At 43.1% G+C, this 288,358-nt stretch overlaps 2 protein-coding genes and 1 long non-coding RNA gene across 3 annotated transcripts; 2 read left to right on the plus strand and 1 right to left on the minus strand.

Moving 5' to 3' along the window:
• Nucleotides 1–56,825: 56,825 nt before the first annotated feature.
• On the plus strand, nt 56,826–113,349 carry adgrl4 (adhesion G protein-coupled receptor L4). Its single transcript, XM_084307989.1, has 16 exons — nt 56,826–56,952; nt 57,341–57,490; nt 61,816–61,965; nt 66,210–66,359; nt 66,755–66,825; nt 70,139–70,321; nt 97,364–97,547; nt 97,765–97,881; nt 98,688–98,887; nt 100,927–101,106; nt 101,820–102,023; nt 102,478–102,698; nt 109,607–109,673; nt 109,823–109,914; nt 110,420–110,588; nt 112,235–113,349. The coding sequence occupies exons 1-16, from the start codon at nt 56,907–56,909 to the stop codon at nt 112,295–112,297; spliced, it is 2,247 nt and encodes a 748-aa protein (XP_084164115.1). The 5' UTR covers nt 56,826–56,906; the 3' UTR covers nt 112,298–113,349.
• A 2,275-nt stretch (nt 113,350–115,624) lies between these two features.
• Nucleotides 115,625–194,222, plus strand: vtg3 (vitellogenin 3, phosvitinless; the record flags this gene model as incomplete). The annotated part of the gene is made up of 27 exons (XM_084308470.1): nt 115,625–115,664; nt 116,017–116,037; nt 116,141–116,292; nt 118,290–118,541; nt 118,815–118,973; nt 119,709–119,857; nt 120,548–120,698; nt 120,816–120,973; nt 122,810–122,975; nt 123,636–123,761; nt 124,079–124,297; nt 125,112–125,329; nt 126,172–126,269; nt 126,357–126,481; nt 126,588–126,689; nt 126,789–126,908; nt 127,709–127,898; nt 127,995–128,082; nt 128,253–128,438; nt 129,146–129,239; nt 129,907–130,075; nt 130,223–130,332; nt 137,043–137,249; nt 138,133–138,278; nt 138,673–138,814; nt 174,808–175,106; nt 194,108–194,222. 27 exons carry the CDS (start codon nt 115,625–115,627, stop codon nt 194,220–194,222), a joined length of 4,002 nt encoding a protein of 1,333 aa, XP_084164596.1.
• A 61,359-nt stretch (nt 194,223–255,581) lies between these two features.
• On the minus strand, nt 255,582–263,652 carry LOC311223198. Its single transcript, XR_014619406.1, has 7 exons — nt 263,547–263,652; nt 262,633–262,662; nt 262,407–262,461; nt 262,074–262,158; nt 261,562–261,635; nt 260,658–260,783; nt 255,582–256,202 (listed from the first exon to the last, which is right to left on the minus strand). It is a non-coding gene; the product is annotated as an uncharacterized lncRNA (long non-coding RNA).
• Between the last annotated feature and the right edge of the window lie 24,706 nt (nt 263,653–288,358).

Raw genomic sequence — 288,358 nt, forward strand, 5'->3', positions numbered from 1 at the left:
CCTTTCACTACCACACTACAGACGGTGTTAACACAGACGGGTAACCCTTTCACTGCCATGCGACAAAGGGTTAACCCTATCACTGCCACACGGCAGAAGGTTAACCCTTTCACTACCACACTACAGACGCTTAACCGTCTGTTGTGTGTGGTAGTGAAAGGGTTAACCTGCTGTTGTGTGGCGGTGAAAGGGTTAATTATATTGCGCTAGGCCTGTAAAATTTATATAAATTTTTCAGCCCTATTCTGGCCTACATCATATCCAACAATACAAATATTTGAATAGGGGCCCCGGAGTCTAAATCTAATCAAATGGGGGCCCAAAGCCTAATTTGTATCAAGCGAACCAGAGCAGACTCATTCCTTAGTATCGGTGAGGGAGTTCTGTGTTTTATTCTAGGATCAAGGTGTAGGTCACGAGTGGTACAACTGCAATGGTGTGTCTCCTCTTCTCCTGTCACCATGACGACGGCCCCGCATAGATGATGCTGTGCCATAGCGTTGTAACTTTCAGGGTTAATTCACAGCTCCCATCTCCAACAATAGACTCATTCAGAAATGGAGTGCGGGAAAAAAACATTACAAACTGGATTATGAGCAATCACTATAGCCTTATGTGACCTAAAGCTTACTGTATATTGTGCCATTCAGTGTATGACGTGATTAGCAATCAGCGGCCCATTGTATCACAGACGGTACAACTCAAATCGGACTCAAGTGTCTACACACTCACTAACCTATCTTGAGGCACTGCAAGAAAAATATATCCATATGGATTCAAACGTGATTAATTTCTGTCACAGCTAAGGCTGCTATGGCAGATTAAGCATGATTATGAGTGGGCTCATTTATTTTCAACATGTCATTATCTTTCACTAGTTGACTGAGCAAGTGGCAAGAGCATGCTCATGACTATGGATGTGAGTTGTTTGTTTGATCATCAGAGTTTTTTTTTAAAAGCATGTTTTTTTTCTTTTAACTGAAAGTAGTAGGACACCAGCGTTATATATTGTATAATTTTACATGAAGTATTGTATACTAAATCGAGTCCAAGTATGTTGCCCAGCAACACAGGGGTTCTCATAGGATTTCAAGGCCTCTGGATGTGACCCTGGGCCTCAACTCAACACACCTCACTGCCTCCATCCTAATGGAGTAGACCTGCTCTCTCTGAACCGGTCAGGATTGGAGGTCCTCAGGAAGAGTGAGATGTTGATACGACTGAAGTATCAGAGTGGAGAACATCCGCAGCTCCTTCTCCCACCCATTCCAAATGCTGAATCGAGAACCTCATCCTTCACTCTGTCATCTTTCTCTCCCATTACAGAAGCCGAGACCCTGACACTGGTAACGTCGAACCGTCCGACTACATGCCAGCTGGACCAGCTACCCTCCCCACTCCTCCAGACCATAACACCAGACATCCTCCCATTCCTAACTGCAACCATCAACTCCTCACTCAACTCGGGGGTGGTCCCCACCTCCCTAAAACAAGCCAGAGTCACGCCACTCATTAAAAAAAAACCATGAACCCCACCGTCATAGGCAACTACCGTCCTGTCTCTCTTCTCTCCTTCCTTTCTAAAACACTTGAACGTGCTATATCCAACCAACTTACTGCTTATCTCTTACAGAATGACCACCTAGACCCTAATCAGTCTGGCTTCCGGACTGGCCACTCCACAGAAACGGCCCTCATTGCGGTCACAGAGGCACTTCACTTAGCAAAAGCGAAAGGCCTCTCCTCTGTCCTGATTCTCCTAGATCTATCTGCAGCCTTCGACACAGTCAACCATCAGATCCTCCTTGCGGCCCTCGCAGGAATGGGAGTGGCTGGCTCTGCGCTGACATGGCTGACATCATACCTCAATGACCGCTCCTACCAAGTGTCATGGAGAGGGACCCTGTCGGCCACCCGCCCCCTGCGGACGGGCGTCCCCCAGGGCTCGGTTCTAGGACCCCTTCTCTTCTCCCTCTACACTAAATCACTGGGTAACATTATCACGTCTCATGGCTTCTCCTATCATTGTTATGCCGACGATACTCAACTCTTCCTCTCCTTCCCTCCCTCAGATATCCACGTCTCTGAGCGGATCTCGGCCTGTCTGTCCGACATCTCCGCCTGGATGACGACCAACCACCTCAAACTGAACCTAAGCAAAACAGAATTGCTGCACCTGCCGGGCAAATCCTCCCCCCTGACCGACCTTTCCATCACAGTCGAGAATGCAGCTGTGACCGCGTCCCTACCGCCAAGAACCTTGGTGTTGTCTCTATGACCAGTTGAACTTCTCTGCTCACATCGCAGCAACAACCAGAACCTGCAGATTCCTCCTGAGCAACGTTAGAAGGATCCGCCCCTTCCTGACAAAAGAAGCCACCCAACTCCTCGTCCAATCAACAGTCATCTCCCGCCTCGACTACTGCAACGCACTGCTCGCTGGCCTCCAGGCCACTGCCACTAAGCCTCAACTCATTCAGAACGCAGCAGCCCGCCTGATCTCAAATTTACCGAAGTCGGCCCATGTCACCCCACTTCTTAGGGACCTGTACTGGCTCCCCATTGCTGCACGAATCCGCTTCAAGGCCCTCGACCTAGCATACCGTGCAGCAAAGGGAACCGCTCCCGCCTACCTCCGGTCAATCGTCTCTAACTACACACCCTCAAGACCCCTACGCTCTGCATCTTCTGGCTGCCTCAGACCCACTCCTATCCAAGCTCTGGGAGGGTCATCAAAGAGAAGTCGCCTATTCTCAGTCCTTGCCCCACAAGTGGAATGCACTACCCACAGCCGAAACACCTCCAATCTTTCGCTGTCGACTAAAGACGCACTTCTTCAACCATTATCTGAATAAAAAAATTATAAAAAAAAGATATCTAACCCTAAATAACCTTACTGTCATGCACTTGTCCTAATAAACTAACCTACACTGTAGCACTCAACATTTTGATGAACATTGTTACTCAGCTGATAGAGTTGTGCCCTTCCTGATGACTTGTCGTACAGAACTTGTAAGTCGCTTTGGATAAAAGTGTCAGCTAAATGACTAAATGTAAAATGTAAATGTAAATGTAAGTACACTGAGCCAAAAGCGTATACAACATTTGATGAGTAGCTACCTGCATTTGGAGATTCCTATTCACTGCAATGTAAATCCTGAAAAAGTTGGATCGGGAGTTTCTCGTCCACGTCAGACTCAGAGTGTGCGCGCATCACATGAAGTAGGCAAACGTAATCCTGGTCAGAACAACGGGACAGACATGTGTGTCTGTGTTAGCCATGCTAGCAATCTAAACCAGGGGTCTCAAACTCTATTTACCTGGGGGCCGCTGGATGTAGAGTCTGGGTGAGGCTGGGCTGCATCAAATATTCCACAAAAAAAGGGGTTCAAGTATTCCAAAAAAAAGTACAACTGATCCAATCTTCTCAATCTTCAGCAATAACATTTCAGAACATGAACAGTTCTTCAGAACATGAACGGTTCTTCAGAACACAGTGGTGTCAGTGGACTCATCCACAGCTATGGAAATGCACTGTGCATTTTTTCTTATTATATCACAAAGCTGTTTAATCAAATCACCAGCCAGTATTTCAGTTATTCTGGTTGCTGTGCTATCTGAGGGGGATTTGCTTTTGTTTGCCTTCAAACATGGTCTCCATCACTTTAGTCATACATTATTTTATTATGTATGCATCAGAGAATGGCTTCTTGTGTTTAGCCAAAACCCATGCCACTGAGTGAGGACTTGGTTGCTTTTTCTCGTTGTGACATAGATTTAACAATAATTCTGCTTGCAACTTGATATGATGATTTCATTCCATTTATTTTTGTGGTTGCATCAAAATAACTGTGTTTTGTTTCGTAGTGGCATTTCAAATTGCCACTCACAAGAGCTACTGTTTCTTGGTATATTAGTGTTATAACTCTATTGGTTTGGTGTTGGGAGGAGGAACGCATATTTTTCAGTCCATTCACCTTTGAATTGCAGCGATTTTCACTGTCAACTTTTCTTTTACTGGCCATCTTTGAACATGCCATATTTTTCTACTAGCTGCCTGCTGGCGAAACTAGGCTACTAGCTACATTAATCTCAGATATAAAACTGGGAACGAGGTTACTAGCTACAGTACCTGCAGATTAGACTACCTGTAGATGCGCTGTCAACTTGCTCTGACTGGGACCCGTTGAAAGAGACGACACGCATTCCGTGAAGACCCGCCCTACTCTGCCTCTGATTCGCAGACTGTGGGTGGGGGGAAGAAACGCTAACCTCATTCCCAGTTTTATCTCCTCCGTGAGATAAAGACTGGTAAAGCACTACGATCGAAAGTGTGATTTTCCAATGTATGTATTTCCCCTGGAAGCTGCCTCCGAACGGACCAAACTTTTCCCGAATCCTGTCGGCAAACAAGCTAGAATGTCCCGGTCATGTAGTAAATTCTTCAGGCAAAGCCTTGCAGTGGCTTAAACGAGGAAATATTGTGTACTTCACACGTTTCTATAATTGTTTTGTCGAAACCGGAAAGCCTGTAGCCGGTACTTCCTGTACTTCCGTTTTCACACTTTAGAAAGCATAGCTTTACCAGCCTAAAGAAACGCTGACGGGACGCTGAATGTGATTGGACCAGAGCAGAGTACTCGAGTACACAGACACAGACAGTGGAGCAGCCGGACATGCAGAGCATTGCTTGCAGAGGAGATAGCGGAGAATTTTGAGGATGCATTTTCCTTCCACTTTACTTGGTATCACTCCGGAATCACGTTTCAACCAAGTCACTAACGTAACGTTGCTGTCATGAGCCTGCGCTATGGCCTACAAGTGATCAAATAAATAAAACGTCCAACTCGCGCAACGACGTGGCAAAAAGTTGCGTGCGGGCCGCACTAACACTGAACTTTGATGTCAAGTAGGGGGCCGCAAAATATCATCCAGCGGGCCACAATTGGGCCGCAGGCTGCGAGTTTGAGACCCCTGATCTAAACAATCAAATCAATCTATGCCAAAGCTAGCTATGTAAAAGGTGAAAGACATGGTTCTCCATAGAGTTCCATTATACTTTTAGTCAGAGGAGTGCCATGGTTTCTCCATAGAGCTCCATTTATACTTTCAGTCAGAAAGAGCCCCATAAATGTTTAGCGCAGCAGCTCGCTCAGGTTGGGGGCAGCTCAGTCACGTGATTCAGCAGGTATTGCTGATTGGCTCCAACGCGGTATGTTTATAAACAAGAAACCCGTCTATCGTTCTCAAGATATTGTGTTGTCATCATAACAAAAGAAGAAGAAAAAAACATCTATGGCGAAAATGAATGCTGTTTCCATTTACCAGTAACGGCCCTTTACAGAGAGGATCCAGTGAAAGGGAACGTGACAGTATATAGAACATGTTTTGTTAACAAGCCTATTTTTACGAGCCACATTACTAACACTAGTGAAGGAGTAGATGTTGCACTGTTACGTTATGCTACGAGAATGCATTGACGCTGTCACGCTGGTGACATTGGGGAACATGTGCTGGAATGTTAAGCTAGTTTTGGCTAAAGATTTTTCCTTCTTTTTTTATTTCCACGTTGAAATTCAAAGTCACCTGCCTTATCAAAGAGAGAAAACAATATTAGAAGACATCAACCAGACCAGAGTAAAGAGCCTGTTTGAGCCACAGGCAAAGCCAGGGGCTATCTTTTAATAACACATTAATTTGCCCTCAAGCTACGGGAGACAAATGGAGCCGGACCTCTTTATTTTGGCAGAAAAATTGGTTTGTTTTCATTATTTTGAAAACGACTCCCAAACTTTAAAACTATATTTGACTAAAGTTATCCCTCCACAAAGCCTTAGGCTATGCTGTTTCATCTATAGAGTACATCATTTCATTGATCTGAATTGACACACAACACAAGGAGTCAGTCCCAGGGGTGTAAAGTACTTGAGTAATTGTACTTTGTTACAATACTTAAGTACTGTTTGTGGGGATTTGTACTTTACTCAAGTATTATTAGGTTTGTATACTTTACTTTACTATTACTCAATTACATTTCAGAGAAAAATTACTTTTTACTCCTTACATTTAAAGTGACCCAGACCTACAAAGTACAAAGTACAAATCTTGCAGGTCGAACCATTTTAATTACTATATTTGTTTCTCTGGCCGAACTCACGTTAATGTCCTAAGCCCGGAGCCCTATTTTCTGAAAATCCACCTAAAATACATACCTAAGTAAATGGAATATTGCTCCACTTCTACAAGGTCCATTTGCATGTTCTTGGTATCTAGGGACATCTATGGACCTCAGTGAATGTATTCCCTGTGTCAGAAATATTGTGTCTATTACTAGGCTTGCTTAAATTGTGATGAAACAAAGGAGAATATGAATTATGATCTTTGACAGTGAATAACACCATGCTAAAAATGACCAGACATGAAAAACTGCGACTGAGCTCATTCAGTACCTTCTTGAGATCATGTGTACAAAAGATCAAAGGAAATTAATAAAGGGAAGATGATTAAACAGAAGGTTGTGTAGATACAGTACTGAATTCTCCCATCCGGACCAATGCAATTTGAAATATTATTATAGAATATAGAATAGCAGGCTTATAAATTACCTTATCCTAGCCAATTCGCACATTTATGGATTGTGCCAAATCTTATCTTTCAAATGCCTGAGTTCAATTTGGATTTAGTATCACCAGGCGTGCATAAGAACAGATAATAATCTACTGTATGTACAGTCGTTTTCTTATTCCTGCCAGAGTGCCGCCATTTTGAAATTGATTTCAAATCTGATTGTTGCTAAATGCTCAAAATAGGGGAGACAAACTAACTGCGCTCCAATATGCCAATAACGTTCAGTTTTGTGGTATATTATCCCAAGTTATAAGAGATATTAAAAAAATTCATACAGAAGTAATTAGCTTGAAGTCCCATAGAGGCCTTTGGTAAGTGTCATTTTGAAAAATTCCAACCCTCAATGAAAGCTCTGGATGTCCTCTTCAAAAAGGCCCTAAAATGACTACAATTACCGATGGTGAATTTTTCTAAATGGCCGACTTTCGTGATCAAAACAACACAAAAACTAAAACTAAAATCTATCTAATAACACTTTAACCTATTGGTAAACTAACGTATTGATGATAATATACATTATAACTGCTGTTGTGACATAGTTATGATGTTTATACTTGAATACGTTTGACAGAGCAGAGCTTGATTTATGACGTCCCCCGGACCGCACGGGCGGAAGAGGTTCCTGCGGCCACACTTTACTTAAAAACAGCCAATCAAATCCCCATCAATGGAAAATGAACCCGCCCATACCCATGCTAATTGGTCCTTGTGCAAGACTAGAAAGCATGAAGGGATCTTTGATTAAACACCTGCTATCAGAAGAATAGACAGTCAGAAAAAACCTTTTTACTTTTACTTTTTAGTACTTAAGTACATTTAAAAGTAGAAACCTCTTGACTTTTACTCAAGTGTGTTTTTAGCCAGATACTCTGACTTTTACTTGAGTACGATTTTGAGACGGTATACCCATACTTTCACTTAAGTATAATGTCTGGGTACTTTTTACACCCCTGCATGACACACAACACAAGGAGTCAGTCCTCACATGACTAGTAAACTAACTTGATCGTTAATCTAGCTGTATCTTTACAGTTATGAAAACATTAAATAATATGTATAGGCTATAGGCCGTCGTTTTGCATTAATAGCCTATATTCTCAAATGGCATTTAATGGCTATCCGCTGTGGGCTATCTCCTCGCTGACGGACCAGTATACCTTATATCATATCCAGGGCCGTAGCCAGGGTTTAGAAATTAGGGGGGTCCATTTTATTTTATTTTGGCCCAGACCGGCCCACTATAATCGGTCGGACACCACCCAGCCAGGGTTTAGAAATTAGGGAGGTCCATTTCTGGCTTGACTAGACATTAAGGAGAGAGAGAGATGATTACAATGAACTGGTACATTCAGGTCCAGAATTGTTGGAATTCCCTGACAACGATGTGCAAAAAGCTGTACAATTTAAACCATACCATACTGGTAATGAGCAAATAGTTGTTTATTCAATTAATGCATGGAGCTGTTCCATTTTATACTAACTTCATTCATCCATTCATTCAATCATTTGGTACTAACTACTCAGTTCATACAGATTTCAAGTATCCAAATATCAATGATGAATATTGCATAAGGTTTACACAGTTAATAGATCACCTGTTTGTTTTATATTCATGCTCAGAGGAGTAATAGTTAGATCTTTGTATGTGTGGTTTCAATGGTGTGCTTGTTTGTTACAGCCGGCCACTAGGGGGCAGCGTCTCATTAGTAGTGGTGATCAGCTTAGATGTGACGGTCACTCTGGGCTTATTTTAGCCAACGCAATTCTGACCAAATAACGTTATCATTCATATTATTATCGACATCACCATGGCAGAGATGGCACATACAAACTACCTCAGGTTCTTCCTCCAGCTCACCGTCCCTCCTCGGCCCTTCTGCCTGGCTGGCTACCTGAGGCTGTGTTGAACTTGTTGCTGCACGCACCTGCACTAGTATTATTGTGGATGACGACGTTGAAGCAGCAAACATGTCTGTGATTTTATTATATTTTTCAGCATCCACTAGTTTTCTGATTTTTTCCGCCGGCAATTTCTCTGCACCCCCTTCTGTTTCTCAATTTTTTCCTGTTCCGCATCTGTTCTTCTCACACGAGAACACGAGAAACAGGTGAGAGAGGGGGGGGGCTTATTAAGAGATGTGATTGGGCCGCAGCACGCATAATGGGCCGCTGTTCCCAGCCTAGTGGGGGAGGGGCTTAGTAAGAGATGTGATTATTGGGCCGGCCGAGTGTCAGTCAGTACCAAATGGGCCGGTCGTTGACCAAACGGCCCCTGTTCTGCCTCTCAACGGCCCACGCGCAAATAGTTACCGAGGTCCGGACCTCGGTGACCTCATAGCTGGCTACGGCCATGATCATATCATATTCCTATATGTCTCCCAGGAATCGTGGGGCTCTGGGGAATAAAGGTTGGGAAGACCCTGCTATTATAGCCTATCCTTTATAATGTTATAGGCTATTTCATTTACAGTTTACTCTATCAGCCAACCCATCATGTAATATGTTCTTTGTTAGAACTCAACTCGTTATTATTTTGCGCATAGATTGCAGAAATACGGGAACATTTAGATTTATATTTAAAAGGCTTTGACATTGTCAGACGAAATAAGTGGAATTTCTAAGTTATGTAAGCAGAATACAAGTCATATCACCCACACGATATATGCTACCTGTATCCAGAGCATGTATGCTTTTCATTCATTTAAGACACATTTATTGCAAGGGTTTTGTAATACACATAAACTCAACAAATAACCTCTGTTCTCGTTGCAATGCGTTTTTAATTCTTTCTCATAGGAAGGGGGAAGAACACTATATTGTGCATGTTCATATGACTTGTATTCTGCGTACACCTTCGAAATTCCACTTATTTCGTTTAACAATGGCAAAGCCTTTTAAATATACTGTAATCAAAACGTTCCTGTATTTCTGCAATCTATGCGCAAAATAATAACGAGTTGAGTTAAGCGGAGCGCAATCAGTACACCCCGTATATTCCGATAGCGCTATATATAAACCATGCTGCGTTCATTCAGAAGGAAAGACCTATTATTCCAAATGCTATTTATAGGGTCTTGACCATAATTACACTACTGTTGCTATTTTACAATTAACTATAATGAATTACGGGGGTCATACAGAACACATCAGTCAAACTAATGAACGAAAGCTTATTTCTGCATGAAACTGATGAAAGCATAATGCCGTCCGTCAGAGCTGAGCGTAGATATATACGCACAAAGTCAAGCACACGTTCAAATTGATAAGTCACACACTTTGCTTAGAAATGATCGTACGCACGGGTTACGCACATAATCTGTGCGTACGCAACGTTGATGAATGAGGGCCCTGGATCCTATGTTGTTGTGTAATGAACCTGGTGAACTTCTTTTTTAACGGATGGTACCGTGTGGCGCAGTCATGATGGACTTCAGATGTTGTGAGGTGACTGTGGCGAGTAGCGCTGGGTTAAACTCACTCTCACCCTTAAAAGACACATAGACACGTTACAAAGCAGTGAGTTCACTTCTTGGTATAGTGGTCTGTGCTGTCGCCCACGGTGTGGAAGACCGGGGTTCTTCTAAACTCCCTCGGGGCATCGAAGTTTAAGGTGACGATATGACTACCGTTACATATATAATATAAAAGGTAAAATGTAGATCACGCTGTCTTTCTCTTAGAGTTAAGGTTGAGCCAGTCTCCTTGAACCTATAGTTGATGTACCACTGCAGTTAGAACTGATAGCGTTTAATTACAGTGGTTTACACACATAATCTCACGCACATCCCAAAATTATTGACAGTAAATTAGTTTAAATCTGGCCACCAGTGAATCATTGGGTTGTGTAAATGACAGCTCAATGAAATTATAAGGTAGCAGTCGCTATAAGTCCCTAATAATCTTTGTGAACTTTTTTTTAGGGACTTCAAGATTTCACAATACCTTCCAAACATGTACCTAAATACTAGTCTTATACCTATACTAATGCATTTAGGTCCTTGCATTATTCTACAGTTGAAATAATCTGTTATCATGACATTACTAGAGGTCACAGAGAAGGACATAAACTCTGGGTTTATGGACATACGTAGCAGGTGAGGTAATCGGAGGAAGAGCCCACTAGACCTCTGTTATCTGGAGTGAATTAAAATAGAAGATTATATTTCCAATGGTACTATAATACCGGCATATTAGAGGTTTATAAAGGTCCCGGAATCACATTAAAGGACAGTTTATGGGGATTTTGGGCTTTGCCCAGCTTGGGCATGCCTAATGAATTCCTACCTCAATAACAACACCCCTGATCCAGTCATTATCAAACATCTTATGTACCCGCCTTTCATTAATTCCACAGTTTTCATCTAAACATGAATTATGAAAGCGTCAACTTTCATAGGCTCCTTTCCATGTATTACTATGCAAATGGTCAGTTAACAATGCTGGTCGTTTCTGATGAGTCTTTGTTGAGCAAATGTGAATTATTGACAAGTGTTTCCCAATGACTTGATTTGTACCAAATCAGGGCAAATAGAGCGGAATGGGATCATAAAATATTCACAAAAATATTGGCCTCCAGCCAGGAAATTAATTCCAATGTCCCTTTTTACATGAACACGGGTGTCCTCGTTCTGACAAGGTCACTTGACCGTGAACACTAAGATAATAATTAGAGCCCTAGAAAGCATTATTTTATTATCTCAGACATACTTGTAAACACAACAGCAATCCATGCTGTGCTGCTATTATACTACTGTTCATCTAGTAAACACTGTATATATAGTAACACACGACACAGTGCCAAGTGACATGTGCCTTTCAGCCCTGAGTGGCAGCAGCATGATAATATCACCAGTGTATAGTTTTCAAACTGACTGTGAACGTAATGGCAGTGGAATGTGCTGCAGTCATGAAATATGACAATCCTTTATAAACTGCAACTAGATAATATTTTAGTAGTAGTGATCAACTAGGACCCCCCACACACACACACACACTCCACACACTCCACACACACACACACACACACACTCCCTCTCTATCACATAGTGAATAATTCATATTTTCGAATATCATTTTAAGATTACATTTCACGTTCACATTTAGTCATTTAGCTGACATTTTTATCCAAAGTGACTTACAAGTTCTGTACAACAAGTCAGCAGGAAGGGTACAACTCTGGCAGCGAAGGGTAAAGTAACATTGTTAGTCAAACAGTGTCGAACTTGAGTGCATAGTAGTATCTAGACATAATATGTATATAATAATATTATTAGCATAGTAGGTAGTAGTATAGGCAAGGTAGATCCCTTAGTAGCAAAATAGTAATAGGTTAGTGTTTTTTTCTTCTTTTTTTTTTTCTTCTTCTTCATTTAAGATATTGATTGAAGTGTGTTTTTAGCCAACAGCGGAAAATCGGTCGGGTTGTCCTGACTGTGGTGGGAAGTTCGGTCCACCATTGTGGAGCGAGGAGTGAGAATAGGCGGCTTCTCTTTGATGACCCCCCAGGAGCTCGGATAGGAGTGGGTCTGAGGCGGCCAGAAGATGTAGAGCAGAGGGGTCCTGAGGGTTTGTAGTTAGAGACCATTGATTATTCATCTAGATTCGATTATTAATCTCTACATGTTGAGGTTCAGGATGAAGCATAGAGAAATATTTGAATGTATGGATGTATTTCCAGTTCTGAACAGAACAGGATTCAACATGATGAAAACAAATCACATCACAGTCTTTGCTGCATGATGACTTAGTGCCATCTACTGTTAATTAAAATGTATATTGCTTGGGGCTATTATGCATCCAGACAACAATTTAGAACAGCAACCTACGGTTTCAAGGGTAAAATACCCTATAAAATAAGATATTCCTTTATTGATTCCCTTGGGGAAATTCACAAATTGATTTTCTGACTAACTCCATACAGTGGTTCTTGCAGATGCTATTTGTAAAATTAGCAGCATTACAGTTTAAAATATAGTTATCCCCTCAGTGCAACAAACTTTGGATTACACTGAATATTATGTTAGTAGTACAAACAGAGATGGAGAACACAGCCTGTGTTTGTGTCATAACTTTAACTGCAGTTTCATTTTAGATGCATTGCATGTATCAAAATATGAGCTAGGAGTTAACCCCTGTGTAATCTTCACATGATCCCCTCCCCATGAACTGCCCTCACCATCACCCCCTATTATAAACGCTCTTCATTTAAGTTGAAACCCATAATCTATTGTGCATGAAGAAATTATCATCAAGAACTACAAGAATAACCGATTTCCTACTTCACAGTCGAGAGAGACTGAAATTATTCAGTGTACACAACAAAATGTCACAGCAAAACACACTTGCTTCCTTGCTGTAATATGTTAATTATTATTATCATTATTAATACTAATATTAGTATTATTATTGTGTTGGCAAAAGGTAGGCTACTGCATACCTATAAAAACATATTGCATTATTTTAAGAAATTGCCACATGACAACCATGAAGATCAGCAGCACTATCTTGTCCATGCTCTTCCAGTCCTCTCCATGCTAAAATCCTCCTTATTGGTCCATCTCCAGGGTGATTTTTGGGAGCTGGTGTGATGAGAAGTTGCAAGGTTGAGGCGATGTCCTGGATTATCTTGTCATTCTTGGACAGAAATGTCTCTTCAGGGATGTCTTTCAGCATGTGTTCATTAACCTCCTCTTCAGATATTATTATCTCCACCCTTTCCATGTCATTGTTGTCTTGTTCCTCTTGAACCGGTCAAGGACCTCTTGGACAGTGAACCGTGGCTTCAGCACACAGAGAAATGTGCTACTGGAACGTGGAGCATTAGAATCCCATCCCTGGCACCATTTATTGCGAGAAAACAAAATGTTCTCGCTAGAAATGCTTTATTTTGTCCGGAATGGTATGTGTTTCTCGCAGGAAAATGTTGTTTTAATACAGTCAGGGGTGAATTAGCCTATAACTGATTTAAAACAGTTAATTCAGTTGATATATATATATATATAATTATAAATATTATTATTATTATTATTATTATTATTATTATTATTATTATTATTATTATTATTATTATTATTATTATTATTATTATTATTATTATTATTATTATTATTATTATTATTATTATTATTATTATTATTATTATTATTATTATTATTATTATTATTATTATTATTATTATTATTATTATTATTATTATTATTATTATTATTATTATTATATATTTATTGTAATGTAAATTAGGAGAACTAATCAGTAGAACTGATTTCATGTGATTGATACAAACACCACCAAGAAATAGGAATGGAGACATATTTTCATTCTTTAACCTCTTAAGCCCTAGCCATATTTTCAGAAGATTTGCCTAAAAATACATACCTAAGTAAATGGAAGATTGCTCCACTTCTACAAGGTCCATTTGCATGTTCTTGGTATCTAGGGACATATATGGATCTCAGGGAATGTTCTCTCTGTTACTAGGCTTGAGTAAATTGTAATGAACCAAAGGAGAATATCAATTTTCTTTTATTTTCTTTTATTTTCTTTTTTCCTCTTTGACGGTGAATAACACCATGCTCAAATTGACCAGGCATGAGGAATTGCCACTGAGATCATGTGTCCAAAAAATCTAAGCAAATTTATAAAGGGCAGATGATTTACAGGAGGTTTTGTAGATACAGTACTGAATTCTGCCATCCGGACACATGCCATTTGAAATATGATTATAGAATATAGAATATCAGGCCTATAAAATACCTTATTCTGGCCAAGTCACACATCTATGGATCGGGCCCAATCTCCCCTTTCCAATGGCAGAGTTCCGTGAGATATGATCATGAAAACAACGAGAGGAAAAAAAGCTTCACGCTAGAAGTCAGATGATTAACAGGGGCTGGTGTGAGCTGTGAAGTGTAGTAGAAAGCCAATCGAAAGCCCTGGGTCTCTTCTATCAAAAGACTACACTCAAGTTAGGTTGTGCCAAGTCCTCGCATCAATATGCACCTTTTTCCGACTCGATGCGCTGAGATTTATATAAACTCATATTTCACTAATAACACTAAAATCGTTGGTAAACAAATGTAGTGCTGAAAACATACACTTTGACTGCTGTTTTGACAGGGTTAGGGTCTTTACTCTTGGCTACATTTGAAAAAGAAACGCAACATTAATTAATACGTTCGGATTTATGGCGTGATATCAATCTCGGCCTTAAGAGGTTAAATGCTGCTGTGCAGAGCCAGTGGAAGACACGGTACTGTACTGTGCAAGTGATTCTAAGTGCCAACCATGTGCCAAACACACGCGACACACTGTACAGCCATACAGTACTGTACGATCTGCATGGGATTCCTCCCTCGGCAGTCCAACATGGCACCTCCCTCGATGAGTGTGTTGCTGCCAGTGACACGTTAGATTGTGGGAGTTAGGTGTTCATTAGCATATCAGTGACACAGATTAACATATATTATAGCTGAATTAACCGTACAACTTGGAGAGGCATCTGAAAACCGCTGCAGAGTCGTTTTGAGGAAGAGAGCTGGCCAGTATTGCATAGTAATTCAAATATCAAGCCCATAGGCTCAGCTTATGATATTGGTGCATATAGTTTATTCACTGAATTTCATATTCAGCATCTTGTGCATTTGTGTCGTGTCTTCTTGTTAGTGACACATTGACCTAGGGCTGTCCCCAATACCTTTTTTTTCTTAACTTTTTTTTGGTTGCTGGTCTGCTGTTATGTACTTTCTTCAAGCTTTCTGTTATTGTTAATTAATGATGTCTTTATCACATGATATTAGGCTATTCGTTATTGCCTTATTATATTATGCTATTGAGGGACAGGCAAAATCGGACTTCATAGGTTTTTCCTCTTCTTTGACATTTAATTGGCTACACAATTAAATAAGATAAGATAAGATATATAAAATAAAACCTATGTGTTTCTTGACAGCAGTCCCCTGCTGTAGCTAATCAAAGTGAAATCAGTTGCTCATGAAAGGGAAAAAAAGATATAAGGCCCTTGTCGGTGTAGATCTATACATGAAATCTTAAATAATTAACGGAATTACTTCCATTGCCTTAGGATGAATGCACTCTGAAAGGGTTGAAGAGGCAGGGATGCAACGCAATCTACAGTTCCCAGCCGCGTATATAACAGTTTGCATTTCAAGAGGACTGGGATCACACTTGACTCTATGATGATGAAGCCCATTACAGATAACAGAAAGGGAGTCATAACTATGCTGTAGTCTCATTCCTCACTCAAGACAATTATGTCGATATTGTGGAAGGGGAAGGATTTAAAACGGAACACTGCGAGATATCACCTGTGTGAAGACAGCAAGGACACAGGACAGAACATGTCGCCTCATCAAGAAGCACAACGTTTCATGGGTCAAAAGTTCTACCCTTGTTTCAGAAAAACTGATGGAATGTTGATTCACAATGATTCTGAATAATGTTGGGTTATTATTTCAATAAGCACATTGTTATTTCCTGGGCTAATTGTTATTTTTGGAGGGGTAAAGAAAATAACTTGAATACTGATTTTGGCATCAATTACCATGGCAACGATAACATCAGCCCTACATTGACCTCAGCTATAATTCTATAGCAACATATGCAGCTAGATTTTGTTAGGATACTTTCAACTTTTTAAGACAAATTACAAGCATATGCTTCAAAACAAAGGAATACATATTATTTGATATCTTTACATTACATGTAAACAGAAAACGCAGACTATACATAGTCAGAGGATTCAGACAGTGGTTCCCAATATGGTGTGCCGTGATGTTCTACATAATACATTGACAACACAACGTTTACAAAACAAGTTTAGAACCTGATGAAACATGGTTATCACTCATATAAGATACCATATAAGATTGAATGTGCAATACTCGCTAGTGAATGGGGATTTATGTTGCAAGGATGGTTTCTCAACTTTATTCAAGACAATAGTGTTTCCCGCTCAAGTCTCATTTGTTCCCACCAAAGACAACTAAATTAGTTCCCCCCCCCCCCTAATAAATGAGGACTATGATTAGCTCTGGGATCCGTTCAGCTCTTTCTCTCCACAGCATCAGCTGTTAATTTTTCTTCAGCAAAAGCCCAAGATGAACTAGCAGAATTACAGTACAGCACAGCGCTCACAAGTCTCACATTGCTAGACCTACAGTATCTCCACACTGCTTTTTAACAATGTACCACAGTTTATTTGATCAGGGACAGTGCATATCAATCAACAGTTATACATTTATAAATTAATAAATAAAAAAAAATAAAAAATTTAAATATGCCAACATTAGCCGGGATAGCTTTTGTCTTCTGGAGACGAAGAAAATTACGAGGTATGTAATACATGAAGCAGTCAAATGCCAGTTAAAAGGCAGGTGTGTGTGTCTGTGTGTGTGTGTGTGTGTGTGTGTGTGTGTGTGTGTGTGTGTGTGTGTGTGTGTGTGTGTGTGTGTGTGTGTGTGTGTGTGTGTGTGTGTGTGTGTGTGTGTGTGTGTGTGTGTGTGTGTGTGTGTGTGTGTGTGTGTGTGTGTGTGTGTGTGTGTGTGTGTGTGTGTGTGTGTGTGTGTGTGTGTGTGTGTGTGTGTGTGTGTGTGTGTGTGTGTGTGTGTGTGTGTGTGTGTGTGTGTGTGTGTGTGTGTGTGTGTGTGTGTGTGTGCGTGCGTGCGTGCGTGCGTGCGTGCGTGCGTGCGTGCGTGCGTGCGTGCGTGCGTGCGTGCGTGCGTGCGTGCGTGCGTGCGTGCGTGCGTCAAGTCAAGTCAAGAGTTTTAATTGTCACGGCATACAGGTATACAATGAAATGCGGCTGGTCTTGCCCGCGACGATGTGCAATACAGTGGTACAACATATAATAGAATCCAATAAAAATACAGTGGTACAACATATAATAGAATCCAATAAAAACAACAGTGCAATAAACAGGTAACATGGTGTGACATCTCGGTATCTGTACATAGTATTTACAGAGCATATAGGACATGCTAGGTAGCTTTAGTAGTGCAATACACTGTTCCTGTTGTTATACTAATTTAAAGTGGCCTTTCCTCTTGGCCATAAGTGTGCGTGTGTGCGGCATGAGTGTTAAAGTGGCTGCTAGTGTGTGAGCGTGCGTGCGTGCGTGTGTGTGCGCATGTGTGTTTGTGTAAGAGTTCTTAAAAGTAGTGAGGGCTATCAATTTGTCCTTTTTCAAAGTCGTTTGCATCTCGTTTCAACTGCTGGGAGCAAATTGGAAGGAGGGTTGACCAAAGGAAGTGTTAACACAGGGAACATCTAGAGAGGTGGCGAGTGGCTCTGGTTTTATAGGGAGTAGATGAGAATTGAAAGTGAAAGTGTATCAAATAAGGAGGGGTCAGACCAAGGAGGGTTTTGTAAATGAGTGTAAGCCAATTAATTTCTAATAGAGAGTGTAATGATGGCCAATTTACAGTTGTACAGTGTATACTGTAAGTCAGTGTTGAAAAGGGGGCATTTGTAACAAACGTAATTGTTAAGTGATATAAAACATTAAGGCGATCAAGGACACAGACCTTTTTCCAAACCACAAAACTTTTGTTTTAGATGTAAATGGTGCATTAATATAGCGCTTTTATCCAAACCACTTTACAATTTGTTCCTCACATTTTACCCATTCACTCAAAACAAGTCCAAAACGAGGAAGAAGGCAGCCTGTATACTATTGAAGCTGTCTTGAAGGGAATGTAGAACAGCACCAGGAGAAGGTTCAAGACGTCCATACCGGAAGCCAGCTTGCATACTGGATATAATACTGTGAGAGTCAAGATAAGAATGTAAGTTGCCTGTTTAGGAGTTTTTCCAAAATTCGGGTTATACAGGGCAAGATAGAATTGGTCTATAACAATTCGGATCAGTCCAATCACCCCCTTTAAACAAAGGTAAAATAATAGCAGCTTATCAAAAGCAAGCGATTTCAGCAGTTTGAATGGAGAGATTAAATAGATAAGAAATTGGGGCTGCAATTATGGGAGCAGCAGCCTTGTAGTAACGTTCAAGGTCATCAGACCAAGGTGGTACTTTTGGATCCATCTTAAGTAGCTCATCCAGCACCTCATCCTCACTGATGCAGGAAAACTGAAAGAATACCCATGGGACGTGGTACTGTGTAAAGACAGACTAACACACATAAGATCTGCCCAGAGCCTAGAGGTTTTTAAATCATTGCTCAAAACACACCTCTTCTCCCTGGCCTTTGACCAGAGCTAGCCTATAGCATTTTCATATGACGTCCGCTGCCACTCTGGACTTTTTACCCAATTTTCCTGTCTCTTTTTTATATTGCACTTTGACCTTGCTTTCTTATATGTACTGTACTATACCTTTTTTTCTGTAATCTTCGTGTATTTTATTGCATTGTATGTGTTTTTATCATGTGAAGCACTTTGGTTTGGCTGCTAGTCATTTGTAAATGTGCAAATAAAACTGACTTGACTTGACTTGACTAACAGAGAAGAGGTGGTAATGTGTAAAGAACAGAGAAGAGGTGGTACTGTGTAAAGACACACTAACAGAGAAGAGGTGGTACTGTGTAAAGACACACTAACAGAGAAGAGGTGGTACTGTGTAAAGACACACTAACAGAGAAGAGGTGGTACTGTGTAAAGACACACTAACAGAGAAGAGGTGGTACTGTGTAAAGACACACTAACAGAGAAGAGGTGGTACTGTGTAAAGACACACTAACAGATAAGAAGTGGTACTGTGTAAAGACAGACTAACAGAGAAGAGGTGGTACCTTATTTGACCGTATCTGAAACAAGTCTACCATCAGAGTTAAGGGACATAGGAAACTGGGAGACTGGGTTTCTATCCTCCATAACTCTGATTATTTTCCAGAACCTATTTGGATCTGAGATACTATGAGAGAACTGATTTTCTTTTAAATAATCCGTTTTGAGTTTTCGAAGGGTCTGGGTGCATTTATTACGAAGTTGTCTGAATGTCAGCAGTCTGCAGGAGGTTGGGAGAGTCGAGCGTTTTACACCGGGAGGTGTTTTTGCAATAAAGAAGCTCAAGCAGATCGTAGTAAATCTTGTTGACCTTCTGTGCTTATTGATAATGGTACTAAAAAGTCATCATAATATTTCATGCTGACTTCTTGGACTGTCGCTGAAGGAATTTTACTCAGTGCACCTATCACTGACCAGGACCATGCGCCCATGCAGCAAGGATTGCTCATACACACCTCCAAGCAATCATAATTATAATTATAATTTCTTGGATTTATATAGCGCCTTTCATGAGACCCAAGGCGCTTAACAGTGGAGGGGGCAAACTAAGGGGAAGGAAATCAGAGGAACAATTAAGTAAAAAGAAAAGAGGGAAATCAGGCAGTCAATACATTTGGTGAAGACGTGAGATTTTAGTTGAGATTTGAATGAGTCCAGGGATGGATGGAGTTCCAGAGGGTGGGTGCGGCAACAGAGAAGGCTCTGGGACATGTTGGTGGTGGGGATGGAGAGGAGACCGGAGTCAGAGGACCGTAGCCTCCGGGGTGGGATGGAGGAGGTCAGCTAGGTACCGGGGGGCAAGGGAGTGAAGGGATTTGTAGGTAATAAGGAGGATCTTCAAATTGATGTGGGAAGCCAGTGGAGGTGGATGAGGGTGGGGGGTGATGTTGTGCAGGGCTTGGTGCGGGTGAGAACCCTAGCAGCTTAATTCAGGACATACTGCAGCCTGTTCAGGTTATTGCTGGGTAGCCCTGCAAGAACTGAGTTTGAGTAGTCCAGACGGGAGGTGATGATCCAAAGCAACTTACAAGTTCTGTACAACAAGTCAGTAGGAAGGGTACAACTCTTTTAGCTGAGTAACAATGTTCATCAAAGAATGGTGAAACTTGGGTGCTGCAGTGTTGAGTGCATAGAAGTAAAAATACATATACTGTAGTATAGTAGGAAGAGTGCATGATAGTATACAGTAAGACAGTAAGAAGGTTAGTATTATTTCAGATATTGATTGAAGACGTGTGTTTTTAGTCGAGGGCAAAAGATTATTCGGGTTTCAGCTGTCCTAACTGTTTTGGGAAGTTCGTTCCACCATTGTGGAGCAAGGACCGAGAATAGGTGGCTTCTCTTTGATGACCCTCCCGGAGCTCGGATAGGAGTGGGTCTTGAGGGTGTCTATTGACAATCCACAATCCGATCCTGTTTTTTGTTTGTTTTAGTTTTTGCAAATTGACTTAGGTTTAGGTTTACTTTATTTGGTCAAGGGGGACAGCGTACATTAATTAATAAACATTTTAAAAACGTAAATGCACCCAATTTTAGCCAAAAGGCTAATTTCCATTGGTAGTCCCCCTGCCAGAAGGTACAAGCTAAAATCCTATGTAAAAAAGGCTTAGCAATACAAACAGAATATAAGCCAGATAAATAACATTCGAATAAAAACACAAACAAAAGCACATAAGATAGGGATACAGGGCACAATACAGTCATGGACACAAGGACAGAGCACATCATGACAGATTAGATGGCCCAGGCATAGACAAACACACAATATCCACACACACTGCACAGACTTATATTATATATATATATATATTCATATTTGTATCTTGTCTTTTTATATAGTTTCTCTCAACTCTCTTTTCATGTAAATTATCATTTAGTCCGAGAAAGGCGCTTCTCTCTTTAAATGGAATCTATTATTATCATTATTAACACTGAACCAATAGAATAGACACTGAACCAATTAACACATCAACCAAGTTGAAATATCATCCTACTGCCTGAAATACAACCCCCCCACTCTCAGAATATGGGAGCAAATCCAATAGGGAAATAGACAGAGTAGAGTCTAGAGTCTAAGGGGGAGGATTAAACACATCAAAAGTCACTGATTTACATCATCAGCATCCTGGTCATGGCTGCTTTTGTGGCTTCGTTATCTCCACAGAACACACAGCAGGGGGTCCTATCTAACCACAACCAGAAATTCTGCCTAAGGCGCAGGTAGGACATTTAAGGGGTCTAGGGAGATGAACACCGAGAAGATAAAGCCTGTCCGTCCAACACTCTTCACTGCCTCCCGACCGCCGAGCATATCATTACAGCGGGTTGAGTCGAGGTCCATATCGCTGGTCTGAGCGTCTGTTCCACTCAGTTTAGGTTAATACGACTGCTCTCCTTCTAAAATGCTATTTAAAGGAACCGAGCGCTCCTAAAGAGGCAATGTAATGAAAGTGCCATTCGCACGGCTGGAATGCCAGGCGCAGAAGCCGCTGGCATGTTGTTGAAAAGGGCCGTTTTAAAAAAGGGGGCGAGTCGCGCCGCTTGACGGACAGCTTCTTCTTCTCTCTGTCATGCGGTGCCGTGACGAGGAAAGGGAGCTGACTACTTGAATTACATGGTTGTTGAGGCCCACCGGTCTGGCTTTGGGGACCAAACTGACACCGCCGCCACAAAACATGACCCGTTACTTACCAAGCTGTTTGGCACTTACAGGCATGAATATAATCCTAAGTATATTCCTGGTTACTCTTACACAGGTCCAATAGCTGTATACTGTATACCCACTCTAGGGAATTGGGAAATCTATCAAACCTTTTATTTTGTACAGTCGAGAAGACTGTAACACATTGCCATTGTAGGTGTGATTCAGGAAACTAGCTAATTGATTCAGCAAACTAGCTTATTAAAATATGAAGTTACCTGAAGATCTTGTTACTCAAAGCAGTTCATTGAGTCATATCCCTGTTAAACTATTACTCACAGATTCAATACATAACATTCAAAATGTTATTCAAGGCAAACGTTATTATGCTTTAAAATATCTTTATCAGTGAATACAGTACAATAATACTAGAGGAATGTACATGTTAAAGGCCCAATCCTCAATCACAATATAAAAAAGGGTAGATTTACCACTGGGACAACATAATGGAATTTAATAATAATGCAGGACTTAACTCAGAAGTATAGAATTTGAGGATGTTTTAGATTAGATTAAAATTGATTGTCATTATACAGCACAAGTACAGTACCACAAAAAGAGATTTGGCATCCAACCAGGGTGCAAATGTAACCAACCAGTGTATTATCGAGTATAAATAAAGATTGAATGAAAATTAAATATATATTACCATCATTTGGAAAAACTGGAGAGACGGCGAGCCTTGCGTTGTGCACATGATGCCATCTGGGTCACCATCTTGGTTCTAATTGATTGAGCTCTTGTTTCAAGGACTGACAGTTAAAGCTGAAATCTTACTGCATGCAAATTATTTGTGAAATGTCTGTAGACATTGGAGGAAAAACATACTTTTATTTTGATTGATTTATTAACGATATTCCAATAAGTATTTAGCATTTTAGTCAAACATTTCCAGAACATAATGTAAATTATGCCACCTAATCTAAAGATTTTGGATTCAGGCTTTAAGCTACCGTACTTGGAACCACTGACTATATGCTTTCAAATGTTGTATTGTACAACATAATCTGTTATTATTCATGTAGCTTAATATTATTATTATTCTTTGTGACTGAGAACCGAAAAAATAGTTTTGCTGGGTTTTTTCCTGTTTCTTTTTCATTGTAAATCGTGGAAAAGCCTGAGACAATTATTTTAGTTGAAACTGAGCTCTTAAAAACTCAACTGAAGTTGTGTGTTGTGCTTTCTTAATCTACTCAATGTTTTCTACCCTGAAAACGAGGGTACTGAAGCGTATTGCTGCCACACCAGGAACATTATCAGTATCACGTTCACGTTATAACGTGAAACGTGTTATGTTAAAACGTGACACATTTTGTTAAAACAATAAGTTATCACGTTAAAACATAAAACGTTTCACATTATAAGGTGATAAATAGTATATTGTTATAACAAGAAAAGTTTCTTGTTATAATGTGATACGTTTGTATGTCGTAATAACGTGAAAATATATTGTTATAACGTGAAAAACATCTTGTTATAACAATAAACTTTTCACGTTATAACGTGATACTCATCTTTTTGTCTGTTTCTGGTGTGGCAGCAATATACTTCCGTATGATGGTAACTGTCGTTGTTTGAATATTGGATGTCTCCTATATGTTATTGATGGTTTAGACTTTAGAAGATAATACTGTGGGCGGCTGAGTGGCACAGTGGGCAAGGCGCTCGCCACTAACGCAGGAGATGCTGGGTTCGAGCCCAGCTCTCGGCGTTGCTACCAGTTTGGCTGGTCGTTCATACTAACACAATTGGCAGTGTTAGGGGTGGGAAAGCTGGTGGGTGGGGATTGGACGTTGTGGACGGCAACTCCTACAGGTCGGTTTGTGCGCCTGTACAGTAGAATCAGGAAGCATCGGGGGGAGCGTGAGCCTCCCATGCGTTACTCCTCGCCACTGAGAGATCACGCTGTGCAGGTGAAAAGATGCGACAGCTGCCTCCTCGTGTACCGGAGGGGACACGTGATGCAAGGCTTGGTCCTGCAGCCGACCAGTGGGAGGCGTCTAGCAACGTTCGAGACAGGGGAGGGGAGAATTGAAGGGAGAATTGGAGAGACGAAATTGGGATGAGAGAAAAATAGAAAAAATAAGGAGAAAAAGTGGATACAAAAATAAAGAAGATAATACTGTGGTATTATTGATACATGCTTTGTAGGGTTTGACCCTCAGGACTTTTCACCCAGGTTAACATTGCCAGGCCATGCCCTGACTGGCACCCCAGCAAGGACAAGTAAGTGAAACCACTAGAAAACATATAGGGCTTCCAGATCATGGGGAGAAATGGGAGAAGGCATGAAAAAAAAGAAATAATGACTTTGATCAAAGTTTGATGTTGTTCTGGCAGACGCAAGATAACTGTAGCAGCGTTGTTGTATAGTTGTGACTTCTGACGCATCCAGAACAGGGTCACAGAGGATTATCTCGTCCAAAATTCTAAACATTCACTTTAAACACTTTTTAAACATGACACCATATGTTATATATTTATTCTTACACATTTGCACTACCTCTTCCAGCTCATTTCTGCATAAACATTATAGCATTTTGTACATTTTAGTTTTGTATATTGTATAATTTGTATAGTGTTTGGTCTTTACTCTTACTTTTTTACTGAATGAAACACAATCTCAGGAGGCTCATACATAACCAAGTATTTCACTATAATGTACATGTACCTTATATGTGACAAATAAAACAAAACTTGAACTTGAAATAAAGTCCACCTTGTGACAATAGACAGACTATGAATGACGCAGTCTCAGCAATCAATATGACAGTAGCGCGTTGGCAAAGGAGGGTGGAAACTGTCAAAGCAAGCGTTGCCTCATTGAAAATCTGCAATGGAAAACAGATAATAGAAAATAGAACATACAAAAACGATAAAAATCCCTTGCCCTCCCCCTCCTTTTCATCCGGCTCTTTCCACACAGCCGCCACAGGCTGTAATTAAGTGTTCATGTGGACATATTTTGACAAGCTCAAGCGTTTTCAGGTTCATTCAAACCTTTGGGACAAGCATCGAAATGCTCACACTCTAGTGATACAAGTCTGACACTACTATTTTACTAAAACAATATGTTACAAAAACAATAGCTTTTCTCATACGTTGCTATTCCTTGGTGTCGGTGCTGTGCATCGCTTCAAAAAACCTCCGCGTTTCATTTCCATTCCTCTGTGTTGGCGCTGTGCATCTCTTCAAAGACATCTGTGTTCTGCTTCCCTAGCATCGTGTGCACATCGTATCCAATGAGAGTTTCAGATCAGGGAATACATCAAGATTCAACAGTGGGAGTGTTTCAGTGTTAAATATGACATGTTGGTGTGTTTCTGAGGCCTGTCACCATGCACACCTCGACGGATACTTACTCGAGCTGCTATACAGCCCAACGAAACGCCACAACTCTCAACAGTGGTTCAAAGTCGATGCTCTGTTTAGTCTCGTACGATGCCGAAACGATAACGATTAGTCTTGTACGATGATGAAAACAGGGGCCCGGTTCGAAAAAAATAAAAATAAAAACTCAAGTTATACTTTTAATGTGTCTCGGCAGATCTTATGATGTGTTATTGTGTGCGATATGCCTTTTGGTATAACCCTGACATGAACACAAACGAACAAAAGAAATATGTGCTTGGAATCTCTGGTGTTTTTGAGTTTGTCTACATCCTTAGGGGAGGTATTTATACATCAGACAATGGAGGAGGAAGAAGAAGAAGGCCTGACAGCTCTATGGAGGAATGGGGAATGTCAAATATCTGATTGTGGTATCCTCCGCCAGCTTTCCTGGTTGTATCGAGCCTCCATGGTTTTGGCCAGGGAATAGTAAGACCTCGGGAGAGGTTTCGATACAGACATTCTGTTGATGTTCCGTTGCTTTTTCAAGACAGTCCGTTTGACACTTTGACACCACTTCTATTAGCCACGTCTATCTCCACCAGCGGCCCATCAGTCAAAGCGGGGGGTTGATATTGTAAAGTGAGGTCAGGAGGTCTAATAACGCTTGATTAATCATGTGTGAAGGTCTCACGATTAATTGTCTAAGAACGGACCTTGTCTTGAGGATTGACGGGCAATTATCAGAGAATGCCTACGTGTTTTCACTGCCCAATATTAATGATTTCTGTACAAGTAGTCTCTATAATTAGAACTAGGGTTAAAACGTGGATGTATAGGTTAAGGTATGGGGAAGCTAACATACTGTATGCAATGAAGAGAAGTATAAAAGTCAAAGACGGAAAAACACAAGACACACAAGTTTCATGCAGCATTTATATGATATTGAAGCAGGAAACTACCTCCGGTCAATGGTCTCTAACTACAAACCCTCAAGACTCCTACGCTCGACATCCTCTGGCCGCCTCAGACCCACTCCTATCTGAGCTCCGGGGGGGGGCATCAAAGAGAAACGGACTATTCTCTGCCCTCGCTCCACAAACGATTTTCCGCCGTTGACTAAAAACACACTTCTTCAACCAATATCTGAAATGAAAAAATATATATAAAATCACTAACCTTACTATCATGCACTTTGCCACTAAATAATCTTCCTTGCCTATATACCTACTATGCTAATCATGTCTTTACTACTATGCACTCAAGACTGTAGCACCCAAGTTCAACACTGTTTGACGAACAATGTTACTTAGCTGTCAGAGTTGCACCCTTCCTGCTGACTTGTTGTACAGAGCTTTGGATAAAAGTGTCAGCTAAATGACTAAATGTAAACTGTATACCTAACAGATATCATTCTTGTTCAGTGAGATAAAAAAAATTGCCAATTGTGTTTTTACTGCTGTGGCAGGAGAGGTTGCAGTACGAGTGTAAACGTTTACTTCTGCCATCCTCTGCCTCTAGGAGTTGAGACTGTCACAGTTTTAAAAATGTGTGTACCCCCAGTGTAAGAGAACTCCATCTGCCCATTTGTAGCAATAGTTTGGCAGAGTTATCTTGTGACTTCCCGACAAGTTCAAGTGTTGCAAATTGTGTCCTATCACTGAATTTGGCAAATAACGTGAGACAGATGAGTGATTAAGGTGCAGCCAGGCAGGCTCATCATGTCTCTTCCCATACACACGGACCACAGTATGGCTTTTACAAAGTAAACACGCCAGTATCACCTCGCTGTGGGAACACTCCACCTAAAAGTCAAGCTGATTTATTATGACCATAATCTCATACATATCCTAAAACTATAAACTGTCTTGTGTAAATTAATTTGGTTTGAGAGTTATTGAGTTAAAGATTGCAATGGCATTATGATGTCACATATTCCTGGCTGGATGTATTAAAAATACAGTGAAATTATGAAACTATTTAACCTATGGTGTTAAATAAACTCGAAATTTAATTGTACAAGAGGAAGTTTATCGTTTTGGGAAATGTACAAGATTATGAGCATCATAAATCGGCTTTTGTGTGTTCCTTTAAGCTGCTTGATTAATTAGTGTATATGCCAAAGAGCCACCATGGCTTCCTTTCTATATTGAGATATCAAATATGACTTCAATTCTTCTGATTTCCTTGTCATCATCCTGCATTTAAGTCATGATCTCCTCACCTGCTAGTGTATATTATGCTTCAGAATATTTCAGTCTGGATAGAATCACAACGATCTTGAGTTTTCCCCCTTCAACAAACTGTGGTAAGACCTTGTAGTCTCTGAAAGCCACCGTGGGGGATGGGGGGGGGGGGGGGGGGGTTGCCCGTGATCTTGCGTATTGACCCGAGTTGCATGCAAAGGCAGCGCCATTCTCAGGCAGGCATTCAACAAAGAGGCACGCCGTGGCATTGAAATGACAGCCCCTGCCCTTGCATTGTTGGATGTGTCTCAACATGGCAAAGCTGCATCTCTCCGGCTCCTAGAGGTCACGGAGGATGGATGCTGCACCACTAATCTCCCTATACTCTCACTCTTCTGAGATATGGGAGGGAATTGACGCAAACTGTGGGCTTTAGATAATTTGGCCATCCACCAGTGACCTCGCATGTGGACAGGCTGTGGACAGGCGGTGCTCCGTCAACCGAATCCTTCTTACCGCCCGGTGACTTCAAGACAACCACCACCATACAAGGATAAAACGCAAGTGGAGAACACAGACTCTATATTAATCTGATAGTGTCTGTTTTATTGTTTGGGGAGTAATGGTACGCCCCGGAGAAGGGATGATTGATTGGAGTGCTTGAGAGACTTTCATATTGTCCAATCAGTCCATTTAGACAGATTGTCGGATGTTTCTCCAGAGGACATGACCTCACAAATCCAGCGGACCAGAAGTGTTTCTCCATGGGTCTAAAAAGACAATAAGTACAAGTACATACGACATATACATCTCAAGAACTAATTTCTTCAGATTTGAGGGATATGTATAATTATATCCATAAAAACAGACTGATCTAAGAGGAATTGGAAAACCATAAAAGCCTATACATTATCCATCAACATATAACTATTCCCTAAATGCATCGATTTTAGGTGTATTATCACTGAGTACAGTTCAAATTGAGCCCTCAAATGCCTGCCTGCCCAGTTGTTAAATAGTGCCTCGGCTGACTGTATCTTCCTCTGCGTCCCATGTGGGAATATTATCAGGGAGGTTTGTGGTTTCATTGATTCCAAGTCTGCTATCATCCTCCATCTGATGTAGTGGGGCAGAGGGAGGATCAGGGGAGTGTCTCCAGGCACTCGGCCAGCTCCGTTTGACAGCAGGACAAGTTGGAGATAACGTCGGCACAAACTGTCCACACTAAAGGTAACAGGGTATTCCCACATACGTATATAAACAACAGGCCTCCGAGTCATTGCCACTAGATCCGTATTGTTATTGAGATGGGACGACCTTGATGCAAGTGAAATCGTATAGCTAAGAACACCCAAACTCATGACAGCTCAAATTGAACAGGATTATTTGTTAATTATTATTTGGTTAATTTTGACATTTTACATTTTGATTAATTTGCAATGTTTCTTCTTAATAAGTTCCTTAATTCAATATTTATAGTACAAAATATTTCAACTAATATGTAAACATATATACAGAGATATAATGACACATTACTCATAAATAAATACTCATATTGTAACCTGTGTGTTTTTTTAATGTATTCTCAGAATTCTATCTTAGAACTGCTACTCTATAGATTTCAATGGCCAGTAGCCCCTCCATGTTATTCTAAAAAGAGGTTTGAAGGAAACCAAAGCTCTGCCACATTTGTTTTAAGAAAGACCTGACTGATGACGACTGCTTCACCAGCCAGTTTCTCAGCCTAGCTGTAACAGTGTATAAACATTTCACTCAACTTAATGTTTTTTTTTTTTTTAATCCTTTGTCTCTCGTGATCATTCATCATATGTGTATTTATATTTTAGGGCCAGATTTAATTCAGAAAATATGCTACAAAAGGGTTTGGCATCTTGACACGTTTATGATTCAAGAATGTTTATATATGGGCACGTCACGCAACAAGACGTGCACCGTGAAAATAAATGATGTTGAATTAATCAGTTCTGCTTTTAATGGGTTATGTATTTATGGAACTGTGAGGGGAGTGAGCATGCTGTGTGTTGAATCGTGGCAGACCTCCATCCACACAAGCCTCGGGGAACAACCTCTGAGATGATCTCCTCACTATATAGTTCAGTTCTGTGCTGCTTACTGTGTCACAATACTAAATTACAGAACCAGAATTTGATAATACAACATTTCATAACCAGAATTGCCAAACCCTTTTTTTATGATGAATCAGCCATAGTAACTTAATTTTCATTAAATTAAAGTATTACAGTTTTCTGCAGAGCTGACCACATTCATTTATAATAAAACACAAGATACTTATATTATATTAATTTATTATAAATTAATTTGGTCAGCTTTGCAGAAATCCTTAATACTTTGCATGGATGGATGAGTTACTATATAATAAGTATATAATATTATAAAGAATTTATAAAAAGTAAGACACATTTTAAATCATAATTTATGATGTATTATATTTTATAATGAATTATTTGTATGATTAGTCAGCTATAATTTTCAGCCAAGCAAAAGTGTTCTGCAGAGCTGACCATACTGTATGTACTACTGTATTATTTCATGGGAGGAAGTTTCATTTCCTGATGTAGGTCTATCGTATTATATGTAAATGTCCTCCTCAACGGAGATACTTTTTCTTTTTTTAAGAAACAAATATTCCTGTCGATTTTAAGGCCCTATCCTTGGATATCAAATGAAAAGTTTGTGTTTGCAGTGAATCATTTATTATATAATGAAAATTCTAATGGAAATGTATTTAATTTATCACCTAAAGCATATTTTACATACTGTATGTAAAACACATACACAGTATATACATACACACACACATACAAACACCAGTATATATATACTGTATAATATATAAAATACTAATTTTCTATATTTATTTTTTACTCATTTTGCTATTTTATGTTGTTAATGAATAAGATCATACAAACAAACAGAAAGGTGCAACAAAAGACCAATAACAGCTCCTAACTAGGCCCTCATACACACATGCTACTGTATAAACGAATCATTAGCAGGGGTCAAAGGTATCTCTGACATGCGAACATGTAAAACGAAAATTAAACAATAATAACAATTATAATAATATTAAATAAAATAGAGATTACAGTTCACATGTGAAACCATTGTCAACATATTCATCTTAATAAAATTATATATATATGTATATATATATATTTTTTTTTTTCTTATTCTGTAATGAAATCACTACCACCTTACAGAAACATCAAATGTGTCATTCAGGAGGAGCTGTGGTAAAAGGATAATTTCCGGTAAACGTTTTTAGCTGGATCAGTTTCATCATATTACTTTCCTACAGGAACAGTACATTCAGTTCTCCCTACCTAGCAAATACCAAGTTTCACACTTCCGTAGCTCATTTGTTTCAATACGCCTGTCACCCAGGTTCCATCAGCAAATGTTAGAATTGAAACGAACCAACAAAAAAACATTAAAACTTTCAAAAACACACAAGATAATGAATGAATAAAAGGCAAGCTTTTCGCCTCGGAACATTCCACTTCTAGGCTAATAGCAGCAATGGATACAGTCCTGATCAGAAGCTGTCTCTCTCCCACAAACGCACACCTACAGCCGGGGAAAGAGCACGTCTGATGACCACAATACTGACAAAATGCATCCCCGCTCACTTTAACCCACTGAACTGCCTGGAGGACTTCCTATCACTACCGATGCTCATCACCGCCAAAGGAACCTCAGTCGCTCACAACTTAAGTCAGCCGGCTACAGCCACGATGATGATATCGTCCGTCAACATAAACAATCAATCGTGTGTCTGCTGCAATAACGTCGGGGGGAAGCGCCCTCCAATTTATCTTTATTAAATCGATACGGGTTTGATAGCCTTACCTGCAGTTGAGTGCTTTGGCCCATGTGTTGGAGCTCTAAGTGTCTAGTGCTTTGGGACAGAGGGAGGTCTCTGGTTGGGTTGTTGTTTGTCGGGGACGGGGTAGTTTGCTGTGTGGCTTGCAAGCGACACTCCTGAGGGCCCGCTGTGAATAGAGGTCAGGATAATAGACACACTCACACAACAAAGACTGATAATCCTGTCTCGCCCTGCCGCTCCCGTGTTGCAATCAGACATTTTAAGGGCAGTTAAGTTGCAGCGAGGGGCAGCTGAATGAACTGCGGTTAGGAAATACTCCCAAGCTCCCATTATGGACAGTAACCGGTGTCAATTCACAGCAATTAGACCACTCAAATGTGTCGGAGGATGGGCCTCAAATTAATAAATAAATAACGTCGACCACAAGTGCTTGCTGATAGAGCCTTTTGAGTCATTTGAGTCTCCCTGCGGTCTATTTGAGTGCAGAACACTTAGCCCACACAAAAAAGTGTCTCAAAGTACCCCCCGTCCTACCACCCTTTATCCTAAATGACCTTTGAGCTAAATTCTTGTTCTCAGTTGGCAAGTAGCTACAATCTTTTTCATTTTAGCACAGATGAATCTCCCTCATGTCAAACCACCAAGATGCTGTTACACCTGAGAGATGACGTCAGGCCATTGCGTTCTAGCTCAGTAAATCCATAAGGCAGGAGGAATAAAGTCACTGGTGCTGATATTATTGCCGCTAACCCAACCCAGAGCCTTAGCAGAGCTTAAAACTCAATACATAAAGGTCACATTATATACAGCACGACACCTTGACACAGACAGAGACTTCATTAGTGGTTTGATATGTATCTCACAAATTTATATTGCAGGTGTCCAAATATACAAGGTCTTTGCCTTAGGCCTCAGTGTAATGAAGAGCAAAGATTAGCCTCAGGCTCACATGGCTGGTATCTGCTACAGTAGGCAAAATGTATTTTGAGAGATCATGTCCAGGGTCAAGGTATACCTCAAGGTTTGACCAGCGTATTTGGTTCACTACTCAATACTCAAAACTCAAAGGCTAGTTGTTTTGATGTTTCCTGTTAACTGCATGTGGTTACCAGCAAACATTTTAAGTTCCGTGGGCATGAGTTGGAACACTTGGCTGTAGAGATGGCTTAGACCCTTAATTAATATGTAGCCTACAGTATGTGTTGGAAATGTACAAAAACATGTATTTGGAGAAACTACTCAATCATTTAAGGTGTTCCCTTTTGAAAAGTACACATGGCTATCCATTTGCTCAGGGCCTTGTGCGGTATGTATTTCTTTCTCACGGAGAAGAATAACAAAAAGGGATCCAAGCCTCTGAATGTGACTGGGAGTGCCTCAATCAAGGGGAAATCATTATTTCAGAATAAAAGGATAGCTCTTCTGTGCGTTGACTTAGCCTTTCAGCGGTGCATATAGATAATATGCCAACTGCCTTTGATCTGTTCCAGGTGATAACTTCACAAGCATGCAGACGTTGTCCCAGCGTACGGGGTTAGCATACTGGGGTAGGTTCTGTCCGGTCCAAACATGTGTCGACAACTATCAAGAGATTATACGCAATGCGGAGAAAGAGTTGTTTCTGGAGCAGCCGGGTGAGTTTGCAGAACCAATAGGACAGGTGTTGCCATGCTATTGGAAGCAAAACAGTATGTCCACTGAGTCATATGCCAATGGGAATTGTGGTGGTGATTCTGAATGGAACAGGATATGTGAAAGATATTTTCTAATTACAGAGCACAGACTTAGATTACCGGGCATGTTCAGTTCTTAATATTACTATTTTCACATTCCATACAAACAATCGCAACCACTCTGTGGATAATGTGTATATTCTTTGTACAATTCTGCCATTCTTTTCTCATGTACAAAATGACTTCCTTGACACAAATGGGCTGGAAGGCAACCGCAGTGGAGCGAGGTCTTAATCCTCGGCGAGTAATCCTGATGTTATTAGATCTGAATGAAATGTGAGAGACGTGTCCATTTCCTCTCAACGGGAGAGAAATCATATTAATGACAGCTGTCCGCCGAGTCCTGAGCGATCGGCGAGAGCCGACCACTCTAGGTTGTGTGTGTTTTCCCTGAAGAAAATGACACAGAAGCCCGTAAAAGCCCTCTCTTGTGTTGCAGCCGGGGCGGATTGGGTGACAGGAGCCGAGAGACCGGCGAGAACCTGAAACAGCTAAAAGACCAGAGAGAACTGAATACACAAAGCACTCCACTGAGAGGTCAAAGCTTACACAGGTCTCCTTTTCAGGCAGAGAAAGACAAATACGAGCCTGTGAGACTCTCAACACGACCGGCTCAGATCCACGGCCGGATGAATCGGAGGGGTCGCCGTATAATGACGGGCGATATTAAAAACTGCTATAACTGCTCTCATCTCTTTTTCCATTCTAGGTTGAAGCTGTGAGAAATATGACTAATCAATGGCTCAACACTGGGCCGAGCGGATTCATTTAAAACTCGAATTCATATCCACCCCTGTGACGTGACGAAAGGACAGCGTGCCGTACGGAGCAATACCCTGGTATGTACTTTGTTCACCTTTTTTAATTAGGTAATACAAATGTTTCATTGTGCCTGACTGAGAAAGAAAAAGGAATCTATGCCACGGAATGTCTATAGCAGCTGTTATTAGGCTTTTCCTGCTGAAATGTCTAAAAGCACAATTACATATTTAGTTCATTCCATCGCAGCGAATGAGGCTGAAAACAGGCCGGGGTGAGCCCAGGGAACTTATTAGCAGAGAGTCCCCTGGTGACGGTTCGACTGGCAGGGAATAAGGAGGAGCTTCTTCTGCACAGCTCCCTCTAACGCCACGAGCATCCTCTGCTGGTAAAGAGACACTTCAAACGGCCTGCACCCTAATGAAACCTAGCAGTGGGGCTCGCTGCTAATTAATACACAACCTGCATGAATAACGCATATGCATGCTCAGCGTTCAACCTTGCAATGAAATGCTAGCTTACATTCCCGGAGATGAGAGTACGACAACCAGAGAGCGAGCTCGCTCGTTGGATATCCTTTTTCTATAGGACCGAAGACTACACTACCCCTGAGATTACGGGGTCGAACACTCGTGAGATCACTGGATATCGATTGAGTCGGTACTCTATGCAGATTCAATCGCACAAGACATCTGTGTGTGTGTGTATTGTTTGTGGGGGTTGTCTTTTTCAAAAAGATAGGCTCTGTGTTTGCGGAGACATGGGAAATAAAGACAGGCATTATGTATGAGCCTTTCATTGTGGATGTGCTAATAGAGTAAATAAAGTAGCCGGTGGGACCTGATCAACATATGGGGCAACAGTACGGCAATAATGTGATGCAATGAGAGGCATGTTGCCTGGGGTTCTGAGAGGAGCATGCTCCTGCAGGAATGCTGCGCTCAGAATCACCATCACAATCAGAAAGGTCTCTATTGCCAAGTAAGCTTGCCCATGCAAGGAATGTGTTACAATTAAAGTAGAATGACATCAAATGGAATATATGTACTAAATTAGAATACAAATACAATAGGCCTACAATAGAATTTGGACAAGGGTTGTATAATTGTGCAGGATGTAGTAGAGTATATACTGTACACTAAATTAGAATAGAAATACAGTGGAATAGAATATGTAACAGGGCTGTGCAATTGTGCTGTATTGTGTACACATATGAATCATGTTCCGATGCTCACAGTTTTGAGTATCTGTGCAAATATATACTCCAGGAAGTGTGTGTTAATGTAACACATTGTGACGCTTCTAAATGGTGAATGGCTGCATTTATATACCACTTTTATCCAAAGCGCTTTACAATTTATTCCTCACATTTTACCCATTCACTCACACATTCACACACCGATGGCAGAGGCAACCATGCAAGGATCGGGAGCACTTAGGGGTTAAGTGTCTTGCTCAAGGACCCTTCGACACGCTGGCCGGGAGGAGCGGGAATCAAACCGGGAACCTCCGGATAATCAGGCGACTGCTCTACCTACCGAGCCACTGTCATGTCGAGTTGTGTCCATGAGGAGAGGAGATGAGAGACTGTGGGGGTCCTGAGCCTTGTTGATGAGACCCACTGCAGAGGGGTAGAAGCTGTTCTTGTTGATGAGACCCACTGCAAAGGGGTAGAAGCTAGGGCTGCACGATTAATAGTTTTTTAATCGAAATCACGATTTGGAATGATGCAATTATCAAATCACAAAGAAAAAATATATATCGTAATCGCACTGGATGTCAAAATTCAAGTAAAGCAGGTGTGTGCAATTCTTTTATCTGTCAAGTCATTCATTTGCAAACCTTCTATTCCCAAAATAGTGCCTGATAATAGGGGTGCGTCTGATAATAGAGGTGTGTCTAATAATAGGGGTATGTCTGAAAAGGGGGGTATGTCTGATAATAGGGGTGTGTCTGATAATAGAGTTGTGTCAAATAATAGGGGTATGTCTGAAAAGGGGGGTATGTCTGATAATAGGGGTGTGTCTAAAAATAGAGGTGTGTCTAATAATAGGGGTATGTCTGAAAAGGGGGGTATGTCTGATAATATAGGTATGTCTGATAATATAGGTATGTCTGATAAGGGGAGTATGTCTGATAAGGGGGGTATGTCTGATAAGGGGGGTATGTCTGATAATAGAGGTACGTCTGATAATAGAGGTATGTCTGATAAGGTGTGTGTGTCTGATAAGTGGGGCTTATAGCTATAAAGTGGTAACCTCTGCGAATCAAGTGTAGTGGTGGTTTGTTTGTTTGTTCCAGTGTTTCTTAGGTATTTTTTGAATGACAATACCAATAATTACTGGGGAGAAGAAATCACACAACCTCTTAACAGGCGGGATGTGGGCCCTCTTGGGGACGATTTGCCCACTGGCACTTTGGATATATATATCGAATTAAAGCCCCATTTGTTGCCTGTCGATAGCCCTTTCAGGTGACAAAATCTGTTCAGCGGTTCTCGAGTTACATGCCAATATGTAAGGCTTGCGCGAAGTACACGGTATTGCGCAAATACCACTCTGACTCTTGGGGCTCTAGTTCTGTCAATCATTTGGCGTTCTCGAAAATTAGGGTTGTAGCCAATGAGTGTGGCTTTCCAATGATTCCCCACCAGGGGATGTACGAATCAGGGATCTAGGTGAAAAGTTACAAGCGAAAACAGGAAGAGAAATACCGCAGAATGAATTGAAGTCTATGAGGAAATAGAAAAGGAACGCTACATAGTTTACCAAAGTCGCTCCTAATCACTCATTTCTGAATGGATTTATGAGATTTGGACATGTACTACACAAGACTCCAGGCTATGGACCCATTTCTGGGGTAATACTACTTCTGGACTACTAACTACTACAGAAAAGCGTGAGTAACAAGTTTTTCTACAACTCAAGTTCAGACCTATGTTACTCTATTTTATTAGCGCTAAAAGTGAATCTTCTTTATTGTATCAGAAACTTCAGAATGTCATCTTTCAAAAGAGATCAGGCTCATGCATGTGCTATAAGTATAAAGTATAGTGTTTTGGTTTGCAAAAAAAGTATGCAGTCCTCAAAAACGAAAACTAAAATGGCCAATTTTGGGGGCGCCTGTTAAGAGGCTAATTAGCAGGTTATAATTATGCCAAAATAGCCAGAACTAGGGGTGAACAATGCATTTTCTTTTACAGAAATCACAATTATGGCCTAGTGCAATATCCAAATCGTTGCAAGCACAATTATCCCGTCCTAAATGTACAAACAATGGGCATTCATACACTGTAGCCTGAAAGCAAGAGTTATATAAATGTCCTCTCACACAGCCCCCGGACCATGGACTGTATTATACTGTGCTGTACTGTGTATAATTCCCCAGGTCCAATCACATACAAACTGAGCCATAAAATAGACCCCCCCCCCCCCCCCTGCTCCCTACTTCCCCAAAACACACCGACCACCGAAACCACCACCATGTGGGTGTTGTAATAACTCATTGTCCACAGCGACGGGGTAGTAGAGGTAATCTTTGGATCCACCCAGTGAGGAAATCTAGATATTTGTGAGAGTAGTGAAAGGGATTAGATAGGGTTGGGAGGCTCCTGAGGGCCACAGCATGTGTCACGCTGAGAGCGCACACAACACACAGCACCAGGGGCTCCGCGGACGTCCGTTAGGGACAGAGAGGATTTCATATGACCCAAACAAAGCCTTCAGCGTGAGTTCCACATGGGGGGGGGGGGGGGTGTACAGTCTCTCTCTCACTCTTTCTCTCTCTCTCTTCCTCTACCCGATTTAACGCTCTGGGTGAAGATCGGCATTTGCCGTTTAGTCATCGACATCGACACAGAGCGCTGTGAGAGCGGATGTACCGTAGACCGTAAGTTGCTTTCCCATAAGAAGGTACGACGTCATTCCGAATCGACAGACTAAATTAAAACACAAGTTCTACAACATAAGAAAAAAAATGTATGCGCTTCGTGTACCGAATCAATAGAATTGGTACTGGGGTATGATTGAAAAAACCTTGTCTACCTGGTTATCTAAAAGGCAGCGCTGCTCTCCTTTACTCAAACTTATTAGCCCATACAAGTGATGCACGATGCTCACAGTATACCTATTAACCCCCGCAGAGATCCTCTACACCGTCACCGTCTCCAGTTGATTCCTAATGAGAAATAAATTGAGTTCCTCGCCAACACTTTCATAACATTTGCCAGGGAGAACAAATCGGGCCCTTTATGAGAGAAGACATGTTGTTGTTAATGATTTTATAAGCTGGGAGCCCACCTGACATCCTGTTTTCTATTACTGCTCTTTATTCAATTTGTGGCGTGCTCTGCAGGTGACCTAACCTATAAAAGGGCACTGTAAATGGAATTATCAGAGCCTCCTTGAGATTTTATAAATTCAGAATTGGCCTCGCAGGGGGGGATCTTGTACAGGAAACTAATGGTTTCACCTTTAGCTGTGCATAAATCAATTGCGCCAAAGGTCAAAACACATCACACACGCTACAACACATCAATGCTGTTTTCTTAACAGCATATCATGTAGGAGTAGCCATATTGTGTGAACGGCATGTTGGCTACATGAGGTCATTGTTTGAGCTGCTTCCAAATGTGTGTGTGTGTGTGTGTGTGTGTGTGTGTGTGTGTGTGTGTGTGTGTGTGTGTGTGTGTGTGTGTGTGTGTGTGTGTGTGTGTGTGTGTGTGTGTGTGTGTGTGTGTGTGTGTGTGTGTGTGTGTGTGTGTGTGTGTGTGTGTGTGTGTGTGTGTGTGTGTGTGTGTGTGTGTGTGTGTGTGTGTGTGTGTGTGTGTGTGTGTGTGTGTGTGTGTGTGTGTGTGTGTGTGTGTGTGTGCGTGTGTGCGTGTGTGCGTGTGTGCGTGTGTGCGTGCGTGCGTGCGTGCGTGCGAGAGATCATTTTAAGAATGCACACCACAAAAGCAAGACATAGGACATAGAGGACATGTCCTGATTTGGGGGTCAAAAGGGGTTTGCCAGGCTATTTTAGGTTTACAGGTAGAATCTGTAATACCGTCAAACAGCGACCTCTAGGAAGAAGAACCCTGCTTGGTTATTCACATACAATTTCAATCTACAATAAGAAAATCTAAATAATCATGTAAAATTAAATGGCATGATTTCAATACTGATTTTATTTAGAGATGCCAAATATATTGCATATATCATTGCATTTCATCAATCCATTCATTGAACGTTCCGTGGAACTCGTGGTGATCGACATTTTGACATTTGTAGTCTAGTACTAAAATAGCAGTTTTGTGAAAGCAAGACCTCTCGGTAAGATTGGAGCTCGTGGCACTATCTGTCTCCTCTGCCACTCAGTTCCACTGGGTGACCTAACAAGAGGTTGCTGGCAAAGTAAGTTAAAAAGAAAAAAAGAAAAAGCGTCCAATCAGTAACACTTGTTGCACCTGAGAACATGGAAATGTAAGAGTGCTGTGTTGTAGAAAATGGAGACACATTGTCATGTAAAGACCCGCGGAATATGGATAAGATCAGTCAGCTGTGTTCAATCTCAGTCAGGACAAATGCTTTTTACCAGGCAGCCACGCGTGAAGGAAATTCATTTGTAAATTGCACACAGGTCTTTGAAGGAATGGCTCCTGTTTCAGATTCATGGCCAGATATGTGCGGAGTTGTCACAGAACAATGTCTATTTTCTACACACACAATTGTACTATGAATTTGTCTCAGACCAAAGCATTCTTACAGTTATTGTAATGCATGCAAAACTCTAGCCAATCGCTTTTCTTCCCTGTTGCACTTGTTTTTCCATTGTATGCATTTGAAAGTGATACGAGTCGATGTTTTTCAAGAGTGTTTATTTAAAGTTGTACGATACATCTGTTCATGTAATAACTTCCTGATAAGTTAAATAACTTCAAAATATGTAAATAAACAATTAACGCAATTGTGATTTGCAGCTCATAATGTATAACATTTTCCTGATAACACAATTAATTTCCCCAGTGATGTAATGAAAGTTATACCTACTATAATAGCCATTTTGCTGATAATGTAATGATTTTATAACAAATAATTATATTATTATTTTTTGGCAGGAAGGTGGAAATGTTAAATAATAATAAAGTAATTACGCCAGTCAGAATTTGAACAGAACTGGCATTCATTCACAGATTATTTTATATGATGTATCATGGCATGAATTAAATGAGCATCCAATGAAGAAGTTAATTAAAATGTCTCATGTTGTCATATAGGAGTGCTTTAATCTTCTACATATTTACATTTAGTCATTTAGCTGACGCTTTTGTCCAAAGCGACTTACAAGTTCTGTACGACAAGTCATCAATATTGAAGAAGTAGGCCTACCTTAATTTACTCACACTGTAATCTGATCAACCAATTGACCTATCTCAAACTCCACGCCAACATTTTGGGAAATTAGCATACCGTCTTCTCCAGAGAGAGACAAGAAGATGGATACCAGTTTCCTCTCTGTGCGTTCAGTAGAAATCTATCTGGCTGCATGTTAGCCTATAGCTTAGCACAATGAATGGAAGCGGACAGTGCCGGTTAGCCTTCGGGAGAGGTGTTATTTGGACAATGCCTAGGCTAACCGGCACTGCCCACTTCAATGCATTGTGCTAAGCCAAAATGTTGGCGTGTTCCTTTAAGAACGCAATGTTTCAAAGTTATAGTGTAACTGAGTGCAATGGAGGGAATGGTGATTTTCCGATTTTCAGTTGAACAATAAGCTTCTGTTGTTGTTTTCGCTTGTTGGCTGCCTCCAGAGGGATCCTCCACAACAGCTGCTTCCCATTATCTCTCTGGCTATTTGCACAGATTATAGCTCATATCCAGAAGTCATAGAACTCCATTGTTTTTTGTCAATAAATTATATGTTTTATCACTGCAATGAAAGTGAGCATGGTAGTTTGTGAAGTAGTTCCAGTTCAGGCAAACATGAGGTGTTCACTGTCACTTCAGACTTGTGAACACTAGGCCTAGTGGCATTTGGGGGCCGATAAGCTATTTATGATAGCACTTTATGATAGGCACTGCCTAATAATGCACTTTAAAACGAAAAAATATAGCACTTTGGGATAAGCCTATAGCTTGCACCTTAGCATTTGCACTTTAGGATATGCCCCACCTAGATAGCACTCTAGTCGCATTTTAGGATAAGTATACTCCTGTCATTTCTACTTCTGTTTTGTGTTTTAACCTTGTAATTGTACCGGATGCATTCCTGGTTTTTATGTATTGTTCTGGTTACATGGTTTTATCTATTTGTGGTTCTATGTATCGTATTTTTGATTGTATGTACTGTATGCACTTTTGGTCTTATGTGGTTTTATGTGGGGACTACCAGTGAAAATTTGTCTCGGCTAATTCGGGTGTATTTACATCAATGTTTTATTGCAAAATGAATGTTCATTTATATACATTGTCCCTTACAAATAAATTCAAATTCAATTCAAATAAATTCAAATTCCAACAGTAATTCAGAGAAAATCTATTATGCTCTCAAAGCAGTGATGAATTATGCTGACCAAAACTAAAAGTACAATGACTATGACTACCTATGACTTCTGGATATGAGATCCTCTGGTGTTGGCTGGACACACCATACTTGTAAGTAGAATAAGGGCCCTTTCTCACTCACCATTCGGGGTCGAATCAGCGCCGGGTCGCACCAGAAAAGGGTGTGTCCGTCTGAGTGAGAACGCTCCCCCCTGTCCCCGGGGGCGCTGAACCTGGGCCGCTGAAATAGGTGGTTCCGGGTGCGCGCCAGTGGGAGCGGGGGCGTGGTGTACAAGCTTGTACCAAAACACGGGAGGCTTCTGTATCAACTTGCTGACACACACAGCGTCGTTACTGTAATGATTCATGCTTGCTTGAATAAAGATAAAAACACACAGATAAAAACACACAGCAACAACTGGACAATACCCACAAAAACGATATTTATGGACAATTTGCGAGTTTAGACCTCAACCAAAACAAGCATGTGGAGCCTCACAGCTCAGTGGATGAAAACATGAAGCCACGTTACAAAGCACAACACTTCCCTGGCTCGCATTAGGCCTGACAATGTTGTTTGCCATTGCTATGTCTATACATTGGTTTCTTGTTCGAATGCATTTATTTCTATTAGACCAGTGGTGCCCAACCAGTTGGCCGTGGTCGACCAGTAGATCAATGACATTCAATATAATTGATGCGACACCAGTTCCATTCGTGAGAAAAGGGGGTGGGTTATATTGACAAGGCTTCAAATATAACTTCATATTTATTGGTTATTTGTTTATTTTATATCAGCATCCAGTCTCCACCACCGTGTGTTAAACTCTTCCTTCCTTTGTTGACGTTCGAGCGTGACATCAGCTCTTACAGCAAGCTTACACGCTCAAAACGCAAAACGCAAACCGTAAACAGAACCTGGAGCGAACCAAGACTGAAGTGTGTACACAAACTAGATGGGGGGAGAGAGGGGGGGGGGGGTTTGCACCAAAGACAGAACGAGACGGAACGGAGCTGATTCGACCCCGATGGTGAGTGAGAAAGCACCCTAAATGCATTGTTGGTTTTGGTCTTTTTGTAGGCTATGTTGACAACAAGAAAGAAATTACATTACACCGTATCCTTTAATGTGAATAGGTGATGGATTGCAATTACAATGGGAGCTTTTCAGTGAACCTATACCATTTGTGAAAACCTTCCTATTCCTAATAAGTTCATTGTTATTATGTAGCTTAAGTTTATTTATTGGGAAGTTAGTACACTGTAACATACAGTAACCATAGAGGCCTAACCATTGCAACACATAAACGTATAGTGAAACTGAAAAGAGAAAAGGGTTAGCAAGCATTCAGAACCAGTAGAACATGTCTCTGAAGTGTGTGTTGTCATTGATGCATGTCTGTCTAACATGAACTCTTATGTCTAGACTCCTACTGTATGTCTAACAGGAACTCTTATGTCTAGACTCCTATGTCTAACATGAACTATTATGTCTAGACTCCTATGTCTAACAGGAACTCTTATGTCTAGACGCCTATGTCTAACAGGAACTCTTATGTCTAGACTCCTATGTCTAACATGAACTCTTATGTCTAGACTCCTATGTCTAACATGAACTCTTATGTCTAGACTCCTATGTCTAACATGAACTCTTATGTCTAGACTCCTATGTCTAACATGAACTCTTATGTCTAGACTCCTATGTCTAACAGGAACTCTTATGTCTAGACTCTTATGTCTAACATGAACCCTTATGTCTAGACTCCTATGTATAACATGAACTATTATGTCTAGACTCATATGTCTAACATGAACTCTTATGTCTAGACTCCTATGTCTAACATGAACTCTTATGTCTAGACTCCTATGTCTAACATGAACTCTTATGTCTAGACTCCTATGTCTAACATGAACTCTTATGTATAGACTCCTATGTCTAACATGAACTCTTATGTCTAGACTCCTATGTCTAACATGAACTCTTATGTCAAGTTCAGCTCCAACTCCATAGTGAAGTTTGCGGACGACACAGTGGTGGTGGGACAATGACGAGAAGGCCTACCGGGAGGAGGTTGAGGTACTGGAACGCTGGTGCCAGGACAACAGCCTGCTCCTGAACATTGGTAAAACCAAGGAGCTGATCGTGGATTTTAGGAGGAGACAGCAGGAGACACACACACCACTGAGGATAAACGGGGCTACCGTGGACAGGGTGAGCAGCTTCAAGTACCTGGGGGTCCACATCTCAGAGGACCTGACATGGACAACACACATAGACTCAGTCGTAAAAAAGGCAAAGCAGCGCCTCTACCACCTGAGACAGTTAAGGAAGTTCAGAGTATCTGGGAAGATACTCCAGTCCTTCTACTCCGGAGCTGTAGAGAGCATCTTGACTGGAAACATCACTGCCTGGTATGGCAACAGCACGGCACAGGACAAGAAGGCCCTACAGAGAGTGGTGCGCTCAGCCGAGCGTACTACGGGTATTGCACTACCAACCCTGCAGGTCCTATACAACAAGAGGTACAAATCCAGAGCCTGCAGGATAATGAAAGACCCTCACCACCCCAACAACAGCCTGTTCATGCTGCTGCGGTCAGGCAAATGCCTGTGAGCACCAGTAACGAGGACAGAGAGACTTAGGCTCAGCTTCTTCCCCCAGGCCATCAGAGCCTTGAACACTGAACTCTCCACGCACAAGCACACATGAGCACACACACAACACACACACTGTACACGCTCACACACTAGCAGCCACTTTAACATGAGCACACACACACTCATGCTGCACACGCTCACACTATGGACACTTTACAGAAGGAAAGGTTACTTTAAGAATAGTATAGCTTGAGATTGTAGAATATAGCATTGTATAGCAGTGTACATAAAGACCCAATGCCTCATCCGTAGCTAACAGTGTACTGCACTGCCACAGGACCTAGCATGTCCTACCATGCTCTGTAAATAGCTCATGTACAGATACCGATATGCCTACTTTGTTTACTTGGTTATTGCACTATGTCGCTCTATTGGTTGGACTCTTATTATTATTACTTGTATTATGCACATCGTTGCGGGCGAGACCCCCCGCATTTCACTGTATACCTGTATGCCGTGACAAATAAAACTCTTGTAGCTTGTATCTTGTATGTCTAGACTCATATGTCTAACATGAACTCTTATGTCTAGACTCCTATGTCTAACATGAATTCTTATGTCTAGCTAGAACATACTGTAGCTTGGTCAAAGTACTGTAATATTCCACCCTGGAAGATCATGGTCCCTGTTTTTGTACTGTATGATTTTAACATAAGCAAGCTTTTGAATATTACATTGGAGCTTTTGCCATGTGAACAAATTTAAACTTGAAAAGGTGCTTGTAAATCAGTAGGTTTTGGACAGAGCATAAAGATGTTGTTGCAGATATTAAATATTGTGTGGAAGAAAGATGAGGAAAATGTTAAAATTGTAAAACTTTATTCAGAATCATTATATTATCATTTCTTTTTTATTTCTACCATGACACTCCATCGATATGGCCCTTTTTTATTATTCACAACACTGTATGCAATCATGTACAATAATATATTCCCTGCCCTCTTCTTAGTCACTGTCTAAATATAACCACAGGGTGGTAATGCGTCGAAAAGGCAGAAGACAAAATGCACACAGATCGCAGTTAAATTAAAGCAAATGTTCTCAGTATGTTTTACTTCCTCTCGTTTCACTCTCGCACATATTTCTAAGTAAGTTCCAATAACATTATGAGACGTGTCGTGCGTTTTGCTCGACTTCTGTCGAGAGATTCTGGGCGAGATTTAACGGTAAGGATTCATCCAAATGTCCAAAGAGTTTTGAGTGGAAAAGCCTCCACTCTCAGTCTCACACAAGAGCTGCACAGAGAGTGTTGGAAAGTGTGTTTGTCTTTCAGGCCGGTTTGGAAAATGCAGCAGACTGTTCCCCTCCCATTGTCTGGCTCTGAAAGGAAGTCGGTCTGAGCCATTTTAATAGGTCATGAGGCAACAGCTTTGAGCCAACCACCCCACCCCCACCACCACCACCACTGCATTACTGAACTTGGACAATATATCTGTGTAAATGGACTGCATTTATATAGCGCTTTACAATTTGTTCCTCACATTCACCCATTCACTCTAGGGATGACCTTGACTAGTCGAATAGTCGATTAATCGATCGAAAGTAGCCGTAGTCGACTGCCAATCTCTCAGTCAAAATAAATTATAAGTAAAATCAGACATTAAGCACCAAATGGAATGATCCAAAAAAATAAATACGACTATCGGCAAATTTTGGCCAACCAAAGTCGACTATACAAATCCTTAGTCGGGGACAGGCCTAATTCACTCGCACAGCAACCATGCAAGGTGCCAACCTGCTCATTGGGAGCAATTAGGGGTTAAGTGTCTTGCTAAAGGACACTTCGACACACTGCCAGGGAGGAGCGGGAATCGAACCGGGCACCATCCGATTACCAGACGACCGCTCTACCTCCTAAGTCACTGTCGCTCCCCTGTGGGGGGTGGTGAGAAAAGACTTATAGCCAACAGGAAATACATTTAATCTGTCCTGCTGGCGTTTGCAAAACAGCCTGTTGTATTTCATGCAACTCATGCATCACCCACGTCATGGCGGTTGAGTCATTTCTTGGAGTCATGTTCCGGTCATCTATGAAAAAGATCTTCTAAATCCCCCGGTCTTTACCAGCACCTTCAAAAGCATGCTGCTGTTCAAAGTGCAGTGTGTTCTTGGTGCATTGGTGCATTTTTTATATAGCGCTTTTATCCAAAGCGCTTTACAATTTGTTCCTCACATATTTTACCCATTCACTCACACATTCACACACCGACCGTGGAGGCAACCATGCACGGTGCCAACTTGCTCATCGGGAGCAGTTAGAGGTCAAGGACACTTTGACACGCTGCCCGGGAGGAGTAGGAATCAAATCGTGAACCTCTGGATTACCAGACGAGCCACTCTTCTACAGCCTTCGTATGTAGCCCCTTTTCAAAGAGTTAAAAGAAAAAGAATCCACCCTGAATAAAAATGCACCCATGTATTCCCTATGACGTAGACATAGGATCAATCAATGTTTAATTCATTATGTACAGTATGGTGACATACTGTACATAATGTACATACAATACTGTGCCTTAAATATGTGTAGATGTTTGGTGACTGAGTAGAAGGGTCACATTTATGGTAAAGTTATTCATTTGTATTATTTATTTTAATTTAATTGTAATTTTCTTTCCTCGTGTAATGCTGTCGACAACAATATAGGCTCATTTCCCCTTGGGGATAATAAAGTTCTTATCTTATCTTTGTATTTAATTTAATTTAATTTAATTTCAATGAAAGGCAACTTCTTCAAAATCTTCACACCACATTGTATTAATGTTATACTGCACTGATACGGTTTACCTGCCGTGTATAGGTGCCTTTCATTTCATTTCAAAACTTTATTTAAACTCGAAAGGCAATTGAGGTTTCCCTCATTTACAGTCAGGTTGAGTGTACATACAGGAATAAGCCAAAAAAATGCACACAGCATATAAAATCATAACAATAAGACAACAAGATGAGGCAAAAAGCAAGCATAACAAATCAATTAAAACATGTTGGAGATCAAGGTTTTAAATTCTGCAACAGAGGGGAAAATCTCAAGCTTTAAGGTCTGCCTAATGCAATATCCAAATGGTATAGGCTGCAATATTTAATAAAGTCCATTCTAAATTAAGATGTGTGGTGCTGCAGAGATGCCACAGCCTACAAATCATACAGATGCAAGAAAACATCTTTGTTTTACAGAAATCCAGAAAAATCATATACAAATATATTTTCATTATGCAAAAAATACCATTCCCTCCAATATCGTGAATCATATCACAATAGTTTCAAGTTCAAGTTTCTTTATTAGTTGTCATACAGAAGTACAGAATACTTTTATACAAAATGCTTCTTTCTGTTACGCTCCGGAGACTGTGCTAGACAAAAATAGATAAGTATAAAATAAAATAAGTATAGCAAGTAAAAAATAGAAGTCACGTACGTAGACACAAGTGTTCAGTATGTACATATGTACAATGTTCAATGCAGAGTAGAAGTAACTGAGTTACCATACAATATACTATACAATATACTAATATACAATATACTATATAGTGCAAAGCAGAAATGGGATGAGGTACAATTTAGGTACAATTTACAGTAAGGTGTAATGAGGTATGGGTTGTAGTGCAATTTCTTTACCAATAAATATAAAGTGTGTTTAGGTGTTCTAAAGTGTGTAAAGTGGGTGCTGCAGTGAGTTGTTTGTTTAAAGTGAGTGTGTGCGTGTGGATGTGTGTGCTGTGAGTGCATTTGATGGTTGTTACATAGTGTTATTGTTCGTTGAGCATCCTGATGGCCTGGGGATAGAAGCTTCTTCTGAGTCTTTCTGTGCTTGCCATGAGACTCCGGTATCGCTTGCCTGACCGCAGCAGTTCAAAGAGGCAGTTGTTTGGGTGGCTGGAGTCTTTGATAATTCTCTTAGCCTTACCCATGCACCGCTTGTTGTAAATGTTCTGGAGAGTGGGAAGCCCCCCTCCAATTGTGCGTTCGGCTGAACGGGCCACTCTCTGTAATCTGCTACGGTCTTGTGCGGTGCTATTCCCAAACCAGGAGGTGATATTGCCAGTCAGGATGCTCTCTATTGTGCATGAGTAGAAGTTCTTAAGGATCTTCTGACTGACTTGGAACTTCCTTAGGCGCCTGAGGAAGTAGAGGCGTTGCCGTGCCTTCTTCACAACACTGTCAATGTGTGTGGTCCATGTCAAGTCCTCGGATATGTGGACTCCGAGGTACTTGAAACTGTTCACTCTCTCAACCGGTGCCCCATCGATGCTGAGGGGGCTGTAGTCCCTGACCCCTGACCTCCTGAAGTCCACAATCATCTCTTTTGTTTTGCTGATGTTCAGGGAGAGGCAGTTCTCCTGACACCACTGCGACAGATTCTCTACCTCTTCCAGGTAGGCCCTCTCGTCGTTGGCAGAGATCAGGCCCACCACTACTGTGTCATCCGCAAATTTGATGATTGTGTTGTTGTTCCGCTGTGCCACACAGTCATGTGTGTACAGGGAGTAGAGGAGGGGACTCAGAACACAGCCCTGGGGGGCCCCTATGTTGAGCGTGATGGATGAGGAGGTGCAGTTGCCTGCTCTTACCACCTGGGGTCTACCCGTCAGGAAGTCCAAGACCCACTGGCAGAGGTCATAGTTCAAGCCCAGGTCCCTGAGCTTGGCTATGAGTTTGGAGGGGACTATGGTATTGAATGCTGAGCTGTAGTCGATGAACAGCATTCTCACATAGTTCCCCTGCCACTTGTCCAGGTGTGATGCTGCTGTGTGCAGCACATGGGCTATGGCGTCCTCCGTGGACCTGTTGGGGCGATATGCAAATTGCAGGGGGTCCAGGTTGATGGGGAGGGAGGAACAGATGTAGCCCTTCACTAGCTTCTCAAAGCACTTCATGGCTATGGAGGTGAGAGCTACAGGGCGGTAGTCGTTGAGGCAAGCAGGCATAGATTTTTTGGGTACAGGGATAATGGTGGACTTCTTCAGACAGGTGGGGATGACAGCCTGTTCTAAGGACAGGTTAAATATGTCAGTGAATACCGGGGCCAGTTGGTCGGCACAGACTTTTAGGACGCGGCCGGGGATGCCGTCCGGTCCTGCTGTCTTCCTGATATTCACTTTCTTAAAGGTCCTCCTCACCTCATGTTCTGTTATCCTGAACACTGAATCTCCATCAGCAGCGCCCCTCCCCCCCCCCCCCCCTCCATTGCAGTGGTTTGTAGGCTGGTGTTGTTATTCACAGCCTCAAACCTCGCATAGAAGGTATTGAGATGATTTGCTAAGGAGATGTCACTGTTCAGTTTGAGGGGGGTGCCTTTGTAATCTGTCATCGTTCTGAGGCCCTGCCACATACCTCTAGAGTCAGCCTGTTCAAACTGAAGTTCAACTTTATCCCTGTAACGCCGTTTTGCCTCTATTACTGCTCTATTACTGTATATGATATCTTTCCACATCATTCAGCCATAATTCCATTTCATCATCCCCACAGACATCTTCATTGGTAAACAACAGGTGAATGTGATCAAATGACAGTAGTAGAAAAGACTCACGCACATCCCAAGTGTAGTCACGGGTGCTAGACTCGAAATAGATCTGTAATGTTTGTGGAAAAAAAGTCTGCACACCGTCTATAGTGTTCCCAAGTTTTAATGTACTTGAACACAACGTTTCGGCCTGTTGCCTTTTGGACACTTGAAAAAGGCCACAGGCCGAAACGTTGTGTTCAAGTACATTAAAACTTGGGAACACTATAGACGGTGTGCAGACTTTTTTTCCACAAACATGTGATCAAATGACAACCATAGCCAAGGAGCTTCGTTATGGCATTGCTCCATTTCGGGAGCGAGAAATGTACGAGACGTCACGAGAGGACTACGAATAGAGACCAGAGAACCAAGGCCTCAAGGCTGAGATGTGTGAACACGGTCTTCATTCCATCCAGCCAGCAACAGGAACCTTGTTGACTCCACCAGTATCTGCTCGTTCCACGTAATTGTACGTGGTTTAGTCTACAGGGTCCTCATTTCAGATGATCGAAGTTCTCTTGGTAACTTGCGAGGCATTACATGGTCAGGCTCTGCTCTATATGTCTGAGCTGCAGTGCCCTGCGAGGTCTCTTTGATGAGTCATGGATTGGTCCTTTGAAGAACACTGTGTTGATACAGGCCCACGGTTCGTCTGCGGGGCAGTGAGCAGGGAGATTATTCCTCCATTAGATAGAGCCACTAGTGTTTTGCAGCCAGACAACTGCATGAGAGTCAGCAGAGATGCAGAACCTTACCTTACATTACCATGGCCCCTAGTCATAGGAACCCTATCAAGCCATAGCCTTTACATATAAGTCATAGGAACTCTTATTGCCATGGCCCTTAGTCATAGGAACCCTATCACTACCACAGCCTATTATAACCAAAGTCCTTAAATATAAGTAACTGTCACCATACTTGACCACAGTCATAGATTAGGAACCCTATCACAATCACATGTACTGTAAGTCATACAGTAGGTCTGTCCTGCATGTCGTCCCCAAGAGGCCAGCATATGTCTTTAGAAATTCATTCATTCATTCAATCTTTATTTCAATTTGAAAATAGAATTTCCAATGACGTTGAGTATTACATACATAATAAATACAAGAAATATACAAGAAATTAGTCTGTACAATCAATTAAAACAACTGCAGATTATGGTGGAATGGTTGGTGACCAAAGGATACCAAAGTATTGAGTTTTTTTTGTATGATGTTTCATGTGTCAGGAGCACAGAAGATAAAAGCAGATTCCCAAGTTCAGTACAAACTCTAGATGATTTGGGCAATCTCCAATTATACCCTTTTATCCAATTATAAAAATTTATATTTGCTTCCACTACTGCACCTTAAGCTTGAGTCCCAAATCTCGTTGTATGCAAATATGATGACAATGAAGTACAATCTAATCGAATCGAATTATGGCGTTATATAGAGACAGATGCCAATGCAGCTCTCGCCTCTCTGCTAGGGAGGACCATCCAACCCTATTATACAGGACATAATGGTGAGTACCATAACTATCAACGGTGATACATCTAATGGCTGAATGATATACGGGGTCTAAGAGTGGAAGCTGCCACATGTCTATAAATTACATTTTAGTAATCCAACACAGACAGGAAAGCTGCTTCAATGACTCAGTTTATTGGCATGAACGCCCACATGATATTTAAATGTACGTCTTTCATAAAGTCAAATACCAAGGTATTAATATTCCGAGACTCTTTCAATATCAGACCCACTCACAGTAGACATTTAGCAATTAGTCATTGTGAACAACATCTTTGGCTTTCGAAAACAACATAAATGTTTGTCTTACTGGCATTAAGCACCAGTTTGAGACTAATGAGCACAACATTAAAGGAGTTGCAGATTCTCAGAATCTGCGATACAATAGTGTCATCTACATAAAGATGAACTTGACAACCACTCAGAGATGAGACACTATTATTGATATAGATGGTAAATAAGACAGGGTCCAAGATTGACCACAGCGGGACACCCGTAGTCTCTCAGATAAGTAGCTTTTGAACCAACTGCTGTGTTGAATGCCTTCGACAGATTAAACAGGGCAGCACAGTGTTTTCTTCAAGGGTGGATACTGTGTAATTTATAACTAAAGTAGTAGCTGAAATCGTGCTATGCTTTTCTCTAAATAAATGGTGTGGGCTTAACAGAATATGTTGAGATAAATGCTTTAAGTTGGTTATTTACTCCAGGATAACTTGATCGATAGTTATTTAGGTCACTTCTACTGTATCTCCTCCTTTATGCTAGGGGGTTACATGGGCCGCTTCCCAGGCATTGATTAGGGACTATACCTGTTAACAAAGAGAGATTCAATATTATGTGTTATTTGTTCTGAAATTAAAGGTGCAGCTAGTCTGATGAAGACAGGATCCAGATGAAATGGCCATTTTGCAAGATGGGTAACACAAGGGAGTATCAAGTCAAGTAATCATCAATGGACCTGATTCTCGAAGGGACGAGAAAGTTACCAACAAACTTTTTTGGCATTCTCGAACGGCTTCTTTTCGTAAATTTGTTCGTAGCTACGAACAGGATTTACCAACTCGAAAAGGCAGCCATAACTTGGATAGACTGGTGTGCGCCCTTGTTTTTAATTTGGGAGAAATCGTTGAGGATTGTGTTCGATTCTACAGACATCCTCGGAATTAAATAATTATAATGATGATAAATACGACTATATCTGGATGTATTGGTGGGCACCCGTGTTTTTAACGGCAAATGCTTGGGGATTGTGTTCACTTCGACTCTACAGACATCCTTGAAATTAAATAATTATAATGATAATAAATACGACAATATTTAGTAGTGTCAATACTGAACGACTGCAATTTATTTGACTTTATACGTATAGGCCTAGCACATGCATGAGTCTGGTTTCTTTTGAAAGGTAACATTCTGAAGTTTCTTACACAATAAAGAAAAATCACTATGAATAATTAAATAGACATTAATGTAACAGAGGTTTGAACACACTGAAGTAAAGGTTTTGTGTACTCACATTTCTGTTTAGTGGTTGCCAGATGCCTGTTTTTAAGTTCCAGCTGAGAGGTAAGAGCTGGAAAACATAACGATTCCATAGCCTGAAGTCTTATGTAGTACAGGTCCAAAGTTGATAAAAATCCCATGGAAAATGTGTGTATCACAAAGGTTTTTGTAATGTGTGTACCGGTAAAAATTCAGCGTGATTATCCAAAATGGCCGTCCACTTCCATTAATTTTGCTTCTCGAGTGAAAACAAAGGACTTCTTCGTCTTCTTAGGACACCTTCCCCCACTCTGAGAGCCCGTCTGGGATCCATTTCGGAGCAGATGCTCCTTGGCTACAACGGTGGTCAATAATTTTCGCTTTCAGCGGTGACTGGTCAGTTCAGGACCGTTTACAACCGGACGTGGTTACTCATCGGGACGACTTGTCAAATGACGCTCGCCGGATATTTCGTAGAGACCCGAAAGACGCAATAGGTTGAGTGTGGTGATGATCGAAAGGCGGAAAATTCAACTTTCAAACAATGTTTTGTTTGATTGGCGAAAAATGCAGCCCAGAGCCGGCAGACGAGAGCAAAGTGCCGCGACGTGCGCGCGTCCCACGGCTCATTGGACGTTAAGAAATTAATAAGCTATAGATTTATATGGAATTTGTTATTCTATTTGTTAGTCTATTCCACTATATCCGCACGATTGGTTTTAGTTCTTATTTATTTTGTCATCATTTGCAGTGTGTGTAATGCTCACGATGCATCATTGAGTCATGACTATAAATGTAAAACTTAATTGTTAATGATACAAATATTGTCATATTTATTATTATTATAATTATTTAATTCTGAGGATGTCTGTAGAAGCGATGTGAACGCAATCACCAACTATTTATCCTAAATTAAACCTTTTAACAGTTGTATCTGTGCATTGTATGTTACTATTGCACTTTACTGTTACATTTGCACTCTGGTTGGATGCCATTTTTGTTGTATTGTACTTACATTTGAACCTAATGTAATCAAATTTAGATCAGTCGCAAATTGCTTTTGCGCTACCTGTTGAATATTTCCCCCATAAGGGTCAACACGAACCAGATACAATGGATAGCCTCTCCTTATAAGGAGCTGGCGGGGCGTTTCTGTATGCAAATGAAGGTGTACGAGAATGCGCTTCCAGTTTAATAAGAATGAGTGATGTTCTTCATTCATGGGAACCCAGCTGCGATGATTTTGGCCATTTACAAAGACTGTTTCACGCGTTCAGGAATCCGGAGGAGGATAAAAAGTAGATAGATATTTACAAAGATGCTTCCGAACATGTTTGAGAATGAGGTCCAATGTTTTCAACCTGCTTACATACCATCCTGAATTCTAAGTAATTTTCCAAAAAATATATTGTGCATTTCCAAAGTCAATATATGAACATATCTACAGTTTAGACGTGGAGTCGTCCCTGTTCACCAACATGGATCGAACTGACTCTCAAGATCACAGGAATAACGAGTGACGTGAACTCTGTGTTTAGGGTGGATTTGTTTTCAGAGCTATACGGCAGAGCAACAGTACAGGAGAGCAACAGTACAGCAGAGCAACAGTACAGCAGAGCTACAGTACAGGAGAGCAACAGTACAGCAGAGCTACAGTACAGCAGAGCTACAGTACAGCAGAGCTACAGTACAGCTTACAAGCACCGCCATCCGTTCTTTAGTATAATGATGTCGCTGCATCCTCCACTCCTGTGCCAGCTGGGTGTGCCGAACCTGATGACTCGTGCATGCTTTGTCTGTTTTAACCCTGTGCACTGAAATATTTAAGAGGTTCAAGTTCATGAGACGATCGCTGCCATCTGCAAACCAGCGGCATCCATGCCTCCCATCACGGCAGAGAATAAAGAAGAGCAGCATCTGAAGGAATGAAGTGTGAGAGGTGTGAGAAACAACCAGATATACTGTTGGGGTCTCCATGTCTCCCATGGATGGATCACAAACATCCCGTGGGTTTTGCAGACACATACAGTACATGTATAAAAAGGATCTGCCACTGTACGCAGAGATGGGACATTTAAATAAGAGGCGGAACGTTTACACAAGATTGCTGTCCTGGCAGTCCTCACATAGGTGTTTTATTTTCCTTTTATAAAAAAAAATCAGAATGTCGTTATTTGACTAGGAAGCTGCTGCAAGAGAGCTTTAAGGATTTGTCAGTAAATGAGAGATTTCCTGAATAAAATAAATAAATAAAGCTGAGAGGGAAGAGAGTGCATGCAATCAGTCCCTGGTTTTGTTCCCTACATACAACACATCCTCCTTCCTCGCCATCACAGCAAAGGCTCTGCCTCAGATGTGTTTTTCAACCCAACACACTTTCCCAGGACACTAACGCGGGGCAATTTGAATGCGCGTTATTCAATGCAGCTGCTTTCCTCAGCAATAAATCTGAAACGCCTTGCCCGAGCGATTCAGACCGCCTCCGCGGATTGCGATACAGTCGACAAAGAGCTCCCCTCTTTCTTTTACAAGTGAAGCTATTCTCCAGCGAGTGTGTGTTTGTGTGCGTCTCCTCGGGGAGAAGGACACCGTGAATAGAACCTCTGTCACACCTGAGTCCCCCACCCTCGTATGTTGGGCCTGTTGTCAACGTGCTTGAATTCACCTGTTTCATAACTGCCACCGCCGGTTCCTATTCAGTCTTCAATGTCTTTGTAAAAGCCTACAATTCTGGCTGTGAATATTCACAGAATGCGTGTCACAAAAGGCTACTGGTAAATTTTTCTGGTCACATTTTGTTTCTACTTCTTTTTTGTCCTTTGTGAGTCAATGGTTGGTTCACCATGAGAATGCTGCCACTCTGACCAAGGCCCACCCAGGTCCATTCCCACATTGAGAACAGGGTGAATTGGGATTATGACCAGAGTGTCAAATTATCAAAAATAAATTCACCCACTTTGTTGTTTTTACTGGTTTATCATCAAAGACACACTCGTTATAGAAACAGGAAACAAAAGGAGACTTATCTTTGTATCGCTGTTTTATACACCACGACTGTTAGTCCAACCATGTTGATAGAAATACACTCATTTTAGGGCAGCGCGCTGGCATAGAAATGTGAACAATGGCAAATATATATATAAAACAATATTTCAACAGCTTTGTAAGTGGTGCACGGGCTATTCAATACAGGAGTGTAATAGAGTAGTTATTGATGCTTGTAATGTGTAGAATATAGAGTGAAATACTAGACAAAAATACTTTTAGAATCAAGTGCTGTAATAATTCATTTAATTTCTTGCTACATGTGGTAGAAAGCCTGAGCTCAAATACATTACGATTGCATTTTTGCCTCATGCAGTATTGAACAAGCGCTGAATCACATGTGTGAAGGACAGAACTGATGAGAAGAAGGCAGTATAGGCTCCTGCGTCCTTGAAACAGTTTCTCCCAGGGCTAAAACTCTGTGATACATTGATTATGAGTACATTTAAATGTACTGACAGTATAATGAGGTATCAGTCAGAGTGGCGCGTGCCGTGCGCTTCAACTTTTTGTTCCGCTACTCGGTAGTTCATAACGGTCTCCCTGGTTGCAACTTTATAAAAACGATGACAGGAGAGGTAATATAGTGAGCCTACATCTATCAAATGCAACAGTATATTAAAAAGTTACAACTTTATAATTAAAACCGATCAAAATCCTCCGGAAGGACTATAATGCCCTCAAATTCCAGTTTCATAGTGTTGAAAAGATTGCCCAGAAGGATTATAAATACTGAGGCCTCATATCGAGGCAGCATTTCAAAGACACACAGCAGTGGAATGCGCACGCATTTGTGTACAGTCCTAGCGGAAGGGAGGGGATCGTCCTTCACTGAAGTCAGTCGGTGTTGTTTTGGCCCGTGTTTACATAGACTACTGTACGAGTTCAGCTGAGAACAATGGCACTGGGGCAAGCAAAATGGCTGCCATAATCTCAATGTCAACAACACTGCATAAAGAGTTCACAAACACAAACAAAGATGCCAAAATCTACATTTTATATTTCTGTGTAATAGATACAGTTAAGAGACACTAACTGTGCCGGGGTGCTGCTCTGCGTTTTGTGATGTGACGGTGTTTGTGAAAGCTGATTAAAGAGCAGAGCAGGAAGGGCCAGGTTTAGGGAAACAGGAAGCCCCGACGCGAGGAAACGGCCCACGTCACACCAGCCGTCCCCACACAGCCTCGGCTAAAAGTAGACACGACCCTGCGCAAGTATGGAGTCTTTGCTCAAGTCTCCAATGAAACTTGTACTTATAACAGGTAAGTGCAGCCTCTCATATACTATATATACAGGCATGGCAGGGTACTCGAATTGAGACGGTCACACTTGTATGTACTTTGAGGTTTACCATGTATTGTATGCAGATAGAATGCTCAGAATACAGTAGAGCTGAATCTTTCCCCTGAAAATAGCTTGGGGGTAACAACGTTGACAGTTTTGACTGTCGAAGGTATGCAGCTGTGTTTGGGTACATGACCTCCATTTAAAATGAAATGTGCTGAAATCTGACTTGTTCTATTATAGGTTGCTTATTTGTTCTCATCTATACTTTCCCTGTGAATAGGTGACCTGGTATTCCGTTCTTCCTTTCCCGCTTTGTGTTTGTCAGAACTAATAATGTATTCAGTAACAACTCTTTCCCCCCAGCATGGCTCTCCAGCCTGCTGGACCCATGCAGGTTCTCTGACATTTGTGATTCCTGCCATCACCTTGCAACGTGTAAAGCCCTGAACGGATCCAACGATGCCTGTTTCTGTAACCATGGATATACTGGGGACGGAACCACTTTTTGCAATGGTGAATATAGAGGTTCTTACAATTTGAGTGCACTCAAAACAGGAGCTTATGGCTTGATTGTTTTATTTTCATAATCTACTCGTGTTTTGTACAGTATATAAAACTATTTGTCTTCAAACATAACGAGAACCTGCAAGGTCCAGATGAATGGAGTAAAAAAAAATATATATATATATTTCCTATATAAACCTTCAACAAATTGTTTCGTTTTTTATTGTTTTTGACAAATTGTCTACAGCAGACAAAGGCCACCACACCAGTAGTTTATAACCAATTGGACTAATTTGACAATAAGAACTATAATATATATTACTATATTAAAATAACATATGTTTTCAAGTCACTCATCCATGTTCGTGGAGATAACTAGGTACTCAAATTAAATAACTTCATAGTAAAAAATATCAGTTAAATCAGTTATTCACTGATATCAATCAGTATGCACCATTTCTCTCAAAGTGTTATTGAATTTCAAAATGTCAACTACAGTACTATTTATTTTACGTAGCCTACATTGCCTCAGAGGCAGCAAAGCCAACTGATAACTGTTCATTAACTATGACACAGAGATTTGGATTAAACAACTATAGCCTCAGCTCATAGCGATAATTTAGATGAATAATAACTAATAAACTAATAAAGATTAGAGATCCCTTGTATCATTAGTGTGTCATTTGTGTATTTGCTGGCACACGTGGTACATTTTTCTCCATTTGAAACCCTTCCAGTTTCATGTTTTCCAGATCATTATCTTATTTGTCCATACTCACACACGGCACTAAAGAAGGGCTTCCTGGAATAGCACCTTTGTGCACCATATCCTTTAGAGACGTGTTATGTTTTTACAAGACTAGTTTTGGTAGCAAATCATTCATCATTATCGAGTTTGTAATGTATTTGGAATTTTATCTGTATTAGGAAAACTCGTTGGTTCAACAACTCCAATGTGCTAATCATAAAGAAAGCATTGTGATGTGAGAAAAATGTACTTTATCAGCACTGTGCAGCGGTGTTACAGAACACATTTAATGGCCATATAATGGGGTTTACATATTTCGAGGGCCAAATGTAAATTAAACTGTGAGTAATATAAACTCAATGAATTCCAAAGAAAACTGGCACAATTAAGACGAGATTAATGACTCTTCCTTGTGGGAATGAGTCGACAATAATGGAGTTCATTGGATGTGTGAAGATATAAAATTAAGTAATCCTACTTCGCATTTAATGATTCCACCTTTGCTTATTTCATGCCACGTTACCGCGTTTGCACTTAATCGAGGATTAAGAGTCTCGCTTAAAAAAAAAGTTACTAATATCGAGTAGCATTACGTTTTCCCCAATCTCACAGTCCAGGGAATGTACCGTATACAAAGCAGAGGCTGATTAAAGACAGAACATAATCAAAGGAGAACATTCTCTCTTGTTTTTAATGTCCTGTTTCTTTTTTTGACCGCTGAGCTACAAAACGTCTATTATGAAGAAGGGGAAGAATGGAAAAAAGAAAAGAAAAAGAAGACATTTCATTATGAAATTCCTGGCACTGTGTTTTCTGTAACAATGACAGTTCAAGGGTCTGGAATGTTATGGTCCCGTTTCCCCTTTGAATAGTGTCACCTCCTCCCATTTCTGGAAGCCGGAGGATATCCCTTGGCGGGCGTGTTGCGCGGGGAGTTAGAGCGCTGGGTTCATTATATCTTCCAGACAGATGGAACACTGGAAACTCTGACCAGGTCACTTCCGCCATATTGGAAATCTAAGGGAAATCAGGACTGTTTGATAGCGGGGATGGACCCGTGACTCTTGTGAGCTTACAGACCACTCAGACCACGGCAGAAGAAGAGCCCACTGATCTGAAATTGAACGTTTAAGTCTAATACATTTTTATTTTAGCCCGGGCAGGGCGATGGATTCTATTAAAGTATTGTATTTGTAGAAAGGTTGCTTTATTACAGCGTAAAATGAGCTCACAGCCAGCTCTGTGTACATACCGTCAGTCTAGAGACATATAAACTACTGCACATGCTCCGGCTTCCTGCTATACAGGACTACTCCGATGCGAAAAAGGGCGGGCGTCAGACAACGCCAGTCAAAGTTGCCACGACTACCAACTACACACAGGGAGAGGAGGGGCTGTTGAAAAGATTTGTTGAATTTTTCATCATGGTGGAATTTCCCCTAATAGACATATTTACTTTTAGCAATAACAATTACAAGAATTACAAATGTAAAATGATAATAATAATAATAATAATAATAATAATAATAATAATAATAATAATAATAATAATAATAATAATAATAATAATAATAATAATAATAATAATAATAATAATAATAAAAAATAATAATAATAATAATAATAATAATAATAATAATAATAATAATAATAATAATAATAATAATAATAATAATAATAATAATAATAATAATAATAATAATAATAATAATAATAATAATAATAATAATAATAATAATAATAATAATAATAATAATAATAATAATAATAATAATAATAATAATAATAATAATAATAATAATAATAATAATAATAATAATAATAATAATAATAATAATAATAATAATAATAATAATAATAATAATAATAATAATAATAATAATAATAATAATAATAATAATAATAATAATAATAATAATAATAATAATAATAATAATAATAATAATAATAATAATAATAATAATAATAATAATAATAATAATAATAATAATAATAATAATAATACTACTACTACTACTAATAATAATAATAATAATAATAATAATAATAATAATAATAATAATAATAATAATAATAATAATAATAATAATAATAATAATAATAATAATAATAATAATAATAATAATAATAATAATAATAATAATAATAATAATAATAATAATAATAATAATAATAATAATAATAATAATAATAATAATAATAATAATAATAATAATAATAATAATAATAATAATAATAATAATAATAATAATAATAATAATAATAATAATAATAATAATAATAATAATAATAATAATAATAATAATAATAATAATAATAATAATAATAATAATAATAATAATAATAATAATAATAATAATAATAATAATAATAATAATAATAATAATAATAATAATAATAATAATAATAATAATAATAATAATAATAATAATAATAATAATAATAATAATAATAATAATGAAATCAAAACACATAGCAAGTTACTGGAGGCTACCATAGTCAAACCCAAGACATCAACAAAGACGGGTTCTCATCAGGTCAAAGCTGAGAGTACGAGCGAAGCAAGTCGAGTGTTGTTTGAGACCATGGATCTATTCAAAATGATTCTCATACTGATATATTCAGCAGAGTATTTCTGCAGAATATATCACACCATGCAGACAGAACAATGGAGAGGTCGCCTTTTGACTTTTTATATCCAGAATAATATTATTCTCAGCCATTCGTCTCAGCCATCATTCATCTCAGGCGACACAAACATTATTGAAGATAGCAAGCCCAGGACACATCCAAGACCACATCTAAAACAAAAACAACACTTTCAGAAGAGGGGTCCCTAGTCTGGACCCCTGACCCGTATGGCCATAGACACTTTTCAAAATAGAAGTGAAGGCATTTCTTTTTTACCCAGTAGCACAAGTGGGACGAAATCAATTCTCTTTTAATTCAATCAATTCAAAATGTCAACAAAAGTTGCCATTTACTCGTTGATGATAGAACATGCATTATCATTTAGACCTATGTAGAGGTATTTACCATGAGTAAGGATGTACTCAGTCAGATGTAGAACACAGGTTTATTTAGCTCAAACAGAGTATCAAGTACAAATAGGTCGAGAGTTATTGCTGGATGACTCCAGGTGTGATAAGGCCTAGTATCCCTCCAAAGAGCTCCAGAATCCAGTAAAACCTATAGGTCTTTATAGTAGAGAGAATGGAATTGTGGGTAGATCGGGCTAGGTATTGGCTTGGAGGGGGGAGAGGTGAGTTCGAAGGGGGAAGGGGGGGTGGTTGTATCAGGTGAGAGACAAAAGGTGGATAAATGGGGGAGGGTAGACAGATTGGAGAGGTGTGGGGGGAATAATAATAATGGGAGGGGGGATGGGATCATTATTCCACACCTACCTGTCAATATGTTGGACAGTAGAACCTTTTCTCACCAAAGGTTTCTCAACATTTGAAATTTCAAAGAAAACCAGATTCACTGGACTGAGAGTGAAGTGATCCCCAACCCTGACCGGCACAGCCGTCCTACGAGAATATCTCTGACCCTGTTTAGTCGTCTCTCTCTCCTCTTCTCCTTCCAGACGACAACGAGTGCCAGAACGTGACAGATATCTGTGGTGATAAAGGGAACTGTACGAACACAGAGGGCAGCTACTACTGTACCTGTGTTCAGGGATACAGGTCATCTGGACCCGACCGCTTCCAGCCCAACGACGGCAACTACTGCACCGGTAACGTTCCTTATGTTACTACACAGAATACATTATTGATTTAATTTCAAATCTTTATTTATACAGGTAGAAATCTCATTGAGACACAGTCTCATTTACAAGAGTGACCTGATCCACCAAACAAATACATAAAACAAGTTCCAGACAAATAAGTAACTCAACTAAAAATCTAAGAGAAACAGATCAATTAAATGTTATCGTATATATAAATACATTAAATAAATTAGGAACAAGAACAGGCCCCCATGGATGCCCTCTCAATATTGCATATAAGAAGTTTAAAATCCCCAATGGAAATTAGGTTCAGGAGCCTCAGTTCCTTTTGCAATAAGTTCCACGTAGATGGGGCAGAATAGGAAAAGGCTGTTTTTCAGAGTTCTGTGCGGGCAAATGGTACAGAGAGAGTTAAAAGATCCTGTGACCGCAGGCCAAAATCTTCACACCACATTGTATTTATGTTATACTGCACTGCTATGGTTTACCTGCTGCCATGTATACAGTAAGTGCCTTTTATGCATTCTATGTATCATATTTAATTTCAAACCTTTACTTAAACTCGAAAGGCAACTGAGGTTTCCCTCATTTACAGTCACGCCGAGTGTACATACAGAAATAAGCAAAAAATTATAAAAAGCATATAAAATCACACAGCATATAAATCATAACAATAAGACAACAAGGCGTGACAAAAGTAAGGATAACAAATCAATTAAAACACGAACAACTTGACTGACACAGGTTGGATATCAAGGTTTTAAACTCTGCAACAGAGCGGAGAATCTCAAGCGTTAAGGACTGTTGGAGTTCATTCCATGAGCTAGAGGGGCATCATGGCAAAATGTAGATTTACCCTGTTCAGAGCAAACTCAGGGATTTTCAGTCACAGATCTGAGTAAATTCAGAATGGCTTGGTTCAGTGGGGGAGGTTCCTGTCTCAGCTGAACTGCAGAAACGGGTCTGAGTAGATATTTCACATCTAGTCAGTGTTGGTACAACCCCACATTGCTAGAAAACAATGCAAACCACTGGAAAAGGCCATTTTTACAATAGGGGACCTTTTAAGGACAGCAGTCACTAGAACAGGTTCCATAGGTTCCAAAATTCAATTTCAATAATGATGTAGTATAAGGAGGTATACCAATATACAGATAGAAGACATTACTTGCTTCTGTATTGTACTGTCTTTTAATTATCTAAACTTGTTGTGCGATACCTTTTCTTTTTATATTACACTGTTTGCACTGTCACTGTGTCTCATACAAATATATTTATTTGGTATACAGTATACAGGGTGCTGTCTCATCATATCTTTCCTTGTTTATTTAGTTCAGTTTATTTATCTTGTTTTTACCTTTATTTAGAAAATGTTTGTATTGCTGCTGGTCTCTGAGATACCAAACATAATCTTGTTTGTCTGCCTGTGTGTGTGTGTGTGTGTGTGTGTGTGTGTGTGTGTGTGTGTGTGTGTGTGTGTGTGTGTGTGTGTGTGTGTGTGTGTGTGTGTGTGTGTGTGTGTGTGTGTGTGTGTGTTGTGTGTGCGTGTGCGCGTGTGCGTGTGTGTGTGTGTGTAATAAGTGTGCTTGTGTGGTGTGTAAGTCACTTAAGGCGCTTTTGTGTGTTTGCTCATGTGATCATTTATTTTAGATAATTGAAATGTGTTACCATGGAGATGATCATTTAGTATTTCTCCACAGAAGCATTATCAAAATAAATTTGAACACAAGAGAAACACAGAAGTCTACATCAGGTGTTGACTATACAAGTGGGGATGTAAGAGTATTGTGGGTGAGTGTTGTTTACAGATGTTCACAGACTCTAATACTGACAGTACAATAAACAAGGCGTGCTTGGTGTGTGATTAGACACAGAGTAAACTGATCACATTACATCTGTGGCCCAGCTATGTGTCAGGATGTTGTTTATTTGTTTGTTTGTAGATAAGAATGACTAAAGGAATGTGGTTTCTATGGTATATCTTTGGAGTAAACTGGATCCTTGTGAGTTGTAAGTTAACGCTAGCGTTTCAATGTTGTTGTTTACAGTGGCAGGGCGAGTATTTCCGGGGGATTACATTTGGTTCACAGTGCCTCACAAATGGTGTTGCTGGACCCTGAGGGCCAGCCTACAATAGCAATGTCCATAACTGACAGACTGACTCCCCGTTGTTGAAGACGCATGCATGAGTGGTGTGGCTTAACTAGGCATAGACTTCATACTCTCAACAAGTGAAATGAATGATGACTTATTTAAATATTTATTTTTTGTCTTGGTTCAGTGATTTAGTTCTTGAAAACAACCATATCATCATGAAATAAATCCAACTTCTTGAATCGTATCTGCATGAGATTGAACTATCTTGAAATAGTCATGATGAATATAAATAAGATAAGACATCCCTTGCTAAGATTGTATTTTTTTTTTGCATTGTAATACTTTGCATTCATGGTCAGATCTCCATCTCCATCCATCTCCATGTTTATACTGTACATTTTCATATTGTATGAAGTTGAGTATGAGTCTTAAAGGTGCTATAGATAACATTCAGCAATTAGATGTCGCACTAGAGCACCAGCATGTGGCATTTATCCAATCAGGTGCATTACATGTAAACAACAACATCCATTTTGTACCTGCTAAATTCTATGATAAATTCATGAATCAATCATCTGTTGTGGGGGGGAGCAATACTTGTATTCTGCACCTTTCTAAAAGCTCTGTGGATGTATTATTAAAATTATTACTCTACATAAATATTTTATCAATAGCTTGAGCAAGGCACTGAACCCCAAAACTGCACTGTGGGTGACTCTGTCTGCGCTCTGACCTCTCTGATGAAATGCAAATGTGTGGGGGACTGTGTGTATGTGTAACTAGGAGGGATATGAGGACTGTGTGTATGTGTAACTAGGAGGGATATGAGGACTGTGTGTATGTGTAGCTAGGCGGGATATGATAACTGTGTGTATGTGTAGCTAGGCGGGATATGAGGACTGTGTGTTTGTGTAACTAGGAGGGGTATGAGGACTGTGTGTACGTGTAGCTAGGAGGGATATGAGGTATGTGTGTATGTGTAACTAGGAGGGATATGAGGTCTGTGTGTGTAACTAGGAGGGGTATGAGGACTGTGTGTACGTGTAGCCAGGAGGGATATGAGGTATGTGTGTATGTGTAGCTATGGGATATGAGGTCTGTGTGTGTAACTAGGAGGGGTATGAGGACTGTGTGTATGTGTAACTAGGAGGGGTATGAGGACTGTGTGTATGTGTAACTAGGAGTGATATGAGGACTGTGTGTACGTGTAGCTAGGAGGGATATGAGGTATGTGTGTATGTGTAGCTAGGAGGGATACAAGGTATGTGTGTATGTGTAACTAGGAGTGATATGAGGACTGTGTGTATGTAACTAGGAGGGATATGAGGTCTGTGTGTAACTAGGAGGGATATTATGTCGGTGTGCATGTGTAACTAGGAGGAATATGAGGACTGTATGTATAGCTACTGTAGGAGAGATATGAGGTCTGTGTGTATGTGTAACTAGGAGTGATATGAGGACTGTCTGTGTGTATGTGTAACTAGGAGGGATATGATAACTGTCTGTATGTGTAGCAGCTAGGAGGGATATGAGGACTGTGTGTATGTGTAACTAGGAGTGATATGAGGACTGTGTGTATGTGTAGCAGCTAGGAGGGATATGAGGACTGTGTGTACGTGTAACTAGGAGAGATATGAGGACTGTGTGTACGTGTAACTAGGAGGGATATGAGGACTGTGTGTACGTGTAGCTAGGAGGGATATGATGACTGTTGTGTATGTGTAACTTGGAGGGATATGCAGAAAGACACATTTAAATTGCCTTGTGTACATTGACAATAACGTAATCTTCGTCTTCTTAAAATAAAACTTGCCATGGGACAGAGATAATTTAATTAGTGTCAATTGCAATTGTATTTAGTTTGTTACAGTATACTGAAACCAGCGGAGTAATTATTCAACATAATGTTTTTAGAAACGCTGTGAAACAAGTTGAACTGATCTCACCCCATTCATTGGCAGATTGGTTTCACTTGCTTCAAGAAAAATAAATGTGTTAAGCCTCAAACCAGGATTAAATGACTTGTTTAAAATGGAGATCTCTTTTCCACACCACATGATGTTGTTTCAAGCAAGCTGAAATGTAGATTTTCTCTCCCTCAAAGGAATGTGTTCATAGAAACCGTAACAAAGTGACCAATTTGCATCTGACAGATATTGACGAATGCCAGACTGGACAGATCTGCGGACCGCTCTCACACTGCCTTAATACAAATGGATCCTTCTACTGCACCTGTCAACGGGATTACATCCCAACGTCAGGCCCCAGGAGCTTTCATCCAGAGAGCGGCATCAAATGCAAAGGTATGTATATGGAAACAAGCCCCCCCCCCCCCCCCCGCGCACACACACACACACACACACACACACACACACACACACACACAGGCCTACACAAGCACATAGCATACACACACTCTCTCTCTCCCTGTGGGATGCATTGCACACACACTGGATGTCAGCCAGCCGACTAATATCTTCGAGGAAGCTCTGATGCAATGCATCAGGTAAACGATGCAATTCGTAATGTTCTGATGTTTCCAGCAACTGTGGTGACAAAGAGCATGATATATAGCCTTAGTATCGTCACTGGAATTCTGCCATAACAGAACAGTAACAGTCGTTTTTTGTTGTAGAAATGTTATTTAAAAAGCACCATAATTTCTTTTCTTTTACTAATTGATTTGGTTATTTTTCAGAACACCCCGAGAAAAATTGCCACAACAGCATTGGGTGCATCACGCAGACCATCAACAAAACACTGGCATATGTAAGTACCTCTCCACTGCTCTGCTTCAAGGCCTCAAACCAGGGAGGGCAGGGGGAAAAGGTAGGGTAACACTGCCCTCTACTGGTAAAAGTTAAGATAAATATTACAGGAGACTTTGCTCCTGCTAGTGATGTGCCTTGGACAAAGTGTTGACCATTAAGCATTCTGGAGGATCAATATTAATACTTTTAAGAGGTTTGCGCACCTTCCTTCTCAATTCTCTGAGTGAGAAGTCATAGGCCAAAACTAAAATGTATATCTATACCCGAGCACACTGGTATTTATGTTAGTTCACCGGTTTTATGTGTAAAGAAGATATTATGACTGTGAAGTATCAACAATGCAAGAGTGCTCGGTAGCCCCTTTCGGGACTGTAAATCACGCCAACATCGTTGGACGAGCTAAACGCTCTCCGTCAATATTAAGTCTGTTTTGCGCTGTTCGGAAACAAAACGCTCCTCCTCCAAGAGGTGGACGCAGGCAAATACTGCGGCATGGTCATGCTGGACCTACAAAAGGCCTTTGACACGGTCAATCACTCCATTCTGATTGACAAGCTAAAAGCAATTGGTTTTGATAGTCTATCAGTGAGCTGGATGCAATCCTACCTTGAGGGGAGGGAACAGATGGTGGAGGTAAACGGTAGCCTATCCCCCCCCCCCTCACAGTGAGCTGTGGTGTTCCACAAGGAAGCATACTAGGACCGCTTCTGTTCCTAATTTATGCAAATGACATGTCGTCAGCTTGTGACTGCAACTTGTTCCTGTTTGCGGACGACTCAGCCCTGCTGGTCTCTGACAAGAACAAGTTACAGGTTGAAAAAACCCTCAGCTCGGAACTAGGCAGAATCTGCATATGGCTCGCTGATAACAAACTATCATTACACATGGGCAAAACAGAGTCCATTCTCTTCGGTTCAAATAACAAACTCAGCAAGACCGACGGCTTCTCAGTTACAGTGGGTGACAATATTGTCACAAGGAAAAATGAAATTACCTACCTGGGTTCCATCCTAGAGGCTAATCTCTCCTGTGACAAAATGGCATCCAATGTAATAAAAAAAGTCAACCAACGAACTCGATTCTTGTACCGGATCTCCTCTCTGGTAAACAATAATACCCTGAAGACTCTGGCAGGAGCACTCATTCAGGGGTACTATGACTATGCTTGCACCTCATGGTACCAAAGCACCTCAAAGGCGCTAAAAACAAAATTACAAACATCTCAAAACAAACTGGTCAGACTACTGCTTGACCTTACTCCTAGAACCCACCTCACCCCTGCCCACTTTGACAACCTAGGATGGCTTAGAGTAGACGACAGAGTACAGCAACTTGCAATGGGCCTGGTCTACAAGATACACTACACGACCAAGGTACCCATGTACATGTCAAAATACTTCCCAAAGGTCAGTGAATACCACGATCACAACACCAGAGGGAGCTCCACAAATCATGTTAAACCCAGATTCGGCTCAAATAAGGGACTAAACACGTACGTTTCGCAATTATGCCACATCAATGTGGAACGCCCTACCCAAAGCTGTAAAGGAATGTGGATCACTACCCACTTTCAAAACCTCTCTCAAGGGACACCTACGGGAGACTGCAATTCAACACTGGCCCCTGTAAATATCCTAACCCAACCCCCTCCAATGTACAGTCATTTAACTAGTATGGTTTTGTCAATAGTCCAATGTACAATTTTGTTTGTTTGTACAGTGTCTCCCCCCCCCCCCTCAATGTACAGTTTTGCTTGTTTATACAGTGTGCCCCCCCCCCCCCCCCCCCCCCCAACCACCTCCAATGTAGATTACCCAGTATGGTTGTCAATATCCCAGTGTACCCAACCCCACCCACACAACCTCCTCCAATGTACAGTTTCTACGTCAAATGTATATACTCCCTTTTCCTGACTCCTTCTGTATCACAAACAGTACTGTATTTGCAAATCTGGTATGTCATAAATGTATAGATGTAGCAGTACTGACTATCTGTATGTCATGTATGTCATATATGTCCTGATGAATTGAAAATGGGGGACCCTGATGTAAACAAGACGAAAGTCTTTCTCTGGTCTGCATCCCCTTAACAATTGTGTGTATTGAGCTGTACTGTATTGTACCCATTCTGCAATCTGTTAATAAAGTTTTCAATCAATCAATCAATCTCCCTCGTGCAACTGTGAGTACATTTGAAATATCTGTGCGATACTTGTACGATGAGTGTTTTGAATGAATGAATTAAATGAATGAATGAATTAATGGAAACTTTATTTAACAAATAGCAGAATGGGTACAATAGTACCTAGTACCTACGGCTCAAAAGACCAGAGAAAGACGTTTGTCTTGTTTACATCAGGGTCCCCCATTTTCATAATAGTGACATTTATGACATACACAACATGACATCATGACATTTAGGACATATAGGGACATACATGACATACAGGTATATATAGTACTGTTACATTTGTGACATATACGATATGCAAATATACAGTAGGCTACTGTTACCCAGAGATCCTAACAGAAAATATATACATATGATGGGGAGGAGACTGTACATTAGGAGGGGGTGGGTGGGTGGGAGAAAATATATACATACGGTGGGGAGGAGACTGCCTATTGGGGGTTGGGGACATTTACGGTGGCCAGTTTCGAATTGCAGCCTCCCGTAGGTGCTCTTTAAGAGCGGTTTTGAATGTGGGTAGGGATTCAAAAATTTTTACGGCTGTGGGTAGTGCATTCCACATTGTTGTGGCATAATTGCGAAACGTGTTTAGTCCCTTGTTTGTGCCGAATCTGGGTTGCACATGATTTGTGGAGCTCCCTCTGGTGTTGTGGGCATGGTATTCACTGACCTTTGGGAAGTATTTCGACATGTACATGGGTACCTGAGTGTAGTGTATCTTGTAATGTAGACCAGGCCCATTGCAAATCTTTTTGTTGCCGAACAGTGCGACATACTTAATTGTAGGATTTTTACATCATCGTAGAAGGGACTGTATATTCACGGAGAGCGCTTAGCTCGTCCAACGATGTTGGCGTGATTTACAGTCCCGAAAGGGGCTAGAGTGCTCGGTGGCTCTTTCATTATTGATGCCACACGACGGTCTGATGTCGAGGTCCACGCCTACTTTAATTAGTAATGCCTCAGACATGCCGACGTACCCCCTTCTTTGATAAACTGAACTTTGATACATTAAACTGAGCCTGTAATCCGGATCCCGCTCCTCCTTTAGGCCGGCCTCTGTCGGAGCAGAGAAATGTGACCTCATTAAAATGAAAGTTGGCTTTGTTTTATTTTGAAAGATGAGCAACCTCACTGAACCCCAGAGCTTGCTGGGGGAGATCGCCCGGCGGACGTTGGGGGACCTGACCTCGGTGGACGTGATCTCGTACGTGGAGGCGCTGTCTCGGTCCGCGTCCATGTTGAGCCTCGGGGGGGATAAGGGCTACGCCGCTGAGCCGTCCGTCATCAACTCAACTCTGATGGTAAATCTTTGTTTACTGTGTCCCCCTCGTGGTAGAAATGGTGCAATTTGTTTTCCTCACATTCACCCATTCACTCACTCACTCACTCACATCAACCATTCAAGGTGCCGACCTGCTCGCCGGGAGCAGTTAGGGGTTAAGTGTCTCGCTTGAGGACACATCGACACGCTGGTCCGGGAGGAGCGGGAATCGATCGAACCGGGAACCTTCTGAATACCAAACGATGGCTCTACCTCCTGAGCCACTGTTGTCCCTCATCACAGACACATTCCACAGACACAGTCACAGAAACCCCTTCTCCAAATCCAGCCCTTTTCACATATCAAACACATTTCACGTCGATTTAGGGCTTGTGAACCCCCCCCCCCCCCATCCTACCCAATCCCCCACCCCCCCACCCCCACCCCACCCACCCAACCACCTCCAATGTACAGCCCCCCACCCACCCAACCCCACCCCACCTACCCAACCTCCCCCAATGTACAGTTTTTACGTCAAATGTATATACTCTCTTTTCTGGACTATTTTTGTATCGCAAACAGTACTGTATTTGCAAATCTGGTATGTCATAAATGTATAGATGTAGCAGTACTGTCTATCTGTATGTCATATATGTCATATATGTACTGATGAATTGAAAATGGGGGACCCTGATGTAAACAAGACGAAAGTCTTTCTCTGGTCTGCATCCCCTTAAGAATTGTGTGTATTGAGCTGTACTGTATTGTGCCCATTCTGCAATCTGTTAATAAAGGTTTCAATCAATCAATCAATCAATCAATCAATCAATCAATCAATCAATCAATCAATCAATCAATCAATCAATCAATCAATCAATTCAATCAATCAATCAATCAAAACTTAAAAAGCTCTCTCTCTCTCTCTCTCTCTCTCTCTCTCTCTCTCTCTCTCTTGCTCTCATTTGCAACTTGTATTGCAGTGTTGAGCCCTCACCCCTCAGTATCGGAATTATGGTCAAAAGCACAACAGAAGTGGAGACGACAGAGCACATAATGAGTTGCTTAAAGCGATCAGTAACTATAGGCTGAGCAACAGAGAAGCTGGAACCCCAACAGATGCACGTACAGGGTTTGCCGCCCAAAAACACAGAACCTGAGTGAGTCCTATCGCATAGCTTACAGTTGGGAAAAGATAGTTGAATTCACCCAGTATTTGCAGACACATGGGCATGAAAAATGGTTTCTTCACTGTTTATTCACTGTGTCCATTGAAATGACGATGAACGCAGCCATAAATGTATGGTTTCCTTACGCAAAAAGACAGTCAGTTTACTTTTCTGATAACTACATCACTGCATAATTAAAAAAATAACCATAACTTTTGGTTATTTGTGATACTCATTCAAAGTTATTACTGCATTTTCTTTCATAAGGCTCATACATATAGCTCATTAAAGGAATCTGAATCTGAATCAAACTATCCGGATGTCCAGATTTAGTACAGTTATAAGCTGTGTGGCAGGCTGTGATGTACAGGCATAGAGAGTGTGAGAAGGACCTCTGAATTTAGTGTTTACCATAGATGTACTCATTGAGCTTGGAAAAAATGCATAAAAAAACAAATGATCAACTAACAACAAGCCTTGCTTAACCAACCAATTAATTGACTAATTGACTAAGAGGGGGCAGCCGTAATTTGATTATTATGAACTGATTTAGCTCAAAATGTATGTAGCCCTCCCACCAAATGGTACATTTACATAATTTGCTGGCAGGGATCTAGATACTCTTTTCAGCTAGTGGCTCTGATGATGACTGTCAATCCCTAAATTCAACAGAAAGGTATGCAGTGACATTATAAATGCACAGACCCAATGCTCTCACTTTGACAGCATCAGTGTAGCATCAGTGTAGCATCAGTGTAGCATCAGTGTAAGAGGCAGCATCAGTGTAGCATCAGTGTAGCATCAGTGTAGGAGGCAGCATCAGTGTAGCATCAGTGTAGCATCAGTGTAGGAGGCAGCATCAGTGCAGCATCAGTGTAAGAGGCAGCATCAGTGTAAGAGGCAGCATCAGTGCAGCATCAGTGTAAGAGGCAGCATCAGTGTAAGAGGCAGCATCAGTGTAGCATCAGTGTAGGAGGCAGCATCAGTGTAAGAGGCAGCATCAGTGTAAGAGGCAGCATCAGTGTAAGAGGCAGCATCAGTGTAAGAGGCAGCATCAGTGTAGGAGGCAGCATCAGTGTAAGAGGCAGCATCAGTGTAAGAGGCAGCATCAGTGTAGGAGGCAGCATCAGTGTAAGAGGCAGCATCAGTGTAGGAGGCAGCATCAGTGTAGGAGGCAGCATCAGTGTAAGAGGCAGCATCAGTGTAGGAGGCAGCATCAGTGTAGCATCAGTGTAGGAGGCAGCATCAGTGTAGGAGGCAGCATCAGTGCAGCATCAGTGCAGCATCAGTGTAGGAGGCAGCATCAGTGCAGCATCAGTGCAGCATCAGTGTAGGAGGCAGCATCAGTGCAGCATCAGTGCAGCATCAGTGTAGGAGGCAGCATCAGTGCAGCATCAGTGTAGGAGGCAGCATCAGTGTAATAGGCAGCATCAGTGTAGGAGGCAGCATCAGTGTAGCATCAGTGTAGGAGGCAGCATCAGTGTAAGAGGCAGCATCAGTGTAAGAGGCAGCATCAGTGCAGCATCAGTGTAGGAGGCAGCATCAGTGTAGCATCAGTGTAGGAGGCAGCATCAGTGTAGGAGGCAGCATCAGTGCAGCATCAGTGTAGGAGGCAGCATCAGTGTAAGAGGCAGCATCAGTGTAAGAGGCAGCATCAGTGTAAAAGGCAGCATCAGTGTAGCATCAGTGTAGGAGGCAGCATCAGTGTAAGAGGCAGCATCAGTGTAGGAGGCAGCATCAGTGTAGCATCAGTGTAGGAGGCAGCATCAGTGTAGCATCAGTGTAGGAGGCAGCATCAGTGTAGCATCAGTGTAGGAGGCAGCATCAGTGTAGCATCAGTGTAGGAGGCAGCATCAGTGTAGCATCAGTGTAGGAGGCAGCATCAGTGTAGGAGGCAGCATCAGTGTAGCATCAGTGTAGGAGGCAGCATCAGTGCAGCATCAGTGTAAGAGGCAGCATCAGTGTAAGAGGCAGCATCAGTGTAGGAGGCAGCATCAGTGTAAGAGGCAGCATCAGTGTAAGAGGCAGCATCAGTGTAGCATCAGTGTAGGAGGCAGCATCAGTGTAAGAGGCAGCATCAGTGCAGCATCAGTGTAGGAGGCAGCATCAGTGTAAGAGGCAGCGTCAGTGTAGCATCAGTGTAGCATCAGTGTAAGAGGCAGCATCAGTGTAGCATCAGTGTAGGAGGCAGCTTCAGTGTAGCATCAGTGTAGGAGGCAGCATCAGTGTAGCATCAGTGTAGGAGGCAGCATCAGTGTAGGAGGCAGCATCAGTGTAAGAGGCAGCATCAGTGTAAGAGGCAGCATCAGTGCAGCATCAGTGTAGGAGGCAGCATCAGTGTAAGAGGCAGCATCAGTGTAGGAGGCAGCATCAGTGTAAGAGGCAGCATCAGTGTAAGAGGCAGCATCAGTGTAAGAGGCAGCATCAGTGTAGGAGGCAGCATCAGTGTAGGAGGCAGCATCAGTGTAGCATCAGTGTAGGAGGCAGCATCAGTGTAGCATCAGTGCAGACACACTGGCACTGCACGGCCCCTTTAATGTCACTTGCATAAGAAAGGAAAAACTCATTACAGAAAAATTTTAAACTCAAGGAAAATAACCCAGGGGTGTTGTTTTGTGCACTGTTTGTTGAAATGAATCCACATAGAAAAATGTCCACTCACACATACAGAGAGAAGCAAACCACAGTCACACACATAGAGAGACGTCCAGGCCTCATGCTGTCCTCCTCCTACTGTCCTCCTGTTGTCCTCCTACTGTCCTCCTGTTGTCCTCCTACTGTCCTCCTGTTGTCCTCCTACTGTCCTCCTGTTGTCCTCCTACTGTCCTCCTGTTGTCCTCCTGTTGTCCTCCTGTTGTCCTCCTGTTGTCCTCCTGTTGTCCTCCTGCTGTCCTCCTGTTGTCCTCCTGTCCTCCTCCTACTGTCCTCATGTTGTCCTCCTCATGTTGTCGTCCTGTTGTCCTCATGTTGTCCTCCTGTTGTCCTCATGTTGTCCTCCTGTTGTCCTCCTGTTGTCCTCCTGTTGTCCTCCTGCTGTTGTCATCATGTTGTCCTCCTGTTGTCCTCCTACTGTCCTCATGTTGTCCTCCTCCTATCCTCCTGTCCTCCTCCTGTTGTCCTCCTGTTGTCCTCCTGCTGTCCTCCTGTTGTCCTCATGTTGTCCTCCTACTGTCCTCCTGTTGTCCTCCTGTTGTCCTCCTGTTGTCCTCCTGCTGTCCTCCTGTTGTCCTCCTGTTGTCATCATGTTGTCCTCATGTTGTCCTCCTGTTGTCCTCCTGTTGTCCTCATGTTGTCCTCATGTTGTCCTCATGTTGTCCTCCTCATGTTGTCCTCATGTTGTCCTCCTGTTGTCCTCCTGTTGTCCTCCTACTGTGCTGTCATCCTGTTGTCCTCCTGTTGTCAGCCTACTGTCCTCATGTTGTCCTACTGTTGTCCTCATGTTGTCCTCCTCCTGTTGTCCTCACGTTGTCCTCATGTTGTCCTCCTGTTGTCCTCCTCCTGTTGTCATCCTGTTGTCCTCCTCATGTTGTCCTCATGTTGTCCTCCTGCTGTCCTCATGTTGTCCTCCTCATGTTGTCCTCATGTTGTCCTCCTGTTGTCCTCATGTTGTCCTCATGTTGTCCTCCTGTTGTCCTCCTCCTGTTGTCCTCATGTCCTCCTCATGTTGTCCTCATGTCCTCATGTTGTCCTCATGTTGTCCTCATGTTGTCCTCATGTCCTCCTCATGTTGTCCTCATGTCCTCATGTTGTCCTCATGTTGTCCTCATGTCCTCATGTTGTCCTCCTCCTGTTGTCCTCATGGTGTCCTCCTGTTGTCCTCATGTTGTCATCCTGTTGTCCTCCTCCTGTTGTCCTCCTGTTGTCTTCCTGTTGTCCTACTGTTGTCCCCCTGTCCTCATGTTGTCCTCATGTCCTCATGTTGTCCTCCTGTTGTCCTCCTCCTGTTGTCCTCATGTTGTCCTCATGTTGTCCTCATGTTGTCCTCCTGTTGTCCTCATGTTGTCCTCCTCCTGTTGTCCGCATGTTGTCCTCCTCCTGTTGTCCTCATGTTGTCCTCATGTTGTCCTCCTGTTGTCCTCATGTTGTCCTACTGTTGTCATCATGTTGTCCTCATCCTGTTGTCCTCCTGTTGTCCTCATGTTGTCCTCATGTTGTCCTCCTGTCGTCCTCCTCCTGTTGTCCTCCTGTTGTCCTCCTCCTGTTGTCCTCCTGTTGTCCTCCTCCTGTTGTCCTCATGTTGTCCTCCTGTTGTCATCATGTTGTCCTCCTCATGTTGTCCTCCTGTTGTCCTCCTCCTGTTGTCCTCATGTCATCATGGTGTCCTCCTCCTGTTGTCCTCATGTTGTCCTCATGTCCTCCTGTTGTCCTCCTCATGTTGTCCTCATGTTGTCATCCTGTTGTCCTCCTCCTGTTGTCCTCCTGTTGTCTTCCTGTTGTCCTCATGTTGTCCTCATGTCCTCATGTTGTCCTCATGTTGTCCTCATGTCCTCATGTTGTCCTCCTCCTGTTGTCCTCATGGTGTCCTCCTGTTGTCCTCATGTTGTCATCCTGTTGTCCTCCTCCTGTTGTCCTCCTGTTGTCTTCCTGTTGTCCTACTGTTGTCCCCCTGTCCTCATGTTGTCCTCATGTCCTCATGTTGTCCTCCTGTTGTCCTCCTCCTGTTGTCCTCATGTTGTCCTCATGTTGTCCTCATGTTGTCCTCCTGTTGTCCTCATGTTGTCCTCCTCCTGTTGTCCGCATGTTGTCCTCCTCCTGTTGTCCTCATGTTGTCCTCATGTTGTCCTCCTGTTGTCCTCATGTTGTCCTACTGTTGTCATCATGTTGTCCTCATCCTGTTGTCCTCCTGTTGTCCTCATGTTGTCCTCATGTTGTCCTCCTGTCGTCCTCCTCCTGTTGTCCTCCTGTTGTCCTCCTCCTGTTGTCCTCCTGTTGTCCTCCTCCTGTTGTCCTCATGTTGTCCTCCTCCTGTTGTCCGCATGTTGCCCTCCTCCTGTTGTCCTCATGTTGTCCTCATGTTGTCCTCCTGTTGTCCTCATGTTGTCCTACTGTTGTCATCATGTTGTCCTCATCCTGTTGTCCTCCTGTTGTCCTCATGTTGTCCTCATGTTGTCCTCCTGTCGTCCTCCTCCTGTTGTCCTCCTGTTGTCCTCCTCCTGTTGTCCTCCTGTTGTCCTCCTCCTGTTGTCCTCATGTTGTCCTCCTGTTGTCATCATGTTGTCCTCCTCATGTTGTCCTCCTGTTGTCCTCCTCCTGTTGTCCTCATGTCATCATGGTGTCCTCCTCCTGTTGTCCTCATGTTGTCCTCATGTCCTCCTGTTGTCCTCCTCATGTTGTCCTCATGTTGTCATCCTGTTGTCCTCCTCCTGTTGTCCTCCTGTTGTCTTCCTGTTGTCCTCATGTTGTCCTCCTGTCCTCATGTTGTCCTCATGTCCTCATGGTGTCCTCCTGTTGTCCTCCTGTTGTCCTCCTGTTGTCCTCATGTTGTCCTCCTCCTGTTGTCCTCCTGTCATCATGTTGTCCTCCTGTTGTCCTCATGTCCTCCTGTTGTCCTCCTCCTGTTGTCCTCATGTTGTCATCCTGTTGTCCTCATGTCCTCCTGTTGTCCTCCTGTTGTCCTCATGTTGTCCTCATGTCCTCCTGTTGTCCTCCTCATGTTGTCCTCATGTTGTCATCCTGTTGTCCTCCTCCTGTTGTCCTCCTGTTGTCTTCCTGTTGTCCTCATGTTGTCCTCCTGTCCTCCTGTTGTCCTCATGGTGTCCTCCTGTTGTCCTCCTGTTGTCCTCCTGTTGTCCTCATGTTGTCCTCCTCCTGTTGTCCTCCTGTCATCATGTTGTCCTCCTGTTGTCCTCATGTCCTCCTGTTGTCCTCCTCCTGTTGTCCTCATGTTGTCCTCCTGTTGTCCTCATGTCCTCCTGTTGTCCTCCTCCTGTTGTCCTCATGTTGTCCTACTGTTGTCCTCCGGTTGTCCTCCTCATGTTGTCCTCCTCCTGTTGTCCTCCTCCTGTTGTCCTCATCCTGTTGTCCCCCTGTTGTCCTCATGTTGTCCTCCTCTTGTTGTCCTCATGTTGTCCTCCTCCTGTTGTCCTCCTCATGTTGTCCTCCTCCTGTTGTCCTCCTCCTGTTGTCCTCCTCCTGTTGTCATCCTCCTGTTGTCCTCATGTTGTCCTCCTGTTGTCCTCATGTCCTCATGTTGTCCTCCTCATGTTGTCCTCATGTTGTCCTCATGTTGTCCTCATGTTGTCCTCATGTCCTCCTGTTGTCCTCCTCCTGTTGTCCTCCTCATGTTGTCCTCCTCCTGTTGTCCTCCTCCTGTGGTCCTCCTCCTGTTGTCCCCCTGTTGTCCTCATGTTGTCCTTCTCCTGTTGTCCTCTTGTTGTCCTCATGTTGTCCTCCTCCTGTTGTCCTCCTCTTGTTGTCCTCATGTTGTCCTCCTCCTGTTGTCCTCCTCCTGTTGTCCTCCTCTTGTTGTCCTCCTCCTGTTGTCCTCCTCATGTTGTCCTCCTACTGTCCTCCTCTTGTTGTCCTCATGTTGTCATCCTGTTGTCCTCCTCCTGTTGTCCTCCTCATGTTGTCCTCCTCCTGTTGTCCTCATCCTGTTGTCCTCCTCCTGTTGTCCCCCTGTTGTCCTCATGTTGTTGTCCTCATGTTGTCCTCATGTTGTCCTCCTCTTGTTGTCCTCATGTTGTCCTCCTCCTGTTGTCCTCATCCTGTTGTCCTCCTCTTGTTGTCCTCCTACTGTCCTCCTCTTGTTGTCCTCATGTTGTCCTCCTCCTGTTGTCCTCCTCCTGTTGTCCTCCTGTTGTTCTCATGTTGTCCTCATGTTGTCCTCATGTCCTCATGTTGTCCTCATGGTGTCCTCCTGTCCTCATGTTGTCCTCCTGTTGTCCTCCTCATGTTGTCCTCCTGTTGTCCTCCTGTTGTCCTCATGTCCTCATGTTGTCGTCCTCCTGTTGTCCTCCTCCTGTTGTCCTCCTGTTGTCCTCCTCTTGTCCTCCTCTTGTTGTCCTCCTACTGTCCTCCTCTTGTCGTCCTCCTGTTGTCGTCCTCCTGTTGTCCTCCTGTTGTCCTCCTCTTGTCCTCCTCTTGTTGTCCTCCTACTGTCCTCCTCTTGTTGTCCTCCTCTTGTCCTCCTCCTGTTGTCCTCCTCCTGTTGTCCTCCTCATGTTGTCCTCCTGTTGTTCTCATGTTGTCCTCCTGTTGTCCTCATGTCCTCATGTTGTCCTCCTCATGTTGTCCTCATGTTGTCCTCATGTCCTCATGTTGTCCTCCTGTTGTCCTCATGTCCTCATGTTGTCCTCCTCATGTTGTCCTCATGTTGTCCTCATGTCCTCATGTTGTCCTCATGTTGTCCTCATGTCCTCCTGTTGTCCTCCTCCTGTTGTCCTCCTCATGTTGTCCTCCTCCTGTTGTCCTCCTCATGTTGTCCTCATGTTGTCCTCCTGTTGTCCTCCTGTTGTCCTCCTCTTGTTGTCCTCATGTTGTCCTCCTCCTGTTGTCCTCCTCTTGTTGTCCTCATGTTATCCTCCTCCTGTTGTCCTCCTCCTGTTGTCCTCCTCTTGTTGTACTCATGTTGTCCTCCTCCTGTTGTCCTCCTCCTGTTGTCCTCCTCTTGTTGTCCTCATGTTGTCCTCCTCCTGTTGTCCTCCTCCTGTTGTCCTCCTCTTGTTGTCCTCATGTTGTCATCCTGTTGTCCTCCTCCTGTTGTCCTCATGTTGTCCTACTGTTGTCCTCCGGTTGTCCTCCTCCTGTTGTCCTCCTCATGTTGTCCTCCTCCTGTTGTCCTCCTGTTGTCCTCATGTTGTCCTCCTCTTGTTGTCCTCATGTTGTCCTCCTCCTGTTGTCCTCCTCTTGTTGTCCTCATGTTGTCCTCCTCCTGTTGTCCTCCTGTTGTTCTCATGTTGTCCTCATGTTGTCCTCATGTCCTCATGTTGTCCTCATGGTGTCCTCCTCATGTTGTCATCCTGTTGTCCTCCTCCTGTTGTCCTCATGTTGTCCTACTGTTGTCCTCCGGTTGTCCTCCTCCTGTTGTCCTCCTCATGTTGTCCTCCTCCTGTTGTCCTCCTCCTGTTGTCCTCCTCCTGTTGTCCCCCTGTTGTCCTCATGTTGTTGTCCTCATGTTGTCCTCCTGTTGTCCTCCTCTTGTTGTCCTCATGTTGTCCTCCTCCTGTTGTCCTCCTATTGTTGTCCTCATGTTGTCCTCCTCCTGTTGTCCTCCTCCTGTTGTCCCCCTGTTGTCCTCATGTTGTTGTCCTCATGTTGTCCTCCTGTTGTCCTCCTCTTGTTGTCCTCATGTTGTCCTCCTCCTGTTGTCCTCATATTGTTGTCCTCATGTTGTCCTCCTCCTGTTGTCCTCCTCTTGTTGTCCTCCTCTTGTTGTCCTCCTACTGTCCTCCTCTTGTTGTCCTCATGTTGTCCTCCTCCTGTTGTCCTCATGTTGTCCTCATGTCCTCATGTTGTCCTCATGGTGTCCTCCTGTCCTCATGTTGTCGTCCTCATGTTGTCCTCCTGTTGTCCTCCTCTTGTCCTCCTCTTGTTGTCCTCCTACTGTCCTCATCTTGTTGTCCTCCTCTTGTCCTCCTCCTGTTGTCCTCCTTCTGTTGTCCTCCTCCTGTTGTCCTCCTGTTGTTCTCATGTTGTCCTCCTGTTGTCCTCATGTCCTCATGTTGTCCTCATGTTGTCCTCATGTTGTCCTCATGTTGTCCTCATGTCCTCCTGTTGTCCTCCTCCTGTTGTCCTCCTCCTGTTGTCCTCCTCTTGTTGTCCTCATGTTGTCCTCCTCCGGTTGTCCTCCTCTTGTTGTCCTCATGTTGTCCTCCTCCTGTTGTCCTCCTCTTGTTGTCCTCATGTTGTCCTCCTCCTGTTGTCCTCCTCCTGTTGTCCTCCTCTTGTTGTCCTCATGTTGTCATCCTGTTGTCCTCCTCCTGTTGTCCTCATGTCGTCCTACTGTTGTCCTCCGGTTGTCCTCCTGTTGTCCTCCTCTTGTTGTCCTCATGTTGTCCTCCTCCTGTTGTCCTCCTCCTGTTGTCCTCCTCTTGTTGTCCTCATGTTGTCATCCTGTTGTCCTCCTCCTGTTGTCCTCCTCATGTTGTCCTCCTCCTGTTGTCCTCCTGTTGTCCTCCTGTTGTCCTCCTCTTGTTGTCCTCATGTTGTCCTCCTCCTGTTGTCCTCCTCTTGTTGTCCTCATGTTGTCCTCCTCCTGTTGTCCTCCTCCTGTTGTCCTCCTCTTGTTGTCCTCCTACTGTCCTCCTCTTGTTGTCCTCATGTTGTCCTCCTCCTGTTGTCCTCCTCCTGTTGTCCTCCTCCTGTTGTCCTCCTCCTGTTGTCCTCCTGTTGTTCTCATGTTGTCCTCCTGTTGTCCTCATGTCCTCATGTTGTCCTCCTCATGTTGTCCTCATGTTGTCCTCATGTTGTCCTCATGGTGTCCTCCTGTCCTCATGTTGTCCTCCTGTTGTCCTCGTCCTGTTGTCCTCCTGTTGTCCTCCTGTCCTCATGTTGTCGTCCTCCTGTTGTCGTCCTCCTGTTGTCCTCCTGTTGTCCTCATGTTGTCCTCCCGTTGTCCTCCTGTCCTCATGTTGTCGTCCTCCTGTTGTCCTCCTCCTGTTGTCCTCCTGTTGTCCTCATGTTGTCCTCCCGTTGTCCTCCTCCTGTTGTCCTCCTGTTGTCCTCATGTTGTCCTCATGTTGTCCTCCTCCTGTTGTCCACCTGTTGTCCTCCTGTTGTCCTCCTCCTGTTGTCCTCCTGTTGTCCTCCTGTCCTCATGTTGTCGTCCTTCTGTTGTCCTCCTGTTGTCCTCATATTGTCCTCCTGTTGTCCTCCTGTTGTCCTCATGTTGTCCTCCTGTTGTCCTCCTGTTGTCCTCCTGTTGTCCTCCTGTTGTCCTCATGTTGTCCTACTGTTGTCCTCATGTTGTCCTCCTGTTGTCCTCCTGTTGTCCTCCTGTCCTCCTCATGTTGTCCTCATGTTGTCCTCATGTTGTCCTCATCCTGATGTCCTCCTGTTGTCCTCCTACTGTTGTCCTCCTGTTGTCCTCATGTTGTCCTCATCCTGTCCTCCTCATGTTGTCCTCCTCCTGTTGTCCTCCTGTTGTCATCATGTTGTCCTCCTGTTGTCCTCCTGTTGTCCTCCTGTCCTCCTCATGTTGTCCTCATGTTGTCCTCATGTTGTCCTCCTCATGTTGTCCTCCTGTTGTCCTCCTACTGTTGTCCTCATGTTGTCCTCATGTTGTCCTCATCCTGTCCTCCTCATGTTGTCCTCCTCCTGTTGTCCTCCTGTTGTCCTCCTGTTGTCATCATGTTGTCCTCCTGTTGTCCTCCTCCTGTTGTCCTCCTGTTGTCCTCCTGTTGTCCTCCTCTTGTTGTCCTCCTCATGTCGTCCTCATGTTGTCCTCATGTTGTCCTCCTCATGTTGTCCTCATGTTGTCCTCATGTTGTCCTCATGGTGTCCTGTCCTCCTGTTGTCCTCCTGTTGTCCTCCTGTCCTCATGTTGTCTTTCTCCTGTTGTCCTCCTGTTGTCCTCCTGTTGTCCTCCTCTTGTTGTCCTCATGTTGTCCTCCTCCTGTTGTCCTCCTCTTGTTGTCCTCATGTTGTCCTCCTCCTGTTGTCCTCCTCCTGTTGTCCTCCTCTTGTTGTCCTCCTCCTGTTGTCCTCCTCATGTTGTCCTCCTACTGTCCTCCTCTTGTTGTCCTCATGTTGTCATCCTGTTGTCCTCCTCCTGTTGTCCTCCTCCTGTTGTCCTCCTCATGTTGTCCTCCTACTGTTGTCCTCCAGTTGTCCTCCTCCTGTTGTCCTCCTCATGTTGTCCTCCTCCTGTTGTCCTCCTCCTGTTGTCCCCCTGTTGTCCTCATGTTGTTGTCCTCATGTTGTCCTCATGTTGTCCTCCTCTTGTTGTCCTCATGTTGTCCTCCTCCTGTTGTCCTCCTATTGTTGTCCTCATGTTGTCCTCCTCCTGTTGTCCTCCTCCTGTTGTCCTCCTCTTGTTGTCCTCCTCTTGTTGTCCTCCTACTGTCCTCCTCTTGTTGTCCTCATGTTGTCCTCCTCCTGTTGTCCTCCTCCTGTTGTCCTCCTGTTGTTCTCATGTTGTCCTCATGTTGTCCTCATGTCCTCATGTTGTCCTCATGGTGTCCTCCTGTCCTCATGTTGTCCTCCTGTTGTCCTCCTCATGTTGTCCTCCTGTTGTCCTCCTGTTGTCCTCATGTCCTCATGTTGTCATCCTCCTGTTGTCCTCCTCTTGTTGTCCTCCTACTGTCCTCCTATTGTCGTCCTCCTGTTGTCCTCCTCCTGTTGTCCTCCTGTTGTCCTCCTCTTGTCCTCCTCTTGTTGTCCTCCTACTGTCCTCCTCTTGTTGTCCTCCTCTTGTCCTCCTCCTGTTGTCCTCCTCCTGTTGTCCTCCTCATGTTGTCCTCCTGTTGTTCTCATGTTGTCCTCCTGTTGTCCTCATGTCCTCATGTTGTCCTCCTCATGTTGTCCTCATGTTGTCCTCATGTCCTCATGTTGTCCTCCTGTTGTCCTCATGTCCTCATGTTGTCCTCCTCATGTTGTCCTCATGTTGTCCTCATGTTGTCCTCATGTTGTCCTCATGTCCTCCTGTTGTCCTCCTCCTGTTGTCCTCCTCATGTTGTCCTCCTCCTGTTGTCCTCCTCCTGTTGTCCCCCTGTTGTCCTCATGTTGTCCTCCTGTTGTCCTCCTGTTGTCCTCTTGTTGTCCTCATGTTGTCCTCCTCCTGTTGTCCTCCTCTTGTTGTCCTCATGTTGTCCTCCTCCTGTTGTCCTCCTCCTGTTGTCCTCCTCTTGTTGTCCTCATGTTGTCCTCCTCCTGTTGTCCTCCTCCTGTTGTCCTCCTCTTGTTGTCCTCATGTTGTCATCCTGTTGTCCTCCTCCTGTTGTCCTCATGTTGTCCTACTGTTGTCCTCCGGTTGTCCTCCTCCTGTTGTCCTCCTCATGTTGTCCTCCTCCTGTTGTCCTCCTCCTGTTGTCCTCATGTTGTCCTTCTCCTGTTGTCCTCCTGTTGTCCTCCTGTTGTCCTCCTCTTGTTGTCCTCATGTTGTCCTCCTCCTGTTGTCCTCCTCTTGTTGTCCTCATGTTGTCCTCCTCCTGTTGTCCTCCTGTTGTTCTCATGTTGTCCTCATGTTGTCCTCCTGTTGTCCTCCTCATGTTGTCATCCTGTTGTCCTCCTCCTGTTGTCCTCATGTTGTCCTACTGTTGTCCTCCGGTTGTCCTCCTCCTGTTGTCCTCCTCATGTTGTCCTCCTCCTGTTGTCCTCCTCCTGTTGTCCTCCTCCTGTTGTCCCCCTGTTGTCCTCATGTTGTTGTCCTCATGTTGTCCTCCTGTTGTCCTCCTCTTGTTGTCCTCATGTTGTCCTCCTCCTGTTGTCCTCCTATTGTTGTCCTCATGTTGTCCTCCTCCTGTTGTCCTCCTCTTGTTGTCCTCCTCTTGTTGTCCTCCTACTGTCCTCCTCTTGTTGTCCTCATGTTGTCCTCCTCCTGTTGTCCTCCTGTTGTTCTCATGTTGTCCTCATGTTGTCCTCCTGTTGTCCTCCAGTTGTCCTCCTCATGTTGTCCTCCTGTTGTCCTCATGTCCTCATGTTGTCGTCCTCCTGTTGTCCTCCTCCTGTTGTCCTCCTGTTGTCCTCCTCTTGTTGTCCTCCTACTGTCCTCCTCTTGTTGTCCTCCTCTTGTCCTCCTCCTGTTGTCCTCCTCCTGTTGTCCTCCTCCTGTTGTCCTCCTGTTGTTCTCATGTTGTCCTCCTGTTGTCCTCATGTCCTCATGTTGTCCTCCTCATGTTGTCCTCATGTTGTCCTCATGTCCTCATGTTGTCCTCATGTTGTCCTCATGTCCTCCTGTTGTCCTCCTCCTGTTGTCCTCCTCATGTTGTCCCCCTGTTGTCCTCATGTTGTCCTCCTGTTGTCCTCCTGTTGTCCTCCTCTTGTTGTCCTCATGTTGTCCTCCTCCTGTTGTCCTCCTCTTGTTGTCCTCATGTTGTCCTCCTCCTGTTGTCCTCCTCTTGTTGTCCTCATGTTGTCCTCCTCCTGTTGTCCTCCTCCTGTTGTCCTCCTCTTGTTGTCCTCATGTTGTCATCCTGTTGTCCTCCTCCTGTTGTCCTCATGTTGTCCTACTGTTGTCCTCCGGTTGTCCTCCTCCTGTTGTCCTCCTCATGTTGTCCTCCTCCTGTTGTCCTCCTCCTGTTGTCATCATGTTGTCCTTCTCCTGTTGTCCTCCTGTTGTCCTCCTGTTGTCCTCCTCTTGTTGTTCTCATGTTGTCCTCCTCCTGTTGTCCTCCTCTTGTTGTCCTCATGTTGTCCTCCTCCTGTTGTCCTCCTCTTGTTGTCCTCCTACTGTCCTCCTATTGTTGTCCTCATGTTGTCCTCCTCCTGTTGTCCTCCTCCTGTTGTCCTCCTCCTGTTGTCCTCCTCCTGTTGTCCTCCTGTTGTTCTCATGTTGTCCTCCTGTTGTCCTCATGTCCTCATGTTGTCCTCCTCATGTTGTCCTCATGTTGTCCTCATGTCCTCATGTTGTCCTCATGGTGTCCTCCTGTCCTCCTGTTGTCCTCCTCATGTTGTCATCCTGTTGTCCTCCTCCTGTTGTCCTCATGTCCTCATGTTGTCGTCCTCCTGTTGTCCTCCTGTTGTCCTCCTGTTGTCCTCCTGTCCTCATGTTGTCGTCCTCCTGTTGTCCTCCTCCTGTTGTCCTCCTGTTGTCCTCATGTTGTCCTCCTGTTGTCCTCCTCCTGTTGTCCTCCTGTTGTCCTCATGTTGTCCTCCTGTTGTCCTCCTCCTGTTGTCCTCCTGTTGTCCTCATGTTGTCCTCCTCCTGTTGTCCTCCTGTTGTCCTCCTGTTGTCCTCATGTTGTCCTCCTGTTGTCCTCCTGTTGTCCTCATGTTGTCCTACTGTTGTCCTCCTGTTGTCCTCCTGTCCTCATGTCCTCCTCCTGTTGTCCTCCTGTTGTCCTCCTGTTGTCCTCCTGTTGTCCTCATGTTGTCCTCATGTTGTCCTCCTGTTGTCCTCCTGTTGTCCTCATGTTGTCCTCATGTTGTCCTCCTGTTGTCCTCCTCATGTTGTCCTCCTGTTGTCCTCCTCCTGTTGTCCTCCTCTTGTTGTCCTCCTACTGTCCTCCTCTTGTTGTCCTCATGTTGTCCTCCTCCTGTTGTCCTCCTCCTGTTGTCCTCCTCCTGTTGTCCTCCTGTTGTTCTCATGTTGTCCTCCTGTTGTCCTCATGTCCTCATGTTGTCCTCCTCATGTTGTCCTCATGTTGTCCTCATGTTGTCCTCATGGTGTCCTCCTGTCCTCATGTTGTCCTCCTGTTGTCCTCATCCTGTTGTCCTCCTGTTGTCCTCCTGTCCTCATGTTGTCATCCTCCTGTTGTCGTCCTCCTGTTGTCCTCATGTTGTCCTCATGTTGTCCTCCCGTTGTCCTCCTGTCCTCATGTTGTCGTCCTCCTGTTGTCCTCCTCCTGTTGTCCTCCTGTTGTCCTCATGTTGTCCTCCCGTTGTCCTCCTCCTGTTGTCCTCCTGTTGTCCTCATGTTGTCCTCATGCTGTCCTCCTCCTGTTGTCCTCCTGTTGTCCTCCTGTTGTCCTCCTCCTGTTGTCCTCCTGTTGTCCTCCTGTCCTCATGTTGTCGTCCTTCTGTTGTCCTCCTGTTGTCCTCATGTTGTCCTCCTGTTGTCCTCCTGTTGTCCTCATGTTGTCCTCCTGTTGTCCTCCTGTTGTCCTCCTGTTGTCCTCCTGTTGTCCTCATGTTGTCCTACTGTTGTCCTCATGTTGTCCTCCTGTTGTCCTCCTGTTGTCCTCCTGTCCTCCTCATGTTGTCCTCATGTTGTCCTCATGTTGTCCTCCTCATGTTGTCCTCCTGTTGTCCTCCTACTGTTGTCCTCCTGTTGTCCTCATGTTGTCCTCATCCTGTCCTCCTCATGTTGTCCTCCTCCTGTTGTCCTCCTGTTGTCATCATGTTGTCCTCCTGTTGTCCTCCTCCTGTTGTCCTCCTGTTGTCCTCCTGTTGTCCTCCTCTTGTTGTCCTCCTCATGTCGTCCTCATGTTGTCCTCATGTTGTCCTCCTCATGTTGTCCTCATGTTGTCCTCATGTTGTCCTCATGGTGTCCTGTCCTCCTGTTGTCCTCCTGTTGTCCTCCTGTCCTCATGTTGTCCTTCTCCTGTTGTCCTCCTGTTGTCCTCCTGTTGTCCTCCTCTTGTTGTCCTCATGTTGTCCTCCTCCTGTTGTCCTCCTCTTGTTGTCCTCATGTTGTCCTCCTCCTGTTGTCCTCCTCCTGTTGTCCTCCTCTTGTTGTCCTCATCCTGTTGTCCTCCTCATGTTGTCCTCCTACTGTCCTCCTCTTGTTGTCCTCATGTTGTCATCCTGTTGTCCTCCTCCTGTTGTCCTCCTCCTGTTGTCCTCCTCATGTTGTCCTCCTACTGTTGTCCTCCGGTTGTCCTCCTATTGTCCTCCTCATGTTGTCCTCCTCCTGTTGTCCTCCTCCTGTTGTCCCCCTGTTGTCCTCATGTTGTTGTCCTCATGTTGTCCTCCTCTTGTTGTCCTCATGTTGTCCTCCTCCTGTTGTCCTCCTATTGTTGTCCTCATGTTGTCCTCCTCCTGTTGTCCTCCTCCTGTTGTCCTCCTCTTGTTGTCCTCCTCTTGTTGTCCTCCTACTGTCCTCCTCTTGTTGTCCTCATGTTGTCCTCCTCCTGTTGTCCTCCTCCTGTTGTCCTCCTGTTGTTCTCATGTTGTCCTCATGTTGTCCTCATGTCCTCATGTTGTCCTCATGGTGTCCTCCTGTCCTCATGTTGTCCTCCTGTTGTCCTCCTCATGTTGTCCTCCTGTTGTCCTCCTGTTGTCCTCATGTCCTCATGTTGTCATCCTCCTGTTGTCCTCCTCTTGTTGTCCTCCTACTGTCCTCCTCTTGTCGTCCTCCTGTTGTCCTCCTCCTGTTGTCCTCCTGTTGTCCTCCTCTTGTTGTCCTCCTACTGTCCTCCTCTTGTTGTCCTCATCTTGTCCTCCTCCTGTTGTCCTCCTCCTGTTGTCCTCCTCATGTTGTCCTCCTGTTGTTCTCATGTTGTCCTCCTGTTGTCCTCATGTCCTCATGTTGTCCTCCTCATGTTGTCCTCATGTTGTCCTCATGTCCTCATGGTGTCCTTCTGTTGTCCTCATGTCCTCATGTTGTCCTCCTCATGTTGTCCTCATGTTGTCCTCATGTCCTCATGTTGTCCTCATGTTGTCCTCATGTCCTCCTGTTGTCCTCCTCCTGTTGTCCTCCTCATGTTGTCCTCCTCCTGTTGTCCTCCTCCTGTTGTCCCCCTGTTGTCCTCATGTTGTCCTCCTGTTGTCCTCCTGTTGTCCTCTTGTTGTCCTCATGTTGTCCTCCTCCTGTTGTCCTCCTCTTGTTGTCCTCATGTTGTCCTCCTCCTGTTGTCCTCCTCCTATTGTCCTCCTCTTGTTGTCCTCATGTTGTCCTCCTCCTGTTGTCCTCCTCCTGTTGTCCTCCTCTTGTTGTCCTCATGTTGTCATCCTGTTGTCCTCCTCCTGTTGTCCTCATGTTGTCCTACTGTTGTCCTCCGGTTGTCCTCCTCCTGTTGTCCTCCTCATGTTGTCCTCCTCCTGTTGTCCTCCTCCTGTTGTCCTCATGTTGTCCTTCTCCTGTTGTCCTCCTGTTGTCCTCCTGTTGTCCTCCTCTTGTTGTCCTCATGTTGTCCTCCTCCTGTTGTCCTCCTCTTGTTGTCCTCATGTTGTCCTCCTCCTGTTGTCCTCCTGTTGTTCTCATGTTGTCCTCATGTTGTCCTCCTGTTGTCCTCCTCATGTTGTCATCCTGTTGTCCTCCTCCTGTTGTCCTCATGTTGTCCTACTGTTGTCCTCCGGTTGTCCTCCTCCTGTTGTCCTCCTCATGTTGTCCTCCTCCTGTTGTCCTCCTCCTGTTGTCCTCCTCCTGTTGTCCCCCTGTTGTCCTCATGTTGTTGTCCTCATGTTGTCCTCCTGTTGTCCTCCTCTTGTTGTCCTCATGTTGTCCTCCTCATGTTGTCCTCCTATTGTTGTCCTCATGTTGTCCTCCTCCTGTTGTCCTCCTCCTGTTGTCCTCCTCTTGTTGTCCTCCTCTTGTTGTCCTCCTACTGTCCTCCTCTTGTTGTCCTCATGTTGTCCTCCTCCTGTTGTCCTCCTGTTGTTCTCATGTTGTCCTCATGTTGTCCTCCTGTCCTCATGTTGTCCTCCTGTTGTCCTCCTCATGTTGTCCTCCTGTTGTCCTCATGTCCTCATGTTGTCGTCCTCCTGTTGTCCTCCTCCTGTTGTCCTCCTGTTGTCCTCCTCTTGTTGTCCTCCTACTGTCCTCCTCTTGTTGTCCTCCTCTTGTCCTCCTCCTGTTGTCCTCCTCCTGTTGTCCTCCTCCTGTTGTCCTCATGTTGTTCTCATGTTGTCCTCCTGTTGTCCTCATGTCCTCATGTTGTCCTCCTCATGTTGTCCTCATGTTGTCCTCATGTCCTCATGTTGTCCTCATGTTGTCCTCATGTCCTCCTGTTGTCCTCCTCCTGTTGTCCTCCTCATGTTGTCCTCCTCCTGTTGTCCTCCTCCTGTTGTCCCCCTGTTGTCCTCATGTTGTCCTCCTGTTGTCCTCCTCTTGTTGTCCTCATGATGTCCTCCTCCTGTTGTCCTCCTCTTGTTGTCCTCATGTTGTCCTCCTCCTGTTGTCCTCCTCTTGTTGTCCTCATGTTGTCCTCCTCCTGTTGTCCTCCTCCTGTTGTCCTCCTCTTGTTGTCCTCATGTTGTCATCCTGTTGTCCTCCTCCTGTTGTCCTCATGTTGTCCTACTGTTGTCCTCCGGTTGTCCTCCTCCTGTTGTCCTCCTCATGTTGTCCTCCTCCTGTTGTCCTCCTCCTGTTGTCATCATGTTGTCCTTCTCCTGTTGTCCTCCTGTTGTCCTCCTGTTGTCCTCCTCTTGTTGTTCTCATGTTGTCCTCCTCCTGTTGTCCTCCTCTTGTTGTCCTCATGTTGTCCTCCTCCTGTTGTCCTCCTCTTGTTGTCCTCCTACTGTCCTCCTATTGTTGTCCTCATGTTGTCCTCCTCCTGTTGTCCTCCTCCTGTTGTCCTCCTCCTGTTGTCCTCCTCCTGTTGTCCTCCTGTTGTTCTCATGTTGTCCTCCTGTTGTCCTCATGTCCTCATGTTGTCCTCCTCATGTTGTCCTCATGTTGTCCTCATGTCCTCATGTTGTCCTCATGGTGTCCTCCTGTCCTCCTGTTGTCCTCCTCATGTTGTCATCCTGTTGTCCTCCTCCTGTTGTCCTCATGTCCTCATGTTGTCGTCCTCCTGTTGTCCTCCTGTTGTCCTCCTGTTGTCCTCCTGTCCTCATGTTGTCGTCCTCCTGTTGTCCTCCTCCTGTTGTCCTCCTGTTGTCCTCATGTTGTCCTCCTGTTGTCCTCCTCCTGTTGTCCTCCTGTTGTCCTCATGTTGTCCTCCTGTTGTCCTCCTCCTGTTGTCCTCCTGTTGTCCTCATGTTGTCCTCCTCCTGTTGTCCTCCTGTTGTCCTCCTGTTGTCCTCATGTTGTCCTCCTGTTGTCCTCCTGTTGTCCTCATGTTGTCCTACTGTTGTCCTCCTGTTGTCCTCCTGTCCTCATGTCCTCCTCCTGTTGTCCTCCTGTTGTCCTCCTGTTGTCCTCCTGTTGTCCTCATGTTGTCCTCATGTTGTCCTCCTGTTGTCCTCCTGTTGTCCTCATGTTGTCCTCATGTTGTCCTCCTGTTGTCCTCCTCATGTTGTCCTCCTGTTGTCCTCCTCCTGTTGTCCTCCTCTTGTTGTCCTCCTACTGTCCTCCTCTTGTTGTCCTCATGTTGTCCTCCTCCTGTTGTCCTCCTCCTGTTGTCCTCCTCCTGTTGTCCTCCTGTTGTTCTCATGTTGTCCTCCTGTTGTCCTCATGTCCTCATGTTGTCCTCCTCATGTTGTCCTCATGTTGTCCTCATGTTGTCCTCATGGTGTCCTCCTGTCCTCATGTTGTCCTCCTGTTGTCCTCATCCTGTTGTCCTCCTGTTGTCCTCCTGTCCTCATGTTGTCATCCTCCTGTTGTCGTCCTCCTGTTGTCCTCATGTTGTCCTCATGTTGTCCTCCCGTTGTCCTCCTGTCCTCATGTTGTCGTCCTCCTGTTGTCCTCCTCCTGTTGTCCTCCTGTTGTCCTCATGTTGTCCTCCCGTTGTCCTCCTCCTGTTGTCCTCCTGTTGTCCTCATGTTGTCCTCATGCTGTCCTCCTCCTGTTGTCCTCCTGTTGTCCTCCTGTTGTCCTCCTCCTGTTGTCCTCCTGTTGTCCTCCTGTCCTCATGTTGTCGTCCTTCTGTTGTCCTCCTGTTGTCCTCATGTTGTCCTCCTGTTGTCCTCCTGTTGTCCTCATGTTGTCCTCCTGTTGTCCTCCTGTTGTCCTCCTGTTGTCCTCCTGTTGTCCTCATGTTGTCCTACTGTTGTCCTCATGTTGTCCTCCTGTTGTCCTCCTGTTGTCCTCCTGTCCTCCTCATGTTGTCCTCATGTTGTCCTCATGTTGTCCTCCTCATGTTGTCCTCCTGTTGTCCTCCTACTGTTGTCCTCCTGTTGTCCTCATGTTGTCCTCATCCTGTCCTCCTCATGTTGTCCTCCTCCTGTTGTCCTCCTGTTGTCATCATGTTGTCCTCCTGTTGTCCTCCTCCTGTTGTCCTCCTGTTGTCCTCCTGTTGTCCTCCTCTTGTTGTCCTCCTCATGTCGTCCTCATGTTGTCCTCATGTTGTCCTCCTCATGTTGTCCTCATGTTGTCCTCATGTTGTCCTCATGGTGTCCTGTCCTCCTGTTGTCCTCCTGTTGTCCTCCTGTCCTCATGTTGTCCTTCTCCTGTTGTCCTCCTGTTGTCCTCCTGTTGTCCTCCTCTTGTTGTCCTCATGTTGTCCTCCTCCTGTTGTCCTCCTCTTGTTGTCCTCATGTTGTCCTCCTCCTGTTGTCCTCCTCCTGTTGTCCTCCTCTTGTTGTCCTCATCCTGTTGTCCTCCTCATGTTGTCCTCCTACTGTCCTCCTCTTGTTGTCCTCATGTTGTCATCCTGTTGTCCTCCTCCTGTTGTCCTCCTCCTGTTGTCCTCCTCATGTTGTCCTCCTACTGTTGTCCTCCGGTTGTCCTCCTATTGTCCTCCTCATGTTGTCCTCCTCCTGTTGTCCTCCTCCTGTTGTCCCCCTGTTGTCCTCATGTTGTTGTCCTCATGTTGTCCTCCTCTTGTTGTCCTCATGTTGTCCTCCTCCTGTTGTCCTCCTATTGTTGTCCTCATGTTGTCCTCCTCCTGTTGTCCTCCTCCTGTTGTCCTCCTCTTGTTGTCCTCCTCTTGTTGTCCTCCTACTGTCCTCCTCTTGTTGTCCTCATGTTGTCCTCCTCCTGTTGTCCTCCTCCTGTTGTCCTCCTGTTGTTCTCATGTTGTCCTCATGTTGTCCTCATGTCCTCATGTTGTCCTCATGGTGTCCTCCTGTCCTCATGTTGTCCTCCTGTTGTCCTCCTCATGTTGTCCTCCTGTTGTCCTCCTGTTGTCCTCATGTCCTCATGTTGTCATCCTCCTGTTGTCCTCCTCTTGTTGTCCTCCTACTGTCCTCCTCTTGTCGTCCTCCTGTTGTCCTCCTCCTGTTGTCCTCCTGTTGTCCTCCTCTTGTTGTCCTCCTACTGTCCTCCTCTTGTTGTCCTCATCTTGTCCTCCTCCTGTTGTCCTCCTCCTGTTGTCCTCCTCATGTTGTCCTCCTGTTGTTCTCATGTTGTCCTCCTGTTGTCCTCATGTCCTCATGTTGTCCTCCTCATGTTGTCCTCATGTTGTCCTCATGTCCTCATGGTGTCCTTCTGTTGTCCTCATGTCCTCATGTTGTCCTCCTCATGTTGTCCTCATGTTGTCCTCATGTCCTCATGTTGTCCTCATGTTGTCCTCATGTCCTCCTGTTGTCCTCCTCCTGTTGTCCTCCTCATGTTGTCCTCCTCCTGTTGTCCTCCTCCTGTTGTCCCCCTGTTGTCCTCATGTTGTCCTCCTGTTGTCCTCCTGTTGTCCTCTTGTTGTCCTCATGTTGTCCTCCTCCTGTTGTCCTCCTCTTGTTGTCCTCATGTTGTCCTCCTCCTGTTGTCCTCCTCCTATTGTCCTCCTCTTGTTGTCCTCATGTTGTCCTCCTCCTGTTGTCCTCCTCCTGTTGTCCTCCTCTTGTTGTCCTCATGTTGTCATCCTGTTGTCCTCCTCCTGTTGTCCTCATGTTGTCCTACTGTTGTCCTCCGGTTGTCCTCCTCCTGTTGTCCTCCTCATGTTGTCCTCCTCCTGTTGTCCTCCTCCTGTTGTCCTCATGTTGTCCTTCTCCTGTTGTCCTCCTGTTGTCCTCCTGTTGTCCTCCTCTTGTTGTCCTCATGTTGTCCTCCTCCTGTTGTCCTCCTCTTGTTGTCCTCATGTTGTCCTCCTCCTGTTGTCCTCCTGTTGTTCTCATGTTGTCCTCATGTTGTCCTCCTGTTGTCCTCCTCATGTTGTCATCCTGTTGTCCTCCTCCTGTTGTCCTCATGTTGTCCTACTGTTGTCCTCCGGTTGTCCTCCTCCTGTTGTCCTCCTCATGTTGTCCTCCTCCTGTTGTCCTCCTCCTGTTGTCCTCCTCCTGTTGTCCCCCTGTTGTCCTCATGTTGTTGTCCTCATGTTGTCCTCCTGTTGTCCTCCTCTTGTTGTCCTCATGTTGTCCTCCTCATGTTGTCCTCCTATTGTTGTCCTCATGTTGTCCTCCTCCTGTTGTCCTCCTCCTGTTGTCCTCCTCTTGTTGTCCTCCTCTTGTTGTCCTCCTACTGTCCTCCTCTTGTTGTCCTCATGTTGTCCTCCTCCTGTTGTCCTCCTGTTGTTCTCATGTTGTCCTCATGTTGTCCTCCTGTCCTCATGTTGTCCTCCTGTTGTCCTCCTCATGTTGTCCTCCTGTTGTCCTCATGTCCTCATGTTGTCGTCCTCCTGTTGTCCTCCTCCTGTTGTCCTCCTGTTGTCCTCCTCTTGTTGTCCTCCTACTGTCCTCCTCTTGTTGTCCTCCTCTTGTCCTCCTCCTGTTGTCCTCCTCCTGTTGTCCTCCTCCTGTTGTCCTCATGTTGTTCTCATGTTGTCCTCCTGTTGTCCTCATGTCCTCATGTTGTCCTCCTCATGTTGTCCTCATGTTGTCCTCATGTCCTCATGTTGTCCTCATGTTGTCCTCATGTCCTCCTGTTGTCCTCCTCCTGTTGTCCTCCTCATGTTGTCCTCCTCCTGTTGTCCTCCTCCTGTTGTCCCCCTGTTGTCCTCATGTTGTCCTCCTGTTGTCCTCCTCTTGTTGTCCTCATGATGTCCTCCTCCTGTTGTCCTCCTCTTGTTGTCCTCATGTTGTCCTCCTCCTGTTGTCCTCCTCTTGTTGTCCTCATGTTGTCCTCCTCCTGTTGTCCTCCTCCTGTTGTCCTCCTCTTGTTGTCCTCATGTTGTCATCCTGTTGTCCTCCTCCTGTTGTCCTCATGTTGTCCTACTGTTGTCCTCCGGTTGTCCTCCTCCTGTTGTCCTCCTCATGTTGTCCTCCTCCTGTTGTCCTCCTCCTGTTGTCATCATGTTGTCCTTCTCCTGTTGTCCTCCTGTTGTCCTCCTGTTGTCCTCCTCTTGTTGTTCTCATGTTGTCCTCCTCCTGTTGTCCTCCTCTTGTTGTCCTCATGTTGTCCTCCTCCTGTTGTCCTCCTCTTGTTGTCCTCCTACTGTCCTCCTATTGTTGTCCTCATGTTGTCCTCCTCCTGTTGTCCTCCTCCTGTTGTCCTCCTCCTGTTGTCCTCCTCCTGTTGTCCTCCTGTTGTTCTCATGTTGTCCTCCTGTTGTCCTCATGTCCTCATGTTGTCCTCCTCATGTTGTCCTCATGTTGTCCTCATGTCCTCATGTTGTCCTCATGGTGTCCTCCTGTCCTCCTGTTGTCCTCCTCATGTTGTCATCCTGTTGTCCTCCTCCTGTTGTCCTCCTGTTGTCCTCCTGTCCTCATGTTGTCGTCCTCCTGTTGTCCTCCTGTTGTCCTCCTGTTGTCCTCCTGTTGTCCTCCTGTCCTCATGTTGTCGTCCTCCTGTTGTCCTCCTCCTGTTGTCCTCCTGTTGTCCTCATGTTGTCCTCCTGTTGTCCTCCTCCTGTTGTCCTCCTGTTGTCCTCATGTTGTCCTCCTGTTGTCCTCCTCCTGTTGTCCTCCTGTTGTCCTCATGTTGTCCTCCTCGTGTTGTCCTCCTCCTGTTGTCCTCCTGTTGTCCTCCTGTTGTCCTCATGTTGTCCTCCTGTTGTCCTCCTGTTGTCCTCATGTTGTCCTACTGTTGTCCTCCTGTTGTCCTCCTGTCCTCCTGTTGTCCTCATGTTGTCCTCCTCCTGTTGTCCTCCTGTTGTCCTCCTGTTGTCCTCCTGTTGTCCTCATGTTGTCCTCATGTTGTCCTCCTGTTGTCCTCCTGTTGTCCTCATGTTGTCCTCCTGTTGTCCTCCTGTTGTCCTCCTGTCCTCATGTTGTCCTCATGTTGTCCTCCTGTTGTCCTCCTCATGTTGTCCTCCTGTTGTCCTCCTACTGTTGTCCTCCTGTTGTCCTCCTGTTGTCCTCATGTTGTCCTCATCCTGTCCTCCTCATGTTGTCCTCCTCCTGTTGTCCTCCTGTTGTCATCATGTTGTCCTCCTGTTGTCCTCCTCCTGTTGTCCTCATGTTGTCCTTCTGTTGTCCTCCTCATGTCGTCCTCATGTTGTCCTCCTGTTGTCCTCCTCCTGTTGTCCTCCTGTTGTCCTCCTGTTGTCCTCATGTTGTCCTCTTCCTGTTGTCCTCCTGTTGTCCTCCTGTTGTCCTCCTGTTGTCCTCATGCTGTCCTCATGTTGTCCTCATGTTGTCCTCCTGTTGTCATCATGGTGTCCTTCTGTTGTCCTCCTGTTGTCCTCCTCCTGTTGTCCTCATGTTGTCCTCCTCATGTTGTCCTCCTCCTGTTGTCCTCATGTTGTCCTCATGTTGTCCCTCCTGTTGTCCTCCTCCTGTTGTCCTCCTCCTGTTGTCCTCCTGTTGTCCTCCTCCTGTTGTCCTCCTCCTGTTGTCCTCCTGTTGTCCTCCTCCTGTTGTCCCTCCTGTTGTCCTCCTGTTGTCCTCCTGTTGTCCTCCTGTTGTCGTCCTGTTGTCCTCCTGTTGTCCTCATGTTGTCCTCCTGTTGTCCTCATGTTGTCCTCCTGTTGTCCTCCTGTTGTCCTCCTGTCCTCCTCCTGTTGTCCTCATGTTGTCCTCCTCCTGTCCTCCTCCTGTTGTCCTCATGTTGTCCTCATGTTGTCCTCCTGTTGTCCTCCTGTTGTCCTGTTGTCCTCCTGTTGTCCTCCTGTTGTCCTCCTCCTGTTGTCCTCCTCCTGTTGTCCTCCTGTTGTCCTCCTCCTGTTGTCCTCCTCCTGTTGTCCTCCTGTTGTCCTCCTCCTGTTGTCCTGTTGTCCTCCTGTTGTCCCTGTTGTCCTCCTCCTACTGTCCTCCTGTTGTCCTCCTCCTGTTGTCCTCCTCCTGTTGTCCTCCTGTTGTCCTCCTCCTGTTGTCCTGTTGTCCTCCTGTTGTCCTCCTGTTGTCCTCCTCCTACTGTCCTCCTGTTGTCCTCCTCATGTTGTCCTCCTCCTGTTGTCCTCCTGTTGTCCTCCTCCTGTTGTCCTCATGTTGTCCCCCTGTTGTCCTCATGTTGTCCTCATGTTGTCCTCCTGTTGTCCTCCTCATGTTGTCCTCCTCCTCTTGTCCTCCTCCTGTTGTCCTCCTGTTGTCCTCCTCTTGTCCTCCTCCTGTTGTCCTCCCTCAGTTCTCCTGTTGTCCTCCTCATGTTGTCCTCCTATTGTCCTCCTCCTGTTGTCCTCCTGTTGTCCTCCTCTTGTCCTCCTCCTGTTGTCCTCCCTCAGTTCTCCTGTTGTCCTCCCTCTGTTCTCCTGTTGTCCTCCCTCTGTCCTCCTGTTGTCCTCCTTGTGTGCAGGCTCTCTCTTGAACACCTAGTTATCATGGGGGATCTCTGTCCACTATCACAAAAGTCCCACAATGCAGGTGTGCAAAAACCTGGTGGATACTCGAGTTTGATTTTAACACAAATATTTAGATTTACATCTGGTTTTAAGCATGTTACAACTGTCCCATGGCACTGTTACAAATAACAAATGCACTCCTTGTCTTTACAAAGCGTTACAGTAAATATAAACTATGTACTTATACTGTAGGTTTTTAAGCTATGATTTGTTGGTAGACGGGCATAAGAACCACATGTGGAAAAACCAGATGTGTACCATAAAGAGCTTTTGTGTAGTTACGCAAAAAGCTAAATGTGCTACAACCGTCCCCAGTCTCCCCTAAAGTGAGGTTTTACAGAAGCAGAAAAGAACAGAAGATTCTTTTCTTTTTTCCCCCTGCTGCTTCAAAATTCTAAATCCTCTACCTTATCAGAGAGATTAATCGATATTAGAATATCCTGTTCAAGGTAGTTTAATAACCCATTCGTTTTCCCATGCCGAGAGAACCACCTTCCCATTTCCTTGGGCCGAAATATGATGACACACGTGAGAGGTCCGGTTGTAGGCTGTCGGATTCACTACAAGTTCCAACATATCACTCTCCCTGAGCTTTCTCAGTTTCTATCACTTGACCCGGTTGACTACACTACACATTACCAACGATACAAACTGCTGCTAGCTTTGCATGTTAGAGACACATGACTAGAGAATCCATCTCGTCAGGCTTCAAGTTTGAGAAACTACTGGCAGCCACGGCCGTGATTTAGATCCAAGCCAAACAGTCTGAAAGAAGGAAGACATCCCAGATGGTTCTGTCAGGTTAGGAAAATACTGGATTCTCTGAACAGCATTAACGTTTAACCCCAAAACAAGACGTTTTCCTGAAGGGTTATGCTACTCCATGTACAAATGTGACGTTCTATAATAATAAAGGCTCTGTTCTCTCCACTCTAAAGGAAAGTGTATCTTCTCTTCAAACAGAAACTGGTGAAAGCTGTCAACAACTTGGTGGAGAAGGATGAGCTGGTAGCCTGGAGCAGAATGAAGGAGGAGCAGAGAGACTACACCATCACCAAACTACTCCACACAGTCGAAGAGAGCTCCCTGGCTCTGGCCAGCAACTACAAAACTACAACCAGTCTGGAGGTCAAAGAGAGCGAGATGGGTGAGTGGTGTCCTCGTCACACAAAATAGTTTTTATAGACACTCAGATTTCTATTGAACGGTCCTTTCAGAGCAGTCTCTCTGATTATTGCAGATAACTACAGTTTGGAATAACTGGGACTTTTCTTGTTGTTGTTGTTGTTGTTGTTGTTGTTGTTGTTGTTGTTGTTGTTGTTGTTGTTGTTGTAAACCTACCATCTCTTTTCTCCCGTCCACAGAATTGAAGCTCTTCAACTTTGATGTTGATCAGGTAAAGAAGCCCCAGCTGAGCGTCTCCATTGGAGGAGATCATATCAGTCTCACGCCCAAATTGAGACCGGAGGACCGAAGGAACGGTGAGAGGGTTTTGAACTTTATAGTTGTCCCATGTCCGGGAATGAAAAGATTATAATAAAAAACTGGAAAATGGCTCATGGTGAGCATCAGGATTTCAACAAAGATGCCCAAGTGCCAATGGGTTGGGAAACATTTAATAACAATAATTTGATAAATAAATAAAAGTTAAAAAAGAAAGTATAGAAAGCTATACGTCTATATAGGTATTTAGACATTGAATCCTTTTTTTGTTGTATGATGTATATGAAAAAACAGCGATACCTTGTCTTATAGGGACTGCTACCTTGTTCATTGAGCTATAATTAACACAACACAGGGATTCAATGTCCCCGACATCACTGGTGGCCGTATTCAAACTAATTTACTTTCAATAACTTTCAAACAAAATTAATGCATGCAAAGACTAGAGTTTTTGAATGTGAGATTATGGGCAAAATGAATCTGCATTGATTTTTGGTGAAGTGCCTCTTCGACAACATTTGTATTTAATCAACATGCCTTGATCTGTATTTAATCTACAACATCAACATGCCTTGATCTTACAGTATAGAAGTATAATGGTCCTTTTCTAACTCAGGAACATCAGACACACACAGACACACAGAGGGCTGAAACAGTAATACTTTCAAAGGAACACAGCTTCTGCATCCTTTACCTTTGCAAAATGTTGAGAGATACTGTACAGTAACCGGATTTCCGGTCTCACATGACATTGAACCTCAGTTACTGTAAGTTACCACAGTGATTTGACTAAAAACAGTCTGATGACCTTTTCCTGTCTCTCTCCTGGCCTGCTGCCCACCAGGAAGCGTGTCGGTGGTGTTTGTCCGCTACGACAGCATCGGTGACATCTTGAAGCCCAGCGTCGACCCCGGGATCACCGGCTACTCTCGCTACGCGGAAACAGGGGAAATCACCATCAACTCACAAGTCATTGCGGCGGCCATCAAACCCGCTGACGTTTACCAGCTGGACCACATCACCTTCACCCTCAGACACAACGAGGTAGAAGGATTATTAAGACCACACTGACTGTTTGTTTCATCCCTAATTCTACTGTACCTTAGTACTGTACAGTCCATACACTTTTCTGTTCATTTCTCTGCTACTTGAGATGCATTTAAGTTGTAATGTACACTACAGTGAAATGCTTGGTTCTGTATGAGCCCCCTATGAACACATTTAAAAAATAATAAAGACCAAACACTATTGTAACCCAGTTACTTTTTTTCTACTCTGCATTGTATATTGTATATATGTATATTGAACACTTTTGTTTACACTTGTTTACGTACTTGACTTTCTATTTTATACTTATCTATTTTTATCTAGCAGGAGCAGAACAGAAAAAAGCATTTCATATAAAAGTATTCTGTATTTTTGTATGACAACTAATAAATAAACTTGAACTTGAACTTGAACTATACAAAATATACAAAACTAAAATGTACAAAATGCAAAAAACGAAATGCAAAATGCAAAAATTAGGTAGAAGAGGTAGTGCAAATCTTTTTAGGAATAAATAGATAACATATGGTGTAATGTTTAGAAAAAGAAAGAAAAAAGTGTTTAAAGTGAATGATAAAGGTGAATGTTTATAGCTTACTGTATAGGCTCTGAATGTTGTGTGATGCATAATTCAAAGACGCATTAACTTCTGCTGTACGTATACAATACTATCCCATTCTCACCCGTATTCTGCTGACACACATCCTTGTCAATTTGACAGTGCAGTCCATAATCACACTCTTCCTTCAAGTAAAGTTCCAGCATTAACTCATCGAGTCACAGAGTTCCCGGACAAGCCAAGGTCGAGTCACAGCACATACTGGGAACAGCTTGTGTTAGAAATTGACGGCAGTGAACTTTTATTTCACTCAAATTGTTTACAAAGGTGACACAGCTGAGATCCCAGGACGTGTTCCCTGCCTTAACTTCTCACTGACTTATCACTTTAACCTTGGTGGAATCACAGAGTAAAACATTCCCTTAGGAAGGGCCTCTGTGTAATGGCAAATAACAGCACAGTGTGGTAAAAGAAAGGATTTTATTATTATTATTATTATTATTATTATTATTATTATTATTATTATTATTATTATTATTATTATTATTATTATTATTATTATTATTATTATTATTATTATTATTATTATTATAGTATGGTAAAGGAAAGGATTTTCTTGATGATATTGATAGTATTATTTTTATTATTATAGTATGGTAAAGAAAAGGATTTTCTTGAAGATATTATTATTATTATTATTATTATTATTATTATTATTATTATTATTATTATTAATAATATTATTATTATTATTATTATTATTATTATTATTATTATTATTATTATTATTATTATTATTATTATTATTATTATTATTATTATTATTATTATTATTAATATTGTTATTATAGTATGGTAAATAAAATGAGTTTCTTGAAGATATTATTATTATTATTATTATTATTATTATTATTATTATTATTATTATTATTATTATTATTATTATTATTATTATTATTATTATTATTATTATTATTATTGTTATTATAGTATGGTAAAGGAAAGGATTTTCTTGAAGATATTATTATTAATATTGTTATTATAGTATGGTAAAGAAAAGGATTATTTTGTAATAATATTATCAACAGTAAACTATAATAGACCTACGTATATTTACATTGTAATCCTTGGCATTTATGTTTTTTTTTGCAAATGCAGCTCAAAGCCAATGTGAGAATAAAAAAAGGGGGAAAAAATTATAAGAAAAGCAATGCAATATACAGCGATGATGCAATCATGAGCAATTTGTACCGAGAATCATTAGTGTCTAAAGAGATTCAGCAAAAGCTTTTAAATTTAAATTCCGACCCGCCGAATTACACTTTCGGCCGGGCTATTATTAATTTCCACCGTCGTTAGGATGAAAGCTGCATTGGTTCATATGAACATATAGACATCTTTGCTGTAATGGCTGTAATTCAAACACCAGCCCCGCTCTAAACTACGTCATTCTCTTTCTTTGCCCCCCAACGAATAGCCCATAGACACGAAAGCTGACGTGACAGAGTGTGCTTTCTGGGAGTACGACGCGGACACCCTGCAGGGCCGCTGGGCGCTGCGCGGCTGTGAGCGGGTCCTCTCCAACAGCACCAGCACCACGTGCTCCTGTAACCACCTGACGCACTTCACCATCCTCATGTCCTCAGGACGCGCCAGCGTGAGTGGACGTACCACAGGAGATGTTGTTGTACAATAGCAGACAGTTTTGACACAATAACAACAATAAATGAGGACAATTGTAGATTTCTTGATGATCCATTTATCAACTTTCTGAGATGCGTGGGCGACAGTGCCTCAGGAGGTAGAGCGGTCGTCCGTGAATCAGAAGGTTTGATTCCCACTCCTCCCGGGGGCAGGGTGTCGAAGTGTCCTTGAGCAAGACATTTAACCCCTAATTGCCGAAAAATTGTAAAGGGCTTTGGATAAAGTTCAAGTTCAAGTTCTTTAATAGTTGTCATACAGAAGTACAGAATACTTTCATACAAAATGCTTCTTACTGTTACGCTCCAGAGACTGTGCTAGACAAGATAGTATCAAATAACATAATAACATAATATAGCATGAATTTAGAAGAAGAAAATGAGGTCACAGTGTTCGGTATAGACATATGTACCGAACTATATATATAAATGCAGTCCATTTACTGTACCATTCGGTGTGTATTTACACAGGTTTGAGAAGAGTGTTACGTGGAAAACAGTACACACGTAAACCTTTACAGCATCAAAAGTCATAATAATATTTCATCAAAAGTCATAATAATATTTCATCAAAAGTCATTTTTGATGGCGATGATGCCCATTTTTTCCCACTTGGATCCACTTGGCTTGTTCCTTGAAAGACCAGCATGCTTCCTGTTTGTCTCATCAGCTGGTGGCCCACTCCAACGTCCTGACCAGGATCACCCAGCTGGGCATGATCATCTCCATTATCTGCCTGTCCATGTGCATCTTCACCTTCTGGTTCTTCAGCGAGATCCAGAGCACCAGGACCACCATCCACAAGAACCTGTGCTGCAGTCTGTTCATGGCCGAGTTCATCTTCCTGGTGGGGATCAATATGAACACCCATAAAGTAAGTGCCCACGCTGCCCACAGCCGCACTTCAGGCTCCAAGCTCCCTGGAGCATTGCAAATCACACACAATCTGTGTGTGTGTGTGTGTGTGTGTGTGTGTGTGTGTGTGTGTGTGTGTGTGTGTGTGTGTGTGTGTGTGTGTGTGTGTGTGTGTGTGTGTGTGTGTGTGTGTGTGTGTGTGTGTGTGTGTGTGTGTGTGTGTGTGTGGGGGTGTGTTGGTATGTTTTCATGTGTACATGCGTTATGCAGCCAGCTAATAACCCTGTCTTGCAATATTTCATAGGTGGTCTGATTGTCTGCTGGTAGGATAAAAACACTCTCTCACTCTCACTCTCACTCTCACTCTCTCTCTCTCTCTCTCTCTCTCTCTCTCTCTCTCTCTCTCTCTCTCTCTCTCTCTCTCTCTCTCTCTCTCTCTCTCTCTCTCTCTCTCTCTGTCTCTCTCTCCTCAGCTCTTCTGCTCCATCATTGCTGGGCTGCTCCATTACTTCTTCCTGGCAGCCTTTGCCTGGATGTGCATCGAGGGGATCCACCTGTACCTGATAGTAGTGGGCGTCATCTACAACAAGGGCTTCCTGCACCGTAACTTCTATATCTTCGGCTACGGCAGCCCAGCGGTGGTGGTGGCCATCTCAGCTACACTGGGCTCCAAGTATTACGGCACCAATAAAGTGTAAGTACCAATAGAGTGTAAGTACTAATAGAGTGTCAATCAATCACATTTATTTATATAGCACATTTAGACATGACACTTGTCAACCAAAGTGCTTCACAGTAAGTCGCATAGCTAGAAAGTGAAACAAAGAAGTGCTAAAGTATAGAATAAACTGAAAATATAAACAACCAACGGATAGACAAGGAAACAAAACAACAGGTCAACAAGCAAGAGTCAGAGTGAGTCAGGGAAGTGTAAGTACTAATAGAGTGTAGGTACCAATACATAGAGTGTACTAAATACCAATAGTGTAAGACATGAGATGAGATAAGATCAAGACAAGACAAGACAAGACAAGACACGGCACGACAAGACACAATACATCGAGATAAGACGAGATACGATGAGATAAGATAAAATAAGAATTATTTTGTATCAATCAATGAGTTTGACATTTGACTGTCTATTTGTCTATGATGGTACATGTTAAAGTATGTCAATATGTTGCATACATGCTGTTACAAAGGGTCAGATTAAACCGAATATATATATTTATTGCCTGAGATCCCATGGATAATATTTGTATATCGTTTGATATCCCCTGTATATTCCTTGTACAATATGCACGGAATATCCCTTTAGTCTAGCAGGACAGACCATAATATTCATTCCTCTATTGGAAGCGATCCCATGGCGCCAGGTACCGAGTAAAGCCTTGCCCCCTCGAGCTGACTTGAAAGGTACCGACGAGATATGTCTGAACATGCCCGCCTTTCGCCCACGGCTACGAGACCAAGAGGCGACAGAAATGAGATAGGCACTATTTGTCCACCGTGGATATAAATATGGCGCAAGAATACAGAACCCCCCTTGCAGTTCCTCTTCAGTTCGCCTTCAGTTCAGTCTGGTTCAGTTACCAAGTAAAGCCTTACCCACTACGCTACGTGTGGTAAGTGGGCCCGCATTGCCCCAAGATAGAGCCTCGTGTTATCCTAAATACGTCTGTTTGTCGTATCGTTCTCTATTCATTAGTAAACCTTCATTACGAGTCAAAGACCACGTGAAGTGGGTAATTGTGTGTCTATAATAGAGCACTTATTGCCGCGGGCTAATAGTACAGTAACGTCAAGTTTAGCCGTGCACTACCGCACCGGAGAGGATATCTACACCGGAGCAGCAGCACCACGGAGGACTTACACCCCACCGGCAGTGCCACTCTCCGGGCAAGGATTATTCTTCTTCATTGCTTTGACCAAGCTGCTGGAACAGAGAACCGCCTACCCCACTGCTACTGTGGGATTTACACCTGCCCGTGAGACCATCACTCAAGCCTGTCTCTGTCGTAACAGAGGCTCGACGGCTCTCACCTACACGGCGCGCATCCTGGGACCAGGTTGCCTATCCCCACTGCTCCAGGGGTGATATTGCCCCCGTGAACCATTGACTTGCATAGAGCTTTGGCCCCCTCTGCTGGCTTACAACCGGTAGTACACCCTTTCCCAGAGCACCATAGAGATCATCCTTAATATTTACTATTGATTACCTATGCACATTCTATTTGCCTTATAAGCGCATCTAAAGTGACAAAGTAATGTAATCTAATATTCCCCTTTGTGTAATAAATATTGTAAACGAGTATTTTGAGTGGAAAACCTGTTATTGTGCGAGTGTCGTCATCTAGAATACCTTTGTACGGTGTTGGCCAGCAATGTACAAGTCGGTAGTGATTCAATGATATCAGTACTTGATTAATACAGTCAGGGAATTGTACCCCTCAGTTACAATTGGTCCTTCGATAGCCGAGATAATAATTAGCGTAATATTAATATAATATTAATATGGAATTGGCCGATGACGAACACTCCACAAACGGTTCTCCTAAGCTAGATCGCCCGCAGCGCAGACGACAGCCACCTCCCTACCTAGAGGCATACTCTGTCAGTCCAATACCTAGCTTTAAAGGGAAGTTAAACGCGGAAAAAGTAGAAAGTAAAATTATGTCTGACCTTAACAACCAGGCTACCCCGCCAACAGAGGCCCTAGTGGGTTCTAAAGTAACTGACCAAGCTCACGGTGGGGACCAGGAGGGAACTGACACGACTTTACCCCCAGACAATACCGAAGAAATAGCCCCCGATCACCCCCGGGAGGAAGACAACCCTAGAGAGACGCGCACCCAGGAGACGGATCTCCTCGGTACGCAACCGGAGAATGGATCTCCAACAAGTACTGCCGGGAGCCGATCGCCCCGAACGGCGTCTTCCCCCAGCGAGGCGGACAAGATGCTGGCGCAAGCACTCATCGCCACCCTGGCAGCCTCCACCGAACGCGATCGACTTCAAGCGCAACAGACGTGCGAGCGCGAACATTATGCAGGCGAGCGAGAGCGCTTCCAGGCGCAACAAAGGAGCGAGGACGACCGAATAAGACTGGAGACCAGACGCCTCCAGACAGAAGAGAACATCGAGAGAAGCCGCGCCGACGCCGCCCATGCCAGCGCCAATGCCCAGCGCGACGTCGAGAGAAGCCGCGCCGACGCCGCAAATGCACAGCTCCACGCCGCCCATGTCAGCGCCAATGCCCAGCGCGACGTCGCCAACGCACAGCGCGACGCTGCCCAGGCCAGTGCCAACGCGCAGCGCGACATCGCCAATGCCCAGCGCGAAGCAGCGCGCGACGCAGCCCATGCCCGGCGCGAGGAAGAGCGCGACCGGCTGCAGGCGGAGCTGATGGACAAACTGGTTGCCATGGCGACACCCCCTCACTCCGCACGGAGCTCTCAGAGGTCGTCCAGACATGGGTCTAGGACACATTCCCCTACCCGACGAAGCGACCCGGGACCCCGCCTACAGGAGGATCCTGTCCACGTCTCCGAACCCCCTCCCCAGCCGGTCCATACGAGACCCAGCAACCGGGTAACGGAACCGGACCACGCCGAGAGACTGAACAGACGACTCCAGGTCCTAGCAGAGGGAGATGAGGAGGAAGAGGAGTGTCAAGCCGACCAGCAGCAACGTGCTCTGGCCCAGGAGGCCCAGTACAGCCCCGACCCGCAGCGACGTACTCAGGACCAGGAGGTCCAGTACAGCCCAGAAGTCAGCCCCGAGGCCCTGCGCTACAAACCCCCGACTCAACTCACGGGTGAGTTTGACGCACCGCCAGCCCCGAGGAACAGCACCTGGGTACCCGACCTTCGGTACCCACCAAGTACCAGCCCAAGACGACACGCCAGAGGAGACTCGCCTAGGAGGCCTCTCCCCCAACGCTCGCCGATGTATCAGTCACCCACGGCGTCATACATCGCCACGCCGTCAATCCCAGACTTCGTCTATGAGAATCGAGCACAGTACACGGAGCTCCGGATGTGCCCAGAGACAATGATGGTGGATGTCGCTGATGAACGCCACAAGTATGCAATATTACTGAAGCACCTGAAAGTACCGCGAGCGCACAATATAGCGCTGGCCTACGCCTCCTCTTCGACACCATACACAGCGGCCCTTGCAGCGCTGGACCAGAGATATGGACGTATATGGGATTACGTGATAGAAGAGATAAGGCATATTGACCGCCTACCCCCAGCCACAGACAATCGAGCACTGGACGACCTGTCCATCAGAGTGCAGTCCCTGGTAGGGATGCTGGGAGCGCAGAGGGAAAAGGGTAGGCATGAACTATACGCCAACTCAAATGTAGAGAGGATCTTGGAGAAGCTACCGCCCGCCCGACAGGAGCGCTTTAGGCGGCAGAGAGACCACCGAGACCCTAATGGCCCCGAACCGAACCTCCTCGATCTAGCCGACTTCCTGGCGAGAGAAGTCAGCAGCTTACGGCTAGATACATTCGGACGGAGCACCCCTGGCTCCAGAGAAGGAACCAGGAGAATAAATGATGGAAGAAGATCGGTGACTGTTATGCACCAAGCAGAAGCAGTACCGCAGCACTCCAACCACAACACCCCCTCGACGAAAGAGGACCAGTGGAAGATTGAGTGCCAGTACTGTGAGGGAGAACATCGGCTCCATCAGTGCGAGGAATTCAAGAAGCTGACCACGGAGGATGTGAGCCAGTGGGTCAAGGACCACCGCCGCTGCTTCCGCTGCGCGCGCAGCCACCTAGCAGCTGAGTGCCACCTGAAGAAAAAGTGCAGCAGGTGCGGTGGCACCCACCTGGAGGTCCTGCACGACATCAACAAGCGTCACCCAGGACAACAGAGTGGGCCCGTCGCGGTCATGTACCACGCCGAGGCGGTGGCACCAGCACCGAAGAGCCCCCAGACCGCTCCCTACTGTACCTACTGCGACGGCGGACACTGGCTGGCACAGTGCGCCGAATATAAGACACTGAACCCCGTCCAAGTGAACCAGTGGCGCCAGGCGGCCCAGGCGGGCGCCGTTTACCGCGCAGCACGGTGCGTAGCCCACCAGAAGGTCCAAGACAACCAACTAGCAGGAGTGCTCCACATTGACCAGCACAGCGGGACCCCCCGTGTGCTCCTCAAAGTGGTCAGAGTGCTCCTGAGCCACGGGGACAAAGTCATGGACACTTACGCCGTCCTTGATGACGGGTCAGAGAAGACCCTTCTGCTCGCGTCCGCTGCGGCCCAGCTGGGACTGCGGGGGAGCGAGAACCAAATGACGATTCGGACAATAAGGAGAGATTTAAAGACGATAAAGGGCGAGAATGTCTCCTTCACTATCGCAGCAAGCGGGCAGCCAGAGCGACGGTACAAGATCACAAATGCTTTCACCAGCCAAGAAATAGGACTATCACAGTACACCTACCCCATCCCACAGCTGATGGATAAGTGTGCGCACCTGCGTCAACTACCTATCCCGCTCATAGACGGCGCGACCCCGACCCTGTTGATAGGCTCCGACCATGCAGACCTCATCGTCCCGATAGACCGGGTCCATACCGGAACCCGAGGCTGTCCTGCAGCAGTCGAGACCCGCCTAGGGTGGACCCTCCAAGGCCCCCTCGCTAAATCTCTCAGCCGAACAGCAGCCACTAGCTGCCTACACACAGAAGAAGACACCGGCCTCTCCCCCATACAGCAGAGGCTATTGACATTAAGCGAGAGGCCCGTGAGAGAACCGTGGGTACCAGAGGGAGTTCGGAACTCCACCCCCCTCAGCTGCGCTCCAGGCGTAGCTGACCTCGAACCCAGCACCCCAAGCGACTCCTTGACGGGGCGGCCGGGACCGGCCCCTCCTCACACGGGGTACAGAGCGAACAAGAGAAACAGACGGAGGAGGAGAAAGCACAGCCAAGCCAAGATCAAAGCAGTCTCAGGCCCGCTTCCTCCTAAGCCCCCCTTCATCCCGTCCAGTCGTCATGACCATAGACCAGTCACTACCCCGAGCTGCGTGGCCGGCCGGCTGCGTAAGCAAAGTGACCACTGGTGCCGACGGAAAGGTCAGAGTGGCAGAAGCGCTCGGCCAAGGGCGGATCTACAACCGACCCGTGGCGAGGCTGATAGAGTCGCCAAGGCTCCCCGACTTGCCTAATGACGACCATGACCCCCTGACTCTGTGAACTGCCCGACCCCTCACAGACATTGAGTAGTGGACAGTGCGGTTAATCTGCCCCTGCTTAGCTAATTAGGTGGGACTAATTAGGGGGCGGCTGTTACAAAGGGTCAGATTAAACCGAATATATATATTTATTGCCTGAGATCCCATGGATAATATTTGTATATCGTTTGATATCCCCTGTATATTCCTTGTACAATATGCACGGAATATCCCTTTAGTCTAGCAGGACAGACCATAATATTCATTCCTCTATTGGAAGCGATCCCATGGCGCCAGGTACCGAGTAAAGCCTTGCCCCCTCGAGCTGACTTGAAAGGTACCGATGAGATATGTCTGAACATGCCCGCCTTTCGCCCACGGCTACGAGACCAAGAGGCGACAGAAATGAGATAGGCACTATTTGTCCACCGTGGATATAAATATGGCGCAAGAATACAGAACCCCCCTTGCAGTTCCTCTTCAGTTCGCCTTCAGTTCAGTCTGGTTCAGTTACCAAGTAAAGCCTTACCCACTACGCTACGTGTGGTAAGTGGGCCCGCATTGCCCCAAGATAGAGCCTTGTGTTATCCTAAATACGTCTGTTTGTCGTATCGTTCTCTATTCATTAGTAAACCTTCATTACGAGTCAAAGACCACGTGAAGTGGGTAATTGTGTGTCTATAATAGAGCACTTATTGCCGCGGGCTAATAGTACAGTAACGTCAAGTTCAGCCGTGCACTACCGCACCGGAGAGGATATCTACACCGGAGCAGCAGCACCACGGAGGACTTACACCCCACCGGCAGTGCCACTCTCCGGGCAAGGATTATTCTTCTTCATTGCTTTGACCAAGCTGCTGGAACAGAGAACCGCCTACCCCACTGCTACTGTGGGATTTACACCTGCCCGTGAGACCATCACTCAAGCCTGTCTCTGTCGTAACAGAGGCTCGACGGCTCTCACCTACACGGCGCGCATCCTGGGACCAGGTTGCCTATCCCCACTGCTCCAGGGGTGATATTGCCCCCGTGAACCATTGACTTGCATAGAGCTTTGGCCCCCTCTGCTGGCTTACAACCGGTAGTACACCCTTTCCCAGAGCACCATAGAGATCATCCTTAATATTTACTATTGATTACCTATGCACATTCTATTTGCCTTATAAGCGCATCTAAAGTGACAAAGTAATGTAATCTAATATTCCCCTTTGTGTAATAAATATTGTAAACGAGTATTTTGAGTGGAAAACCTGTTATTGTGCGAGTGTCGTCATCTAGAATACCTTTGTACGGTGTTGGCCAGCAATGTACAAGTCGGTAGTGATTCAATGATATCAGTACTTGATTAATACAGTCAGGGAATTGTACCCCTCAGTTACACATGCTGTAAAATAACCCTTTGTGTTATAGGTGTTGGCTGAGCACAGAAAACAACTTCATTTGGAGTTTCATTGGGCCTGCGTGTTTGATTATTCTGGTAAGATCAGAGCCCCCCCATACACACACACACACACACACACACACACACACACACACACACACACACACACACACACCCTGATTAGAAATGGTTTGCTTCAAATTATTAATTGTATCTTTGTTGTGTTTTGGTCTCTCATCACTCAGGTTAATCTCCTGGCATTCATAGTGATCATCTACAAAGTGTACCGACATACTGCTGTGAAGAAGCCTGAAATCAGCCACTACCAAAACATTAGGTATGATTCTTTGAACCTTTTGTGTCTGGTCGGATATCTCCCAGGAGATTGTCTAGGCCAGGGTTTTGTGGTGTCTTTAGTTGCATGCGTGCTATATCAAATTAGTAAAAGTAGTCCATTGTTGATTTAAAACAGACTTTATTTTCTTTTTTTATATCCACCTACAGTGAAGTGTTTCCTCTAAAAACCGTTTACCATCATGTTTAGTGTTGATTCCACATCCATCCCTGTTTTGGCCCTAGTCTTTGTTTTAACGCCGGTCGTAGTATTATAATTTAATTACGGTTAAAGCACCACTACTTCTAAGCACTTCTGGGCACTATGCCTGTCTCTGCCTCCCAGGGAAATTAAGCTTAATTACAATGCGTTGTTAACTTCCCATTCTGCCGGTGGTAATCTCATGCCGCGATGGCCCACCACTTCTAAAGGGGATGTAGAGGAGCGCGCCGGTATTCTGTACTGAGGTGAGTTTGCATAATGACCCAGAGTAAATGTTGGCCACCAGGTCCTGCGCCCGCGGCGCCCTGGCCCTCCTGTTCGTGTTGGGGGCCACCTGGACGTTTGGAGTCCTGCACATCCTCAACGAGACCACCCTGACCGCCTATCTCTTCACCATCACCAACGCCTTCCAAGGAATGTTCATCTTCATCTTCCTCTGCGTCCTGTCCAGAAAGGTCGGAGTTCTACTCTTTCTATTTGTGCTTCGTGATTTCTTCCTGGTTCGCACCCTACCCTGGTTTAATTTCTGTCTTATTGTCTTTTTATTGCCAAAGTGTTAATCGACGTGCGCCCAGGCCTTCTATCCCAGAATGGTGGTTTGGTTAAAGTAATAACCACAGCACCGCTTCTGTGTCAACAGAGAAGAGGAAATGGGGAAGAGTAGACTAATTTAACCCTTCAGGCGCAGAACCACATGAGTCTGTTTTAATGTTTTCAGATTAACAATGTTTACAAATTCAATCATCTAAAGATCGTTCGCTCCTTACGTTTATCGTTCTCAACTTATTTCCTATATCGTTCAGACACACACACACACACACACACACGCACACACACACACACACACACACACACACACACACACACACACACACGCTTAAAGGGGAACTTTACTCTCAGCCTTGTACCTTAAAAGTGGAGCAGCATGATGAGTTTGGAGGGTCGGGGGTTGTTTGCTATTATGAAACACACACACACACACACACACACACACACACACACACACACACACACACACACACACACACACACACACACACACACACACACACACACACACACACACACACACACACACAGGGATAGTTGTGATCTTTGGACCCCTAAAGCCTTATTTCCTACTTAACAATGATGTTGTGAGTCCTTTCTCACCACCATCCATGCTGTTCCTCATTACTAGCTCCGGATAGTTAGCCACAAACCAATGCAAAGTCAATGGCGTCAAGCGACAATGGCGACATTTCAGTTACCAATTCAGTCAGTCTATACAGACAGAGTTTGACCCCTCTGACTTTGCATTAGTCTGTGGCAAAAAAGCTGGAGCTAGTATGAGGAACAGCATGGAAGTAGGAGTCTGCTGGGGTTCCAAATTTAATTTAATAGACAGTAGAGGTTTGAGACCTTGGGTGATGTATCACATTAACACTCATAATGATTGTTATGATTGATGATTGAATGACTTTTACACCTGAAAATACATGTACTGTCCAAAGGATTTCTAAATGGATGTATATTGTTGAGAAAAGACGGGATCCCAGGCACTCAAAAATATACACGGAAGGAAGAATTAATTTCTTAAAAAGCCTTTAATTGTGCCACGGCTACATAGTTAAAAAGCCAACATGTTTCGACCAAGCTGGTCTTCATAGGGGCATTCGTCAAAGCCCATGACGAACACCAGCTTGATCAAAACATGTTGGCTTTTTAACTATGTAGCCGTGGCACTTAAAGGCTTTTTAAGAAATACATTTTTCTTTCCTTATATATTTTTGAGTGCCTGGGATCCCATCTTTTCTCAGTCTTCTTCTCCCAAAGACCTAAGAGCACCTACGTTTCTTTGCACTTCATTCACCGTAGAGCGTTGGCCTAGTTGAATTCCATTGTCGTCATTGCAGAGCATCACACAGCAACAGTTTATTCTGAGTCCTCCTCTGAGTGGTCACTTGCACACAGAAATAGTCTTAAAAGCATGTTGTTTTCCACCTGATCCGACGGGGTGGCTTTCCACTTCACCATTTGAAACGGACTACTGAATATGTAAATCTAATAATAAATAATAATGTATTTGTCCACCTGGTTTTCTTCTCTCATGTTTTTTCAGATTCAAGAGGAGTATTACCGGCTCTTCAAGAATGTACCGTGCTGTTTCGAATGCCTGAGATGAACTAAAGCGACAGGGAGGCTAAACACTTTCGACTGTACATAGAATCTACAGCTCTGCAATAACCCGTGCCTCGTGCTACGTGGCAGACATCACACACGCAGTCCAAAATAATAATAAAGTACGGCTTTCTAATGAACACTTTACCTAGCGTTAGTAAGGTTTATATGTGGTATTTCTTTTCTATGCATCCACGTTATCATACCTTTTTCAGTTTATAATGATTCTTCAGCACAGCAGACATATACAAATGTTGCCTCCTCTGCTTTGTAATTCAGGAATGTTGTTGTTCTAAAAACAGGTTTTTGGCAGAGTAACAGGATAGTTTGACATTAAGTGGTATGAAATTCATGCTAGTAGTATAGTTGATACAATGTCATTAGCTTACTCATCGAGTCCCGTGGTCAGAGTTCTGACCAGGTTCCAAGCAAACAGGGAAGCTTCAGACAGACAGCAAGCAAAGTAATCCAAGTTCAAGTTCAAGTTTCTTTATTGGTTGTCATACAAAAATACAGAATACTTTTATATGAAATGCTTTTTTCCGTTCTGCTCCTGAGTGTGCTAGATAAAAAATGTAAATAGATAAGTATAAAATAGAGAGTCAAGTATGTAAACAAGTGTAAACAAAAGTGTTCATATATATATACAATATACAATACAGAGTTGTTTTGTTTTAATCCACATCATAACCTGCAGGCAAAAGTTTTAACTATGTAGGCCTACAACAAAAAACGTAGATCCGGGTCAGAACTCAGACCAAAGGACTCGGGGAGTAAGCTAATGGTATTGCATCAGCTATATTAGCTGTATTTCATACCACTTAATGTCTGAAAATCGAAACCATCCCTTTAACACCAGGCACTAAATGTTTTGTATATGTTCTTTGGTAAATTCAGTTCATCTGCAATTCTATATTTGCATTATTTGCATTTCAAACCTCTTGTGTGGGCTGTTTTCTTGCAACTTGTTTGATCTTTTTTATTTTTTTTCTCTTACTGTGTGTGGAGCTGATTTGTAAATTATTTAAATAAATGTTTAATAAAATATTACTGCTTCTTCTGAGTTGAGTGTAAAACAAAAAAAACAATTGCATCTACAGTATATATCTAATATGGCATTCTCTCACATTCCCTTCCCGAAGAATGTTATTACAATTCCAGTGTGTATGAAACAGTGGCACAGGCCACTTCCACACAGCTCATGGACTCAGTGAGGTTGGAAGTTGAAGTCACTTCAGTACAGATCTACAGATGAAAAGTCAACATACCTTTATTTGATCGAACTCCCCATAAACCTATCATCCTCTAGATTCCTTGCTCGCTCCACTTAACCTTTGGAGACCTATTTCAGAACACGCTGCATCTCCATCTATCCGACTCAGGAATGCGACATTCTGTCTGAACGCACACACTTATAGCGTCTTGCTAGGTTCAACCTTGTGGACAACCCATAGCCGGCAGATTGTGGGGAAAAGGAGAATCCATAATGCCGCAAAGTCTGTGTGAAAAGGGCTACTGACAGATGACAGCTAATCCAGTGGTGGAGTGGTTAGGGGAGTGGTTATGGGGTGGACATAACTACTGTTCACACCTAGTACCTGACTGCCAAGGTGTTGAAAATGCTAATCTTTATTGGTCTTTTCTCTGCTTGGGGACTTGATGTTTAATAACTAGATTCAAATAAGCATATCTTCAAATATATTTTCATTTGAAAGCTTACATTCTGTACTTTCATAATTAGTAAAAATCTGAAAAATTAGAGAGGGAGAGACATGAGGCACAAACTGTATATTATATATTATAGTAGGGCACAAAAATGAACCAACTGGAGAGAAATATGTGAGGAACGGGGCCCTCTCCTGGTTGATGCTGGGACTAAAGACGAGGGAAGCAGGGAGCTAAGTAAAAGAGGGTTTGAAATGAAAGATGAATGCAGCCCAGGAGGCCGGGCCTGTTAGTGTAATCACACAAGGGACCGACGCCTTCAGCACAATCAGTGAGAGCCCTGCAAGACGGCAGTAAGAATAGCCACTCAAAATGTGTCTGATTGCTGCTTCATGTCATCACCCTCCAGACCCCAGGATTCAAAATGTCTGCCTGCCTCTGTGACCCTCTGGGACTGCATGGTGGGCTCAGGGGGCTGAGGCGGGGGAGCGGGGCGTGACGAGTGATTCGCCAGCCTGGAGGAGAGCCTGGTCCTCGTGATGCTTCCAGGGGAGACTGGCATAGTTTTATACAGTAAACCTGCAAGTGTGATGCTTCCTCCTCCTGACTCCTCCTCACTTACATTTTGGAACCTTCACCACTGAGTATATTCCACTGAGTTCCATTGTGTTTATTAAAGAGCTGTGGAAAGTTTGTTTACTCCATTTCTTTCTTTTTTACTAAAATAAAAAAAACTCACTTAAAGAGCATCAATTTCAAGGATCTATGACGCCCCCCTCATGTCTTTCAACGACAGTGGTTCTATCAAGGCTAAAAAACAAATTGGGAACAGGAGCCGGGGGTGGAGTCTAATAATGAGGTGGTGGGACGAGGCCATAGAGAGAGAGAGAGAGTGTGTGTGTGTGTACACATACTTATATATATATATACATGCATTGTATTCTCATAAGCATTATTGTACAGAACCATTTTTGGAATAAAAATATTTAAAAAATTACAATTACAATTTAGTCCAAAGTGACTTACAGATTGTGAACAACATGTCACCAGGAGGTACTGTGCATCTCTGACAGCTAAGGATCAATGGAATTGATTGTCAAATAGTGTCGAACTTGAGTGTTGCACAGTACTATAGACATTATTAGCATGCTAGGTACAGTAGTAGTATAAGAATAGTAGCATAGTATTATGGTACATAATAATACAAAGACAGTAAGTAAGAGTTAAGTATGATTTTATTCCTGAAAATAAATCATAAATTTGCTTAAAACATTAAACCGGTAGCATATACAATAGCCTATTGATGCATAATCCCTACTCTATAATAATTGCACTTCTGATAACTTGAGAAATAAACCTGATTAAATTGGATTCAACCCTGTGTGGACATGTGGTTTATGTAGCTTATATGTGGCCTTTTTTTTACCAAAGGGTTTCATCATCTATTTGTTTAGTGACGTGTCCCCAGGTCACGGTGACACTGTCCCTGGTCAGCGTGGTCTTCACAGCGGTCTTCCTACATACCTTTGTCCCTAAAACGCTCAGTGTGTATTTACTTTATTGCCTAATATTCCCACAAGGGCCCGTGTTTGTCTCCCCGTTCCAATCGCAGCGCGGTGTATAAAAAGGACGACTCTGTGACGCAGTCCCACTCCTGGATGTCATCATGCGGGGCCTCCTGCTCTGTTGCCTTGTCGCCTTGGCCAGTAAGTCTCCCCTTGTCTCTCTTCTCTGTTACGGTTAAACATTGTAACTTCAATTTGTTTTGTTTTGTTTTGAGATGACGTGATATTTGATGAAAGGTTTTAATAAGAGGTCCATGAAACCCTTCAAAACTCATTATGTAAGCTACTTTAAGCTGCATGTAATTGCCTGAAACCAATCCTTTTGACATGAATATGCATTAAGACCTTTTGACAATGTGACAAAGTGACTTTTTTAGAAAAACAAGGTTTCTAACTGAAAGAACACTTTTATTTACACATTTTAACAATATATTCATCTTATAATAGTTTTAAAATGGTGTGATTTTGATTTGACTCTATTCTCTTATTTCAGCATGCGAAAGCACCAGTTATGGTGAGTACCTTTTTAGTTTTTGTGGTTGAACGGAAATGATCAAATGCTATTTGTATTAAGACGCGTGTCAAAAATTAAATGTCATCTCGGTAATGTGTCCCAGAGCCAGGCCTGAACCCCAGGAAAACCTACGAGTACAAATATGAAGGAGAGGTGCATGTCGGACGTGACAAGCCGATCCTGGCAGGGTCTGGAGTGAGGATGACATGCAGGGCTAAGATCACCGGTGTGTCCGCGGAGACCTTCCTCCTCCAAGTAAGAGACGCATCAGGACAACCTGCTAGAACCACACAGTACCTGCTAGAACCACACAGTACCTGCTAGAACCACACAGTACCTGCTAGAACCATACAGTACCTGCTAGAACCATACAGTACCTTTGACACACATCAAGATAACCTGCTAGAACCATACAGTACCTGCTAGAACCATACAGTACCTGCTAGAACCATACAGTACCTGCTAGAACCATACAGTACCTTTGACATGCATCAAGACAACCTGCTAGAACCATACAGTACCTGCTAGAACCAGACAGTACCTTTGACACGCATCAAGACAACCTGCTAGAACCATGCAGTACCTTTGACACGCATCAAGACAACCTGCTAGAACCATTCAGTACCTTTGACACGCATCAAGACAACCTGCTAGAACCATACAGTACCTTTGACACGCATCAGGACAACCTGCTAGAACCATACAGTACCTTTGACACGCATCAGGACAACCTGCTAGAACCATACAGTACCTTTGACACGCATCAAGACAACCTGCTAGAACCATACAGTACCTTTGACACGCATCAGGACAACCTGCTAGAACCATACAGTACCTGTGACACGCATCAGGACAACCTGCTAGAACCAGACAGTACCTGTGACACGCATCAAGACAACCTGCTAGAACCAGACAGTACCTGCTAGAACAGTACCTTTGAAAGTAACACGGTTGCAGTTGCAGTTTCCTCTTCATCACAATGGGGATCATGTTCATGTTTAATAACATTGATCTCTCCACACACAAGCACACATGAACACACACACACACACACACACACACACACACACACACACACACACACACACACACACACACACACACACACACACACACACACACACACACACCACACATCCTCACTTACACTCTCTCACACACCCCACACTCAAATACACTACAAAAAGGTCACTTTAAAAACAGATCTGTATATTTGTATATTATTGTATATATTACTCATTGCCTTTATTCTTAAGCTTAGCATTGTATTTTATTCTGATTACTTTTTTATCATGTCTACTCTATTTTATTATCTATTATATTTTATTATTCTATTTTATTTTTTGTATGTATGTGAAAAATAAAACTCTTGAATCTTGAATCTTGAATAAAGTCATTCATCTAAACAAAGAATAGTTCAATGTAGGTTATGGGATCTTAATCATTTGTAATGTATGACCCAAACTGAATATATTTGTCTCACCCTGGGACCCAGTCACATTAACCCCTCTATCCATAAAATCCCTCTATATACCTACATATAACCCATAGCTCTGTATGATAGCATGTACTGTACAATAATGATGTATATACTACATATATATATATATTCTCAACGCATATATATCTATCCACACCTCTCTGTACTTACCTGCACATAGTCCTTTACTATATCTATATCTGTACATATCCTACTCTTACTAGTTACTATACCATACTGTCTTTATACCTGTATTACTGTACATATTAATAATATTACAACTCTGTACATACATCTGATTAGCACTACACTCTAATTCTAAATACTAATTTGTATATGTTGTACCCAGTTTAATCACCTGTACATTGTATATTACTATTTCACATCACTGCTACATTTGCACTCTGGTTGGATGTCAAACTTATTTTTTCGTTGTACTGTACTTGTGCTGTATAATGACAAGTATTCTTATCTAATCTAATCTAATCTAATGTTTATGTTAAATGTAAGTCCTTTTCACAGATATATCTAAAGAATATATTCTTCAATAGGTTAACATGCAGGTTATGGGATCTTAATAATTTCTAATTCATGACCCAAACTGAATATATTGGTCTCACCCTGGGACCCAGTCACATTAAAACATCCTGGTACTCTTATCATAATGGGGAACCCTCCGGAGACCCCGTTTTTGGGTCCCGACCCATAGTTTGAAGAAACCCCGATATAGATAATAATGCAAGCATGTAAATTTTGCTCCCTCGGTTCAAAGGTTTCAGACCTGACTTTTGAGGAGTTTAACGGTTTCCCCGGAAAGGCTGCCTTCAAGGCCTCCCCGAAGCTCACCCAGCGCATGGCCGCCCAGCTGGTCAAGCCCTTCATGTTCGAGTACGCCAGGGGCCACGTGGGCAACATCCACGCCCCCGCGGAGGTCTCTGACACCATCGTCAACATCGTGAGAGGCATCCTCGGGTTCCTCCAAGTCACCGTCAAGACCACTCAGAGAGTGTACAGCCTGGAGGAGGTATGTGTAGCGAAGTCACAGCTGACCATTATGCACGCCGTTTTAGTTTGTTGATTTATATACTGTATGATTACTATAGCTGAAATAATTACAGTGACTGACTGGAAAGGATCTTGAGCAAGACACTTAACCCCTAATTACCCCCGATGAGCAGGTTGGCACCTTGCATGGTCGCCTCTGCCGTGAATGTGAGTTTTGAAGAACAAAATTGTAAAGCGCTTTGGATAAAAGTGCTATATATAATGCACCATTTACCATTTACTTCCTCTGCAGGCCGGCATCCATGGGCTGTGCCAGAGTAGCTATGCCATAGAGGTGACAGAGACGAAGGACATGGCCGTCACCCAAGTGGTCGACGTGGACAACTGCAGGAAGAAGGCGGAACTCTTCAAGGGAATGGCTCTTGCTGTCGCCGACAATCTATCCAAAGAGGTCGGTTTGTTCGCCTTTTGGTTAGATCCGATTCAGTCACATGGAATGGAGCTAGCGAACTGAAGTTAACCCTCTTCTCATCATACCTCTGTTGTTGTTGTTGTTGTTGTTGTTGTTGTTGTTGTTGTTGTTGTTGTTGTTGTTGTTGTTGTTGTTGTTGTTGTTGTTGTTGTTGTTGTTGTTCTTCTTCTTCTTCTTCTTCTTCTTCTTCTTCTTCAGTTTCATTTACTTATTTCAAACCAATGCAACCAATACAAGACAACCACAAACCAGTACAATAACCACCATAAAACATAGAAAAAAGACAACAGTAACAACAGACACCACTTAATGGTTTGAAAAGGGGGATGGAAGAAGCTAAGTATGTGAATTTCCATTCCCCACACCAGTGGCCATCAATTGCTATACATACAACATGTAACATTGCTCTGTTTCCCACATTCCCCCGACATCTACAGTAAACAAGACATACATGAGTCTGACTAGTTAATACATATTCTATATAACATTAACCTTTCAATATTCCTTTATTTAACTTTCTTTTAAACTGGTTTATATTTGACTCAGTTTAACCTCCTCGTCCAATCCATTCCATAATCTCACTCCACAAACAGATATGCACATAGATTCTAGAGTGGTTCTTGCACCCGGTAGCTGAAGTTTCTGTTTCCCTCTAAGATTATAATTCCTTGTTGTTGTTCTTCTTCTTCTTTGTCTGTCTGTCTTTAAATCCAGAGAGGTGAATCTACCGCTTCAGCCGTGAGATACGTCTTCACGGTCAAACCGACCGCCGATGGAGGAGTGATCACTAAGGCCCACGCCCTCGAGAGTCAACATTTCACTCCGTTCAACGTGAAGGGTGGTACTTCCAGAATACAAGCCATGTAAGGAAACGTAATCTCTGCTCATTCCATCCGGTCATCTCAATCGTTTTAATGCACCCGTGCACGATATTAATAATGGTTTTAAAAGATTGTTTGGATGAAGCACGGGCCATTGCTCAATACTGTACTCCTAAAGTAAAGATGGTGACTGTTTACCCTTTCACTACCACACTACAGAAGGTTAACCCTTTCACTGCCACACTATAGAAGGTTAACCCGTTCACTGCCACACTACAGATGGTCAACCCTGTCACTGCCCCACTACATATGGTTAACCCTTTCACTACCACACTACAGATGGTTAACCCTTTCACTACCACACTACAGACCGTCTCTAGTGTGGTAGTGAAAGGTAAACATTCTGTAGTGTGGTAGTGAAAGGGTTAACATTATGTAGTGTGGTAGTGAAAGGTAGCATGCTGTAGTGTGGTAGTGAAAGGGTTAACATTCTGTAGTGTGGTAGTGAAAAGTTAACATTCTGTAGTGTGGTAGTGAAAGGGTTAACCTTATGTAGGTAGTGAAAGGGTTAACCGTCTGTAGTGTGGTAGTAAAAGGGTTAATGGGCATAACTAATATTGGAGTAGGAGCCTATAGGGTCAGATTTACTTTCATGCGGGCAATCATTGTGTATAAGTAGGTGTCACATTTCTACAACGATGGACAAAAGCAACTTGTTGTTCTGGCCCGTAGGAAGGAGATGGTCCTGCTCAGTGTGACCGACACAGTTGGAAAGCCCACCGTGGGCCCGGTGGTGAACAGGGGAAGCCTGGTTTACAAGTTCCCCGACGAGCTCACCACCATCCCCATCATAATGCAAAACCTGGACGACCCCGCGACCAAGGTAACAATCCAAAAACACGTGCCCTGGGAACTTGACCTTCCTTCAAGCTGAGACGTATTTCTACAGTAGTGGTGACAAAAAGAAGACGTTACCGTGTCGTGTCATTCCTCCCCGCAGGTTGTTGAGTTGATCAAGCGTTTGGCTGCAGATAATATGTACCAGGTCGACAGCGCAACCAGTGGAGACATCATTAAGGTGTATCAACTCCTCCGGCTGATCCCCTTTGAAGGCCTGGAGGACATGTGGAAGCAGCTGGCAGGCCACGCTGAACACAGGTGTGTATTCACTTCTCATATGGTGACAAGGGAGGGGGCGGTGCGGATGCTAATTTGTTGTTTATTTTGTATCATCCCTCATACAAATTAAGAATGTATCACTTGCTACAAAAGATTACTACTCTCTTCTGTAATTAACAAATGAATCATGGACACCGTAGTAGCCTACCCCTGATGAAAAAGCCAGAAAAGCACTATTGATATGCAATCTTAATTAGAAACCAGAATGTGATTTCCAGAACTATTACACACTAGGGAATGCTTTGGTTTAATCACTGACCTGACGTCTAGCGTATAGGAGCGAGCAAAATAACTTAAACCGTCACCTCAGTGTCACTACGCCTGCCTTGTGCTGATAATGGGTCATTCTGCTGTGCTAATTGGCTAAGCTTATCTTCCAATTGAGTTCAGGGAGGAAATTTGTCTGGCACATTAGTATTGATGAATGAGTCATTATCACATAAAGCATGGTGGTGGCTAAGGGCTGCTTTGCTTGCTACTGATGGTGGACACTGAGTCAAGCTATTGATCCGACCTTGTGTTTTTCTTCACCAGAAGAAACACTGATGTATTGGTTCTAAATAAATAAATACAATAAATAAACTGTATTTGTATAGCATCTTTTATTAAGAAGATTACAGAGAGGCGGTCAGGTGGCGTAGCGGAGATTGCGTTCGTCACCAACCCCCGAGACGCTGGATTCGCCCGTTCGAATCCAGCTCACAGCTCCGGGGTTGTCACCAGCTTGGCTGGCCGTTCACACTAATACAATTGGCAGTATTAGAGGGTGGGAGAAGCTGGCGGGGTGGGTCCGGGTCGTTGTAAACAGCGACTCAGGTCGGGGCGCCTGCTAAGCGCGGATAGGATCTAAGTGGGATAGTGTGATCCTTCCACACGCTACGCCCTCTCAGTGAGAGTCCGCGCTGCCAGGTGAAAAGAAGCGGTTGATTGGCTAGACGTGTGTCGGAGGAAGCACGTGATAACCTCCACTCTCCCAGACCGACTGTGGGGGGTAAGTGCGCAGCGACCAGGAAGGGGATTGGGAATTGGCATAACGACTAACATTGGGATGGGAGAAAATCGGAGGAAAAAGGAGGGGGAAAAAGACCAATAAAAAAAAGGAGATTACAGAGTGCTTCACAAAAAAGAACAACCAGGTAGAGGTAGGTACGTATAGATAGATAGATAGATAGATAGATAGATAGATAGATAGATAGATAGATAGATAGATAGATAGATAGATAGATAGATAGATAGACAGACAGACAGACAGACAGACAGACAGACAGACAGACAGACAGACAGACAGACAGACAGACAGACAGACAGACAGACAGACAGACAGACAGACAGACAGACAGACAGACAGACAGACAGACAGACAGACAGACAGACAGACAGACAGACAGACAGACAGACAGACAGACAGACAGACAGATAGATAGATAGATAGATAGATAGATAGATAGATAGATAGATAGATAGATAGATAGATAGATAGATAGATAGATAGATAGATAGATAGATAGATAGATAGATAGATAGATAGATAGATAGATAGATAGATAGATAGATAGATAGATAGATAGATAGATAGATAGATAGATAGATAGATAGATAGATAGATAGATAGATAGATAGATAGTAGGACTGTTGATACTGTAGGACTGATGACACTGTAGGACTGATGACACTGTACTGATGACACTGTAGGACTGATGACACTGTACTGATGACACTGTAGGACTGATGACACTGTAGGACTGATGACACTGTAAGACTGATGTCTTTCAACTATTAATTAAACCAATTTAACTTTCCCTTTGTTGGGGCCAGACACTGGTTCTTGGACATGGTGGTTGAGGTCACCGACGCCAGGCTCCTGAAGTTCCTGGCGCTCAGGTTCAAGGCTGGAGACGTGTCGCACAATGAAGCTGCTCAAACCTTCATGATGGCGTTGCAGCATCTGCAACCTCTCCCTGAGCTTGTTGAGATGGCTAAAGTGAGTACCCACCAGGGTCATTGTAGTTTTACATTTTTGTTTTCAATTCAGTTTTGTTTCAGATAGTTAGCTAGTTTCAGTTAAATGTTATTGTTTCAAAATGTTTAGTAGTAATTTAGTTTTTTATTAGTTTCAGTATTATTATTATAATTTTTTGTTCAGAAGAAGTTCAGAAGGTATTGCTTAATACAAACACTTGACTTTATGAAGGCAGTTGACTCACTGACATCCCAGTATCAATAAACATTAAGCACCAATGCCTCGTCACGCTTGCTGTATTGACACATTTTACCATATTAACAATGACTAAAACTAAAAAAAACATTTATTGTATATTAAAACATTTTTATACCGTCTAGTTTTTATTTTTATTTCAGATGACTAAAATCGAGTTTTAGTTTAGTTTTAGTCTGTTGTGTTTTTGTTAACTATTTATACTATAGTATACTATAATAATAGTATTAATAATAGTTAACTATAATAACATTGGTTCACTTCTTACTGAAGATGTAATTTGCAAGCATTTGTAGACATTTTATATAATAAGTGTCTCCAGAAGATGATTGAGATAGAAATATGATTTAAAATCATGTATAATAAATAAATAGGATGTTTACAAAAATAAATAAGCTTCATATTGTCTCTCCCATGGTCTTCTAGGAGTTCTTCATCATTCCTTTTAGTAAATCCAACCCATATCTGTGGAACACTGTGGTGCTTGCCTATGGCTCTCTGGTGTACAGACTGTGTGCCTATGTGACACCTTGCCCAGTGCCCGCTGTTCAGGTAATTGTACAACATAGTAATTATATATGCCATGATGAGGGTTTTGAACTGAAATGTCAGCTGCAATAAATCACTGGAGATGTTTTTCAGAGGCTGTGTGCAGTTGTCACTTCCTCAAAACTATAAAACATTAAAATAAAATGTTTTTTAAAAGTCACCCATCATTATTTTGGGTAATTAGAAGAAGTCCTTACAAGCGTGACAGTTTCCTCATAAAAAAAAATTTGTAATGTCTTGAGACATGTCTTAACCTTTAAATCACATGAATAATAAGAGTGAAGAAGTAAAAGTGAATAACCTTTCAATGACTTTTCTAGCCTCTGTCGGACATGGCCATGGACGGTTTGAATAGGCGCCATGAGGCAGACATGGTCCTCGCTCTCAAAGCTCTGGGGAACGCTGGCCACCCTGGCAGCATTAAGACCATCATGCGCTTCCTCCCCGGAGTGGCAGCCACACCTGTGGAGCTGCCCCCCCGCGTGCTGAGTGCTGCTGTGCAGTCTCTGAGACTCATAGCTGCCAGAGACCCTCAGCGTGTAAGGACCATACTGTAGGAAGAACACTTTTTTACTGTGGTCTGTTTGTCATTACTAACATGTATATAACCATCATGCATATAACCCTATACTTGCTTGTACACCTGCACATAACCCATAGCTCTGTATGATAGCATGTACAATAATGCTGTATATACCATATATATATATATTTATTCACGCCACATATACCTATCCTCACCTGTCTGTACTTACCTGCACATAGTCCCTTACTATATCTATATCTGTACATATCCTACTCTTACTAGTTACGCTGCTGGTCAGTAGTAGTCATACTGTCTCTATTTATATAATACAACTCTGTACATATATCTAATAAGCACTACACTCAGTAGTACTAATTTATATATTTTGTACCCAGTTTAACCACCTGTACATTGTATATTGCTGTTGCACTTTACTGCTACATTTGCACTCTGGGTGGATGCCAAACTTCTTTTTGTTGTACTGTACTTGTGCTGTATAATGACAATGCATTTTAATCTAAACATGTATAGTAGTAGCACTGGAATATCTATTCATGTTCAAATCTCAAAGCAATGCTATCATGTGTCTGCAGCTGAAACATTCCATTTCATTCCATTTACATTTCTGTTTACATTCCATAAAATGGAATATAAACAGATATATATAATAATGAATATTGTATGATTATAATATATATATAATATAATAATGAATATTATATATAATGAATATATATATTCAATAAAATATCCCAGGGCTACGCCAAGCGTAGATGCATGAGTTAAAGCCCTTCGCCCCTCAGGATCCCTTATCATTCTGCCCGCAGGTCCAGGATATTGCCCTGAACCTGTTTGTGCAGAAGGCCGTCGCCTCTGAGATACGCATGCTGGCCTTGATGATCCTGTTCGACTCCAAGCCCCCGCGGGCTTTAGTCTCCACTCTGACGGCACACCTGCTGGAGGAGAAAGACTACCATGTTGCGAGCTTTGCCTTCTCCCTCTTGAAAAGCTTCGCCAGATCAAGCACTCCGGACAATCACTTCCTGTGAGTATGATGACAACGCACCGGGGTGCGACCGATCAATGTGCATAACATTTCACATGGGATTTAAAGCTCTCGTATGATCTCGTCCGAGTCCCTGTGATCATAAATCACAAAAGCTAAAGTTAAAAGGATGTGTATCCATGATAATCAAACCGTAAAAAAACAGGCCAACATTTTGGGAAATTAGCTTACCATCTTCTCCAGAGAGAGATAAGAAGATAGATACCAGTTTCCTCTCTGTGTGTGAAAGCTATCTGGCTGCATGTTAGCCTAGTTTAGCACAATGAATGGAAGCAGACATGACCGGTTAGCCTAGGTATTATCCAACTAACACCTCTCCGAAGGCTAACCAGTCATGTCCGCTTCCATTCATTGTGCTAAGCTAGGCTAACGTGCAGCCAGGTAGCAGATCTACTGAACGCACAGAGAGGAAACTGGTATCTATCTTCTTGTCTCGCTCTGGAGAAGACGATAAGCTAGTTTCAAGTTTGTTTATTATTTGTCACAACAAAATACAGAATACTTTATGATGAAATGCTTATTTCTGTATGAAATAGCTAATTTCCCAAAATGTTGGCGTGTTCCTTAAGATGTTAAGATGTTAGATCCTAATATGAAAAACTGTGATTTAATGTTCTGTGCCTTACCTTGACTTTGTCTATTTTGCTGCTATCTATTTTATGTTTATTTTATGTCTCCACTTTATGTCTGGCAATTTTGTGCTCATTTTATGCCTGAAGCAATTATTGTATGAAAGGTGCTATACAAATGAAGTGTATTATTATTACTTTTGATGCATTGCAATGAAACTGTACATTTTACGTTGATGATGTCTGCCACAGCTCAATAGCCTGCAATGTAGCTGTGAAAATCCTGGCCCCTAAGTTTGGACGTCTCAGCTATCGCTTCAGCAAAGCTAAGCATTTGGATTGGTTCAATGGTATGTTTCAATCAACTACACAGCGGTGCCTCTATGGGTTATAAAACTGTCCTGAATATCAATGAAGACGTATGTTTGTCCATCCAGATGACTTCTTGATCGGCACATCCACCGAGGTCTTGATGCTGAGAAGTGCTACGACCTTCTTCCCCACAGAGATCATGCTGAAGGGAAAGTTCCATTTCATTGGTAGAATTCTGCAGCTTTTGGAGGTATGTAGAGCTTAGCAACCTTATCACTGAAACCAGGATTGAAATTAATTGTTCCGCCCACAGCAAACACATTACTCTACACTCCCTCTCCAATTAAATTCTAAAGCTCGGTGTCCGTGCTGAAGGGATCAAGGAACTCTTTGGCGCCAATATCGCAGGTTTCAAAGGAGATCTCAGCTACAGTGACTTCATGGCTGTCGTTGATGTGGTGAGTTCATGACTGAGGTTTCCCAACAATAATACTAATGCATTCATTCAAAATGTGCTTTGTTTTTCTTGATTGACAAAGTTGTGTGTTTTCTTTTAGCTGAAAAACTGGGAGACGTTGCCCCAAGATAAGCCTCTTCTGTCTGTATACTCACGGGCCTTCGGTCAAGAGTGGTTCTTCGCTGATCTGAATAGGGATGCAATTCAGAGATTCATCAGGGTGAGCCATGGCAATACAGCCTACAGTCATTTACATATTAACCCTTGTGTGGTGTTACTCACTCAATGTTCACAGGTCTGGTGGACCCACAATATTATTGGGATTGTAAAACAATAAAGCCATAACAATTCATGTAAAAATACTTAAGTTAACTTTATCTTAATTACAAGCAATCTAGACAGCATGCATAGTTCATATTTGCCATTTACCTCTGCTACTGTAGATCACATTCATCAAGTGCTATACATTTGTTGTGATAAAATGTGATGTCTGTAATCACATCCATTATAATCAAGACATGAATGGAATAAATCTTGAAAAATATAAATGAAACAAGGTGGAGGCAGACAGTGAAGGGACATAGTGAACCTTTTTGTTAAATTTTTACCATATTTACTTGTTTTCACCTACAATTTCCACAACACCACATTATGTAATATAAATGTAAATATAAATAATAAAAAATAAACATAAAATAAACCAAGGCCAATGAGTCAAAAATAATATAATAATAATAATATAATACAAATAATAATTGTATAATTTCTTTGAAACATTGAAAACGGTTCACACAGACCTGAAGGGTTAAACAAAAATAGTGGTCCCTCCACATCAGGACTAGTCCAGTCAATAAAAGGACCATATGTTACGGGGTGTCATGCAGGGTTCACAACATGTTAACCCTTTCACTGCCACGCTACCAAATTGTTAACCCTTTCACTACCACACTACAGACGGTTAAACCTTTGGTAGTGTGGTAGTGAAAGGGTTAAAGATTGCTCTCCTGTACGCCGGTGCAGGCTGTCCATCCCTCCGCAGGCAGAGAGAGCGCTGTCTGGGGGATGATCGAGAGCCTCCAGAGGGGGATTGCGTGGCACTGGACCAGGCCGCTCTTGATATTCGAGACGCGCTACATCCAGGCCACTACCTTGGGCCTCCCCGTGGAAATCAGCAAATATTATGGATCAGTCACCGCCATCACGGTTAATGGTGAGGACTGTAACACTGTGGAAATTATAATCAATGTCAAGCAATCAGGAGAATAATACATTTGATTTAACTCGACTGTGTCCTCTGTTTATGTAGCCAAGGCCGCGATCAATCCGCCACTGTCCCAACGCCTTGGAGAGCTGCTGACTTCTGAAATTTCACTGGAGACTGATGGTTTTATTGGGTAATTATTGAACTATGTCCAATGGTTAAAAAGAGGAATGGGGGGGGGGGGGGGGGGGTGTAAAATAATATTGAAAAAACGAAAACAGGAATTGGTTCCATCTAGAGACACATTATACTGCATATAATTTAAATAGTTTTTTAATCAATTCTGTCTTCTTGTTTTTACAGTGCCACCAAGGACCATTGGATCTTCCATGGGATCAACACAGACCTTTTTCAGAGTGGTGTGGAGCTGAAGAGCAAATCACCTCTTGCTCTTCCATGGAAGTTTGCTGCCAAAATTAACATCAGAGAAAAGAAGTTTGAACTGGACCTCCCGCCATGCACCAGGGAGATTCAATTATTTGGACTCACGTATGTCTAGGAGTTATATTATATAACGTGTTGCAGTTATACGCAACAAGCGGGCAATCAAGAATTAAGTAGCCTACGTATACCGACTTGAAATAATTATTAGTGCTGTCAGGCGATTAAAAAAATTGATCTAATTAATTACAGGATTTGTAATTAATTAATCTAATTAATCACATTTTAATCGCATAACCATTTTATGCCTGATATTCTATATTCTATAATCATATTTCAAATAGCATGTGTCCGGATGGCAGAATTCAGTACTGTATCTACAAAACCTTCTGTTTAATCATCTTCCATCTATTAATTTGCTTAGATTTTTCAGGTCTGGTCAATTTGAGCATAGTGTTATTCACAGTCAAAGATAAAAAAAAAATGTATTGATATTCTCATTTGGTTCATTACAATTTACTCAAGCCTAGTAACAGACACAGTATTTCTGACACTGGGAATACATTCCCTGAGATCCATAGATGTCCCTATTAGAATCAGATACCAAGAACATGCAAATGGACCATATAAAAAAAAGGTCTGTAAACGTGTATTCTACGTTCTTATGGAATGAATGAGATAAAAAAAAAATAAAAAATTGTAATTAATTTTGAGTTAATTTTCATAACGCGATAATTTGCTGTGTAATTAATTAATCTAATTAACGCGATAAACTGACAGCCCTAATAATTATACTTCCCATTCTGAACCAACAGCTTCGACATGTACGCAGTGTCCAGGAACATCGAGGAGCCAGCCTCGGCTAAGATGACCCCGATGATGCCTAATGCCATCGACGCTAACAACGAGGTAATTCGAATGAACTCGGAGAATAGGATTGCTGAGCCAATGCAGGTGCGATCTATATCTTAAACATATCTTAAAGGGATATTTCACTTTAGTAAAAATCAGCAGTCAAGCAATAATATTGTTGTTTATACTTCAGAAGTATGATCTAGTTAGACTTGGGCCTCAAAATGAATGGAAGTGAATGAGGAGCCCAACACCTGGGAGGAATGGTGGTGTTGACAGCAGACGACAGGGACAGCAGTGGTCACTAGCTCACTTGTAGATGAGTGAAAGTGAAATATCCCTTTAAAGGGGCAATTCACCCACAATTTAAAAAAACAACATCCTATTTTCCCCCTTACCCAGAGTGATACAGATCCACCTCTTAAAAATCTAACCTCTACATGATTACCGCAGTAGAAGGGCAGAGCAGAGCTCAGAGTCCGGAGAGCTGCAGCTGTATATATCCACCCAGATTGTTTTGGTGTGATTCCAAAACTAAGTGAATCACACCACCAAACCGATCTGTATGGATAGATACTGTAGCCCTCCAGATGAGGGGGATTTTTTTTAATCTTTTTTCTTAACTGCCCCTTTAAAAAGAGATAATGAATTCAACTCAACACCAGCTTAAATGAATGTAATTTAACATAGACAAATGCCTCTATGCGTTTATTTCATCAACTAGATGGTGGCACCAGACACCTACCATCCAATAGCCAAGGTGTGTGCCGATAGCAACATCTACGGAGTGGGCGTCTGTGTGGAGTCTGAGGTGAAGAGAGCCTATTACAACGAGGAGTACCCTCTATACTACTTCATGGGATACACCCACTTTGCGTTGAAACTCATCCCAGGTACAGACAAAGTGTCCAACACTATTTCACCCCACACAGTAGCGATGGAAATACATGACTAAAGAGTGTTACTTCTGCATAATATCGAGAACGTTTGTTCGGTCTTCACCTTTCCGGTAACCAACTCCGTCCTCTTCTCAACACCAGCCCATGCGATCAAACCTGTTGACAAGATCCACTTCGAGGTGAACGCCGGACCGAGCAGGCATCCAGCGACTGTGGGTGACTTGCTTGAGAGTCTGAGGAGGCTTTCCAAGGTACTGCATAATTTTTTATCACAATGCCTGTTCCCATCCACTCAGCTTCCGCTGATCCTCGTTTTCCTTTTACAGGAAGCCACCAGGCGACTACGTCTCAACTTTGGCTCCTCCTCAAGACCTCATGATCTCAGTTTCGCTTCTGACGCAAGATCTCATGAAGAACCTCATGCCGTCATAGTAGAGGTATGACAAGGTTTCTATATTATGAAGGTTTACTCACAGATGTGTAAATAAATACACAACTCACGGGGGCTGACTGGGACGAGTATTCTAAAAGTTTCATTGAAGTAAATAGAATCCTGGTCCTAGTGGTCCCTGAATTTCCACATAGTTGTCAAAGTTGTCAATGTGACATCGCTATTGCTTCATAGATTTTCTAAACACCTTGAGGTACAATATGGCACTCTTTAACTAGTGTTGCCAAATGAGAAATGATGCTATTCTATTCACACATTCACTTCCGGTTTAGCGAGCAATGGGGTAGGAAGCAGCTATCACAGCTCCCGCAGAGTTAACTCCTAAACGCTAAAATAAGCACACTTTTTAATTCAATTTGGAAATATTTTGACACGAACAAGCTCAACTTTGATTCTTGACCGTTAAAAATGTCGAAAGACCAGAAAGAGTCGAAATGACGGACAGAGACAGATACACAAACATTGCGGCCTATACAATACCGGCGAAAGCCTCGCCTAGCAGAGACTCCTCTCCCCCGACATCACCAGCTGACGACATGCTGTTGCTTTTCAAAATTGAATACATTTCCTCTATATCTACTATCTTCAAGAAGGAGCTCCAGATTGCGGGGGGGGTCTGTGTGGATTCATGTTTTTGCTATTAATTTGTTATTCATTCATGTTGTTTGCTTCTTCCTTTTCTCTTTCCTCCTTTCATTCCTCTTTTTCTCTCGTCCTCTCAAGGGAGGGGGGGGCCTCTCATTCCTCATAATTTTCAAACAGTACCATGATGGCCACTAACTCTCTTAATTTAGGTAACAACTCTCCTGTGAGATTTGTCAGCTGGAACATCAAAGGCCTGGGAAGCCCTGCCAAGAGGTCAAGAGTGCTTACACATCTGAACCATGTCAAGGCCGACCTGGTGTTTTTACAGGAGACCCACATGCATAATAAAGATCAGGTCAGACTGAAATGCCCCTGGGTCGCTGAAGTGTTTCACTTCAATTCAAATCTTCCAAAGTTATTTCTGATAGAGAAGGGCAGATATTTGATTGTTTCAGGCTCGTCGTGTCATGTTCCGGTTCTACTGGTTAACATCTATGCCCCTAATTCTGACAGCCCCATATTTATGAACAAATTATTTGAACGACTTCCCTCCCTTCTAATCCACGTAACTTGACTCCCTCTTTGATGTCTAAAACCCTCTCTGATTTTATGTAAAAAATTAAATGGCTGCGTTGACTCCTGGATATATTTTAATCCTAATGCTAGAGAATATTCGTTCTATTCAAATATGCATCAATCGTTTAGTAGGGTTGACTATCTTTTCATTGACTCCAAATTAATATCTAAAGTAACATCTGTTAAATATCATCCCATTGTTATCTCTGACCACGCCCCTCTTATGTTAGATATTACATTTTCCTCACTACCCCATTACTCATCCCCATGGAGACTTAACTCTCTGCTCCTGTCTGACACTAATTTTAACAAATTCATATCTGATGCAATATATAACTATATCACACTTAACCAAAGTGAGAATGACCCGATCTCCCATTCACTTATGTGGGAATCAATGAAAGCCTATCTAAGGGGTCAAATAATATCCTTCTCTACTCATCTAAATAAATCCTGTCAATCTAAAATACAGGACGAGTCTCCAATGATATTAAAAATCTAGATCAGGAAAAGTCTTCGTCCCCCTCATCTAGTTTACTTAATAGGCACGTTGCTCTACAGACTGAATTTAACCTGATTACAACCACAGAGGCAGAACACCTTCTCTTGCGCTCACGCGCCACATATTACGAGCACGGTGACAAGGCGGGTCGGCTCTTAGCTCATCAGCTACGTCGTCAAGCAGCTTCAAATATCACTCCCGAAATCAAAGATTCAACAGGAGTATTGCATACTGATCCAATAGATATTAATTCAACCTTTTTCTCATTTTTATTCATCGTTATACAGTTCTGAAGCTCCATCCGACACCTCAGAGATGCACTCCTTTTTAGACAAACTTAAATTTCCAACTGTAAACCCTGAGGTTGCTACAAATCTTGACTCACCACTAACTATACCATAAATGATTCTAGCCTAATAAGATGCAGAGTAATATGGCCCCAGGTCCAGACGGATTCCCTGTTGAATTTTTTAAGAAATTAAAAAATAAATTGGCCCCATTATTACATTCTGTATACGTCAAATCACTACAATCTGGCTCTCTCCCCCCTACTTTATGTCAGGCATCCATAAATGTATTACTTAAAAAAGATCCAGATTTCTGCAGCTTGTATAGACCTATATCTTTGATAAATGTAGATGCCAAAGTACTAGCAAAGCTTTAGCCCTTTGTTTTGGAAAACGTCCTTCCAACAATCATCTCAAATGAACAAACTGGACGATAGTTGTTCTCTAATATTCCTACTCTCCTAAATGTTATATACTCCAACTCCTCCACCCTAACCCCGGAAGTAGTAATCTCTGCTGATGCCGAGAAAGCATTTGACAGGGTGGAGTTTAATTACTTGTTTGAGGTGTTGGGCAGATTGTCACTTAAATTGTCATTTTACGCTGAGAATCTATTGTTGCATGTCTCCGACCCAAGCACATCAATTCTTCTTATTAAGATAAGATAAGATAAGATATTCCTTTATTGATCCCCTTGGGGAAATTCAGGCATCATAGCAGCATGGGGGGGAGGGGGGGAGGGGTACAGGTAGTAAAACAACACAGTATACAGGTAGTAAAAGACAACACAGGCAGTGTAAACAATTTGATCAATATGGTCAATATAATTTACTATCTGACTAGCTGAGGAATATTCACATTATTCACAGTGTCACATGAGGTGCAGTATGCAAGAGGTAGTGTTATAATAATTTACTATCTACTGAGTATACATTAATCAAAGTACCAGGGTAGTCTACTTTGTCCCCCTTGGGTTCCTTTATAGCTTCCCTTAAACTATCTGGCAAATTTTCAGGCTACAAAGTGAATATCTGAAAGAGCGAATGTTATCCTATCAATCAGTCAGCACTACAATTGACACAATCTGATGTTCCCTTTAAAATGTGTCCTTCTGGCTTTAAATATCTAGGAATAAATATAACCAGAACTATGTCATCTTTTTTCTGCCAATTTCTCCCAAATATTATCTAATCTTAAAGCTGACCTTCAGAGATGGGAGAGTTTAACGTTATCATTAATAGGAAAAATCAACACGATTAAAATGAACATCCTCCCTAAGTTTTTATTTATATTTCAATGTCTCCCCATTTTTCTGACCAAGATATTCTTCAAAAATATTGATCAAACAATCTCTGGCTTCCTTTGGAGTGGTAAAGCAACCAGGATCCGTAAATCTGTACTTCAGAGGTGCAAGTTCAGTGGAGGGTTATCACTACCGAATTTGCAATGGTACTATTGGGCTGCACATATTCATATTTCCTATGCATCAGCAAATCCATTTTGGTGTAAGTTTGAATCAAAATCATGTACTTCATCTTCACTGCCAGCTCTACTTACCTCCACTATTCCAACCAACCCCTCTGGATTTACACAGAACCCAGTGGTTCACTCCACTCACAAAATCTGGTACCAATTCAGAAGTCACTTTAAATGTACCCTTCCGTCCACCTCAAGTCCGTTATTGACCGTCACTCTCTGAATCAGGTTTTTCAATCTGGCATGACAAGGGTCTGAAATATTTTTAAAATCTGTATAAAGATTATATCTTCTGTAGTTTTGCTGATCTGTCGGCTAAGTTGTGTCTCCCCGCCTCCCATCTCTTCCGGTATTTCCAAGTCAGACATTGTGTTCAATCACTATTTTCAGGCTTTCCCCGGCTGCCTCCGACTCAGATATGGGAGAGGTTCATCCAGTATGACCCATTCAACAAATCACAAATATCTAGGATATATGATGGTCTTCTATCTATATGGATGACACCCCCAACAATATAATCAAGGAGGCCTGGGAGGCCGAACTTGGGCTGACATTCGATGAAGGCTGGTGGGATGCTGCCTTAGATACTGTTCACACAAGCTCAACCTGTGCACGTCTCACTCTTATTCAATTCAAAGTACTATTTAGAATTCATTACTCCAAAGCTAAACTGTCACAAATATATCCTAATGTGACAGATAGATGTGACAAATGTCATTCCTCACCCTGTAATTTAACCCATATGTTTTATTCATGACCAACCTCTGGAAAAATTACTTTGACACAATGTCCAAAATATTCACATTCTCTATAAATATTTCTCCACATACTGCTATCTTTGGGATTCCAGAAGACTATGCACGGTTCACTTCCAGACAATTAGAGATTTTGGCCTTTACCTCCTTAACTCATTCTGCGCCAGGGATTAGCCGGGTCCCGTTGTAGCTATGCCATGCTTTAAAGATAGGAGTGCGTCACCTTGTTTGTAGCTCTATATCTACATTCTATATTCTATATTATAGCTATGGAGACAATACTATAGTCATTTGACACTGACTTTCTTCCGTCCAAGATACAAAAAAGAGATAATTTTTTCATGCATACGTTCGCGTGTTATCCCGTGGTGAATATAAGTATAATTTCAGAGTGATCCGGGATCATTCCTGGGAATCGAGTAATAGGGCGCAACGTGAATTCTACTATAAGCGTTGGTGTTTCTTCCCTGGACACGCTACTATTTCCAAATCAAATGTATATAATAGGTATTATGTTTCATCATGAATGCATGAAAAGGGGGGGGGGGGGGTTCGTTTCTGATGCTTTGATTGCCAGTAACGGCATTCGTATTGAACACTAAAAACGCTAATCAGCTGGATCGGTATCAAAACATTGTTGGATCAAGCTGAAATTGATGTCAGATAGTCCTTACCTCTGGTCGGGGGTAATCCAAAAAGAATATTCCAATTGTTTGATTGCCATCTGGTCCATCTGATGTCCATCAGGTCCATGACATAATACGGCACAACACATGCACCCGAGGGGCCCGGAACCGTTTCAATGCAACCGAGTGAATCTCTAGGCTTCCCTGTACTAAAAAACTGCACCCGGAGCGGTTTAAACATAACACCCGGTCTGGAACAGGGTTTACTGCACTCTCGATACTGCCACCTGGGAGGATCTGGCCGGTACTGCACCCTCGGAATCCCAGTATGCCTTTTAACAGCAACATACGTGTCCGTGACATTAAAATCGGAAGAAAAAGGAAAACGGACCAAATAACGTATATATACATGGTTGGCGTTCAACGGTTGTCTGCCAATCACGTATATAAACGGTGTTGGCGGGGAATTAGTTAATAATAGTGAGATGCCATCTTCTTCTCCAATGGAAGTCTACTAAACCACCCTCTAGTACCCAATGGCTGAGAGAAGTGATGTCCTTTTTAAAATGAGAAAGAATCAGATATTCTACCAGAGGTAATCTAAATACATTCCAAAAAAAATGGGTTCCTCTCCTGACATGTTTTAACTCCATCTAATCCCTACTCACTGAATGATTGAGCCCCCCCCCCCCTCTCCTCTCTTTCTACCTTTCCGTCTCTGCTTTTCTATTTCTCTCTTATTACTTGGTCTTTTATATTCTTTGTTGATGAAAGCGAAATTATATACCATGTTCTTTTTAGTATTGCATTGTATTTATTTGAAAAACTCTGATGTCTGTTTTATATGTGCATGTTTAAAAAAAGAAAAAGAAAAAAAAACATTTATAGAAGTCGGCAAGACAGATGATCCTGTGTTGATGCTAGAAAGTAGTCATTCCATGTCTGCGCACCTGAATAAGCTAGAGATGTACATACAGATGTGAACTGACACTGATATTGTGCCTAATTTCGAATCAAAATATTAATGAAAAAGAAAAGGTATCCCTTGTGGCAGAGTGTGATCTATCAGTTTGCATTATACATCACATGACTCTGGAAACTTAAAACTGAGGTATGCCAGATTATGAGTTGCTCAGAAGGAGCAGCTCTATAACCTCTGCACTGGTTGGTTGCTTGGTTCATGTGTGTGTGTGTTCTCACCTTCCTCCCCTCAGCCACAGAGTGGGTCAAGCTGCAATGGCGCTTTCGTCATCCACACGCTCTACAATTCCACACGCCCAGTGAATTCAACGTCAAGTCCATAAACAACATTATCTGCCTAAATGTAGAATCTGTAATGCCATCAAACAGGGATCTCTAGGCAAAAGAGGCCAAGCTTGGTATTGCACTTTGTTTACATGTTTCGCTTTTGTTTACATGTTTAGTTATTTATTATACTGTGAATTTCTTCAGACCTCTCGTGGCAGAGCCTGAGGTGTGGCCAGCTACAGCAACCCCTCCCCTTTACCCACTCAAATACAACCCACAGATCAGACCAAAACAAAAAATGTAAACGTAACGTAAAAGTGCAATACCAAGCGGGGCTCTTTTGCTTCGAGATCGCTGTTTGACAGCATTACAGAGTGTACGACCGTTAGAGTTCACCACATGAACACGATACCATGGTAAGCTAACATCTGCTTTGCATCACTCCACTCCACTAGGCGAGCGCGACGCCTGAAGCTGTGTTAAACATCAAAGCCCTGGCCATAAGCGGCGCTGTGATGTCCGAGGGTTACGACGTGGCCCTCTATTACACCCCAGAGGCCCAGGTGGAGAACGTTCAGCTGATACTGTCCCAAGTCGGAGAGGAGGCCAACTGGAAGATGTGCACCGATGCCAACGTGGACAAGGTCCATGGTGAAACAAAGGTACAGTAGATAAAACACACACAGTGTCCCCAGGAAAGTAAGGCACTCAACCTTAATCCTATCGTTCTGCTTTGAGGAGGACATGTGATAATCAGACATTTTACCAGTGTGTTCTGTGTCTTGAGAGCTCGGTCGCACCTACAGTATGACGTAGCCTGGCTGAGAGCAGACCTCAAATGAACTGCAGACACTAGACTAGTTTGCTACACAATATTTCAGAATGCCATGCCGATGATTCCCTGCGTCGTGTGGTTTGTGAAAGCCTTTGTACAAGACAGCATTTCCTAAATATTGAGAAACCTGACATTAGCAATGCTAATCGTGGTTAGCACCACTGCTAACGTTTATCTACTTATATTCTCAAAGAAGATGTGGCAAAGCTCCTGTGTGTTGCTACTAGTGAATATAGCTTGGCATGCAAAACGATTGTCTGACACATTTGTATCCCATTTATTTCCATGAATGGAATGAATTCTTGATTCATGGCTTATATAGGCAGCCCAGAGCTAGCTAGCTTGCTGGCTGGCTGGCTGGCTAGACTAGCCTTTTCAGCATGTGATGTCAGTTCTACTTCTGGTCTACTTCTGCAGGGACAGACCGACAGGCAATTTCCACCCTAGATTGTGGGGAGCGCTTTGAGTGTCTTGAAAAAGCACTATATAAATGTAATGAATTATTATTATTATTATTATACCAACGCTGTTCTAGGCAGCATCAGGCCCATTCGGGCCTACGTCATGAAAAAAAATAAGTATAGCAATACTTCAGGATTCAGAATTCGGGAGTTTATTGTATTGTGTTGTCTATAAACCAAGCATAAATATGGGTGTGGCCAACATCTGTCACTCAACGGGGCTCCCTTCATGATTGCTATCTTGTCCAGGTGCACTTGAGATGGGGAGCTGAGTGTCAGCCCTACGAAATGACACTGAAAGCTGCTACGGCACACCTGCCTGGCTCCAGGCCAACAATCAAGACCAGAATACACTGGGCCAAGGTGCCAGACCGCATGGCCGAGATGGGCAAAAGGTGAGCCAATTCCATGGACTGTGGTTGGTACACAGTACATTTCGCGCAGTAAATTTGACTCAAACTGAGTACAATTTTACTCGGTTTGAGTAAAATGTACTCAGTTTGAGTAAAATTTACTCTGCAAAATGTATAGCGGTGATGAGTTGGCGAGAAGAAGAGATGAGGAGAACCCCCCCCCCCCAAGCGCTTATAGTAATTTACATAGGATGAGTGAAAGCACACTCACTATTTACTTCTTGGTAGATTTAGTTTGGTAGACTGGTAGACTTGATTATTCAAAATAATTCCAAAGTAGGCAGGGCTGGCATGAGCTATACTGATTCAGGGGGGTTGAATCATCCAGACAAAGACTTTGTGGATAAAAAAAAATAGCTTTCTCGACCTTTCCCAGCATGGAGACGTTGTATATCCCAGGCATGGCATTCCTCTTCGGCTTCTCCCAGCAACATGAGAAAAATGCCAAGCAGGAGATGTCTGCTACCGTTGTCGTCACCACCGCCGACAGCATAGATATAAGGATCAAGCTCCCAGAGGTGGGTGGTAAAATATTCACTGTTCACACTTTTGTAGATAAAACCATGCATTCCAAGTATAGCACAGCGTTGATTGTGATTGCTTACGCCGTTGATGTTGTTTCTGTGTGTCTCTTGGTTAGCTGACAGTGTTCCGACAGGCGCTCCCCATTCCCTTTCCAGTGGCCGACTTTCAGGATGTTAAACTTTACGCCAGAAACACAACATTGACCAGCGCTGGATCAGCATAAAGACACGGAATGTGAGCTGCATCGAGTGTTATTTCATGTTAATTGTATTGTATGTTTGTTTTTAAAGAACTGTCTCTATACTTAGTGTGTGTGTGTGTGTGTGTGTGTGTGTGTGTGTGTGTGTGTGTGTGTGTGTGTGTGTGTGTGTGTGTGTGTGTGTGTGTGTGTGTGTGTGTGTGTGTGTGTGTGTGTGTGTGTGTGTGTGTGTGTGTGTGTGTGTGTGTGTCAGTGGCGGCTCTACCACTAGGGGCGCTAGGGCGCCGACCCACCTGCTGGCCAGCTGCTGTTAAATCAGAGAAGAAGAGAATAAAACGTTTTCGTTTTTGTGTTTTATAGCCCTATAAATAATATAAATAATATAAACATAATAATATTTACTCATTTTAAGTATGTTTGTATTTCCAATGCACAATATAACGTTATTATCTAAATTAAAAAAAACACCGTTTTCCAGAGCAGGAAGTGACATCACGTTTTTTTAATTTTTTTAATTTTTTCGTATTTCTCGGGGGCAATACGCGATAGCGCTCTGCGTGCGCGTCACAGTTTGATCGCTGTCTCCGTCACAGCCAATCAGTGCATACGGCGTTGTGCGTTGAAATATGACTATTATGTTGGAATCCGAGCGCGATTTGAAGCGGTCTAGCCAGCAGCGTGAACTTCCGTGAAGGATTTTCCATAGCCGCATTTCGCGGAGACGCTCTCTGATTGGCCGACGCCAGTATTTCTTTCCATGGCAGAATTTCACAGAGACGATATCTGATTGGCCGAATCCAATTTCTAGCTTCTAGCTTGGTTGAGATAGTTGTGTTGTTGTGAGATGCATGCAGCTGTTTGCCGTGCCGTGACTGCAAGTTCTTAAGCTTAGGCACTCTTTCAAAGTTGGTTAAGGTTAGAGTTTGTCTTAGAGCATGGCGATAGAACGCCAGGTAGTTTTGCAGTCTGTTCGAGCGGAAATGGACAAAGGTGTACTTGTTGAGTGTTGTGGCAACGAGCTCAGCTGAGCTAACACTTGGCTAACTGCTAACTTGGCCCTGGACGTTCAACTAAACAGTGAGTCTCTCTCTCTCTCTCTCTCTCTCTCTCTCTCTCTGTATCTGTATCAATCTTGGATGCAATAATAACGTTACTTACCACACTGACTATCTCGATGGCTCATTGATTTAACTACTGCAGCTCTCTCGGATTGAAAATACGTGGATTATGGCTTGTTCAATATCGTCTATGTTTGAATGAATGAATGAATGAATGAGAACTTTATTAACAGATTGCAGAATGGGTACAATACAGTACGGCTCAATACACACAATTGTTAAGGGGATGCAGACCAGAGAAAGACGTTTGTCTTGTTTACATCAGGGTCCCAGATTTTCGATTCATATCGATAGTTTAATAGCTAGCCTTGGCTCGTTTAACAATATGCAAAATATGTGTACAGCCCTGTACTCATACTGAAGTTATTCTTGGTATATAATAGGTCTGATTGTGTAACGAATCGATTCCACGTCGCGCTGTGTGTGAGAGAGAGAAGGAGAGAGGGAGAGATCTGCCTGTGTTTGTAGACGGGCGAGTTTTGTTTCTAACTTTTCTATTTATATATTGTGTTTCAAGTTGTGAATTAGAGTCTAGACTATACTTTATTTGACTGGTTGTGTGTTGTTGTAGTAACAGCTGAGCGACTCGTTCATAAGAGCCGATTCATTGCCGTGAGCGTGAGTCGAATCGCTCACGTCTGGCAATGAGTGTTGCGTGGTACTGTACTGTACATGTTTGGTATATGTTTGGTATAGCGCCCCCTAGTGGCGAAACCCACCGGCCGCCACTGGTGTGTGTGTGTGTGTGTGTGTGTGTGTGTGCGTGTGCGTGTGCATGGGGGGTAAGATTGTTTATATGCTATTTTTGATGCATTCATTTTAACATTCTTAAAATACGTCTATTTTCTGTTGCAGGAAGACACCGAACGAGACTGGAAAACAGAAGAAATATGCTTCCCTTTCCCAGAGAGAGAACCCCAGATGTTAATACACCGCTGCTACCATTTGTCTCACCAGTGTTGACGGATCTGAACTATGCACCAGATCATCCATCAGATGGCATCATATTATCCATAAAATGTCTGTATTTTTGGAATAAATTTGTGAAGGCTGATCCATTTGAAACCCTGTAAATATTTATGTTGTTGAATGTCCCCATGTGAAGAAATATTTTCTGCATTTCGGTTTGTGTCCAAATGTGTTTTAAAGATACAGTACAATGAAAATGTCATATTTCCAATCTCATTACATTTTATTTTTACAGAAGGTATGTTGAGAAGATTATGACGTTAACATTCCACAATAAGCAATTTATGAATGAATTAAAACATAAGTGTTGCGGCAAATTATGAACTCCAACGCTATTTCATTCTTAAACAAACAAACAAAAGAACTATTGAAGTTTTGATATATCCCATGAATCCCAAGATAAAAAATGCACAGCAACACCTGTTATCTTGTTTTTTTCCCCACTGGACCATTACTGCTTCTAATGTATTTCTACAGTACCATACTAATTTCCAGCTTGTTATTATGCTATGTACTCAAATTCATTTAGACCTAAAAACGCCTGCTAAAAACGCCTATTAAAACCTATGCAATTATTCTACACAATCTCATAAAACCTGAGGGTTTTTTGGAAAGATTTTCAGAATTGTCAATCTTCACTAAAACCTTTTATATATCAGCCTCTGGAGCAGGTAGAAACATGAAATGAAAACCATTTGATAGATTACAACTTGGGCTTTTATTTGAACATCATTAATTTACTATAATGTGCATTGACATTGCAATCTTGATGTCTCAGAATGAGTCCCAATGATACACTGAGGTCTGTGAGACTGTATAGAATATTAAAATCAAATAAAAGAAAAAATTATGAAAACGATCAGAAACCCGAGATTTCTCGGGTTCTGGCGCTCAACCGCTGGCGAGATAACCCGAGAAATGTCGGGTCTGGCGCTGAAAGTGTTGATCTTTTTTTTTCTTCAAAAATCCCAAAGCATTCCCCCACATGTATTTCAGCGAATCACAGCGCTTTTCATTATTCACATACCTTGAAAATGGCGACACTGTCTGAAATGACCTAAACGTTGCATCAGGTCTTAAAGCTAACTACACGCACATGTAGCATCCAGCCTTAAAGGTATAAACACACACATGCAGCATCAGGTCTAAATGGGTTAAAGACTCCCTCAGACTCCTTAGATTCTATATGAGCTCCCCCTGGGTTCATGATGAGAACAGGAGGGGGTGCTATACTGTGGTTATTGGTACCAGAGTGTTGTGGTTGCAGGAACAACGCTGTAGTGTAGGCTGAATCTTGTACACCAGCACACCTTGTAGCATGATCCCTTGAGTATGTTATTGCTTTTATGCATCATGTTTACATGATCCTGTCAAACATGAAGTTAATAATAATAATAAAAACAAATTGGTGGAGATACTAAATCCAAATTGAACTCTGCCATTTGAAAGAGGAGATTTGGCCCGATCCATAGATGTGCAAGTTGGCTATAATAAGATAATTTATAGGCCTGGTATTCTATATTCTATAATATTTCAAATTGCATGTACAATATATCAACGGTAAATTAGCCAAATCTGTTGGCATTCTGTACAAAACAAGGGAGCTGTTAAATCAGAAATGTTTGCATATATTGTATTTTTCACTTGTTGTGCCATACATATTGTGTTGAGGTCTGGAGGAATGTTTATAAAACAAATATAGATCCTATTATTAAACTACAGAAAAGAGCTATTCGAATAATAAACAAAGCTAGTTACCTTGAATCGACAAATCCATTATTCATAAAGTCCTGCACATTAAAATTTGTAGATATGGTGTACATAAAAACCTTGGAAATCATCACAATATTTCTGACACTGGGAATACATTCCCTGAGATGGACCTTGTAGAAGTGGAGCAATCTTCCATTTACTTAGGTATGAATTCGTTGGCTGATTTTCAGAAAATAGGGCTTAACAGGTTAAGATAGCACAAAAAGGTAGCGGTAATTAAACTACTGGTATCAGGCTTGTCATACTAGCTTGTCGGGAGGGGGGCTAAGAAATGCTCCGAAATTAGATTACATTTTGGCGAGAAGGAAGAAATGGCATGGCCATTTTCAAAGAGGTTCTTTCACCCCTTACCTCAATATGTAATAAAAATGTGTATGAATAGAGTATTTCCTTTACAGACATACCCACTTTATGGTAATCCCATGCAGTTCGTTCTGCATACTGGGGTCCCTAAACAGTCTTGGAATCGCATAAATTGAGTATGACTTGGAAGCTGAGACTCTGGTGGATCAATGAGCCCAACTCTATTCACGTGTGATGATGATGATGATGGTCCCCATAGTAACCAACTGTATTCACGTGTGATGATGATGATGATGATGATGATGATGATGACGGTCCCATAGTAGACATTTAAATGTAGATTTCTCTTTTTAAAACTTGACCTCAACTGTATAAAATTGAAGAAATAAAAACGATTGTAACCTCTACGATAATCACAGCCTCATGACACTTTACAACCACAAACTGAGACCTGGGCAATTCAGAGGATGTATGGATTCCCTAGAATTTTGATATATTGAAAATAACAAACAAATGATATCAACCCAAACATTGCTGCAACAACTTATGAGTCATAATTGAGCGTGGCAATGGCAATCAGTTAGGCATAGATATAATGTCCCAAGCCTCTATACAGGCACATTTCAAAACATAATGTTTATTGCATATTCATAAACATACAGTGACATAGTGTTGAGCATCTCAAATGGGTCCTTAGGGTCCCAGCTTTCCAATGGTTTATGACCAATTTTTCTGTTATTGTGATCAATTATTAATTTATTGTTTGCATAAGGAAGAGGAACACTGTTCACAATCACAACATTTGTATAAATTATAATCCAACAGTTTAATTTGCTCCTCCATTTCCCTTGTTTTCCCCTAACCAACTAACCCACTCCACCCCCACCCTCTATTTGATGAACCAAGGCTCATAGACCAAAAACATACAGTACAAACTCACACATACAGTAGGCCTACTGTACATACACAAAAACATCAGTCTCACAAAAACCTCCAATACAACCAAATCAATTCCTCCATCCATGGCCAGTATAGACATAAACCAACAGCATTCAGACACAAATAAATGTGATAACTTTGCTCATTTCCTCCCTCATCCATGATGATATCCACAGAAATAGCCAAGAGTATATATAAAGTGTATATTAAGTTACAAAAGGATGTACATTTCATTTCATTTCAAACCTTTATCTAAACTCGAAAGGCAACTGAGGTTTCGCTCATTTACAGTCATGTCGAGTGTACATAGTATATATAATATTCTAACTAAGTAAGGAAGCAAGAAAAAATGTCAACACAACAACAAAAAAGACAGTTAACCACACATATTTATAATAAAACACAGATTTTCTCTTTTAGCTTTGACCAGCAAATTATATTTTGTGTTTTAAATGTGCTGTAGAGAGCTCCAGCTGTGCAATATTCCAGTGAGAAGAAATCCATTCCCTCACCAAGAGTGCACGTGGTGGTTTCATTCTTTTAGCAGCTGTGAGACCAGCTAACAAGAGGCGCCTCTCATTTGTAGTTAGCTCAAGGTGTAGGTGTCGCTAAGTAGCAGACATGAGGAGCGAGGAATAGCTCTCTAAAATGTACACTTAGAGTGAGGAATAGCTCTTTAACCTCTTAAAGATTGGATGGCCCGAATACGGTCCCCGAATACGGGCCGTCCACATCGTGGACAGGGTGAGCAGCTTCAAGTACCTGGGGGTCCACATCTCAGAGGACCTGACATGGACAACACACATAGACTCAGTCGTAAAGAAGGCGAAGCAGCGCCTCTACCACTTGAGACAGTTAAGGAAGTTCAGAGTATTGGGAAAGATACTCCAGTCCTTCTACTCCGGAGCTGTAGAGAGCAGCTTGACTGGAAACATCACTGCCTGGTATGGAAACAGCACGGCACAGGACAAGAAGGCCCTACAGAGAGTGGTGCGCTCAGCCGAGCGTACCACGGGCATTGCACTACCACCCCTGCAGGCCTTATATAACAAGAGGTGCAAATCCAGAGCCTGCAGAATAAGGAAAGACCATCATCACCCCAACAACAGCCTGTTCAAGCTGCTGCGGTCAGGCAAACGCCTGCGAACACCAGCAACTAGGACAGAGAGACTTCGGCTCAGCTTCTTCCCCCAGGCCATCAGAGTCTTGAACACGGAACTCTCCACACACAAGCACACATGAGCACACACACAACACACACACTGTATACGCTCACACACTAAGCAGTCACTTTAGCATGAACACACACACACACACACACATGCTGCACACGCCCGCACTCAACGGTCACCTTACACTTTAAAAAATAAGAACGGGAGTGGTTCTTGTATAGTAAACAGAAGGATATAGCAAGCTAGCATAAGGACACATAGTATAACTGTAGATTGTATAGCATAGCATTGTATAGTAGTGTACATAAGACCCAGTGCCTCATCCGTAGCCAGTGATGCCAGTAACTAGTTACTAAGTAACTAGTTACTCTAATCTGATAACTTTTTCAGTAAATAGTAATCTAATTTACTTACTTTTTACAAGCCAGTAATCTGATTACAGTTACTTTTCCAAGTGGCTGTGCATTACTGTTTAGTTATTATCTCATAATGCTGATGATAAGACAACAGTCAGCTAGACCGGAGATGGGACGTGCGCTCGCGCACGCACGCACACACGTTTACGTTTATAGCTGATTTTAGAATGGCTTCAGCATGAAGTTAAATCAACTATCCAGTTCGTTTTGTGTAATTTGGCTACTTGAGAGAGAGTGAGAGAGTGAGAGTGAGAGAGAGAGATTCATGTTACGCGCAACTTGCGGAGTACGCACTGAGTCCGTTGTCTCAGAATGGATTTGGTAGAGAGAGCGAAAAAAAACTGTTGTCATTCTTATGTTGTGGCAGCAGCAGGGGGGACGACGACGACTTCGTAACCTAGTTACTTTCAAGTAATCAGTAAAGTAACTAGATTACTTTTTAAAGAAGTAATCAGTAATCAGATTATTTTTACAAGTAATCTGTGGCATCACTGTCCGTAGCTAACTGTGCATTGCACTATCGCAGGACCTTAGCATGTCTACCATGCTCTTGTAAAACTTATGTACATATACCTGTTATTATTACTTGTATTATTGCATTGTATTATTGCACATTGTATTATTGCACAAATGTCCTATTCTCATTCCTGTCTTATTACTTGTGTTGCACATCGCTGCGGGCATGACCCCGCGCATTTCACTGTATGCTTGTATGCCGTGACAAATAAAACTCTTGACTTGACACACTCGCACACACGTCACGTCACTTTGCCCTCGTCGACGAGCATCATTTGACAAGCCATTCGAACGAGTGACCACGTCCGGTTGTGAACAGTCCTGAACTGAACAGTCACTGCTGATGGCGAAGATTATTGACCACCGTTGTAGCCAAGGAGCATCTGCTCCAAAAGCCATCCCAGATGGGCACTGAGAGTGGGGGAAGGTGACGTAAGAAGATGAAAAAGTCCATTGTTTTGACGATAGCTTCTGATGAATGGGAGCAGATGGCCATTTTGAATAATCATGGTGAATTGTTACCTGTACACAAATTACAAAAACCTTTGTAAAACTTTCATTTTCTGTGGGATTTTTATAAACTTTCGATCTGTACTACATAAGACATCAGGCTATGGAACCATTATGTTTTCCAGCTCCTACCTCTCAGCTGGAACTTAAAAACAAGCATCTGGCAACCAGTAAAAAGAAATGTGAGTGGGGGGTATGTGTGTGTCTATGTGGATGTACCTGCGGGATCCCAAGAGGAGGACATGCCCCGGGATGGTCTGGAGGAGGACCTAAATGCTTACCTGGCCGGTGTAACAGGCAAGTGTATATCTGCCTATGATGGGTATTCGAATCGCTGTCACTGTACTGCACCATGCTGTCCCTTCTTTCTTGTCTTCTTTCTTTCCAGGAAGTCCCGGTGGGAGAGTGGGGAGCCGTCCTAGGAGGATGGTGATTTTGTGCAGATGACAGCAACAGCAGGCGAGTGCAGGACCACCAGGGGGGGGTAGCCTAATTACCGTCATGCAATCTACACATGTGCTCCCTCTTTCTTACGCAGCTGGGGAGTGTCGCTGGAGGGAGCAAGAGGTGGATTGGCTGGCTGGCGTGGAGGGGCGGTGCCCGGAAGTACGGGCGCTGTTGAAAGGAGGATCAATGGTGGACAGTAGACAGAAGGAGAGTCGAGAGGACGACACCGGAGGACGCGGAGCTGCGGGAATACGGGGACACACAACCCTTTGTCTTGTGCTTTTCTCCAGTGGAACATTTTCCTGTTGCAGACTGCGGTGTTCACCCTGCTGTGGAACGGGTGGAGCCTCAGACAGGAGAGACATTGTCGTAACACTGCACGCCGTGAGTACATGGATACAAGATATCAGAATACGCGCCTGACAAGCAAACTGTTTCCCGAGTGGTCAGTGGATGAATAGAAGAACAGTGACTGCATTGGAATTGTGAATGATATTAACTGTGTGGAGCTGTGGATTATCAGAACGGCATGCAGTAAGCCAGTAAACTGTAGAAGACTGGAGCACAGTATTTTGGACGCTCCACCCTCTGTGAACTGCCTCTCCTTTTTATCGTGTGGAGGATATATAATTGTGCATTGTGACTAACCCGCGAACGGGGGACTTTGCTGTTACTGACTTTGCTCTCCATTCCAGGCGGGAGGACATTACTATACGCCCTCGCTTGGAGTACACTAAAAACCCCATTACCGACAGAACGGTTTTAGCCCGAAGGCGTGAGGGGCTACGGGAGCGGAAGGGGGAGGCGTCCTTCCGGCCCTCACCTTCGGGCCCCGGTCATAATTAACCTTTTTGTATTGTTTGTAACTCAGCGCTTCCACTGCCCCAAACCTAGGTTAGGATATGAGAGGAGTATCCGGCCTGGTCATAACCCCTAGTGGTGAGCAGCACCCACTATCCTATCCAGGCCCCCCTAGTTTGCTGTGTGACACCCAGTGTGTATTGACATAACATGTGTTCTCTATAATCATTTGCCGTGACAGAGAGATGCTGTGATATATATATATATATATATATATATATATATATATATATATATATATATATATATATATATATATATAGGCTATATATATAGGCTATATATATTAGGCTATTTGCAGTGAACTGTGTTTTAAGGTATAGTGTGATTCTAGACTATAGTTGTGTGATAGTCATAGACCCGTGTGCAGTGTGAGCACTCTTATTCACGTGTGTAGTGCCTCAGGGGCGGGGATAGGTAACGTGGGTGGGAGTAACAGCCTGGGGTGGGCCGCAGTGGCGTCCTTTCACAAAAAGGCAAGGTATGGCGAGGAGGGGGGGGGGGGGGGTGAAGGTGGAGTTGGTGGATTTTTTTTGTCAAATCAGTTGTGCAATAGTCACTTTTGGTGAGTTGTTTCTATACAATTCAGTTATATGATATTTAGGTATGACACAGGACTACACAAGCATTTTTAGTATAGAAATGTGTCAACAGACTAAAGCAGGGAACCACAATATTTTGCATACGAATTATGCAGAATGTAATATCATAACTGTCTATTACTTTTCTTGCAATTGAGCCAATTTTCCTTAGGTACGGTTTTGAGGTGTGTGTTCAACAGAATGTAGTATCAAAAACACATTCACAAAAAGTATGGGTTACTGAATGCTGAACTGCACTATTATAATCACTAAGCCAGACCTTACCTGTGTCCCTGTATCACTTGTCTCTGCTGCCCTTTGATAAAAAAAAACTTCCCTATGTCCATTTTCCTTTTTTTTTGGGGCACATTTCAGTTAGTCACAGCAAAAGTCACCTAGTAAAAGTGAGATAATTGACAATATCAAAACATGCTAGGGCTGTACCGAATAGTTCGAAGCTTCATTCATAATGTTGACGTTCGAATTCTAAATCAACATAAAAAGGCCATACCTTGCCATACCAAATGGACGCCTCAGGGCATTGAGCGCTTCCTCATTTTTAACTACCCTAGGCCTAGGGGCGTGGGTATTTTAATCTAGTCTAATAGTGTTTAGGTAGATTTATGAATTTGTATATTATGTAATAAAGTATTGCTTGTTTTTGCTAAACATTCTCTCCTTGTCTGTCTGTGGTCCTGGGGAATCTGTTGTGGTAGTTCAGCTGAGCTCTTTGGAAAGTACACCTGTGCGCTTGCACTTCCTAGCTGTAGACTGGGGTGCTTTTCATTGGGGTCTGATGACATGAGTACACAAAACTTTTACTTCAGTGTGTTCAAACCTCTGTTACTCTATTTCATTAGCACTCAAAGTGATATTTCTTCAGAATGTTACCTTTCAAAAGAGACATGCATGAAGAATAATAAATCGCAAATTACTTTGGGTATGCAATCGTCGCCAAAAACTAGACCCATTTTTGCCCGATCCTTAACACTTTGAGTGCCACGCCGGGTTTTCCTTTTTACCCCCTTGATGCCACGGTCCACTTCAATGTTAACGTTAATATCGCCTAATCTATGTTTTAAATTATGGCTATGTGTCTAATCTGCCCGTCGCTTATCAAAGAACACTTTTCCAGTCAGTGCTGTCAAGGCAGATTGGTTTTTTTATCGCTTCATTTCCGTTTCAGAGCATTTTGAAAAGCACCCGTTTTGAAATAAAAAACAGTTCATTCTAGACCATTCTGTGATAATCGTCTTTTACTGGAATATTCCAGAACGTTGATATTCGTCGGCCTATTTATGAATCGTTTTCAAATAAACGCTAGATGATCAATATTATACGTGCACGCAAGCACATTCGCGCCGCGCACGGATAATCGCCGTGTCCATTTCCTCTTGGACTTTTCCAGTGAAACCGAAAGAGCCCATTTCACAAAACAGCCTACATCTTCATCAAAATTAGTCTGATTATCCTAACACTGATAACATAGATTCCTTACCTGACATCAGATGGTATCCAACTGGTATATTCCAATTCCTGATCACCATTCGAAAAAAATCGATAAGTGTATGGATCCAACGTGATACAGTAGTACACATGATTCCGCGGGGCTGAGAGGCTCCAGAATGAACTGTGGTAACCCCGGCTGGATCAGTGGACTGGAAAATGTGGAGTACCGGATTTTTTTCCCCATCCATTTTCATTGAGTCCATTCCAAAATCCCTTATGCGTCATCTGGGAGACGATAGGGGGCGCTTTTTTCCACATATGATCGCCGGCGGCGCTCGTGTATACTCGGGTAGGCTCGCGTGATGCAATATGATTTCAGATCGCTAAAAAAAATAAATAAAATAATTCAGAGAAATCTCGTGAGTGGCTTTCAACATAACTATCGGAAACCCGAGATATCTCGTGTGTGGCAGTGAAAGTGTTAAGTGGCTAAATACACTTAGAGCGAGGAATAGCTTTCTAAATACACTTAGAGCAAGGAATAGCTCTCTAAATACACTTAGAGCGAGGAATACCTCTCTAAATACACTTAGAGCGAGGAATAGCTCCAGGTACACTTAGAGCAAGGAATACCTCTTTAAATACACTTAGAGTGAGGAATAGCTCTCTAAATACACTTAGAGTGAGGAATAGCTCTCTAAATACACTTAGAGTGAGGAATGGCTCTCTGAATAATATTAGACATAATACTTGTGACGTCTTCCCAAAATCTATTAGCCTCCGGACACTGCCAAACCACATGAATAAAAGTGTCAGGACAAAAGTCACAAAATGGATTATCTCTGAATTTCATTTGTTGTAACTTTCAAGGTGTAAGATAAGACCTGTAAATAAATGTATCGTGTATCATTTGTATTCCTGGATGACAGCGGTATATTTGTGTGCCAATTCAGATCTAAGGAAGTATTAATATCTCTGTCTGTTAAGTGGCAGAGGTTTATATGAGGCCTTAGTTAAACATTTATAGAGGTATAATGATAGAGACAATATCATTGCTTTTATCTTTGGTGGCAAGTATCAAATGAAAAGTATCAAATGAAAGGTATCGAATGAAAAGTATAATTCTGGATGTAATCCATCCAAGTCTGGAGATCTGCCTTTGTTGACTGATTCAATGGCTTCTCTTAGCTCTTCTAGAGTGATATGCGCCTCTAATAAATAGACAGCGTCTGGGGACAGATTATGTAACTGGAATGATTCTTAAAAATCTGTAGACAACCTCCAACTATAGAATGTTTGATAGAATAATTGAAAAGTCACATGATGATATGTATTTGGAAATCTATGAAGATAATGTGTAAGTGCTAAATTAATGTGCTTCCTATAGAGGAGCTCCAGAGTGCTTGTACGCTTCCGAGGGGAATTAAGGCCCCTTGAATTCCATCATAGCACAGTAATATTATTCATAGGCTTTAAAAATTTGAGTATGACATATAGCTGCATAGGAAAACTATTTGGTAACCTCCGCCCTCCCCCCCTCCCGGTCTAGTGCCACACTTGGCCTTGTTGACACCACACGTCCTCCCTCTCCACCCCCCCCCCCCCCCCCCCCCCCAAAAAGGTGTAGCTACTAGTGACCATGAAATAACAGACATAGCCCCTCCACAACACTGAGCCATTCAATCAATCAATAATAATGGAGCCTCACAACAATGCCTTGTGTCCCAAAGTCACTAAACTAACCTTGGAAAACAAATCAGAAGAAAGACAGCAGCCAGGAGTAGGAGCTTCCTTTGACAATAAAAGAAAACCAGCATATTATTCATGTTAGATTTAAGCCTGATCGGCCCGAGAGATTTATTTCATGTCATAAATAGATCAATGCAGTCTGTATTAAGTAATGTTGCATTTCTTTTTCAAATGTAGCCAAGAGTAAAGACCCTAACCCTATCAAAACAGCAGTCAAGGTGTATATTTTCAGCACTACATTTGTTTACCAATGATTTTAACTGTTAAGCGAAATATGAGCTCATTAAAATCTGCGCATTGCACCGGAAAACGGACGATTTAGACGCGAGAAGAAGAAGTACTCATGAAATCATTGTAGTCCTAAGAAAGACGAGACCCAGGGCTTTCGATGGACGCCAACATTTCATAATACTACACTACCCAGCTCACACCACCCACGACAACGGAAGTCCAACCATTTTTCACAGAATTTTTCTGACGTGATCCAGTAAAAAATGGCGGAGCTATTGGCATTATACAAAAGTAACTGTACTTACAGTAGATTTCATTCACGGTCTTTGCTGCCCTGTAAGGGGCGCCTGGTGGTACTAAATCCAGATTTACCTCTGCCATTGGAAAGAGGAGATCCATAGATGTATGACTTAGCCATAATAATGTAATTTATAGGCCTGATATTCTAAATTCTATATTAATATTTTAAATTGCATGTGTCCGGATGGCAAAATGCAGTACTGTATCTACAAAGAACCCTGTAAATCATCTGCCCTTTGTTAATTTGCTTATATTCTTAGTACACTTGATCTCCAGAAGGTGCTGAATGAGATCAGTGGCAATTATACACGTCTGGTCAATGTTAGCATGGTGTTATTCACTGTCAAAGATGAAGAAAGAAAACGAATAATAATAATAATTGGTATTCTCCTTTGGTTCATTACAATTTACTCAAGCATATAGTAACAAACACAATATGTCTGACACTGGGAATACATTCCCTGAGGTCCATAGATGTCCCTAGATAACATGCAAATCGACCTTCTAGAAGTTGAGCAATCTTCCATTTACCTGGGTATGTATTTTTAGACAAATTTTCTGAAAATATGGCTAGGGCTTAAGAGGTTAAAGAAAGAGAGAGAAACATGTTTTTTAATCGTGGCTCTTAGTTGCTGTGAGTTTGGATGACTCATGGAGATAGTGTTGTGTTTTATCTGAGAATCTTCAATAATGAAAGGTAGAATTAATCTTTCAGAGGTTTATTCAAAAGTGAACAAGCGAAGTACAAACAGGAAAAAAATACATTGCAATGGAAAAGAAATACGTTGCAATGGGCAGAATCTACTGTAGCGTGGAGACGCCAAGACATTCTGCCAAGAACAAAGTACAAGTGTCTTATATATCGCCACCGGGCATGCTGTCAACGTTGGTATATTGTAAACCAATGGGTAACAGGTGTGGCTTCTTCAGAAAATTAAGTAACAGAGAAAACAAGGACAATGTTATAGGTTTTAAATGGGAACTATCTTATAAATAGCCTTTTCCAGTGTTTAGCATTGTTTTCTAGCAATGTGGGGTTGTATCAACACTATCTATGTCGCAAATTACATTTTTTGCGCATTCCTCCAGTTCAGATGAGACAAGGTCCTCCCCCACTGAACCAAGCCATTCTGATTTGACTGGTTCGCTGACGTGAATTAGGCACTGATCTGCATATCTCAGCCCCTGGTTGTAGCCACCGCCCACAATCTGTCATAGTCACGGTGAGAGCCTTCCTCACCCCTCCTCCTTCCACACCATCACGGCGGAAGCCTTCCTCACCCCTCATCCTCTCACACCCTTATATGGGTAGCATCCGACCCCAGGATTCCCACGCTGCCAGGGGGACACTAATTAACACGGCTGTGAGGGATTCCCTCATCAGCGAACTCCTACTTCAGCCCACGGATCCTGCTCTACCCTCGTCACAGTGTTAACCTAACTTCCTAGGTACGACAACAAACCCAAGCCTTGCTACTCTATCCTTGTTGAAATACCTTGTCCTAATCGTGTTCTCTCTGTGCCCAGGACCACCGCTCCGGTACACCTCCCACCTGGACGCCCCGTGCTGCACAAGGAGTGCACCTGCTCTCGTCTATTGCACATTCATGTACCTGTTGCACATTCTGATAGTGTAAACCTGTCTGCTTGGGGGTAAACATTAAAGCCAACCTAAAACGCTCCATTCTCTCTCCTCCTGTGTTCTGCTATTGGGCTCCGCCAACCCCTGCCACGGTTTCCCTGTCACTGACACTTCCTCAAACAGGTTGACGGGACGCAAGTGCTGAGAGAGAGAGAGAGAGAGAGAGAGAGAGAGAGAGAGAGAGAGAGAGAGAGAGAGAGAGAGAGAGAGAGGCTCTCATACGGTCGTCTCGGAGCATTTACACACACTCCCGACTGTGTGGGGAAACACACGCGCACTCTTGGAGCACTCTCCTCTCTCTCTCTCCCTCTCTCTATATGTCTCTTCCTTTCTTTCTCTCCCTATCTATCTCTCTCTCTCCCTCTCTCTCTCGCTTGTTCTCTCTCGCTCTCTCTCTATCAGCACTCGCGTTAGGTCAACCTGTTGCAAAATATCATAGCGCACACGCACACTCCCACGCGTATTCCGATCTGTGCAATCATATTTACGGGGGTATATATTGTCATTTGAAACAAGTTACCAATGCATTGTCCCGTGGGATTATGCCCCCCCCCCCCCCCCCCCCCCCCCGCGGCAAAATTAATTAGTCTCCCTCTCTATCTCTCTCTCTGTCTGCCAGTGCAGACTGTGGGTGACTGTCATACAGCGCATTGCGAGTATGGGCGGAGCCCAGCCAAAAACAGCTTGGAATCTGGAAGTGCAGAAAATGCTGCTCTAGAGGACTTGATTAGAAATACAAAAACCTTGAAAAAAAAACCTTACAGATGTGTTCCATAGATTCACAGGAATTGTGTAAAATTGCCCAAATAGTGAAAGACATAGTAAGATAGTTCCCCTTTAAAATAGTGGACTTAAGGATGGTTGTTACGCACCCCAGTAAGGGGACGCAACACAAGGCTACAGACAGGGTAGGTGAGGGTCCAGTGACACAAAACCATGGAAACAGTTTGCAAAATAATAGTATTTATTTATAAACACAGCAACACAGAGATCAAGGAGGACTACCAGTGGCACCAAATGAAATACAAAAGGAAATGAAATCCAACCCCCCCTTACAGGCGCTGACGCCCAAAAGTACAGGTGGTGGTGGTCACTCTAAAGCTGGTGTCTTTAACATCAGGTCACCTACGTGATGCAAAATGTAGATTCAGGGTATCTTCCTGTCCTCAATGTCCCTGTGTGCGAAACAAAAGATTAATACCAAGAAAAACAATCACCATAGGCTGGGTGATAAACAAATATATACAGGTTAGGGTTGGAACAGAAATGTGCAACAAACTGGGAACACCAAAAGATACAATGATATCACTAAATAGCACAAAGAACCAGAGCCTTCACCAGCTCTACCAAATACCAGAGCCTTCACCAGCTCTACAAATACCAGAGCCTTCACCACAGGGCAGTACAGTGCGATATATATGTTGCACGTGCGACACTGACGTCAGTCTGTGCGATGAAAGGATTGACTTCAATAGCACTGGTGCGATGGCTTGGTACTTGTAGTCTTGTGCGATTAAATACAATGTCCCTTCTGCATAAAACTCCATATATCAAACACCAAATCCCATAATCCCTAGCGAACAATATCCCCGCGAGTTGCGAGCAGTGACTCATATCCGCTCGGCTCAGCTCACAACACAGCAGGTGACTGCAGGACTTGTCTCAGCAGCGTTTGGAACGCGGACATTGAAACAGAGCTAGTAGATAGTGTTGTCGCGACCCAAAACAAATCCCTGCTGTTTTATTCGGCAACGGGTCAAATGCATATAACATGCTTTGCAATCCTCGCGTCATAAAGTCCGAAATGAACGTTACGTTAGCATGAGCTAACAACAAGCTGTTCATAGCCATATTTATATAGAGAGAACAGCAGACGGGCAGAGTGAGGAGGAGGGCAGACCCTTCTCTGTGTGTGTGTGTGTGTGCGTTTGGAAAGATCACATGAAGTCAGACGAGTATATTATATTGATAGTAAATGTACTGAGGGTGGACAGATAATGTTGATATTTAAACATAAAAAATACAATACAAAATAAATGTATTCATGATCATGCAACATAAAACGGTTGCGTGTTGCGAGTTCCAAAACATTTAACTTAAAGTTTAAAGCTCAATATATCAAAACGTGGCACTTTACAGTGAACAGGAGGTCTATGTGTATTAAAAACAATAGATTGTTTTTCCTTTAAAAGTCTGGAAGAGGTCAAAAAATAAAAATGTCAAATGATATTTCCGTTGCCTTTTTTGAGTTGATCTAAATGTTACTGATTGTGTTAAATGGGCTTATGTTATGATATCGTCTCATATCGATTGCAGGCACCTGCATCGTATCATATCGTGGCATATATCAGCAAATATCGTATTGTTGTCCAAAGAATCTATATCGTATCGTATCGTGATGAAACTGGTGATTCCCACCCCTAGTAGAGTCCATACACCCAACACCAAATCCCATAATTCCTTACACGTAGCGTGTCTGGCTGTGTGACGTCAACTTGTCAGCATAAAATGACAGCCAAACATGGCACTGCAACTAAATAACACAAATACAATAGGCACATTTGTGACTGTTACAAATATAACACATTTTATACTTGTGCTACAAGATTTTGGCCTGTGCTACAAAACGATCAACCTCTGTAGCACCAGTGCTATGTGCAAAAAAAGTTAACGTACAGCCCTGCTTCACCAGCTCTACCAAATACCAGAAAGAGCCACGGCTCTATAGCAAACGACAGAGAGACACAGAGCTTTCACCAGCTCTTTACCAAAACATACAGTACCCTAAGGACACAAAGAGCTCTACCACAAAGACACAGAGATAGTTACCACAACCATGAACTAGAGAGCTAACTAACACTGCACACAATGGGGTATATGAAGGGGTGTGGAGCTTGATTGCTGACGAGGCTCAGCTGCTGCTGCTGTTGCTGTTGCTGGAGTGAGATGGTGATTGACCAGCTGCTGCTGGAACTGAGACACCTGAGAATGGGGATGCGTGTTGCTTTTTAACAGCGGAGGAGTGCAAGAATGTGACAATGTGACCATGTGACCGTGGCAGCGCGAGAGAGCGGCAGTGCGGAAATAGGCTGTCTATTGCCATTCTCTAAGACAAACGCTAACCTTAACCAGCTCCTTAACAGCGCCTAAACTTAACCTTTCTAACCTTAACCAACTCCGAAACAATTCCTAACCTTAACCTTAACATTAACCATGCCTAACCTTAACCTTAACCATAGAAAGAATATTGCCATTCTCTAAGACAAACTCTAACCTTAACCAGCTCCTTAACAGCGCCTAAACTTAACCTTTCTAACCTTAACCAACTCCGAAACAATGCCTAACCTTAACCTTAACCATGCCTAACCTTAAGCGGCGAAAGAATACATGTTTAAAAAAATAAATAAAAAAAATTGATGGGATTCGAACTTGAAACCAACGGACCGCAGGACCGCCGCGCTGCCAGGTGAGCTATGCTTCAAATGAGAATCATGGTGGTTTACGGCTATCATACTCGCTCGATTGGCAGAGTCAGCGGGAGGGAAGCCGGTGGGTGGTAATTTGATTGTTGTAAACAGCGACTCCTACAGGTCGGTCAGGGCGCCTGCACAGCAAGGACAGGAGATGACAAGAGTAGTGTGAGCCTCCCACACGTTACACCTCGCCAATGAGAGTCCGCGCTGGCAGGTGAAAAGAAGTGGCTGGCTGACTCTGCATGTATTGGAGGGGACATGCGATAGTATCTATCAACCCTCCCTACGACCGGCCAGTGGGGGGCACATGCGAGCAACGATCAGGACAGGGGAGGGAGAATTGGCACGAGAGGAAAATTGGGATGGGAGAAAAACACAGAAAAATGAGGAGAAAAAGTGGATAAAAACTGGTGCTGCTGTAGAAGTCAATAGGCATTTTATCACATTCCTTGTGTGAGCACAAATAAGTTTAAGTTTAAGTTTAAGTTTATTTGGATCCCCATTAGCCACAGCAGTGCTGGGGCTATTCTTCCTGGGGTCCATTACACACAATAGAATGCCTTGTGTGAGCAAAAACAGAATGCCCAAAGTCTCACAATAACTCAGTCTTACTGCACACCAGCCTTGTTTAGTCCAGTTGAATCTAACCCTGGAATGTTTACCCCCATGCTGCGATTCCTTTGGGCCGGCGTGAACAGAGTAATCGAACTCTGGTCGCAACCTGGTCCGCCTATTTGAGGAGTTCTTGGTCCACCTCCAAGTGAACCCTTGAGCGGTTTGTTTGAGGTGTGAATGCAAACCGGAGCAAAAGCAGGAAAAGACCTGAGAAATGGTGCATTTGATGAAGCTGATTGGCAGTTTTTGGTTGACATTTCCCGTATATTTACAAATGTGTGATTTTTCATCATCATGACGTTATTATTTTCACAGCTGGTTTGGTTCAAAATACCCAAATAATGTTGTGATACTAAACAAATACCTTGCATGCACAATTCAGTAGACTAGAAAGTTCCATAATTAATTGCAGCCTCCGATGAAAGGAATATGGATAAAACTACCAACATGAAATATACATGCCTAAGTTTGAACCCCCTTTTTCACAACATAATGTGCCGGTATATGATTCAAAATAATGGCCAATAAAAGGCTGACTTGCATGATCACATGGCAACAAAAGTAACAATTTCACTTTTGATTCAGACCATTTCAAATGAGCTTAGGTGTGAACGTGCCCTTAGTTCAGTCTTTAATTTAGTCTTACCATTTTCAGAGTTTATTCACAGACACTTTTAATTATACAATTGTATGTTAATTGTTTATTTTCCAGCACCTCTTTCTTCCCTTGTGATGAACATTACTGTAGGTAAGCAGTGTTCCTGGCTCTCCAAAAGGCACAGCTAACTGATTCACGAAAGCTAATTCACTGCTTGTGTCCCCATTGTGACATCATCAAAGGTAGCACCCTCAGTACCCCTACTTCCCACAGTACTGTCTATGAGTCACTCACATTCAGCAATGAATGAAATATGTATTTAACAGATTGCAGAATGGGTACAATACAGTAGGCTATACGGCTCAATACACACAATTGTTAAGGGGATGCAGATCAGAGAAAGACGTTTGTCTTGTTTACATCAGGGTCCCCCATTTTTTATTCATAGTGGTCAAAAGCAAAATCTTCTCCCTTTGTTGCTATATTGTATACACCAATTATTCACTGTCATGCCACGACTAAGTTTTAGTTCATGGCTTATTGTTTGGATGAACTTGAGTAATGAGTGAAAACATTAATTTTGTCAGGTAATTCAGGGCAAACCCTGTTGTTGTGCTCCTCTGTTTAATTAGTTTGAGAGGGAGAATGATTTTCGATGCAGTAGGAAACTGAACTGAAAAAGGATAATAAAAAAAATTGTCATATTTGTGACTTATCTTTAATCTGGGTTTATTTCCCAAGTGATTATTGTTGCTCTCAAATAAAATGTCATTAAAATACATAGATCTATACTAAAGTCTTCCAAATCTTCTCAGCAGAGCCTGCCCCTGAACCCCCCTAGAGGGCCCATGAATCATGACCTCTGTATTAAAAAAAAAAAAAAAAAAAAAAAAAAAACTGCCCACGGCCCTGAAACTGTAAGAAACCTGCTGTTGACATCACGTATTGACTGCAGGCTCAAATGGACCCAGTACGGTAGGTTAATATCTCAGTTCCTGCTCTCCTCTTACTCTCCGCAGAGGTCAGCCATGCTGACGAAATCCCTGGAAATCCTCAAAAGCTGGTTTCAAATAGAATCATCTCACCTCTTAAAACCAGGTGCCGAAGGACGGGCACGTTTGATGTAAACATTAGTCTTCCTCGCTTTCATACTGACAGAAGGTTAACGTGACACCTCATGTGGTCATGTGACAATACCCATTTCCTTTGAAATATGTCCCATGTATATCTGGAGATGTGGACGACACAAGAAACGCACAACCCCGTACCCTTTCATACCGAGAGTCCTACGGTTTTGGGGGAAGCTTCTATTATGTTTGGAACCATCATGTCTTCAATTCCCTGATCACGTTGTAACATTTGAAAAACAACAACAAAAGAAATGGTTGTGTTTCTAAGCCAACGATGGTGACTGCATCCTAACCAAAGACTGGTGTCCTATAACCACCTCTGGCTCCAGTTATAGCGAGTGCTGATCACTCAGCCAGATGGTGTTGAATTGCAGGGAGGAGGGGGGCATTGCCCATCTCAGCCCGGCGGAGGACGAGCGGAACAACCCTAATGGCACCATTACCGCCATTTCCCATTTACACCTCCAAACATCCTGTGGGTTTTCAACAAGGCGTTTGGACAAACTGATTACAAATCTGTTTATGGACCTTTGTATCAAGATCTCTATCACCTCACGGAGTAGCGAGCCGGGGGATCGAAGGCAATCTGACCGTGTGTTGAGCATGGCATCCCTGGTGGAACCGATAATTGACACAAAAAAAAGGCATCAGCGGACAAACGGCCGGGTCATTTGGAGGAGACAAATAAGCCTCCCCCTCTTTTTGTCTTGTCGCCTCTAGTCTCCTGATTGCAGGCATGCCTCATTAGGGAGAGTACCTACGCCGGGGTAAAGAGCCATCTGAGGATAACAGATAATGAAAGCTGTGGCTGCAGCAAACTATGTCCAAATTGTAGCTAGTTATTAGTCACCATATTTCCTGGCTTACAGTATTATTTCCAGTTGGTGTTTTTGAGAAGGAAAGTCTTCCTTACAGGCTTTCTTTTTTTAGAGATGGTTGCTGTCAATGTACACGTGAACGCATTGAGAGACCAGTGAAAAGGTTGCAGAGAGGTAGAAAGCATTAAAAAGATTTGTGGGTATGTTCGGATGGGGCAAGAATTTGAACTCTGCACTATCATTTTTATATACGTATGGAGTTCTTAAATTGTGTTTTTATTGTTTTCCGTAATGTATTGGATATAATATATTGTGTTTTTCATTGGTAGGTGGGAGGGAGGGTGGATGGGGGGAGGGGGGGTGCTGTTAGGGGGAGAGGGCTTTCTTTTATGACTGTATTCTTGTTTTTGTTGTATTATTTGTACTTTTACTGTATACTTTTACTGTATATGACTGTATGACTGTTTTGTACTTATTAATTTACCTTATTCATCTAGGACTACAGATAGAATTTAACTTATTGCTAAATCTGGTGCACCCATCTTCTTGTTTTCCACAAATGAGGTGGGGGACAGTGGCTCAGTAGGTAGAGCAATTGTCTGGTAATCGGAAGTTCCTGGTTCAATTCCCACTACTCACGGCAGCATGTCGAAGTGTCCTTGAGCAAGACACTCAACCCCTGAGTAGGTTGGCACCTTGCATGGTTGCCTCTGCCATGTGTGTGTGAATGGGTGAATGTGACTGTGAGGCATAAGTTGTAAATCGCTTTGGATAAAAGTAATTTACTAAATAATTAATGTACGTGCACACTGTCCTTTTCATAAACATTTATGAAAAAGTTTCAAATAATGACTAAATAAATTAAAATAAACTAAAAGCAGCTGCCATACTACTGCTCTGCTCTTGGGAATCGTTGGCAAGAATTCTCGAGTAGCCTCCAGCTGCAGCCCCGGAGATTGTTCCAGATTGGGCAACTTCCGCCCGCTCCCACGGCATTTTTCCCGCTGACAGGACAATGCGCTGATTGGCGGAAAGTACGGAAGTATCTCGAAGTACGTCTGACGTATCTCGAAGTACGTCTGACGTATCTCGAAGTACGTCTGACGTTTCTCTACGTTAGCGAACGTTAATTGAACGTCAAAAGCAGATGCAGTTAGTTAGCACGCAGCAAACAAAGATGGAGAAATGCAATTACAAGGTAAGCCTTATTATTACCTTGTATTCATAAGATAAGATAAATTCAGCAGCATGGGGAGGGGGGAGGGGAGGTACAGGTAGTAGAAGACATAGAGGTACAGGTCACATAATTATAGTACAGTGGAGAAGTAAAAATAGAATAAAAAGGCAGTGTAAACAATATACAATATTATTAACTCTGGAATATACATTTATTTATCGTATAAATAAAATGTATTATGTTGTCCTTTTGTATTGTTTCAGTGAGGTGGAGGAATTTGACCGGAGGATCAACAAGCAAATGAAGAAGGAAGGGAGACCATTTTGGACCATATAATAATACTGTAGTTGTGGTGAATGAGGTGTTGAAGGAATAGCATTATGTGTCTGATATGCACCAGTAACCTGTTTGTTCAGTGGTGAACGAGGTGTTGAAGGAATAGCATTATGTTGCTCCTACACCACATCATGTTCATATTAACATTTGTATTCTGTAGAATTATTTCTAATCATTATTCTTTCTTTATAATTTCTACATATTATTGATTGGTTTGGTAAAGTAAATGGGGGTTGAAATGGTTCTTTTAAAATATTTGTATATTAATAATAAGTGTCAGTTGTAACCTTTTTTTGTTTGACATGTTTGTTTATTTTCAGTTGATGATGATTTATTTCCTCCTTTCCCGCCCATACAATACAATACAGTAATAATACAATAAAGACACAGTTGTTTAAATGTTTATTTTCTTAATTTAATTTCCTATACAATGTAGGAACCGCACAAGTGATTGATTGGATGAAAATTGTATTAACAGATTGCAGAATGGGTACAATACAGTACGGCTCAATACACACAATTGTTAAGGGTATGCAGACCAGAGAAAGACTTTCGTCTTGTTTACATCAGGGTCCCCCATTTTCAATTCATCATAACATATGACATACACAACATACAGCTAGACAGTACTGCTACATCTATACATTTATGACATACCAGATTTGCAAATACAGTATTGTTTGTGATACAAAAAGAGTCCAGAAAAGAGAGTATATACATTTGACGTAGAAACTGTACATTGGAGGAGGTTGGGTAGGTGGGGGGGGGGGCTGTACATTGGAGGTGGTTGGGGGGGGGGGGGGGGGTCGGGTAGGAGGGGTGGGTGGGGGACACTGTAAACTGTACAAGCAAAACTGTACATTGGAATATTGACAAAACCATACTTGGTCATTTACTGTACATTGGAGGGGGTTGGGTTACAACACAGGAGCAGAGTATAAACAACAGTCTAAATGGGTTTTAACATTTTAGTTTATTTCATGCGGATATGATCTGTAATACCGGTACAATATCTACTAACCTGATCAATACAAGCCCCCCCCCCCCCCCCTCTCATGGAACAAGGAACTCTTCAATCAATCACTCAATAAACCGCACATCAGCGCAGACGTACTTGCTTTTGATTTTGACGTTCAATTAACACGTTCGCTAACGGACGTAGAGAAACGTCAGACGTACTTCGAGATACTTCCGTACTTTCCGCCAATCAGCGCATTGTCCTGTCAGCGGGAGAAATGTCGTGGGAGCGGGCGGAAGTTGCCCAATCTGGAATAATCTCCGGGGCTGCAGCTGGACCCTATTGGAATTCTCTGCCAGTTCTCTGTAGTAGACATGTGGGTTTTGGTTTGAGCACTAGAGGACACTGTTTACCAGACACTGAAATAATGGACCGGGGCACACTGTTAAAGAGGCCTGGGTCCATTGTTCAGTGCAGTTCACAGAGAGGACCATGCAGAAGAGATTTGCATTCATAACAAGCATGTGACTCGGCTCTGTCATACATAAGAATATAACTTGCTGGACTTGTGCAAAATATCTAAATAGTCCACACGTAACTCCACATGTTGAATTTAAAGAGAGAAAAAAGAGAAAAAATAGATTATCCTAAAATTGATGAACCAATTTGTTAATGCAAGAGAATACAAGGGTTTAATCTGTTTTATTGCAAGTTGACTGCTTACAGGAACTGTATCGGAGACTGCATTTAATGAGGTTGGCTGGGCTTAAAAGGCAGCTGTAAATCCCGCTTGCTTCAGTATAGCACTCAAGGGATGGAAATGGTCTTATCTATATGTAATATTTATATAATTTTCCTCCCGTCGTCTGAAAAACTTGGTTCCTTGGGGTATACACAAATTAGTGTACATAAGTATAAGCCCCTGGGAACAATAATTAACTGAGGAGTTTCTATTATCTCAGTTTGTGCAGGTTGCTTATCATCAAGGTTGTGTTTGTGTGGTTATTTTAATTGAATATTGTTGGGACCGATAGCTGAATGAATCCCGTCTGACAATTGTCTCCAAAATTATTCAAAACTTTACAATTGTTTTGAATTTTGGTACAGATAGTACTTCTATTATTGCCCAAAAAGTTGTGTACCTAAGTGAGGAAGAGCTCAAGCAGAAATGTTGTCTCTGAATGTGCTTAAGCTGATCCAAAGTGGGGTCCGGGGACCCCCAGGGCCCATGAGGGGATTCCTGTGGGTCCCCAGCTACATTAATAATTACACGCAATGACAGAATGTATGACTATTGTAGTCATAGGTTTCATGTTTGTATAGTTTTGGTCCTCTATGCCTCTACTGTAGGTAACATAGCAACCCTTGCAATGCTTATGGTTGTGTAGTAGTGTATTATAGTATCTACAGTATGGATAGAGACGGTTTCAAAGTGACAACAATAACAGTCTAAAATGACCCAAGTGTATTTCCTGTTGCTGTGTTTGCTTATGCAGTAGCTGAGTTGACAGGAAATACACTTGGGTCCGAACTGTTCCATAGCAACATAACTCCAGTGAAATCCAATGAAATTGATAACATCTTATCAAATGAGGGTATGTGGTCTAATTCATATCAGTTTCAGGGTCCTTGGCGTAAAAAGAAAAGTTTGAGAACCAAATTATTAGTATTATTATAATGTTCTCAGTTAAGCAAGTTAGGAGGTTCCCCAAATCTGCATCACATGTTCATCGTTCCACACCTGTGCAGCATGCCTGTTGAACCGTGGGTAAAAAACACTTCAGTTGTCTTCAAGTTCGGCACCGACTGGGTAAACACAGAATCGTCAGGCAACACAAAATACATGGGCGTTGTTAGTCAAACACAATGGACTCTAGACTGACAGCACAGAACTTCACTTGTTCATTCCTCAATTTGACATCAGTGTTGCGCCCCCCCCACCTATTCCCCTCCCCTCTTCCCCTCTAAATACATACAGGGGATAATACTCTAGACAACCAGGAGGGGGCAGTATGGAACTTACCAGCAGCAATGGAACTTATATCATTGCATTCTATTTCATTTCTTGTGAAAATGTTATGCACCTTTGTACATATATTCTCCGGGTTTCTCATAACCCAGATATTCGATACACAACAGGATGAACGTCATGAATCACAGAAGAATGAAGGATGGAATTAAACTTAAATCACTTACTATTACTATAATAAATTAGAGAACAATTAGGAATGTCTGACCACTAAGTGTGTCTGACTCTTAACCATCAAAACCTGCACGAACTACAACGTATGACGTATATCATGCCAGGCATAGGCCTACTGTTTATTTTTACTCATAGTATGTATTCAGATTCAAATTCTTTATTGCCTATATTTATTGTAACATATAACATACCGAAAGGGCATACAGACCCTCATCTGCACCTTTGTTTACACTGTTTATTTTTCTCATATTTGTATATTCAGATAGAATTGTATTGCCTATATTTATGTATTTCTACTATTACCCTGCCCATACCTGTACCCCCCCTCCCCCCTCCCCCATGCTTCTATGATGCCAGAATTTTCCCAAGGGGATCAATAAAGGAATATTTTATCTTATCATATTAAATAAATTAAATTGCACTCGCTACAATTTCAAGTCAGATACCTCTATAGACCAAGGCCTGTGCACCTGAATTATCTTAGAACAAGCGCTGTTCTCAGAACAGTTTGTACGTTGTTTTATATATATATATATATAATTATACCCTTCAGGAGCTCTGGCCTCCAGAAGCCTGTCACCTGTTAAATGACCTCCATTTCAGATTGGTTTTAGAATAGCAAGGTTCTCCCCTATACAACAACTTAAAAGACACAGAGGGAGGACAAAAACACGTGGAAAAGTGTCTGCACTGTATGAATTGAAAATGGGGGACCCTGATGGAAACAAGACAAACGTCTTTCTCAGGTCTGCATCCCCTTAACAATTGTATGTATTGAGCTGTACTGTATTGTACCCATTCTGCAATCTGTTAAATAAAGTTTTCATTCATTCATTCATTCATTCATTCATTCATTCATTCATTCATTCATTACTACCTCGCTGAGGTTTGCACTTTGGAAGAGCGGTGGTGAAGTGCCTAAGAATAGTGCTTCTTCTCCCGTGTGGAATCTTCGGGAGCTCTCCTCTGTGTCTCTTGCAAAGGCGACCGCTGATCCTCCTGCTTGTGAAGAACAGTTGCCATGGCAACCTCACAGTTCATCAAGGCTCTGAATCAGACAGCCCCCATGCAGCGGTTTCAGTCTGCGCGCTGCTCCTCCCTGCTGGCCGACTAGGGGCGGCGCAGCATCACTCCCCTCAGGGTACAGGAAGGCATTCTGCCACAGACGGCCAACAGGAAAGACACAGCTCTAGAGAACTAGGATAACAAACATAACACCTTGGAACCTGCGGAACTGGCAGATCTTCATAATCAATATACATTTATTAACAAGACAATCAATACAATTAAAGAGATCAATAAGCCTGATCAGAAGGAGTGTGTGGCCACCGGAAGGGGTCTCTTGTGGGCTGTTTAGGGGTGTGGGACTGTAGGAAATAATGTCTTCTAATCACTTTTTAAATGATCTACTTTTATTATCCCTTTCACTACCACTGCAGGTTAACCCTTTACTACCACACTACAGACGGTTAACCGTCTGTAGTGTGGTAGTAAAGGGTTAACCTTCTGTAGTGTGGTAGTGAAAGGGGTAACCCTTTATCATGTGGCAGTGAAAGGGTTAACAGTCTGTAATGTCGCAGTGAAAGGGTTAACCATGTGGTAGTGAAATGGTTAAGACTTTTATTTATTTTGAAAAGGTCACCAGTGACTCGGCGAACATGAGGAGTGCGAGCAGACAATCAGACACACACACACACACACACACACACACACACACACACACACACACACACACACACACTCTCTCTCTCTCTCTCTCTCTCTCTCTCTCTCAAACACACCACACACACACACACACACACACTCTCTCTCTCTCAAACACACACACACACTCACTCATTCGCACTGTGCACGCAGATGCAAACACACACACACACACACTCTCTCTCTCTCAAACACACACACACACACACACACACTCATTCGCACTGTGCACGCAGATGCAAACGCATGCATGACACCAATTGTGCACGCAGACAAACATGTGCAGATGTGTTAACAGTGATGTCAAAGGTGAAAAAGGGTCATGGTCTCCATGTGCTTAAGTCATGTCTCTGTACGCCCTACCCACAGCCGTAAAATAATGTGAATCCCTACCCACCTTCAAAACCACTCTCAAAGAGCACCTACGGGAGGCTGCAATTCAAAACTGGCCCCGGTAAATGTCCAAACCCCCCCCCACCCACCCAACCCCCTCCAATGTACAGTTTCTTCCCCCTCAAATGTATATATTTTCTTTTAGAATCTCTGTCTCTTAAAAAGTACTGTATAATTTGTATATCTTGTATGTCATAAATGTCTGGATGTAACAGTACTGTATATCTGTATGTCGTGTATGTCATAAATGTCATGATGAATTGAAAATGGGGGACCCTGATGTAAACAAGACGAAAGTCTTTCTCTGGTCTGCATCCCCTTAACAATTGTGTGTATTGAGCCGTACTGTATTGTACCCATTCTGCAATCTGTTAATAAAGTTTTCAATCAATCAATCAAACAAGGCTATTATAAAGCTGTAAACATACTGTACAGACATAACATATAGAAGAAAAAGGGGGTGACACAAAGGCATGATAAATACAGAGACAATCATGTGAGTGCCACAGGTTCGAACCCTGTGTCGGGCTAGAATCATGCATCCTTTAGTGAAATGTCTTTGAGTGAGACACTGATCCCCTGTGTGACATGTGTGTGAACGCTAGGCTACATGTATGTGTGTGATGTGTGTGACATTTACATTTAGTCATTTAGCTGAAGCTTTTATCCAAAGTGACTTACAAGTTTTGTATGACAAGTCAGTAGGAAGGGTACAACTCTATCAGTATCAGCTGAGTAACAATGTTCATCAAAGTGTTAAGACTTGAGTGCTATAGTGTTGAGTGTATGTTAGTATGTTAGGAAGAGTGCATGATAGTAAGAAGGTTATTATAAAAGAAAAAAAATCAGATATTGATTGAAGAAGTGTGTCTTCAGTTGACGGCGAAAGATTGGTCGGGTTTCGGTTGTCCTAATTGTGGTGGGAAGTTCGTTCCACCATTGTGGGGCAAGGACCGAGAATAGGCGGCTTTTTGCATTTTGTAAAAAAAAACGGATATAATGATAAACCTGCCATCTTTGTACATTTTTTTTTAGATATTCTAAAAGCCAGTTGTTTAGCTATTAAAATACTGATGCCCCTAGATGCCCATGGACCTGTAATGAATAAAAAAAAATCGAATAAAAGAAAAAACAATCAAACCCAGAGAAATCTCGGGTCTGGCAGCCAATACATGGCGAGTTAACCAGAGAAATCTCAGCTCTGGCAGTCAATGTGTCTTTGCATACCATGCACACGATCTTGCTCATTACCCACACTAAAGAAATAAGTTGCCAACTGTAGACTACTGTACATGCAGGGCCGCCTCAGGGGGTGTGCGAGCAGTGCGGTCGCACAGGGCCTCGCGGGAAGGGGGGCCTCGCAATTTTTTTTTTTTTTTTTTTTTTTATTATTATTATTATTATTATTTATTTTTTTTTTTTGCGAGGCCCCCCTTCCCGCGAGGCCCTTTCTCATCACATACCTAAAATCTAGTTTTGCTTATATGCGTATATATTTCACATTAGACACGTTTGTAGAATGTGTCTGACTTGTTCCTGGGTCTGCACCTGGGTCACTATTGGAGCTCTGGTGCTCTGCAGCAGACATACTATTGGTTTCAACGAAGGGAGTGGTTACTTACATCATAGTACGCCGCCGGAAACTTAAACGAAGAAGAAGAGTCAGCTGCGTTTGAATATTTCGCGCGTGCAGCTTTTGACTATTATGCTTAGTTATGCCAGCCAAGGTCGGTCATTATCAGTCGGTCAGTCACCAAGGAACGTTGACGAAAGGCGGGACAAATGGCCGGAGCCTTGTCATGATGCAGTCGGGATATAGCCATGGCCCATGATGATGTCGGCTAGTAGCTAGCTTAGCTAAAGGCTATCTAGCGTTAGCTAACCTGCAGCCAAGATGAAGAGGATGGTCGTTTGGCAGATGAACTTCGTCAACTCCACGCGGTTGTCTCCATCCTCTTGGACGTTTGGTGAGTTTTTAACCTATTCTATTAACTCTATTCTATTCCCGCCGTGGACATCGCTCTCTCTCTCTCTCTCTCTCTCTCACTCTCTGGAGCTAAACTGGCCGACTAGCTATTGTAGTACTACTAGTAGCTAACGGTGTGTGCCTGGTGTCAGCACCTGGCTGTATGTAGCCGCATAGCTTGCTTCTGCGTTAGCTAATGGTTAGCGATAGCCTGGTTGAGCTAACTGTTAGCCAGTTAGCTGTTTAGCTTCGACGTTAACTGCCGGCTGCGCTCGGCTGGGAACGTTCGTTTGATGCTATCAGTTAGCCTTGAGTTAGCTGTTAGCTTGTGCTACGACCATTGACATTAGCCGTGAGAATAGCAGGGGGTTCTGGCACTCTGACTACGACATCATCTTTGACAGAAGATGTAGTCGGGCCTGCACCATGACAAGGCTCTGGCAGCTGCTTATTTTTGTCCCGACAGCGAGAGGCCTTTCGTCAACGTGGAGACCTGTGTTGCGGCCTTTCGCCCTGCGTTCCTTGGTGCAGGTAAGATTAATGAAAATGTCATGACATTACCCCACTCTTCCTTCCTTCCCCTCCCGAATGTTTTGTTAATAACGATGTTTTTTTCCAGGCAAAACATATGCTACTTCACAACATTTGGAGATACGACATGTGCTGTGTGTGAATGTCTTGGTCGTTTGTGTAGCTTGGGTAGCGTTGGGCCGTTGGCCAAAGCTGTGTGTGGCCTGGTGTCACAGTACCTGGCTAGCCTATTTAGCTGATGTCGGCCATTGGCTCCTTGCTGCTTTGGTTTCTCTGGTATAGACCCTCTTCTCTTTGGATTTAAGTGTTGATCTTTGTCCTTTTGGATCTCTCATACATGCTCTCTCTCTAACACACACACACATGCTCTCTCTCTCTCTCTCTCTCTCTCTCATACATGCTCTCTCTCTAACACACATGCTCTCTCTCTCTGTCTCTCTCTTTCTAACACACACAGTCTGCCTATGGCGGCCTTTCTCGATGGCTAGGCTGTGCTCGCTGAGTCTGTATAGTCAAGGATCTTCAGTCACAGTGCTCAGGTATTCTGCCACTGTGTACTCTCTGTTTAGGGCCAAATAGCATTTCAATTTCTTTCCAATGTGTCTCTCTCTCTCTCTCTCTCTTGGATTTAAGTGTTGATCTTTGTCCTTTTGGATCTCTCATACATGCTCTCTCTCTAACACACACACACATGACAAACACACATGTTCTCTCTCTCTCTCTCTCTCTCTTTCTAACACACACAGTCTGCCTATGGCGGCCTTTCTCTATGGCTAGGCTGTGCTCGCTGAGTCTGTACATAGTCAAGGATCTTCAGTCACAGTGCTCAGGTATTCTGCCACTGTGTACTCTCTGTTTAGGGCCAAATAGCATTTCAATTTCTTTCCAATGTGTCTCTCTCTCTCTCTCTCTCTCTCTCTCTCTGTACACTGTATATTGACTGTAGAACGGGAGCTCTCTCTCGCTCTCTCTTTTGCTATATGTTGACTGTATCATGCCCCGCCTCAGGCAGCGCTATTATTTAAGAATATGTTGACTGTATGAAAAAAAAAATATATATATATATATATATATTTATATAATTTTTTATTTTTTTTAACCTTTGGGGGGGGGGGGGGGGGGGGGGGGGCTCGCGTTAAATTTCGCACAGGGCCTCGCATTTCTCCCAGGCGGCCCTGTGTACATGCATGTGTTTGATGTGTGTGAACATCAGACTACATGCATGTGTGTGAACGTCAGGCTACATGTATGTTGCTAGGCTACATGTGTGTGATGTGTTTGAACGCCAGGCTACATGTATGTGTGTGAACGCTAGGCTACATGTATGTGTGTGAATGCTAGGCTACATGTATGTGTGTGAACGTCAGACTACATGTATATGTTTGAACGTCAGGCTATACATGTATATGTGTGTGATGTGTTTGAACGTTAGACTACATGTATGTGTTTGAACGTCAGGCTATATGTATGTGTGTGAACGTCAGGCTATATGTATGTGTGTGAACGTCAGACTACATGTATGTGTGTGATGTGTTTGAACGTTAGATTACATGTATGTGTGTGATGTGTTTGAACGTTAGACTACATCTATGTGTTTGAACGTCGGGCTACATGTATGTGTTTGAACTAGTGCTGTCAGGCGATTAAAAAAATGTATCTAATTAATTACAGGATTTGTAATTAATTAATCGAATTAATCGCATTTTAATCGCATAACCATTTTAGGCCTGATATTTTATATTCTATAATCATATTTCAAATAGCATGTGTCCGGATGGCAGAATTCAGTACTGTATCTACAAAACCTTCTGTTTAATCATCTTCCCTTTATTAATTTGCTTAGATTTTTCAGGTCTGGTACATTTTAACATGGTGTTATTCACAGCAAAAAAAAGAAAAAAAATAAGAATTGAATTGATATTCTCATTTGGTTCATTACAATTTACTCAAGCCTATAACAGACACAGTATTTCTGACACTGGGAATACATTCCCTGAGATCCATAGATTCAGATACCAAGAACATGCAAATAGACCATTTAAAAAAAAAATCTGTAAATGTTTATTCTACGTTTTAATGGAATGAATGAGATAAAAAATTTAAAATAAAAAATCTTTTAATTTATTTTTTAATACATTTTTAGTACATTTTCATAACGCGATAATTTGCTGATGCAAACGCATGCATGACACCAATTGTGCACGCAGACAAACATGTGCAGATGTGTTAACAGTGATGTCAAAGGTGAAAAAGGGTCATGGTCTCCATGTGCTTAAGTCATGTCTCTGTACGCCCTACCCACAGCCGTAAAATAATGTGAATCCCTACCCACCTTCAAAACCACTCTCAAAGAGCACCTACGGGAGGCTGCAATTCAAAACTGGCCCCGGTAAATGTCCAAACCCCCCCCCACCCACCCAACCCCCTCCAATGTACAGTTTCTTCCCCCTCAAATGTATATATTTTCTTTTAGAATCTCTGTCTCTTAAAAAGTACTGTATAATTTGTATATCTTGTATGTCATAAATGTCTGGATGTAACAGTACTGTATATCTGTATGTCGTGTATGTCATAAATGTCATGATGAATTGAAAATGGGGGACCCTGATGTAAACAAGACGAAAGTCTTTCTCTGGTCTGCATCCCCTTAACAATTGTGTGTATTGAGCCGTACTGTATTGTACCCATTCTGCAATCTGTTAATAAAGTTTTCAATCAATCAATCAAACAAGGCTATTATAAAGCTGTAAACATACTGTACAGACATAACATATAGAAGAAAAAGGGGGTGACACAAAGGCATGATAAATACAGAGACAATCATGTGAGTGCCACAGGTTCGAACCCTGTGTCGGGCTAGAATCATGCATCCTTTAGTGAAATGTCTGTGTAATTAATTAATCTAATTAACGCGATAAACTGACGGCCCTAGTTTGAACGTTAGACTACATGTTCAAGTTCAAGTTTCTTTATTAGTTGTCAAAAATATAGAATACTTTTATATGAAATGCTTTTTCCTGTTTTGCTCCTGAGAGTGTGCTAGATAAAATAGAATAAAATAAAGTAGTATAAAATAGAAAGTAAAAAGTACGTAAACAAGTGTAAACAAAAGTGTTCAATATACATATATACAATATACAATACAGAGTAGAAATATTTTTGTAACTGAGTTACAATACAATATACAGTACAATGCAGAAATGGGATGAGGTACGACTTAGGGTAAGGTGCAATGAGGTATGTATGTGTTTGAACGTTAGACTACATGTATGTATTTGAACGTTAGGCTACATGTATGTGTTTGAACGTCAGGCTACATGTATGTGTTTGATGTGTGTGAACGTTAGGCTACATGTATGTGTTTGATGTGTGTGAACGTTAGGCTACATGTATGTGTTTGATGTGTGAACGTTAGGCTACATGTATGTGTTTGATGTGTGTGAACGTTAGGCTACATGTATGTGTTTGATGTGTGAACGTTAGGCTACATGTATGTGTTTGATGAGTGAACGTTAGGCTACATGTATGTATTGTATAGTATTTTATGTTTCTCTTTATTACTTTTTTATATTTTATATTTTCTTCCACTAATGCACCTTAAGTTTGAGTCCCAAATCTTGTTGTATGCAAATATGATATGACAATAAAGTACAATCTAATCTAATGTGTGTGAACGTCAGGCTACATGTATGTGTGAATGTCAGGTTACATGTATGTGTGTGACATGTACAGTATGTGTGGGTTGGATGGATATGAGATGTAACAAATCCTTGGGTACACTGTGGGCCATGTGGTGATCTGGTTGTAATTCCAAGATAAATAAAGGATGAAGTTAAAGATTAGTCTCTCTTTCTCTCTCTCTAACACACTCTCCATATCGTGCCTGAACTCTGTTGGCTAGACTCAATCCATGCTTATCTACTGCCTACACTGCCTACCACTGACACCATATGTATAACTACATTTATTATACCACTATATCCAATCTATAGCCTATCCATATAACACTGCATGATACCAATGTACAATAACACTGTATATACATTCAGTAGCTAATGTATATATACATATATACTGTATAATATATATATATTCATACAGTACACTGTATATACATGTATCTGTATAAATATATCCATGCCTTATTAGTTATACCAGTAGCAAGTATGGTTTATTACCATAGTGTATTCATACTTGTTTATAATACATACATTAGCTTAGCATATTTACTCCGTACATGTAGCTTTGTCATGTATACAATCCTCCACATATTCACATGTTATACTGTATACTGCAATGCACTTTGCTGCTACTTTGCACTCTGGTTGGAGGCCAAGTACATTTGATTGTACCCTGCACCATCGCACTCGGTGTCAGTGCCTCCGGGAGGTGGGAGTTACAGGGAAGGCTCTCGACTTCTTCCACTCCTACCTCTCGGAGGCAGGAATACGTAATGCTGGGGAACCTCACCTCCAGCACAATATGTGTTACCTCCGGCGTCCCCCAGGGGTCAGTCCTGGGGCCCCTGCTCTTTTTAATTTACATGCTCCCCCTTGGCAACATACTCAGAAGCCACAACATTGAGTTCCACTCATATGCCGATGACACCCAAATATATCTACAAACCTCCCCTGACTCACACCTGGCTCTCACTCGAGCTACCAGTTGCCTTGTTGACAGCTCAATGGCAGTAAGACCGAAGCCATCCTCATCGGCACCCCCCATCAAACAGGCCGGTATCACCCATATCACCATTGACAATCACTCCATCCCCCTCTCCTCACTTGTCACCAGCCTGGGCGTAAAGTTGGACTCATCACTATAATTCGATGCACACATAAAAACAGTCTGTCAAACCTCCTTCTACCACCTGAGGAACATCTCCAAACTCAGACCCTCACTCTCCCAGTCTGACGCCAAAAAACTGGTCCATGCATTTGTCAGTTCCCCCCTCGACTACTGTAACTCTCTGCTGGCAGGCCTTCCCTCCAAAACCATCCAGAGGTTACAGTACGTCCAGAACCGTGTCCTCACCAAAACCCGGAAAACACAACACATCACCCCAGTCCTCCATTGTCTTCACTGGCTGCCAATAAACCAGCGGATCAGCTTCAAGGTTCTCCTGCTGGTCTACAAGGCCATTAACCACTCCGGCCCGACCTACCTCCAGGACCTCCACTCCCCTCAACATGCATCCAGGTCACTCAGGTCTGGCAGCCAAAACCTCCCCACCATCCCACGCACTAGGCTGTCAACTATGGGGCACCGTGCTTTTTCCGCACTGGGGCCGCGCCTGTGGAATCAGCTGCCAGGATCCATCAAGGCCTCAGACTCCCTTGCTGCCTTCAAGGCCAGCCTTATTTTATTTATTTTAAATGTTTTTGTTTTAAACCTTTTTTATTTTATTAATTTGAATGTTTTCATGTTTTAAACGTTTTATTGAATTGTTATTCTCCTTCTGCTGTGAAACACCTTGAGATCTCAGAGTTTAAAGTGTACTATATAAATAAAATCTATTACTTGTGAAATGACAATACATTTACTCTAATCTAATCTAAAAACACAGATTTATTTGGACATTTCTTTGCCACTCAGATCACATTCTATGACTTATCTTAATAAAAGAAAATAAATAGTCTCTTGTCCGAAAAGGAATAGGAAGAAGCGTGATGCTTATCAGATCCTATACCCCTTATTGCAATTAGTCTTTTATCTTTCGATATATCAACCACTTCATCTTTAGTCCTTCAAGTACGCCTTCAAACACAGTGTTCAAATATCATCTGCAGACAAAATCACTTGACGATCAGTCAATCGATGAAGTTAATATACAATCATTACTGTTAATAAATAATGTTATTTTTTTTTTACAATCAATAGACTCCTGTCCATCCAGTATCTTTAGAAATCCTTGTACGTTACGGGTCAGTTTCTTAAGAACACACAGTAGAGCTTGTGGAACGGGTGTTTGTTTACATCCAGTGCATGTCACATAAAGAGGAGGAGCACCAGAAACGACATCCCATGGTAGGTGCACTCAGTGTGACACCGCTGTTCATCTTGTTGTACTTGAGCGGCTAACCACACTAATAGGTGATATTTTAGCACAAAAAAAAACACTAATCGCTCCTAAAAGGTTTTCAGTGTTTTTCCTTGTCGCCTCCTCGCTCTGCAAAAGTAAAGGGTGGTAAAGTGGCATCATTAAAGGACTGTTTTTTATCTCAACACATAAGCCGACACCTAGTATGTTCAATGTGCGATAACTGCTAAAAATGACTGTTGTTTTCAGCGCCGAAACAGTGCCTAAAAATCTGTGTTGTTTTGTCTTGGCTACTGTTGGTGACATGTACAGGGGAATGATCTGAGGGTGTGAGAGACTAATGTGTTGTCCTCATTGGACAAACGAACCCCTTTTCCATGGCATATACAGTAAAAAGGAGGTGCACTGGGAGTGTAGTTACGCCCGCCCCCTGGTAGACTAGGTGAGTAGCTCATCATACCTCAATGACCGCTCCTACCAAGTGTCATGGAGAGGAACCCTGTCGGCCACCCGCCCCCTGTGGACGGGTGTCCCCCAGGGCTCAGTCCTAGGACCCCTTCTCTTCTCCCTCTACACTAAATCTCTGGGTAACATTTATCACGTCTCATGCCTTCTCATATCATTGTTATGCCGATGATACTCAACTCTTCCTCTCCTTCCCTCCCTCAGATATCCACGTCTCTGAGCGGATCTTGGCCTGTCTGTCCGACATCTCCGCCTGGATGACGACCAACCACCTCAAACTGAACCTAAGCAAAACAGAATTGCTCCACCTGCCGGCCAAATCCTCCCCCCTGACTGACCTTTCCATCACAGTCGAGAATGCAGCTGTGACCGCGTGGGGGATCTCCCAGGCCTTTCTGTGTGGAGTTTGCATGTTCTCTCTGTGCTCGCAAGGGTTCCCCCCCCCCCCGATAAGAGAAACCCAATGGAAAAACATGCACAACAGATCGCTGATGCTGTCGCGTCCCTGACGAAGACGGGCAGGAGAACTTGGATTGGTCCGCGGGTGCGGCCCTCGCTGACGCCCTGTCTGCTCCCGGCAGCCCTTGGGGGGAAGGACGACGGGATGGGTTAAGAGCAGAGCTCAATCGCATCGGCGACCCTGAGAGACAATTGCATGTGTGTGTGTATTCCTCTGTGTGTGTGTGCCTCCCATTGCATGTCGTTGTGTTGTTGCATGCCGAATAAAGACCTCTCTCTAAAGAGTTCCTGCATTAAGGATTAAGACGACCAGTTGAACTTCTCCGCTCACATCGCAGCGACAACCAGAACCTGCAGATTCCTCCTGAGCAACGTCAGAAGGATCCGCCCCTTCCTGACAAAAGAAGCCACCCAACTCCTCGTCCAATCAACAGTCATCTCCCACCTCGACTACTGCAACGCACTGCTTGCTGGCCTCCCGGCCACTGCCACCAAGCCTCTTCAACTCATTCAGAACGCAGCGGCCCGCCTGATCTCAAACCTACCAAAGTCGGCCCATGTCACCCCACTTCTTAGGGACCTGCACTGGCTCCCCATTGCTGCACGAATCCACTTCAAGGCCCTCGACCTGGCATACCGTGCGGCAAATGGAACCGCTCCCGCCTACCTCCGGTCAATGGTCTCTAACTACACACCCTCAAGACCCCTACGCTCTGCATCTTCTGGCCGTCTCAGACCCACTCCTATCCGAGCTCCGGGAGGGTCATCAAGGAGAAGCCGCCTTTTCTCAGTCCTTGCCCCACAATGGTGGAATGAACTGCCCACCCCAGTTAGGACAGCCGAAACCCATTCAATCTTTCGCCGTCGACTAAAGACGCACTTCTTCAACCATTATCTGAAGAAAAAAATAATAATAAAAAAAAAAATCTAACCCTAACTAACCCTGCTGTTATGCACTTGTCCTAATAAACTAACCTACACTGTAGCACTCAACACTTTGATGGACATTGTTACTCAGCTGATAGAGTTGTGCCCTTCCTGATGTCTTGTCGTACAGAACTTGTAAGTCGTTTTGGATAAAAGCCTCAGCTAGATGACTAAATGTAAATGTAAAATCGAGACTTCCCACCCACACAGCAGTATATCCTACTGTATGGAGGCTTTTTTTCATGTGGTAAATACACAGGTCACAACATGTTTACAGGAAAGTTTTGCAGTTGTATTTGGAGTGTCTTTTGTGACTGTTGGGAACTAGGCTACACTGGCACACCTACTTCCAGTGAATGACGCTAAGCTAGGCTAACGCTGCGGCTGTTCCCTAAGCCTAATGCATGCACAGAGAAGAAAAGGGTATGTATCTGCTTGTCTAACTCCAGGGTAGATAGCAAATAAGCAAATTTCCCAAAAGGTTGGCGTGTTCCTTTAAGAGGTATAGAACATATCCAGCGACAGTGGCTCAGGAGTTAGAGCGGTCGACTGGTAATCAGAAGGTTCCTGGTTTGATTCCGGCTCCTCCCGGCAGTGTCTCTAACTATCAGGCAAAGATTGGGGCTAGTTTTGCATAACACACCTGACGATTGCATATCCAAAGAAATTAAGATTTTTTTTATATACGTTATACTTATAGCACATGCATAGAGTCTGGTCTCTTTTGAAAGGAAACATTCTGAACTTTCTTCCACAACAGAATCACTCTGAGTGATAATGAAATAGAGTTACAGAGGTTTGAACACACTGAAGTAAATGTTTTGTTTACTCATACATTTCTATTTACCTATTGCCAGATGCCTGTTTTTGAGTTCCAGCTGAGAGGTAGGTGCTGGAAAACATAATGGTTCCATTATATCTAGTACAGGTCCAAAGTTGATAATAATCCCACAGAGAATTTGTGTTTTACAAAGGTTTTTGTAATGTGTTACTGGCAATAATTCGGTATGATTATCCAAAATGGCCGTCCGCTGCCATTGATTCTGACTCGCTAGTCAAAACAAATAACTTGTCCGGCTTCTTCTTTGTCTTTCTCATTGCAATCACCCCTCACGTGGGATACCCTTGGCTCCAGAATTCCATTGGCTACAAAGGTGGTCAATTATTTTCGCCAGAGCTGACTGGTCTGTTCAGGTGGTCACATTTCCAAATGGCTTGTCAAATGACGCTCGTCAGATGTTTGATCTTGTAACCCGAGACTGGAAGCATGCAATAGGTCGAGTAGGGTGACAATCGAAAGGCGGCAAATTAAACTTTCCAACAATGTATTGGTTGATCGGCAAAAGCGCAGCCCGGAGCCGGCAGACGAGGGCAAAGTGCCATGACGTGTGTGCGCGTGACGGCCCGTCGACGGATGTTTAAGAGGCTAAGAGTCCTTGAGAAAGACACTTAACTATAACATATTTCAGAATCAGAACCATGAAGTAATGTAATTTTCGAGAATTGCAGAAAAAGCTTCAAAACCTATAAAAGTCCTTTAAAAATCACCCAGCACACTGCCTTTTCTCTTATCTCCCCTCAGGGAAGTGGCTAGAGCATCAAAGCTCGGATCTCCCGCCTCAGAGATAGTTTTTACCCCCAAGCGGTCAGAATACTGAACAGTAGCGCTTAAATGATTGTAGGAGCTGTGGATTTTGTCTGTGCTCTGTGCTATTATTGTATGTTCTTATTGTTCTTTAATTTATTTTTATTTTTTTTATCTATTTTATTAGATGCTGCTATTGTTTTTATTGTATGTTGTTGTTGTTATTCTCAGGTCAGCTTATGTTATTATTTATAGGTTTTTAAGGGCTGAGAGAGTGCCAGGGCAACGTGCATCTCATTGCATTGACTGTACACTGTACTTTTAATGTGTGTGACAAATAAAATAGAAACTTGAGTCTACCTGTAGTTCTGCAATGATACGACTAGCATCACAGCTAGTCGCCTCAGACCCACTCCTATCCGAGGCAAGGGCAGTCATCAAAGAGAAGTAGGCTATTCTCGGTCCTCGCTCCACAATGGTGGAACGAACTTCCCATCAGTTAGGACAGCCGAAACCCACCCAATTTTCCACCATCAACTAAAAACACACTTCTTCAATCAATATCTGAAATGAAGAGAAGAAGAAAAAAATAACTAACTTTCTTTTATTTTACTAGTATGCACTATACTTACTACCAGACCTGGAATATATAACCATCAAGTGTCGTCCTTTCTTCCTCCCGAGGGAGTTAACGGCGATCGTCCTGATCGGAGTGTATATTCCACCGCAAGCCAGTAACAACGTTGCGCTCTCCAGACTCCACAACGAGGTAAATAGAATACAAGTGGCGAACGTTAACGCCGCCATTTTGGTGCTGGGTGATTTCAATAGCGCCAATCTGAGAAAGGTATTACCTGACTTCTATCAGCATGTGACTTGCAACACCAGAGGCGGTAACATCCTAGATCACTGTTACACGCAATTTAAAGGTGGCTACAAGGCTCATTCTGATAGTGGCTTTGGTAAATCAGATCACGCGTCAATCTTTCTTTCACCAATGTACAAACAGAGAATCAAAAGTACTCCTGTAGTCTCGCGAGGTGCAGAAATGGGATTTGACGTCAGAGGAGACGCTCCGGTCTGCGTTTGACTGCACAGACTGGAATGTGTTCCGCGACACAGATAACATTAATGTCTACACGGAGACAGTGGTGGACTATGTTTGTACTATGGTGGAAGAAACAATCCCCACTACCAAAATGAGAGTTTACCCAAATCAAAAACCCTGGGTAGACAAATCCGTCCGTGAAGCTCTGAGAGAGCGCACCAAAGCATACAACGACGGCCTAGTGGCAGGCAACATGAATGACCACAAGGTGGCGCGATACAACGTAAGGAGGACAGTGTCAGAGGCCAAACGGCGCTACAGAGATAAAATTGAACTCCAGTTTGAACAAGCTGACTCTAGAGCTATGTGGCAGGGGCTCAAAACGATGACAGACTACAAAGGCGCCTCCCTCAAACTGAACAGTGACATCTCCTTAGCAAATGACCTCAATACCTTCTATGCGAGGTTTGATGCTGGTAATAACAACACCAGCTCACAAGCCACGGCAATGGGGGGGGGGGGGTCGGCTGCTGATGGAGGCGCAGTGTTCAGGGTAACAGAGCATGAGGTGAGGCGGACCTTTAAAAAAGTGAATATCAGGAAGGCAGCAGGTCCGGACGGCATCCCCGGCCGCGTCCTAAAAGTCTGTGCCGACCAACTGGCCCCAGTATTCACTGACATATTTAACCTGTCCTTAGAACAGGCTGTCATCCCCACCTGCCTGAAGAAGTCCACTATTATCCCTGTACCCAAGAAATCCAAGCCTGCTTGCCTCAACGACTACCGCCCTGTAGCTCTCACCTCCATAGCCATGAAGTGCTTTGAGAAGCTAGTAAAGGGCTACATCTGCTCCTCCCTCCCCATCAACATGGACCCCCTGCAATTTGCATACCGCCCCAACAGGTCCACGGAGGACGCCATAGCCCATGTGCTGCACACAGCAGCATCACACCTGGACAAGAGGCAGGGGAACTATGTGAGAATGCTATTCATCGACTACAGCTCGGCATTCAATACCATAGTCCCCTCCATACTCATAGCCAAGCTCAGGGACCTGGGCTTGAACTATGACCTCTGCCAGTGGGTCTTGGACTTCCTGACTGGCAGACCCCAGGTGGTGAGAGCAGGCAACTGCACCTCCTCATCCATCACCCTCAACATAGGGGCCCCCCAGGGCTGTGTTCTGAGTCCCCTCCTCTACTCCCTGTACACACACGACTGTGTGGCTCAGCGGAGTAGCAATACAATCATCAAATTTGCTGACGACACAGTGGTGGTGGGCCTGATCTCTGCCAACGACGAGAGGGCCTACCTGGAAGAGGTCAAGGTCCTGGCGGGATGGTGCCAGGAAAACAGCCTCTCCCTGAACGTCAGCAAAACAAAGGAGATGATTGTGGACTTCAGGAGGTCGGGGGTCAAGGACTACAGCCCCCTCAGCATCGACGGGGCACCGGTTGAGAGAGTCAACAGCTTTAAGTACCTCGGAGCCTACATATCCGAGGACTTGACATGGACCACACACATTGACAGTGTTGTGAAGAAGGCACGACAACGCCTCTACTTCCTCAGGCGCCTAAGGAAGTTCCAAGTCAGTCAGAAGATCCTTAAGAACTTCTACTCATGTACAATAGAGAGCATCTTGACCGGCAACATCACCTCCTGGTTTGGGAATAGCACTGCACAAAACCGAAGCAGACTACAAAGAGTGACACGTTCAGCCGAACGCACAATTGGAGGGGGGCTCCCCACCCTCCAGAACATTTACAACAAGCGTTGCAAGGGCAAGGCTAAGAGAATCATTAAAGACTCCAGTCACCCGAACAACTGCCTCTTTGAACTGCTGCGGTCAGGCAAGCGATACCGGAGTCTCAAGGCGAGCACAGAAAGACTCAGAAGAAGCTTCTATCCCCAGGCCATCAGGCTGCTAAACGAACAATGAATGAACACTACACAACAACAACCACCAAACGCACATAGCACACACATCCACACGCACACACTCACTTTAAACAAACACACTGTAGCACCCACTCCACACACTTTATAGCACACACCCACTTTAAACAAACACACTGTAGCACCCACTCCCCACACTTTATATTTATTGATGAAGGATTGCACTACAACTCGTACACCTTACTGTAAATTGTACCTAAATTGTACCTCATCCCATTTCTGCTTTGCACTAGATAGTACTGTACATTAGTACACTGCATAGTATTGTATATTATATGGTAACTCAGAACATTGTACATATGTCTATACCGAACACTGTGACCTCATTTTCTTCTTCTAAATTACATGCTATACTATGTTATTTGATACTATCTTGTCTAGCACAGTCTCTGGAGCGTAACAGTAAGACGCATTTTGTATGAAAGTATTCTGTACTTCTGTATGACAACTATTAAAGAAACTTGAACTAAAGAAACTTGAAACTTGAAACTAAGGAATCTAGCTTGCCTATATTACTACTATGCTAAGATGTCTATACACTAAGGGCTAGATCCACAAAGAATGGATTGCACGGTGCTAATTGCACCCTTACTTACAATTCATTATGAATTGAAAATGGGGGACCCTGATGTAAACAAGACGAAAGTATTTCTCTGGTCTGCATCCCCTTAACAATTGTGTGTATTGAGCTGTACTGTATTGTACCCATTCTGCAATCTGTTAATCCAATTTCCATTCAATCAATCTCCTGCGCGGTGATTGATTGAATCCTAATTAGTGCAACGATTTGATCAAGTAATTTCCCAGCACAACCAGTCTTCTACCATTGGCCAGTTGAGAAGCTCCACACTAGACCAGTCAAGGGTTAAATGCTCAAAAGGGCAATACAGCAGTTGAGGGAGGGGAGAGAATAACCCCCCGCCCAAAATTCCTTACCAGTCACAAGCCTACTTCACCCCCCCCCCCCCCCCCCCCCCAAATGTATGGAACAGCTATTACTTACATAACATTTGTTACTTACAAATTGTGATATGCTGGAGACGATAATTGTGATATTATGAAGCCAGACGTAGGCCACAAGTCGTCTTCATTTGACACGCTGTTATTGCGAGATAGCAAAATGGATTACCGTGTCAACACGCGGAACAAATGGAAGGATCACAGTTTTGGAATAATCAAACGTGGCACACTTTTAGACACTCTGAAAGGTGAGAGTAATGAATGCTGTATTTAGTGTGAATTACCTCTGGTCTGCTGCCATGTCTGCTGCATGTCCACTAGAATGACTAGATTACGTCAAGTGGTCCTGATTTAGCACTTGAATATGTAACAACTTGACAAGTTGGCAGTGGCCCCATTACCTCAAGGGTATTATCAGATGGGAATGAATAGGTTATTTGAAAGACACACAAGCAACTGTACTCACATGCGCACAAACACATTTGCGCACGCACACACACACACACACACACACACACACACACACACACACACACACACACACACACACACACACACACACACACACACACACACACACACACACACACACACACACACACACACACACACACACACACACACACACACACACACACACACACACACACCATAGGCCAAAAATATTATAATCTGTCATGATTGCTTTGGCAAGCTTTTTTGTCAGTCATGTAATGTGTGCCAATTGCAGGTACCAGGGAGAATCTATCACAGTAATACACAAAGCAAGCACCTGTCCATTAGGCTCCACCAGAGAGCTGCTTCCTCCATAGCTAATATCCAGAGTTCCAGTCCCCTGGACAAGAATGACAAAGCACGGGAGACTATAGTCATGGTTTCAAGGTGAGACAAAATGATAAAAATCCACAGACACAATAGCGAAGAGAATGACCACTTTTTCCTCATATTTTCACTAACTACTACCCATTTAGTCACTAAGAGACAGTGTCCTCTTCTCTCTCTCTCTCTACATTGGAATCGCTTATATTAGAATGCACTCAGTAGAGTGCAGACCTCCGCCAGGGCTTAAACCTCCCCACTCTGCCACTCACGCTCAACATTGTACTGAGTGAGAAGAATTGTATTGGATCATACTGTTTTTAGCTTTGTGAGTAGCACCACCAGCTAACTAGAATGGAAGAGTCTCTGTATGTCTGTCCTTTGATTTTCTCACATCCGTCGCTATGGTCAAAAACAGCCTTCTAGAACCAGTTTCATTTTCATGCAACGGTCATTGCGTAAACAATATAAATCACCAATAACTACTCATCCAATCGACTTCACACATAGCAGGTATATTGCTCGGGACCCAAGGAAGCGCATGCAGTGTTCAGTGTGAGGTTGATTGGATGAGAAAGCTGCAAGCAGTAATACAGGGGGGCCAAGCAATCAGCCCATTCTGGATGAGCACGGAGCACTGCACTAGTGAGGTTAAATGACTCAAAGTCTTACAGGACCCCTCACTATAGTAGGACAAATATATTTGTCACGTTTGGTGAAAAAATTGGACAAAGCGTTCACAAGTAGCACATCACTTTCTATTCACTAGGGGTGTCACAATTTAGATTCGACAATTGATTAGATTAGATTAAAATGTATTGTCATTATACAGCACAAGTACAGTACAATGAAAATAAGTGCAAATGTCACAATATGTACAGGTGATTAAACTTGGTACAACATATACAAATGAGTACTACTGAGTGTAGTGCTAATCAGATGTATGTACAGAGTTGTAGTACAATATGTACAGTGAAGTAAAGTATGGTAGTAAATGGTGCATTTTTATATGGCGCTTTTAACCAAAGCGCTTTACAATTTGTTCCTCACATTTTACCCATACATTCACACAGCGACGGCGGAGGCAACCATGCAAGGTGCCAACCTGCTCATCGGGAGTAGTTAGGGGTTAAGTGTCTTGCTCAACGACACTTCGACACGCTGCCCGGGAGGAGCTGGAATCGAACAGGGAACCTCTGGATTACCAGACGACTGCTCTACCTCCTGAGCCACTGTCACCCCTATTGGTAGTAATCATACTGGCTAACTAGTAAGAGTAGGATATGTACAGATATAGTATCTACAGATAAATATAAAGGACTATGTGGAGGTAAATACAGGTGTGGATATATATATATATATATATATATATATATATATATATATATATATATATATGGTCAGAATAAATAAATATATATGGTACTGTATAATATACAGCATTTGTAATTGCTATCATACAGAGCTACAGGTTATACGCAGGTGTATAAGTAAGATATAAGTGTGCATCTGATTTTGACCTTCGATATCGATAATACTGGTTTGTGAACTTTGTGATTCTCCCAGTATTATCTTTCTCTCTACCCTCACCTACTTGCTTGCATCCGAAGGGAGAAGGGGAAAAAAAACATTTCAAAGAACTCACAGCGTAGCTGCTACAGTAGCTAATGAGCTCAGCGGTCTGCAGTAATGCTCCAGACCCCAGAGCCACTGCCGGAGTCAGAGATGATGGAGAACATCATTTGACTCCTCTCACTATCAAGGACTCTATCGCAGAGTTGTTTACACACACACACCTGCAACTGTCACCCAGCCTTTTAACTGTAATGTGTCTGTTCTGCTTCATGTATTACATTACCTTGTCATTTAATTTGGTTGTTTGTTTGATGTGTGTTTTAATTGGGGGCGACAGTGGCTCGGGAGGTAGAGCAGGCGGCTGGTAATCCGGAGGTTCCCGGTGCGATTCCCGCCTTTCCCGGGCAGCGCGTCGAAGTGTCCTTGAGCAAGACATTTCACCCCTAATTTCTCCTGATGAGCAGGTTGGCACCTTGCATGGTTGCCTCCACCATGGGTGTGTGAATGGGTAAAATGTGAGGAACAAATTGTAAAGCGTTTTGGATAAAAGTGCTATATAAATGCAGCCATTTACCATTTACCCCTGTGATGTAGGCCTATATATCATCCGTCTCTTTTCTATTTTAGAAATTCCCCTGTTACCCTTCGAGGGGACCTTTTGTCCTCTCACCAGGCCGTCATTGTAAATAACAATTTGTTCTTAATTTACCTGCCTGGTTAAATAAAGGTTCAATTAAAAAAGTATATATATTTGTAAAACAGGACATTTCTTCCTTCAAATCACAGATATAGTAAAATATTGCCTTCCCCATGAGTTATATAAACAACATAAAGACCAGGAGAAGCCTATCATCCACATCCTTTATTCTGTGTTGATATTGTGTGTGTGTGTGTCCGGGTCAGATCCAGTGCGGAGGAAGCCTTTCCAAACCAAACTCGCTTTATCAACAATAAATAAGTCCTCCTTCAGTTAGTGAGGCTCTCCAGCCTCTCCTCTCTCGTCAAAACAAACAATCCCACATGCCGTTTGGCCAGAAACCACAATAAGAAGCCACTGGGTTTATGGGAAATGTTGTTTTATGAGAATTAGGCGACCATTTGATAAAAATGGACTCATTTGTTTACTATCATTACTACTTTAACCCTTTCACTATCACACTACGGAAGGTTAACCCTTTCACTACCACACTACAACGGGTTAACCTTTCACTACCACACTACAGACAATCTTTTCTTATGAAATTATGCTGTTGTGCTTTTGTGGAGCTGTGCATTGCCATGAACGGAACAAATTAAACTGAAAGGAAATCATACCAACTACCAAGGTATTCCAATCAACAATTATAAAGTTGGTTGAAATAGCTCCTTGTAGTAGCTGTTGTTACTGTAGCCAAGGTGTCTCAGCAGTCATTATTATCATTATTATTATCACCAGACAGGTATGACGAATTCGCTTCAAGGTCCTCGACCTGGGATATAGTGCGGCGAAGGGAATGGTTCCCGCCTACCTCCGGTCAATGGTCTCTAACTACATCAAGACCCCTCCGCTCTACATCTTCTGGCCGCCTCCTATCCGAGCTCCGGGAGGGTCATCAAAGAGAAGCCGCCTATTCTCGGTCCTTGCTCCACAATGGTGGAACAAACTTCCCACCACAGTTAGGACAGCCGAAACACGATCAATCTTTTGCCGTCGACTAAAAACACACTTCTTCAATCAATATCGGAAATTACATTTTAAAATGAAATAAAAACTAACATTCTTACTGTCTCATACTATCATGCACTCTTCCTACTATACTAATAAGTCTTTACTACTATGCACTCATCACTGCATCACCCAAGTTTCAGCACTTTTTTATGAACATTGATGCTCATAAGAGTCGTACCCTTTCTGCTGACTTGTCTACTCTATAGAACTTGTAAGTCGCTTTGAATAAAAGTGTCAGCTAAATTACTTAATGTAATGTTCCCCTCAGTTAATTGAGTCCATTTGGTGCCCCCTGGTGGTGTAATTTAAATAGGCAGGTGAGAATGCACTTGACCTGTTTTTCCCAAAATGCACTAGAATACTTTTTTCTCTTTGTTCCTCATCTAGAGAGACATGGACATGAGCACAAGTTTAGCGCCAACAGGTAGATGCAGGTGGGTTGATTTGTCTAACCTCTGTGATCAATATAGAAGATATAGAGAATATACTTAAGAGATTCTTAGAAGCTGAAATAAACGTTATACAACAGCCAAGGAGGTGCTGACCCAGTCTAATATTTGTAGTATGTAAAATATGTATTGAGTCCAAGTGAACTGTTGATATGGACAACTGAGTGATTACTCTGCACATTTTGTGCAGGCTGGTTTTTTGTTGAGACCAAACTATTGTGTTGAGTGAATTGTGCTGCTTGAGTCGCCATCATCCCACTGCCTCCTCGTCTCCATTGTCACGGGACCTTCGCGGAATCTTCATCTTCTTCATGTTCAACCTACTTTCTTTTGGATGGACAGTATTCCTTGTTAAGGGTGGTGGCAGGGAGAAATTGAACAAACAGACATTTCATTTTCCTTTGGTTATATGAGGTATAGACGGTTTTATTCTGATATATTGGTTATATAGCTTAGCTCTAGTGGAACCCTATCCCTTATCAATCTAATACTGAATAACTTTCTTCACATATACACACCCATCCGCCTGGCCACACCCACATCCGCTCCTCTACATAAGCGGGGTCATGGCCATACTAACAGCTCCTTCCCTATTTTCACCACCGACAAGTGTCTGTATACACCACTTGAGTTTAGTGCCGAAATAGTTATTGGAAAGGAGTTACGTTTGGAGAAAAGGAGCTGCGTTAACATTATATCTTTGTTTTCTCTCTCACTATTTTTCGAGGAAATACAGCGATAATGTCTTCGCCACCCAGAGTGTCTAGAAGATGATGATCATTCTGACCTCCACCGGCGTTTCGTATTAGGGGCTCACGTCGCTGAGCAATCCCCGCCGGCATTGCCTCCGGCTCTGCAGCTGGACACTTTGCTTGGGAAGCGATCGGCCGGGTGGGGGCTGACGGCCTCTCTGGGCGGGTGATGTTTTTTGCAATGTGGGCGCCAGGTGTGTCGGTTGTGGGGGGAACAACTACACAGCTTCCGAAGGTCGGCTCCAGGCTAGGATTCTTTTCGCTGCCCTTTAGCGGCGTGGAGGGGGTTCTAGTTTGTTTATAGGTTTTTCTTGGTGGGTTAAGGGAACAACCGCCTCCTGTTAAACTAAACATAGGGAGGTGGTTGGTGTGTTGGTAGCAGAGTCGACTCTCGGGTTTAGACCGGGCTTGACCCCGTCTGCCTGCGAGTGTGCCCCAGCACTTTTCATGACGTCTGCCAATCGTCTCAGCCTTCTCTACCTCGGCCTCTCTAGGGGGTCGGGGTTTGTGGAGGCTGCGACATGGTGCACAGCATACCGAACACCCCTTCCGCCGGGGTGCTGTTCACAGTAGATCCCTTAGGCGCCTGTCTAGTCCGCAGTGCTCCGGGCACAGGTCGAGTTACGCTCTTGACCTGTTGCCAGGATTGAGGGATCAACCTCTTTGGGGGTTGTCTCCCCAGTGTGCTGACTGGCCCCACAGTGTTGTGGGGGTGTAGCCTCTGTGGAGTGCTTCAGGGCGGCGTGCTGTAGGGGGGAAGGGCATGCTCTTGGATTGGGCCCTGTCCGATACGCTGGCGATGTGGGGGGTGGTGTCACTAGTGACCGTCTGGTGGGGTCTCGATGCTATGGCATCGTTGGCCTCACCAGGCCCCCTTTCCGGGGGGTCCTGACCCTCAGGCTGTTCCTGGGGCTGGGTCCTCTTCCGTGTTCCGCTGTTATGGCCTTGCCACGGGGTTGGGTTATTGACCTTTGACCCTGTGATGTTAGGGGCTGTAACGTGTTTTTTTTTTCTTCCCGTTCGTACCCTAGTGGCATGTGGGATGCGCGCCTGAGTAGTCGCGGGTCCTTCTGTGTGAAGGTAAGTCCCACGATCTGCTCACCCTGTGCGTTGAGTTGCTAAACCCTCTTCGCACAGTCAGATCCGATTCCCTCCCGTCCCCCTCTAAGGGGTCCGGGAGCTCGGGTCCTCCCCGGTTCTGATGGTTGTGGGGGGCCTCAGCGGGTACATTTGTCGAGCTTCCGCTCTGCTCAGCTCCTGTGTTCCACTAGAGTGCAGAGCGTAAGCTATACGATATATAACATGCGGTTATCCTATAACCATAGTTATATGAGTATAGCGAGCGCTCTGCACTGACTCACTGAGGACCCCGTGGTCTTTGCCTTCGGTGGTGAAAGACTTGGGAAGGATCTGTTAGTATGGCCACGACCCTGCTTATGTAGAGGAGCGGATGTGGGTGTGGCCAGGCGGATGGGTGTGTACATGTGAAGAAAATTATTCAGTATTAGATTGATAAGGGATAGGGTTCCACTAGAGTGAAGAGCGCTCGCTATACTCATATAACTATGGTTATAGGATAACCGTATGTTGTTTTTTACTGGGTAAAACACTGTGTTTACTGGAGTACACTGGGTTTGAACCTAATTGCCAAGCTAGATTTAGTTGTCATATTGAATAAATCTAGTTAGCCATATTAGGCTTTTAGGTGAAAATTGATAAATGAGTAAATCATATATATTTTTGTAGGTTGTAATTGGTCCCTATTGTAAGTGCAAATATAGTTTCATGCCCAAGATGTGTACAATTTAAATGATTTCTGAAAACAAATGCTGTAAATGAAAGAACATCTTTTTATAGTATAAAATAGTGAACATAATTTATAACGCTTTAACCCGCTTTAACCCGCTTTAACCCGCTTTAACCCGATCGGTCCGGAAATTAATTTCACATAAATTCACATAAATAGATCAACAGTCCGTATTAATTAATGTTGCATTTCATTTTCAAATGTAGCCAAGAGTAAAGACCCTAACCCTATCAAAACAGCAGCCAAAGTGTACTTGTACTAAGTGTTTGTTTACCAATAATTGTAAGTGTTATTAGCTAAATATGAGATGTATGACTTGGCCATAATAAGGTCGTTTATAGGCCTGATATTCTATATTCATATTTCAAATAGCATGTGTCCGGATGGCAAAATTCAGTACTGTATCTACAAAAAAAACTGTAAATCATCTGCCCTTTATTCATTTGCTTAGATTTGTATACACTTGATGAACTTGGAAGGTGCTGAATGAGCTCAGGAGCAATTTGTTCATGTCTGGTCAACGTTAGCATGTGTTATTCACCGTCAAAGATGAAAAAGAAGAAAAAAACAAAAGAAGAATGATATTCTCCTTTGGTTCATTACAATTTACTCAGTGCCTTTAGTCTTTTCCTATGATAATAATGACACTGACATCTTATCTAGGTTCGGAGAGTGGTAGCCTTGAATAATTCACGGGAGAAAGAGCGGAGATTAAGTTGAACAGTTGGCAGCTTTATTGCCTCACATGGCATGAAAATATGTACTTAGTACTTTATATATAGAAATTGTTCTATTGAGCTCCTTGAAAAACAACTAAAATAGTCCTTTTGATTCAAGCGCTCTTAGTTGAAAGCTCCTTTAAGGAGATTTCCGGGATCTAAAGAGTTCAGTTCCTTGTCCTTGTGTGTGCGTGACATGTATTGACTACTACTACCCGGCTAGAGCTAATAGTGTGCATATGTTCTTATCTGGATCAGAATGAATGGATGAGTCGAACTGGTCAGATGTTTTCTGACGACAGGTCCTACACCGCGTCTACGACCATCCCCAGTCTCACTAGGGTTTGGCTCACCATCATCGAATCCTTCTATCTGGTTCTGGTTCTAGTTCAGAAAAACAAAAAAACAATCTACACAAATAGTGCAGCAAGTTGAAGTGACTATGTTCTTTCTGTTCTAACATGAGACCTCATTAACTTATTTTCTTTCCTTTTTTTTTCTCTTTGTAATGAATTTCCATATCCCAATGGGTATTTTATAGGGATGCTTGATATTGGCTTTTTTACCGATACCGATATACCGATATTGTCCAACTCTTCATTTCCGATACCGATATCAGCCGATATCAACCGATACCGATATATGAAGGGTTTCCCCACCCCCCCCAAAAATTTAATAATTTCAGGTAATTAACATTACATATCTCTTTATTAGCACAATTAACACAACATTATGCATACTTTTGACAATAAATAAAATCTGAATTTGTTCCTACTTGCTTGCCTGGGTAAATAAAGGTTATAGAAATAAAAGAAAAAATATATATATATATATATATTTTTTTTGAAAACCGATACCGATATTTTCCGATATCACATTTTAATGCCGATATCGGCTGATAATATCGGTAGGCCGATAATATCGGACATCCCTAGTATTTTAGCATCAACAATAAACAATAAACTAATTTGTTGAAGTCAGAGGTTCTATGTAGGATTGTTAGTAACTGTCTAACTGCATATATAACTGTTTCCACTAGAGGGCGCTCTAGGCGGAGCCACTCAAGAACACCACCAGGTGGCGAGTATAAATAGAGATGTCTCCTCCTACTCTACCTCTTGCCCCCCAGCCTCACAGTGAGAGGAGAACTCTAGAACTGCTGCTCATACCATGTGAATAAATAAACCACGCCAGTTAAAGGCTAAAGATAGAAACCATGCCTCTTGACCACATTATTGTCGCCCTATAGCCGGATTCTGTCAACAATGTATACTTTTAAATCACTTTTACCTGTAACATATCGCTCACCATGTAAATGCACCATAACTATTAAAGTGAGTTTATCCCACTAAAACCGAATTGATTGATTTATTGATTGAAAAGGATATTAACAGATTGCAGAATGGGTACAATACAGTACGGCTCAATACACACAATTGTTAAGGGAATGCAGACCAGAGAAAGACTTTTGTTTACATCAGGGTCCCCCATTTTCAATTCAGCATAACATTTATGACATACACGACATACAAATATACAGTACTGTTTATTTACAGACAGAGTTTCAAAAAGAGAATAATATACATTTGAGGGGGAGGAAACTGTACATTGGGGGTTGGATGGGAGGAGGGTTTGGACATTTACCGGGGCCAGTTTCGAATTGCGGCCTCCCGTGGTGCTCTCTTAAGAGCGGTTTTGAAGGTGGGGGGATTCACATTATTTTACGTGGTATTGATTCCAAGAGAATGAGTGCAATGCACCTTTAATTCTTGACCGCGCCATCACTGCTTTACCAACCAAATTAGCAGTTAACTTAATGATTAGCCAGCTATTAGCTTTACATTCACACTGTGATGCACCATTAACCCAAAGCTAGAAATTAGCATTGTGGCATTGGCTATTAGCAATTAGCCATCTCTCTAAATCATCACTACAATGATACAATATGCACCAAAGTATAGTTAAAACATTAGACAACATTCTCATAACTCCGATTGTTTTTTATGAAAACAACAACATTTAGAAACTGTAAATAAACAGTACTGTATATGTATATCTTGTATGTCATAAATGTCTGGATGTAACTACTGTATCTGTATGTCATAAATGTTATGATGAATTGAAAATGGGGGACCCTGATGTAAACAAGACAAAAGTCTTTCTCTAGTTTTAGTAACCCTATATTTCATGTGGGTTACAATAGTAACCAACACTATTTCTGACACTGGGAATACATTCCCTGATGTCCATAGATGTCCCTAGATACCAGGAACATGCTAATGGGCCTTGTAGAAGTGGAGCAATCTTCCATTTACTTGGGTATGTACTTTAGGTGCATTTTCTGAAAATATGGCTAGGGCTTAAGAGGTTAAGAAACAATAATACAGTACAGTTAAACATAAAGACATTCAGTTGTTGGAGTTATTTAAAGGAAGGCTTAAGAAATGTCATTTGGTACTTCACTGCTTTAATGTATGCCAGTCTCCTTTTAGAACCTACTGTAGATATTTAGATATACCTGCAAACTTGGCCACACACATCAAGTGGGTCACATTACCATGACCATGTCTTTCTAAAGAATGAAAATGTAAATGACAGTTGTCATTTAATTTAATTTCAATTCAAACCGTTATAAAACCAATCTGTTGATCTTTACAAAACAGTGGCATAGTCGTCAGTGGTGAAAAAAACAATTACATTTAAATCATAATACAATAGAATTATGACCTTAAAATTGTGGATTTGGAGAATCATGACACCCCTACTGTTAACCATAGGTTTATCTGAAATTCTATTGGATCTGGTGGTCAGATGGGCTGACGTGTAAATAGTATGAACTGACGTGTAAATAGTATGAGCTGACATGTAAAGGTTCCTAGATGCCACAAAGTAACAATCTGTCATTTGTTTCTTTGTGAGTCGTTCTGACATCACATTCAGACTCATTGAATACAGCACAGAGGAGATACAAGTGTATGAGGAGGAGGCCACAGCAGCCTCAGACGGCGACAAGAACCATGCACCTGAGCCAAGAGTCATGAGCCTGACTGAGTGACTGGTGGTGTCTGTGCGGCAATTGAGACTGTGGTGGATTCGGTGTCCTGTAACCAAGAGTGTGTAACAGAGAAGATGACCAAATGAGTGAGTTTGTTTGTCACCTAACACTGTGTTTTGGCCAACTAAGTAACTTTAGGCTAATGGCTAGCATTATAGGCTAATGTGACTTGTTTTCACTAAGGTTGGGCTAACGTTACTTGGGCATACTGTGTATGTGCAAATTGAACTAACCTTACCAAATTAATATCTGAATAATACTATTGAAATCTTCTATTGATCACCCATTCACAATGTTATTGCTAATCACAAAAAATAGCTGCTAACGTAACAGTATGTGATCAGTAGCTTCCTGGTGAATAACCACCTTATTCCCTGTCCTTTACTCTAGAGGATTTAGAGGATTTCATATGGCTATGGTTATAATTTTTGTTGTTGAGTGGGTGCTACAAGGATAAGGACTTGGCAAGGAGAAACACGTCATCTTGCCTGCCTGTGTCCTACATCGCATTAGAGCCAGATTTCCTTGTTGTTTGTTTCTACACACTGTAGTTTGTAGTTTATTACACGCTAAACATCGTGCATTTCCAAGATAATCCAGTATTTTTCCATAGATCATGAGATAAAACGTGTTATGTGCAATAAGCCCGAATCGTTCTGGTTGATTCTCTGAAACCCCAAATACTCCCAAATCAAAGGTATATAACATGTACATATGTACCTTCACAAAATCATCAAGGGGGGGGGGGGGGGGGGGGGGTGTTTTAACTCAAAACTGTGATCGTGTTTGCTGAGCATGTTTTACATCCGGTAAAACACAAAACTGTGATCGTTAGAAAAACACGTTTCAGGTTCGGTAAAATAGACATAGAATATACCTTACCTTAGCCAGAAGGCATTCCAAAAAGAATCATTCCAAGTGATCACATCGCCATCGCGATTACGTGAGTACAAGAAGGCTAGTCTACTGTGCTTTACGGAATCCTGGCTGAACAATAACATCCTGGACAGTATAATTGAACAGGAGGGATTTACGGGGGTGCGCGCTGGCAGGGGTAAACAAAGCGACAAGAGGAGAGGTGGAGGCCTTGTTGTCTTTGTTAACACACACATCACCGTTAGTTTTAGTTAGTTAGTTTAGTTTGCGTTAAAGAATGCGTCTGTTCCCCCGACATTGAACTATTGGGACTGCGTCTGCAGCCATACTATTTACCGCGAGAGCTAACACGTGTGCTGGCTCTGACTGTTAACATTCCACCGAGCGTGGTGGTGGTGCAGGCAAGTGACGTCATCCACTCCACAGTTGCAGGACTTCAAACGAAACACCCGGATGCATTTATTTGTATCAATGGGGACTAAGACTAAGGCCCTGTCCACACGCACGTGGGGTGTTATGTAACCAAGCCTTAATGTGCGCGGTTGCACTGTTCGCCCACACACAACCGGGGTTTTGGAACACTGCAACCGTGGTCTTTGAAAACCGGAGTCCAGGGTGAAGTTTTGCACGCATCCCGGTTGCAGTGGTTGCGTGTGGGCATAGAAACCGAGGTTATTTCCAGTTTTACAGCAGAGCTGTCCCAAGTAGCGTTATATGAAAATGATTGTACTGTAACAAACTTTTGTTCGAAACGTATCGTCTGTGTTGAAGAGTGTTGTGATCGACTGATGATGTCTGCTGTCGCATTCCTGACCTGATAGGAGTAAACCTGTAGCTGCGGCTAAACTAAACTCACGTGTTGTCAAGTTATTGTTATAAGGAACCCAGTCCAAACTACAACAGTCTGCATCCCCTTAACAATTGTTTGTATTGAGCCGTATTGTATTGTACCCATTCTGCAATGTGTTAAATAACGTTTTCATCCATTCATTCTACTAGCATTAACGTTACTAGTTTATTATTACGTTAGCATGTAAGCTAACAAAATCGGCGATCTTTTTGTGAGACTAAACTCCGCTCTTGGTGGTAAATTGTGTTGATGTTGGTTTTGTTTCATCAACAAATGAGGCAGAACACACAGTGAATGTATCCTTTTTTGTTTATTGCACGTTGTTCTAGCCACAAACTGTAGAATTGTTTGGTTGTGAACAAGGAGGGATGTTTGTGTTCCAGGCTTCAGTTCAGTTTCCGGTATTAACCCTAAACCCTTCTGATTGGTTGAAATTAGGGATGTCCGATATTATCGGCCTACCGATATTAAGGGCCGATATTGGCATTAAAATGTGATATCGGAAAATATCGGTATCGGTTTTAAAAAAAAATCTATAACCTTTATTTAACCAGGCAGGCAAGCAAGTAAGAACAAATTCTGATTTTATTTATTGTCAAAAGTATGCATAATGTTGTGTTAATTCCACAACAAGAGGTATGTAATGTTAATTACCTGAAATTATTCAGGTTTTGTGGGGGGGGGGGGGGGGGGGGGGGGACCCTGCATATATCGGTATCGGTTGATATCGGTTGATATCGGTATCGGAAATTAAGAGTTGAACAATATCGGTATATCGGTATTGTTAAAAAAGCCAATATCGAGCATCCCTAGTTGAAATGGACTTCATGATTGAACTACATCGCCACCTACTGCTTTGGCATTGTACTACATGTATATGATGTCACTCGGTGCGGGGTTTAAACCAGTCGTGTGGACAGAGTTTTTTTTTTTTAATAATAAAAAAAAAAAACTGTGTCAAAAATACCCGTGATCGTGTGGACTGGGCCTAAATAAGACCCTGACCAACTTTACCCAGTATGTCACCTGCAAAACCAGGGGAAACAAAACACTGGATCTTCTGCATGCCAATGTCAAAGAGGCATAAAGCCTCCCCTCCCCCCTCGGCCAGTCAGACCACAATCTAGTGAGGCTTGTATCTACATACAGGCCTATCATTAATGTCCTTGTTAATCCAGGGTTTATTGTTTGAAAAGCAGCGTACCTTTTTCGTGGGTACGACGCTCTCCTCGCAGAATCTAATGTAGTCTGTAATGCAGTGGGATAGTCCATCGATGTCATCTCCGTGGACCCTCTCAAACATGTCCCCAGTGTGTTGTCCTGAAGCTCTCCCTTAGGTTCGCCTCAACATCATCAGACCATTGTGGGACAGACCTGATGGTAGGTGGCTGTCTCTTAATTCATTGACTGCCATAAGATTTCGCCATCTTTACTAAATGGCGCCAGCGTTATTGACAATTTTAGTGATGTTTGTAGACCCATTGTGTGTTCTGTATTATAGCTATGGAGACAATAGTATGATTCATTTGACAGGCATTGTTCATAGTCCATTACTGACTAATCAGTTCATTTCTACACACTGTAGTTTGTTACACGCTAATAAACAGCGCCCCTTTCCAAAATAATCCAGTATTTTTCCATAGATCGTGAGATATGACGCGTTATATGCAATAAGCCCATAATGTCCAGGAAACTAAATTGTCATGGTTATCAATAATATTCAATAAGGAAAGGTAGAAACATCTTTCAACAGTTTATTCCAAGTGAATCAAACAATAAATTACAGACAGGAAAATTATACATTGCAAGGAAATGAGGAATTGATCATTGCAACGGGCAGACCGTCTACATTCTGCCAGGAGCAGGAGGAATCAAGGTTCCTTTATGTCGTCACTAAGCCAATCAAAATGCTTCTCCAGAAATGGGATCAGAAGACAAGACTGACACGAGACCAAATAAAGAAACAGGTATTGGTCGCTAGTTAGGGTTGGATTACAACAATTTTAGAACACAGACTCTCGTCTCCTAACAAGAATGTATGGATTTGACATTCCCTGCATGAACACACATAGAATTGATTGTACACACTTATTTAAGTAATTTACAATAGATGGAATTATAGATAGATATGGTTGATTTATAGATATGGATATGCTTATATTAGCAAAAAACTTGCAAATATCCGACAAAGACCACAATCATAATACTAAAGGTTTTCACTGCTATTTCTTTGGTAGGACATGTCCCTAGCATCCCTATATAAAACTACACCTCTTTCACAGAGAGTCTCCCCGTTCTAACCAATCGGAGAAGCTCAAAAGGAATGTCGGAATGTTGTAATACAATACCATTTAGAGCAGTGGTTCTCAAACTTTTTACACCAAGTACCACCTGAGAATGTAGCTGGCTCTCCAAGTACCACCATATGACCGACGTTAAAATACAGTCTATTCAGCTATGCACAGTTCACGCAGGAGGCAAATGTATTCCTAATACCATTATTTATTGTTAACTTTAGTCAGACACAGCCACAATGTACAAAGGGATAGCACTATAACTAGCAAACGCTTCCACACAACTCATACAATGCAAGGGGCATTGAGAACATAATAACTAACATTCTCACATAGCAAGTGAGAAAATTAATAACAACTGTATTTCAGCAAATGTACTTAATTCTCTCTCTATCTCTATCTCTCTCTCTCACACAGCAAGCAATTGTCCATCATTCTCTCTCTCTCACACACACACACACACACACCTACACACACACACACACACACACACACACACACACACACACACACACACACACACACACACACACACACACACACACACACACACACACACACACACACACACACACACACACACACACACACACAATTATTTAGTTACAAAAACTTAATTTCCTGCATTCTGGTGCAGGACTTTTTGAATTTTTACCCTTTAAATGCCAGTGTTTGTGATGGGCATCACAAATTATTGTAAAAAAGCTATTGTAAAAAAGAAAAGAAAACACATATTCAATACATTTTTGAATTTTTACCCTTTAAATGCCAGTTTGTGTGATGGCATCACAAATTATTGTTAAAAAAAAACACACAAAGTAAAATATTTTCAATATATCAAATGCAAAGTAAATTTTTCTGGGGGGGATTATTACAGGCTAGGCATGTGTCAATGATTAGCAGCAACACAGATTTTGATGGATTCTTTGTAATGTCAGATTTAACACCAACTCTTTTCAGAAAAGTGGGAGTATTTCATTTTTTATCTGACATTACAAAAATAATTAATAAAAATAAAGGTTATGATCAGGGCTGAAGTTGAATTAAAGATTTATGACTGTTTATACTGAATTACTCTCTGTCACAGTGATCTCCTGGTTGTTCCCCACTTAGGTTATCTAACTATCGCGCCGCCGCAACCAGAAACACTGGCCTGGCCTGCTTCTAAGTTCAGTGGCCTGACTGAAAAAATAAATAAATAATGTGTGCTTTTTTGTAAATGTTTTCAAGTACCACCAGCAGTACCACCAAGTACCACTAGTGGTACGCGTACCACAGTTTGAGAACCACTGATTTAGAGGTTATTTAGTGGTTAGTCTGCATGGACTGTGCTGAAATAGGACTGTGTAGATTCAGCCACTAAAAGTGCTATTACTCCAATGAAATCCCCTTTGAGCTTTAGTGATTGGTTAGGAGGAGGATCATTGCAAACATACAAAATCAGCCCCCACACTTTACACCTGATGACATCACAAGTAGAGTCTCCTCTGGTTTCTGGCTTTGGGAGAGAGTAGCTCATGTTGACAAATATTGATTGGACTTTCATAGGCCATGGAAATAACATATTCGAATAGCAAAGCATGCCTATATGTGCTGTAAAAGAGTAAGCAATGTTGCTATTTACTTATTTGCAGACATTTATTCATATAGATCTACTGTATGAGCATGTGTTTGATTGGTTGATTGAAAAGTTTATTAACAGATTGCAGAATGGGTACAGTACAGTACAGCTCAATACATACAATTGTTAAGGGGATGCAGACCAGAGAAAGACTTTCGTCTTGTTTACCCAGTGTGCTCTGCATGTAATGTATGCAGTATGCATACATTTTGTTATATGTATGATGCTTCAGTATCTGAATAATTTGTGTCTTGTAAGCCAATTAGGGCTGCAGGGGAGGTGCAATCAATCTAATGTAGCTTCAAGAGTATAGGCCTAGACTTCATCACATCTTCATGTATGACCTGACCACAGCTCTCAAGGAGGAGTGTATATACATCTGCATTACCCAGTTGATTCAGTAATATTATGTCTGCTACGTTATACGATTCTGTGTGCAGTGTGGCTACACACCCAGTGTTAGCAGTGTGAACTACAATGGATTCACCTTTTGAAAGGTCAGCGCCAGACAAAAGGCCGGTTGTCCTCGTCTAGACTTAGCGAGGTATAGAATGACAGGTTATTCTCCAGCTCCACAAGAGTAAGAAGAGGGCAAGTTGAATCCTAGCCAGAGAGACGCACTCACAGTGTCTGCAACAAAACCAGTAATGAACTATAGTAAAACCTATAGTATTCACATTGTAATGAACAAAACTAGTAATGAACTATAGTAAAACCTACAGTATTCACATTGTAATGAACAAAACTAATAATGAACTATAGTCAAACCTACAGTATTCACATTGTAATGAACAAAACTAGTAATGAACTATAGTAAAACCTACAGTATTCAAGTTCAAGTTCAAGTTTCAAGTTTCTTTATTAGTTGTCATACAGAAGTACAGAATACTTTTATACAAAATGCTTCTTTCTGTTATGCTCCAGAGACTGTGCTAGGCAAAAATAGATAAGTATAAAATAAAATAAGTATAGTAGTATAAAATAGAAGTCACGTACGTAGACACAAGTGTTCAGTATATACATATGTACAATGTTCAATGCAGAGTAGAAGTAACTGAGTTACCATACAATATACTAATATACAATATACTATATAGTGCAAAGGAGAAATGGGATGAGGTACAATTTAGGTACAATTTACAGTAAGGTGTAATGAGGTATGGGTTGTAGTGCAAATTCTTTACCAATCAATATAAAGTGTGTTTAGGTGTCCTAAAGTGTGTAAAGTGGGTGCTGCAGTGAGTTGTTTGTTTAAAGTGAGTGTGTGCGTGTGGATGTGTGTGCTGTGAGTGCATTTGATGGTTGTTACATAGTGTTATTGTTCGTTGAGCATCCTGATGGCCTGGGGATAGAAGCTTCTTCTGAGTCTTTCTGTGCTTGCCATGAGACTCCGGTATCGCTTGCCTGACCGCAGCAGTTCAAAGAGGCAGTTGTTTGGGTGGCTGGAGTCTTTGATAATTCTCTTAGCCTTACCCATGCACCACTTGTTGTAAATGTTCTGGAGAGTGGGAAGCCCCCCTCCAATTGTGCATTCGGCTGAACGGGCCACTCTCTGGAGTCTGCTACGGTCTTGTGCGGTGCTATTCCCAAACCAGGAGATGATATTGCCAGTCAGGATGCTCTCGTACATGCTATTGTGCATGAGTAGAAGTTCTTAAGGATCTTCTGACTGACTTGGAACTTCCTTAGGCGCCTGAGGAAGTAGAGGCGTTGCCGTGCCTTCTTCACAACACTGTCAATGTGTGTGGTCCATGTCAAGTCCTCGGATATGTGGACTCCGAGGTACTTAAAACTGTTCACTCTCTCAACCGGTGCCCCGTCGATGCTGAGGGGGCTGTAGTCCCTGACCCCCGACCTCCTAAAGTCCACAATCATCTCCTTTGTTTTGCTGACGTTCAGGGAGAGGCTGTTCTCTTGACACCATCCCGCTAGGACCTTGACCTCTTCCAGGTAGGCCCTCTCGTCGTTTGCAGAGATCAGGCCCACCACTACTGTGTCGTCAGCAAATTTGATGATTGTGTTGTTGTTCCGCTGTGCCACACAGTTATGTGTGTACAGGGAGTAGAGGAGGGGACTCAGAACACAGCCCTGGGGGGCCCCTATGTTGAGAGTGATGGATGAGGAGGTGCAGTTGCCTGCTCTCACCACCTGGGGTCTGCCCGTCAGGAAGTCCAAGACCCACTGGCAGAGGTCATAGTTCAAGCCCAGGTCCCTGAGCTTGGCTATGAGTTTTGAGGGGACTATGGTATTGAATGCTGAGCTGTAGTGTTAAAGTTAGAGGTTCTATGTAGGATTGCAAGTAACTGTCTAACTGTATTTAACTGTTTCCACTGACTGTACATAACTGTTTCCACTAGAGGGCGCTATAGGCGGAGCCACTAATGCTACCACCAGGTGGAGAGTATTTAAGGAGATGTCTCCTCCCCCTCTACCTCTTTCTGAAGGTAGAAACCATGCCTCTTGACCACATTATTGTCACCCCATAGCCAGACTCTGTCAACATGTAGTCGATGAACAGCATTCTCACATAGTTCCCTTGCCTCTTGTCCAGGTGTGATGCTGCTGTGTGCAGCACATGGGTGGAGCACCTGTGTGCAGCACATTACATTCACATTGTAATGAACACAACTAGTAATGAACTATAGTAAAACCTACAGTATTCCCATTGCAATGAACTATAGTAAAACATATAGTATTGCCAATTGCCATTGTAATGAACTATAGTAAAAACCTATAGTATTCCCATTGTAATAAAATGTTTATTTTCATAAGCACTAGATGTTTACCACTAGAGATTTACCACAAAGATACTGTAGTGATTCGTTATAGTCTTTGTGTAGTTGAATATTATAGAAATGTATATTGAATCACACTACTATCATAGAAACACTATGTTTCTATGGTTACTCACTATAGTATTTCTATAGTGACAGACAGTGATAGACGGCGGATCAGGAGTTAGAGTCATCGTCTGGTAATCGGGAAGGTTCCCAGTTCGATTCCAGCTTCACCCGGCAGCGTGTCGAAGTGTCCTCGACACTTAACCCCTAACTGCTCCCGATGAGCCGGTTGGCACCTTGCATGGTCTCCACCATCGGTGTGTAAATATGTGAGTGAATGGGTGAATGGTTGAATGTGAGGCACAAGTTGTAAAGCACTTAGGATAAAGGCGCTATTTAATGCAGTCCATTTACCATTCAATTGATATTAATTGGTGCCGTGTGGGGGGGGGGGGGGGGGGGGGGGCACGGGACTACTGCAGTTTTACTCATTTATTTTCATAATGGGGTTGTATAGAAGACCCGACCTCGCCTCCTAAGTAGCCATGGATGGATGGATGGATGGATGGATTGATGGGTGTAAGTATGTGTCCTTGATGAAGGTTTCAGTGTAAACACTTCTATAAAGGTCAGTGTTTTTATGAGGCACAGAAAAGTATATGTTTGAATAACGAGGGGGGGGGGGGGGGGGGGCGAAATGTCAGCAGGACTTAATTACCTGTTTGGTAGGCCTCAGGGCTCTGTGCCCGACCCCCAGACACACAGACACACAGACACACACACACACACACACACACACACACACACACACACACACACACACACACACACACACACACACACACACACACACACACACACACACACACACACACACACACACACACACACACACACACACACACACACACACACACACACACACACACACACACACACACACACACACACACACACACACACACACACACACACACACACACACACAGTGAGACTAGGGTCACTCCCCCCTTTGGAGATGGAGACGCTGACAAGGGGTAAGTGTTAAAAACACATGGGGTTCTTTCCGATGCTGCCGCTAGCTGTGTTATTCCCCACACACACACACACACACACATTTACACACACGTTTTCATTAATTTGTGGGGATATTCCCCATAGGCTTACATTCATTCCCTAACCTTTATCCCTTTATCCCTTACCTTATAACCATAATGACTACATCCCTACCCTACCCTTACGCTAACCCTAAAATGTCTCCGTTACCTTGTGGGAACTGACTAATGTTCCCATGACCATTTTAAAATATTATCATCATTTGGTCCCCACAAGGGTTGAAAAACAATGCATCCCTCCCTCACACACACACACAGTCACAGACTCACTAAGATTTGTATTTGAGCGTTATTCCTTTGTTCTATCCCAAATAATTCTCCTTGGTACTTCTAATCTGTGGAGACAGATAAAAAAAAGAGGTCCATCCTTTGATCTTGTGTGTTCCTCCGTGATGCAACATGGAAATTTCTGTGCAACCTCTCAGATCTGAACTGAATCTTATAGCAGAAATAGCAGGAGGCTGAGGGGGAGGGGTGGGAGGGGAGGGGGAGGGGGGGGATAACTTATGTCAACCAATTTCCGAACCTTCTCTGTGATGGAATGTGTGTAAGAACCTCTGGGAAAGTGAAAAGCATGAATTAGTATGGCAAACTCACGGATCCGTCTTCAATCGCCAGACGGCAAACTCTATTTTCACATTTTATTCACGTATCAATTAATAATACAAAAAATTATAATAATGAAAAAAATATGTAAGAAAAAAAGAGATGAACTCTTAGTTGAACTCGTTAGATTAAGTCCAATATTCAAATGTCTTCAATAAAAAGATTATCCTCTCTTCAAGTCTCTCAGATATCTCCTGCATATTTTATGCGTTGACAGCGAAACTTTGATACATAAGGAAGACCTCGAATTGACCCTCCGTGCATAAAAATCGTCGGGACCCCCCTGGTCCCCCCCCCCGCCCCCCTTTTTATTCCACTGGAACGTCAATTGCATGACCTCCATTTATCTGGGGCCCCCACTTACATCCTCCTCCTCTTGTTCCCTCTGTTTCTGTCTCCCTCTCATTCGCTCTCTCTACCTGCCCCCCCTTTGTCCGTCCACCTTTCACAAAAAAAGAAAAAAGAAGAAGAAGACAGAAATGAATCTCTGCGTGCCCTTCAGTGTACGCACTCCGGGAGGCTCAATATTTGGGAGGATAAAAAATAATAATAAAAAAAAGTGAAAATATGGATTCATTACCACGGTCACTTTCCAGATTCGCCGCAGGACTGAAGGGTCCGCCCCGTTCCCCCGCCGTTCGCTCCATCTGCTGTGTCATAACACCTCTCGGTTCACTGCCAGCCCCCCTGCATCGCTCCCGTACGCCCACAGGTTCCCCGCGAGGGCCCCATCAGGGACACTTGGCTCGGCACAGGACACAGAGAGCTCCGGGACTCAAACTCGAGCAGAGGTGAGGGTTGACGGCTGAGGCGGCGGAGAAGGCAGAGGTTAAAATGTGTGAGTTTGAGGGCCCAGAGACGTGCAGTGTGTTAGTGCCTCCCCTTGTGACAGCACAACAGGGCGCTGCATGCTGCCAGCTCTTTGGCAAGCTACAATCCTCCCAACTCAATGTCACAGAGGCAATGGAATGTCCTATTTCTGTTCAAAGGGCCTGTCAATCACAGCCACGGCTCTTTTTTTTCTTTTTCTTTCTCCCCACCACCACCGCCATCTCACTGTGATGACACGTGTGAACATTGCCCTCGCTCTAGTCCTACAGGTTTTTTTTTTTTTTTTTTTTTAACACGTCTCTTGTGAGTGACTGATGGACTGCCCTCGAGTGCCCAGACGCCTCTAGTATGTCCCCCGTGCTGTCGTCCTGTAATGACAAGGATAGCACCTGGGAAACATGACAAACATGAGCCCCGGCAGCCTCGCATCTAACAAATCATTTGAATCAATTGAGAAGTAGCAATCAGGACTTGGCAAGGCGGGAATAACAATAGGAACATGTGTGGAAGTGGAGAAGGACTGGAGGAAATAGATGTCCCTTTCGGTCAGAATCCAAAGACATGAAATGCATGCGTCTTACAAAAGATCAATAGTCAGGTGGACTTTAGCTTGATCTTTATTAGGCTAAAGACTTTGGCTTGATCTGTATTATTAGATGAATTTTGCACCATACATAAATAGACAACAACAACAACAACAACAACAACAACAACAACAACAACAACAACAACAACAACAACAACAACAACAACAACAACAACAACAACAGTAACCACAACAGAACCAACACAACTTGGTACACAATGTAATAGATCAAGTGCGACATCCACACATACAGTAGTACAAAGGTTCAGCCGTGCTATGCTGGAAGGCAGATGATCTCCTGTATTGTGACTAATACACCTGACACCGTGGTGTTTTACTCACTGCACAGGTGGAGTTCTCTTCCATGTCCTCTCGCTGTGAGATAAAATGCCCACTTTTTGAGGAAGTCTCAAAATGGAGCCTCCAGGCAGAGTTTGTCAATCGAGTGGGCTGAGCGTCGCTTCGCACCACAGGCAGAAATCAACTCTGCCACTGGCTCACAAACTGCCTCGCCTCCCGCGGTACCTTGTAGCAAAAGCTTCTGTGTGGTTTGGGCCAAGATACTGAGAAATAGATGCTGTGATTTATGTGAGAGCCAAAGTCCCCACGTGGATCAAAGTGTCATTGTGACGATGCTATGATAAACCCTAGGCTATAGCTACCATGCATGCAGTCACCTATACCGCATGATAAAGCCTAGGCTATAGCTACCATGCAGTCACCTATACCGCATGATAAAGCCTAGGCTATAGCTACCATGCAGTCACCTATACCGCATGATAAAGCCTAGGCTATAGCTACCATGCAGTCACCTATACCGCATGATAAAGCCTAGGCTATAGCTACCATGCAGTCACCTATACCGCATGATAAAGCCTAGGCTATAGCTACCATGCAGTCACCTATACCGCATGATAAAGCCTAGGCTATAGCTACCATGCAGTCACCTATACCGCATGATAAAGCCTAGGCTATAGCTACCATGCAGTCACCTATACCGCATGATAAAGCCTAGGCTATAGCTACCATGCAGTCACCTATACCGCATGATAAAGCCTAGGCTATAGCTACCATGCAGTCACCTATACCGCATGATAAAGCCTAGGCTATAGCTACCATGCAGTCACCTATACCGCATGATAAAGCCTAGGCTATAGCTACCATGCAGTCACCTATACCGCCTAACGTGTTCCCCTTTGATAAGCATTTGGGAAAAACCATCTTTTGAGGCAGCGTACTATATGATTCTGTGGAATGATACTTCTGCATATTTAGTATTTCTGAGATGGGCTTTCCATCTCTCATGCAGGCTTGTTATCAAGAACTAATATATCCGTTTTGAAATGTAGCTATTCATCTGAAATAATTTCTATGAGAAGTAACAGGCCTTGGGGAAATGGTCTGGGTGAGCATGGCACTGGATACAACTGCATAGAAGATTATAGAAATGCACTGTGATTATGCTCAGTGCAGAACATTCTTGGCATAATGCACCATAATATTAGTCGTGTGCATGTCTTGTTTACGTTGCTCGGCGTGATGTACAGTTGGCCTATTTGTTTTGTGATTTATTATACATGAATTGTGAGGGAGATGATTCCGAGAGCATACTGTAAAAAAAACATCATATCACCCAGGAACACTACTAACTGATCTGCACTACACTAAAAACATCTTCTCACCCAGGAACACTACTGATCTGCACTACACTAAAAACATCATCTCACCCAGGAACACTACTGATCTTCCAGTTTTACAACATAAACTATTCACACACCTGAGTGGTTCTGCTGTGGTGTTTGTTCTGATGATGTTTTCCTTGCAATTAAATCATCTTCCACTGACAGAAATTGGCGACTCCTGAGGCAAAGAATATCCTGAACAATATCCTGACTTCAAATTAAATCTATTTGATATCAATAGAAATTGTATGAAAAGCAATGTTTGTGGTCATTCAGTCCTCCTCATCTATCCCACAATGCAAAGCATATAGAACATTCACTCTGATACCCCTTTTACACCGGCAGGGCTCCGGTTAAAGCTCCAGCTCTGGAGCCTCTGAACCTTGGTGCCCTCTGGCGAACCGGCCCGCGTTCACACCCATTAAGCAGAACCAACATTCCACGTGTCCGTCATCAACAGGGGCGTTACTAAGGCGGAGGTAAAAATAATGAGTGGAGAAAGGCTTAGCGAGCCTCAACGTGCGAGCGCACACTCAAAAGCACACACACGCACTGTATACGTTTGAAATGAATCATTCCAGCAAAGTAGAACGTATTCGAATTACTGTTTTAATGGGTAGTAGTAAGTCCTACTGTAGAACATGACATATTAGCATGACATCTGATTTATTAATGCCAATACTAAAAATTAGGGACAAGTGCAATTGGCGTGTAAAGTGTAAATGATGGATTAGTCACTCAGAGTTAACATCACACTGTTTAGCTCAACTCGTTAGTTCACTGGCTGTGGATCCTATGGTCCCAGGTTCAAATCTCTTGGTTACAAAAGTTTTTTTCTTTTTTAACGTTAATTCATTTATCCACTATGGTTGGATGGTGTATTGTACTTGTGCTGTATCATAACAATACATTTGAATCTAATCTTGTTTTGAGATCATTCGCAAATCGCTTCCTGTTGAATGGATCGGTTGAGTGCAATGCCGACTCTCTACTTTCCCCCGTTTACTCGTCTTCACAGCCCTAGAATATGACACGCCCACTGATTATGTCACAGTTCGCGAGGAAAAACCAACTATTTTTCGGTGCCAGCTGAGCACAGATTTGTCACGTTCTGAACCAATTAATCCCGGTGTGAACGCGCTGGCCGGTGCGAGATTACGTTCGGGAACCGGCTCCAGCAGGGAGCCTGGCCGGTGTGAAAGGCCTATATAGAGATGCATAGAGTGCACTTCCTCATGGCCCAACACCATGTGAGTGATGATCTTCTTCTACAACATGTGTAGGGGCAATTGACTGTTCCCATGTGTATACCGCCACCTAGGGGCTCTGATTTATTTGTTAATGAGGTTATAGTACTGTACATTATTTCCACTGAGAGAATGCAGAGAATGCAGTGTACCAACCACCACTCAATCTCAAATGAGAAAGATGCAGTGATGTCTTCTGAGTAGAAAACAAGGGTGATTTTCTGAGTTTGCCTCTAATGTGCACAGAGAGTGATGCAGTGTTCAAATCAAGGATAAGGGAGCAGCTGTTTAGCAACCTGCCACCAGGGCCGGACTGGGGAAATAATTCATACCGGGAGATATAGCGCGAAATATAGCCCCAGTCAGGCCACTTTTTAAGCGGGGGGTCTGGGGGTCCCCCACCAGGATTTATTTTGTTACAAAGACTTAATTTCCTGCATTCTGGTGAATTTTAGTGCATGTGAATCACAAACTAATGAGCCAACAATTGCTTTGTACAATGTACTGTTATGAACCTCAAATAAAACTGTTGTGGCACTAGCAATGCTACTCTCTCCACCTTCAAAAAGAAAAAAAGCAAGAGCACAACATATTTGTCTATTTACTATTATAATACAGTTAACCACTCTCTCCACCTATTCAAACAGAGCAAGAGCACAATACCATATTCACTTTACTGATGCACTACCCATCAACAGTTAAAATAGCCCTTACACAAACATTAAATAACAGACCTTTCATTATTACAAAACTACCTGGCTCACTGCCTGGCTGTTACAGTATTCTGCAGAGTGCCATCTGCCATTCCATTCGCCGCCTCCACTGTCAATCAAGTACGATGAATTGGAAATGGGGGACCCTGGTGGAAACAAGACGAAAGTCTTTCTCTGGTCTGCATCCCCTTAACAATTGTATGTATTGAGCTGTACTGCACTGTACCCATTCTGCAATCTGTTAATAAAGTTTTCATTCATTCATTCAATCAGTTGTATCGCCTGGTCCCGCCTCCACCAATCACAAGCGGCAGCACGGCTCCATTGTGTGTGTGTGATCCGAGGGAGAGAGTCAGATAGTTCTCCAACTCTGTCGCAGACAGTGAAATCCTGGTTGTTCCCCACCCACCTAGGTTAACTATCGCGCCGCGCCGCCGCCACAACTAAAAACAATGGCCTGGCAAAAAAAATAAAAATGATAAAAATATTTTTTTTTTTATTTTTTATTTTTTATTTTTTTTTTATCTGTGCAGACCAGGCCACCGGGAAAACTCCCGGTGCTCCCGATGGCCAGTCCGGGCCTGCCTGCCACTGTAATGTTGGTGCGACGGTATTGTGTATGTATATATATTGTATATGTGTTGAACCTCTGGTGAACGATGAGTAATGTCTCTATGCACTTTGTTGATGAAAATAATTATTGTTTTATTATTATTATTAATATTATATATATATATATATATTTTTTTTTTATTATTATTATTTATTTTATTTTATTATTATTCTTATATGCACTAAGAATGCTTGATGCACTTCAGATGCCATAATGCCACTTGAAACCAGTAACAACAGGGACAACGATGGAAATAAGTCCAGACTTTTCGTTTTATCCCTGACAAGGCAAATACAAATGTTGATCTGTCAATGTTGTTATGTTTGTTGTCAATAAATAAATCCTAAAGGTACGGTAGGTATCACACAAGGGGGCAGACATCTTAGTAAGGTTGAAGCACTACTCACTGAAAATGTTGATTTTGTCTGGATTGTAAAATGTTGAGATATTATCATGTGTTGCCTCTACAACTACTGTAGGTTGTTGTAAAACAATCAAAAGCAACTATAAATATTACATTTCCGCACTTTTATATGTGCTGCATAATATAAACCAAGCTACTGAACAAACTTTAATGGCCATTTTCTCAAATTTAATTGAACCAGGAACCTTCCGATTACCAACTGACCACTCTACCTTCACCCCCAGGCGATTGGAACGTCTGACCAACGTCTGACCACGTCTGCTGTGGTTGGCTTTTTTTTTTGCTTTTTTACCTCTATATTACCCAAACGCCTCTCCGCACGGAGATTTTACAAAGATTAGTCATGCATGCTTTGTGTTTAGAAGACGCTTTGTCTCCGTATGCTCTCAATATCGTACGCAAACATGAGTATGAATAATAACTGAGGCTTTAATGGATAGATGATGATGATGATGGATGACAGAGAGATAATAGAAATGTCTGCGTAATGATAACTGTGCACTATAACTCACACACACACTGTCTTCTTACTCTCAATCTTTTTATTTGACTTAAAGGCCCAGTTAGTGATCCAAAACATAACCCATGTTTTTTATTATCTAGTTGATTTCCTGAGCTGTTCATGAAAATGACGGGTAAATATGCGTTTTTAATTGTATTCACTGTATTTTGTGGCTGACCTATCTTTCGATTTACTATGAGTTACACTGAACAGCTACTTCCACGGGCAAACAGACTACTGACAGAAAGACTCTAAATGATCACATAAGCTATGTAGCGGGGTGGATAACCTCCGCTTAGTGAGGGTGAGATTGTACGAACACCGGATAGCAGGGACGCGGAGGAGCTAAGTCCCACCGAACCCCCAACTGTACGTGTACATGTCTGTCAGCCTGTCGCGTATTTCTCCCATAACACGCTTCGCTCGGCTTAGTCCACTTTTCCACATTTCATGGGGGTGTTTCATTACCGTTATTGAAGATATAATGTTTGTTTGCAATGTTTGCTGCAGCCACTTCATCCAGACGGCACACCCCAGTCAGAGAGTGGACACAGACACAGAGAACAGTCCTTTGTAGTTTAATTAGTGATATCTCAGAGTGCTTTCCATCCAGGTTGTAAGGCTGGATGGAACAATGAAAGATTGAGTGAGTGAGTGAGTGAGTGAGTGAGTGAGTGAGTGAGTGAGTGAGTGAGTGAGTGAGTGAGTGAGTGAGTGAGTGAGTGAGTGAGTGAGTGAGTGAGTGAGTGAGTGAGTGAGTGAGTGAGTGAGTGAGTGAGTGAGTGAGTGAGTGAGTGAGTGAGTGAGTGAGTGAGTGAGTGAGTATTGAATGAGTGGTATTCTGCAACAGATAAGCAGAACATACAACAATTAACAGAGGTACATACTTACTAATCATAACCTGAACACACACAACTAAAGATGCTATCTAGCATATTAGCATTGGCTCAATTAGCCACATGGACCAAACATAACACAAGTAATTGGCAGAATGCAATGGCATCCATAATACACAACTGAAGAGATGCTATACCATATTAGCATTAGCATAGCTCAATTAGCAGCATGGATCAACACAACATAGCAAACCAAATCATAGTCACACATGCATGTGTGTCACAGCATCTCAACACACAAGGCAGGCTACATATGACATGTATCTATCAATACCATAGGCACTATATTTGTAGGCTATTGGTGACTTACTTATTTCATGAACGCACTCTCTCACTGGGAAAGCAGACAGCAATGCAGACGCTCTCTGATTGGCCGACGCCAGTTTCTACACTGGTTAAGCTTAGGCAATCTTCGAAGTTGGGTAAGGTTAGGCAAGTTCTTTCGACGGTTAAGCTTAGGCACTCTTTCGAAGTTGGTTAAGGTTAGAGTTTGACTAGAACATAGGTGTCAAACTCATGGCCCGCCGGCCAAATGTGGCCCGCCACGTCATTTGATGTGGCCCCCCCAAGAGCTCTGACATTTTTTTTTTTTTTTTTTTTAAACATTAATCTTGGGTTAAAAAATAGCGGCGTTAAAATAATTGTGGGTAATAAAGCTTTAACTTTGACAGCCTTAGTTATTACACATTCTTACACATACATGTATGTTGAACATCTGAGGTATTGATGAAGTAACAAAGGAAAAAAGCCAAAAGCACTTACTCCTCAGACATTCTTTGACAATTTTACAGCCCAAAATACAAAAAAGATCCAGGCGGAATAGGTAACAAAGGGTTGAAGAAATATTGTCTGAACTGTCAGATGCAAACTGGCTGTGTGACATAACCGAGCATCTCGCTCAATTGAATAAGAAGCTGTAGGGACGCAAACAAGTCCCACCCAAAACTTGACCAATATAGTTGTGAACTGAGACAACCCTTATTTAGTTATTTTTGAGTACAGTTACAGTTGTGTGTTCATGCAGACACATAATAGCAATTTCATTACGAATTGAAAATGGGGGACCCTGATGTAAACAAGACGAAAGTCTTTCTCTGGTCTGCATTCCCTTAACAATTGTGTGTATTGAGCTGTACTGTACTGTACCCATTCTGCTAATTAAAGTTAATTAAACTATCTTCCATTAGTTGGATGTATGGCCTCTGCAAGGTTGTGTGCAGCCATTTGTTTTTGTAACATCTGCTACATCTGTCCCACATGTTCTTTGCAGCTCACAGTTGTTAGTTCTGCCCCTCTTGACTGTGACAAAAAGGTTTTGAACAAACTTAATGTCATAGCTTGTATTTGATGGTATTCTTCTTTGTTATTTACTTGAATGGTTTGATCATTGATTGATGGAGTAATATGGGGTTCTGATAAACTAAAATTATTTGTTAAAATAACATAAGCTAACATATATTTTATATCTATGCAAATGCATATGCAATATGTATAACTTGAATAAGTAATAAATACAGAAACAACATGTTTAACAATATGTAAATGAGTAGCTAAATTTATTTTACATTACATTAACATTTATACGGTCTTTGGCCCTTTTAGGGCAACCATAATGCTGATGTGGCCCTCTGTGAAAATGAGTTTGACACCCCTGTCTTAGAGCATGGCGATAGAACGCCAGGTAGTTTGCAGGCTGTTTGACGTGGAAATGGGCAAAGACACAGCTCGTCACGCTATTGGGCGCACATGTCACATGACCAGAAACGTCTGCCAGAAATGCGGCTACGGAAAGTATAGACGCGACAGCAATGGATCACATGGGCGGCAAGATGGCCGCTGTATTTAAACCCATTAGGACCCATGGGCTGTCCAGAGAGATGCCCGACTATAAATAATAGGACCCCTCGGCCATCAAAGAAGTGCCTGAATGGAAATAACAATACACAGCATAACAAATAGTGGGGAATTTACAACAACCGTATATGGTTAATTACGGGCAGTTCTATATGCAAATACTTAAAATCAGCCACGAGCGCAGAGCATAGAACAAATGGTATTTATCAACACGGAGTGTGCGTAGAACCTGTGTACGCACGTGTGATAAATCCAGATTTTTCTGTACGTACACACATTCTAAATTCTGTGCTTAAGAACGAAAATATAACACTTTCAAGGCATTGTTGATAAATGAGGGCCCTGGTCCCCAAGTGGGAATCGAACCCTGGACATTCTTGCTGTGAGGCGACAGTGTGATAACCACTACACCACCGTGCCGCATAAGATAACATAAGATAAGATATTCCTTTATTGATCCCCTTGGGGAAATTCAGGCGTTATAGCAGCATGGGGAGGGGGGAGGGGAGGTACAGGTATGGGCAGGGTAATAGAAGACACAACTATAGGCAATACAATTATAGTAAAGATAAAAATAAGCAGTGTAAACAATATAATTAAATCTGAATATAAGAATATTATAAAGTAAACAGTGTAATCAAAGGTGCAGATGAGGGTCTGTATGCCCTATCAGTTATATTATACGTAACAATAAATATGGTCAACAACACTTATAATCTGAATATATACTATGAGTAAGTAAAGTATACAGTGAGTATATACAGGTGCAGTATACATAAGGTACCCTAACTGACATGATATATACATACATCAAGATTCTTTAACAATGTCTTGGCCCTTAGACCAAGTATCAGCATCCAAATCGTCCTCACAATGAACTTAATAATACAGGCGAAGGGCTGTTCTATTTCTTTCTCTCCAAATAACAAAGGCAGTCACTCCAATTACCCGATTCGCTGTCAGTTTTGTTCCTGCTCTGTGACTGCAGGAAGACTGAGCCCTCGGTTTCCAGTTCATCCAACCCCTGCTTGCAATACATTTGATGTTTCCGCTCTCAGTTCCTGTGTGGTTTGAAGCGGAGGGAGTTTGTTTTCAAGGATCAGGGCAGGACACAGAGAAGATCCCCTCTGCTTAAACGAGGCCCTTAAACGATTGTAAAGAAGTAGACCCGACAGACAAAACATTTCTCAGGCAATGATGAAACAAAGAGACGACCCAGAGTCAGTGGGTGAGGTTTATTGCAGCCAAGGAGCAGATGATACACGGCACTTCGGCTGGAATAAACTTCAACGGCCCCCGTCTTTAGTGGCTATAGCTTTTTATAGGAAGAAATTGTCATAAATTAAGTAATTTTAACAAAAACCTCCAGAAGACTCAGGAGTCTAAAAAAGGGAAAGGGGGTCAGGTCTGACCGTGAACTCCTATAACCCTCTTGACCAGTCAATCACAGTCTAGCAGAATAGAGAGACCAGCAGTGTGCATGGTTATCATTACACAGCTGTAGCCAGGGGGGGTGTCTGACACATGAGGTGAGCAGACACATAACGTGAACAGATATAGCAGTGGAATGGATATTAATAACATAACTGAACCACCTACTGCCAAAAACCATGTGTTCCAGACCTGTACTTTCTGCATAAACACTGGTGCTTGTCAGCCATCCACAGCCTATCCAACCCCTTCCCCTCTTTGCACATGTCAGCTCTTTTCACAGCTTGATTAAGCTTGCTAACAGTCTCTCCTCTCCCCTCCCCGGCGGCCCGGGCCGACCTGGCGGGACATACAGTACTATCTCTCTCTCCTCGGGTCACGTTGCCTGGCGGACGGTGACCCCTGCCACTCACCTCAGATCATTCTCCTGGCGCAGCACCGTGCTCCCCCCGCAAGCCGGCGCACGGCTAACCTCGGCGGCACAGGGAAACACGGTGTTATCACATTATTTATGAGGGGCCAGCCAGCCTTCCGGGATGCAACTCAAGCAGGAATACCAATTGAGCTCTCCTTCCTCGTCCTGCTCCCAGGCCCACCTCTGGGCCCAGCGCTTGCACTCCTGCTCTCTCCGAGAGGGGCGAGGAAGGGAGGGTGGGGGAGGGGTATTATCTGCAGTCCTGAGGTTCACGCACTGCATTCCCTGCCCAAATAGACACTGTGCACAGAGGTACCTAACCTCTGTCATCTCAAAGCCCTGCTTTTCTTTTTTGTCTTTCTTTTCCGTTACTCAGATGGAAACAAACTCGAAACTCGACTCCGGTGTTTGACAATGTGTCGGCTCCAGCAATTCCTGGGGTTTGTTTGCACAAGTAGGAGGATTTAGTTACTACTGTATGTCTAAAGCCGGCCTGACGGTTCCCCGGGGCGACACAAGGATACAGTCCACTGTCTCAGTCTTGGCAAGCCGCCGATCTGTTCACGACACACATTTCCTCTCCGAAGTGTTTGGACTGACAGATTAAGCGGAGAGTCATTACTTCTGTAGTGGGCACTGGCTGTCCAGAAACAACCTCCATTGATCATATTCACACAGTGGCCATTTTGTAAGAATTCCCAACCTGAGCATGACATAAGCAACAAAATGGCCACCGTGTGAATAGTCAATTGGTCCCCTCAACCGCAACCTACTACAGTACTTTCAGAATTAAGATAAGATAAGATATTCAGGCTTCATGGCAGCATGGGGAAGGGTGGGGTACAGGTATGGGAAGGATAATAGTACAAGAGATAAATATAGGCAATACAATTATAGTACAGATAAAAATCAGCAGTGTAAACAATATAATTAGCACTGAATATAAGCATATAGGCAGTGTAATCAAAGGTGCAGATGAGGGTCTGTATGCCCTATCAGTTATATTATACGTTACAATAATAATAATTCACTCCTCTTCTATGTGAACTTAATACTGAATGAGTCATATTAACTCATGAACATTGTTATTGTATTGTGTGAAACACAATACCCCTTCATCATACGATACATTATGTTTGAGTTGTAATGATTTAACAATACATTCAAGCTTTCTCTGACCTTTTCACACTTTGTGCTCTGATTAGAAATGGTAAATGGACTGCATTTATATAAGAGCGACGACCATGCAAGGTGCCAACCTGCTCATTGGGAGCAGTTAGGGGTTACGTGTCTTGCTCAAGGACACTCCGATACCCTGCCAGGAGGAGCTGGAATTGAACCGGGAACCTTCCGATGGCGAAGCGACCGTCGCTGTCATGGCGATCCTGTTGCCATTCGGAACTGCTAATTGAAAACGATGCCTGCTGGAAAATACAGCCATCACTGTGACATTATCATCTTGACTGTGAAAACATTATGTGGGTAGTAGCCTTGAAATGTCCTGTGTCTTAACATGATAAGCCTAACAATGACCTATTGTGCGGTAAATCGGTAGAGAGATCAAAAGTTGCAAATGTACCATCATATTCCTCCCCTCTCTCTCTCTCTCTCTCTCTCTCTCTCTCCTCCTGTGAGAGGAGTAATCTTGCGCCGGTGCGTTTCTTAAAATAACTGTCTGAATAGAAATGTCTCCTAATAAATCCCCCTGGCACAGCCGCGCCGATGCCAGTATCTCTCTGGGAGTGATTGCACAATGTGAGCCAAAAGAAAGACTTTGATTATATCCCTTTTGCATGACAAAGAATTGGCCGGAATAGAAACGTTCACATGGCTGGATAATCAAAGTGAACAGCTCTCCTTTGTTTCTTTGCATTATTCACAGACAAAACCGGGTGAAATAATTTCCCCGCGCTTTACAAAACTCTTGCATTAGAGGTAAGTCGGGTGGATAATGCCGTTTTGGTGGGATAGCGTTTGCCTTTTGTAGCTCTGTTGAACCAGATGACATAAATCATACAGTGGGTACACCTGTGCACCGTGGGGAGGATTTCAATCTACTTGGGCACAAGCCGCTTCATGGCCCGTCCGGGGCGCGTCTATACTTCCCACAAGCAAGTTGTCCTTCCGCGTTGCTCTGATTGGCCATTGACCTACAGTTCGTGCGTTTTGCGAATCTGATTGGCCACTGACGTTTCTGGTCATGTGACATGTGCGCCCAATCGCATGACGAGCAGTGTCTTAGCCCATTTCCGCGTCGAACAGCCTGCAAACGACCTAACGCCTAGTTTATCACTGGTTAAGCTTAGGCGACTCTTTCGCAGTTGGTTAAGGTTAGAGTTTGGCATCAGGGCTGGCGTTCTATCGCCATGCTCTAAGACAAACTCTAACCTTAACCAACTTCGAAAGAGCGCCTAAGCTTAGCCGTCCAAAGAACTTGCCGTCACACGATTGGGCGCACATGTCACATGACCTGAAACGTGCGTGGCCAATCAGAGCAACGCGGAAGGACAACTTGCTTGTGGGAAGTATAGAGGCGTCCGGCGTGACAGTGGCTCAGGAGGTAGAGCAGTCATCTAGTAATCCGGAGGTTCCCCAGTTTGATTCCCCCTTCTCCCGGGCTACGTGTCGAAGTGTCTTTGAGCAAGACACTTAATCTCTAACTGCTCCCGATAAGCAGGTTGGCACCTTGCATGGTCGCCTCCGCTGTCGGTGTGTGAATGTGTGAGTGAATGGGTACAAATGTGAGGAACAAGCACACATCACATGTATACGTCAGACGGACGAATGTGTCGCAATACATTGCAGAAATTGCTTAGCTCTCCCGCATGCATTCCCCCCCCCCCCCCCCCCCCCCGCTGTCCTTGTACCGACCACTAAACAGCGGGGTGAAAGGGGGAGGGGGGCAACTTTGGAACATGCTGGCCCCCCGCCGTGAGTCTCCTTTCATGCCTCATTCATTCACTTTATCACCTCATTAGAGACATGTGAAGGTGCAGAGGAGAAGCCTTGTCACCCTGAGACAGAAGGGGAGGATCCACACTCCATCTTTTTCTCCTCTCGTGGCCCAGCTCTCTCCCCAGTCCTTCCTCCGCTGGCGCGGGGGGGGGGAGGGCACATGTGCTGCGCGTACGGCGCCCCGGGGGCTGCGGGCGGGGGGCCTTATGAGCGCCACACTTCATCAGGTGACACAGCCGGCGCACGAGAGACTCACCGCTGTAAAAGCGAGTGTCCAGGAAACGAGCAACAGCACCCGGGCGGCAGATCGCAGCAAGCGGCATTCGATGGCGATGCATCAGGACCGTAGGCCATGCGCCGGTGTGTGTTTCTGCACGTCGACACGTGTGTTAGGTGGAGCCGCGCGATAGGTCCTGCTGTGTGGCGCAGAGTCTGTCTCAACATGTCCACGTCCTGCTGCTGCCAAATCACCTCAGGCAGCACGGAGTAACACTCTGCTGCTCATATTGAGTGGACAAATTGCACCTGCTCACCACGTTATGAGGGAACATCGCTCAGAGGGTTGCCCTGGATACATAACCCAGATGAAACCCAAACACACACACACACACACCCTGCACACACACACACACACACACACACACACACACACACACACACACACACCCTGCATACACACACACACACACACACCCACTGCATACACACACACACACACACACACCCTGCATACACACACACACACACACACAAACCCTGCACACACACACACACACCCTGCATACACACACACACACACACACACACCCTGCATAAACACACACACCCTGCATACACACACACACCCTGCATACACACACCCTGCATACACACACACCCTGCATATACACACACACACCCTGCATATACACACACCCCCCGAATACACACACATACAAAATATACACACACAATCACACACACCCCACATACACACACCCTGCATATACACACACACACACACCCTGCATATACACACACACACACACACACACACACACACACACACACACACACACACACACACACACACACACACACACACACACACACACACACACACACACACACATCCCGAATACACACACACACCCTGAATACACACACACACACGCATACACACCTAAAAACAGCAACAGTGGCATTTCAGATTAGTTTTTGGGAGAACTAAACACGGCTATCCTGACTAGCAGTGACGTTAATAATGTGTGCGATCCACAGTGATTTAGGTAACAAAGCGTGGCGGCCCCACAGTGTGGAATACAAACGCTTATCTTTTTGTCTTGTTTCTTTTCTCCCCATGCGTCGGAGTCTCCCCGCAGCGCGGAGGAAAGATGCGGCCGGACGGCGGCCTACAGTTCTCCAGTTCTATCATTACCTTTTCCCTCCTCATTGATTTCCTCTGGTCCCTCTCACTCTTGAATCTCGCCACAAATTGCCTCACATTGTTGGAATGCAGCCTCGGCCCGCGCCGCAATTATTTATTAGATGCTTTGCTTTAGTTCAAATTGCTTTTTCGACTAAAGAATGAAACGCAAGCGACACTGATGAGAATAGATTCCTTCTGATATCTGCTCGTTTGCCCTTTAATTTCTATTTACTTTACGTTTTAACACAAATTAACTGGAAAAAATGAATACAGCTGTATTAAAGGGGACAGTTTGATTATTATTGGGGTGTACTTCAGTAGAAAATAGCTCCTACATTAAACTGCTCATAAGGTTTGTGGATAATCTTGAGTAATTTGGTCATGAGACATTGCTTTTGAGTGTTTCAAATGTATTTCCTTGCTGTTTTGAGCCACAAACCGCCATCCAGCTCCATTGTGCAGACATCTCTACGGCAGCAATCTCCAAAACAAGGCAAAAACCGCCAAAACCATCTGGACGGAGATAGAACTGTTCTTGTGTATTCATATTGTTCCCTGTTTCCCTGTTGAAAGAAATCGGTGGTGGTTTTCAATGTATGTGATGTATAGATTGGGGGGGAGATGACCACAGCTAAAAGGGGCCGGTTCAGAGAGGTCAAAGTGCATGCTGACGGTGGTGGGAGACGGTGGTTCAGAGCGAGCAGGGTGTTAGTGTGAGTACCACACTGAGCAGGGCCGAATGTTTTGAATTCCCCAGTACATCAACAAAGATAACGGAGCAGCACAGGGCACAGAGGCAGAGCGCGATGGAGGTTTTGACAGTAATGAAACGTTTTGAAATGTGTGAAAGGTTATTAGCAGTTGTCATGACAGCGCATGACAACCAGAAGAGGGGCGGGCCGTCGTTGCTATGGCGAAGGTCCTATAAATCTAACAGTGTTTCCGGGTGTAAGCCAGACCAAGAGCGACTGAGGGCAGACTACAATCTGACTAGGGCTGAGATCACACAGAAGAGACTCCCTCCTCTCACCACAGAGAGGGGGGGGGGGAGGAAGGATGCCACATCATCATTAGCTTCGGCTAACACGAGGATGGTCCAGGCTAACGACCAGGCCTGACCACGATTGGACTGAGTGGCAGAAGGACGATAGACTGAACACACCGAAAGATCTTTAGGATAGATCTTACAAGGACAATACAATCTGTTAACATCTGAGCTGAGGCCCCTGTTTATCAAATAAACAACGCTTCTCCTTGTAAGGTACTACGCTGTGTCAGAGTGTCGAATTCTTACAAAGGTGGAGGATTATTATGGTGGCGGATCGCACTAACGGGGAGAGATAAGGATTGTATCAGCCAGTATATGAGACGTCGGGATCATTAAAAGTACACAACGCAGAGGGATTGGATGGAGAGAGGATGACACAAGAAGACGTGATACTGGCAGATTGATCAGAATCTAACACTGTGGTTCTATGTTTCTTTGTTCTTTGTTTTGCCTAAGCGACTTTGGGTCTTTGAAAAGTGCTATATACAAATACAATTTATTATTGTTATTATTAAGAGGAAAGATACGTTTGTTTTTAGAATGTTGGGTGAACTGCCCCTTTAAGTTCAGGATCAAGGTCCCCTCCAGGTTTGCATAATACAGTAAACAATCTGACTGTCTATTCATAGCCCACTGCTCGCGGCTAAAGCAGTGATGCAAGGTTGCTGCAGACAGAATCAATTTCTCTCTGTCATTCACTGACACACGCCTGCGTTGTTGTTACAAAACATCTGTGCTTTTTCCTCAGGAAACTATCGTTCCAAATGGTGTAAAAATAAATAAACAATCACTACCTAAGAGTTTGTCCTCATGAAACCTGGAAATATTAAATAGATATTTCCATAACGCCAATAACAACACCCGTTCACACATTACGGTTATGGTTTTTCTCCATAATTTCAACCAGGTGGCCGGATTATTTGAAGGACGGCTTTGTTGCACCTGGAAGAGTACAAAAATATCTGTTAAATTGAGAATTATGTTATACGATGAGGAAATATGTGTCCAATTAATTACTGAACACGTTCAATTAAAGATGTAATGGCTTCAGGCAACAGAAAGGGGCTCACAGTAAGAGGGGAACAAACTCTGAAATACAAGAAACAGAGAGATAATTTAGATTAGCTATAGCTCCTGACTGGTGAAATGTGTGTAATGACTGAGGTCAACGTGCCAAATTTGTAATTGTCCACCTAAGAAAAAAAACACAAAACTCTGTTTCTCTCTACTGTTCTTGGAATACTGAGTCACGTCCGTGTTTGAACTGCGTGAGATAATGTTGTTGTTCAGGTTATGCATATGAAGACTTATGTGACTTGCACACCACCCCACAAGCGCACTTATTACACCCACACACTGCTGCTACTTACACTGTAGAATAATTCATTTTTTATATTTGATCCGCTGTTCTTTACCTTGTATTGTATAGTTCGTTGTGTATTGTTGTTTACAGATCTACTATGGTTGAGGAGCCGGGAAAAACAAGCATCTTACGTTTTTCTGAATGTATGTACATTTGAAAAAGCGGTGACAATAAAATTATCTGAATCTGAATCTGACATATCTCCGGTTCTTAGTTGAAACCGTCCAAACCACTTAAATGAACCTTGGCTTGAACTTGACAGAACCTGACTCTGTAGCTGGCCTTGAACCTGTGTGGGTCTTTAACTGTGTGTCAGTCTGTGTGGGTCTTTAACTGTGTCAGTCTGTGGGAGTTTTTAACTGCTTCAAGTTTCAAGTTTGTTTATTATTTGTCACATATAAAATACATGTACTTTACGGTGAAATGCTTGGTTCTGTATGAGCGCCTGAGAGTGTGCTTCATACAGTAAAAAAAAAAGTTAAAAGTAAGTAAAAGAGGAATATACAATCAAATATACAATCTAAAGTACAACCTAAGTACAATCTAAGTACAATGAGTACAAATGCAGACAATAAGGTACAAATGCAGACAATGAGGAACACAATTTTAAGGTTTTTTGATTGATTGATTGAAAATTGTATGAACAGATTGCAGAATGGGTACAATACAGTACGGCTCAATACACACAATTGTTAATGGGATGCAAACCAGAGAAAGACTTTCATCTTGTTTACATCAGGCTCCCCCATCTTCAATTCATAACATTTATGACATACACGACATACAAATATACAGTACTGTTTATTTACAGACAGAGTTTCTAAAAGAGAATATATACATTTGAGGGGGAGGAAACTGTACATTGGGGGGGGGGGGGGGGGTTGGTTTGGACATTTACTGGGGCCAGTTTCGAATTGCGGCCTTCCGTATGAATGAATGAATGAATGAATGAATGAATGAATGAAAACTTTATTTAACAGATTGCAGAATGGGTACAATACAGTACGGCTCAATACATACAATTGTTAAGGGGATGCAGACCTGAGAAAGACGTTTGTCTTGTTTCCATCAGGGTCCCCCATTTTCAATTCATATAGACATATATGACATACATGACATACAGATAGTCAGTACTGCTACATCTATACATTTATGACATACCAGATTTGCAAATACAGTACTGTTTGTGATACAGAAGGAGTCAAGAAAAGGGAGTATATACATTTGACGTAGAAACTGTACATTGGAGGTTGGGTGGGGGGGGTTGGGTACCTTGGGATATTGACAACCATACTGGGTAATTTACATTGGAGGTGGTTGGGGGGGGGGGGGGGGGCGGGGGGCATACTGTATAAACAAGTAACACTGTACATTGAGGGGGGGGGGGAGGAGACACTGTACAAACAAACACAATTGTACATTGAACTATTGACAAAACCATACTAGGTAAATGACTGTACATTGGAGGGGGTTGGAATGATTGGGTTAGGATATTTACAGGGGCCAGTGTTGAATTGCAGTCTCCCGTAGGTGTCCCTTGAGAGAGGTTTTGAAAGTGGGTAGTGATCCACATTCCTTTACAGCTTTGGGTAGGGCGTTCCACATTGATGTGGCATAATTGCGAAACGTGTTTAGTCCCTTATTTGAGCCGAATCTGGGTTTGACATGATTTGTGGAGCTCCCTCTGGTGTTGTGATCGTGGTATTCACTGACCTTTGGGAAGTATTTTGACATGTACATGGGTACCTTGGTCGTGTAGTGTATCTTGTAGACCAGGCCCATTGCAAGTTGTTGTACTCTGTCGTCTACTCTAAGCCATCCTAGGTTGTCGAAGTGGGCAGGGGTGAGGTGGGTTCTAGGAGTAAGGTCAAGCAGTAGTCTGACCAGTTTGTTTTGAGATGTTTGTAATTTTGTTTTTAGCGCCTTTGAGGTGCTTTGGTACCATGAGGTGCAAGCATAGTCGTAGTACCCCTGAATGAGTGCTCCTGCCAGAGTCTTCAGGGTGTTCTTGTTTACCAGAGAGGAGATCCGGTACAAGAATCGAGTTCGTTGGTTGACTTTTTTTATTACATTGGATGCCATTTTGTCACAGGAGAGATTAGCCTCTAGGATGGACCCCAGGTAGGTAATTTCATCTTTCCTTGTGACAATATTGTCACCCACTGTAACTGAGAAGCCGTCGGTCTTGCTGAGTTTGTTATTTGAACCGAAGAGAATGGACTCTGTTTTGCCCATGTGTAATGATAGTTTGTTATCAGCGAGCCATATGCAGATTCTGCCTAGTTCCGAGCTGAGGGTTTTTTCAACCTGTAACTTGTTCTTGTCAGAGACCAGCAGGGCTGAGTCGTCCGCAAACAGGAACAAGTTGCAGTCACAAGCTGACGACATGTCATTTGCATAAATTAGGAACAGTAGCGGTCCTAGTATGCTTCCTTGTGGAACACCACAGCTCACTGTGAGGGGGGGGGATAGGGTACCGTTTACCTCCACCATCTGTTCCCTCCCCTCAAGGTAGGATTGCATCCAGCTCACTGATAGACTATCAAAACCAATTGCTTTTAGCTTGTCAATCAGAATGGAGTGATTGACCGTGTCAAAGGCCTTTTGTAGGTCCAGCATGACCATGCCGCAGTATTTGCCTGCGTCCACCTCTTGTTTGATGTGGTCATTCAAATAGAGAAAAAGCACCGTAGGTGCTTTTTTAGAGCGGTTTTGAAGTTGGGTAGGGATTCACATTATTTTACGGCTGTGGGTAGGGAATTCCACATTGTTGTGGCATAATTGCGAAACATGTTTAGTCCCTTGTTTGAGCAGAATCTGGGTTGGACATGATTTGTGGAACTCCCTCTGGTGTTGTGGTCGTGGTATTCACTGACCTTTGGGAAGGTAAGGTGCAAATGCAAATGAGGTATGAATGTAGTGCCAATCTCTTTAATAAATAGATAAATATAATGTCGTGTTAAAGTGTCTAAAGTGAGTGTTAAGGTGAGTGTTTGTTTAAAAGTGTGTGCATGACTGCATGTGGATGTGTGTGCAATGAGTGTAGATGATGGGTTGTTACATAGAGTCATTGAGCATCCTGATGGCCTGGGGATAGAAGCTCCTTCTGAGTCTCTCTGTACTGGCCATGAGACTCCAATAGCGCTTGCCTGACCACAGCGCAGCAGTGCAAAGAGGCAGTTGTTTGGGTGACTAGAGTCTTTGGTTATTCTCTTAGCCTTGGCCCTACAACGCTTGCTTTAGTCACTGTGTATCAGTCTGTGTGGGTCTTTAACTGTGTGTAGTCTGTGTGGAGATACATCAATCTTTCCTCCTTGGGCTGATGGATCTTCTTTCTCATAGGCTCGAGCAGGTTCTCACTGTAGCTCCCTCCTTACAAGCACCAGGGTTCTTTAATTCTACTGGCAGTTTGTTCAGATTGCACCGTTCCAATCATGGATTCATCCAGAATCGCCAATGCCGTGAGAACGTTTTGTAATGCACTTTGTATTCTTAGTTATTTTCTTACAGATTACTCGACTTCAAATACAATTATAAATGTTATACATGAAATGTGCCAATATGTAGCATAATAAATTACATATGAAATGATTCACTTAAATATTAGGATTTTAAAATGCCAAGGAAATCACATATACATTTGTTGTATCTTAGTAAACTTAGCAAACAGTTGAACATGTCTCAAATTATCTCAAACTTGTTAATGTTACCATTTAGCTAAACCCAAAATTGTAATTACCTTATAAAATTGCCTTGTTATTAATGATCAGAGCACAAAGTGTGATAAGGTCAGAAAAAGCTTGAATGTACTGTATTGTTAAATCATTACAACTCACACATAATGCATGGCATGACATCATGAAGGGGGTATTACGTGTCACACAATACAATAAAAACAAAAAAGCAGCCATTTACAATAACAATATTCACGAGTCAATGTGACTCATTCAGTATGGAGTTAGGATTTGAATGTGGGTTGTGTTTAAAGTATACCTCATTGGCTGTTTATTCAGAAGGGATGATGATGTGGCTTGAAATCTTCATGTCTCCCTGCAATTACAGGTTTTGAGGCGAGCAGATCTCCTAGCGATTGCTCTGCGAGTCTTGACAGTCCAGTTCAGCCATTGTCTCTACTGATCCCTTTCTATCAGAGTTCAAACGGTAGGTGATACTGCCACCTGGTGAGTTTCGATCGACAGTGGTTGCAATTCCAACATAGGCAAATGAGCCAGACGGCTAGAGTGATCCGGATGATCGTTTAGAACGGGGATCAAAGGAAAAAGATCAAAGGATCCAAAAACTAGTTTACTCGTTATTGGTGCTCAAGCGTTGGCGGCGAAACACGAGTTTACTCGTTATTGGCCACCAATGAGTTAAGCGGCTGCACGCAAGAATTAAAACCACAGTCCCTCACTTCTTATTTCCAATGACATTAACTCAATATTATTATTATAAAGATCACAAATACAAACACATACAAAATTACAGAACTTTAAAATAAAATGTAGTGTACATTTAATAATTAAGATGACCAAATACAATAATTTTAAAGGGATAATGATTTCTTCCTGAGAGTGTATGTGCGTGTTTGTGTGTGTGTGTGTCAATTAAAGGAACAGTTCACATTATTCATGGCAGCTACAGTTAAGCTCCATAAAAGCCTCATCCTTTTGTCCACTACATCCTCCTTTCTTCTGATCCGGAAATCAACCTTTGACCTGCCATTCTGGCAATTGGACCAAAATGACAGGAGACAAAAGAAACCTCTTAGGATCATCCTCCATAAATTGAGTGATGGGCCAATGCAATGCCATTGGAATGATATATACTTAAGCAGTAGCTCACGACAGGCCATGGTTATATGACAGCCAAGAGGCGTAGTTCGGCCTGACATGTAGACCAGACTGTCTCGTTTAACAAGGCTAAGGTTTTTTTCCTCAGACATGGAGTGATACAGACTTGTGAAAAGGAATTAGAATATAGCTGTGGATATACGCTCATTATACCATGTCTATGAACCAATCAGATTGCTTGATTTGAGCTACCGGTTTTATGAGGAACATAAACGTTCAACATTAAGCTCTTGACAGATGATGACAGCTTATATTTGAGTATATATTGTCAAAACAACTCCTTTAGAGGACACTTGTGGTATCAGGTCATGATAGTCCCTTTCAGCAGCATCACTGTAATGTAACACACTCAGCAACTGCACCGCCCTATGAGTGCCTAGAGGGCGCTAGCACCCACTAAATGTGTGCATAACTAATAATGTTGTTATGTGTGCATAAGTGCATAACGTGTTTCCATAAAATACCGTTATAATAATTTATAATCCAGCTGTTGTGCTCTATTAAGCTTTTGTAAACGATGCATTGGTAAATCGTATAATGTTTTATGGAGCTGGGTTACAGTAAAGCCGTACTAATATATGGAAATCTTGAGAATCTAGTATTTTTGAATATTCAAAGAAGTCTTTGCAGAGAGAGAGCATGCGGTGCCTACGCCTAATGAATTCCACAGAATTGACGTTCGGCTCACAGGGAGCAATGATCTCAATCATTCACCGACCTCATTAAACCCCACTGTCTTCTCTTATGGCGCTTGACACACTCATGTTAGCAGACAGCCAGGCACTGTGCCAAACAAAAGAGCTCATATACGGCTGGATGCCTCAATCACATTCTTCATGGATTAGGCCTCATCCATGTCAACGATCTGCGGGGGATTAGTGGTCTAATCTATTGTTCAATTAATCCCAAAGACAGATGGATAGATTAGTTAATATCACAGGATGACACACGAAAGGGATTTCACAGATCTTCTCCCGCGCACCAACATGATCTTTCGACTCACTTCGCTGTCAAACAGCCATGTTTCGCGCACAGGTGTGCATCACAGAACGTGTGCATCACAGAACGTGTGCATCACAGAACGTGTGTTCACTCCGGGTGTTATTTCTCCTTGAACTGGTGGGCCACATAGACCTAGAGCACCTCCCTCAGGAGGTGAAGAGCATTTCATTTAGCAATGACACGTTCAATTCTATCCAGGCAATCCCGTCGAGGGTTGTCAGGGTTGTCAACCGTGGCGGAAATGAAAGAGGAAGCTGAACTTGAGCCGCCATCGGGGGCCAATGCGTGGCAAATTGTCATCACCTGTCCACTCGCTCGCTTGCACGGTTATGGACGATCTGGCAGGGAAGACACACCTCAGCTCTTCAGGTCTGCATGGTCTTGTGCTTGTGTCAAAACAATGTGAAGACTACATTTGTGACCACAGAGCTGAAATATAGCCTGGGTCTCTCTAGTTTGTGGAACATTTATTCATGTTGTTGTAATAATAATAATAATAATAATAATAATAATAATAATAATAATAATACATTCAATTTAAAACACCTTTCAAATAACCCAAGGACGCTTTACAATTTAAAATAAGATAAATAAACAAAAGTGGACCACAGGAGTCCTAACAAACAACAGGGAACACTAAGCTAAGGAAAAGAGAAGAGGCGTGTCTTCAGTCTTGATTTAAAAACAGAGATGGACGCAGCTTGGTGGATCGAGGCAGGGAGAGTGTTCCAGAGGGTACGATGTAAAAACAGAGATGGACGCAGCTTGGTGGATCGAGGCAGGGAGAGTGTTCCAGAGGGTACGATGTAAAAACAGAGATGGACTCCGCTTGGTGGATCGAGGCAGGGAGAGTGTTCCAGAGGGCAGGAGCAGTAGCACTGAAGGCTCTGTCCAGTGTCAGAGGAGCGTAGCCTATGAGAGGAGGTGTAGGTGTGGAGGTCAGAGGAGCGTAGCCTATGAGAGGAGGTGGAGGTGTGGAGGTCAGAGGAGTGTAGCCGCATCGGCGATCCTACAGAGACAATGCATGCGTGTGTGTTCCGGTGTGTGTGTTGAGGATGATTGCATGCCAATTAAAGACCTCTGAGCAGGTCCTGCATTATTATTATTATCGTTCGGGAGGCCAAAAACCGTGCAACATGGAAAAACATCGTCAGTGGCCTATGCTCCGCAGGGAGTGCAAAGGCTTACTGTAAGTCAAGTAAGTCAGGAGGTGTGGAGGTCAGAGGAGTGTAGCCTATGAGAGGAGGTGGAGGTGTGGAGGTCAGAGGAGTGTAGCCTATGAGAGGAGGTGGAGGTGTGGAGGTCAGAGGAGTGTAGCCTATGAGAGGAGGTGGAGGTGTGGAGGTCAGAGGAGCGTAGCCTATGAGAGGAGGTGGAGGTGTGGAGGAGGTCAGAGAGGAATTCAGGGGAAGCCATGGAGAGACTTATAGGTGAGGAGGAGAATTTTGAAAATCATACAGAACTTGGCTGGGAGCCAGTGGAGGTGCTGCAGGGTGGAGGTGATGTGCTGCAGGGTGGAGGTGATGTGCTGCAGGGTGGAGGTGATGTGCTGCAGGGTGGAGGTGATGTGCTGGAGGGTGGAGGTGAGGTGCTGGAGGGTGGAGGTGAGGTGCTGCAGGGTGGAGGTGATGTGCTGCAGGGTGGAGGTGATGTGCTGCAGGGTGGAGGTGAGGTGCTGCAGGGTGGAGGTGCTGCAGGGTTCTGTGTGTGTGAGTAGCCTGGCAGCAGAGTCCTGGTCATACTGGAGTCTTATCCAGGGCTTCACTGGGCACCAAAACAAGACTCCAATGCACTCGTCCAGTCAAGATGTTACAAAATGGATGAGGGTCTCAGCAACAATTGTTTCAATGTTGCTGTTGTGGTTCTCCATCAGGAGTCAGAGGAATCACATCACCCGCAAGTACAGTACATGGTAAATACAGACAACTACAGTAGCAGCATATTAAATTGTAATGGCTTGTCTGAACCCCCTCCCATGGTATTAAAATGTAGGCGGTTAGCGAATAGCCTAGTGTCACTTTAAAATAAATATTTGTTTATGATTTTATATCCTTTTGATATTAGCAGGCGGAAAGCGGTATTGCACCTGTAACATGTGACTGATCACATGACCTGCAAATATGCTCTATTTCACACTTTGATTGCCAGCCGTGTTTTCCTTTTTACCCCCTTGAATGCCACAATCCGCTCCAATGTTAACGTTAATATCGCCTAATCTATGTTTTAAATTATGGCTATGTGTCTAATCTGCCCGTCGCTTATCAAAGACTCATTTTCCAGTCAACATTGTCAAAGCAGATTGTATTTTTATCGCTTCATTTCAGTTTGATAGCATTTTGAAAAAACAACACATTCTATGATAATCGTCTTTTACTGGAATATTCCAGAACGTTGTCATTTGTCGGCCTATTTATGAATCGTTTTCAAATAAACGCTAGATGATCGATAGTATATGTGTGCGCACGCACGCTCGTGCCGCGCGCTGATAATCGCTGCTCTTATTTCCTGATGGCTTTTACAGTCAAAACAGCTATATAGGAGAAACGCTTATATATCCCTGAAAACCGAACCGATTGAAGTTTATGGATACCATGACTTAAAATCCTCTTACCTTGACGATTAAAAGCCTCCCCAATTTAGAAAACAGTAATCCAATGGCTGGTATTGATAATATAATACTAACTACTGCACTAACACGAACCTAAACTAACGTTACAACTAACCTAAAGTTAGTTTAGGTTCGTGTTAACGTTAGATAATGTACAAAATAAACGTTTTCCGCTGCTATAAACGTTGCACTTTTATTTTGAAACCCCCCAGAACGGAAGTCATTATATTTGCTTTGTTGACCGTCCGGTTCTGTGTTAGCTCCGGTTAGCTACGTGCAGTAGTTAGTATTATATTATCAATACCAGCCATTTGATTACTGTTTTCTAAATTGGGGAGGCTTTTAATCGTCAAGGTAAAAGGATTTTAAGTCATGGTATCCATAAACTTCAATCGGTTCGGATCCTTTGAAGGAATGAGAATATCAACAAACACGGCTTCACGTTGAAATCACTTGACTGCGCCCAGAGACGAGTGGTTAGGCAAAAAAAAATTCCGAGTATATTTGCTTAGAAAACGTAATTGTCTAATTCAATTATTTTTTATTTCTCCATGTGGTAAATACACAGGTCACAACATGTTTACATGAACGTTTTGGAGTTGTATTTGGAGTGTATTTGGTGACTACACTGTAAGGGAACGTCAGGCTATTGTCCTCCCCCACTTCCAGTGATGAAGCTAAGCTACGCTAACGGAGCGACTGTTCCCAAAGCTAAATGCACGCACAGAGACAAAAAAGGTATGTATCTTCTTGTCTAACTCCAGGGAAGATGTTAAATAAGCTAATTTCCCAAAATGTTGGAGTTTTCCTTTAAGAACTTTCACTTATACAAAAACAGACTGAACGGATATATATAACAGACCTGCTGGGGCAGCGGACTGAGAGCAGGGGACACAAACAGGCTGGATAAGATGGTCAAGAAGGCCAGTAGTAGCGTGGTTGGGGTGGAGCTGGACTCTAGCGAGGGTGGCGGAGAGGAGGAACCTTGCTAAGCTCCAGGCGGCCATCAGGGAAAACCCCTCCCACCCACTATACACAGACTTGGCTGACAGGAGGAGCATGTTATAGGCTCACACTACCTAATGCAGCACTGAACGGCACAGGAAGTCCTTCATTCCAACAGCCATCAGACTATACAATGCATCACTGTGCCTCACTGCATCACTGAGCACAGAGTGACAATTACCATCTTCCTGGACTCTTACTTTTTAAACAGCATTATTACACCTACTGTAGACTTCAGTATATTTTTACTGTATTTATTTACTGTATCTTTTATTCTATTTTTATTCTATTTCATTTTATTCTATTCTTAGGCCATTTGTTTTGTTATTCTTATTTGTGACTTGTTCTGTCTAAATGTTTAATGTTGAGTGATTTGCAGTGTCAAATTTCCCTCAGGATAATACATTTCTATTCTATTCTATATCTTTGAAAAGTCTCCATTTATTCAACACTTCTGAATTTACTGACAAACTGAACTGAACTGACAAAAATAAGGTGCATAAAAAAGCAAACAAAATTCCTCCACAGGCTACTCACCATCATAAGTAGAGCGGCAAGCGGCGTTTGGGGACAGAGTGAAATCTTCTTAAAACACTGCCCCTCCACTCATTCCTGAACTTTTTTGTTAAGTCCTTCTCAAATACCAACTGAATTAAATTGGCCTTAGTTGTGTCGATGAAGCATACTAAGGCGATGTTCTGTAAAGACGTTCTTGAGGGTAGAAAACGAATTCTCACAGAGTGCCGTGCTAGCTTCAGTAGTGTTGTTGTTGACATCAGTGCCCACTAGGGCTGTCCCCGACTAAGGATTTGGATAGTTGACTTTGATTGACAAAAAAAAAAAAATTACCAGGGTGGGCACAGCTGACTCAGTGGGCGGGCCCGGCCCCCTAATGCCCGCCCATGGCGCCGGGACTGTTTGGATTGCCCGCGTGGTTTAGGGATTCATCATTGGGAAAATGGATTATCGGCTATTGTAATAATTATGCCTCATGAACATTGGCAAGCTTTCCATTTTTGCACAAAATGAGTCCCCTTCTATCACTAACATTATTGTTTAAGCATTTTTGGTTGAAATAAAATTTGACGTAATTATTTTACGATTAATTGGGAATATTTTCATGTTGAGCTATAGATTGTGGATGAATACGCACAGAAAGGTACACCATTCCAATGTGCATACTTTATTTGTTTTAAACAAGACGATTTAGAAATGGGCAATGGGGAAATACATTGCGATTTCAAGCGAGGTGGACCGGCCGGAAACAACAATGATGTAACCACTACACCTCCCTATATCCTTGCCACAAACCCAGGGAGTATAGGCCTCACCCTCATCCAATCAGGAGTCTGCCCCACACTTTTTACAAGGTTCATGATACACCCCTCCCCCCCAGGTCTTTCATATCTGCTAAAGCTTTGGCTCTATCACTTCTCATAATTCCCTGCAGAATCTTCCAATCTAGCCAATTTGCGGCAATAAGACACATCCGTGTCTCTCTCTCTCTCTCTCTCTCTCTCTCTCTCTCTCTCTCTCTCTCTCTCTCTCTCTCTCTCTCTCTCTCTCTCTCTCTCTCTCTCTCTCCCAAGGTACACTCGGCATACAGGGGGAAGGGGAGACATCAGGGGTATTTTTTCCCGAGCTGTTCATTCGTTCTTTCCTCTGTCCTCATGCCGTTGATTGATTGATTGATTGAAAACTTTATTAACAGATTGCAGAATGGGTACAATACAGTACAGCTCAATACACACAATTGTTAAGGGGATGCAGACCAGAGAAAGACTTTCGTCTTGTTTACATCAGGGTCCCCCATTTTCAATTCATAATGAATTGTAAGTAAGGGTGCAACTTGCACAGTGCAATCCATTCTTTGTGGATCATCGCCCACAGTATTTCTGACACTGAGAATACATTCCCTGAGATTCATAGATGTCCCTAGAATCAGATACCAAGAACATGCAAATTAACCATATAAAAAAAGTCTGTAAATGTGTATTCTACAGTCTTATGGAATGAATGAGATACCAAAAAATTATTATTAAAAAAAAAAAAAAAAAAAAAAAAAAAAGAGTAATTAATTTTGAGTTAATTTTCATAACGCGATAATTTGCTGTGTAATTCATTAATCTACTTAACGCGATAAACTGACAGCCCTAATATATATATATACAACGTCACCTCAAACTTCGATGCCCCGAGGGAGACCGCTATACCAAGAGGTGAATTCACTTCTTTGTACCGTGTCTTTTGAGGATGTGAGAGTGAGTTTAACCCATAGCACCACTACTCACCCCAGCCCTTCGTGACTGTGCTTCACAATACCATCCTGGCACCGCTACTCACCCCAGCCCTTCTTGACTGCGCTTCACGATACCATCCGTTACACTCACCCTCCTTAAACTCACTCCACTCCACCCAAGGCATCCGGGTCACGGCACCATTGTAACGGTTGTGACAACGTCACCTCAAACTTCGATGCCCCGAGGGAGATTCGAACACGGGTCTGCCACGCCGTGTGCAACAACACAGACCGCTATACCAAGAGGTGAATTCACTTCTTTGTACCGTGCCTATGTGTCTTTTGAGGATGTGAGAGTGAGTTTAACCCATAGCACCGCTACTCACCCCAGCCCTTCTTGACTGCGCTTCACGATACCATCTGTTACATATATAGCCTAGTTAAGTTTACTTTCATTGTTTAATGACTAGGTACCTGCAGTAGGAATGAATGAGGAACTAAAGGAACACTCCAACATTTTGGGAAATGTACTTATTTGCCATCTTTCCCAGAGTCAGACGAGAAGATTGATTTTCATCTCTGTTTAACAGTTTTGAGTCGCTGTTGGAAGTTGTATTGCTTCACTTTTGACAAAGCTAGGCTAGCTGCTCCCTACTGCTTCCAGACCTTGTGCTAAGCTAGGCTAGCATGCACCTGGACCTCTCTCTGGGGCTACTGGACACACACACAGAGATGAAACAGAGATTCCTGAATTTCCCCAAGGGGATCAATAAAGGAATATCTTATCAATCGTCTTGCCTGACTCCGGAAAAGATGGCAAATAAGCATTTCACAAACGGTTCAATCATTTCTCGACACAAACCGTGGATCGCAATCAGTTACACAGGCTCAGTGCGGGTTAATCCTTCCAGAGTGGCTTCTACTTCACTTCCCACTGACACATTCAGTAAAGACCTATCCTTTTGACTCTTAGATCCCAGATTTCTTCTTTCAGTACTCACTGTTGTGAAGGATCAGATTAAACCGAATATATATATTTATTTATGGATATATATTTAATAGTATTTGTATATCGTTTGATATCCCTTGTATATTCCTTGTACATATACACTGAATATCCCTTTAGTCTACTAACAGCCCATAATAGTTTCATTCTCTCATTGGACAAGAACTTGGCGCCAGCAGCCAAGCCCCTTGGTTCAAGTTCAATCGTGCCGACGAACATGTCGTTACTAGCCCGGTTCCGCGTAGGAATACGTCTACCGAAATACGAATGGTACTATTTGTTCACAGCGCATATATATATGGCGCAAGTAAAGTAGAACTTCCTTTTTTAGTCCCTTAGCCCTTAGTTCTTTACCCTCCAACCTAGTGGCAAGACGTTAAGCCTCACCCACGATACACGTGTGGTGCAGTATGGTCAACTTGGCCTCAGAATGGCATTGAGACATCGTGTGGATTAATAGTTGAATTGTCATAGTTTGGCACTATACCGTCGAGTGGGACGTATTTCTATTAAGTTAATAATAGTCTATTATGTATGGTGCATCGTTCGGTTAGAGTTATAAAGTGAGCAGTACCCCCATCGTTTCCTCGCGTTATCTAGAGTCTTAACCAGGCTGGGCAGACCACGTGTGGTGCTTTCATCCGAGGAGTTCTGGGCTAGGACAAGTGGACCTGCACATTGGATTACCTTACCCGGACGACGGCGAGCCCTACACGGCTTGGATTATCTACTTGCTTTGGGTGCTTTGATTTATGCCATGGATAACAGCCAACACTGGTGAGTGTTGGAACTACCCCCCGAGAGGAGTCCAGGTGAGACGGCGCTCTACCCCGAGTGAGGTCGCCTCACGTCTCTTCGTTGTGGACCGGCAGCTACCGTCTACAAGAGGGCCCAACTGTATTCATCTGTGGACCAAGGTTCTGTGGGCACCGTGTTCAGCACTCTGAATTCTCCCAAGAAATCGTTGGCCAGATGGGATATCGCCGGCGGCTCTCCTAACCCCCCCCCCCCCCTACTGACTTACAACCAGCAGGACCCCCCTTTAGTATATCCAGCTATAATCATTAAGTACCATCGCTATAGTTCCCTAAAGAACCAGGTTGTATACTTGCTTCCTGCGTAACCAGAGATTGGACATTCAATGTTGATTTGCCTACGAATACTCATTTGCCTTACAAGTGCATTCAAATCATAAATGTCATTAAGTGAACGTTGTATATACCCTTTGCTATATATTAAATATTCGACTTATACATTTGTGTGGACTTGGTTTCATGGTGGGAAAGTGTTCATCATATCTATATCATGTACTGTGTGGCCAGTAGTTAAAGTACATAAAGCGGTAGTGGTTTAATGATACCATACTTATCAATACAGTCAGGGAATTGTACCCCTCAGTTACAATTGGTCCTTCGAGCCGGATGGTAACTAGTGTAATATTAATATAGTGTTATTAATATTGAAATGGCCTATGATGAACACTCCACGAAACGGTCCTCCTAACGTAGAACGCCCGCGGCGCAGACGACAGACACCTCAGTACTTAGAGGATTACGCTGTCAGTCAACTACCTAGCCTTCGACAAACGGTAAACGCGGTAAAAGTAGAAAGTAAAATTATGTCTGACCTTAACGACCAGGTTACCCCGACCACAGAGGCCCTAGTGGGTTCTAATGTAACTGACCAAGCTCACGGTGGGGACCAGGAGGGAGCTGACATGCCTTTACCCCCCGCCAATACCGAAGAAGTAGTCCCCGACCAGCCCCGGGAGGAAGACAACCCTACAGAGAGAGAACTCTGCACGGAACAAGATGAGGAGAGCGCCGAGGAGATAGAGCTCCAGGACTCCCCAACGAGTACAGCCAGGAGCGGCTCACCTCTACAACCGTCTTCCCCCAGCGAAGCGGAGAGGATGCTATCACAGGCGTTCCTCGTCAGCCTGACAGCCTCTACCGAACGCGATCGACTCCAGGGTGAACGCGATCGACTTCAGGGTGAACGCGATCGACTCCAGACACAGCAACGGAGCGAAGAAGAGCGCATACGCCTGGAGATGAGACGCCTTCAGACGGAAGAGAATATGGCAAGAGACCGAGCAGACACCCAGCGTGCCGCTGCCGGTGCCCAAAGAGAAACAGAGCGCGACCTCGCTCTCATCCAGCGCGAAACCGAGCGCGACAGACTACAGGGCGAGCGCGACAGACTACAAGCCGAGCGCGACAAGTTACAAGCGCAGCTAATGGAGCAGCTGATCACCAAGGCAACACCCTCTCCCTCCGCCAGGGGTTCAAGGAACTCGTCGAGACAACAGTCAAGGGCAGCATCCCCTAACCGAGCAAGCGACCCTGAACTTGACCAACAGACCAAGCCTATACCCCCCGCAGACCCCCTTCCCCGACCGGTCCAAGCGAGACCCAGCTACAAGGAAGGAACGGCATACACTGCGGAGAAGCTAAATAAACGACTACAGGATCTAGAGGACCTGATAGAAGAAGAAGAGGGAGAGGAGGAGAACCAAGCCCGACGACAGCACAGTACTCCACCGGACCAGGAGGTCCAGTACAGCCCAGGCTATACCCCCGCGGCGCTGCGCTACAGACCCCCGACTCTATTCACGGGTGAGCATGACGCACGACCAGCCCCGAGGAATAGCACCTGGACCAGCGGGCCATGGTACCCTGCCGGTACCAGCCCACAGAGAGGCGCAAGAGGAGACTCGCCTAGGAGGCCTCTCCCCCAACGCTCGCCGATGTATCAGCCATCCACGGCGTCATACATTGGTACACCGACGTTTCCAGACTTCACCTATGAGAATCGAGCACAGTACACGGAGCTCCGGATGTGCTTAGAGACAATGATGGTGGATGTCGCTGATGAACGCCACGAGTATGCAATATTACTGAAGCACCTGAAAGTACCCCGAGCGCACAATATAGCGCTAGCCTATGCCACCTCTACGACCCCATACACCGCGGCTCTAGCAGCGCTGGACCAGAGATATGGACGTATATGGGATTACGTAATCCAAGAGATAAGGCATATTGACCGCCTACCCCCAGCAACAGACAATCGCTCATTAGACGACCTGTCTATAAAAGTGCAGTCCCTGGTAGGGATGCTGGGAGCGCAACGAGAAAAGGGTATGCACGAGCTATACGCCAACTCTAACGTCGAGAGGATTTTAGAGAAGCTGCCACCCGCCAGACAAGAGCGCTTTAGGCGGCAGAGAGACCACCGTGATCCTAACGGTCCCGAACCATCCCTCCTCGATCTAGCCGACTTCCTGGCGAGAGAAGTCAGCAGCCTACGACTGGATACGTTCGTGCGGAGCACACCAAGCTCCAGAGAGGGACCTAGGAGAATAAACGATGGAAGAAGATCGGTGACTGTCATGCACCAATCAGAATCAGTACCGAGCAGTAAGAACCACAGTACCCCCTCGAGAAAAGAGAAGTGGAAGATGGTGTGCCCGTACTGCGAGAAGGAACACTGGCTGTCACAATGTGACCTGTTCAAGAAGATGAATGCAGAAGAAGTGAGTCAATGGATAAAGTCCAACAGGCGCTGTTACCGATGTGCGCGCAGTCACATGGCAGCCGAGTGCCGCCTAAAGAAGAGGTGCAGTCGGTGTGACGGAGCCCACCTAGATGTCCTACACGACAGTAACAGAAGAAAGCCTGCACCTGCACCATCGAGCAGCACAAAGGCAAGTGTCATGTACATTGACCCTGCCAGCAGCAGCGGCGCCCAAGTGCTCTTAAAGGTAGTCCGTGTAACATTGAGCTACCAAGATAAAGTCATGGACACTTACGCCGTCCTTGATGACGGGTCAGAGAAGACCCTTCTGCTCGCGTCCGCTGCGGCCCAGCTGGGACTGCGGGGGAGCGAGAACCAAATGACAATTCGGACAATAAGAAGAGATTTAAAGACGATAAAAGGCGAGAATGTCTCCTTCACTATCGCAGCAAGCGGGCAGCCAGAGAGACGGTATAGGATTACAAATGCTTTCACCAGCCAAGAAATAGGACTATCACAGTACACCTACCCCATCGCCAAGCTGATGGATAAATATGTGCACCTGCGTCAACTACCTATCCCGCTCATAGACGGCGCCACCCCGACCCTGCTGATAGGCTCCGACCATGCAGACCTCATAGTCCCGATAGACCGGGTCCATACAGGACCCAGAGGCTGTCCTGCAGCAGTCGAGACCCGCCTAGGATGGACACTACAAGGCCCCCTCGCTAAATCTCTCAACCGAACAGCAGCCACTAGCTGCCTCCACTCCAGAGTGACAGAAGAAGACACCACTCTCCTGCAGCATGTCGAGAGGCTATGGACACTAGAGACAATGCCCTTTAAGAACGAAAGGAAAGACATTCGTTCTAAAGAAGACATTTACGCCATAAACCTCCTCGAGCAAGGGACAAAGAGAGTCACAGTCGGCGGAGTGATGAGATACGCAACTCCACTCCTGAGGCGAGAGGGAATGCCCACCTTTCACGCCACGAAAGAAGCTACAGAGCGGTATCTATTGAACACAGAGCGGCGCCTAGTCAAAGACCCCGCTCAAGAGAGTGTGTACCGCGCTGAGATTGAGAAGCTAATCACAGCGAGACACGTAATCAAGATTGACATTAAAGAGGCCGATCAGACGACCGAATCATGGTACGTGCCGCACCACAAGGTCCACCACATCGGCAAGGATCGCATTGTGTTTAACTGCAGCTACCAGATCGGATCCCAGAATCTGAATAAAGAGCTCTTGCCCGGCCCCACACTCGGCCCCTCTCTACTAGGCGTGCTACTACGCTTCCGCCAGGACAAGGTGGCTATCAGCGGGGATATCAAAGGGATGTTCCTGCAGGTGAGACTAGTGGAGGAGGATAAGCCCCTGCTGCGGTTCCTATGGAGAGAGAGGATCGGAGATGAGCACCCAGCCATCTACCAGTGGGAAGTCCTCCCCTTCGGAACCACATGCAGCCCGTGCTGTGCTACATTTGCACTACAGAAACACGTCGCAGAGGACCCAGCAGCAGATGAAGAGGTCCGACACAGTGTGAAGAACAGTTTCTACGTGGACAACTGTTTACAAAGCGTTTCGACTCAAGAAGAAGCCGAGGCTCTCCTAATCAAGCTACGCGCCTCTCTGATCAAAGGCGGCTTTGATCTCAGGCAGTGGGCCAGCAGCGACCCGCACGTATTGCGCAGCCTCTCCCCTGCGGACAAGGCTGCCAGCAGCGAGACCTGGATGGCGACCATCCCAGGAGAAGCCCAAGAAATGACACTAGGATTAGTCTGGCGCTTCAAAACAGACTCGCTCCACTATAGACACAAACCCCTGACCACGGAGCAGGGAAGGTCGACGGCGATACCGACCACCAGACGGAGTGTGTACAGAACACTCGCCAGACAATATGACCCGTTGGGATGTATTCTACCTTACACCACCAGGGCAAAGATGATTGTACGAGCACTATGGGACAAGGACCAGGGCTGGGACGACCCAATACCCGCACCCCTTGCCTCCACATGGAGAGAGTGGGAGACGGAACTCCGCTCACTCCCAGGCGTCAATATACGCCGCAGCTACTTCCCACCCACAGTGAGGCCAGAGACATGCAAGATGGATCTACACGTCTTCAGCGACGCCTCCGAAGTAGCCTATGGATCAGTGGCCTACTTGCGTGCCCAAGAGAAGGGAGGAGAGATACACACCGCTTTCATCCTGGCTCGCTCAAGAATAGCCCCACGAAAGCAACAATCTATCCCGCGTCTAGAGCTCTGCGCAGCCCTAGCAGGAGCGCATCTAGCCACGTTAATCCAACGTGAACTCACCATTCCGATGCACAGAACAATCTTGTGGTCAGATTCCACGACAGTACTCACATGGATCAAGTCTGATTCATGCAGATACAAAGTCTTCGTGGGAGTCAGAGTCACCGAGATTGAAGAGTTAACAGAAACAGCGAGCTGGCGGTATGTGGACACCAAACACAACCCAGCTGACGTCATCACCCGGGGAATGTCCCTAGATGACCTCACCCGTCACAACATCTACAGTGACGGACCAGAGTTCCTCAAGCTCCCGGAAGAAGAGTGGCCTACGCCCACCCCACGGGAAGCGAGTAAAGAGGAGGCTGAGAACAAGAAACCTATGTTCTGTGGACTGAGCACAGTCGCCTCCACAGACCCCAACATAGATGATTGCATTACCCTACAGAGTGCGCAGCTAAAGACATTCCTGTGGCACCACCCAGAGATTCAGCCCACTGCCGACATTTCAGCAGCTGACTACGAAGAAGCAGAACTTCTTCTACTACAACGAGCCCAGAGAGACTCGTTCCCCGACGAGCTAGACTGTCTACAGGGAGGAAAGCCCGTCCCATCAGACAGCAGATTGCTCCACCTGGCACCCGAGAGCGACGCCCATAATCTCATCAGAGTGGGTGGTCGCCTGCGGAGGGCCCCCAATCTACCGGATGACGTTAAGTACCCGATAGTCTTGAACAGCCGACACAAGGTCACAGAGCTGATCATAAAGAAATACGACGAGGATGTACACCACGCAGGAGCAGAGAGAGTCTTCGCGGAGATCAGACGTCGCTATTGGATACTTCAAGGAAGAGAAGCAGTGCGACGCTTCCAGCGAACCTGTCTAGACTGCCGAAAGTGGCGCGCGCAGCCCAGCATACCCCGGATGGCTGACCTACCTCCCTGTCGCCTCCGACTCGGCGACAAGCCATTCCACTCCACAGGCATGGACTGTTTTGGCCCGTTGTATATAAAGAAAGGAAGAGGAACCGAGAAGCGGTGTGGTATTGTATTCAAATGCATGACCACCAGAGCGATACATATCGAACTCCTTCCAACCATGAGCACAGACTCATTCCTTATGGCCTTCCGAAGATTCACATCACGGAAAGGAAAACCGTCTACATTGTTGTCTGATCACGGGACAAACTTCAAAGGCGGAGAAAGAGAGCTGAGAGAGAGCTTCCAAGCTATGGGCCCAGAACTTAAGACCCACCTCGCTCCATCCCAGATTGATTTCCAGTTTAATCCCCCGAACGCACCCCACTTCGGTGGAACCTGGGAACGAGAAGTACGTTCTATAAAGACAGCCCTGTACGCCGTGCTTGGGGCCCAGACTGTAGCGGAAGAAGTCCTAATGACAGTCCTCACGGAGATCGAGGGAGTATTGAACTCCAAGCCCCTCGGCTACGTCTCCAGTGATATAGCAGATGTCGACCCAGTCACCCCCAACACACTCTTGATGGTGCGGCTGGACCCCGCGCTACCCCAGACAATGTACAGGCCTGAAGAAGCGAACGGCCGAAGAATGTGGAGGTACAGTCAAGTACTAGCCGACAAGTTTTGGAACAGCTTTCTACTCCACTACCTACCGTCTCTACAGACCCGCCAGAAGTGGGTAAAAGAGAGAGACAATTTGACAGAAGGAACAGTCGTCATGATTATCGACCAGTCACTACCCAGAGCTATGTGGCCGGCTGGCCGCGTAAGCAAAGTGATCACCGGTGCTGATGGCAAGGTCCGAGCAGCTGAGGTGCTCGTCCAAGGGCGAACTTACACACGACCCGTGGCGAGGCTAATAGAACTGCCCAGACTCCCAGACACTATCGATGACGACCATGACCCCACGACTTTGTGAGTTGACTGACCCTTACAGCGGACCTTGAGTGGTAGACAGTGCGGTTAATCTGTCTCTGCTTAGCTAATTAGGTGGGACTAATTAGGGGGCGGCTGTTGTGAAGGATCAGATTAAACCGAATATATATATTTATTTATGGATATATATTTAATAGTATTTGTATATCGTTTGATATCCCTTGTATATTCCTTGTACATATACACTGAATATCCCTTTAGTCTACTAACAGCCCATAATAGTTTCATTCTCTCATTGGACAAGAACTTGGCGCCAGCAGCCAAGCCCCTTGGTTCAAGTTCAATCGTGCCGACGAACATGTCGTTACTAGCCCGGTTCCGCGTAGGAATACGTCTACCGAAATACGAATGGTACTATTTGTTCACAGCGCATATATATATGGCGCAAGTAAAGTAGAACTTCCTTTTTTAGTCCCTTAGCCCTTAGTTCTTTACCCTCCAACCTAGTGGCAAGACGTTAAGCCTCACCCACGATACACGTGTGGTGCAGTATGGTCAACTTGGCCTCAGAATGGCATTGAGACATCGTGTGGATTAATAGTTGAATTGTCATAGTTTGGCACTATACCGTCGAGTGGGACGTATTTCTATTAAGTTAATAATAGTCTATTATGTATGGTGCATCGTTCGGTTAGAGTTATAAAGTGAGCAGTACCCCCATCGTTTCCTCGCGTTATCTAGAGTCTTAACCAGGCTGGGCAGACCACGTGTGGTGCTTTCATCCGAGGAGTTCTGGGCTAGGACAAGTGGACCTGCACATTGGATTACCTTACCCGGACGACGGCGAGCCCTACACGGCTTGGATTATCTACTTGCTTTGGGTGCTTTGATTTATGCCATGGATAACAGCCAACACTGGTGAGTGTTGGAACTACCCCCCGAGAGGAGTCCAGGTGAGACGGCGCTCTACCCCGAGTGAGGTCGCCTCACGTCTCTTCGTTGTGGACCGGCAGCTACCGTCTACAAGAGGGCCCAACTGTATTCATCTGTGGACCAAGGTTCTGTGGGCACCGTGTTCAGCACTCTGAATTCTCCCAAGAAATCGTTGGCCAGATGGGATATCGCCGGCGGCTCTCCTAACCCCCCCCCCCCTACTGACTTACAACCAGCAGGACCCCCCTTTAGTATATCCAGCTATAATCATTAAGTACCATCGCTATAGTTCCCTAAAGAACCAGGTTGTATACTTGCTTCCTGCGTAACCAGAGATTGGACATTCAATGTTGATTTGCCTACGAATACTCATTTGCCTTACAAGTGCATTCAAATCATAAATGTCATTAAGTGAACGTTGTATATACCCTTTGCTATATATTAAATATTCAACTTATACATTTGTGTGGACTTGGTTTCATGGTGGGAAAGTGTTCATCATATCTATATCATGTACTGTGTGGCCAGTAGTTAAAGTACATAAAGCGGTAGTGGTTTAATGATACCATACTTATCAATACAGTCAGGGAATTGTACCCCTCAGTTACACTCACTGTACCTCTAATTCCAAAAGGTAACTACAAATGAAATAATATTTAACACACACTTTAACTCCTCTTTAGATCCTAGGTAAGTAACCTGTTACTGATCAAATAGAGCAGCGGTTCTCAAACTACGGGTCGTGGGTAGGTGACAGTGGGGTCACGCATTGGCAAGTAAAATTTGTTTTTTTTAATGTTCTGGCAACATATTTTGACTAAATATGCCTTGTTTTATAAATGTGTATTGATAACATAGTGCTGTAATTAAATGTTCTTTTTTTTTTTTTTTTTTTTCTTTTTCCCCCTCCATTTTCCTCCGATTTTCTCCCATCCCAATGTTAGTCGTATGCCAATTCCCAGTCCCTTCCTGGTCGCTGCGCTTTACCCCCCACAGTCAGATCATTTGGGAGAGTGGAGGCTACCACGTGCTTCCTCCGACACACGTCCAGCCAATCACCGCTTCTTTTCACCTGGCAGCGCGGATTCTCATTGAGAGGGCGTAGCGTGTGGGAGGACCACACTATCCCCCTCACGTCCAATCCGCGCTTAGCAGGCGCCCCGACCGAACTGTAGGAGTCGCTGTTTACAACGACCCGGACCCACCCCGCCAGCTTCTCCCACCCTCTGATACAGCCAATTGTATCCGTGCAGACGGCCAGCCAAGCTGGTGACAAATCCGGAGCTGTGAGCTGGATTCGAACAGGCGAACCAAGCTCACAGCTCCGGGGCTGGTGACGAACGCAATCTCCGCTCGACCACCTAACCGCCCTGTAATTAAATGTTCTAATAAATATGCATGATCAAGTTCAACAACGTGTGCTTTTATTTTGATATTCCTTAATTCCACGTTGAAATTACGCGATACATTAAGTGTGGGGTCGCCAAAAAATATCCTAAATATAATGGGGATGAATGAAAAAGTTTGAGAGAACCCCTGAAATAGAGCATGCCTGTATTGACAAGCATCTGATGTGGAGCGACTCTAACTGCCCTCTTTGGTATGCATAAGGCAAGGCAGGAAGTTAGAGAGTAGGCTCTAGAGGTGTGCTAGGTAATCTATTTCCCAGTGCCAGAAGGTCAGACAGATTAAATCCTGCTATGAAGATTCCAGTTCTCCATGACAGCTGTCTGCGGGGGAGCTGAGCAGCTCTAAAAGCGAGAACTCTCATTGAGATGTAAAATTAACTTCCTGCCTATCTGTGTGAAGGTCAGATGATCAAGAATGATCCTGCACCAAAAGGAATACAGGAATATTTTCTCCTATAACCGATTAGTTTCTCTCTAGATCTCATTCTTAGTGGTTAGATTACATTTGCAGAGGTACAATGAAATGAATCATCAGGCATTTCCATCATTATAATTTTTGACTGTATATATGTATAACCAGCATTATTATGATTTCTATCCACACAACGAGCAGGACTGTTTTTTAATTAATCTAATATTGAATGAAACGTTTACTTTTCTTTAAAAAAGATTTTACAAGATTATTTTGCCACTGGTAAAAAAATAAGTCCATTGGTTCTAAAACTCACAAACGTACCTTCTTTCACAACTTGAACTTGACTGTTGTATTTCGTTTCAGTTCAGTCAGAGCTCAATTTCCAGTGACTTCTGATGCTTTAGGAAGTGTAACTTTGGCGATATTGGTATCTAACATAACACCGTATGTGTAATCATGAAATGGGGTTTGATTGATTGATTGAAAACTTTATTAACAGATTGCAGAATGGGTACAATACAGTACAGCTCAATACACACAATTGTTAAGGGGATGCAGACCAGAGAAAGATCTTTGTCTTGTTTACATCAGGGTCCCCCATTTTCAATTCATCAGGACATATATGACATACATGACATACAGATAGACAGTACTGCTACGTCTATACATTTATGACATACCAGATTTGCAAATACAGTACTGTAGAGCAAATAGAGTCCAGAAAAGGGAGTATATACATTTGACGTAAAAACTGTACATTGGAGGAGGTTGGGTGGGGTTGTGTGGGGGGGGGGGGTTGGGTACATTGGGATATTGACAACCATACTGGGTAATTTTTGGAGGGGGTTGGGGGGGGGGGGGGTGGGCACTGTACAAACAAGCAAAACTGTACATGGGGGGGGACACACACTGTAAAAACAAGCAAAACTGTACATTGGAATATTGACAAAACCATACTAGGTAAATTACTGTACATTGGAGGGGGTTGGGTTAGGACATTTACAGGGGCCAGTTTCTCTTCAAACCAATAACTATGAGGCTTAGGATGTCATTATTGTCAAATTAAACCCAGATACCTTCCTCAGGAATCGGTATTTTGCAGTTAGAGGCCGTCGTTGATGACCTTATTTGTTGCTGTTTGGAATACTTTAAAATGTCATTCTTGGATGTTAAGATTAATTGTAGATAGAAATCACGCATTTCAACCCAAGCCAAATGCATCTTCCCCCCTTGGTAAATATCAAAGTTGATTCCAAAGAAATTAAACTCAGGTCCACTGACATTTCATTCTAGTATGTAGCAGAAAACCCAGAGAAATGTTGTAAAATGATGAAGACTGCCAATCAGATGGTATCGGAAGCAGGGCTGGACTGGGACCAAAAATCGGCCCTGGCATTTTTGGCCCAGACCGGCCCACCATAATCGGTCGGACACCACCCACAGTACACCATCCTTGCGGTCCCCTTAAATATGCGTACCTACTGTACTATTCCCCCAAACCACTACAAAGCTGGGTAGTAAGTGCCATGGACAAGTGTACCAGTGCAAGTGGACCAGTGTACTCACTCACTCTTGGCTGAATCTTGTTTTGGGTGGTGATGTAAAAACATCTGCATCATAGGCTCAGGATGGGAAAAGTATTGATTGATTGATTGAAAACTGTATTAACAGATTGCAGAATGGGTACAGTACAGTACAGCTCAATACATACAATTGTTAAGGGGATGCAGACCAGACTGTACATTGGAATATTGACAAGACCATACATGGTAATTTACTGTACATTGGAGGGGGTTGTGTTAGGACATTTACAGGGGCCAGTTTCGAATTGCAGTCTCCCGTAGGTGTTTTTTGAGAGTGTTTTTGAAAGTGGGTAGTGATTCACATTCCTTTACAGCTTTGGGTAGGGCGTTCCACATTGATGTGGCATAATTGCGAAACGTGTTTCAAGTCAAGTCAAGTCAAGAGTTTTAATTGTCACGGCATACAGGTATACAATGAAATGCGGGTGGTCTTGCCCGCAACGATGTGCAATACAGTGGTACATATAATAGAATCAAAAGAAGAAACAACATTGTGCAGTAACAGATAGCAGGTAACATGGAGTGACATCTCGGTATCTGTACATAGTTATTTACAGCGCATGTGTGACATGCTAGTTAGCTTTGGTAGTGCAATACACTGTTCCTGTTATTCTAATTTAAAGTGACCTTTCCTTTGGCCATAAGTGTGCGTGTGTGCGACATGAGTGTGTGCCCGCTCATGTTAAAGTGTTAAGTGGCTGCTCGTGTGTGAGCGTGCACAGTGTGCGTGTCGTGTGTGTGTTCATGTGTGCTTGTGTGTGGACAGTTCAATGTTCTGAGCACTCAATGTACATTGTTCATGGCTCTGATGGCCTGGGGGAAGAAGCTGAGCCTAAACCGCTCTGTCCTAGTAGCTGAGATTTGCAGGCATCTGCCTGACCTCAGCAGCTGAAACAGGCTGTTATTGGGGTGGTGAGGGTCTTTCATTATCCTGCAGGCTCTGGATTTGCACCTCTTGTTGTATAGAACCTGCAGGGGGGGTAGTGCAATACCCGTGGTACACTCGGCTGAGCGCACCACTTTCTGTAGGGCCTTCTTGTCCTGTGCCGTGCTGTTTCCATACCAGGCAGTGATGTTTCCGGTCAGGATGCTCTCTACAGCTCCTGAGTAGAAGGACTGGAGTATCTTCCCCGATACTCTGAACTTCCTTAACTGTCTCAGGTGGTAGAGACGCTGTTTCGCCTTCTTTACTACTGTGCCTATGTGTGTTGACCATGTCAGGTCCTCTGAGATGTGGACCCCCAGGTACTTGAAGCTGCTCACCCTGTCCACGGTAGCCCCGTTTATCATCAGTGGTGTGTGTGTCTCCTGCTGTCCTCTCCTATAATCCACGATCAGTTCCTTGGTTTTGCCAATGTTCAGGAGCAGGCTGTTGTCCTGGCACCAGCGTTCCAGTACCTCCACCTCCTCCCGGTAGGCCTTCTCGTCGTTGTCCGAGATCAGCCCCACCACCACCGTGTCATCTGCGAACTTCACTATGGAGTTGGAGCTGAACTTGGCCACACAGTCGTGTGTGTAGAGTGAGTACAGCAGGGGGCTCAGAACACAGCCCTGGGGGGACCCGATGCTCAGGGTGATGGTGTTGGAGGTCTGACCCCCCACCCTGACCGCCTGGGGTCTTTCGCTCAGAAAGTCCAGTACCCAGGCGCTCAGGGCGGAGCTCAGACCTAGCTCGATCAGCTTGTCCACCAGTCTGGTGGGGACTATGGTGTTGAACGCTGAGCTGTAGTCAATGAACAACAGTCTCACATAGCCCCCCTTCTGACGGTCAAGGTGCGAGAGGGTGCTGTGCAGTACCTGGGAGACCGCGTCGTCGGTGGACCTGTTTGTCCTGTATGCAAATTGCATAGGGTCCATATCACTGGGGAGGGAGGCACAAATGTGGTCCTTGACCAGCCTCTCGAAACATTTCATGACCACAGAGGTGAGTGCCACCGGTCTGTAGTCATTTGGACATGCTGGGGAGGGTTTCTTCGGCACAGGGATGATGGTAGACCTCTTGAAGCAGGCAGGGACCACTGACTCCGCCAGTGATTGATTAAATATGACGGTGAACACAGGGGCCAGCTGGTTGGCACAGGTCTTGAGTATACGTCCTGTTATGCCATCTGGGCCAGCAGCCTTCCTGGTGTTCACCTGCATAAATGCTCTTCTCACACTGTGTTCCGACAACGAGAGAGCGTCCCCCCCCCCTCGCGGTTGCCCCCCCCCCCTCCACAACAGCCGGCGCGCCAGTGACGTCACTAGCCGGAGAGCCAGCAGCGCCACTGTCTACACCAAACCGAGCGTAGAAGGTGTTGAGCTTGTCCGCGAGGGAGGCGTCGTCGCTCCCCATTGACGGGGCGCTGACTTTATAGTCAGTTATTGACTTCAGTCCCTGCCATAATCCTCTTGTGTCATTTTGTGCCATTTGTGTCTCCAGTTTGTCAGCATATGTCCTCTTAGCAAGTTTGACTGCTTTGCGTAGAGTATAGACTGAAGCCTTATACTCCTCCATGTTTCCTGACTCTCTACCCAGGTTGTAGGCGGTGGTACGAGAGTTCAGAGCTGCTCTAATAGTGCTATCCACCCACGGTTTCTGGTTTGGGAAAATCCGCACCGTTTTCCTGAGGACAATACCATCAGCTATTGTTGTTATGTAGCACACCACTATGTCTGCTAATTCACTGACGTCACTGGCACTTCCTATGAACATATCCCAGTCCGTGTCTGCAAGCACGTCCTTGAGCGTGGCCTCTGATTCGTCGGTCCACTTCTTAGTCTCACGTGACACGACGGCGTCACGTGATCTCTGTTGATATGCCGGAAATAACAAGATGGAGTCATGATCGCTCGAGCTTGTGGACCCCGTTAATGGCGGAGCGGCTACTGCCTTGTAACCCGCTTTGAACGGGGAATAGCAGTGGTCGAGTGTGTTCTTCCCTCTGGTGGAGCAAGCGATGTGTTGGAAAAAGGACGGCATCACTTTCTTCAGGTTGGCCTGGTTGAAATCGCCGGCCACTACCATCGCTGCGTCTGGGTGTTTGATCTGGTGTCTGTTGAGATGATCGTGTAATTCGCCCAGCGCTTTGCCCGTGTTCGCGTGTGGGGGAATATACACGGCAGTCATGACGACTGCTGTGAACTCCCTCGGGAGGTGAAACGGACGACATAGGATAGAAAGATGTTCCAAGTCCGGCGAACACGAGTTTGAGAGGACCTGCACCCCCTCGGGATTAACCCAGGAATTGTTCGTGATGAGGCAGACTCCGCCGCCGATGGTCTTTCCTGAGCCAGCGTTGCGATCTGCACGTAAGACTGTGAAGGCATCCGAGGGAGAGACGCTTTTGTCTGGGGTCGTCGACGTGAGCCATGTCTCTGTGAGACATATAATGTTGATGTCTCTCATCTCCCGTTGGAACCGTACCCTCGCTCTCAGATCATCCATCCTACCCTCCAACGAACGGGCATTCGCCAGAAAGATGGATGGAATTGCTGGGCGGTAAGCAGCTCTTTTTAGTCTCAATCTGATACCTCCTCGTCTTCCTCTGTGTCTTCTCCTGCCGTCGCCTTTGTTCTTTTCTTTGCCGCCATTCTCCCGTCTGATTTCTGCTGGCCATTCTAGGTCAAAAGTGTCTCCAAACTCCTCTTTGAGCCCGGGGTTCAGGTCCATAAGTGTCTGACGGTCGTATGACGTACCCGCCAGTGTTGCTTTAAATAAAAAAGTAGCAAAAACAAACATAATAGCTAAAAGTGAGTACATCGTTGCGGAGCTAAAACCAGAGGCGTCTGACCAGGGTCGCGTCCTCTAGGTGAAGCGTTTAGTCCCTTGTTTGAGCCAAATCTGGGTTTAACATGATTTGTGGAGCTCCCTCTAGTGTTGTGATCGTGGTATTCACTGACGTATTTTGACATGTACATGGGTACCTTGAGAGAGAGACTCCAGCTCACTGCACTGCCGCGGAGAGAGAGAGAGAGAGAGAGAGAGAGAGAGAGAGAGAGAGAGAGAGAGAGAGAGAGAGAGAGAGAGAGAGAGAGAGAGAGAGAGAGAGAGAGAGCGAGAGAGAGAGAGAGAGAGAGACTCCAGCTCACTGCCGCGGAGAGAATTACATTTGTTTTTCTTGCAGTTTTATTAAAAGTCACTCCTCATCTCCAGTAGGCAAAAAATGCAACATTATCGCCACCCACCTGTCCTGATGGTCTGCCCAATTCTCAAAATCTGCATGTCACAGAAGTAGTCCCTGCAGCAAGTTGCTTCGCCTTCTTTGTAAAATCAAAATTGGTTAGAAGGCTTACTTCTTTGATATTCCGTTTAACTTTCGACATTATCCTGGATGCGTCTATTTGTGCCTGCAGAGTGCAGACTGCAGTGCAGCGCCGCCACGCTCTGAATGGTAAACGCAAGAATAGCATGCATGTTGCATGCGTATTACGAGTAGGGTATATCTGCAGTGCCGCAACCCCATAGATTTATGCTATTGTCTATTACGGTGAATTTGTGCGCAAATCATTAATACATCATTTTATTATTATACACGATGATGACGATACAGAAAATTACAGAAAAATTTGAAATGCATGGCAAAAATAGCATTTATTGTCAGTATTTTAGAGACCCCCCAAAAATTCACAAATCATGTTTTCAGGGGAGCTGATGTCTGATCTAAGGGAGCCATGGCTCACCGAGCTCCCCCATGATTCGCACCCTGCTTACAACTACCTCTCACCTCACAAACTCCATACATCGCTCTCTCTCTCTGCACTCTGCTCCTTCCTCACCTTCACTCAACATTACTCTGTCTATCCTAGGGTTTTATGTTATGTGTGTCTGGTGTGTGTGTGTGGGATGTGGGATGTGGGCAGTGGTGCGTTGGTCATGGGACGGGGTTGCACACCGTTCAACCAGGTCTGTGAGCAGGAGCACACACGAATGTGCTGCACTAAACTCATGCGCCAACTCACCAAGTACCCACCTGGCTACATTGCATAACAATAGCTTATTCATCAGGTGTGTTCAAATATGCCCTCAGATACATTCACACAAAACTTGTGAATGAAATGTGTTACATTCCATTCCTAGAGGCAATTAGGCATCGTCTTTATTCTGTGCACACGCAAGGGAACATTTATGCGAATTCTAGGGAGTGCGTGCACACGCCTGGGAACATGCGTGCACGCAACGTCAATAAAACACTGCAACGCAACATGGCCCTGTTCCTCGTACCTGGCTAACTGAGTTAGCCGGATAATTTTCAGGATAACTTGACTTAAACTAGACCTTTCGGTTCCCCGACGTGCGATTTTCTAAATCACTATGGCAACAGATCAAAAAGTTTTAACCTGGTCGAGAGCAGGGTTTAGTTCAGTTAGCTCGATAACCTGCATGGCCATGCCCTCGCAAAGAAATGCCAGCTCCCTTCCTGAAATAATTCTCACAGTCTAGATCCCATTATACCATCTGAATTATGTTGTTGTGCTTCGTTTTTCTAGAGGGGGCTTTTGAAATGTAAAATAATATACCTAAAATGCTGATAATAAATGTACTTTGTCCTAAATAATGCACGTCATATATATACGGCGCTCGCGAGGTGCGATATACACACTATGTGGTTATTTTAATAACGTCGGAGCATTGCAAATGTGAATCCCGCGGGATGTTTTTAATGAATGAAATCGGCCGTTTGGCTCTGATTCGTTTCATATTCCCGGCTGTGGATGTATTTGCGCCCAGATTGTGTTTCATTCAAGCATAAATTGAAGCATCTTCATGCATGGATTGTGGATCCATATGAATTACGATGAATCTGAATCTGTGGATTGTTGAATTGTATCACTGTCACTCACATGTTATTGTGATATTGTAACTGGGATTAAAATGTTCGCAGAGATGCGCTGTTTGACGGATTTGATGCTGTGAACGTGACTTGAGAAAATGAATGAGCAATTGCAAGCCTTTGACGTTTTGATGAATGAACTTGAGAAAATGCATTTATCTGTTCAAGCACTGTTATCTGATGATGAACAAGAAGGTGATTAACATGACTGGTGTCACTGGTATAAAACAAAGGTTAATCAATTCAATGCATGTATGGATGATGTCCGAAACCGATTAAAACCTGATTAATAGTGAAACTGTATAGCCTCCCTCCACGCCTAAGCAGTACATGATACCTAAGCACATACAGTACAGATATCCTCATAAGTATCTATTAATTCGTATCAATTAGATACTCTTTGGGCTTGTTTTTGTCTACTTATTCTGAAAGAGTTGAACTAATTATTTTCGCTAGCAAGATCTCATTCGATTATTCATTCCATTAAAGGACGACTCCACTTTTTTTGGAAATTAGCTTATTTAACATCTTCCCTGGAGTTAGACAAGAAGATGCATACCTTTTTTGTCTCTGTGCGTGCATTTTAGCTTTGGGAATAGACGCTCCGTTAGCATAGCTTAGCTTCATCACTGGAAGTGGGGGAGGACAGTAGCCTTACAGTGCCTTACAGTGTATTGCAAGGTCTGACATTGACCAAACTTGATATGCATGACCTTGGTGGGCTCTAGGTCAACTCCTGAAAAGGGGGTCAATGTCAGACTTTGCAATCAAAGTTAGGGGGCTAATAACCCTTGCCATAATTTCAGTGCGCCCCCTAACTTTTGATTGCAAGGTCTGACATTAACCCCCTTTTCAGGAGTTGACCTAGAGCCCACCAAGGTCATGCATATCAAGTTTGGTCAATGTCAGACCTTGCAATACACTGTAAGGCACTGTAAGGCTACTGTCCTCCCCCACTTCCAGTGATGAAGCTAAGCTATGCTAACGGAGCGTCTATTCCCAAAGCTAAAATGCACGCACACACTGTAAAAAAAAAATCGGTAGAAAAACGGTAAAAGTCTGGCAGTTTGGGGACATTGAATTAGTGTAAAATTTACATTGAAATACCCTAATTAAAATAAAGTGGAAAAGCAATAAATTTACAGATAATTCTGTTTATTATTTGAGAACCCGAGAACAGAGAATCACTGTTAATTGACAGGTTAGGTTCAGCAGTGAAACACTGTTATTTTACAGGTTTTTTCCTACATTATTATGATCAAACACCTTCAATAAAGTGACAGAACTTAAAGTTCAGCAGTGAAACACTGTTATTTCACAAGTTTTCCCTACATTTACGATGAAACTCCTTCAATTAAGTGACATAACTCAAAGTTCAGCAGTGAAACACTGTTATTTCACAGGTCTTTCCTAAATTATTACGATCAAACTCCTTCAATAAAGTGACAGAACTTAAAGTTCAGCAGTGAAACACTGTTATTTCACAGGTTTTTCCTAAATTATTATGATCAAACTCCTTCAATAAAGTGACAGAACTTAAAGTTCAGCAGTGAAACACTGTTATTTTACATGTTTTCCCAGAATTATTACAATCAAATTCCTTCAATAAAGTGACAGAACTTAAAGTTCAGCAGTGAAACACTGTTATTTTACATGTTTTCCCAGAATTATTACAATCAAACTCCTTCAATTAAGTGACAGAACTCAAAGTTCAGCAGTGAAACACTGTTATTTTACATGTTTTCCCAGAATTATTACAATCAAACTCCTTCAATTAAGTGACAGAACTCAAAGTTCAGCAGTGAAACACTGTTATTTTACATGTTTTCCCATAATTATTACAATCAAACTCCTTCAATTAAGTGACAGAACTCAAAGTTCAGCAGTGAAACACTGTTATTCTACATGTTTTCCCATAATTATTACAATCAAACTCCTTCAATTAAGTGACAGAACTCAAAGTTCAGCAGTGAAACACTGTTATTTTACATGTTTTCCCATAATTATTACAATCAAACTCCTTCAATTAAGTGACAGAACTCAAAGTTCAGCAGTGAAACACTGTTATTTTACATGTTTTCCCAGAATTATTACAATCAAACTCCTTCAATTAAGTGACAGAACTCAAAGTTCAGCAGTGAAACACTGTTATTTTACATGTTTTCCCATAATTATTACAATCAAACTCCTTCAATTAAGTGACAGAACTCAAAGTTCAGCAGTGAAACACTGTTATTCTACATGTTTTCCCATAATTATTACAATCAAACTCCTTCAATTAAGTGACAGAACTCAAAGTTCAGCAGTGAAACACTGTTATTTTACATGTTTTCCCATAATTATTACAATCAAACTCCTTCAATTAAGTGACAGAACTCAAAGTTCAGCAGTGAAACACTGTTATTTCACAGGTTTTTCCTCAATTATTACGATCAAACTCCTTCAATAAAGTGACAGAACTTAAAGTTCAGCAGTGAAACACTGTTATTTTACAGGTTTTCCCATAATTATTACAATCAAACTCCTTCAATTAAGTGACAGAACTTAAAGTTCAGCAGTGAAACACTGTTATTTCACAGGTTTTTCCTCAATTATTACAATCAAACTCCTTCAATAAAGTGACAGAACTCAAAGTTCAGCAGAGAAACACTTTTATTGTACAGATTGTTAGAAACAAAACGCTTCAAGTGTTAACAAACGATCAGGATTGTAAAACTGCTTTATTTTGGAAGCAAGTGTGCTGTATAAAACAGATTCAAATGATTTAAAACTTTAGCTTGCAGTGTTTGTTCAAATATAATGTTTAAATACAGTATGTAAAGTTAAAAACCTATAGAAGTACAATCTAAACACTATTTATGGATCAATATGCATGGCAGCTGCCACCATTGGTGTGTGAATGTGTGTGAATAGGTGAATGAGAGGCCATACGCGCTTTGGATAAAAGCGCTATTGCTATATAAGTGCAGTCCATTGAACATAACATAATGGCCAAGTAGTAAATTAAACTTTATGTCCACAATTCTGAACTATCCCTTCAATGTCATCAGATGATTTCAACTTTTAAAAGCGGAGAAAGCAACATATTGTGCTGTTGAACCGAGGGGGTTGTGGTCAGGTCTACAGTTTTTTAGCTTTACCATTTCAGTTTTATATTGTTTTCCACAATATTCTCCCGACCCCTGGGGGCTCCATAATATATGTGAACATTATACTGTTTAATTCAGAATCCCAACTATACAGTGTATTACTAAGTAAAAATCAAAACATACCACACCACAAAAGGTCAATGAATCAGTGGCACAAGTGAAGAGCAGATAAGGAACAATCCTCCAGATTGGCAGTAATCAGCTGGATCCTTGGTGCATGGTGCATCTGGGAAAATGAAAAAAAAGGACACTATGATTCACTGGAAAGTCCGGGACTGTACATTAGGAGGGGGTGGGTGGTAGGAAAAAAGATATATACGGTGGGGAGGAGACTGTCTACAGATACACCTGTGTGATGTTGCTACGGAGTTAAGCTAATAAACGTATACTATACTCACAACCACAGCAGGGGACACAACTATTTTGTTACCCTGCCATGTGGCGGACAGACCTCGCAAATGTCACTCGCCCAATAGCCTCCAGCTGCAACCACTCGAGTCCCTGAGTGATGACTGCTTGGCGCCGCCTCGGTAGAAAAAATTCCCTTTTCATGATATTTGGCGCCTCTGATTGGCTCAATTTTGTTTCAATCTGTATGCATCTACAAATCATATTATACCAGGTAGTCAATTCCGTTAGACTGCGAATCAAATTGACGGATCTCCCCAATCAAATTGACGGAAATCCGTCTTGAGACGGAACACTTTAATGCCTGCATTCAACATCGATTATCTATTGTTCAGGATGTAGGAACGTTATACTTTTTCATTCATACAAAAATACCTTCTAGAATATAAGTATGTTTTATCATTTCCTGTAGTAATTCCTAGAACGTGAGTTATAGACCTAAATGCATCGATTGCCGTTTATTCCCTAGACACGCTATATTAAAAAATTCAACTGTATATGATCGTATACGTTATGCGTCATCATGCACGGAGGAAAGGGGGGGGGGGCGGCGTTTATAATTACGTGATCGTCAGTAAATGCTTTATGTAGTATGGGTGATATATTGATCAGATGGTTTGCAGTGAAATGAATAAATTGGGCTGAAAATAACCAGGGTTTAGCCCAGTCAGATTTAAGGCTTTAAGACTTTTTAATGCCAATCAGAATTAAATTTAATACCAATTTCACGATAACAAAATGGCAAAAATCATGGGTACTCTCAGTACTCATTCAAGGGTACTACGACTATGCCTGCACCTCATGGTACCAAAGCACCTCAAAGGCACTAAAAACAAGATTACAAACATCACAAAACAAACTGGTCAGACTACTGCTTAACCTCACTCCTAAAACCCACTTTACCCCTGCCCACATTCAAAACCGCTCTTAAAGAGCACCTACGGGAGACTGCAATTCGAAACTGGCCACCGTAAATGTCCACCCCCCCCCCCCCTCCTCCTAATGTACAGTCTCATCCCCATCATATATATATAATATTTTCTGTTAGGATCTCTGGGTAACAGTACTGTATATTATTTGCATATCGTATATGTCACAAATGTAACAGTACTACAGTATATACCTGTATGTCATGTATGTCCCTATGCCATAAATGTCATGATGTCATGTATGTTTTTACTGTATTTATTTCTGTATATGTTCGGACAGAGATACGGGATGGTTTGAAAGCTCGGCGTTGCTAATAAATATTTTTAATATTTTTTTATAAACTGCTCAAAGCGGCATTATTTCCGCCGTTGGGTGATCACAGCGCCTGCGCACCATCCCGTATCTCTGTCCGAAACCCTCGTGCAACTGTGAGCACATTTGTAATGTCTCTGTGATACTTGTATAACGAACGGTTCGGCCAGAACCAGTCCTTCAGGGTAAATCTAGGTTGGTTTCCCATTGAGGAGCAAGTGACTGTGGATTCACTCGGTGCAGCACAGTCACGAAAGGGGCTATGGACCCTGATGTAAACAAGACAAACGTCTTTCTCTGGTCTGCATCACCTTAACAATTGTGTGTATTGAACCGTACTGTATTGTACCCATTCTGCAATCTGTTAAATAAAGTTTTCATTCATTCATTCAGCCAGCCGCCGCGCTCACTGGGGCTATTGATAGCGTCAATTAATTGTTGTTGTTGTTGGTACTGCCGCTGCGGATGTGAACGGGGCCGGAGGGGCTTTGGGAGGATGGGAAAGTTATTATTATTATTATTATTATAATAGTAATTGGCTATCATACGTGCCTAGCTAGCGTTAGCTAAAAGAGCCCTCGCAGTGAAGTTATTATTATTATAGCTATCATACTGCAATATAAACTGAGTTTTATAGTGAAAAGAGCAGCTTTATTTTGGTCAAGATTGAAGGCTCTATATTGCAGGAAATTGCACATACAGGTGTTCATTAAATGTAAAAAAAATAAAATAAAAAAAAAGAATAAAAAAGAATCTTGCACCCCCACTTTCAACTATAACTAGGCGGCCATGGGTGTATATATGAATTTTGAATGCCATGGCGAAAAAATTCAATATTGATCTCAATAACGCTGTACAGCGAGATCCAATAGGGTCCAGCTGCAGACTCGGAGCCTCGGTCCAGATTGGAACTTCCGCCCTGCCACAGGACTATTACTCCTGTGACAGGGCAATGCGCTGATTGGCGGAAAGTACGGAAGTATCTCGAAGTACGTCTGACGTATCTCGAATTATGTCTGACGTTTCTCTACGTTAGCGAACATTAAACGTTGTATTCATAAAATAATATAAATTCAGCAGCATGGGGAGGGCCGGGGGGAGGGGAGGTACAGGTAGTAGAAGACATAGAGGTACAGGTCACATAATTATAGTACAGTGGAGAAGTAAAAATAGAATAAAAAGGCAGTGGAAACAATATACAATATTATTAACTCTAATAATAACACGCCTCGCAGGCTCATTATAATACGAGAGCCGTGGGTCTGCATTGTATAGAGCGGATCCCCCGGCCGTATTCAAGCGCTGGAGCGCTTTGCCATGGATAAAACTGTATTAATATAGTAGTAATAATAGTAGTTGGCTAGTTGCGCGCTTCTGGCCACCTCCCGCAGTGCGCGCATACACACATACTGTCTGTAGCCTATACAGTACGTGCAAAATTAGTTGTCAAGAGCCAATCGCACAGGTTGCCTCATCTCATCTGGCTCTGCAAATAGATCTAGAGTCTGAATATCATATATAGCCTGCTGATGATCTCTCTCAAATCCATTCTGAGAACGGAATGCAGTGCCTGCGACGCGGGTCTTGATTGATTGATTGATTGATTGATTGATTGAAAATTGTATTAACAGATCATGCTGGACCTACAAAAGGCCTTTGACACTGTCAATCACTCCATTCTTGATTGAACATTTTATTAACAGATTGCAGAATGGGTACAGTACAGTACAGCTCAATACACACAATTGTTAAGGGGATGCAGACCAGAGAAAGACTTTCGCCTTGGGGGGGGGGGGGGGTCGGGTAGGAGGGGTGGGTGGGTGGGGGACACTGTGCAACTGTACAAGCAAAACTGTACATTGGAATATTGACAAAACCATACTTGGTCATTTACTGTACATTGGAGGGGGTTGGGTTACAACACAGGAGCAGAGTATAAACAACAGTACAGGAATGAGAAACAGTACTGTACTGTTTTGTAGGTCCAGCATAATCTGTTAATACAATTTTCAATCAATCAATCAATCAATCAATCAATCAATCAATCAAGACCCTCGTCGCGGGCACTGCATTCCGTTCTCAGAATGGATTTGAGACGAGAGAGAGAGAGAGAGAGAGAGAGAGAGATCATCAGAAGGCTATATATGATATTCAGACTCTAGATCTATTTGCAGAGCCAGATGAGATGAGGCAACCTGTGCGATTGGCTCTTGACAACTAATTTTGCACGTACTGTATAGGCTACAGACAGTATGTGTGTATGCGCGCACTGCGGGAGGTGGCCAGAAGCGCGCAACTAGCCAACTACTATTATTACTACTATATTAATACAGTTTGATCCATCGCAAAGCGCTCCAGCGCTTGAATACGGCCGGGGGATCCGCTCTATACAATGCAGACCCACGGCTCTCGTATTATAATGAGCCCGCGAGGCGTGTTATTATTAGAGTTAATAATATTGTATATTGTTTCCACTGCCTTTTTATTCTATTTTTACTTCTCCACTGTACTATAATTATGTGACCTGTACCTCTATGTCTTCTACTACCTGTACCTCCCCTCCCCCCGGCCCTCCCCATGCTGCTGAATTTATATTATTTTATGAATACAACGTTTAATGTTCGCTAACGTAGAGAAACGTCAGACGTAATTCGAGATACGTCAGACGTACTTCGAGATACTTCCGTACTTTCCGCCAATCAGCGCATTGCCCTGTCACAGGAGTAATAGTCCTGTGGCAGGGCGGAAGTTCCAATCTGGACCGAGGCTCCGAGCGGAAGTTCCAATCTGGACCGAGGCTCCGAGTCTGCAGCTCGACCCTACTTGCGAGATCTGGCGGTCAAAGCATGGCGGGCAATAACCCTTTACAGCGTGGATGTGTTAATAATGATTTGAAGATGTTTACACTTTTTTTTACAACCCTACTGTTCTCCCAAGAATTAAATAAAGGTTTGATGATGATGACATGTCCTAGAAGAGAGATATAGATAGAGTGGGTGTGTTTGTGTTTGTACATGGAAGTTATACTCACATCAGCTTAAGGGAGATGCCATCCATGTCAATTCAGCATAGGATGATTCAGATGGCCTTGTGGTCAGCAGGGTCCCCCTCTGGCTGCTGGCCTCTGGTAGAGGTGTAGATCACCAGTGTCATCCCTCTGAGAACACAATTAGACTTTAGACAGTGGCTTGCGAGCACGATGAGCCTCATTTCTTTATTTTGTGATTGCTCTATCTATCTGATCTTATTACAAAATACTTGCCTCCTAGATCACTAAATGCGGGGCTCCTATCCTATTGAACATATTTTACTTTGTGTGTTTATTTTAACAATAATTTGTGATGCCATCACACAAACTGGCATTTAAAGGGTCAAATTTCAAAAAGTCCTGCACCAGAATGCAGGAAATTAAGTTTTTGTAACAAAATAATTGTGTGTGTGTGTGTGTGTGTGTGTGTGTGTGTGCGTGTGTGTGAGAGAGAGAGAGAGAGAGAGAGAATGATGGACAATTGCTTGCTGTGTGAGAGAGAGAGAGAGAGAGAGAGAGAGAGAGAGAGAGAGAGAGAGAGAGAGAGAGAGAGAGATAGAGATTAAGTACATTTGCTGAAATACAGTTGTTCTTAATTTTCTCACTTGCTATGTGAGAATGTTAGTTATTATGTTCTCAATGCCCTTGCATTGTATGAGTTGTGTGGACGCGTTTGCTAGTTCTAGTGCTATCCCTTTGTACATTGTGGCTGTGTCTGACAAAAGTTAACAATAAATAATGGTATTAGGAATACATTTGCCTCCTGCGTGAACTGTGCATAGCTGAATAGACTGTATTTTAACACCGGTCATATGGTGGTACTTGGAGAGCCAGCTACATTCTCAGGTGGTACTTGGTGTAAAAAGTTTGAGAACCACTGATCTATCATGTATAAAATTCAACTCACAATTCTACATGGGCTTCAGGTGGTGGTCTGCGTCTTCAGGTGGTGACATACTTCCCGCAACTGGCGAAGAATCTCTGAAATATTGGATTGTTTGACAGTGACACACAACAGAATATTATTTTATGCCTGAATTTCCCCAAAATGGCTAATTGGACAGCACTTCTCCACCATCAGTGGCTATACGTGTCAGATAGGTGCAGATAGGAGAATCTGTCTGAATGACAAAGAAATCGCTTAACTCTCCCTCCCTCGGCCGCTATTGGCGCGACGGTGTAGCGGTCATTCCTATATGGCTATGACTATGAGCCCAGATGCAACGAGTAATTGTCTACTCAAAATCAACTAAGTGTCATGATTACGTCATTACAACCTGGGACTTGGATGGGAGAGCAGGAAAGATCCAATGTCTTCAGTCAAAAATCCGCCAATCAATGCAAAGGTAAACATACGTCTTTAGAGACGTTTTATATAAGAATAAACACCAGTGAACTTGTGTATAAAATTCAACTCACGCTACAGGCAGTCTCTGCCTGCGTGCAACTGCTGGTCTCTGGTGGTAATTCAGGAATGGCTTCAAGTTCCTCTGGCGAAGAATCTCTGAAATATTGAATACGACAATAAAAATGTTATGCCAGTGAGAGAGGGAGACGGAGATAGAGGGAGAGACAGACATAGCACTGCTGTGTCATCAAATGACAAAGGCTTTGGCAATGTAGGTGTTGTGTGAAGTGGAGGGGGTCGAGGTGAGAGAGACAGAAAGACAGAGATGAAAACACAGATAAAGGTGTGAAGTTTGAAGTGGGGTGAGAGAGACAGACAATATTGAATTGAAAGATAATACTTACTGAGCTGAATCAATGGCAGTGTGGTAATAGGGGCTGGAGTTATACATTGGCATTCCTAGAGAAAGAGCAACATAATTAACAAAATAAGGAAAAAATAAGCACCATCAAAGTAGTTATCAATGAGCACCATATAACCTACAGTAGCAAGTGTACCTAGCTCCATATACCTAGCGCATGTCTGGTGGTAAAAACAAAACATGATTTGAGAATGTGTTAGTTAACTCACCTTGATAGCGGCGATGATTGCCAGCGAATTCTAAAAAGAAGACGATCAAAATATTCAAAAAACCTTGTATGCAATTTATCAAGACTGTGTATATTATATATATATATGTTTAGAGTAGCAGGAGCTAGAAGTTCAAATATGTCAGTCTTTCAAAGCCCCATTTTTTATATATAACAAAAGGCAGAATGAACATCACTGCCGCCCTGCTGGATTAAATTCTGAATTGCAGGTAGGCCTGAATAAGTATTTACTGTGCAAAATAACCAAAACCAGATAAATAATATCTGTTTTTTTATGAAGCACAGATCATGTTAATTAAGTATTCTGAGTCTGAGCAGACAGAAAACCATCTTACCCTCAGCAAGGGATTACTTTGTGCTGAAGACCCACAATGCAACACAACAACTGCAAGCTAAAATGCCTCACATACAAAACGAAATAAAATAGAGCCATGGCTGTGTCCCAAGTTTAACACAATTGAACTATAATAAAGTATTTGTTAACACTAGTTACAACAATGCTTATGTAACTATTAAAAACGTACATTTTAATCACGAAACAAAATGGCAGAATAACGTTAGCTAGCATGATAGCTAGCTAACGTTAGTAGCTATAATAATATGCATCACTATTTGCTCAAACAAGCTCCAAACTATTTGCCACGGCACAGAGATAACATTTAGTCAAACGATAACAGCCCGGTGATGGTATCTGAACAGAATCATACTATTCCCATAAGAACTCACTTACCAGTTAAGTACCATCTAGCATGTTAGCTAATAATGCTAACAAGCTTCGTTCTAGCCTACTAGTTGCCACCACGGTAATAATTCACAAAGTAGCATGTAGTCAAACGATGACAGCAAGATTATGGTATGTGAATGGCATAATACATAATATTGTCAATGACTTACCAAGGAGTTTGGCTCAGACTATTTGTCAAGCAGTCAGTGAAGACACCATCCATCGCGCCAAAGTGTTTGAATACCTCAAGTCCCGTGAGATCTTCTAGGTCTCGCGAGTTGCTTAGGACTATACCCTCTCGAAGGGGAGGGGAGGGGGAGGAGGGGAGGGGGAATCTACTAAATTGATTCAACGACAGTTTTTCAAATGTTGAAATGGTATCTGTAATTAAATATTGAATCAACATAGCTTTTTCAACCTCAACCAAAAATAACCAATCTGACTGTACATTGGAGGTGGTTGGGTGGGTGGGGGGGTTGGGTAGGAGGGGTGGGTGGGGGACACTGTACAACTGTACATAAATATTACAGTGACAGTCCAGTTGAGTTAATGGATGGAGGGGGGGGGGGGCGTTGACTTGCAACGGATGGACTATAGTGCAGCAATGCAAGTTCAATTCACAGTTATTACTACAGACCGGTGGCACTCACCTCTGTGGTCATGAAATGTTTCGAGAGGCTGGTCAAGGACCACATTTGTGCCTCCCTCCCCAGTGATATGGACCCTATGCAATTTGCATACAGTTCAAACAGGTCCACTGACGACGCGGTCTCCCAGGTACTGCACAGCACCCTCTCTCACCTTGACCGTCAGAAGGGGGGCTATGTGAGACTGTTGTTCATACAGCTCAGCGTTCAACACCATAGTCCCCATCACCAGACTGGTGGACAAGCTGATCGAGCTGGGTCCGAGCTCCGCCCTGAGCGCCTGGGTACTGGACTTTCTGAGTGAAAGACCCCAGGCGGTCAGGGTGGGGGGTCAGACCTCCAACACCATCACCCAATTCAATTTCATCAATTTCATCTCTGTGCGTCAGAGTTAATTTTTTTACAGAGCGCTAGCTGCTCCCTACTTCCAGTCCTTGTGCTAAACTATAGGCTATAGTTGCTTGCTTCCAGCCCTTGTGCTAAGCTATAGCTAGCTGGTCCCTATACTGCTTCCAGCCCTTGTGCTAAGCTATATAGCTAGCTGCTCCCTACTGCTTCCAGCCCTTGTGCTAAGCTATAGGCTAGCTGGTCCCTATACTGCTTCCAGCCCTTGTGCTAAGCTATAGCTAGCTGCTCCCTACTGCTTCCAGCCCTTGTGCTAAGCTATAGGCTAGCTGGTCCCTATACTGCTTCCAGCCCTTGTGCTAAGCTATAGCTAGCTGGTCCCTATACTGCTTCCAGCCCTTGTGCTAAGCTATAGCTAGCTGCTCCCTACTGCTTCCAGCCCTTGTGCTAAGCTATATGCTAGCTGGTCCCTATACTGCTTCCAGCACACACACCCACACGCACACACTCACTCAAACAACAACACACTGCAGCACCCACTCTCCACACTTTAGATCACACAAACACACTTACACTTTATATTTATTGATAAAGGATTTGCACTACAACTCGTACACCTACTGTGAATTGTACCTAAACTGCACCTCGTCCATTTATGCCTTGCACTATATAGTATTGTATATTAGTACACTGCACAGTATTGTATATTGTATGGTAACTACGTCTACGAACATTGTACATATGTCTAAACTGAACACTGTGACCTCTTTTTTTACTTCTAATTTTTACTATGTTTTTATTTCATACTTACCTTGTCATGCACAGTCTCTGGAGCGCAACAGTAAGAAGCATTTTGTACAAAAGTATTCTGTACTTCTGTATGACAACTATTAAAGAAACTAAACTTGAAACTTGTGCTAAGCTATAGCTAGCTGCTCCCTACTGCTTCCAGCCCTTGTGCTAAGCAGGCTAGCTGGTCCCTATACTGCTTCCAGCCCTTGTGCTAAGCTATAGCTAGCTGCTCCCTACTGCTTCCAGCCCTTGTGCTAAGCTATAGCTAGCTGGTCCCTATACTGCTTCCAGCCCTTGTGCTAAGCTATAGCTAGCTGGTCCCTATACTGCTTCCAGCCCTTGTGCTAAGCTATAGCTAGCTGCTCCCTACTGCTTCCAGCCCTTATGCTAAGCTATAGGCTAGCTGGTCCCTATACTGCTTCCAGCCCTTGTGCTAAGCTATAGCTAGCTGCTCCCTACTGCTTCCAGCCCTTATGCTAAGCTATATGCTAGCTGGTCCCTATACTGCTTCCAGCCCTTGTGCTAAGCTATAGCTAGCTGGTCCCTATACTGCTTCCAGCCCTTGTGCTAAGCTATAGCTAGCTGCTCCCTACTGCTTCCAGCCCTTATGCTAAGCTATATGCTAGCTGGTCCCTATACTGCTTCCAGCCCTTGTGCTAAGCTATAGCTAGCTGGTCCCTATACTGCTTCCAGCCCTTGTGCTAAGCTATAGCTAGCTGCTCCCTACTGCTTCCAGCCCTTATGCTAAGCTATATGCTAGCTGGTCCCTATACTGCTTCCAGCCCTTGTGCTAAGCTATAGCTAGCTGCTCCCTACTGCTTCCAGCCCTTGTGCTAAGCAGGCTAGCTGGTCCCTATACTGCTTCCAGCCCTTGTGCTAAGCTATATAGCTAGCTGCTCCCTACTGCTTCCAGCCCTTGTGCTAAGCTATATATCTAGCTGCTCCCTGACACATGCCTCCTCTATTTGAACGACCACATCAAACAAGAGGTGGACGCGGGCAAATACTGCGGCATGGTCATGCTGGACCTACAAAAGGCCTTCGATACTGTCAATCACTCCATTCTGATTGACAAGCTAAAAGCAATTGATTTTGATAGCTTATCAGTGAGCTGGATGCAATCCTACCTGGAGGGGAGAGAACAGATGGTAGAGGTAAACGGTATACTCTATCCCCCCCCCTCACAGTGAGCTGTGGTGTTCCACAAGGAAGCATACTAGGACCGCTACTCTTCCTAATTTATGCAAATGACATGTCGTCAGCCTGTGACTGCAACTTGTTCCTGTTTGCGGACGACTCAGCCATGCTGGTCTCTGACAAGAACAAGTTGCAGGTTGAAAAAACCCTCAGCTCGGAACTATATAGGCAAAATCTGCATATGGCTCGCTGATAACAAACTATCATTACACATGGGCAAAACAGAGTCCATTCTCTTCGGTTCAAATAACAAACTCAGCAAGACCGACGGCTTCTCAGTTGCAGTGCATGGGTGACAATATTGTCACAAGGAAAGATGAAATTACCTACCTGGGTTCCATCCTAGAGGCAAATCTTTCCTGTGACAAAATGGCATCCAATGTAATAAAAAAAGTCAACCAACGAACTAGATTCTTGTACCGGATCTCCTCTCAAGAAACAAGAATACCCTGAAGACTCTGGCAGGAGCCCTCATTCAATATACTACGACTATGCGTGCACCTCATGGTACCAAAGCACCTCATAGGCGCTTAAATCTAAATTACAAACATCACAAAACAAACTGGTCAGACTACTACTTGACCTTACCCCCAGAACCCACCTCACCCCTGCCCACTTTGACAACCTAGGATGGCTTAGAGTAGACGACAGAGTACAGCAACTTGCAATGGGCCTGGTCTACAAGATACACTATACGACTAAGGTACCCATGTACATGTCAAAATACTTCCCAAAGGTCAGTGAATACCACAACCACTAGAGGAAGCTCAACAAATCATGTTAAACCCAGATTCGGCTCAAACAATGAACTAAACACGTTTCGCAATTATGCCACATCAATGTGGAACGCCCTACCCAAAGCTGTAAAGGAATGTGAATCACTACCCACTTTCAAAAACACCCTCAAAGAACACCTATACGGGATACTGCAATTCGAAACATGGCCCCTACAAATTTACATTTACATTTACATTTAGTCATTTAGCTGACGCTTTTATCCAAAGCGACTTACATGTTCTGTACGACAAGCCATCAGGAAGGGCACAAGCTGAGCAACAATGTTCATCAAAGTGTTGAGTGCTGGTTAGTTTATTAGGACAAGTGCATGACAGTACGGTTAGTTAGGGTTAGATTATTTTTTTTTAATTCAGATAATGGTTGAAGAAGTGCGTCTTTAGTCGACGGCGAAAGATTGGACGTGTTTCGGCTGTCCTAACTGGGGTGGGTATAGTTCATTCCACCATTGTGGGGCAAGGACTGAGAATAGGCGACTTCTCTTTGATGACCCTCCCGGAGCTTGGATAGGAGTAGGTCTGAGGCGGCCAGAAGATGCAGAGCGTAGGGGTCTTGAGGGTGTGTAGTTAGAAACCATTGATCGGAGGTAGGCGGGAGCGGTTCCCTTTGCCACACGGTATGCTAGGTCGAGGGCCTTGAAGCGGATTCGTGCAGCAATGGGGAGCCAGTGCAGGTCCCTAAGAAGTGGGGTGACATGGGCCGACTTCGGTAGGTTTGAGATCAGGCGGGCCGCTGCGTTCTGAATGAGTTGAAACATTTCCTAACCCAGTTGTCCCCCCCCCCCCCCCCCCCCAACCCCCCCCCCCCACCTCCAATGTACAGCCCCCCCCCCCCCCCACCCCACCCAACCCCACCCCACCTACCCAACCTCCTCCAATGTATACAGTTTCGACATCAAATGTATATACACTCTTTTTCTGGACACTTTTTGTATCACAAACAGTACTGTATTTGCAAATCTGGTATGTCATAAATGTATAGATGTAGCAGTACTGTCTATCTGTAAGTCGTGTACATATGATGAATTGAAAATGGGGGAAGTCTTTCTCTGGTCTGCATCCCCTTAACAATTGTATGTATTGAGCTGTACTGCACTGTACCCATTCTGCAATCTGTTAATAAACTTTTAAATCAATCAATCAATCAATCAATCAATCAATCAATCAATCAATCAATCAATCAATCAATCAATCAATCACATTATAATTACATTGTCATTTAGCTACCGGCAAAAGACACAGATACCTATGCAAGCTGTTCTGCGCATGGGAGGTTCTTATATAAATCGTCATTACACAAAAAAAAAACCTTTTTCCGCCCTGAAAGACAGGAACAGCAGCAAGACCCGACCCAGTAAGACATTTATATTAAGTCATTGTTTTCAAATAGTCATTATATAATAGAAATCTGCGACTGTCGTCTTGTCTTAAAATGTACATTTCCACGTATTTTACCGTAACAATATGCTAGCGTACATGTTTGTTCGTGCAAAGCAGCTAAAGCAATGAATGTGTTCATGCACACATGTAAGAATTAAGAATGGGAAATTCAGAAATAAAAAGTATACACTTGGTAGAATCAATATGAACAAAACTTTGCATTATATTCGAAAATCATTTAAGGTGTATTCGTGCACACGTGTCCCGCATGTCTTTGGAAAGACCAGATTACTTATTTGCCTTGCCATGAAAGAGTTCTCTGCAGTATATGACAGCAGTCATAGAGTGTATATTTTCAGCAATACGTTTGTTTAGGTTAAGGTTAAAACTTAGGAGATTTTATCTTTTTTTAAATGTGATAATATTTCCACAGAGGTTGTTACAGCAGGATCTCACTGCCACCTATAGTATAGCGGCGCCTATGTACATGTATGTACCACGTGGATGGTTTGCAGGTTATTGTTACGAGACCGCCGCCATCTTATGACCGCCGCCATCTTATGAGTGAAAACAAACGAATTTCTACCATCAAATGGCATTTCACTATTTCGAAAGCCTTTCTAGGCGAGATATGCGTCAAATAAGCTTGCCCTGATTGACTTGTCCAAATTGGTTCAGTTATCTGCAATATTGGCTGAGATATATTAAACAGATTTGTTTGCGGTTTTTTGATAATCATGTCCTTAATTTGCATATAAATGATACATGGGACACTCTGACAACTTTCAAATCTAGAAACACTGGTTAGAAGTATATTTCCGGGGGGTGCATGATACCCCCCTCTATCCTAAAGATGATTAAAGCCCAACCTCCAGGTTAAACCCTACTGATCAATTATGGGTAGTTTACATCATTGGTATATAATTTCATTATTTATTTTTTTCCATTTGACACCGGAAATGCCACTCTGAAAGAGTTAAAAAGGTCCACGCACGAATAACATGCACGTGCGAATCAAAAAAGCTTATCAAACGCCGACGTCACTACAGCCAGGTGCATATTAATGAGCCGAATCTAAAAGCTAGCACGGCCGTGACGTCACTTCAGGAAATGCCTTGCTCGTCCGGGTCATAGTACTAGTTCAATGGTGGCCCACTAGGTGCATCACAGTTAGCCTATATAGTATATAGCTCCGCCGTCCCTGCTGCCTACAGTCAGGACCACTACACTGACGTTAGCCTATGGTTCTCTCCTCTTTGTGTGCCCCCGTCCTCGCGGGTGTCCTGCGGAGGAGCTTGTGGACGCGACAACAGCGGCGGCCGTTGTTAGCTCATAGCTATCGTGAACCACTAGCCTTTACGGGCTCGAGCACCCTACAGCATAGACATCTATATTCTATTATAGATATCTATGCCCTACAGGCTGCCACCATTGTCGCCGTTGTCGCGTCCATGGCCCCCCGGCAGGGTACCCGTGGGGACGGGGTGTACAGAGAGGAGAGAACCATTTTGGGTCGGCCGTTCATGCCGGCCAGCGAGCCGGATGTCGGGATATTTTGTTAGCACAATAGCTACCAAGCTAAGCTATGTTAGCTAAGTTAGCTAAGTTATAAACACAATATGTGTACAACGACACAATGATTTACATTATTACAAATATGGTAACGTGGTTGTGGCTTTAGAGATGGGTGGCTATAATCACGGAGCAATAGTGTTAGGTGAAACAGATACATTTTCATTCGGCTAGTAGTAGCAAGCATATATCAGTGCCATGCCACTAGCTGTGTGTGACTCTCAGCGCCCCCTGGTGCCCTGCACCTGTTGTGACGATCATTTCGATTACATATGAACCATTGATTAAAATATGCACGTGCAGTGATTGTGTTGGGCAGACAAAATGTTTGATAAAAACGCTAAAACTGGGTCAATTTCAATACTTTTTTTCCCCATTCTTCATGAAAGTCACTGTTGGCCTAGTCCACATTGTTTATTGAACAAAAATACAACAGAAGGTTTTGTAGATACAGTACTGAATTCTGCCATCCGGACGCATGCAATTTGAAATATGATTATAGAATATAAAATATCAGGCCTAAAATGGTTATGCGGTTAAAATGCGATTAATTAGATTAATTTTTTTAATTGCCTGACGGCACTAGAAATAACCTTTTTTGAAGTTTATTTGTGCTTCACTTCCACTTATTTTGTCTCAACAGTTTGGATTGCAGTTCCGCTTCATCAGTTGCAACATTTAGCCTATCTGCAGATTTAGGACAGGTTATATACACATGCACACACAGAACTTCCTGGAATTGTTAGATGTAACATGAGATTTGAGGGAATACTTAACTTCTGAAAAATGCCTGGTCATACATGTAAATGTAGGTCCTGTGGCCTGTCATTCAAATCGCTTAAACGTTATGTTGACCATCAGTTACTTCATAGACATGAAGCAAACAAGCAATTCCCTTGTGGTGTGGCTGACTGCAAACATCAGTTTCTGAAGTATACTGCTTTGAAAAAACATATGTACCGTGACCACAGGACCATCTCTGCTTCACAAAGAAATTATATAGGATGTTCATTCAAATGCGAGGCCGCAAGTTGTCAGGAGCAATATACTAATCTCAGGGATGTCATTGCACATCTGAAATTGCATATATTGAAAAAAGAGACAGTAAAATGTCCATTTGCAAATTGTGACAAAACCTATAAAGTAAAATCATCATTCACTAGCCATATCGCACGGTTGCATATTAATCAAACAGAGTTGTTTGTAACCCCTGGCCCTACACAATCGCAGTCTACTCAGGATTCCGCTGAGGTGCAAAGGGATTTAGATGAAAGTCATGTAGCAAGTTCATCTGACGACATGCCAGATGACACTGAAATGAGAGCCCTGTATCAAAAAAATCTATGCCTTTTTTACATGCGTCTGCAGGCTAAATGCCTCATTCCATCATCAACAATACAGATTATTGTTGAAGAAATTGACAGTTTGAATGATGCGTGTCATCGGTACACTAAGAAGGAATTCAAAAAGTTAATGGGAGCTAAAACAAACTTGTCTGAGACTGATATTGACAGTGTTTTGAGTATTTTGGGAGAAGCAGATTTGCATTCGCTGTGCAGCTCTCACCTTTCCACTGGGCACAGAAGAAAGATGTTCTTCCAAAAGAACTTTTCATATGTGCACCCACAGGCTATTTATCTTGGCACAGACGAGAATAGAAGGGAGTGCTATGCACAATATATCCCACTTCAGGATACTTTACGATCCATGTTAAAAGACCCAGTTGTGTGGCAACAGTGTGTGAAGCCACAAAATAATGCTGCTTCTACTAATGTGTTCACTGATATTTGCGATGGATCTGTTTTCAAGTCCAACGACTTATTCATGGAGCCAGGTATAAGCTTAAAGCTTATCTTGTACCAGGATGCATTTGAGGTAGTGAACCCTCTTGGATCATCAAAGAAGAAGCACAAAATTGTAGGAGTTTACTTTACACTTGCCAACTTCGAGGCCATCTATCGTTCTAGTGTTGACAACTTGCAGCTTTTGCTTCTGTGTCCTGAGAGGTACTTTAAGTACTTTGCACATGAAAAGTTGTTTGCACGGATGCTGTCAGATATTAGAGAACTTGAGAGGCATGGACTGGTCACTTCATCTGGCCAGGTGGTGCGGGCAACAGTCGTATGTATTCTGGGGGACAATTTAGGCTCTCACTCGATCGGTGGCTTTACTGAGAATTTCAGTACTGCAAGTCACTGCTGCAGGTATTGCTTAGTCCCTACAAATAAAATGGACAACCCGACAGACCGGTTTCCGGTAAGAACAGTTGAGACCTACAAGGAAGCACTGCGACAACTACAGGACTCTGAGGCAACACATGTAAAGGGACTCAAGTTTGACTCTGTTTTCAACTCTCTTAAGTATTTCCATGTATGCCAGCCAGGGCTCCCACCATGCATAGGCCATGACTTGTTTGAAGGCGTAGTAGCCTATGACCTTACCCTTTACTTGAGGTATTTTGTAAAGGTGAAGAAATGGTTCACATACACACAGCTGAACCGACGAATCGCACAGTTCAAATATGTGGGTTCTGATGCTGGTTCTGCTCCTTGTGAAGTAAGTATAAGTGGTATGAAGATTGGTGGTCAGGCGGCTGAGAATTGGTGTCTTTTGAGACTTCTACCAGTGATTATTGGGGATAAGATGTCGGATACTAAGGATCCAGTGTGGCAGTTACTGATCTTGCTGAAAGAGCTTTGTGAGTTGGTCTGTGCCCCCAAGATATCTGTACCTCAAATCTGTTTCCTCAATGTTCAGATTCAAGATTATCTTGAAACAAGGAAACAACTATTTCCCACAGAGAAACTCAAACCAAAACATCACTACCTCGTCCACTATCCCTCTTTGATCGTGAAACTTGGTCCGCTCATACGGTTGTGGACAATGAGGTTTGAGAGCAAACACTCATACTTCAAAAGATGCATAAGGAGGACACAGAACTTCAAAAATGTGTGTAAGACACTTGCAAACAATCATCAGCTGCTTCAGTCATATCTGAACTCCAGCTCTTTCTTTCCTGCAACTTTGCAAGTAAAAAACATGTTTCCTTACCACACTGACTTGTACAGTGACCAAGTGCGTGATGCGGTTAAAGCAAGCTCGCTCCCACATCCTGAGTTGGTGTCCACAGAAGTGCAGTGGAAGGGTACCCTGTATAGGAAAGGCTATTTTCTATGCATTAAGAATGAAGAGTCAGTGGAATTTGGACAAATTGAGCTCATTCTGATGAAGGAAAACAAGTGTGTGTACTTCCTGGTGATACCACACTCGTCATCCTATCTGGCAGAGTATGGCCTCTATAACCTTGGAGAAGCAGCTAGACAAATGGTTTGCATCAATGCTGAACAGTGTTTGGACTTTTATCCACTAGCTGCATATAGTCTATGTGGAATGAGAGTCCTGTCCCTTAAACACAGTGTTCTGGATCAGTAGCTTACTGAATTCGCTACTGACGATATATGGGGTGGCTGATTAGTTGGGGAGGGGATGGGAATCTCAGTTATATTTGATCTTGATTCTTGGGAGTAATGATTCGATTCATAATTGATTGGGTACATACATTCTAAATTCTAAATTGCTGCACGAGGCATATATAACATGTAGTATAGGCATCCAAATCATTCTCATACACACACACACACACACACACACACACACACACACTGAGGACAGACTCAGGCAAAGTGGCAGGATAGGTGTCAGCAGTTTGGCGTTCAGTGTCTTCACACACTTCCACACACTGCAAGGAGGAGCTGGCATCAAACAGCTGTGCCCCTCAGCCAATGCCACCCCAGGTGAGCCAATAAAAACAGCCGTATTTATTTAGCATTGAACTACCATCCTAAACAGCTTTCATTACTGTTTTTTTTTTTCTACTTTTTCTGCCCTTTCTGTGATTTTTCTCCCCATCCCAATTTACCTCTTGTGCCAATTCTCCCTCCCCTGTCCTGATTGTTGCTTGCATATGCCCCCCACTGGTCGGTTGTAGGGAGGATCGAAGCCTTGCATCACATGTCCCCTCTGATACATGTGGAGGCAGCCTGTCGCATCTTTTCACCTGCTAGCTTTTAGCTAAATCTGGGCTCAAGCTGTGTTTATCTTTCTTTGTAGTCATGGGTGACCTGGCCAGTTACATAAATGCCGTGCTTCCAGGCTCTGGACTACAACCTTTACTACTGGATTTACTTGACGGCCTCGGAGTGACTAGTGTGGACGATCTACAGTTTTTGCAACCGCATGAACTTGAAGGTGTACTGAAGCCGGTGGAATCCAGAAAGTTACTTGCTCATGCCAAGCGTAAGTGAAACATTGACTGTCACTCTATTTGAGCATGTCTTCATTTTTATATAGTAGAGTGTATGTCAAACTGACTTTTGTTTAACAAAATGGGATTAATAAAGTATCTATCTTTAGGTTACAACCGCAGAGAATCGGAAGAAGATTCCAGTAGCCCGTCTACAGCCTTTCCTGCCAGTTCAGGCATTTTTTCTTCTAGCAGCAGTAAGTAAAACCATTGTGCACACTTTCCTTTCAAATGACAATACTTGAGAGGTCTGTTACGACCAGAAAGGAGATTGCACTGTGCTCATTACATAATTAGCTGCTGCCTTAATGAGGTACACATGGAATGAGTTCAAGTATTAGGGTTCTAATGGGTTCTCCTATTAAGGGGGGGGGGGGGGGAAGGCTCCCAGATATACACAGTACATTTCACAGAGTAAATTTTACTCAAACTGAGTAAATTGTACTCAAACTGAGTACATTTTACTCAAACTGGTTTGGGTAAAATCTTACTCAGTTTGAGTCAAATGTACTCAGTTTGAGTAGAATTTACTCTGTGAAATGTACTGTGTACTTTTTTTTTTGTTATAACCTCTGCATTTGTCATGTCTCGATGGTAATCAATAAATTATGATGTCAAATCAAAATCCATAATGGATAAGGGGTCAGGGGAAGATTTACCTCCACCCAATCAAAACTCAAACCAGCAGGTTTAATTGGACGGCCTAGTTGTGCGTCAGAAGCCGAACCAGAATGCACCTATCATCATAATCTATTGATTACCATCGAGACATTATGACAAATGCAGAGATTATAATAAAAAGTACATAGAAATCTGGGAGCCTACCCCCCTTAAATACACTGATTTAAGCTTCAAATGTGAGTTTCATATTGTGGGCTCAATTTGTTGCCGTCTTCACTGTTAACATCCAACCATGGTCGCACTGAGTAGTGTACTTGCAGAGGTGGTGGTCCAAACAATATGATAATACTCCTCTGTGCCTGTTTTGAAAATAACGTTATCATTCACTACCATTTTGGACCCCTCTACAGACTTTCCCAACAACACTCCAGACAGAAATGCGGATGCGCTGTTTGACTCCTGCTCGCCTACAAGCTCCTTGTCACCTCCGTTCACGCCAAGACTATGCCCCATCACAAATAAACGTGCGTACATTTACCATGTATACTGTTGGGGATGTTGAATTCAATTGGTAAATGGTCGGCCCAAAACTGTTCTTACTGACTATGTAAATGTGTTTAAAAAAAAATAAACACCTGTCATACAGAATGGCACTATTCTAAAATGGTTCAATGTATGTTAAAAAACAACACATGAATTGAAAGCAGACATTCTGAACTTTTACCTCATAGTTCATTGTTTCATTTAAAATATAAATGATATTGTCTCAGAGGCAAAACAACCAATCTCTCATATCTGTGCTAATTATGGCTTACTGTATTCCAGGTCTGCCGATGTCCTCATTGTCCTCCACCAATGAGTGCTCCATCAGCCGTGAGAAGGGAACAGCAGCACTGGACAATAACTGGCACTTCAGTTTCAAGATACAGTGGAACATCATGCCGTCGAATATACAAAAAATATTGGAGAATGAAGAGCGGCCAACGGCGAGGGATAGAAGAGAAATAGTCAGGTTGATTTCCGCAGAAATCCTGGTTGTCTGCAAACATCCTCAAAAGAAACATTTGAATGAAATTGCCCGCAAGATGGTACAAGAGTATCCTAAGTCATTCAAGGATGTGATTGAGGATCAAGTCATAGGTAGTGGCTACGATGCTCTAGCAAAACAACTACAATGCAGAGTGGACAACCACAAAAGGATAGGTCCACCAACGATGACTCCCAGCAGTGTTGACAAGGGAAAGACACGAAGGAAAATGTCTTATGGATGTGTGAACCCAGAACCTCAACTGCGTGCTGCAAATGACGAATCACAGAGGAAGATGAAAGAGGACCTACATAAAATGTTTGAGGAAAATGAGAAAGATGAGAAGAAAATAGAAGCATTGATGACTAACACGTTTGCCTCCCAGAGAAGAGATGTCCTAGATGAGAAAGACACACGGACTTTGAAAAAAGAATGGCCCTATCTTTTCAACACAACTGGCTTGAAGGCTCATTTCAATGAACTGACTGGGGTCCAGATAAATGAAGAATTCCAAGAGGCCATGAATGTAAAATACAAAAGAGTCCTGGGATTTTTCAAGTGTCTGCGCCCAGAAAGAGATAGTGTTGCAGGAAAACTCCAACCTCAAATCCAGGCTGCGGGTTGTGATGACTCCGTTGGGACTGTGTTACTGCTTTTAGCTCACTTCAAAGAAGACCAAAACAAGATGCTCATAAATGTTGACGATACCGATCTTGCAGCAGATGTGAACTCTCAGGATCTTCCCACAACCCCATGCATATTGCTGTGTGGTAAGTTAAGTAAAGGATAATGTATAGCTATACTCTGTCATTGTCGCAAAATAATTGACAGACACTGCGTTCTGGAACACCGAGGCACAGCCGAGGTGTTCTAAACCCAGTGAAGGTCAATTATTTTGCGACATTGACAGAGTATAGCTATACATTATCCCGCTTATTACATGGCTAACTTACTAACAATATACCTAATTCATTTTACACCATCGACAAGATGAGATCAAATGCAGACTCAGTTGTTCTGTGGCTCCTCTGTCATCGCCGGCACCCGGCAGGTGTGTGGACTTGATTGCACTGATGTAGTGCAGTTGTGCATAATGGTAATGCTTAGCTTTCGTGACTGCGATCAAAATGCTTGATTGTGATTGGTCAATAGCGCTCTGTTGCCCCTGACAGCGGTCATTATTGCGCGTTGCCCATGACAGCGGTGAATTATCGAAAAATAAATGTTTTTTTTTATCTACTTTTTCTCCCCATTTTTCTATTTTTCTCCCGTCCCCAATTTCGTATTGTCCAATTACCCTACCCTTCCCCCTACCCTCCCCTGTCTCGAACGCTGTTAGGCCATGCCTCCCACAAGCCGGCTGCAATGTGGACGAAGCCTTGCATCACGTGTCCCCTCCGGTACTCAAGGAGGCAGCCGTCGCATCTTTTCACCTGCACAGCGTGATCTCTCAGCGGCGAGGGTCTGCGTGGGAGAGACACGCCGCCCTCGTTGCTTCCTGATTCTACTGCGCAGGCGCACCAACCGACCTGTAGGAGTCGCTGTCCACAATGTCCAATCCCCACCCACCAGCTTCCCACCCCCTAATACTGCCAATTGTATTAGTATGAACAACCAGCCAAGCTGGTAGCAACGCCGAGAGCTGGGCTCGAACCCAGCATCTCCTGCATTGGTGGCGAACGCCTTGCCCACTGCGCCACCTAGCCGCCCGCATTTTGGCTAATGTTAAAACTTGTCAGCTCAGTGTTGTCTATTTTTCTGTGTGTGTGTGTGTGTGTGTGTGTGCGCGTGTGTCTGTCATACCTTCACAGGACAAAGCCCACTGACTGCATCTGTCTTCATGGTAGCAGTGGACCAGGTGGTGGTCAATGATGGAGTCTCAACGTTCACTGAAGCAGTCAATGCCATGTTCATGATCTATTATGCCCTCAACATCGACTATCCTGTAGAGCTGGGTGCAACAATGGAGTTTCTTCAAAGGTAATTGTATATTTTTTTCATCTTTTTATTCATTTACCAGCATAATTTTTTTTTTTTTTTTTTTTTTTTTTTATCTTTTTCCCCCTCCATTTTCCTCCGATTTTCTCCCATCCCAATGTTAGTCGTATGCCAATTCCCAGTCCCTTCCTGGTCGCTGCGCACTTACCCCCCACAGTCAGATCATCTGGGAGAGTGGAGGCTACCACGTGCTTCCTCCGACACACGTCCAGCCAATCACCGCTTCTTTTCACCTGGCAGCGCGGATTCTCATCGAGAGGGCGTAGCGTGTGGGAGGATCACACTATCCCCCTCAAGTCCTATCCGCGCTTAGCAGGCGCCCCGACCGAACTGTAGGAGTCGCTGTTTACAACGACCCGGACCCACCCCGCCAGCTTCTCCCACCCTCTAATACAGCCAATTGTATTAGTGCAGACGGCCAGCCAAGCTGGTGACAACCCCGGAGCTGTGAGCTGGATTCGAGCTGGATTCGAACAGGCGAATCCAGCTCACAGCTCCGGGGTTGGTGACGAACGCAATCTCCGCTCGGCCACCTAACCGCAGCATAATGAACTTTTAATCATAAAGTCCTTGTAGCAGTTTGAGAGTGAATCAATGCAGTGCAGAAGGCAGGGCATGAGTGACAGAGCCCATTCTTTCAAACATTCATTGAGAGCAGCACACACATAGGCTATAGCAGTATCACGGTATGCAGCCAAGGCCCACCAATGTGAGAATGAACGGAATTGTGTAAATGTACACCATTTGATAACGATGTCAATCCTTTTATGTACCACTCCTCTACAGATGCATGTTCAAGATAAATCCGGACAAGGGCTCAAAAGTCCACAAACAAGGCAATAAGAAGTGTCTCGCAGTCAATCCCAAGGTCCTGTCACTCATATCGAAGATATCAGAGCACGACTGGCTGGAATGACTGGTGAGTTTGCTGTTAATTCATTTGATTACTTGTGATTTATTTCATGTCCCTTTTTTCAAAACTATTTGGCAGGTGATCGGATCAACCTCTATTCAGGTAAATCTAATTCTTTCCACCACAAGGTCGGGAGTAAAGCGAATACAGTTTCCACAGGAAAGAAAACCTTCAGTGCTGTTCTTTGCTCTTCCAATTAAGAAACTCATTTCATTTCAGATATAACTAATGTTAATAGCAGCATCTACGCTAACCTCCGCCATTGGTGTTTTGAAATGAACAGTTGCTTCTCACTGTTGTCACACCTAAACCACCTCTTCTCGTAGATTACAAACTTCTCTCTATGGAGATTTGCCAGAATGATGTGGGCAGTGAAACGTGAGCTCACAAGATCAGAATGGTCTCATGTCCAAATTCTGAAGATTTGGACATCAATCTGATGCAATTTCTTCTTTATTTCTCCATGAGGTTGATTGAAATAGTATTTCTGTTTGTGTGTATTACAGAGAATCCAGAGCCATCAGGACTAAAATGAAGCGAAACAAGATACAGCAGCACTGGAAGAAAGAGGATGAATAACATTCTTGTTTTCAGTTCAGTTAATTTTTATATTGGACACATGACAATGGTCATAAATCGCAAGTTTTACCAGCTGCTGTTGCAGCATTGTCCGAAAAGGGCTAGGGAGAAGCACTATATAGCTTGCCGGGCCTACGCCTGAAGACTCCCATTTTTTATACACATATATACCTGCACATATTCATACATGATACATATTCATACATGATGTTTATAGCATTGTTCTGTATATACTGTATACATACACATATACACACACGCATATATATTTATCCCATAAATACTGTATCATATTATAAATAATAAGCTGTACACCAACTGGGGTGCTCTTTGCCATGGATATGTATGTGTGTGTATGTATATATATATATATATATATATATATATATATATATATATATATATATATATATATATATATATATATATATATATATATATATATATATATATATATATATATCCATACACACATGGCAAAGAGCACCCCATAGTTGGTATACACAGCTTATTTACAATATGATTAATAAATTAGTGTTGGCATGTATATAAAGTGATATACAGTACATATACACATTATAGTATATTATGGTTGAGCACTTTGGTTCCGCACGGACGTTTACACTGTTATAGAATACAGCACTGACCATCACCAACCGTAACTTAGGGGTTAGAGTTAGAGGTGGTCTAGGTCTGGTTAGGGGTTAGAGTCAGAGGTGGTCTAGGTCTGGTTAATAGAGGCCATAACCAGACCTAGACCACCTCTAACTCTAACCCCTAACCAGACCTAGACCACCTCTAACTCTAACCACTAACCAGACCTCTTCCATGTGGCACTTTAACAGTACACTGACCTCAGAATGTATATTTTTATGCAAGCAGATTGCAATCAGTGTGTACTACTAGTACTACTGTGTTTAGTTTACAGTATCATGTTGTTATAGAATAAACCGCTGCCAGCAGCAGCCCAGCACTGACCAATGACCATCACCAAACTTAACTTGGGGGTTAGAGTAAGAGCCTAGGTGGTCTAGGTCTGGTTAGGGGTTAGAGTCAGAGAGGTGGTCTTGGTCTGGTTAGGGGTTAGAGTCAGAGGTGGTCTAGGTCTGGTTAATAGAGGCATAACCAGACCTCTAGACCATCTCTAACTCTAACCCCTAACCAAACCTAGACCACCTCTAAATCTAACCCCTAACCAGACCTTCCATCACCATGTGGCACTTTACACAACAACCTCAAAATGTGATTTATCATTTTATGTTTATGCAAGCAGATTGCAATCAGATTGCTACTGTGTGTACTATACACTATTGTACTGTACTATTATCTACTCAAGTTCAACTACTGTGTTTGTTTGTTTACAAAACACAGTATCCTGTTAGTGTTGTTGACACTGTTACACTGGCTGCTGTTACTGTTATTTAATATTTTCAAATAAATCGCTGCCAGGTGAGCAAGGCCAGACATAGGCCCCGTCCACACGAACGCTGGGTTTAATGTAACCGTGATTGTATGTGCGCAGTTGCACTGTTCGGCCACACACAACCGGGGATTTGCTACACTGCAACCGCGGTCTTTGAAACCGGTGGCCAGGGTGGAGTTGTGCGGTTTTGCAGTTGCGTGTGGGCATAGCAACCGGGGTTATTCCCAGTGTTTACAGCAGAGCTGTCGCAATTATTCCCCATGTTCACGGCAGACCGCGGGGTAGAGAGATTAGAGCAGAGCAAACTACACCAGTGTTTACAGCAGAGCTGTCCCAAGTAGCGTTATATGAAAATGATTGTAACAAACTTTTGTTAAAAACGTATCGTCTGTGTTGAAGAGTGTTGTGATCGACTGATGTCTGTTGACGCTCAGAGTAAACATGTAGCTGCAGCTAAACTAAACTCATGTGTTGTCAAGTTATTGTTATAAGGAACCCAGTCCAGACTGCATCCCCTTAACAATTGTTTGTATTGAGCCGTATTGTATTGTACCCATTCTGCAATGTGTTAAATAACGTTTGCATCCATTCATTATACTAGCGTTAACGTTACATTATTACGTTAGCATTTAAGCTATATACTATACATAGAGAATGCCATTGACATTAGCATGTAGCTAACAACACCGGAGATCTTTTTTGTGAGACTAAACTATCCGCTCTTGGTGGTAAATTGTGTTGCTGATGGTTTTGTTTCATCAACAAAATGAGAGGCAGAACACAGTGAATGTATCCGTTTGTTTATTGCAGTTTCTTTCTTTGCTGAAAATATATGTTCCGTTGGCAAAATGATCAATAGGGTCCAGCTGTGCTTCTAAACAGGAAGTTTACTTCTTCTTCTTCAGTAAATTAATGGCAGATCGCGACCCAACAGGAAGTTTAGTGAGCGTTCAGTCTTTTCTGATTGGTTGAAATGGCCTTCATGTCTGAACAACATCGCCGCCTACTGCTTTGGCATTGTATTACATTGTACTAAATGTATCGGTTGCTGGGTTCCAGCTCTGCCCGTGAGTACGCAGTTATACACGGTTGTCCACCTGTGTTCACCGTGTGGACGGAGTTTTATTTTTTCAAACTTCGGTCATATTAAATCCAAACTCTCGTGTGGACAGGGCCATAATGTGACTGTCTTATTAAGTTATTTCTCCATTCACAGATCGACAGTGAGTGCTGCACCCTTCCTGTTTATTACTTGTGCCGCCGACTCAGATTCCCCTATAGGTTAAAAAATAAATACGCAATTTAAATCAGAATATGTTCCATGTTGACTATTTCTGACTTCTGCCAAGTTTTTTTCCATTGACTAAAAATAGACAAAAATGTCATCCGTTTACTAAAATGCTCAGACATTTTTGTTGACTAAAACTGACTAAACGAAAAAAATAAATGAAAATGACTAAATATGATAAACGAAAAAGGAGCACTTGACACATTACTAAGACTAAAACTAAAATGAAAATAGCTGCCAAAATGAACACTGGTTTACAGTGACATTCCATATAAATGTTGTGATTTCCATATAAAATGTTGTGCTAATAAATACCGCTCTCCTTCGAGACACCACCGCCGACTCATCTCTCAGCACTATACAATAGTATGCTAGATATAGTCGTTTCCTTTTCACCATTGGCAGATTATCATCCACATTGGAGCAGTGGCGGACTGGCCATCGGGACGTTCGGGACGAATCCCGATGGGCCGGAACCAAAGTGGGCTGGTCCAAAAAAAAAAAAAAAAATTATATGTTTTTTTTTTTTTTTTTTTTTTTTTACTTTTTTTTTTGCCAGTGTGTGGGCCAGTGTGTGGGCCACTAATGTGGGCCGGTGTGTGGGCCAGTGTGTGGGCCAGTGTGTGAGTCGGTGTGTGGGCCACTAATGTGGGCCAGTGTGTGGGCCGGTATGTGGGCCAGTGTGTGAGTCGGTGTGTGGGCCACTAATGTGGGCCAGTGTGTGGGCCGGTGTGTGGGCCAGTGTGTGAGTCGGTGTGTGGGCCACTAATGTGGGCCAGTGTGTGGGCCGGTGTGTGGGCCAGTATGTGGGCCAGTGTGTGGGCCAGTATGTGGGCCAGTGTGGGCCAGTGTGTGGGCCGTATGTGGGCCGGTGTGTGGGCCGGTGTGTGGGCCAGTGTGTGGGCCGGCAATAAAACAATAAACAAGTTGCATAAACTAAATCAGATTAAAAATGATCACAGTTCTGGTTTGCCTTAAAATGCAGTTTAAGATGGGTCTTGAACATGGAGTATGTAGGGCACTCTCTAATCACAACTGGTAGGCTATTCCAGTAGTTACCACCTTTTGATTTGAAATCTTTATTTCGAACATGCAATGAATACAAACAAACAATAACAAAAGCAAAACACAACTCAATCTACATGTTCGAAAAGGAGTAGGAAGAAGTATACACTTATTTAATCCTACCCCCTTTCCACTACTCAAATGAGTGTACTATTTTAAAATATAAAAAAGAAAAAAAAATATATAACAGAGAACACAGTTTTTGCAAAGGTAGTATACCGAAAAGGCACCTTACAGTCCCCTCTACTGATGGCCCTGGTGGTAATGCCAGTGTCTGCTTTCTGTTGGATGAACTCATTCAATGGGGGAGGGGCAAGTCCATGCAGAACCTTGTACATGAAGCAAGTATATTTGAAAACTTGGAAATTCTCGAAACTTAGCATGTTATGTTTTTCTAAAACATTACAGTGATGAAATTAAATTGGTTTCCTATCAAATACTTTTATGGCTTTTTTGTAGAGTAATTATATTGGTGTAAGAGTAGTGACATATGAAAGAGACCAGTTGATAAAACAGTACTCGATGTGTGATAAAATCATTGAATGCAGAAACATCCTTGCAGCATTAACTGGCAGGCAGGGCCTGATCTGCCTGAAGTTTTCGATGTTAAACTTGACTGTGTTTGTCACTTTCTTTACATTACTTTTTGAAGGTCAATGTAGAGTCCAATGTGACCCCAAGATACTTGAATTAATGTACAATGTCCAGCTCCGCTTCTCCCAGAAACACATCAGAGTGAGTGACTTCTACTGGTGACTTTGTGAACATCATACACACTGTTTTCTTGGTGTTAAGTGAAAGACATTCTTTTGTTAGCCAGTCTTGAATGAGACATGAGACATCAGTGAATGAGATTCACGTTTCCTCCCAACCGCGAGTAGGCCTAGAAGCGCAGAAATGTAGAACACAAAAAAAAGAAAGGGTGGAGCTGAAAAAGCTAGAATTAAAAAACTAAAATTGCTAGTAAAAGACGCAGAACAATGTTCTAAAATTACAGACATGCTTAGTAGAGGAAGGGCTGGCGTTAGAGTAGCTGCTGCTGCTAATGATGATGAAGTTCAAGTGGAAGGAACCAACAGTGCAGTAGCCTAGTGCATATTCTACTGTTGGTGTCTGCCGGTTCATGAGGGCTAGCTAGCCTATACTAGCTCTTGCAGTGATTTCAGTCATTCTATTACAAGACAATGTGCTTTCCGTATTCCTGATTCCTTACAGCACGTGGACGTAAATAGTCGTGACTCGTGAAGTTTTTTTCTCTGACTAAAAGTTTAGTTAGCAATGTTAGGACTAGTGCCCACCACAGCAACAGAAGCTAAAGTGCTAACCTAGAGAGCCAATCAGAACCTAGGACGGGCTGCAAATTAATCTGCTACTAATATTATAATAGTAAATACTAAAATACTATTATGTTCCCTTCCAAATTGTCATGTTGATATAATATTGGTAATCTAATTGATTGAATTGTTGTGCCTTAGAATTCCCAACTGTTAGCCATGTTCTCGATCTGTATATGATTAGTCTCATCTACATGTTTGTAAATAACCACAGCTAACTAGCTTAAGCTAACAACTAGGTCAACTACTACCCCATAGTTAAACAAATGTGATTGCATATAACGGCTAACTGCTACAGCTAAGTTGGTAGTTAGCCTATTCCATTAATGTTGAATGTATTTATGAAGGTTGTTGATGGTGGTTGGCGCTGAATAGCAGACATGATTCCGTCAGTCTGCCACAGGGCAGCTGTGTTTGCTGATGCTGCTCACGACCACCAGTAGCATATGACTGTGTGAGTGTGAATGCAGACAGACAGACAGACATTATTATGGTGTAGTTAATACTTCATGTATCCTTAATCCCTAGGCTAATGAGGCACTAAGATGTTAGTAAAAAAAAAACATATGCCAATGACAGGAAGTAACGGTATATGTGTGTGTGTGGGTGTGTGTGTGTGTGTGTGTGTGCACTGTGCACAAGTGCACATCTAGGGGCGGGGTGTAGATTTGGTCTCCCTGATGTTGACTCCTTAGCCACAGCCTTGGGTTGTTTAATACTGGACAAGTGTTTCATAACGGCCGGTGCGTGGGCCGGTGCGTGGGCCGGTGCGTGGGCCGGTGTGTGGGCTGGTGCGTCTGAATGTCCCGGGCTGAATTTGTGTCCCAGTCCGCCACTGCATTGGAGAATAGAGCTTTTAAATGCTTATTTCTACTTTTGACACATTAACTGTACTGACTTTTACAAGGTATATCAACTGTATATATCAACTGTATGTACTCCAAATATACTGAGAAGAGTGCTTGCTTGTGGGTTGTTGAACTGGAGTGCAGCTGAGACCATGCAAAATGAATACTTAACCCATTTAGACATAAAACGCCTGCTAAAAACTCCTATTAAAACCTATGCAATTAGGGTTTTTTGGAAAGATTTTCAGAATTGTCAGTTAATAAAACCTTTTATATCAGCCTCTGGAGCAGATTGAAACATGAAATGAAAACCGATAGATTAGAACTTGGGCTTTTATTTGAACATCATTCATTTTCCCTAATGTGCATTGACATTTAAAAAAGAAAAATGTCTTGTCCAGATACTTTTAAAGGGATTTCAAATAATAGGTAATTTGAATTTGTATACAGCAGTTGGGCTGTAAAAATACAGAGAATATATAGCAAATATCTGTAAAAAAAAATTCACTGCTGAACTTTGTGTTCTGTCACTTAATTGAAGGAGTTTGATTGTAATCATTTTGGAAAAACCTGTAGAATAACAGTGTTTCACTGCTGAACGAAGTTATGTCACTTAATTGAAGGAGTTTGATTGTAATAATTATGGGGAAACCTGTAAAGTAACAGTGTTTCACTGCTGAACTTAAGTTATGTCACTTAATTGAAGGTGTTTCATCGTAAATGTAGGAAAAACCTGTGAAATAACAGTGTTTCACTGCTGAACTTTATGTTCTGTCACTTAATTGAAGGAGTTTGATTGTAATCATTTTGGAAAAACCTGTAGAATAACAGTGTTTCACTGCTGAACGAAGTTCTGTCACTTAATTGAATGAGTTTGATTGTAATAATTATGGGGAAACCTGTAAAATAACAGTGTTTCACTGCTGAACTTAAGTTATGTCACTTAATTGAAGGTGTTTGATCGTAATAATTTAGGAAAATACTGTCAAATGACAGTATTTCACTGCTGAACTTTTAGTTATGTCACTTAATTGAAGGTGTTTCATCATAAATGTAGGAAAAACCTGCCAAATAACAGCGTTTCACTGCTGAACGAAGTTCTGTCACTTAATTGAAGGAGTTTGATTGTAATAATTATGGGGAAACCTGTAAAATAACAGTGTTTCACTGCTGAACTTAAGTTATGTCACTTAATTGAAGGTGTTTCATCGTAAATGTAGGAAAAACCTGTGAAATAACAGTGTTTCACTGCTGAACTTTAAGTTCTGTCACTTAATTGAAGGAGTTTGATTGTAATCATTTTGGAAAAACCTGTAGAATAACAGTGTTTCACTGCTGAACGAAGTTCTGTCACTTAATTGAATGAGTTTGATTGTAATAATTATGGGGAAACCTGTAAAATAACAGTGTTTCACTGCTGAACTTAAGTTATGTCACTTAATTGAAGGTGTTTGATCGTAATAATTTAGGAAAATACTGTCAAATGACAGTATTTCACTGCTGAACTTTTAGTTATGTCACTTAATTGAAGGTGTTTCATCATAAATGTAGGAAAAACCTGCCAAATAACAGCGTTTCACTGCTGAACGAAGTTCTGTCACTTAATTGAAGGAGTTTGATTGTAATCATTTTGGAAAAACCTGTAGAATAACAGTGTTTCACTGCTGAACTTAAGTTATGTCACTTAATTGAAGGTGTTTCATCGTAAATGTAGGAAAAACCTGTGAAATAACAGTGTTTCACTGCTGAACTTTAAGTTCTGTCACTTAATTGAAGGAGTTTGATCGTAATAATTTAGGAAAATACTGTCAAATGACAGTATTTCACTGCTGTACGTTTAGTTATGTCACTTAATTGAAGGTGTTTCATCATAAATGTAGGAAAAACCTGCCAAATAACAGCGTTTCACTGCTGAACGAAGTTCTGTCACTTAATTGAAGGAGTTTGATTGTAATAATTATGGGGAAACCTGTAAAATAACAGTGTTTCACTGCTGAACTTAAGTTATGTCACTTAATTGAAGGTGTTTCATCGTAAATGTAGGAAAAACCTGTGAAATAACAGTGTTTCACTGCTGAACTTTAAGTTCTGTCACTTAATTGAAGGAGTTTGATCGTAATAATTTAGGAAAATACTGTCAAATGACAGTATTTCACTGCTGAACTTTTAGTTATGTCACTTAATTGAAGGTGTTTCATCATAAATGTAGGAAAAACCTGCCAAATAACAGCGTTTCACTGCTGAACGAAGTTCTGTCACTTAATTGAAGGAGTTTGATTGTAATAATTATGGGGAAACCTGTAAAATAACAGTGTTTCACTGCTGAACTTAAGTTATGTCACTTAATTGAAGGTGTTTCATCATAAATGTAGGAAAAACCTGTGAAATAACAGTGTTTCACTGCTGAACTTTAAGTTCTGTCACTTTATTGAAGGAGTTTGGTCGTATTTTTTTTAAATACTGAAAGTTGCCTTATTTTCACATTCAGTAAAATGATGAGTATCTTATGTGTTTTTACATACAATTCAATGTAATTTAACATTCAACACAATTAAGCAAATACATGTATTTAAAAAGAATTACCTGTAGAATAACTGAAGGTTTTTACTGTTTTTTAATTATATTATTCTCTTTTTTAACATTATTTAACATTACATTTAAAGTTTAACAGCAAAAAAACAGAAAGTTGCCTTATTTTCACATACAGTAAAATGATGTATATTCTAGGTGTTTTACATGTAATTTAACATTCAAGACAATTAAGCAATGGAATAATCCTGTAAAAAAAAGATAATTTCTTATTAAATCAATCTACAGATTACAACCTTTATTTAATGGTTAATATTTGTATTAAAG

Source organism: Notolepis coatsorum (genome assembly GCF_963971535.1).
Source record: "Notolepis coatsorum genome assembly, chromosome: 2".
Classification (NCBI taxonomy): Eukaryota; Metazoa; Chordata; class Actinopteri; order Aulopiformes; family Paralepididae; genus Notolepis; species Notolepis coatsorum.

Excerpts from the sequence above, each read along its gene's own strand:
- adgrl4 (XM_084307989.1), top strand. The coding sequence starts at position 56,907 with ATGGAGTCTTTGCTCAAGTCTCCAATGAAACTTGTACTTATAACAG. Across the intron at positions 56,953-57,340 it reads GAAACTTGTACTTATAACAG|CATGGCTCTCCAGCCTGCTG; the intron begins GTAAGTGCAGCC and ends CTTTCCCCCCAG. Across the intron at positions 70,322-97,363 it reads TCATCAACTCAACTCTGATG|AAACTGGTGAAAGCTGTCAA; the intron begins GTAAATCTTTGT and ends CTCTTCAAACAG.